The sequence below is a fragment of the Lissotriton vulgaris genome, unplaced genomic scaffold (genome assembly GCF_964263255.1).
Source record: "Lissotriton vulgaris unplaced genomic scaffold, aLisVul1.2 SCAFFOLD_640, whole genome shotgun sequence".
Taxonomy (NCBI): domain Eukaryota; kingdom Metazoa; phylum Chordata; class Amphibia; order Caudata; family Salamandridae; genus Lissotriton; species Lissotriton vulgaris.
In genome coordinates this window covers 194568-482925 of record NW_028243475.1, presented here as the reverse complement: position 1 = coordinate 482925, position 288358 = coordinate 194568, and the positions used below count along the sequence as shown (strand labels likewise).

General features: G+C 47.3%; 2 protein-coding genes across 2 annotated transcripts; one reads left to right on the top strand and one right to left on the bottom strand.

The window, feature by feature from the left end:
• Positions 1–12503: 12503 nt before the first annotated feature.
• On the top strand, positions 12504–23711 carry ROMO1 (reactive oxygen species modulator 1). The gene is made up of 3 exons (XM_086948586.1): positions 12504–12623; positions 20418–20549; positions 23292–23711. Exons 2-3 carry the CDS (start codon positions 20419–20421, stop codon positions 23398–23400), a joined length of 240 nt encoding a protein of 79 aa, XP_086804712.1. The 5' UTR covers positions 12504–12623; position 20418; the 3' UTR covers positions 23401–23711.
• A 63279-nt stretch (positions 23712–86990) lies between these two features.
• LOC147668336 (uncharacterized) lies at positions 86991–277146 on the bottom strand. Its single transcript, XM_086948588.1, has 8 exons — positions 276854–277146; positions 255639–255769; positions 245582–245659; positions 230742–230774; positions 165483–165633; positions 130727–130832; positions 122208–122286; positions 86991–87244 (listed from the first exon to the last, which is right to left on the bottom strand). Exons 1-8 carry the CDS (start codon positions 277144–277146, stop codon positions 87144–87146), a joined length of 972 nt encoding a protein of 323 aa, XP_086804714.1. The 3' UTR covers positions 86991–87143.
• Between the last annotated feature and the right edge of the window lie 11212 nt (positions 277147–288358).

Genomic DNA, 288358 nt, shown 5'->3' with positions numbered 1-288358 from the left:
CGTTCTTTTTCATACCTACACATTTTTGTTGTTATATTATTTCCCTGATTTTTTTCTATTGCTGGGATGGGTCCCCTCCCTTTTTTTAATCTTTTTCCCTCATGTTCATAATTTAATTAAACAAACCTTTTAGTTTCTTTTAACACTCGACATCTGTTCATTTTCCTCGTTTATATTATACTAGCAGCCCGTCCCGACGTTGTCCGGGTCTGAATTGCTGCCGGCCAGTAGTATATTGTTTTGTAGGATTTCGTTTTGATAGCATTTCTTATCTGTGACAGGCCTGTGAAACGCTCCGATTCACAGTGCACTGCTGATGCACTTAAGAGTGAGCGTTCAGTTGTGTGTGAACTCGAGTTTCCCCACTTTATTTTTCCTTGCAAAGCGATTTGCCTGGAATCACAGGATGTTGAGCTGATGCCGAGATTCGAACGTAGCTCCCCAGCTCTAAAGTTCGCAATTCTAGAACTTGTGGTGGGAGGTGTGTCTAAAAGTGTATGTCGTGCTGGCCATCAATGTGAGAGATCTGTGCATTTTTCAAATGGGTGGTGACAAAATATGAGTATGTTGCTCGAGATGTGGGCCGCCGTGCCACCAATGTACTTACCCGGGGAGGGTAAACACCCATTATTCCGCAACTTTCTTTCCGCATACCATCACTCCGCATACTTTCATTACGAAAGTACCATGACTCCGCAATGCCATTATAACGCATGGCATTACATTTTATATACTTTTACCATGCATACATTTACAACAAAATTCGTTGTAAATGCATGAATGGTAAAAGCATGTTTTTTTAAAATGTTTGGATAAGGTAAGTATGGGTATAGGGGTATATGTTTTGGGGTACTGAGGTATATGTTTTGGGGTGTTTGGGAATTTTAAGGGGTCAGATATAGTTTTGGGTTATGGGGTACAGGGGTAGTTTTAGGGTTCAGGGCTAGGTTTGGGGTATAGGGGTATTTTTAGGGTTCAAGGGTTGGTTTGGGTTTTGGGGTACAGGGGTATTTTAAGGGTTCAGGGCTAGGTTTGGGGTTTGAGGTACAGGGTTGTTTTTAGGGTTCAGGGCTAGGTTTGGGTTTTGGGGTACAGGGGTATTTTTAGGGTTCAGGAGTAGGTTTGGGTTTGGGGTACAGGGGTATTTTAAGGGTTCAGGGCTAGGATTTGGTTTTGGGGTAGAGGGGTATTTTAGGGTTCAGGGGTAGGTTTGGGGTACCATGGTATTTTTAGGGTTCAGGGCTAGGTTTGGGGGTACAGGGGTATTTATAGGGTTTAGGGATAGGTTTGGGTTTTGGGGTACAGGGTATATTTATAGGGTTAAGATGGGTTAGTGTTTAAGGGTGTTGGGGTATTTTAAGGAGTAAGGGTTGGTTATGATTATGGGGTGCAGGGGTATTTAAAGGGAGCAGGGTGGGATTAGCACACAATATGAGACATGGCATGAAGGGTGGAACGTACCACACGCCCTCAGCGCTTGTCACGCCCCAGCACACGCCCACAGCACAACACAGACACGCCCACAAGGGACTACTTTGCTGGCACGGTTCTTTTACCTTTTAAATGTATATGGTGGGCGTCTGCATAGCCTATGTCCTTCAGATGCAACTGCCCTTTCCAACGCTGTATTGGGTGTTGTGATTGGTGCTGTGGTACCTGAGATTACCCGCCTCAAAGGTTTGGGCTCTCTCTTTATTATATTAGTATGGATTTAAAACCCTCCATGCTCATGACGGAATGGTTCCGTCATGAGCACAAGTTCAAGTGCGCTCATGACTGAACCATTCCGTCATGAGCACACTTTCAAAAAATCCCTCTGCTGTAAACAGCAGAGAGATATCCCATTGTTTTTGCTTTGGGAGGTGGGGAGGAGCTTCCTCAACCTCCCAAAGTATGGTTAGGGTTTTCATTGCAATGATGATTGCGCGCACGGCGCGCTGTAATTACAATGAAAACAAAACTAAAACTTAGTTTCAGTTTCACAGTTTCGGTGCTTGTGGGGTTATCTCAGCCCCCCGAGCACCGAAAAACATGGGAGGGGTATCACTGACCCACCCACGCGGGTAAAGTACCATTTTTATCGGGAGACCTGGGGAAACGCTGGGTGGTAGGAAATTTGTGGATCCATGCAAATTCCAGTACTTTCCCACACAGAATTTTAGTAAAATTTAATTTCTTCATCAAGTCACACTCACTCTGCACTCACACTCTGCACTCACACTCTGCTTTATTGTAAAGCCAGGATTCCCCCCCCCCCCCCCCCCCCCAAGCATGGCCTATATTGACGCCACCTCTTGGCCTCTGCTCGTGCACGAGTGCCTGCACGTGACGCATCCTTCTGCACAAGAGGCCCAGTTTGAAAGTTGAGGTTCCTGTGTGGTGTCCCTCGCTCCTAGAAGGAAAGGGGTGGAGCAGACCGCGTGCACAATCGCCCACAGATGCTCTTGTTCGTGGCACCTAGGTTCTCTCCTGGCTGGCACCATTGGCATGCTTGTGTGCAGTAAAGAACCTAGCGCCCACGCAGAAGTTACCCACCTTTTGGCGCTGCTGGACTGGTGAGAATTGGGAGAGGTGCCTGTGTAATTTCTTGTAAACTTTGCCAGATGTCCTGGGGTCGAGGTCGCCTGGACCGGGCATTGCCCGCAAGGGGTTAAACGGCAGCCCTCGCCGCAGTTTTTTTCCACCACAGGCGTGGGCTTTCTAGCTCGCTCGCAAAGACAAGCAATACAGGCTATACCAGCAGTTTGAGAAGTAACAACTTTAGGCCCAAAAATATCCATCAAGTAAACATCAAGCGAGATGCACAAGGGTGCTGCTCATAGTCTAACTTTAACCAGCCTACGATGAGGGCCGCGGTAAACAAACATAATGGGGACTTGATGAACCTGGCTCGAAGCTCAAGGCAAAGGAACGCATTTAAGCAACAACAGCTTGTATTCGTGTCCTGCACAACAAAGCGTGCAATGACGTTCAGCGGGCACAGTTAACAATAACTACCTTAACCTTTCCCACCACAATATACACCCACATAACGGGTCCTTTCATCAAAACCATTATCCCCCACCCCCAAGCACACACACTGGCATCTTTAGCTTGCCAGCTGAACCTTCCAAAACATATTTTAAGGCAAGTGCAACTCCAGAAGACAGCGCACCTCCTAAAAGGGTGTGACTGCACAATTACCTCGGAATAACCAAGTGTGACTTCTACTGGCGATAATGCGCAAGCTATTGTAACTAGTTGTTAATGAGAAATCGATTCATTTTGTGCGCCAATCAAATTGAAATAGGAGTAAAGCATTTTTAATTAACATTTGGATTCTTTAAAATTACGTGTGCTTCGAGCTGGTTTGTAAACATTCACACATTCTTTTTTTTTTTTTTTTGAAAACCTTTATTGACATTTAAACCAAATACAAGTATGGGCCTACAACCCCGGGGGCCGGCCGCTAAGCAGTTAGATTAACAGAGAGCAATTTTAATCACATGAAGCACCTCGGGGAGCGGAATCTCCATGCTAGCATACTCTTGGCCACTGAACAGCACAATTAGAAAAACAGGATATAAAAGGTTTTCATTTTATAATATAAGATGGAAGGATCAGGTGCCGAACAATTTCCCAGCAGCGAAAATGGCAGGCAGGATAGGAAACGTATCGACAATGCACAGTAACGATCAAATCAATGGCGCTGAAACAAGAGGTCAGGATGTGAAGGAATATTACGGTCAATTCACGCCTGCAGTTACCTGCCTTAAGACCCAAAAAAAACACCACGAAAATTGAGGCACAGATGAAAAAGCAGGGATTGATACCAAAGGCAACCCACTGGACTGACCCAGAAAAGAAAAAGACAAAGAAGATAAAGAGAAGAGAAAAAAGGCCATAGAAACAAAAATAAAAACGAAAGATCCCCTCCCCCAACCCTACACCCCTGCAGATGACTACGCCCCCCCCCCCCCAGCAGTGTGCCTGTCGCCAGAAAACCAAACCCGAAATATAGAAGAAGAAGAGAAAAAAGAGAAAGAAAGGAAACCCCACCTAACGGGGAAGCGGAGGAGGGCGATAGTCTATGCGCCCCCGGCCTCTCCCCCCCCGCCCTATCAAGGCCCCCCTGAGCCAACGCAAGTAAAGTTGTCCACCATACAAAAATACCTCGGGGGGAACCACAAACCCCCCGCCCCAGAATCCGTCTGTTGATGAAGCAGTCCCGTTACCAATAGATCCATCGCAAACGATTCAACTGACAATCTCAGCCTTGGCCCCGTCTAACAAAGTTGCCGTGTCCCTCGGATAAGAAAAGCCACATCCCCGGAAAGTCAAAGTTCACACAGAAGCAGCCGGAGCTTGAGTCAGCAATTAGGAGAGGAATAGCAGGTCCCAACGCACACAGCTTGCACCAACGATGTCCCTCCCCGTCCCCGAAGCCAAGCATCGTTCCATCCGCCATATTGGGAGACCGATTGGGGAGGGGTTGCGACTCGTTCCGACACAGATCAAAGTGTGGGCCAACAGTGTCCAGGATGGGGGAAGCAGTGAAATGCTCCGATAACTGTAGGACCGATGTTTCCGAGAACTTAAGAGAGTCACCGATCTCAGCACACACGATGAATTCCGTTTCTTCGGGGGCAGGCACAGCTTCCAGCACCGGGTCCAAACACACCAGTAGGGCTTCCAACAGGGGGCAAGTCGGCTGCCGGGTCTCAAAGAGCAAGTCAGGGCTTGTTCCCGGTCCTATGATTCCATCTGTTGCCGACAGCCAATGATTGACCTGGGCCCTCACCATCGCGTGAAGCGCCGCAACTTCCGCCATTACCATCCGCAAGGAAGGGCCACATTGAGTCCGTTCCGCCGGGTTCCATTCGGCCGCAAGCATAACGATCCCCACGGAGAGGCTCCCTCTCCGGGGCAGGATACGCCGGAGCAGAAACAGGCTGTGAGGGACGGGCAAGCAACATGCAGCAACGCGCGGCGGGACCCCCACCCCGAGGCACCAGCGGTGCTAGTGCCGGGCCTCTGGGCCGGGGCCCCCCGCAACGCAGCACCGCGCACCACCCGTCGCCTCACCTCAGGTACAGCACCAGGCAGCAGATGGTTGCAAAGTAGTTCAGAGAAATTTTTGAAAGTTCCAGGGACCGGACCCAACCACCTTCGGCAGTCCGTTGTTGTTCACTTTGGACCCGGGTAGACCAGAAATCGAGACCCCGGCTTCCAGTCTGGGTTAGGCCTCAAAACATTTTTGATGTTACTTCACACCAGAACATCAGAAAAATTCAGCGATCACACCATCGGGATGCAGACTAGTTCACCCACACGAATCCGGGGCAGGAGATCAGGATATTCGACAGGATAAGCGAGCGGAGGACGGGGGTCAGCGGAGCCGGGAGACTATGCGGCCATCTTGGTTGGTGTCGTAGCTCCCGGCTCCCATCCATACACACATTCTTAAAGTTCTTTTTCACTCGTACAAAAATCGAAATGTAATGGGAAGCATGGAGCTTTTAAAAATGTGTCTTTTTCTCTAAAAGACAGTGATATACGAGGGTGGGTGGGGGTAGAGCTGCACTCCCCGCCCCCCTGCGCCTCCGCTCTCCCGTGCCTCAAAGAATGTGTTATCTGCTTGTTATATAAACAAGCAGATAACGAGACCCAACAAAGAAGCTCGTGAGTTGTGCCAGGCGTGCGCCACTGCGAGCATATGTTTTGAATTATCTCGGCTGTTAATCCATGATAATTCAAAACATATGGCCTTCTGGTGCGCGTAACAAACACCAATAGGCCATAGGCGGAGCTACGCGACCACCTATGGCCTATTGTGTGTTCTGTTTAAAAACAGCACGCACTAGAAGGCCTATGAAATTGCACCATGGATTCCACAAGGGCACGAGCCTTCTGGAATGCATGGTCCAAATCTAGATCGCCCAGAAGAGGACTCTGGGCCTCGCCCACACTGCTACGCAGTGTACGGCAGGCCCGAGCCCTAAAAAAGGGTCCTTTTTCACTGTGAAAATGTGGTGTGTCCACGTTGTGTCTAGGGCTGTTTCCTGTTGCGGGCAGTAGGCCTACTCACACAAGTGACGTACCATTTTTCTCAGAAGACTTTGGGGATGCGGGGTGGGTGGAATTTTGGGGATCCACGCAGATTCCAGATCTTTCCACCACAGAAATGTGAGGAAAATGTGTTCTTTTTGACAAAGTTTGAGGTTTGCAAGGGATTCTGAGTAACAGAATCTGGTGAGAGCTAGACAAGGTACCCCATCCTGGATTCCCCTGGGTGTCTAGTTTTCAAAAAAATGTATAGGTGCCGGCAGAGCTAGGGTTCAAAATCTACAGCTAGGCACTTTGCAAAAAAAAGGGTCAGTTTTCACTATGAAAATGTGGTGTGTCCACGTTGTGTTTTGGGCCGTTTCCAGTCGCAGGCACTAGGCCTACCCACAGAAGTGAGGTACCATGTTTCTCTGAAGACTTTTGGGAATGCGGGGTGGGTGGAATTTTTGGGATACATGCAGATTCCAAAAGTTTCCACCACAGAAATATGAGGAAAATGTGTTTTTTTTTTTACAAAGTTTGAGGTTTGAAAGGGATTGTGGGTAACAGAACCAAGTGAGAGTCTGACAAGTCACCCCATCCTGGTTTTCCCTGGGTGCAGAGTTTTAAAAAATGTATAGGTTTGCTAGGTTTCCCTAAGTGACGGCAGAGCTAGGGTTCAAAGTCTACCGCTAGGCACTTTTCAAAAAAGGGTCAGTTTTCACTGTGAAAATGTGGTCTGTCCATGTTGCGTTTTCGGGCCGTTTCCTGTTGCGTGCACTAGGCCTACCCACACAAGTGAGGTAACATTTTTCTTGGAAGACTTTGGGGAATGCGGGGTGGGTGGAATTTTGTGGATCCACGCAGATTCCAGAACTTTCCACCACAGAAATATGAGGAAAATAACACAGAATTGTAGAGCAACTGTTATTACCTATTGACTTTCGATAGATTTCTGCCTTCCAAATGAAAGACAATGTGTAACAAGCATTTGCAATGCAATAGGTCTCGCATTAGGAAAGTTTGAGCTACTGGTATTGTAAATGACACATTTTTTATTTATGTGTTGGTTTTGAAAATAGCAAAATTAATAGCTTTGTCATTTACAATGCCAATAGTTATAACTTTCGCAAATATGACACCTATAGCATTTGTAATGCAATATGTGTTGTATTTACGTGACTTAGATGTATTGATATTACAAATAACAATGGCTTTAAATTTTTGTAATAATTAATACTTAAATAAAAGTTATTGTAATTTATAATGGCAATAGCTTAAACCTTTGTAAATAACTTTTGTGAAGATTATGTTCAGTGTATTTTATTGTGATGAAAATCCAAGAACAGAAGTGAAATATTAACATCTTTTTGTGACATTTTGAAACAGTGAGAGAACATATTTGAACCAGTTGTTGTTGAATGGTTGCACAGATTGATGCTGTGGTGGCGCTGAATGATGTTGTGGTGGCGACGAGTGATGCAGTGGCATTCAGTGATGCTGTGGTAGCGCATAGTGATGTTGTGGTGCCCCTGAGTGATGCTGTGGTGGTGCGGAGTGATGCTGTGATGATGCGATAGATAGAGTGAGGGCGATGGATAGATAGAGGGAGGGCGATAGATAGATAGAGTGAGGGCTATAGATAGAGTGAGGGCGATAGACAGATAGATTGATAGAGTGAGGGGGATAGAGGGAGGGCGATAGATAGAGTGAGGGAGATAGATAGATAGCGTGAGGGAGATAGATAGATAGATAGCGATAGATAGATAGATAGATAGTGTAATTATGTGCCGTTTAATTATGAGGCACTGAGTGGCATTTGGAGTGTATGTTGTGTTGAGCGCAGTGTAAATATGTAGCATATAATTATGTGGCACTGAGTGTATTTGGAGTGTATGTTGCATTGAGTGCAGTGTAATTATGTGGCACTGAGTGGTATTTGGGATGTATGTTGCATTGAGTTCAGTGTAATTATGTGGCACTGAGTGATATTTGGAGTGTATGTTGCGTTGAGTGCAGTGTAATTATGTGGAGTGTAATTATGTGGAACTGAGTGGTATTTGGAGTGTATGTTAAATTGAGTGCAGTGTAATTATGTGGTGTGTAATGTGGCACTGAGTGGTATTTGGAGTGTATGTTGCATTGAGTGCAGTGTAATCATGTGGCGTGTAATTATGTGGCACTGAGTGGTATTTGGAGTGTGTTGCGTTGAGCGCAGTGTAATTATGTAGCATATAATTATGTGGCACTGAGTGGTATTGTGTAGTGTATGTTGTATTCAGCAGAGTGTAATTGTGTGGCGTGTAATTATGTGGTATTGTTTGGAGTGTATGTTGCATTGTGTGCAGTGTTATTATGTAGCATATAATTATGTGGCACTGAGTGGTATTGTGTGGAGTGTGTGTTGCATTCAGCAGAGTGTAATTATGTGTTGTGCAATTATGTGGCACTGAGTGGTATTTGGAGTGTACGTTGCATTGAGTGCAGTGTAATTATGTTGAATATAACTATGTGGCACGGAGTGGTATTTGGAGTGAATGTTGTATTGAGATCTGTGTAATTATGTGGCGTGTAATTATGTGGCACTGAGTGGGATTTGGAGTGTATGTTGCATTGAGTGCAGTGTAATTATGTGGTGTGTAATTGTGTGGCACACAGTGGCATTTGGAGTGCATGTTGCATTGAGTGCAGTGTAATTATGTGGCGTGTAATTATGTTGCACTGAGTGGTATTTGGAGTGTATGTTGGATTGAGTGCAGTGTCATTATGTGGCGTGTAATTATGTGGCACTGAGTGGTATTTGGAGTGTATGTTGCACTGAGTGCAGTGTAATTATGTGGCATGTAATTATGTGGAACTGAGTGGTATTTGGAGTGTATGTTGCATTGAGTGCAGTGTAATTATGTGGCATGTAATTATGTGGCACTGAGTGGTATTGTTTGGCGTGTATGTTGCATTGAGTGCAGTGTAATTATGTAGCATATAATTATGTGCCACTGAGTGGTATTGTGTGGAGTGTGTGTTGCATTCAGTAGAGTGTAATTATGTGGCGTGTAATTATGTGGCACTGAGTGGTATTTGGAGTGTATCTTGCATTGAGTGCAGTGTAATTATGTGGCAATGAGTGGTATTTGGAGTGTATGTTGCATTGAGTGCAGTGTAATTATGTGGCTGTAATTATGTGGCACTGAGTGGTATTTGGAGTGTATGTTGCGTTGAGCACAGTGTGTGAGTGTGCAGTGTGTGTGGCCTAAAGTAGTGTGAGGGCAGTGTGTGAGTGCGCAGTGTGTGTGGCCTAAAGTAGTGTGAGGGCAAAGTGTGTGTGGCCTAAAATAGTGTGAGGGCACAGTGTGTGAGTGTGCAGTGTGTGAGTGAGCAGTGTGTGTGGCCTAAAGTAGTGTGAGGGCACAGTGTGTGAGAGCGCAGTGTGTGTGGCCTAAAGTAGTGTGAGGGCGCAGTGTGTGTGTCCTAAAGTAGTGTGAGGGCGCAGTGTGTGTGTGGCCTAAAGTAGTGTGAGGGCGCAGTGTGTGTGGCCTAAAGTATTGTGAAGGCGCCGTGTGAGTGGCCTAAAATAGTGTGAGTGCGCAGTGTGTGTGGCCTAAACTAGTGTGAGGGTGCAGTGTCTGTGGACTAAAGTTGTGTGTGGACTAAAGTAGTATCAGGGCTCAGTGTGTCTGGCCTAAAGTAGTGTGAGTGCGCAGTGTGTGAGTGCGCATGCTCAGCATGTGAGTGCGCAGTGTGTGTGTGGCCTAAAGTAGTGCGAGGACAGTGTGTGAGTGCGCAGTGTGTAAGTACGCAGTGTATCTAAGTGTCAGTATAATGTACACGGTGCTCATGTAAATCACTCCAGTGCCTTCAGGTAGACGAGGGAGGGCGCTGGACATGGCTGAAGCAGGGGGCTGAGTAAAACAGAGCACGAAAAAGGACGTGGTGGGTTAAAAAATGTTTTAAAACCATGGCGGCAAAAAGGTCAGGGGCTAGTCGGTTAACACAATGAATGCATGCCTACGGTAGAGCTGCTGACCCTCGGACTGGGTTCAACTCTCGGCGTTGCCTCGGGTCAAAACAGCTGGGGTGTTGTCTGTAAACAAGAAGCTCTAGCATTGCGCGGAGTGGGGCAGGTGAGCGGATTCCTTTGAAGTGTAAACCAGCATGAGTGCTTAGAGGCTCTCAGGCTGACAAATGGTGTGCGATGCACACGCGCCCGCACACATGCACTGTAGGCAATCCGCCTGGAAGGAGCATTTTTTAACCCCTCCTATGCTCGTGACGAGCCTCGGGAGGGCTGTGCCGGTGACGTAACGGTTCCGTCACGGCCCTCTCACCGCACCTGCGCAGCGCGAATTCCGCACCTGCGCTAACGTTCTGAAGCGCGGACGGGCCGTGACAGAACCGTTCCGTCACAAGTACAGCTCACCCACGTGCCGTGACGGAGCGGTTCCGTCACGAGCACGGGACCGCCACGCGGCCCCCCCACCCCCTTAGCACTGCGGCGGAATAGCCGCCGCAGTGAAGGGGTTAAAGCCCCTACTTAATATCTTGCCAAGCAGTGCTAACGCAATGGCTTAGACAAGACCTAAAAAAGAAGTCACTTTGAAAAATGTCCTATAATTCTCATGCTAGTATGGGTACTCACAATTTTGGAAATGTGCAAATAGCTACTATTTCTGAACTCTAAATTTTGTTCCAATTTCAGGAATACATAGGCGTCTTTCATCCTGGTTTTTCACTATATACATTTTCCCAAATTCATTGCTATATACCTGGTACATAATAAAAAACATTGCCAGACGCGGCTCAGTTATTATCTCTGAGTTCATCTGGTTCTTGGTGAACCAACAAGCAGGGCTTTAAGTGGGCCGGGTCTCCAGGGGTCTGAGCACCGGCAGTTTTTTAAAGGGGACCTCGAAACGGGTCTCTATCGGGCTCTGTTTTGAGCCCTGGCACAGGTGGTCCGTTTTTTTTTCCGGACTGCAGTGACAGTAGTTTGCTGTCACTGCAGTCTGGAAAAAAGTACCAGGGTGCAAAACAGCCCGATAGAGACCCGTTTCGAGACAGCAAGCACATCAATGTTGCCTGCCCTCACTTCTCACTAGCGGAGACGTTACGGCATGACGTCATGCCAGGTGAGCGTTTTGGGGGAAGGGAAATCATTTAAAGAGTCATTTTCTTTATGGATTTCCCTTTTTGAAAGAGCAGCAACATTGTGGTAGGGTCACCAGGGCTTTAATTGGAAGCTTTTCCAATATTATATGTAACAAGCCATAGTTGCAGCTTATTTATCTTATGCAACTAATAACCTTTGACAAAACAAATAGTACTTGTTGTAAGTATGATGTTACTTCTTGTATCACATATCTGGATGCAAAGACAGAAACAGCAAAATACAAGTCGGGCGGCACACTATGCTAAAGAGATTTTTTGCATAAGTGTTTTAAAACCACGCCCCTAATTACACTGGCCACGCCCCTTTGAGAGACCCCCCCCCAGTTTTTTCATCCCACTTAAAGCCCTGCCTAGAAGTCCTATATATCCTCACTACCAGAGAGGTCCAGCTGATCTAATGGTATGTTTCTTTTAAACATTGGTCATAATTAGAAGTTACAGGTGAAAACGTTGGCACAAATGGCTGTTTTTTTTAACTCATTTTTAATTTTTCCTATTTTCAACTGTTAGTTTCTATAAAGAAACCTTGAAGGATCTACACAAATTACCCCTAGCTGAGTTCAGAATTTTGTCAACTTTTCTTAAGTGTCTAGTTTTCCAGGGTCCATTATTGCTTTCATACCCATTTCTACCATTAACTGAAAGAAAGTTGAAAGCACAAAAAATAGAAAAAAAAGGCTATGTCCGAGTAAAATGCCAAAACTGTGTTAAAAATGTTGGTTTTCTGACAAAAGTCTGTCAGTGCCTGAAAGCTGGGAAAATAATATCTTGAGATGTCAGAACTCACCCTAGCTAAACAAACTGAACAGTTGCACGCTTTAAAGAGACCCTAGCTGAGCATCCAAATAAGACGTAGAGCGACGGGTGAATTTATATCAGTAGCTCTGCTCGAAGCGCTGCTGCTGTCTGCTGAAGCACAGACCGGTCTGAAGTGAACCTCCCATTCAGTGAGCCATGCCTTTTTTGCAGCAGCTCGAGCTGTCCAACAGGGCACATCTCCGAAGACATCCAGAGAGTATGGGTTAACCGTTTTCGATAGAATACCAACTATTACACAACACTAAAACGGGACAAAGTATCACGAACACACACCCTCCGTCTAACATCTCAGGAAGACTCCAATAAAGTTGAATTCGCTTCAAAATCTATGCGCCACCTACCGTGACTTTCGAGGGGGCAGAGGGTAGGGCGGCCCCCACATCCAATCAGACTTTGGAATTCGATAGCGCGCACGGGGATTGGCTCAGAGCGCTCATATGCTCCAATCCTAGGTTATTTTACACATTTAGTAGTACTTTCTAATCATAGAATGTGTTCTGTCATGGAACTGGTTGTTGTGCAACCCGGAAGTGCTAACATTAAGCACAAATGATATCCGTTTATAAAAAAAGCATCGGACATCGGACATCAGGTAGAATACGGTGAAGGTCCACGTAAGTAGGGGACAGGTCGCATGAACTAAATATTTAAACATAGTAAACTGTCGACGTTTGAATGAAACATTTTGATCATGTTAGCATATTGCGTTTTGTCCAAATGTATACATTTTGTTCCAACTTTAGAACAGGCAAAACAAAATCCACTGCTGCCACTTGTGGTACGGGAACCTGCTCCTGGCAAATCTCTCTTTTTAGGAGTACTCCTCTTCTTGCAGCGCAAAATGAGTTCACTTCTTTTCATATTTACAAAGGCTCATATTTCCAAATGCTTCTTCCTTAGAGTACATCCTTTATCAGTCTTAATAGGAGAACTGTTATCTTAAAGAGGTGTAATTTTTGGTAATGTATATTTTCAGGTCTGGTGTACAGTGACCTCGGTGGCTAAGCAACTCACAGCTTACTGAGCAAGAAGGACTAATATTTATGCACTTTAGTGGAAATCCGACACCAATCATAGTACAGCCTTTAAAAATAAAAATTAAGCACTTCAACTAGTCCTGCAAAAAGTTAGTATTCCTTGTTACACAGTAAAGTCCCAGATAAGAACAGATAGAAATGGCTAAAATGGGATTTTAGATTGTCACCAGTTTTTACTTAACATTAGGTAAGGATTATCTTTGGTAAGCAACAGCTAAGAACACAGACAAGAAGGAAAGCGTTTCACCAGAGCAGAGAAAACCTGCTTCCACCTACCAAAACAAACAGAAACCAGTTTTCCCGTAGCATGTAGTGCAGCAGTTGTCATCCTCATTCATGATGGGGTTAAATTTAGGTGACCCCCTGTCAGCAAAGGCATACTCTTCTTACGAACAGTACAGAGAAAACTTAAAACACCTCTACTGCTCCTGCAAGTTTCCTAGTTCACTGGAATAATCCGGCCACAAAAAAACCTACAGACTTATCAGCAAAACTTTGCCTGCCATTGGATTTTAGTCTCAGTGCCATCGTGTATCTATAGTTCACCTTTTCATCATCATCATAAACTTTATTCGACAGTTAAGTCATAAAAGTACAGCATAAAACATTCACAAATATTCAGTACCTAAAAACAACATATGATTTTTTATATAAATAATTAAGATACAATTAAACTCCATATTGCAACTATCGAATACATTGATTAAAAAATTATATGAGCTAAAATTGTTTAAAAATTGTCAAACTTACAAAAAAGCATTATTAACATTCACTAATTCATTATATGGGACAGAGATGGGTTCAGTATCGCACGGTGTCTACCACTTAAGCAGGAAACCTATACCCCATTATTTGTTAAAGCAATTGTTTTTACTGGGGTGGGCTTATGACTAAGAGATAACCCAATAGGCCAACTACTCGCTAGGCAATAGCATCAGTTTTGATCGTATTGTCCATGCCCAATTCAAGAACTTCGCTACAGCTATAGCTATAGGTGGGTTGGGGTCTGAACCTAGAATTCTCAGGGCCTCTGCATATCTTCGAGTACCCATTAATCGACAGATTGGTTTTATCCACTTACGACGTGGTGCGATATATAAAGGACAGAAGAACAAGATGTGACTTACAGATTCTTGCTGCTCCGTGCACCTAAAACATCTGTCACTAGTTGACCCCACCCATTTTCCTGTAAATAACCTTGTAGGAAGGGTTCCCACCCTGAATTGAAAGTACAGTTTACGATCATTATGCTTTTCTATAACATCCCAATACCTTTTTAGCACTGGCCAGGGCTTAAATTCGAGGAATCTTCCAGTGAGGTGAGAAGATAGTCCTTGCGAACATGTTGATGAGAAGACCATCTCCCAATATCTTCCCTTCAAGATTTTTTTAGAGGGAAAAACTGCTTTTAGAGGGTCATCCCATAGTTCGATCATGCCCAACCTCACTAGCAAGGATCTAATCCCCTTCAGCCATTTGATTTTGAATTTGAATTTGAATTTGAATTTAAAATTACTTATAAAGCGCACGTTCGCCAGCGGCTTCATGGCGCTACAACAAACAGAAACAGGGTGGGCAAGCCCATGTAGAATAAATAATTCAGATTGTGGGGGGACTAATTTAATTAAAGGCTTTAGAAAACAAAAGGGTCTTAAGTTGCTTTCTGAACTGGTAGTAGAGAGTCAGGGTCCTAAGCTCAGGGGGGAGGGAATTCCAGAGGAGTGGGGCAAGGGTCGCAAATTTCGAACCGCCCCATTGTATGGAAGGAGTCATTTTCAATAATGTCCATAAGGCCCTGGGCATAGTGCGTCAATACCTCAGTAGTCCATATTCTATGCCAATACAATAATGGACGAAGAATGGCCAGGTTTTCAACTGCTTTCCTAACTAGATCCCATACGAGTGGTATTAATGGTGTACTTTGTGGGACACTGGTAACTTTGCGTAAGAACTCATTCTCCACCAAGGACAGGCGTTTTAGGTTTTCGAACCCCCACAGTTCGGCTCCATATAAGGCCGAACTTAGTACTTAATACTTAGTACTTAGTACCAAACCTTCCCTTGCTGAGTTTTTATATGGCTTACTTGCTTTTTCCTCTGTGACACGTATGACTAGCGCCAAGATGCTCCGTGGAGTGTAAGTCGCGCTTTATAAAAGCCAAATCATATCATATCATACCTTCATCCTATAAATGTAAAGGGCTGGACTAATTGGTTTAGTTAGCGAGGTTTTACATTTTTGTAAAAGAAAACCCAACTGCTGTTGGTGCTTTAAGACAGCCACATCAAGTTGGCTGTTCCAACGCATATCCCTCTGCAGGGTGACACCCAGATAGGTAAAAACGTCAACCTGCTCTAATGGACAATTATTCATAAGTATACTACCTCTAAAAGATTTGTGTTCATTGAAAGACATGAATTTTGTCTTGGCAGTATTTATTTCAAGACCGTGCAAAAGGCAAAATTCTCCGAAACGTTGGAGGGCCCACTGGAACCCGCTTGGTATTTAAGAGATAATTAAGGTATCGTCCGCAAACATGAGGATTGGGATGCAAATACGTGCCAGCACAGGGGCGTCGGTGGGGGCCAGGGAAAGGTAGTCCGCCACCCCATTGACGAAGAGCGAGAACAGGGTAGGCACCATGACGCACCCCTGTCGCACTCCCCGCTCAACGGGGAAGGTTTCCGTAACCTCACCCTGCAACCCCCACCCAACCCGTGCGAAGTTATCCTCATGCAAGCGCACGATCAGCGTCAGCAACTCCGGGGCCATCCCCAACTCCTCCAAGACTCGCCATGATTTACAGCGCGGTACTAAATCAAAAGCTGCCCTCAAATCAACGAACACAGTGTACAGAGCCCCTTTTCCCAAGACCACTGTCCGCCAATAGAGGGTAATAAAGCGAAAAACTTGATCGATTGTGCTTGTTTTGTGCCGGCCTGCAATGGACTAAAAATTTTATTTTCGTCCATCCAAGTCTGTATTTAACACAAAACTAATCTACCTATATTTTCTGAATAGAGTCAATTAGACTAATAGGCCTATAGTTGCCTACAACAGACTTGTCCCCTTTTTTGTACACCGGAACAATTTCTGCCCCCTTCCAAGAATAAGGGACAGCCGCTCCTCAGGCTATAGCATTTGCCAAATAGGCAATATATAATCGCCAAGTTTGTTTGTCGTTTAAAAACACGTCAGCAGGGATGCAGTCAATACCCGGTGCTCTTCCCTCAGTTACTGTCTCTAATGCCCTATCAACATCTTCTAAGGTAAAAGCAGCTCCTTCATAAAATGTACAGGTGGGTGTACCATTGTCCTCGTTACTACCACTACAGGCGTATTGTGGCTTGAAATAATCAACCCACAAATGTTGGGCGACATTATTCTGCGGGCGGTCCGGACACCCACCCCTGTCTCATTTGTATGTGTCCCAGAATAGTTTTGAATTATTAGCCGCACAAGCTTCTCTAAGCTCCTCCCACTTGCACTCATCCCAAATCTTTTTTGCCTCAATCTGTGCTTTCCTGTAACAGCCCGAGCCCCTCTTACCTTACTCAGGTCCCTCGTTTTTAGTGCTAGACCCAGCTCGGCCCGTGCTTGTCGACAAGCTTCGTTGTACCAACCCTCGGGTTTTTTCCTAAATTTACTTTTACCTGAACCCGACTTACAAAAATATATTTTAAGTTGAGCAAAAAGTTTAGTATGAGCTTCGATAATAAAAGAATGGGAATCCCCGTTTGTGGCACTAGGCCCCAGATCTACAAGTACCTTATTTACATCATTTTTGATAGAAATCAAAATATCAGGGTGCTCAATAACTTCGCTCCACTTAAGGTGGCGCTCATCATTTGCTAGAGCAACGTCTGGTACTGTTTTGTCCTGGATTGCTATTACAACTCCATCTAATTCCAACCTAAATAGTGAGGTAAGAGGGTTATGGTCGCTCTCTTTACGAGCCTTTACCGCCATATCAACAAGGCAATGCCACATTTTCAGATGGACAAGCAGGTAGTCTATACAACTAAACCTGTGGCCATTATCATACGTTCTGTTGCCCTGTCTATCAGATGGTGTTCGGCCGTTGGCAGCCCTTAGTTGGTTCCCCTTACATAGCCCCTTCAGTTGTATTGCCGCCTCAGTCCATTTTGTTTTATAGGTACCAACTCAAGTTGGGGAATACCCCAATTTGAGTCATTCCTCCTCCTTTAAACTCTGGTCTTCATACCCTAGCGGCTCACAGGTCGTATTGAAGTCTCCCGCTACAAGAGGCAGAGTATTACTAGGTAAGGCCTCAATTAGAACATCTAGGGCTGATATTATCCGACTTTTTCTCTCCCGGGTGTCCTCTTACGTAAACATTGAAAATATCGATGGCTACACTAGACTGGAAGCTGAGTCTCACTACTAGGATAATATTACTTGAGACAGGAAGTTGTTGAATGTTACAACTTAAATCCTGCTTAGCCCAAATCACTAATCCTCCTAATGGGCGTCCCTTTTTCATTTTCACGGCAGGAACATAGAAGTTGAGATAACTCAGCCTAAATACAGGATCCACCGACCAAGTCTCTTGGAAGAGGCAAATATCAAATTTAACAATAAAGTCGGCCCAATCAGGCGAGGCTAGTTTCGACCCCAAACCCGCTATGTTCCAGGATACCAGTGTCGTCAAGCAGTTTTTATTAGAAGATCTGCCTACATTATCAACCCCACCAATTAGAAAATCATGCCGATGCTCTATATTCGGTTCAGGAGCTGAAAGTAAATTTATCTCACTCGGAGCATAGTTTAGTGTTACCTCCCAACCCATCTGGTTCGAAACTACACTCTCTACATTTGATTGAATTCCATTAGGCTTAAGGCCCAATGCCCCCCTGAGAGCTGACTTTGCCAATAGATAGATTTGAACTCTTGTCTGGATTATCCTCAATTGAAACCACTGCGTTAAACCTCGGGCAACATTCAGATATTCGTTGTCAATCACAGTCTTCCAGCCCGGACAACATGTCATACCTATTGAACATTCTAATACCCCCTGTGGTACTCCAATTCTGCAACCCCCATCTGGTAAAATTTTCCTAGGGGCAGTGTATGCTAATGGATAAAAATAGGCCAAGGGCAATGACTGAATTAAGGTCGCTGGGCCTTCTTGGGCCCAGTTGGAAATGTATACAACAGCCCTCCTATCCTTGAAGGTAATAATTACACAATCCCCCTCTATAGCCTTTGACCGCGCCCCCACCCAGTCTACTCTTCTGACAAACAAGATTTCAGCAGATACATGGGTGGGAAGTGGCCGGTTGGTATTAAGCCAATAAATACATTTGTTCTTGAGCTCCATGTACGACTCCCTTTTGTCCTTACTCAATGAAGGAACCTCCACTAGGACCACCACATAAGGGGCAGATTCAGATGGAAGATCTATACATGGTAGGCTTTTTATAGGTTGAACTGGAGGGGGATTATTCGCTAATGGTTGTTGGATTACAGGTCTACTGACTTCCTCTTGCCTTGCCCTGCCACTCTGCGGGGCTTGATTAGACACTACTAGTTTACTAGAAAGATGTAAGGGTGAGGGATCTGGAGGCCTAACCAGAGCGGTAGCATTATCTATATTATTTCCATTTTGTGGGGCTGTGAGGTCAACAACTACATTATTAATGCCAGACAAATTCATTTGTGTACCAGTTGCCCCATTGGCCCGATTTCCACCCAGCGCCTGGGCCGATGCAAACGGTAGTTCTAGATACACACATCTATTTTCTATAGAGTCCAATCTATCATATATTGGGAGGCATGTCTTTTTAAAAATATGTTCCAGCTTAGTCCAAAAAGTCGGGCCCAACTCAGGAGGTGATACGTCCCCAGGGCTCGATGATAAGATATCCACTTCATTAATAGGTTGACATATGGCAGAACTGTGGGGAGGTATTGGGGTCACACTCTCATTAGCTGTATTCGCTTTCATAATTTTTGCTTTCCTTCCTTTCGCTTGGGATTGAGCCCCACTCCGCTTCCTTTTAGACGTCAAACCTACCACTGGTTGAAATACCCCCGATTTAGAGCTGTAGGCAGATCGCCGTCATTTAGCGTTAAGACCCGATCTAGAAGGAATATTGTTAGAGTTAGTGTTAGTAATATTACTAACGTCCAATGGAGCAGCGTCACTTGCTGGGGGGCATGCCAAACACCCCGCAGGTTGCAATAGCTGGTTTCCCTCGCCCTCCCCAGAGTTGGTCTATAAAGCATTGGCAACAGCCTGTTGGGGGATTGGTGACCGAGCCTTGGCCAAAATTCCCAATGAAGATCTTTTATCCAGTGCAATATCCAGCGACAATCTCTTTTCTGTCAGCTCAATTTCATGAGCTAAGACAGAGGACGCTCTTACTAGGAATTTGTCCATCGTACCTATGAATGACTCTCCAGTGATTGATTTTCTGGCGTTCCCGCCTGTAGATGAAGACATGATTTTAAGAGGGATAGAACCAACTCCTCCTTGGGATGGCTGATGATAACAAATCAATGTCAACCTGCTCAGTGGTTACATCCACACGCACTAACCTTAATAGCAGATGTTAAGGGGGTGGCCCGTCCCGTTCTCGAACGGGCTCAAACGGGCCCGCCCTTGGCCAGGGCTTTGGACGGCGCGCGTTCCGCGCAGCGTAAGTGAAGAGGCGCTTTGTAGGCGCCGGACAAGCAGGCTCAGGTGTGGGCTCAGTCACACGGCCCCTGGGACTTGTAGTTTTCCTCCAGTATGCAGCACAAACCAGCGAAGCGGTTCAGGTTTTCATAAAAACCCATATCTCTCTCTGCAGGATTGATTGCAACTATCTAGACAAGCGGTTCTTAACCTTTTGACTTCTGCAGACCACCACAGAATCATTTCAGGATTCCAGGGCCCCCACTGAGTCATTATTTGAAGCTGGGGACCCCCAGCTTCAGCAGTTTCTATGATTTGAACCTCAAAGTAATTACACAAAAATATAGAAACAAGTACACGTCGAACAAATGTTCAGAAACGGAAATATTTTTTTATTTACATTTCACAATCAAATATAAAAAAGTTGTAACATTTTCAGTTTTGCTTCTTTATTTGTATATACCTTAATAATTTGTATTTATTTATGTTTTAGTCACAGGCTCCCTGCATAGGTCTTGCAGACACCCAGTGGTCATTGGGCCACAGGTTAAGAACCACTGATGTAGGCAAAATACTTTTTTTCTCCAGAACTGTTGGTGTGGTGGTTCTTATTTTGTCGGTATTTAATGGATCTGATTTAGTAATCAAGCCTAAGTTTATGCTTTGACATGAGTACTTTCTTAGGCATTGTGTATTCAGTTTTTCTCTTAACATTCTTTTTTTTGTTTAGGATGCCTGTTGCCGTAGGACCGTATGGGCAGTCACAACCCAGCTGTTTTGATAGAGTAAAGATGGGTTTTATGATGGGGTGTGCCGTTGGAATGGCAGCAGGTGCCCTCTTCGGTACATTTTCATGTCTAAGGTATGTTTGGACAAAATCCTATAATTTTTATTTAAATGAATAATATAGATGTGGATTATGATGGAAGAGCTAACCTTTAGAACAACCTTGTTCAGCATTTATAGGAAACATAAAACCGACAATTGTTGTAAACACTTTTTTGCAATAACGTAGTCATGTATACAGACAAACTAATTTACCCTTTTAAAGTATAATGCATACAATGAGGTTGGGGGCCTCTTGAAAGTGTACTTCTCAAACATGAACACCTTGATTCGAAGTGCGTTTTCTACTTTTTATATAACAACTTTTTTGCAACATGTATACATTCCTTGATTCAATAACACATTGAAGAATGTGTAAAGCAAAACCTACAAAAAGCCAAATATTTTTTTATTACCTCATGGAATAAAATAGGGATAGAAAATTAAAGTTAGTTATAATGTAAGGAAAAAGCCTCACTGCCATGTAGGCAGCAAAACTCTTAAGAAATGGGATACTAATATTGCCCCATAGATTTATTGTTCTTCTTGAATTGGCAATTCTTCTTTTAATGGAGACTCAATTTCTTTGAAGACGGTCACACATGGCGAATAAGGCAGGATACGTTTTCTACAATTAGTTGAGGAAGGCCTTTATGCTCTTCGACATTTTCACTTGGTGTTAGTGACTGGGTATTCACCCAAACAGGTCTTTGATTATCTCAGTCTTCATGTGATGGAATTGACAAACTTCATGATATTGAGTTTTTGTCATGATTCTTTGGCATGCTCTTACCAGTCACCTAAGCCATTAGGTACCATTCAGCAAATTTCTCAAGCTGTTTTCCTTATGTCCTGTAATAGCTACACAGACCACTTAATGTGGTTTTACGCTGCAGCTTTTGGACTAATTTCGCTTGGCATATATTCGGCATGAATCAAAAGAAACCTCTGTTTCAGATGAATTGATTTTTAAAAAATTGCCTTTCAAATCAAGTGTTTCCTAATATACCATTCAGAAACTTAGTTATGGAGGCTTTCAACGGGCGTGAATAACCACTGTCATACGACCCAAGAGGAGTTCAAGTCTCGAGGCTTATTTCCCAGGAATCACATTTTTAAGCCTTTTTCAAGCAGCCTTTACTATCTGTGGCCACTGGTGAACAATTTGAAACTCTGATTGAAATTGCTCTTCCTACATTATGCATAGCTGTTGAAAATACATATCCATTAAATGTACCTAATACTAAACTAGGGTTCGGGCCATTACATAGCCTATGTTCTGGTACTCTGTGCCCAGATTCGGGGGCAGGTGCATGTTAAAGGTATCCTGTCTCGTTCATCCCTGATACAGGGAGGGACCAGATAGGGCTGGCTCCTGCCATCTCTCTTGTTTGCCTTATCAGTGGAACCGCGAGCGGCATGGATTCCCTGCACAGCCCTAATGTGGCGATTCCTCAGGGTATGAGGCATGAAAGACCGCATTGCCCTCTATGACCATGATGTGTTGTTGTTTCTGTCTCGCCCAGCCGACACTGTGCCCAAATGCTGGACTTACAAGGGCAGGCTTCGGTCTCCAGGGGAACTGGGCGAAATCCCTCTTGTATCTCCTTACAAATGATAACTCATCTGGCAAACTCATCGCAGTTTTTTGGCTCATCTACAAATATTTAGTGATTCATAACTCTGCTTTCCACCCTTATGTGAAGTCTCAGTCTTGCACCCCTCCTGGCTGGATGCGGAAGGACCTTGATCGATGTACAATTCTGCAACTAAAACTCCTGGGGAGAATATCCATCTTCACGAAGATGGTCCAGCCAAGTTTCCTTTATGTTATGCAGAACGTTCCATTGCTGATCCCACAGACTTGGTTCGCCAATGTACAGGCATAGATACATGTGTTCTGATGGGCGCATTGACTGCCCCACATTGCATTTGGCAAGTGTATTGAGACAACATACGATGTAGGGTTGAGGGCGGTGGATCTAGCCCTTTACTATTGGGTGTTGAAAATGGTAGTGGTTAATGACCGGCTACATGGGGTTGGCAGGACCTGACTTTCCAAACTGATCTCTCTCACATGGGGTGCAATAACATACTGGACGTGCTCTATGGAGACCCAGACCCCTTCCACTCTGGAGTTTTCAATGGTGGTTCTACTGGCCTGGAGATCAGTGTTGGGCTGTACAGGATGGGACCGCAGACTCACCTTGGAAACTCCTCTCTCGCAGGGGCCCTGGTTGGAACAGGTGACAAGGCTAGAAGGATTCCACACATGGTACCTTGTAGGAATTTTGAGGGTGGCGGATATCTGGCAGGGCTCTTGTGTGAAGTCATTTCAAGAATTGCAAGCACCTTTCAACTTCACAACTCTCAATTCTATAAATTCCTATAGCTTCACCATGACCTATCGCCATATTACACCAATTTGACTAAAATCCTCAAGTATAACCCACTAAAGGCCAAAGTACTTATGGTTCCCCTTGGGAAAGGTGGCATATCCCGCATTTAGAACAAGGGAAGGAACTGTAATGCACTGTTATTGGGATTGTCTGACAGTGCATTCCTTTTGAAACACTGCATTGAGGCTGTTGTCGAACAGAGATGGGCTGAACTTCGAAACAGAGTATTTGTCTATTTCATGAGTAGTCAGGTGATTTTATAACAGGCAGCAATGACTATAATCCTGAATGGTAATTAATAATTATTTTCCTTTAATTAGCGCATCTAAATTGTTTACATTCTTTCTGGCATTGACCATTGCTTAATTTTTATGCTCTAGGTTTGGTATGAGAGGACGCGAGCTTATGGGTGGAGTTGGAAAAACGATGATGCAGAGTGGTGGAACATTTGGGACCTTCATGGCGATCGGCATGGGAATCCGATGTTAAATAAATTAAAATTTATAAGAACTCATTTGAACTTGCTAAATCATATCTGGACTGGAGAATAATTAAACAAATGATATAGACTTGTTTCTTCATTCCCCTCTCAAGTTTGTGTTTATATTGTTCACACTATGTGGAATTTGTAATTTCCAAAATGGTGGTGTGATTAGCGAAAATGTGTACTGTTCCTCCTACACTAAATTAATTGATCAAGCCTCTGCCATTGCCAATTACTGTACAGATGTTCAGGAGGAGATGTACATTTTGTGTAATTTAGAAATTGTTTAAACTATTAAAATGCTACAGTTGGAAAATGTTATCCTCTGCACAATCCATAGAATGTGTATCCCTGTGTATATATTTTCTTTTTCATGTATATTGAACAGTCTGACTGCAGATGGTCCACACTTTATGAAAACAAATTTAAAGACCTGAAATATCACGAAGGCATAACAGTTACATTTATCAAATTGCAGCTTGCTGGCAGTTTTTTTTCTTTATATGAAACCAGTCTTTATACACTTGTGGATCTGCGTTGTTACAGTCTAGTATATATATATATACTGCAGTTCTGTAAGACTTATTTTCTACACAGTGGTGGTGTTATGCTTTTGGATGACAGAGAGTCGATATGAATAGTTCCAGGCATCAGTAATTTTTTCACACTTTGTTCTCATTTCTGCTTTTTTGGCTTTTGTCAATGTACTTGCCGTAGAATATGACAGAGTATTGCCCTTTCTCTTCCTTGGCCTACCTAATCTCTTTGTACTCTATTGATTCCATACGTGCTAAGCCTCCCACTGGCTGGTCACTTGATCTGTTTGCTTTCCCCCTTCCCATTTTGAGATATACAGAAGGATGTTGAAATTGCTTATGTGGGTCATCGTAGTACTGTTCGGATTAACCTGTGACACACCTGCCCTCGAATCTGAGCTGCTGCACAGTTTTGAGCCACCAAGTCTCATGTAGGATTAACTGTGGAATCCTATTCCCCGTACATATCACTGACTATGCAGCAACAAAAGCTGCTCAGATTTTACAGCCATGTTTAAAAGGAAGCAGACACTGCATCAGACTTTAGTACTATTTGCAACTAGTGTAGTGGTATGTCTTGGCTCTGCTGTATTGGTTCCAGTAACTACCGGCCACCTCTAACAAATGACGTTACGTTATTGGCATTTGTGTAGTGCAGTGTCTGCCATGAGTGGACAACAGACAGACCTGTCTGCTGTCCAGGGCTTCTGGTTTACAACATTGATTGGAGTTATTCAGAGATCTAACATTACCAGCTATGTACGTTGAGGGCTCCAGCCTCAAGTGTCTAGATGAAGTGTGTGTGTGTCTCTCTCTCTCTTCTAACAAGCTGTAATACCTGCAGAGAAGCCTAAACCATAAGCACAGAGTGAAACTATATTGCAACCACTGTTCCCAATAAGGTGCACGCGTGCGCACTTCTGTTAATCGGAGCGGGTAGTGCATGTGTGGAGCGCGCACACTGCACATCCCGGAAGAGCGTTCGCCCCGCTGCTTTTAAAAAGTGAGCAGCGCGAAAAACTGATGTTTCCTGGTTGCGGAGAGCGGCTGAATAGACTAACAGAAGACTGGGGAGCGGCAGGTAAGTTGCGGCAGCCTGTGGGATTATGGAGGGCACTTGCTTTCTTCTTTTGAATCTAGAGTCCGGCTGCAGGGCATATTGTGTGCTTTTGTTTAAGAATTCATGTTAATTGCAGCGCCGTCACAAGCTGCAATTAACACTTTAAAGAAAAGCACACAATCTACCCACAGCCGAGCTTTAGTAGCAAAAGAAATTCAGCAACTCTACAAACATGGCTTGTAAAGCACATCATGTTTTTGTAGACTTGCTGAATTTATCTTCTTAACAGAGCTGGGCTGCAGGGCGATCGATGGCCTTTGTTAAAGTTTTCTTGTTAATTGCAGCTCCAGACGGGCGCTGTGATTAACCTGAAAACTTTAGCTAAGTCACACAATCCCCCCCACTGCCCATCTCTATTAAGAAAAGAAATGCAACAACTCTACAAACATGGCGTGTAAAGCACATGCTGTGTTTCTAGATTTGCTGAATTTATCTTCTTAATAGAGTTGGGCTGTGGGATGATTGTGTGCCTTGGTAAAAATATTCTTGTTAATAGGGGCCCCAGACGGACGCTGCGATTAACCTGAACTTTAACAAAAGACCACAATCACCCCGCAGCTGCGCTCTATTAAGAGAAATTCAACAAATCTACAAACACAGCGTTTGCTTTACATGCCATGTTTGTAGAGCTGCTACATTGCTGACATTAGTGGGTCAATTTTACAGTTCTTTCCCAATAGCCTATCAAGAGATGGGTTTATATTGATGCAAAACAAGAATCCATCATCACTCCACAAATCAGAGTAACAATTGCATTTAAAGAATAAGTAACTGGTCGAGAAGTGTGGCTTACTGGTTAGAAGCGGCAGACCCTGAAGCAGAGATCAGGTCCGGGACCAGGGTTCAATTCCCGACGTGGCAGGGTCTTGGGCTTGATGTCTGGGGACTCGATAATTCTCTCGCCTCGGCGCCTACTCTAATCATGGGTCCCACGCTGCAACTCTGAGCAATAGCTTGCTTAATCTCCAAAACGGCCCCAACAATACTGGGATGCCTGGCTTCACCTTGGGGGTACCCAGGAGGGGTATCTTACAGGGAGAACCAGGAAGGTTCCACAGCGTTATACAGCGCCGGAACGCCCCGTTGCTGGGGCAGCTGTGCGCTTTACAAGTATACTACATTTACATTTAACTACTACAGATGATCAATCCACTGTTTCTGGTAATATCTGATTACATAATTTGACTATGTTAGTATAAGGGTCACAGCTTCCAAACCATTTCTATGTTAATTTGTGAATGAGGAAGTCACTTCTAAGGTCATCATACAATAATTAAACTTGACCACATTTACCTTTATTCTGTTTCGAGCCACGATCAAGATTAAATAGAGTTGCATCATTGTCAAGGTCATATTGATGTTAATACCACCTCCCAGATAAACACTCTTCCAGCTCTCAGCAGAAAGCAGACCACTTGTATCATATTACCAAGAACATTCTTTCAGATATATATATATATATATATAGTGTGCTTAGTCCATCTCACTTATGGAAAACAACAATTCTACCAATGTTCACAATGCAAACAACATTAGACTAATTCTGTGCATTCTACTCTTGTTGAATTACATTTTATGCATAACACAATGTCCTTTGTAAGCTCCACCGTGAAGGGAGCTCTGCTGCTTCCTCACACCGGTGGGGAGGTCATGCATACTTTCAACAAATAACAAATCCGATTGCAAAGTTTGCAACCCCCATAATTATGTTCACATGAGTTGACAAATGTGATTACTCTGTATTGCAATGGCCTTCGTCTCCACATCAAGGCTTCCGAAGGATCCTGGACTCCTATTATGCTGAGGAGTCCTGCAACCACCACCAAGTGTAGGAGGTGACTTCCCATTACAGCCAGCAGTTTCCCCCTGTTCTTCATTCCTGTAGAGTTGGTGTCAACAGCTACCATCCTATTTAGTGGCCCTGCTTTTGGGCAAGGAATTCATTTATCTAGGGCTAGGGAGATGTTTTTACTGTCTGTTTGAGGTAGGTACCCACCTCAGGTAAACCCTAGCTATATATGGGGAGAGGATGTAGCCTTGTGGCTAGGGCGGTCAAACTCAAAGGTGGGGAATGGGGTTCGAGTCTTGGCAACGACGCTCAGCATCCTGTTATTCTGGGTAAATCACTTAATCTCCTTGTTTCAGTCATTGCATCTAGATATATGATACAACAAGTAACATCATACCTACAACAAGTTAAACTATTGGCTTTGTCAGTGGTTGTTAGTTGCATAAGATAAATGATGGTACCACCGTTGGAGTCTGTGCTTTTCTAAACCTGAAGTGTACTTGCCTGTGTAACCAATTCATGGCTTGGCGTGTGTATCCAAATTGCAAATCTGCCTAAAGCCCCTTAATGTGGCGCTGTATGTGTGGAAATGCACCGTCTTTTCAATTTTTTTAAGCAAAAGTGTGGAGTGATACTTGGTGCTGCACACGCGAGGTCTGGTTCCTGATGCACATAACCACATAGCTCACAGAGACCTTACACTGCCGCACACAGAGAAAAAAAATGTGAGGGAACATTGATTGCAACAGTATACTGGTTTCAAAGTAGATGATGGAGGTTATGAAAGAGGGTACATTGGGTACATGGAGAATGGAATTTACACAATTGTAGAGGAAAAGGGGTGAGACTTTGAGCTTTTGCAGCTATGATGCAATGTTCGAGGCGGGACCTAGTCAAGCGGTGCAGGCAGGAGACGAGCGGAACCTGCCGTGAAAGATGACAGATCTTCTGGGCAAGTGTTACAGGGAAGTGAAAGCTCCAGAGGGAAATAAGCCACTGTGTATTAGACACCGTTGGCAGAGGGTGGAGCGTTAGGAAGGAGTGTGGAAACGGCCAGCTTATGTGCCCATGCGGCTTGTTCACCTGTCGCTCCCCCTCCCAGAGGTCACTGTACTTTATTCTATTTTCCATCTGTATCTAGTTACCCACAACATGTTGAGTCATATAAGCCTGTCCAGCACGACCTGCCGACCTCCCTGTCTGTATCCACCTCCTTTCCCCTGTGAGGACCATAGCTGGTCAGAGCTTGCCAAAGGCCACACTGGCCAAAAGGGAAGGCCAGTAAAAACAAACCCGGATTAAAGAAGCTAAGTACTGTGAAAGATCACAGAGAAGTGTTTAATTGGAGGCAAAAGCACGTAATGCTTTTATGAAGACTGTGAAAGGCAGCGGAGGAATGCACAACTATATCTGAAAAGGGATAGTGCAGCGTGTACTACACCTTTATTAGCTGCCTTCCGCAGCCTGCCCTTTCTTTGTTTTTGCTTCCATTCTTTCATTTGTTCTGGACATAGTCTTGTGTGCGCTATAAGTTTTAGAGTCTTTTGGCAGAGGTCACAGAGAGCAGGCAACAATGCCACCTTTTATAAGGCAGAATAAACAGATAGGACTTAGGATGGGCTGAAGGGTAAGTGGCAAGTAAACTGATTAGGGCTTAACGGTTGGGCTGAAAGTGATAATCACTTTCTAACCCCAATAATGGAACAACTAATTATAGGAAGAGAATGCGCCTTTAAAGGCCGTTGCATCACCCAAACATCAGAAAAACTTGATGAGATAAGTAACAACATCATGGGTTGGCCTTACAGGGCTCAGCTGGTTAATGAAAACAAGGGATGCAATATACCATCAACTAATCGCAAAGTTGACCTAGAAAAGGAAATAGAGATGTGGACAATGCACACAAAAGTGGATTACACCAACATAATTAAATCATGCACCGAGCTGAAGCTTTGTACGACAATATAGATCAAAGGGATACTTTGCTATCAAAGTAGCCTCAACAGAGGAAATCTACGTCTTTTGAAAGCCTTCCCAGCATCACATTACTTAAAATCAAAGGATATAGGCAGTAGGCTTCAGGGGTGTGGAATTTAATAAAATATCTACTTCTCCATGGGGCATGTTGCTTCATAAATCTACTTGTCTTTTAAAAAAATCCACTTGTCCACTTTGTGCCATGTAATGCAGTGACCAATTAGTGCAGAAATCGCATTATATACTAGCTCTGAAATAGCCCCTCTGATTATGCCAGGGCTCCTTCAATTCCCTTAGGTTTCCACAGATCTAAATACTGGGGGCTGAAGGTAATGGTAAGCAACAGTTCCAGGGTTGGAATACCCTTTTGAGTCTGTGCAAACCTACTAACTTGCATGTTTTAAGGGTTTTCACCAACTCTTCTTTAATCCTTTCCCCTACTGAGAAAGCTTGGATACTTCCTCCTGACAATGGCAGACATAAAACTTCTTCCTGGGTTGGGAAAAACGTGGTTGGAGGGGAAGTAAACTTGCAAACACTCAGATTTTCGTATGAGCAAATTTGCTCATGCTAAAATGCAGTTCACAAATATTTTCTAGGAGTACTATTTCTTGGACTACTTCTGTAAAGTGTTGGGAATTCATGAAAGTCGTATATCTGCACTTAATCCAAGGACATGCCTGCGATTTATTTAATAATTGGGCCCCTAATTAGGTCTGGCGTTAACCATGACCTTTTGTGTTTATCAAAATGTTGTCTCTCTCTCTCTCTGTCCATCAGCTAGCTTCACGGTGAGTGACAGCATTCTGTTCTTTCACAAGGAGCATATCAACACAGTTGTTTTGTTCAGTGCCAGGAACTACTGTGCAATGTGTGCTTTTTGAGACCAAAACTATTTTTGCTTTTGCCAGTGTTTTTATAGTTATGAGGGCCCAAAATTTCCCACACCAATAAGGTTTTACAAAACAATGCCAGTGAATCATTGACAAAACCAAAAGGCTGACCAACAATTTCAGACCTACTGCCTTCACCAATGCTTATTTATTTTAATGTTTCCCATAATCGTATTAAAACTGGTTAGACAGATTTTCCATTATGAATATATTTGAGAAATACTAGTGTATATCAACACAATTTACTAAATGATGCTGCAAAGAATTGGTACCTAAATATTTTCAGTAGTTTAGCAAAATATTTTTGCATTTTTGTTTTGTGAACATTTTAGTTTAAAGGCAAAGAATCATCAATCATGCTTTCAAGCTTCTGCAAGTATTCACATGTAACCAGAGAGCATTCTGGGAGCAGTATAGATAGCCTCATATTGCTAAAAATTGAAAATGTGTGTACACATTTTTATACTCTAACCTGTCAGTAGTGCAGTCTGAGCTTACATTTATTTAGAGTGCTTGCCCTAATAATAAAGCCTTTGCATTAATGAACCATAAATACAAGTTTGAACAGCATTAACTCATGGATATAAATATTACCTTAACTGCAATCAATGCCTTTCCCTGATTCATAATGTGTTACTGTAAACTGTCATCCAGGGGAGGGGGTTGGGCCTACTTGTCCCAAGGACAAAATACACATGAAAACTTGTTGCCCTTGACCCCAAACAATATGTCCCGGGCGTCAGGCGATAGGAATTCCACATCCCTGAGGCTTAATTTCTGCAATTTTCTAAACCGTTTTTGTTAAATTGATTTACTCCTAAAAGGATGACTTTGCAAATTGTGATACAAAAGTAGATAAAACATCAAACTTGAACTACCCAATCCCTCAAACATTGAGTAGCAAGTCTAATTCTACGTGTGGTCGATACATCCATCAAATTCTTTATTCGGTTAAAACCTTTAACCGTAAAAGACACAAGTACATAAAGAAAAGATAAAACAATAAACTGTCTAACATCCTAACAAAAAACATAGAATATACTAAAACCACATAATTAATAGGTATAAATCAAATAGTCCATCCAGTCAGAGCAACATCAGATGGTTAAACATAATTCGAAAGCAGATTATAAACCTTTCCTCATTCTTATCCCAGTTTGCATAAACTTCACAACAGCTCAGCAAACATGCTGATGGCAGCGACTGAGTGTAGATCAGTGCCTGTGTGGCTCACTGGTTAGAGGCGGCAGACCCGAGAGCAGAGGACGGCCCGGGACCAGGGTTCGATTCCCGGCGCGGCAGGTTTCTGGACCAGGGTCAGCGGACTCGATAATTCTCTCGCCTCGGTGCCCACTCTGATCAGCGATCACACTCGGCAACTCTGGGCATTAGCTTGCCTCATCTTCACTAACGGCCCCACCAGACTGCCGGGGATGCCTGGTCTCACCCTGGAGATACCCATTAAGGGACCATCTCTCAGGGAAGCCAGGAAGGGTTTCGCAGCGGTCGAAGCGCCTTGGGACCCTACGGGTAAGTAGTGCGCTATATAAATGCCTATACATTTACATACATTTACATTTGTCTGCACCGACCAAGATTGGCACTCTTTAAAATATGAACCAGATATCTTCTCACTTAATGGGTACATAAAAGTTACAAAAAGAAAGTGAATCATCGTTTGTTCGGAGTGTGAGTCACACGGACACACATTCAAATGCCTATTATAAGACAGAGCTGCACTGTAGGAAAAGCAACCAAGCAATGCACTACATTCAGTCTCGGGTGCATCAACAGAAACCTTTGTTGACTATTTTGGACCCAAAAAAAGATAAGGCTCGAAGTCTAAAGTTGTCAGAATACGTATATAAGCTGAGACAGTATTTTTTAGTTTCTCAATACGCTCCCTCTTTTCCCTGTACGTAGCAAAATATTTTGATTTGATTGCTTCTTTACACTAGAAAGTAAGAGTATCAGCTTCACTTTATAACTTCGGCATATTCAACATAAGGCTGAGCTTCTTTATATGTAGTAACCAGGGTATTTTCAGGGCATTGTGTATCCTTAAGAAGTCACGCAGTACCAGGTGCTTGAAAGATGCCTCTGTGGTTTAAATACTCAACCAAAGAAGAAAGGGTCAGAGCTTAATATGATCTGTTTTGTAATCTATGCCTAGCTCTGAGCGGCAGATAACATAGCAGTGCTCTGTGCTACTGTAAAACATCTGCTGCCTTCAGACCCCACATCCCTGCACCATAAGTAGCAATCATTACACATTTCATCTTATATAGTGCAAGAAATTCTTTAAGGGGTTCCCCTCCCAGTTTTGGCGAAAACTTGAAAAAGGCTGTGACAGAGTGACTTGCTTTACACACACAACTAAAAGAAATTCAGCACTCCCAAGGAGAGGCACTTGATAAAACAAAAAGAAAGCACCTGGAAAGGAGGCTCAGCACTCATAGAATGAGGCACATCAAAAAACAGTTTCAAAATAAAGCCTGGGATTTTATTCATGCAACACTCTCTAACAAAAAGACTTCTCAAGATGTCAAACGAATCAAATAAAACAACATGCAAATGTATATATACCCACAAAACGGCCTCTCACCACTTCAAAGAAACCGAAGGGACACAACAGGGGGCCAGTAAGATCTTCAGATGCCTATACACTGCAAACTGTCACCGCCGCCTTTTCAAATGATCCATTTGGTTTTCATTGGTGGAAACGCAGCAAGGCAATTAATTGTTGGAACGCTCTTTCGTAGTCTCCCAGAAGGCACCACCCCGGCCCTCAGGTAAGCCTCTCTGTTGCCTCATGCAAACTCGTAGTGAGTGCTGGTGATCGTTAAAAAAGAGTGTGTGGTGCAGTTCTTAAAATAACCCAGTGTCCCTGCAGTTCATAGGTTCTCTCCCGCAAGTCCCCAGGATGTATATATATGTGCACAAGCAAATAATAATGAAACACTCACAAAATAATCAATTACATGAGATAAAACACAAGCAGATAATGATAAAACATGTAAATATTAATAATGAAACACTCACAAGTCAGATAATAACTGAGAAGCTGAAAATAATAATGGAATATTACCAATCAAATATTAAACAACACAAGCAAATAATAAAGGACGTTGAACGCAATTAAAATAAAAGACTCAAGGGAAAGGTATGGGACAGAGGTAATTTACCCTGGTTCACAAAAAAAGTGATGTGTTATGAGTTTCGTTGGGCCCGGATCCATTACATGTGTTTTAACTGGTTAATAGTAAGGTCTAGATCTTCTATGAAGAGACAACGTGTATCTGGAGGCCAAGCGAGGTCTGAACTAGCAAAACTGCGTCATCCGCGTACAATAAGGCTGGTATTTGACATAAGCCTGCTCTTGATACATCCAGGCCAAAACAAGGTATATATCAAGTCTGTTAATGTAAAGGGTAAAAAGAAAAGGAACGAGTATGCAGCCCTGGCACCCCTTCAATAGGGACGGTAAATGATTCAGTTGTCACACCCCTCAGACCATAGCTACCGCTTGCCATCGCCCCCATGCACAGTGGCCTCAAGAAGGTGACAATGCCATCCTCCACTCCAATACCAGACATCAACTGCCAAAGTTTAGAGCCATTGACACAATCTAATGCTAGGTTTAGCGTGAAACACAGTGCTGCCCCTATCTATGAAGTATTTACTAATCAAAGGGGGAGGAGCTTAAACGAGCTGCAAGATGCCCACTTAATAGAGGGCTCTGCAGATCGGATTACAAAATCCGCCACCATCCTGCGTTTAGGCGGAACACAGGAAGATTGGAGTGGCAGGCCCCCAACGGGTGACATTAGTTTAATTGCAGTGGGGAAGGAGTGCTGGCCTAGCCCCGCGACTCTGAGACATTGCCGTGGGGGGCCCGGCACCTGGTACATGCAACCTGGCGCCAAGAGCGACGAATGCCAAAACCTAGTTGGTGGCCGCTTGGAGAGCCGCCAATTACAACTAGCTGGGGAGCAGTGACTGGATTGGACTTGGGGTGTCTGTGTACGGCCTGTGACAGAGACCCAGTAGACGACTTTGGTGAGGCGGGTGACTGCCGAGGTGGGCCAGTTGCCCCTATTTTACAGCCTGAGACACGACTGTTTGCCCTGAGAGCCACTGCTGGCATCCGGAGGATCAGTAGATTGCGGGCAGTGAGATTCGCAGGACGGGAGGCCTGGCGGGCATCCTGGAAACGGCGGAAGGGAACCCTGCGACTGTGAGGCACAGGCAGACTGCTGCGGCCTACAACGCGAATGGTGAGGGAATCCATCAGAACTCTGCAGGCAGTGGGGTGCCCAACCCACTACACTTCCCGTGTCAGTACTGACATCCGAGGTCTGTCACCTGGGGCGAACGGGGTGAGGAGCCACGCCGGGGGTAATGCTGCGCTGCTGATGGGGGGTCATGTATAGCGGTGTGTGAGGATCCAGCACGGGCAACCCTTGGCAGGCTGTGACTGAGTAGAGCTGCCCCATATAGTATCCACAAATGCCAAGGATCACCACCTGAGGGGTCCTCACACATTGCCGGACAAAGTGGGGGGACCTATCTGGTGTTTGAGACCGGGCGCACTCTACGCCCTCCCTGCCCACCGGTGGTACTACGGATGTCTAACGGCGCCACGGGCCGTGGTTTGCCTCGCCCCGGCACATAATAGCTCCATATCTCCCTAAGCAGTGCCACCGGGAGAGAGAACCTGAGGCAAGGTGAGGCCTGCTAGTGCCCCCCCCCCATGGTCGCACTGGGGTGAGGCAGGCCAGTGTAAAGAACGACTGAGGGATCTTGGCACAGGAAGGCTTGCTTCCTAGTCTCAATTCACTGCAGCAGTTGGAAAACTGAACTGGTGACCATGGACAAACAGGACACCAAGCAACCTAAGCTTTCATTCGAAGGCAGGCACTCCACACGCCAGGGAGACCAGGATACCCGAGAGGGAGCACTGGAGGGCGTGTACTCCCTGGAAGGCGACACCAAAGAACACTCACAGCAGCCTTGCCAGGCCAACGGGCCAAGCCGTGAGGGAAACGGCGATAGCAGGAGCGGGAGCGGGAAACCGGAGCCACCGGACCACACCTCCCAGCAGCCCCTGGGGCGCCAGCGCGCCCGTGACGCGGCAGAAGCGCCAGGAGGCGCCAGAAAAACGCTGACCCCCGCGAGACCTGGGGGAACACCAAAGAACACTCACAGCAGCCTTGCCAGGCCAACGGGCCAAGCCGTGAGGGAAACGGCGATAGCAGGAGCGGGAGCGGGAAACCGGAGCCACCGGACCACACCTCCCAGCAGCCCCTGGGGCGCCAGCGCGCCCGTGACGCGGCAGAAGCGCCAGGAGGCGCCAGAAAAACGCTGACCCCCGCGAGACCTGGGGGAACACCAAAGAACACTCACAGCAGCCTTGCCAGGCCAACGGGCCAAGCCGTGAGGGAAACGGCGATAGCAGGAGCGGGAGCGGGAAACCGGAGCCACCGGACCACACCTCCCAGCAGCCCCTGGGGCGCCAGCGCGCCCGTGACGCGGCAGAAGCGCCAGGAGGCGCCAGAAAAACGCTGACCCCCGCGAGACCTGGGGGAACACCAAAGAACACTCACAGCAGCCTTGCCAGGCCAACGGGCCAAGCCGTGAGGGAAACGGCGATAGCAGGAGCGGGAGCGGGAAACCGGAGCCACCGGACCACACCTCCCAGCAGCCCCTGGGGCGCCAGCGCGCCCGTGACGCGGCAGAAGCGCCAGGAGGCGCCAGAAAAACGCTGACCCCCGCGAGACCTGGGGGAACACCAAAGAACACTCACAGCAGCCTTGCCAGGCCAACGGGCCAAGCCGTGAGGGAAACGGCGATAGCAGGAGCGGGAGCGGGAAACCGGAGCCACCGGACCACACCTCCCAGCAGCCCCTGGGGCGCCAGCGCGCCCGTGACGCGGCAGAAGCGCCAGGAGGCGCCAGAAAAACGCTGACCCCCGCGAGACCTGGGGGAACACCAAAGAACACTCACAGCAGCCTTGCCAGGCCAACGGGCCAAGCCGTGAGGGAAACGGCGATAGCAGGAGCGGGAGCGGGAAACCGGAGCCACCGGACCACACCTCCCAGCAGCCCCTGGGGCGCCAGCGCGCCCGTGACGCGGCAGAAGCGCCAGGAGGCGCCAGAAAAACGCTGACCCCCGCGAGACCTGGGGGAACACCAAAGAACACTCACAGCAGCCTTGCCAGGCCAACGGGCCAAGCCGTGAGGGAAACGGCGATAGCAGGAGCGGGAGCGGGAAACCGGAGCCACCGGACCACACCTCCCAGCAGCCCCTGGGGCGCCAGCGCGCCCGTGACGCGGCAGAAGCGCCAGGAGGCGCCAGAAAAACGCTGACCCCGCGAGACCTGGGGGAACACCAAAGAACACTCACAGCAGCCTTGCCAGGCCAACGGGCCAAGCCGTGAGGGAAACGGCGATAGCAGGAGCGGGAGCGGGAAACCGGAGCCACCGGACCACACCTCCCAGCAGCCCCTGGGGCGCCAGCGCGCCCGTGACGCGGCAGAAGCGCCAGGAGGCGCCAGAAAAACGCTGACCCCCGCGAGACCTGGGGGAACACCAAAGAACACTCACAGCAGCCTTGCCAGGCCAACGGGCCAAGCCGTGAGGGAAACGGCGATAGCAGGAGCGGGAGCGGGAAACCGGAGCCACCGGACCACACCTCCCAGCAGCCCCTGGGGCGCCAGCGCGCCCGTGACGCGGCAGAAGCGCCAGGAGGCGCCAGAAAAACGCTGACCCCCGCGAGACCTGGGGGAACACCAAAGAACACTCACAGCAGCCTTGCCAGGCCAACGGGCCAAGCCGTGAGGGAAACGGCGATAGCAGGAGCGGGAGCGGGAAACCGGAGCCACCGGACCACACCTCCCAGCAGCCCCTGGGGCGCCAGCGCGCCCGTGACGCGGCAGAAGCGCCAGAAAAACGCTGACCCCCGCGAGACCTGGGGGAACACCAAAGAACACTCACAGCAGCCTTGCCAGGCCAACGGGCCAAGCCGTGAGGGAAACGGCGATAGCAGGAGCGGGAGCGGGAAACCGGAGCCACCGGACCACACCTCCCAGCAGCCCCTGGGGCGCCAGCGCGCCCGTGACGCGGCAGAAGCGCCAGGAGGCGCCAGAAAAACGCTGACACCCCACTCGCCCCGCGAGTCGCGCGCGGGAGCGACCGGGAGAAGCCCGGGACAAGGGCGGGACAGTCTACGGCAGTCCACGGCAAGACCAGGCAGGGCTGGGCCACCCATCTAACATCTCCAGCAAATATGGGTAAGCGGAAATGCGGCGCTACCACACAAGAGGGCGGAAAAAAAGCAAAAGTGGCAAAACAATCTGACTCTATTCTGTCCTATCTTACTTCTGCGGTGGGGGCTTTAACCAAGGAAATTGCTACAGCACAATTAGAACTGGGCTTGATTGCTAAATCTCCCCTCCCAGCCACATCATCTGAAATACAATCCATCCCTTTAGAGCCTGATATCATTATAACAAAACCCACAATTGCTACTGTTTCCACTTTACCTCAATCCTGTGCATCCCAAACTTTGCTCCCTACTGTGACCCCGGACACTTTGGGAAATTTAAAATCACCCTCGAAAAAACGCAAGAAGAGGGAGGCCCCCCCCCCGAGCCACTCATGGGATGGAGGAGTCTCTAAAGGATCTTATCGAGGCGCTTTTTGAGGAACGGATTGAACCCCTTTTAGTGGGAATTGCAAAAGACATAGTAGACACAATGACCACATGTCTTGATGGCTTGTTAAAAAAATGTGTGCTAATTGATGATATCGCGAAAAAACTTGATAGCTTGCATCTTGGCGAGAAAAAGGCCGTAGATTGTCACAGAGCACAACACCTACCCTTACCACCACCTGAGACTATCTCTGAGCCCATGGAATCAGTTATAGCAGGCTCACAGGTTGCCCAACCTCCCACACCCATTATTCCACAGGAGATCCACTCAACACCTGGGTCTACTAATTTTCCTGGAAGTAAGATCCATCTAAACTTGCCCCCAGCGGTAGTACCCTACGTAGCTGTTTTCTTAGGGGTGCCCCCGCTAAGGGAAGGAGAGGAGGAGTCAACTCCTGAACTTATTGGAAAAGCAAAGAAATGGTGTGATGATTTCAGCAGTGGTGATTCAAATACATCCTCCAGTATTATAGCCGCTAGAAGGGTAGGATGGGTGGGAAAACGGGCTAAAAATGTGAAAGGTGATTGTGTAGTGATAAACTTTAACAACGACCATTGCCCGAGCACTTTGTTCTGGGATGGATCAGATATTAAGGAAAGTGATAACCTCAGGGCAGTCCCACTAGGTTTCTTTTATCCCCCACAGCCCCTTTTTCATCCACAGAGGATGCCCCCCCCAATTACGGTCCCATCAATGAATGGGTGGCAAACCGTAACTAGGAACGAGAAACGAAATCGATTAGCGTCCCATAACACAGGCCCTATTATGGATTTGGTAAATCGTTTTAATCCTCTAAGTGATCTGAACATCAACGATTGACTACCTTTATCTCAAACATCACCTATAATAGTTATGCCTGAGAGGGTAACCCCCCTACCATGTACATTCATGACTTGGAACGTGGCAGGAATAAGAGCTAAAATATCTGACCCTACTTGGACCCAATATATTTCTACACATAAGGTCATAGCTCTGCAAGAAACGTGGGACACTTCACTTTCTTTTTATTTAGATGGATTTCTAAGTTACACAATACCTGCCAGCACCAGTAAAGCGGGGAGAGCAAAAGGGGGGCTCATCACACTTTTTTCGTTAGATCTAGTAGGATCTTTTAACTTATTGAATTCAGGTTCCCCAAACATCCTAGCAATAGAGTGGACAGTCTCCCCAAGCTGTATTATACTAGTAATTAATTTTTACAATGCTTGGGGTGGATCAAATGAATATGAACATGTGCATTGTTTGGCGAACATGATAAATAACTTCAGTCAAAATTCACATACTCCTTTCGAAATTCTCTTAATGGGCGATTTCAATAGCCACAAATGTCATTTGCCCTGCCAATCATTAGATGCAGACTCTCCTGACGGAGCCTGCATTCCTCACTTTGAACACACCAAAATGGGGGAGACACTTGACCTATTGTGTGCGAATTCCAATCTATACGAATCTTTTAAAACTGCTAATAATGAGAAGGTCCCTACGTACAAAGGTACAATCAAAGGGACAATAATTGATTACATATTTATGACCGTAGGCTTAATTTCAAAGGCAAGTGACTATAAAGTCACTGTTTCACACCATAGTGATCATAACCCTCTGTCAACTGCTATACACTGGAGTGACTTATGGCGCAGGCAGGTGGATCAGCCCCGGGTTTGCGCCTTGACGGTGCCCAGTGATCAGGGCAGACGACTTAGATGGGGTATGGCCATGGAGGAACGGTTTATGGAAACCCTACTTCCCAAAATTGAGGGACCTATAGAAACTTGTCTAGATCATACCGCCTCGAACCCTCAGGTTGTTGCAGCTTTTAATTGTATCTGTGCACAAACTGTTAAGGATCTTTTAAAACCTAAATCTAAGTACCCCCCAAAGCCCCACAAATGGTTTGACAGCAAATGTTCAAGGGCACATAGAGAATTGAAAACGGCTCTTAGGGCCAAAAAAAGGGACAAAGAACTAATCTCTGATTTAAGACGGGCCTATAAAACCATCGTGAGGGCAAGGAAAAACGAAATCAAGAATAATGCTTGGACTGATCTTCTCAATGTAGATGTTTTAAAAAACAGTAAACAGTTTTGGGAAATTATTAACCACTCCTTTTTTTCAGGAGAGAACAATCTGAACACAGATTGTGTAATCCCAGACGAAAGATGGGTACAGCACTTTAGTAAGATCTACGGGGGTGAACCGTCAGTTTGTCCAAGTACTACTGTGGCGACTTTTTGTACAGCCACAGTGGTAATTACGGAAGAGCAGGTCCTTAAAGCCATTGCGGATACCACAAAAAATAAGGCTCCAGGCCCGGATGGTGTCCCGGCAGACTTTTTTAAATATTGTCCAGTACTTTGGAGTAAAGTTTTGACCAGAGTATTTAGAGCAGCAGCCGAAGGATGCCTACCTCAAACCTGGGCAACATCCATAATAGTCCCCATCTTTAAGAAGGGAAATCGGGAGGACCCTGGGTGCTATCGCCCTATTTCCCTTATCGACTCTACTTTTAAAATCTTGGGTAGAGTCCTTTTGAATCAACTAAGGGAAAATATTGAAATGCATGGGGGACTCTCGAATATCCAATATGGCTTTCGGGAGAATAGGGGGACATTGGAACAATGCTCCAACCTCCACCTTCTAGTCTCCAGGTATACGGTGGCCGGGGAGGGGACAGTTTATCTGGCCTTCATGGACCTCTCCTCGGCTTTCGACCTGGTGAACAGAAGCAAGCTGTGGACTATCCTATTAGATTTAGGTATAGAGGAACCCTTGGTGGCATTTATGGCAAGGCTACATCAAGATCTTAAGGCAAAAATAAGAGTCACCAGGGACGGTAGGTGCTCAGAAAGTTTTAATTCTGAAAAAGGGGTGCGACAGGGTTGTATCCTGGCCCCCCTTCTTTTTACTATTTATATAAATGGTCTCGGGAAATATCTTGAAACAGGATTGGCGGATGTCCCACGTGTAGGAGGTGCTCAAATCCCAGCCCTCCTATACGCGGACGATGCCGTCCTGATAGCGCGAACAGGGATTAGCCTACAGATTCTTCTGGACCGTTTTGGCTCCTTTATGGAGAACCTAGACTTGAAAATTAATGTGTCCAAGTCCCACACTATGATCATTGGCCGTAAAGTTAACATGTTGCAGAAAAAATCTTTTATATGTAAAGGGGAGACCCTTTCTAGGGTCCCAGTTTTTCCTTACTTGGGAGTCCTTTTTGATCACAGAGGGTCTTGGGTTCCACAGGTCACAGCTAAAAGTCTCAGCTTAGCACGATCCTCATCAGCCTTGCTGGCCTTCACAAAGCGATTGGGAGCAAAACCAATGGAGGCTGTGATTAAAATATATAATAGCAAGTGCGTTCCAATCGCTATGTACGGATCTGCGATTTGGGGCTACGTAGAGACGGCAAAAATTCAGAGGGTGGAAAACAGTATCATCAGGAATATTTTATCCGTTCCAGACTCTACACCTACCTTCTCTATTCATGAGGAAATAGGCCTACGATACATCTCTGATAAACTTAAATTGGCACCCCTCCTTTTTTGGGTCAAAACGTGGTTGAATCCCGAGCTGACGTTAAATCATGCCATCCTTAGGGACGTCATCGCAAGGGATAACGCCATGAGAATTCCCTGGCTAAAATTTATTAAATCTACCTTATTAATGCTGGGGAGACCGGAACTTTTTAATGACCCAACTAATATTAGGAGGGAAGATGTTGGGTGGATTAAGCGGATGTTTATGGATAGGGCCCGTATGGATAGAGAAGATCTGGAACTGAGGAAACCCATGGTAAGGGCACATACTGTTTTAATTACTTCACCCACCATGGAACCTTACCTAAAAACCGTGACTAATCCTCTGCATAGACTGCTATTGACCAAATTTAGGATGAATTTAATTCATTATACCTTAGGAAATTTTCCGGTGTGGTCAAAACCTGAGGATGGTCCGCCATGCGGTTGTGATAACTTCTCAGTTCAGGACACCCTTCATTTTATATTTTTCTGTGATTTTTATAGCACTGAAAGGAAGAAATATCTATTCCCAGTTCTGAAGGCAGCGGGCTTTACTCAAATAAGGCCAGCCCTAATTTTCCTTCAAATGTTAACAGACACTTATACTATGTTCAGTGTTGCTTGCTATCGAACTTCGGCTTTTAGAACTAGAAAAAAAAGGCTACCCCAGATTGACCTGTTTTAACTCAAATTTGTTTTTAAAGGAAACATTTTTAAAACTATTGCATGCAACAATCTGATGAAATGTAATCATTATGTAGAAATTCATTCTTTTTAATGTGATCAAGTGATGTTTTTAAATACTGTATCGTGTTTGTTTTATGCCTTTTATGATTTTAGCAAAAATCGAATAAAGAGTATTTTGACTGACTGACTGACTGACTGACTGACATCAAAGAGCTGCTACTAGACATGAAATCAAGCTTGAGAGCCATTGATATCAAACTTGACATACTCGCCTCTAGACTCGACCACATGAAACACAGGGCGGACTAACACGATGACAGAATTGAACAAGCAGAGGCACGCATTTCGGAAGCGGAGGAAGCACAGGCTGAAACTAAAGAACGCCTGCTTCAAATGGATAAAGTCCTGGAGCTCGTCAAAGCAAAGAACAGTGATCTGGAATTCAGGTCGAGGCGCTACAACCTCCACATAACTGGTATTCCTGGATCCACAACTATTCCCACCACGATGGACGATTACTTTGAGTCCCTCTTGAGAGACCTGTTCCCAGACACACTGTCCCCTTAATTCATAGTTGAGCGCTGTGCATAGATCCTTGGGACCCAGACCTCCTCCGGGGGCCCCAGCGTGCCCCATCATAGCGCAGTTATTAAATTACAGAGACACTGTATTGTGCTTGGCATGCGAAAAGCAGCACTTAACGCACCAAGGTAACCACATCTTGTTATACCCGGATTTGACCATCGCAGTCCAGAGCTCCAGAAAAAAAATTCTACCAGTTAAAAAAAGTGCTTCTGCAAGCTAAGGTCCTCTATTGTACCCTCCCAAGCTGTGCATCATGAAAAATGGAATACTGCATTTCTTCACCGATGCCAAGGAGACCCTGCGATTTGCCATAAAGTTGAACAATAGTCTATCATCACCAGCAGGATTGCCAAAGACAGCAGGAGACTCGTCCTTGGCCACAAATGACTAAGCCCTCAAGGTTGATGCATGGGCTCCCAAAGAAGGCAGAATTGACTAGGCGGAATAATGATCACAAGTCAAGCATCACAGGTAAGTGACTGGGCGGGTGGCTGTCCAAGGGTTAACTACCCCTCTGACTGTGATACCCCGATCTACTGTGTCGCCAGAGGTAGTCACATTGGGTTGTAACCCATCCGATCATCCACCCTACATGGTGGGGTAGTCCGCACGATCTTGTTCCAAACCCAGGGATGTATCCTGTGATTTTTTCTATTTCTACATGGGAACGATTGGGCGAGGGTTGCAGGTGTGGGGGGGTGGCTGAGTGGGTGAGCTGGCACACTGTAAGGTCTGCAGAACAACGCATGGTACATACGAAGGCACCTCTAGCCGGAACAAGGCACAAACTCCTAACAGACCCTGTGAGCCATGGCATCAGGTACACAGACATTCACTTTGGGTGATGTCTATCAAATGCCTAACCTGGAACATTAGGGACATAAACAACTATCGGAAATCGAGGTCAGTGCATGCTTTCATGACATAACACCTCACTGACATTTGTTTCCTGCAAGAAACTACACTTGTCAGCCCACACAGCCCCAGGTTTGAAGGCGCAATGGTACGGTGAGGCCTTTACTTTATTATATTCCAATTATGCTAGAGGGGTAGCTATTCTTCTCAGAAAAGTGCTCCAAAGACGTCTCAGGGAGGTCACGGTGGACAAAGAAGGCAGGTACATTTTATAATCACAGGCACACTACAGACGAAGCCTCTCACACTGGTTTCCGTCTATGGCCTGAATACTGATGACCCAGGGTTTTTCATTAATTTGTGGCGTTTGGTCATGGTTGTAGCTATGGGGTGCAGATATGGGGGGGCTTTAATGTAGCCCTAAATGACATCTATGACAGATCAGGCTCAGAGCGGCATCCCCATCCCAGAGCAGAAGACACTCCCAAAGCCCTTTTTACAAGATCATAGCCTCCTCGACATTTGGAGATGAGCACACGAGGGACAGCGGGAAGGTACCTGCTTCTCAACCCCCATCACTCCTGGTCCAGGATTGATTACTGGCTTACTTTGCCAGAAGTCGAACTGTGGGAGGCAAAAGTTACCCACCTGCCCCGGTCCTTATCGGATCATGCACCAGTCATGCTTGAATGCCACATACCCCAGGGCATCTTGCGTGCTTTCACATGGCGCCTACCACAGGGAGTGCTGCGAGATGCTTTATTTCCAGATAGGATCAGAAATACAGGCCTAGTTTGACAAGAACTGCACAGCAGAGTCCAACCCCTCCATAGTTTGAGAGGCATTTAAAGCAGTGATTCGTGGGGCATGCATCGCCAAACAGGCGGGTATCTTCAAATCAATTTGTTCCCTGCCGGCCACACTAGAGAATGCCCACTGACGCCTGGAGGGGGAATACAGTTGATCCCATTGTCTGAAGGTATTGGCTACAATCCGGGAGAACATTTCAGAGTATAACATAGAGGCAGAACGTGAGATCAAATACCTCAATAAAGAAGTTCAAGCATGCCGCTATGGGGCAGGGGACTGACCCGGGATAACCCTTGCATGTGTTCTCAATCAATCATGCCCCACAACATATGTCTTTGAATTAGAAGACAGCGAATCATCAGTAGTACAGGACTCACCAGCTAAGGTATTAGACATTATGACCAAGTTCTACACCACACTGTACACCGCACAACCAAACGAAGATGCAGAGTCACTCACTAACTACCTAGACACATTACAGCTGGTATGGCCCGACGATACACTTAGGGAATTTATCAATATGCCTATCACAACTGAGGAAATTATACAAATCATCAAAGCACTCCCTAATGACAAAGCCCCTGGGCTGGACGGTTTCACTGCCCCTTTTATAAAGAATATGCTGAGCTCCTAGCACCTCACCTGCTGGCAATATATGAGGACTCCCTCCATAAGTGTATACTCCCACCTTCGTTGCGTGAGGCGGTGGTCACATCACTACTTAAGCCGGACAAACTGCCCCAAAAGTGTGACTCCTACAGATAGCTTTTACTAATTAATATCAACAACAAGATTCTACCTAAACTCCTTGCTAATCGCCTCTAACCATTACTCCCTAAAATTATTCGACCGGATTGGGCAAGGTTTATTCCTGGACGCTCTATTGCTCACAATCTGTGAACACTGATCGCAGTGTTACATTACTTGCACCCAGATGTACAGGCAATTGCCGCACTTTTGGAAGCCGCTAAGGCATTCGCCTCCCTAGCATGGGACTATCTATTCACATTGCTACAACGAGTGGGGCTTAGCTCCACTTTTATTAGATATGTAAAATTACTATATACCCTGCCCACAGCCAGGATATGGCTCAATGGGTCGCTCTCTGAGCCAATAAAGATAACTTGCGGCACGAGGCAGGGGTGCTCCATCTCACCACTAGTGTTTGCCATTGCCATGAAGCCATTAGCGGCTAGACTTAGGCAAAATCATGCACAGCGCGGCATAGGGTGTACATCGAGAGGGATGATATCGCTGTACACAAATGATATTACTCTCTATGTTTGTAACCCGCGTGACAACCTCGCCCCAGTCATTCGGGAGATGCTCCGGTTTGGAGGGCTCTCCAGAATATATTCATTGGAATAAATCAGTCATTCTCCCTTTCACTGATAACAGGTCTTCATTCCACACCGAGTACCCATTGATATGGGCAGAAGGTCCAGTGCGCTACTTGGGGGTCTGGGTGAGTCGGGATGTCCAAGAATTGTGGACTGCAAACTCCAGTCGAGTGGTTGACTGGCTTGAAATTAGGGTCCCCATTTGGTCTAAACTGCCATTATCGCTAGCCGGCCGCATAGCCATCACTAAGATGGTCATCCTACCCACATTTCTGTATTTATTCCAAAATATCCCGCTGCCCCTCACTCGCACATTCATCCAGAGACTGCGGTCCTGATCTGGGATGGAAAACTCCTTCGCATTTCCTGGGAGGTCCTCACCTTGTCCCCCATGCGGGGTAGGCTGGAATTGTACGCTCTGTGCATGCAGGCCAGTTTTTTCAGTTCTGGACACACCTTACTCCATATAAGCCTCATGTGGCGGATGAGCAGGACCTCGCAGCTCCTCTTCCCCTGGACACTGCCCTCTATGCCCCATACAGAGCCCAGCGCAGAGAAATAAATACAGTGGAAAGTGTCCGATGGGCCTGGGAGGGAATACGTAGGAGTGTGGACACCCCGCACAGATATGCCCCATCTATTCCACTTTGCGATAACCCAATGATGCCTCCCCTCCTAGAGTAAAGAGAAGGACGCAGCGCCTGAACCTGCTTAAGTTCTCAGACCTATACCCAGAGGGCGAGTTCCTGTCATCAGCCACACCTGCTGACTCACGCCAGACAAACGCAGTGGATACACTGCTTTAATACCAAATTAGGGCCATGTGCCTTGACCGGAACCCTGCGTTCACAGCATCACCACAGATGCTACTCCCACTAGAAATGATGCTTAATACGCCCGTAGCCCAGAATTTAATAACTCAGCTCTATTCCGGGGTGCAGTATCACATGCCACAGATAGTAATGCTAACGAGATCCCACTGGGAATTAGATCATGGCTCAGAGTTCGCGGAAGCACATTGGAACTTTTGCTGTGGGCAATTAGCCGATCTCTATCCTAATAATCGACATAGGCTAATACACTTCAATTTCCTACACCGCCTACATCGCACCCATGCACAGCTGCACGCAATACGGCTAACAGATGATCAGAACTGTCATAGATGTGGCACCCCAAGAGCAGATTTTCTCCACCTGGCTTGGGCCAGCCCAGAGGTTGCAAGGTCCTGGGCCACAGTGATTCAGACTATTCACACTATAACAAAATGTTGATTACTGGACACACTGCTTCTTGACCTTCTTGGGTATGTCACAGATGTTCCACCCGCCTCACGCAGATTGGTGGCCATTCTTTTACTGTTAGCAAAACGCAGAGTGGCAATGGTATGCTGCAGTTGTAGATCACCCAAAGGAAGCGACTGGCTCACTGATGCAGTTCACTGTCGCAAGCAACTCTTTAATTACTGGGAGTGGATGCCCCTAGCATCCCGCCCAAGAGATATATGAGGACCATTGCAGGAGTATCTTCTGGTGGAAGAAAATTTCCCTACTCCCTCCAGAGGATACCCTGTCGGTTTCAGCAAAAGCACTGAAGACACTAGCCCACCCCAGCAAACTACCTGATATGCTTTGCGCTTCACAGGGCCCAGATACTTTAGATAGCTCATGGTTAAGTATCTGATGTCGGAAACTTATTAAACATTAGGTCAACATTAGGTCAACGGCAACAGAAAGGATCTGTCGCCAAGTCTGGACTCTCTGCGGAGGACAATTATACCAAGGGGGGACTGTATGGGACGGGCTCATGAGCAAATGGGTTGGTCCTCCTCTCCTCCCTTGTTGCATAGAACTTATACTCCACCAGTCCTAATGAGGTGCCATTTGCTTTTTCGCTCCCTTGTTTCTTCGCGTGTTCTCATTTAGCATGGAAGCAGAGGGGCCTTTGAAGATGACGATTATTCAAAATGTACGCACTACATAATGAATATATAAGGCCTCTCCAGGTCACTCTATACGTTATGTGTTGGTTAATAAAGGTTTTTTAAAAAAAAGTATTTATTGATTAAATGATGCAGGTATAAGCACTGCTCAGTGGTTCCCAACCCAGCTCTGAAATGTATTGTAAATAAGACAAAATGTTATTCACACTGGCACACAGCTTCAGCCAAACTAAGGAGATCCTGCCCATGATCTTAGCTGTAGAATCTATTAAAGAAATCAGGCAATAACACTTTGTGTCCTATTTACAACCCTTCTTGAAACAATAGTGGCATGAGACCATGAAGCTGGAGGGCCTATGCTAGAAACTGCTTTTAAAACTTTAAGTAATAGGGGAACCCAAAGAGAAGGATTATCTTTAAAAATGTCAAATGTAGCCCTATTAAGACCCGGTGCTTTGCTGCTGGGACAAGTTTCCAAAGCTGCTTGTAAGTATTGGAGATCAATTACCATGTAGTCTGGATGTCCTACTATGTTCTTAGTGCAAACTTCAGCCCCCCCCAGGTCCTGCATCATAATAGACTTGAAATGGGTAAACCAAGTATTGGCCAGATTACAGTGTCCATTACCAACACAGACCTTCCTTAAAATAAGGGAGAGTTAATGACCTGCCACAGTCATAGGCCTCCTTTCTTATATCTTCCTTTCTCTTGGCCACAGCCTTCTTATATTGTGTCAGACAGAAATGCACATGTTCAGGAAACTTAAGTACCATGACTAGGTTTTTAAGAGCTTTAAAGCATTGCTTATGGAACCATCTTGATTTGGACAATTTTCTTAGTGGACCATCTGTAACTCCCTGATTGAAGCACACAATTTTGAGTAGCAGGAGATGATCTCTGTTGGGTTGACACCCAAATCTAGCAAAGCAAAAAAAACAGTGCCCTTTGCGCTGACTAACTCGTTCAATACTTTTCCCTTGTCAACTCTATTACGTTTCAGCAGCACCCCCTTATTCCAGCCATCACAAACGGGGAGAAGGTTAAAGGGACAGAATATAACATCCTTACTACTCCAGAAGGAAACAGACAAGTAACTATGGTCACTATATACATATTCGTATACGCTGTAATCTGAGAAAAAGACTGAACTCCAGGTAAAATAGGATAAAGTTTATCAAGCTGGAACAATCTCGCCCATTGAATTTGGACTTCATCAATGGAACTCTAGAAAAAGGGTTCGATGGTAAAATGCAAAGAATATTTTAAAAGAAAATGATTAAAAGCTGCACTTCATGGAGTATGGGAAACATAGAGCACAGTGGCACCGTGCTAATTAACCAGGCCACATGCAGGGAAACAATAAAGCTCAGCAATTCTTGGATTGAAATCACCAATTCAGACAATGGGACCATTAGAGTTCTGGCTACTAATACGCCTAGTCACATCCTGCTCAGAGAATCAATAATTTCAATGTTGTTAGGATCAAAATTAGTATTATACAAATTAATGAGTAAAAATGATGTTGAACTACATTCAAACCATAAAAGCTGAAAGTTAGGTAAGGGCAGGAAAGCCCAACTGACTCCCCAGAAGTGCCACAGAGACAAAACTACAGAGCCCGCCTCTCGTTGGTCTGGTGCTAGTGGGCTCCGCAGGTGGAAAATAGTTAGTAAACCCATCTACATGTAGTTTTGTGAGGGCCAACGTCTTCTGGCAGCAGTGGATATCAAAGTTGTTGACAAGAGCCAGCCAAAATGGGTTCTGTAATTTGGCACCCAAACTGGCTGCATTCCAAGAGACAAGTATATAGGGCAGTTTGCCATTGAAACGAGTTATTGTCAGCCATAGAATGTGAGATAAGGGTATTAGACACCAAAGTTAAAGACGTGGTTAAACTTCATTAACTTATTTGTGATTGGTTTTTGGCAGGTGTGCTCTGAATCTCACACCGTCGTTGTCAGTTGACTGACTCAAGCCCGGTTAGAACTTAGAGCTGAAAGCGGTTCTTCGTTGTAATGAACTAGCACAATAAAGCAACTTCCCCTCTCCCTACCGCTAAACCATAGGCAGTGTCATGGCTGGTAATTCTCAAGGGAGGTGGATACAAAAACCCATGGCGATGGCCTCTACTCTGCTGTAAGCCAAAAAGGGATGGTTCAACCTAGGCAGTAAATTACGTACAACACTTTCATTCCTGAAGTTCCTAATAACATAGTGATAGGGATCTGATTTGGTTGTGTTGCTCACCCATGAAACTATGTACCATGATGATCTCATCGTAAATTGAAAACATTGCCCCTGTACACCCCTTGAGCCAGTGAGTAACTGTTCATAAATTCCACACATGCCCTTGCCATCAGTGGGATCTCTTTCAAGGTGGACGGGGTTGCCTCTGGTGGTAATTGCAGTACACATTGGGATCTCACTGGCTCCCGCCTGGGTGTCATGAGAGGAGCAAGACCATCAGAACCCCTGTTAGACCTGACATCCTAAGGGTGGTCTTCCCCAAACGTTTTGCCTGCTTACCTCCACTTTGTGCCTAGGGCCTGTAAACTAAGCTACCAGTGGTCCTGCAGCACTGATTGTGCCACTCACACAAGTAGCCCTTTAAAAATGTCTCAGGACTGCCCTCTCAGGGCCTTTGTGTGGAGTTTACATTGCCATGTCAACTTGGCATTTAAAACCCATTGCCAAGCCTTAAACTCCCCGTTTTTATTACATATAAGTCACCCCTAAAGTAGGCTCTAGGTAGCCACAGGGCAGGGTGCTGTGTAAGTAAAAGGTAGGACATGTCCTTTTCAGTTTTACATTTCATGGTAGTGAAAAGCACCTACATTTGTTTTTTACTGCTTTGAGGCCTACCCCTCTCATAGGTTTACATTGGTAATTCCATATTACACTTTTAAGATGTAATTCCTGATTGAGAAGGAGGAACTCTGTCATGTTTTATATCATTAGAAGGGTAATGATAAATTCTCTTTGCTGGCTAAGTTGGATTTAACATTTCTATTTTAGAAAGGCCACTTTTAGAAAGTTTGGGCTGGACTGTTCCCATGAGGAGCAGGGTCAAACTGATTTGCATATGGCTGGGGCCAAACTGGGGCGGCATAGTGAGCAAAAGAACGATGGATTAAACCCAGATCTTTTGACTGGGGTTGAGTGGTTGAAATGTTTCAGCACTCCATTCATCAACTTGCAATGTTGGCCGTAAGTGGCCATGGATATGCCCAGACTTGGGTCCCTTGCTCGCTGTGCCACTGGATTCAAGCTAGCCTGACTGATGAGGGGTGTTACTGCAAAACCGGTCCCGGGATGCCTGTTTCCAGTCCAAGGCGAACCTGGCCTGGCAGTGTGGGCTGGACTGTTCCCATTAGGACCAGAGTCAAGACTGATTTGCTTATAGCTGGGTCCAAACTGGGGTGGCATAGTGAGCAAAAGAACGGAGGATTAAACCCAGATCTCTTGACAGGGGGTGAGTGGTTGAAAAGTTTCAGCACTCCGTCCATCATCTTGTTGTGTTTGGTATGTTCGCCCTAAGTGGTCAAGGTATGCCCTGGTGTGGGTCCTTTGCTCGCTGTGCACTGGATTCAAGCTTGCCTGAGTGATGAGGGGTGATACCCCAAAACTGGTCCTAGGATGCTTGTTTCTGGTCCAGGGAGGATCTAGCCAGGCAGTTCAGGCTGGACTGTTCCCATGAGAAGCATCTGGCTGGGCCTAAACTGGGGTAGCATATTGAGCAAAATAATGTTCTTGACTCGGGGTGAGTGGTTGAAAAGTTTCATCCCTCCGCCCATCATCTTGTTGTGTTTGATATTTTTTAGAAAGATGGCAGTGAAGTAGTGTGGCTCACTGGTTAGAGGCGGCAGACCCGAGAGCAGAGGACGGCCCGGGACCAGGGTTCGATTCCCGGCGCGGCAGGTTTCTGGACCAGGGTCAGCGGACTCGATAATTCTCTCGCCTCGGTGCCCACTCTGATCAGCGTCCACACTCGGCAACTCTGGGCGTTAGCTTGCCTCATCTTCACTAACGGCCCCACCAGACCGCCGGGGATGCCTGGTCTCACCCTGGAGATACCCATTAAGGGACCATCTCTCAGGGAAGCCAGGAAGGGTTTCGCAGGGTCGAAGCGCCTTGGGACCCTCCGGGTAAGTAGTGCGCTATATAAATGCCTATACATTTACATTTCTCTGCTGTTAAAGCTTTCTACGTCTGCAGCCTGTCTCCAGTACACGTCTGGGCTAGGTTACAGCTGGACCTTGTACATTCCTTCTGTGAGAAGGTGGCCTGATATGCAGTGCTCACTATTCTAGTGAACACTATGTATCAGTCCAGCAACCCTTATTGATGATTGGTTGTAAGTCAACCTTATAGACCAGCTATCCTAGTAGCGTGGATACGAGCAGTCTAAGGCTAAAGACTCGAGAGGGCGCGTTAAGCCAGCTGTTTACCACACATATACCCCTTGAATACCAAGTGAAAGGACACCACACAAGTGTTATGAAAATAAACAGTTATTTATTTAAAGATCACAACAGCCCTGTACTCTTTATGAGGACAGGGTACTAAGCACAAACCAAAACTCTTACAAAAATACTTAAGTTAGCACAGTATATACAAATGCCCGAGGGGCACGGAAAACCATATACTCTGAAAGTGGAATGCGAAATTCCTAGCAGGTAAGTACAGTACTAATAGCTTTTGGAATCGCTAGGACTTGACTAGGGAATCGTTAGATTATGTCTAGGAGGCCTAGGGGACTCGGGTGCAGTGTGTGCACTCTCACGCGAGATGCGGGACAAAAGTCTATGGTAGCTAGGAATTAGAAAGTTAGTGTTCTCGGGCGAACCCGACCTGGTAGGGAGAAAACGAAAGTAGATTCTGACCCTTGGATAGTGAGGCTATGCTGGGGCACCGAAATGCCGAAGTTACCTAGCCCAGGGGCTGCAGCTGCATAGGTCTGAAAAGACGTCGGGAATCCTCGTAGACGGACCAGGAGCCGGAAGAAAAGATGCTGGCCGGTGACCAGTGAAGAAAGTTCAGTCGGATCCAAGCCTGGATCTTGAAGATAGATGACACCTGAAAGCAGAGGGGACCAAGTTCGAGACTACTAGCCAGTAGTCAGTGGGCACCAGGAGGGCACCGGATGGTAGCCACCTCGACTAGGTGAGTGGGTGACGCTTGACTCGAAGATCTCACGGACCAGGAGGCGTTGTCGGCGACCAGGATGGAGGATCGAGCTGTCCCACGAAGATAGAAGCTGTCGGCGTCGCTGGACCCAGGATTGGGCAACAAAGCCTTGGCAAATTCAAGCCCACGCGGTGGACCTAAAATGGCGTCTGGAGTGGACCAGGAGGGTCCGGGGTGCCTCTCTTGAAGAAGGAAGCAAAGGCCAGCCTGGAGCAACCAGACCAGCAGTCGTGAAGTCGTTGGGCGTCGTTCAGAGGGCCACAAGCCAGCCGGCTAGTAGCCAAACAACGCGGTGCACAGCAAACAGCAGAAGGGCCCCACGCAGATCGTGGAGATGCAGGGGGGCTGATCTTGGGTGCTGGAGCTGCGCAGGGTCGGGGCTTCTCGGACCCCAAAGCACTCACCAGTGGAGGACACGGTGGGCTTGCAGTAAAGATGTCGTGCAGTCTTGGCGATCGTCGGTCCCTTGAGGTCTCGTCGCACTCACGGTTCTCAGCTGGGCTGTAGAGGTGAGTAGAGGTCAGAGGTGCCAGGGAAGCCGGGTCTCGTCGAGCTGGGTCGTCGGATTCGTGATGAAGGACTTGCAGCAGACCGCAGTGTTCTTTAGGATGGTGCCCGCTTGATGCAGGGTGACTACTCCTTAGCCACAAGGGAGAATCTTGAAGAAGAAATCGTGAAGTCCTTTCGAAGAAAGTGGTATCTTGATTCCAAAGATGATCTCATTTTAACAGGGGGCCCGCTCCCATCTTTATACTAAAAAAGGGGGCTGACCCGGTGACTAGGTCCTGCCTATGGGTGGGACTAGGTGGGGGGTGGTTACACCCCTCAGCCATGCCGGACTTCCCCAGGCCAGGGGCTGGTGTGCCCCTGGAACTGGTTCAGACCGGCCTATGCGTAGTGAGCACCGGGGTGCCACTCAGCAGTCACCTTCCTGTAAAGCCCTGCCTACCCAGGATACACAAAACCATGTCTGGGACGGTGCTAGCACCGCCCCTGACAGGAAACCCTTTGTCCAGGCTCCCCTCACTGGAAGGACTCCCAGCTGCAGGGGGTCAGACTCGTGTCTGTGGTGGCAGCATCCATTTTGTGGAGCTGAGGCTTCAGTTAACTTTAACCGGGGTTCACAGTTACATACATGTCGTGTCCCTCTAGAAGGGTGGAATGCTAACCCCGTCGCCAGAATTGGCGAGGGGTTAGTATTCCAATTCGTATGACACCTTACTCGACATGTTTTGATAAAGCAATACCAAAGATAGCATTTAACCGCGAGGATTATAATGCACTTAAGAGTATATGGTATGCGATATCATGGAACAGCTATTAGGACTTGATTCCGCAAGCTGCAGACAGGCTCAGCTCATGCCAGAGCACCATCTCACACGATTCCAAGCACTCTGCCTTCAGGATTGTCAAGGCCTGCCATAGGAGTGACTGATAGGAATCTGTGTGTCCATTTTAGGGTTAGGTATAGGTATACTACACCTACAGCAAAGGGTGATTACACGACTTTGCCCCAGCTGTCATGCAGCCAGTTGTGTCAAATTTAGGAGGCCAGCCAGGGGTGGCATAATACATGCTGCAGCCCCTGGCAGCCCTGGGTACACCTATGCCCTGAGTTACAGGGTCTGATAGGGTGGCCCAGTACCAATTGGAAATGTACCTAGGGTACATGGAATCCATTTTAAAGAGAGAGCAGTAGGCCTGGGGTCCTGATTGGCAGGGTCCCAGGTCGACTATGTCCAAAACCAGCTAAAACACAGGGCAAAAAGTTGGGGGCAACCATAGTCAGGATGTACCTTCCTACACAACCCCCCCCCAAACGAAAGGAGATAAGGCTATCCTTGTCCAGGTAAGCCTCTATTACCTAAGTGGCCATATAAGGAAGGACCAGCTCTGGCTTGTTTTCCCCCTGTGTCATGGTCCACTAGGCAACCCCTCACCCTAAGGGTATCTGAGGGTCTCCACCATAGGGAATCTCTGTCTCTGGTGTGTCTTGGGAAAGAAGAAGGCTGATGCTGGGATGGAGTACTGAAGTGAGGCTCCTCTACCTTTGGGCTCAACTTCCTCCAATCACCATTCATCATGTGTGCCTTTCTTTCTTTAGCTGAGATGCACTGAGCTCTCAGGGTCAGCCTCTGGCTACCTAAAGCTGGAGGCTGAGTCCCTCTGTTTGGCTTACTGGAGGGACAGGTCAGGTCTGGGGTTTTTAGGCCCCATGTTTGGCTGTGCCCAACAGTGTCCAGCTGTGGGAGTTCCCTAACTACTTTTAAGGGGGATCCCTCAGGAGTCTGTTCTATTTTCACTTGGCTAGGTTTACCAGCTTCAGTGATCCTAATCTGCTGATTAAGGGGTTCTTTTGGACAGGGGGCCCTTTGGGGTCCACCACTGGCCTCCCTGATCTCTTCAGCCCTGGGCTGACTGAGACAGGGTAGAGAGGTGCAGGTTACCTGCTCCAGACTGGGTCCCACCTGGGAAGGTTCCACTGCCATCAGGGGCTCTGCCAGGCTAGGCCTGACTACCTCTGGGGCAGTTCCTTCAACAGGGGTAGAGTCAGTTCCCTGAGGAGGCTGGCTCTCACCTAGTGTCTGGGAGGGGGAAGACTCTTCTTCCTCCTCAATGCTCTCTGTCTGAGTGGAGTGATCCATTGTTTCAGGCTTCACAACCTCACTATCTGTTTGAGTAGAGGCTGAGACCATTTCAACCTTGCCAACCTTTTCAGGGAGGAATGGTGCTTGGACTGGGGCTGTAGCTATTACTGCCCCACTAACCTGTCTGGATAGGCCTATCATTCTGGAATGAGTTTCTTGTTCCACCTCAGCCCATGCTGAGAGTTCCAGGTCATTCCCCAGTAAGCAATCTACAGGTAGGTTGTCTGTCACTGCCACCCTCATGGGCCCTGTGACATTACCCCAGCTGAGCTTGACTACTGCCATGGGATGCCTTCTCTTCATTCCATGAATGTCTGTCACCTGATAAGTAAAACCAGGGGTCAGTTGAGCAGAGGGGACCAGATGGTCACTCACCATGGTGAGGCTGGCCCCTGTGTCTCTGAATGCCTCAACTTTCTGACCATTCACTAAAACGTCTTGTCTATACTTTCCCAAAATGTGGGGTCCAGTAGTGAAGTTGGCAAACCCCATGCCAGTCTCACAGACAAGAGTGTGGTCAGGGAACCTGGCTAGGCCATAGTCCTCCTGATTGCCCAAAGTAATGCCCACCACATTCTTGTGGGCACTCCCACCACCTGGGGGATTACCACTAGTGGTAACAGGAGGTTTAGGAGTATTACCTGGGGGTGTATTTCCCTTATTACCATTTTTAGGGCAACTGGCATCACTTTTGTAATGGCCCACCTGTTTACAGGTATGGCAATAAGGTTTCTTTTGTTCAGAAGGAGTGTTCTGGGACCCACCACCCTTGTTGGAGTTTTGGGGCCCTTGGGAAGTCTTCTCTGTGGATTTATCCCCACCCTTCTCTTGAGGCTTGGTTGATTCCTTTTTCTGGTCACCACCCTGGTTTTTAGGCCTAACCCTGGTTCTGACCCATTTGTCTGCCCTCTTACCCAATTCCTGTGGAGAGGTCAACTCAGAGTCTACCAGGTGCTGATGTAATAGCTGGTTCTGACAATTATTTAAGATTTGCTCCCTCATAATTAGATTATACAATCCTTTAAAATCAGTAACCTTACTACCCAGTAGCCAGCCTTCAAAAGCCTTAGTGGCACAATCAACAAAGTCAGTCCAATCTTGAGACTGAGTTTTCTGGGTGTCTCTGAACAGCATCCTGTATTGTTCAGTGGTTAAACCAAACCCATCAACCAGTACATTCTTCAAGACTTGGTAATTGTTAGCATCCTCCACCCTTGTGGTGAGGAGCTTATCTCTACCTTTACCATCAAAGGAGAGCCACAAGATAGCTGCCCACTGACTTTGGGGAAGACCCTGCACAGTGCAGGCTCTCTCCAAAGCAGTAATCCATTTGTGGATGTCATCCCCTTCTTTAAAGGGGGGCACTATCTTATTCAGGTGCTTTGTATCAAAACTCCTTTCCCTATTGCTAGGTTTATTGCTGCCACCAGTGGGAACTGTCCCACTCAATTGTTGCTCTCTAGCAAAGGCAAGTCTCTCTTTGGCCAGGGCAAGTTCTTCCCTTTCAATCCTCAGTTTGACTGCCCTTTCTTCAGCTTCATACACTCTCCTCTTAGGGGAAGACATTCCTCTGTGAGAAGAGTTGAGAGAGCCATTGGTTCGAAAGGATCTGCTAGAGCCTCTTGATAGAGACCTAACTCGTCCATTCCCAATGTTAAGCTGACCTGAGAGTGGGCCCAGGGGTCCCCCAGTACCAAGCTCATGTCTGCTTAAGTTGGACCTGCTTAGTCTGCTGACTTCTACCTGTCCCTTATCTGCCTCATCCCCTGATAACTCATCCTCATCCTCAGCAACATCTGCCTCAAGGAGGGGATGGATATCAAAGGGACCCTGTAAGGAGGGCAAACTTCCATCTGGATTAGAAGGGTCTGGGTTACCAGCCCTACTGGCATCATAAGCCTCTAGGAGACCAATCAGAAAGGAAGTGGTGGGGTTAGACCCCTGTTTTAGTTTCCTGAGAGTACACACTTGTCTCATCTCATGGAAGCTAAGAGCAGTATATTTTGAAGGGATGACCTGTGGAGGGTCAACTGACACAAGGGGAGACTCAGTGTTTCCTCCTGTGGCCGACATACTGCTTCTAGTGTGGTGTAAGTGATGCACCTACCTACACTATGTGTTACCTACTGATCCCTTGCTAAGAGTTGCAGCCAAGGTGTGCTAAGCCTTGAGGAGCTACAACAGCTGGTTCAGTAGAACTCAGAGTATTCTAAGCTTTAGTTATATGTACCTAACAGTACTTATGTGATCTTTCAACAAGATATTCTTAGGATACGTGTGGTAAAACAACAGCAAGCTCAAATCCCAACCGCTGCTCACCAATGTGAGAAGGTGGCCTGATATGCAGTGCTCACTATTCTAGTGAACACTATGTATCAGTCCAGCAACCCTTATTGATGATTGGTTGTAAGTCAACCTTATAGACCAGCTATCCTAGTAGCGTGGATACGAGCAGTCTAAGGCTAAAGACTCGAGAGGGCGCGTTAAGCCAGCTGTTTACCACACATATACCCCTTGAATACCAAGTGAAAGGACACCACACAAGTGTTATGAAAATAAACAGTTATTTATTTAAAGATCACAACAGCCCTGTACTCTTTATGAGGACAGGGTACTAAGCACAAACCAAAACTCTTACAAAAATACTTAAGTTAGCACAGTATATACAAATGCCCGAGGGGCACGGAAAACCATATACTCTGAAAGTGGAATGCGAAATTCCTAGCAGGTAAGTACAGTACTAATAGCTTTTGGAATCGCTAGGACTTGACTAGGGAATCGTTAGATTATGTCTAGGAGGCCTAGGGGACTCGGGTGCAGTGTGTGCACTCTCACGCGAGATGCGGGACAAAAGTCTATGGTAGCTAGGAATTAGAAAGTTAGTGTTCTCGGGCGAACCCGACCTGGTAGGGAGAAAACGAAAGTAGATTCTGACCCTTGGATAGTGAGGCTATGCTGGGGCACCGAAATGCCGAAGTTACCTAGCCCAGGGGCTGCAGCTGCATAGGTCTGAAAAGACGTCGGGAATCCTCGTAGACGGACCAGGAGCCGGAAGAAAAGATGCTGGCCGGTGACCAGTGAAGAAAGTTCAGTCGGATCCAAGCCTGGATCTTGAAGATAGATGACACCTGAAAGCAGAGGGGACCAAGTTCGAGACTACTAGCCAGTAGTCAGTGGGCACCAGGAGGGCACCGGATGGTAGCCACCTCGACTAGGTGAGTGGGTGACGCTTGACTCGAAGATCTCACGGACCAGGAGGCGTTGTCGGCGACCAGGATGGAGGATCGAGCTGTCCCACGAAGATAGAAGCTGTCGGCGTCGCTGGACCCAGGATTGGGCAACAAAGCCTTGGCAAATTCAAGCCCACGCGGTGGACCTAAAATGGCGTCTGGAGTGGACCAGGAGGGTCCGGGGTGCCTCTCTTGAAGAAGGAAGCAAAGGCCAGCCTGGAGCAACCAGACCAGCAGTCGTGAAGTCGTTGGGCGTCGTTCAGAGGGCCACAAGCCAGCCGGCTAGTAGCCAAACAACGCGGTGCACAGCAAACAGCAGAAGGGCCCCACGCAGATCGTGGAGATGCAGGGGGGCTGATCTTGGGTGCTGGAGCTGCGCAGGGTCGGGGCTTCTCGGACCCCAAAGCACTCACCAGTGGAGGACACGGTGGGCTTGCAGTAAAGATGTCGTGCAGTCTTGGCGATCGTCGGTCCCTTGAGGTCTCGTCGCACTCACGGTTCTCAGCTGGGCTGTAGAGGTGAGTAGAGGTCAGAGGTGCCAGGGAAGCCGGGTCTCGTCGAGCTGGGTCGTCGGATTCGTGATGAAGGACTTGCAGCAGACCGCAGTGTTCTTTAGGATGGTGCCCGCTTGATGCAGGGTGACTACTCCTTAGCCACAAGGGAGAATCTTGAAGAAGAAATCGTGAAGTCCTTTCGAAGAAAGTGGTATCTTGATTCCAAAGATGATCTCATTTTAACAGGGGGCCCGCTCCCATCTTTATACTAAAAAAGGGGGCTGACCCGGTGACTAGGTCCTGCCTATGGGTGGGACTAGGTGGGGGGTGGTTACACCCCTCAGCCATGCCGGACTTCCCCAGGCCAGGGGCTGGTGTGCCCCTGGAACTGGTTCAGACCGGCCTATGCGTAGTGAGCACCGGGGTGCCACTCAGCAGTCACCTTCCTGTAAAGCCCTGCCTACCCAGGATACACAAAACCATGTCTGGGACGGTGCTAGCACCGCCCCTGACAGGAAACCCTTTGTCCAGGCTCCCCTCACTGGAAGGACTCCCAGCTGCAGGGGGTCAGACTCGTGTCTGTGGTGGCAGCATCCATTTTGTGGAGCTGAGGCTTCAGTTAACTTTAACCGGGGTTCACAGTTACATACATGTCGTGTCCCTCTAGAAGGGTGGAATGCTAACCCCGTCGCCAGAATTGGCGAGGGGTTAGTATTCCAATTCGTATGACACCTTACTCGACATGTTTTGATAAAGCAATACCAAAGATAGCATTTAACCGCGAGGATTATAATGCACTTAAGAGTATATGGTATGCGATATCATGGAACAGCTATTAGGACTTGATTCCGCAAGCTGCAGACAGGCTCAGCTCATGCCAGAGCACCATCTCACACGATTCCAAGCACTCTGCCTTCAGGATTGTCAAGGCCTGCCATAGGAGTGACTGATAGGAATCTGTGTGTCCATTTTAGGGTTAGGTATAGGTATACTACACCTACAGCAAAGGGTGATTACACGACTTTGCCCCAGCTGTCATGCAGCCAGTTGTGTCAAATTTAGGAGGCCAGCCAGGGGTGGCATAATACATGCTGCAGCCCCTGGCAGCCCTGGGTACACCTATGCCCTGAGTTACAGGGTCTGATAGGGTGGCCCAGTACCAATTGGAAATGTACCTAGGGTACATGGAATCCATTTTAAAGAGAGAGCAGTAGGCCTGGGGTCCTGATTGGCAGGGTCCCAGGTCGACTATGTCCAAAACCAGCTAAAACACAGGGCAAAAAGTTGGGGGCAACCATAGTCAGGATGTACCTTCCTACACCTTCCAGATAGCCACACATAAAGGAAGGGTAGATGTGACTGATTGCCCATCTGCATCCTAATGGCTCATCCTGGGCAGGATGGAAGGGAGGTGCTGACACCCCTCAACGGGCAGTGTCCTCTCCCCACACAAGGGGTTGATTACCCCCTTGTATTGAGTCTGAACGGAGAACATCTGTGCACTTCAACACCCCTCTTTGAAGTCACCTTCACTTCAAAGGAACAACTGGGTTTAAGTACTGAGTCTCTGACCCCACCAGATCAGACACTTCTGGACCTGTAAAAACTACTCTGCCAGGAAGAAGGACTACTCAGCTTCTACTCTGCTGGACTGCTCCTCTGGAAGAAATGATTTTCTGCGCTGCTGCCTGCAAGCAACCCTCTGCCCCTGCTGAGGAAGAACTGGACTCTTGCTTGAACCCAGAGTCATCTCTAAAGGTATGCTGGATTGCCTCCTGTTTTGAGACTCAGAGATATCGAAGTCTCACCTCCTCCCTCTGTGCCTGGTCCATTGGAAGTGGATCCAGGTGCTTGCTCCAGTGGAACCAACACATCCTCTGCTGTGTGAAGCAGAATTGGCGCATCACAGCTGTTGCGGGAACAAGAACCAGCGCATCGCACTCGGATCCAGCATATCGCCTTCAGAACTGCTGCATTGCCACCGCTGCAGTATTAGAAGATCGCTGCGTTACCTCTACTGCATGGAGAAACCCAGTGCATCAGCTTCGGAACCAACGCATCTCGGCTTTGGCGCTTTTATCTTCAGTACTGGCGCATCACCACCATTGTGTGGAGAAAATAGGCACATCATCTCAACTGCAGGTATCGACACCAATGCATCGCTCTGCTGCACCACACATCTTGCTGTTGCGACCAGGATCAAGGTACTTTGTCCAGCAGACCTTGAGTGGCTCCTGTATCGGGCCTGCGCTTCATTGGAGTTGGCTTGATCTCTTGACTTTTCCCTGGTCTAGTGAGACCAGATAACCCTATAAGCGCTTAGTGCTTCTAAGCGCCGTTTTCCACTTTTAATCTTTAGAAATGCATATCTTGACATCTACTTATTGGATTTTTGTCATTTTGGTCTTATTTTATTTAAAAATCGTAATTTTGGTTTGTAAACTGGTGTGGAGTCTTTCTGTGGTGTTTTCACTGTGTTACTGTTTGAAGTGTTGCACAAATACTTTACACATTGCCTCTTAAATTAACCCCTTCGCTGTGGGGGTAATTACCCCGCTGTGCTGGGTGGCGGAGGGTGCCCGCACAGCGCTCCGTGCTCATGACTAGCTCAGCTTGTCATGAGGCACAGTGCGCGTGTGCTCATGACGAGCTGAGCTTGTCATGACCACACCCATTCCCGTGGAACGCTCAGCACAGCAGGGGAATTATCTCCGCGTGTGAGCGTTCCACGGCTCATGACTAGCTCAGCTCGTCATGAGCACCGGAGCACCGTGCCTCATCTGAGCTCGTCATGAGCACGGAAAAGGTTATGCCTGCCTGCCCTGTGCCAAGCTACCAGAGGGTGAGCACAGGTTAATTTATGGTGTGTATCTGACTTACCCTGATAGGATTATGGTTCCTTTTTGGACATGGTGCGTACCTCTGCCAACCAGAAACCCCATTTCTAACCTACCACAAAATGGCAAAGTTCTGCATTTATACCGTTTACAGTCAGGTTCTTCAGATATTAAAGACACAGTGGTGGCTTAACAATATATTGGGCTGAGTGAATAGTTCCTTAATATAGTGCTCATTTATACTTGTATAACGCTTCTCTCTATACTGGGTTAGTACACCATCTTGCAGTTACCACCATTTATGTCACATCCCTACAGTTCCTATCTTCAAAGAAGGAGAAACACACAGCACACACACACACATATATATAAACATACATATGATACATATATATATATATATATGATATATATGTGCATGTGCTACTCCTTCTATATATATATATATATTCAGCTAGATACACTTTCCAGTTCTTCGGATGGATCACTCCCCGTTTCTTCCCCGCATTGGACTGCTAAGTATGCCTGATGTAGCCCCCATATTTCTTTAGGGCGACTCTGTGGCCTGGGGAGTTCTCCATATGGTCTGATTGTGTATTGCAATAGGTCATGTCCTTGTGCCACTTCTCAAGCATTGGTAGAGGGCCCTGGCCCCACCGCATTGTGACTCTTCCTGTCGCTAGCAGCAATCCTATAGCGCCTCACACTACGATGTATCTCCTTGTCATACCCCAACAACGCCACTAGCGGGGACAGTTGTAATGATGTCGCTGTGATGGTCTCTACTTCCCTAAGTACGGCCTGCCAGAAATCCCCAATTTCCATGCATTACCAGGTCAGATGTGCAAAGTCCGCCTCTGCTGCACCATAGTGTAGGCAATTAGGCGTAATCCGCAACCCACAATAAAATAATCGGACAGGGGTGTAATACTCTGTTGATATATTTAAAGTGTATAAGTCTATGTCTGCTATTTAAAGATACCGTTTTTTGTATCACAGAGCAGCAGTATTGCCATTGCTTATCTCTTATAATTACCCCTAAATCATTTTGTCATGCAATTCGGGCCCTAGATATTCCATGTGTGCGAGTTTCGTGTGCATGTGCGTAAAGTCCGGTCACTAAATGGCTGGGAGAGGATATTTAGATTAGAGACCTAAGTCCCAGCCTTTCTGGATGTTCAAAGAAAAGGTAAAACTGCTGTAGGGCCGTGGGGTTATCAGAGCACCATCCTACTTCTTCCCATTCTAGCATGGTGCCATCCACAAAGAAGTCACTCATAACATTAATACCCAGGGCCGCTAAGGCCGTCTGTGCATCCCGCTCTCTTCCCAGGGGGAACCATGTGCACCAGCTTATTGGAGTGTTTGGTGAATATAAAAATTGTCCCACCTGCTTTTCAAGCAATCTCTGGCAAGAGTCAACCGTTGTGTTTAATAGGTCGATAACTCTATGTCTACAGGACGGTGTTCCAAACAGTAGCTGCGGTAGGGTCGATGATCCCGCTCCAGTCTGTTCCAGCCACAAGTGCGGGAGATCCTTTCGGCCACGTACCAAGAAGTGGGCATAGGCACATTGAGCAACCCTGTAATATGCCTCTAGGTCAGTGGCATTTAATCCTCCCCTGGAGGTAAGCTGAGTGTTTCCCAACTCACTCTCGGTTGTTTGCCAGCCCAGGTCAGACTGGTGAGAAGTGTTTGGAGTCGCAAAAAGAAAGACATTGGTAAAAGTATCGAAATATTCATAAATAGAAACAGAAAACAGGGCAAGATCACCATCTTCATTACGGCTGTGCAGCCTTTGAGTGAGAGTGGTAATCTGATCCAGAGTTCTATGTCTCCTGTGAGTTTTTGTGTGACTTTGCCGTAGTTCTCCAGAATCACAACTTCATGATTTATGTACACCTAAGTATCGATAGAGTCTGATGACCATCGGAGCGGAAATTCCAGCTCCACCTGGTTCCATAGCTGGAGTGAGCTGGAAAATAGTGGACTTACTCCATTTGACCTATATTCTGGAGTAATCACCAAATTGGGCACCTCATTTAACACTGCAGTAAGATTACGATCTGGGTCTCTTATGTACAAGAGCGTGTTGTCTGATGTCCTGTGGCTGCGGCCTGCATGATAGCCAACATAATGCGCAGAGAAGTCCTTCTAGATATAGGCCGTCATAGATCAAACACGGCTGGGAGGTTCACACACTACTCCTTGGTGCATGACTGGCACACCTACATTGACTACCGTTTGATATCACAAGAAGTGGCCCCTCGTGTGAGGGAGTGTAAGCCATTGCTGCACATGCATTAAGGCCACTCACCAGTGGTTTTGCACTTTGAATTGGGCAAATGTTGACCTGTGGCGTTCAGTTTGCGCTTTCCTCAGTTATCCCTACTTTAATCTGTATTTCACAATGAAATAGCGCTGGGGATCACTGAGTTATTCACACACAATATAGGCACTGTAGATAAATTTGCTATAGTTTGGGAGTCATTCAAATGTTTTATTTGTGGCATCACAATGTCTTAACACATGGGGGCTCTCAAGACGCTGCGCAACTGCTTAGCCTTCCTGGAAAAAGGGATTGCAGTGCTAGAGAAACGACATGTGAAAATGGCACAGGGGCACTTTGTGTGTGATATTATATCTAATTTAGATGACCACTATGACACCTCATTGCAATGCCTTTGGTAAATATACAGTAGCCAGGGCGTATGAAGAAGGAGAAAGACCTGGCACCACACTTGCAACTCTACTGCGACCCCGCAGAGATGAGAATAGAATCACTGACATACATGATTAGGGAGGACAGTAGCTTGAAACAACTCAACAGATGCTGGACCGCTTTGTCAGATACTACACTGACCAATATGGCTCAGAGGACGAAGCTGAGTCAAATTATCTAGCGCATATTACCATGGAACAGCTTACTAATAATAATAATCCACATTTGTAAAGCACGAACCATCACCCGTTAGGGTCTCTAGGCGCTGGGGGCCGTCGGGAAGATTAAGCAAGCTATTGCCCAGTCATATGGTGCTGGGCTAATCTGCCTGCCGGCCCCCGGGGAACAGGGAACACCTTCTGGCTCCTCTGAGCCCTGGTGAGATTTGTGCTGCACTTAAAACTATGTCCTAGGGGAAATCGCCCAGCACAGATGGCTCACAGTTGCCTTTTACAAGCATACCAAGAATTGCTGATCCCACACCTCATTTCACTATTTGAGGAGATGGCTGCAGACGGCTGCATGCCTCCCACAATGCGGGAAGCGCTTCTGGTAACGATTCAGAAACCTGGTGAACCCACAGTTGACTGTTCTTCTTGTTGGCCTTTGTCCTTACTAAATGTGTACACCAAAATCTTTCCAAAATATTAGCTAACCTCCTGGCACCATTGCTTCCAGGGCTGGTTGGTGTGGAACAAACTGGTCTCATTCCAGGGCGTCACTAAACATCATATCTCTGATCACTGTTTGGCACAATCCAGATATTGGAGCCCGAGGTACAGAAAGCAGTCGTATTCCTTGACACTGAAAAGGCATTTAATTCAGTGGGATGGAGCTTTATGTTTAAAGTACACTGGCACGTAGGCGTCGGGGACATATTTGCCAGACTAGTGTCGGTTCTGTACACTTTACCAACTGCGCGGCAGAGAATCAATAATATGACTTCAAACCCCATCAGAATTGAGAGAGGCACAAGACTGGTGTGCCCTATCCCCCCTCTGCGATATGCCTTAGTCGCAGAACTGTTGGCATGCGCACTACGGGAGTACCGTACACATAAGGGTCTGAGATTCCTGAGCTGCAAACTTAAATTCTCTGCACTCCTAGATATATTCAACTCTGGGTTCAATGTGCAATTGAATGAATGAATGAAATTCAATTTATATAGAGCATGGCTACCCTGAGGCCTCCCAGTGCTGTGGGCAGAACAGGCAGAGGAGCAGTGACGTTAGAGCGATGTCTTGAAAAGATGGGTTTTTAAGAGTTTGCGGAAGGCCAGTATATTTTTTCCTTACGCAGAGTGGAGTGGAGAGTGTTCCAGTGATTTGATGCATTAAAGGAAAAGGAGCGTCACCCCCATCTTGATCTTCGAATTTTCTTCGGAGTGGCCAGAAAAGCGGAGCTTGAGCGTAGGTTTCTGGAGGGGTGATAGGGATTGACAAGGGAGTTAATGATGACCGGAACGGTCTTCCGAATGGCTCTGTGAGCCAGACACTGTATCCTGGCCGAGATTGGGAGCCAGTGGAGGCTCCTCAGTGCTGGTTTTGCAGATTGCCACAGGGGAATCTGGAGAAGGTGACGGGCTGCACAATTCTGAATCATTTGCAGTTTATGGATGTTGAGTTGGGGAGGTCCCAGGTACAGGGCTTTCCCATAGTGTATAAGGGCCTGTACCATAATCCTTCTTGCCTGGAAGGGAAGGAGGGGATGATTTTCCGCAGCATTCTCATCAGGCCGTAACAGGTGGCTGAGAGCTTAGAGGTCTGGTGGTTAAAACTGAGGGAGCTGTTGAGCCACATGCCAAGGCTCTTGATCTGTGCCTTTGGAGCTGGGGCAGGGCCAAGACAGACTGGCCACAAGAGCGCGGAGATGGTAGGAGGAGGGTTGCCCAGAAGCATAAGCTCGGTTTTGTCTCCGTTGAGCTTAAGGCATTAGAGTTCCATCCACTCAGCCACCGCTTCTAGGCAGGGACCTAGGGTGTAGATGACCTCTCGGGTGGTTTAATGCCACTACGAGCTGAGTGTCATCTGCATAGGTGACGATCTTTATGCCGAATGGATGGACAATCTCCGCCAAGGGACTAAAGTAGATATTAAATAGCGTAGGGCTTAGGGCTGAGCCCTGAGGAACCCCACAGCTAAGAAGCAAGAATGTTCTTCTATGGTTAGTGCCTGGATCTCACCCACTCTCCTCAGAGATGCAATAGCTATGACAAAACCTACCTTTCAAATAAGAAACTGTATTTCACATTTATGCAATGGCTCAAAGTGTGGATCCATTAGCCTTGTGAGGACAATATTGAGATACCACACTCGAGTAGGTGGAAGTCTCAGAGGAAAGAATCTTTTAAGCCCTTCCATGAAGGCTTCGATGACAGGCATTCTAAAAAGAGACAGAAGTTGTCTGTTTTGTAGGTAAGTAGCTATTGCAGCAAGATGTAAGCATACGCCAAATTGGAACGATGTAGTAAATAGCAGATGGTATTTTGAACTGAAGCGTTCAGTGGATCTATATAGTTTTTATTGTAGTAGGTCACAAAACGTTTCCACTTCGCTGCTTAGCATCTCTGGTAGTAGGACGTCTAGCCTCCTTGATAATGTTCATTCAGTCTGGCGGAAGAGTGAGGTAACCATTCTCTAAGATTTCAGGCGCAACATTGCAAGGTTGAGATTGCGGGGGATCTGGGTGTCTTATCTCTCCATGTCTCTAAGTGAGCAGATTGGGAGTGAGGTGCAGTTTTTGGTGAGAAACTACTGATAGCTCCAATAGAGTTGTGAACCAGGGTTGTCTGGCCCATGTGGGAGCAACTAGGATTAACGTCGGGGGCACCTGTCTGAGCTTCCGAACCACTGATGGAATGAGTGGGAGAAGCGGAAAAGTGTAAGCAAATATCCCTGACCAATTCACCCATAGTGCATTGCCCTTCGACAATGGGTGTAGATGTCTGGATGCTAAGTTTGGGCGTTTTGCGTTTAGGTTTGTGGCAAACAAATCTATGTCTGGAAATCCCCACATTTTGACGAATGGGAGGAGAACTTGAGGGTGGAGTTCTCATTTGTGGATCTGTTGTCTTTGACGACCAGATCTGCAATCTGATTGTTTACTCCTGGAAGGTATTCTGCAAGGAGAAACATTCTGCGATGTATGGCCCATGTCCAGATGGTTTGTGCTAGTTGTGACAGCTGGAGAGAGTGCACCCCCCGTTTTTATATGTGGTACATTGCGGTCATGTTGTCTGTACGGATCAGGACAGCTTTGCCTACTAGATGAACTTGAAACGATTAGAGCACTAGAAAAATCGATAGCAGTTCTAGATGATTTATGTGAAGCTGCTTTTGTTGCAAGCTCCACATGCCCTGAATTTTATGTGTTTGGAGATAAACTCCCCAACCAGTGAATGATCCGTCTGCTGTTAGCACTATCTGTGGAACCGAGTCGATGAAGGGCTGCCCTTTTGAAAGGTTTTGCATATTCCACCATCACAGAGAGCAATGGGTGCGGCCGTTCAACACTAGATCAGATACAGACCCTGAGCCTGGTTCCACTGACGTGCTAAGCACTCCTGAAGTGGACGCATGTGAAGTCTTGCTTAAGGGACCATTAGTATGCAAGACTCCATCATCCCTAGTAACTGCATGAACACTCAAGCTGGCAATGAGTGTTGAGGTTGGAACTGGCAAAGTAGAGTTTGCATGTTGCGGAATCCTGGCAGGATTGGGATAGGCCAAAGCCTTTAGTGTGTTCTACTGTGGCTCCCAAATACGCCTGCGTGTTGGATGGATGTAGATGGGATTTTGACAGGTTCACTGTGAACCCAAGATCGTGGAGCAACTGCACTGTTTTGAGAGCGTGATGGCGACAGCTTTTTTGCGAGTTGGCTTTTATGAGCCAATCGTCCAGGTATGGGAAGACGTGAATATGTTGTCTTCGAAGATGAGCTGCGACTACTGCTAAACACTAGGTGAAAACTGAGTGCGATAGTTACTCTGAATGGGAGCACCTTGAAGCGAACCTTGACCCCACCAGGTAGGTCGCTCCTCCGCCACACAGCACCGCCTGTGTCTCCCTGCCACAGCTGCCGCTGCTGAGGAAGCTCGAGGCCCTCCACCACCCGCAGGCTAACACCTGTGCCTCATCCCTCGTGGCCAGTGGTAGGGCGTAGGTAGGTTTGTTCATCCTCCGCTTTATTGCTTTTATTGTATTGCCTGTATTTTCATTGTTGTGTCTGTGACTGCTGTTGTCTGTCTTCCCTCTCTGCCTGTACGTGGTCAGTGCCCCTTTTTTCTTCCCTCTGTTCCCCTCGCTGTCCCCGTGCTCTCTGCCTGGTCTTTCCTTCTGTACACCTCGCTGCGCCCGTTTCTCTGCCCGGTTTTCCCTTCTGTTACCCTCGCCTCTCTGCCCGTTCTGCCTTCTGTTCTTAGCTGCCCCTGTATTTCGCCTCTGTGCCACTTGTTTTTCCGGTATTTCTGTGCCTTTTGCCTTCTGTTCCATTCGATTTTTGTGCCCTTCTGTTCCACTCGTTTTTTTGTGCCCCTTTGCCTTCTGTGCCACTAGTCTTTCCCTCGATTATGTGCCCCTTTTTCCTTCTTTGTCCCTCACCGCCCTCGCGGCTGCGTCCCCTCCCCCCCTGACTGCCTACTGGCCATTCGCTGCCCCGCATTCCGCCTCCCAGCTGCTCCTCCCTCTCACCTTCCCATATATGCCAGTTGCTGGCGCGCATAAGGCAAGCCCGTATGCGCCCGTCCGTGCCTGGACCGTGCCCAGCGCCAGAACCCACAGGCCACCGCAACGACGACCGCCACCGCAACGACGACCGCCGCCACTACGACGCCAGCATTCTGCACACTCAACTCCGGACAGAGCCACGCCTGCTTCAAGGCCACCCCGAAACGCACACACGGCCCCCTTCACCTGCTAGAACTGTAGCTACACTAGCTTCAGAGCCGACGAACCACCCGCCAAGAAAGACCCCAACCACCTCCGATGCATACTACTGAACACCCGCTTCGCACGCAAGCATGCCGTCGAGCTCTGGGACCTGCTTGACACAACATCCCCGGACATCGCCTTCCTGACAAAGACCTGGTTTAACAACTCCTCTGCACCCAACATCGCCATAGCCATCCCAGACGGCTACAAGATCACCCACAGAGACTGCAACAATGGAGTCAGAGGAGGAATCGTCATCGTCCACAAGAACAGCATCAGGGTCTTGACTAGCACGGACGACGCACTCAGCACCACCGAACACATGAATTTCCAGATCCACTCAGACGCACCTTCATCTACCGACCCCCTCGGAACACAGTCCCAGTTCAACGACTCCATCGCCTACTTGATCAGCACGCAAGCCATGACCTACATCCTCCTTGGAGACCTGAACCTTCAGCTTGAGAACGACGACAACAATTCCATAACCTTGATCGATAACCTCGCCAACCTCGGACTGAAGCAACTCGTCACCCACTCCGCCGGCCACACGCTCGACCCAGTCTTCTCCTCAAGCCCGCCTGTCTCCGTCAGCCACACCACCGCACTCCTCCGAACCGACCACCGCTGCTGCATCCACTTAGCCTTCCAGAAACCCACAACACACCACCGCACCCAACAAATCCTCCGCCGCTGGAGCAAAATCACAGAAGACCAACTACACGCAAACCTCGCTCTCAGCCCACCCACTGAACACTCCAACACAGACGACGCTGCCCATAGCCTCAGACGCTGGATCCAGGACTGCGCCAACGTTTCGCCCTGCTGAAGAACCCCCCCCCCCCCACTCGGAGACACCAGCAAGAAGGACAGCTGGTTCACCCCAGTACTCCTAGCCTCCAAGCAAGCCTGCCGGAAACTAGAAAAGAAATGGCACAGCCACGCAGCACACAAGGACGCCATCCGCAACCATCACCACCTCATCAGGGCGGCCAAGAGGACCTACTCAACAACGCACACAATAGCAAGGAGCTCTTCAACATCGTGAAGAAACTCTCCAACCCCAGCTCCAACACCAACGACATCCCGCCATCGCAAGCCCTGTGCGACTCCCTCGCCACCTTCTTCCACCGCAAGATAGCGGACATCCACAACAGCTTCAACACCCAGACAGCCCAAACAGACAGCAACACAACAGACCCTCCGCACACCATCGACCACAATCCCCTGCTAGCCTGGGCCAGCATGAGCATCGATGACACCATCAAGACCATGCACACAATCTACTCTGGCACTCAGTTAGACCCATTCCAGCTCCATGGCACCTTACCTGCACAACGTCCTCAATCTCTTCCTTGAGACCGCAACCTTCCCAGAGATCTCAAGAACTTCCGGTCCATCTCTCTGCTCCTCTTCCCGGCCAAGGTCATCGAGAAAACCATCAGACAGCTAACCTGATACCTCAAAGAAAACAGAATCCTGGACCCTTCCCAGTCAGGGTTCTACAGCAACCACAGCACAAGACTGCCCTCATCGCCACCACCGACATCAGGACACTGCTGGACAACGGCACTCATCCTCCTAGACCTCTTTGCCGCTTCGACACAGTCTGCTACCGCACACTACGTGCACACCTCAATGCCACAGGGATCCGAGACAAGGCTCTGGATTGGACCACCTCCTTCCTCTCCGGCAGAACTCAGAGCATCCGCCTCCACCCATTCTGTTCCAAAGCCTTCGAGAACATCTGCCGCGTACCCCAGGGAGCCTCCCTCAGCCCAACGCTGTTCAACATTTACATGGCCTCGCTCGCACACGTAGCCCGACAGCACGACCTCAACATATCTCATACGCAGACGACACTCAGCTGTTCCTCTCCCTCACCAAGGAAACAATCACCGCCAGAGCCAACCTCCACGAAGGAATGAAGGCAATCGTCGACTGAATGAAGACCAGTCGTCTGAAGCTGAACTCGGACAAGACAGAGGTCCTCATCCTCGGCTCCAACCCTTCAGCCTGAGAAGACTCCTGGTGGCCAACGGCACTGGGGGCATCGCCAACACCCAACGACCACGCACGCAACCTGGGAATCATCCTCGACTCAAAGCTCTCAATGACCAAGAAAGTCACTGCCGTCTCCTCCTCCTGCTGCTTCAACATGCTCCGCAAGATCTACAGATGGATCCCGACAGATACAAGACAGTCACCCAGGCCCTCATCAGCAGCAGACTACTACGGAAACACCCTCTACGCGGGAGCCCCGACCAAGCCCATCAACCGACTACAACGCATCCAAAACACCTTGGCACGACTGATCCACGACGTACCATGCCATGGCCACATCACCCCCCCACCTGAAACACCTGCACTGGCTCGCTGTCAACAAGAGGATATCCTTCAAGCTCCTCACCCACAAGGCACTCCACAAGAGCAGCCCAGCCTACTAACACAGACTGCTCTCCTTCTACATCCCCGAACGCCAGCTCCGCTCCTCCGAGCTCTCACTCGCCACCATCCAGCGCATCTGAACAACCAACGGTGGGAGCTCCTTCCCCCACCTCGCCCCCAAGACATGGAACACCCTCCCACTGAGCCTACGGCAGACCCAAGACCTGCTGACCATCAGGAGGATACTCAAGACCTGGCTGTTCGATCAGTAGCGCCCCCCTCGCGCCTTGAGACCCTCGAGGGTATGTAGTGCACTTTACAAATGATTGATTGAACTGATCATGTTGACCTGCTAGGTATTTGCGATTAGCAGGACGTATTGGGATATGGAAATAGGTGTCCTTTAAGTCCACAAGTGGACAGGAAGTCGCCTTGTTGAAGGAGTGGAAGTACTTGTTATAGAGTGACCATGTGAAAGTGGTCTGATTGAATGTATAGATTTAGATCTCGGGGGTCCAGTGTAAGCCTGAGAGACACATCCTTCTTGGGAATTAAAAAGTATAGGGAGTATACTCCAGTTCCTTGTTGTTGTAATGGGACTGGCCCAATTGCACAAGTTACTACTTGTGTAACGATATATCTGTAAGAGACATTAGTTAGTGATAGATTCCTTACCTTAGAATATCCCCAGGCGTCAGACTGGATACCCCTGCGCGTCGGTAGGCGTCGTCTGCGGCTCCGCGTTCGTCGTCGGCGTCGTTAGCGCCGGAATGACGGAGTACTTAGACGCCGCCAATGCGCGCTGACGTCAGTTCTGATACAAAGCTTTTCCGCACCAGATACACAGAGCCATGATAGAAACAACACTGGTGTCATGAAACTAGGGCCCTGAAAGGGGATGACCTTAACCCTAGATATCGGTTCGCAGAACGGGGAGGATGGGTGGGTCGGTAAGGAATCTATCACGAACTAACGTCTCTTACAGATATATCGTTACACAAGTAGTAACTTGTGCATCTGAAAGAGACACGTTAGTGATAGATTCCTTACCTTAGAATAGATACCCCAGCAAAACCAACCCCGGTGGTGGGTCTGCAAACCAATAATCACACCAGAAAGTCCTGGAGGACGGAACGGCCAAAGAAGCCATCCCTCCGGACTTGACTGTCCAAGCAGTAGTGTCTAGCGAACGTGTGCAGCGAGGCCCACGTGGCTGCCTGGCAAATGTCCTGTAAGGGGACTCCTCGGCCCAGGGCAGTTGTTGTTGCCGTGGCCCGAGTGGAATGAGCCCGCAAACCAGCAGGGGGCTCCTTTTTTGCCATGGAGTAACATGCCTGAATACACAAGATGATCCACCGCGAAATGGTCCTCTTGTGTACTGCCTTTCCCTTCTTCGCTCCCACGTAACCAACAAAGAGTTGGTCATCCACCCGGAATTGGCGGAGAGCGCACGTTTTGGATCCAGACGGTGGAGCCTCTCTTCCTCTTTCGAGAGATGCGGAGGCAGAAAGAAGGTGGACAAAGTAATGGACTGCCCGATGTGGAAGGCCGTGACAACCTTGGGCAGGAAGGAAGGTCATGTACGCAACACCACCTTGTCTGGATGAACAGATAGGGAAGGTGGAGTAGAAGAAAGAGCCTGGAGCTCACTCACTCTCCTGGCAGAGGTGATGGCAACCAGGAAAGCAGTCTTCGAAGTGAGAAGACGGAGAGGACAGTTGTGTAGCGGCTCAAAGGGAGCACACATTAGATAAGTGAGTACAAGATTCAAGTCCCACTGGGGCATCACAAAGGGAACAGGAGGGAACATATATGTGATGCCCTTCAGAAATCTATTTACAATGGGGGACTTGAATAAGGAAGGCTGATCAGGTAGCCTTAAGAATGCGGAAAGAGCAGAAAGGTACCCCTTAAGAGTGCCCAGAGCAGAGTCCTGCTGGGCAAAGGAAGGAAGGAAGAGCAGAACTTCAGAAAGGGGTGCAGAGAGAGGATCCACAGCCTTTGCTGTGCACCATGCCACAAACCTGTTCCACCTGCAGGCGTATACCAACTTTGTGGAGGGACGCCTGGCTGCCAGAATGATATCACAGACTTCAGGAGGCAAGTCAAATGGCCTCAACTGTCGCCGCTCAATCTCCAAGCTTGTAGGTGGAGACTGGACAGGTTCGGGTGCAGGACCGTCCCCTGCTGCTGCGACAGAAGGTCCTCCCGAAGAGGCAGACGAATCGGGGGATCGACTGACATGCTGAGTAGCTCGGGATACCAGTATCTTCGTGCCCAGTCCGGAGCCACAAGGATGACCTGGGCCCGGTCGTGCCTGATCTTCTTCAGCACTCTGGGCACAAGTGGTATAGGCGGAAAGGCGTACAATAGACGCAACTCCACTCGCGACGAAAAGTGTCTCCGAGCGAGTGCCGCCTTGGAAATTCCAACGCGCAGAATTGATGACATTGCGCGTTCTCTTCTGTGGCGAATAGATCTAACCAAGGCTCTCCCCATTGCTGAAAGAGACCTTGCGCCACGTCAGAGTTCAGACGCCATTCGTGATCCATCATGCACCGACGGCTGAGTTCGTCCGCCCTGGCATTCAGAGAGCCTGCCAGGTGTTGAACCACCAGGGTCACTCCCTGATGTTCCAGCCACTGCCAGAGGCGCAGAGCCTCCTGGCATAGGGTCCACGACCCCACCCCGCCCGGTTTGTTGCAGTACCACATGGCGGTGGTGTTGTCTGTGAACACCTGCACTACACTCCCTCGGACAGAGGAGAGGAATGCCTTCAGTGCTAGACGAATCGCCCGCAGCTCCAAAAAGGTTGATATGGAGCCGGGACTCCGCCGGAGACCAGAGGCCTCTGATCTCCGCCTCTCCCATGTGGCCTCCCCAGCCCTGGAGGGATGCGTCCATCACAACCACGTGCTCCGGGTGGGGCAGGGAGAGGGATCTGCCACTGACCCAATCGCGGTCCGTGAGCCACCACTGCAGTTGTCTCGCAGTGCCCTCCGAGATCAAGACATGATCGGACAGGTTGCCCTGATGCTGGGCCCACTGAAACTTCAGGTCCCACTGCAGAGCCCGCATCCGCAACCGGGCGTGATGCACCAGAAGGATGCAGGAGGCCATCAGCCCCAGAAGCCGCAGCGTCAAACTGACCGAGACTCGGGATAACGGCTGGAAGATTGGAATCATAGCCTGTATATCCCGAACCCGCTGTTCGGGAGGTTAAGCCCGAAACTGCGCCGAGTCGAGAACCGCTCAGATGAAGAGGAGCTTCTGAGAGGGACACAGGTGCGACTTCGGCACTTTGATGGAGAACCCCAGCAAATGCAGGAGGTCGGCCGTAGTCTGGAGGTGGCTGACGACTGTCTGGGGCGAGCCCGCCTTCAACAACCAGTCGTCGAGGTAGGGGAAGACTGAAACCCCTAACCTGCGCAGATGAGCTGCGACCACCGCCATCACTTTCGTGAACACCCGTGGGGCGCTGGTAAGGCCGAAGGGGAGCACGGTAAACTGAAAGTGCTCTTGGCCTACCGTGAACCGCAGGTAACGCCGGTGGGCCGGCAGGACGGGGATGTGAAAATAAGCGTCCTGCAAGTCCAACGCTACCATCCAGTCTTCCGGGTCCAGGGCAGCTAGGACCTGAGCCAAAGTCAGCATCTTGAACTTCTCCTTCCGGAGGAAGCCGTTGACGTTCCCAGGTCCAAGATAGGGCGTAGGCCCCCTTTGCCCTTCTTGGGTACCAGGAAGTAGTGGGAGTAACATCCACACCCTACTTCTGGCCCAGGAACGCGCTAGATGGCCCCCTTGGCCAAGAGGGCCGTGACTTCCTCTTGCAAAAGTTGCAAGTGATCCCCCGACACGCGGTGGCATGGATGGAGGGGTCGCCTCGAAGGGGAGGGAGTAGCCCCTTCGGACGATCTGCAGCACCCACCTGTCCGAAGTGACTGTGCGCCAGTGGGAGAGGTGATGGTGAACCCTGCCTCCCACAGGCATCACATGGGCCTGAAAACTCGGACTAGGAAGGTTTGGAGGCGGGTGCTGCTGCGGGAGGTGTGGACTGGCCTTGCCGTTGTCCCCGACCGCCGCCACGGCGGTTTCCACGTCCGCCACCGCGCTGTTGAACATTTTGCGGCGCGTGGCTGGCAGTACGTGGGGGGGGGCACCCCTTCCGTGGCCACAAAAGGAGCGAAAGGCACCCGATTGCTGGCGTGGGGCCGTGAGGCCCAAGGACTTGGCTGTAGCCCTGGAGTCCTTAAAACGTTCCAGCGCATGGTCTGCCTTGTCGCCGAAGAGGCGATGGCCATCAAACGGCATGCCCAGGAGTGTGGCCTGGACATCAGCCGAGAAGTTGGCGGACCGCAACCAGGCGTGGCGTCGAACCGCCACCGTCGTTGCCATCGCCCTGCCCAGTGAGTCCGTTGTATCCAGTCCACACCGGATAGAAAAGCGTGCTGCATCTCGGCCCTCCACAAGGGTTTGGGCAAGTTTAGCCTGGACCTCCTCCGGGCATTGTGGCAGCACCTCCGCAACCGTGTCCCACAGAGTGTGGGTGTAGCGGCCCAAGAGGCAGGCGGTATTCACAGACCGCAGCCCTAAGCTAACAGACGAGAACACCTTCTTCCCGAACTGTTCGTATCTCTTGGATTCCCTGTCGGTCGGGCCGACGGGAATGCGGTCTGGGAGTTGGAGGCCTGGATGACCAGACTCTTGTGGGTGGGGTGGGTGGACAAAAAGCATGGGTCGCCCGGGGCCGGGCGGTAGCGTCTGGCCACGTTCCTATCCACAGGCGGACCTGTGGCGGGCTTGGACCAAGTGCTCTCAAGAAGATCACACAATGCCTCATTGAACGGCAGCAGAGGCTTACTGGAGCTTGACTGCGGTTTGAGGACCTCAGTGAGGAGATTAGTCCTCAGGGCCGCGACGGGGAGCTTAAGGCCTTAGCTGCCTTCGTCAACACTACACTATATGTAGAGCCCGCCTCCGAAGCCACAGTGGGAGGGGAGCTAAATCCAGTGTCTGGCGAAGTGTCAAGACCACTGGCCTCCCCAAGCTCATATGTCCAGTCCTGTTGAGACTGGCAATTAGTGCCAGAGGGTCCTCAGACCCCTCCCAATCCTCCTCGTCACCCGTACCCTGCAAAACAGGATCAGAAGACTGGGCCTCCTCGTGGAAATAAAAATCTCCAAAGGCCGTCGGATGCGGCGCCGTTCCAGCGCCAGAGTTGGACCGAAGGAGGCGTTGGGGACGGTGTCCACAGCAGGCGCCGGGGGCGACACCAGTTGGGCCGGCGCCAGTGAGGTCGTAAGGTCGACCAGCGACGACCCGGATCCGGTGAGGTCCTGCAGCGCCGAGACCATAGTCGCCGGCGGCGCCGGGGCCGAAGCACCCAGCGGCGTCGGAGCCGAAGCACCCGACCCGCTAGGACCTCCGGTCGGGGCCGATCTCCTCCGGCGTTGCGCCATGCCCAGGGACACGAAGGTGTGGGGCAGGCGGCGACGCTTGCGACTCCCGCGGAGCCGCGTGGGCGGTGTCGCCCGAACCCCAGGCCGCATCGTGCGAGCGTCGGGGCGGGTCGGAGGAACGATGACGTCGCTCCGACCTCTCATGCCTCTTACCTGATGACTTGGAGGCTGACCGGTGTCCACTCCCGGAGCTTCGATGACTCCGACCTCGCGACCTGTCCCTCGACCTCCCGTGGGACCGGGACCTGGAGCGGCGCGGGGCCGACTGCCTCAGCTCGAGTCGCTTGCGGGACCGCTCCCGCCAAGCCTTCGACGTCAGGGCCCGGCAGTCGGAGCAGGTTCGATCGTCATGGTCGAGGCCTAAGCACTTCAGACACCGGCGATGGGGGTCCGTGACCGACATCAGTCGGTCGCACTTCGAGCAGGGCTTGAACCCGGGCATCCCTACCGGCACCGATAGAGTCGAAGACTCGATAGAAAATGAGTGATCAAAAGATCAAAAGTTCAGTCAAAAAGTGACTGGGGGTAGAGCTTCTCAGGATCTGCGCTAGCTGGAGCGGAAAAAAGAAGTACTGACGTAAGCGCGCATGGGCGTCGAAGTACTCCGACGACGTCATTCCGGCGCTAACGACGCCGACGATGGACGCGGAGCCGCAGACGACGCGCAGGGGTATTGCTACGCAAAAGTTTCCGGATCCAGTCTGACGCCTGGGGATATTCTAAGGTAAGGAATCTATCACTAACGTGTCTCTTTCAGATGCTCCTTTTTCTAACAAAGATTGAACCTCTTTTTTTTTGAAGGGTGAGATGTTCATTGCACGTGATCTTAGAAGAATGTTTGGGGGAGTGTCTAAGTTCCAGGCAGTAACCAAATTGGATCATTTGTGGAACCCATTTGTCTGAGGTGATGGTGTCCAGACAGGGAGATATTGAGAGACGTCCCCTGACAGGAGTGGAATGATCAGAAGGCAGTGGAAGGAAGCCGTTTGTTATTAGCGGTGGAAGTGCGTGTGGAGTTGCCTCTGCCTCTCCCCTTACCATTGTTTCCTTTAAAATATCCTCTTGTTGAGGGCAATTGGTTGTTGCCCTTGTAAGAGGAGGAGGTGTTGCTTGTCAAAAGGTCAATTAAAGATGGAGGCCTGAACCTCAGGTTTGAAACCGGATATTGTTAACCATGCGTGTCTGCAAAGCAACAATGCTCGTCTTCACTGCACGTGCTCCGGTATCTAAACCACATTTTATGAGGGTATTGGTGATGAGTTTTCCTTCTTGTACGAGATCATTTGCCTTAGAGTTATGCTCATCAGGCAGATATTGGATACGTTTATCCAACTCTCGTAATGAGCTCCATCATGTCTGGCTAGCAAAGCCAAAGCATTGGCAATGCACCAGTGATTAGCTACCTGAGAAGCTACCCTTTTACCATAGTCATCAATTAACTTGGACTCTATCAGGAGGAAGGGCCTCATCCGTTTGTGAATTTGCTCTTTTGCATGAGCATTAGAGACCACCAAAGAGTCTAAGGGCAGCTGACCTTTAATGTAAGCAGGGTCAGTAGGTGCTGGTTTATATTTTTTCTCAACTTAGGGCGTGAATATTCTTGCCCTGACAGGGTCTTTGAAAACCTCATCTACATGCTTAAGTAATTTGCTTAAGCATTGGTAAAGTGTGAGTTGTTTTTTGAGTGGAGATTAAGGTCTCGAAAAAGAAGTCCTCCTCTAAAGTCTCTGTGTAATTACACCCCATGATAGTGAGCAGCCCTATTAAGAAGCTTAATATAACCTATATTGTCATCAGGAGGTGATGGCCTAGATGGAAACAAATATGGGTCAGTCTCTGTATGATCAATATTATAATGCTTCCATGGGTCAACATCTTGTGGCCTGTTGTGATCCCCACCCCGCTCATCCTGTGGGTCAGGTGATAGTGAATTAGTGGGGGAAATGAGTAGGTGAAGGAGGTGGAATATAAGGTGGTGATGGGTTTGTACCCAGATTCCTTTTTTTTTTTTTAGAGGTATATGCTGCTCATCCTGATGTGCCAACTTACTTTTTCCAGGTAATTTGGCATGAATGTGTCCAGTATCTGGGGTGATAACCAGTTCTTTTTGTTTCAGATCCAGAGGTGGATCATCAGTCCAAAACTCTTTTGTTGGGAGTCTCTCTTTAGTTGTAGTTTTTGGCATTGAAAGTTTAGGCTCCAAAGTCTTCGGTACCGAAGGTTTAGGCTTGGACGAAGACGATGGATCAACATGCTTGGTTTTCGGCACCAAGGATTTCGATTCGGTGCTGCTATGGGGCCGACTTGATCCTGAGCCAGAAGGCTTTTCTTTGTGTTTCACCACAGGGCCCGAGAGCAGGGTGCTCAACTTTCTCGGTGCAGACATTGGCCAGCAGGCAGAGGAAGGACCGGAGCCTTTTTAGGTTGTGTTTGTTGGGGCAAGGGGCATCTGTACTCCCAGTACGTTGACCCGGTGGAACTTGCTCCCCTTCTTCCATGTCGGAGTCTGCTTCGGACACAGCAATATGTTGTTCTTCTTTGGCTCCTTGAGCCGTTCTTGGTCGGAATCTTCTCCGAAGATATCCGGAACAAAGCCGCCTTACTGTTGCATCTCGTGACATCGAGCCAAATGGTCAGCGATAGTCTTCTTCTATCAAAACGATCAGCATGCATCGCAGTCTTTCTTGTTGTATTCCAGGGACAAACAGATTGCACGCTTTGTGCAGGTCGGTGTGTGGAGCCTTAGCGCAACACCCAGGACAGAGCTTGAATGGAGTCTGTTCCATCGACTGCTAGCGAGCCTGGCGCAGGTAGGCCCAACGGCCCTCCACAAGATTTCTGATTGAAGATTCTTGGTTCGAAACATTACGTGGAGAATGGTAAACGCGATCGAGAAACAATACCATCAAGGGTAGTGGATTGCGCGTCGAAAGGATCCAGAGAAACGGTGCTGAACCATAGTGCAGCAAATCACATCCCAACCCGATGGCGGAAAAAACTAACAATGGAGTCGATGTCCATGCGCACTATCACTCAAAGGTGTAGTCATCTACCTCGTGACTAGAAAGACTTCTTCGAAGAATTACGAAGTGCAAACACTAGATGGCAAGCTATGCACAGCATGTGATCTACACCTCACATGCCTGAAAGAATGAGTTACTTACCTATGGTAACTATGCACCTGGTAGAGACAGTTTAGCAGCAGATTCCTTAACTTAAATTATCCCAAGGCGTCGTACTGCTGAGAGAAAATTCTCTGGATCCAGTCTGTCTGTGCGCCGGCGCCGCATGGCTCTGCCGGACGTCGTCCACGGACAAGACGTCAGTGGAGCCATATAAGTCCCTCCCAGCTCGCCAATGTCAGTTTTCTTCAGTGAAACTTTTCAGCGCCATAACGCGGAGCCACTACTAAAACGGTGAGGGTGCCAAAAAAGATGAAAAAACATTGAAACCATGACAAAAAGAATAGAATGGTGAGAAAAGCACCATAAATGACAGTGAAGAGCACTGTATACTGAAAGGAATTGAAGGGAAAGAGCAGAGTAGCACTCTTAGAAAAGCAAAAACGATGCCCTCCTATGAGGCAAAACTTCTTTTGAAATGAATGTCATGGCAAACTACAGGAAGTCTGCAACTGCAGGATACAACCGTGAAGGACAACAAGCCTCACAATAATCAACCACAGGTCGGTAACAACAGGGAATGTGCAATCATACACCCTATAAGAGATCTATTGACTGAGAAACAGTCAAATAGACCCCAAACCACTGACTGTGGCAGTCAAGAGACCCCAAAGAAATAGAGAAAAGACAGGGAAAGGGGGTGGGTGGTAGGGGAGAAGAACATGAGTAAACCCCACACTGGGAGAACCAGGGTGTAGGAGTGTAGAAGGACATATGAACCAACTACCCACCCATTAACGATAATGGGTGGAGAAATAACAGATAACACAGAATGAGCCATCCTGCCCAGGAGGGAGGAGAAAGAGGCCTTCCAGCAGGAAGACAAAAGCCACCTGAAAGGAGACGAGTGGGTAAAACCCAACCTGAAAAGGTCCTCGCAGAGAAGGTAGGATGGATGGATGGGTGGGCATTAAGGAATCTGCAGCTAAACTGCGTCTCTACCAGATACATCGTTACAGAAGGAAATTAACTTGTTCATCTGATAGACATCTAGCCACAGATTCAATAACTTAGGATACCAAAGCCATACTCCATTGGAGGAGGGTCTGCGAATGAAAACTACCAAGTACCAAAGAGAACTTAGTCGCCAACAAGTTGACTAAAACACTGTGGGGGAAGCAATGCCAGCGTGGCAGACACCAGACCAGTAAGCTCTGTAAGGAGCAGAAAACAAGGGGAGGCAAAGGCACCACAATCCGTCAAGGGACAGCACAAAACCGCTCTCATTCAGACAGAAATGAAAGGAAGCACAGAACCAGAATGGTAGTACTGAATGCGAGTGAGTCCAGTCCAGAAATTTCTACAAAAGGCGGCTAACTGAGCACAGGATCCGACGGATCCGCAAGAGATAAAGACCCAGAGAAGGAACAAGGTATGACAGAGTCAGAGCATACAGGCTGAGCATTCAGAATAGTGGATACACAATGACATGTGAGGGGACAGAGGTCACCATGCAGAATATATATAGAACCATGACTACCAGGAGATACACGTATGTGGAGGACAGGAGTACACATGAGCAGACAGTGTGCACTGTGAAAACCACACCACATATGTAACTGCCGAATGTAATGTAGTGTCAACAGCACGGATGCGTCAGCAGAGAGCGAGGCGCATCACCAGGTACTCAACCAGCGAAGGGGACCCGGCAAAGCGTGACACACACAAGGCTCCCTCCCATGAGGGAGGGGGTCAAAAGACCAGAGATACAGCAGCAAGGAAAAACCTTGTATGTGTGACCTTTCGTGGTGTGTAGATCGCAAGACAGATATACATATAGACATGTACACGTCTATGAAAAAATTGATAAGGGCTCTTAGAGCATGCCCTAGAGAATTGAAGGCAGCACCATAGGTACCAACAGTACCAGTGAGAAGGATAGCAAGACAGGACAATGTCCAGACACGTAAAGCGTCATCAGATGCCTGTCGGATTAGAACCCCGGTCCCCTGCGTGACAGATGGGTAGACTGACCACACAAACAAGTCAGTACTATACGTACATAGAGCAACAGGATATTGAATAAAGATCCGTATACAAAGACTGCACAGTGAGTATCCTGAAGAGAACACTTTCACTGACAACAGTAGCAGAAGCCTGGAGCAGAAGTATCTGAACTCCTGCATGGCAGTGAGCAGAGGAACTTGAACCCCTGCCTGGGAAGTGCATAGGAAAGTATGGCACAAGGCAACGTACAGCATTGACGTGTCTGGCGGGAACTCGACCGCCCACAGGCAAACACCCAACAGGGTCTGAGCCACAAGAAAAGACCATAGCACTTGCCCCACCCCAAGGGGTGAAGAGTAGAAAACAGACAATTCAGAGGGGCAAGGGATATCGCAGGCACCCGTTACAGTGAACATACTTTGGTGTACCCACAGGACGTGCCCACATAGAACACAGAGGCACAGAGTCGGAATGGAACAGAACATGCCGTCAAGGGACACTTGGTGACGGCAATGACAGCCAACGTAGGCAATAAAAGAGCCCAGCGAAGCTGAAAGAACACGCAGGGGTGAGCCAGTCGTGGCAGAAACCCAACAACACTCCGAAGAAGTCAGCATCCACAGTTGCAGGGGAGTGCTACGACCCAACCGCAGACCACAATGCTTAAGCACTAAAAGGGAGCTATCTGTGGGTTGCCTCGGGAAGGGAAGGAAGGGAGGGGGGGGGGGGTGTTTACAATAACAGAAAGAGACCACAGTCTCATCTATAGGACAACCCAGTCTAAGGCTCTGCAGGAGCCTACAAAGCTTCCCGGGCAAAGAAGGACAGCTATACAATAGCCAATGGATCCCCACATAGGGTAAGTATCATCCCCATAAGCAAGGGGCACCTCTTGAGATGAACTCAGAGGACTCAAGAAGAAAAGCGGAACCAGCTGCACTAAATAAGGGCAAAAACGGATGAATAGCTGCACAGACCGTCTGGCAATTAACATCATGAACCCATTGACGGATACCAGAACAAACCGAGACAACACTGCATATGAAATCAAAAGTCTGCAGAAGGACTAGAAAATACAGTCATGGAAGTCCAGACATGGGACGGTGGACCGCTGAGTCAGTATGACTGTCAAAAAGGGCAACCCCATCTAAGGGTAGATTTCTAAGACACTCCTGAACATTTTCAGGGAAACTGCCATCGCGCAGCCAGGAATGGAAATGCAGAGCAACTGACCTGGCCATTGCCGAAGTCAGTGGTGTCTACGGCTGATCGAATAGAAAACTGTGCCATTTCCCAGCCATCATGTAACAGCCGATTCACGTCAGCACGGAGAACCTCTGGAAGAGAAGGAAGAAGATGCTCGAATGAGTCCTAAAGGGCAAAAGAAGCCTGTGCAAACACGCAAGACGTTTTTAGAGCACGGAGGCCCGAGCTAGTGGACGCAAAGATATGACGGCCAACCGACTCAAACCAGCGAGACTCCCTAGTGAGAGGAAGCTGCGGGGGAGGAGAGGAAGGTAGCGAGTCTGGAGCCGCCTGAACTACCAGTCTTGACCCGTAGGATGGAGGAACAAACAGATAGGGTCATCTGAAGATGAGCGATGACCATATACTAGAGCCTGATCCACTGGGTCTCCGAACGAGGGTGTCAACAACCCGCCAAAAGGCAGGAAGGGCTCCACCTCAAAAGCATCCTGGTGGAGTAGATCCAATAAAGGATCAGAAGGCAAAGAGACTGAGGGAGGCTGCATGTGTAAAATATCTGCAGTCCTGCGAACAGCCCTCGCAAACGCCGCACTAGCTTCCGTGGCCATTCTAGGCGGCGACAAACCATCTGAAGGGGACGGTTGGATGCTAACGTATTGTTTCTTACCGGTCGGTCTAGTTTTGCAGCTTGAAGACTTTCTGGATTCACTATGCTGTGCATTATTCCGCCATCTAGTGGTTGGGTCTGGAATTGTAGTCTTTTTTTCTTTTTTTTTGGGTGGCCCAGGTGGGCGTCGACATATCACCATTTGGTGACCCACGTGACTTCTACGTACTTCCTCAGGAAGCTCCCACCTTTGGTGTTGATGACGACTACCGAAGAGGACTCGTCAACCCGGCATGGACTCTACCTCCACCGAGATGGGGAACTGAGAAGAACTGTGTCGACTGAGTCAAGCACCGTGCTGCAGTCGCATCCGGCATCAGGAGCCTCACAGGGTTATGCGGAGATATCACAGGAGGGCTTGACATCAGACTCGGATGCACCTGCGGGTCATGTCTCGACGTCATGAGAGCTCGCTGTGGCACGCTATTTCCATTGCTACATTATCGCTGGAAACATTGGAAGATACTGATGCTTGCAGTGTTGTTGAATAAATGAATCAAAGAAGGGATCATGCTCTGGTTCTACATCCATCCATCCATCAGCACTTCACATGTGTCTGCATCTTTTAACCTTACGATATAGTTATATATATCGTCAAGAAATGGAGGCCAAATCAGATAAAGCACTACTTCATGGGGTGAATCTGCCTCAAAACCCTGCAAAATTTGCTCCTGAACTATAACCCTGGGTCAGTGCTGCGTCCTTCCAAGTCCACAACCAACAGATTTCTCTCCTAGTCATTAGTGGCCCCCACCACAATAAAATTGCAGGTATAGGCACTGAGGAGGCTTTGAAACACCATACCCTGTACACATTCTCTAACCCAGTTGAAGACCTTGACCAAAAAATCTGTTAGTTTCCAGCTATGAACTCCAGAATATGTCCTCCTATTCACTTGAACTCAAAGTTAACGTTTAGAATCTAGTTTCTCCACTGTCTTCAGGAGCTCTCATAACACTTCTAAACCAAAAGTGTGAAGGTTAAAGAAAAAAAAACACGTCCCCTAAAACCATTCACATCCAGCTTCAACTACAAAATGGGGTAATAATGCACAGCATATTAATCTAGAAGATATGTTACCCCCGCAAAACACTCCTTTTTATCCTTTCCCCACACTATAATTGTTTGACTGAACAATGCAGAGCATGCTAGTCTAGAATAGGTTTATGTTGCAAAATCACTAAAATGCTTTCAACACCAAATTGTCTGAAGCAAATACCTTCCGTTCTAAAACAGGCTGTTGTGATTCCTTTTCTGGTGTTACAGAGAAAAGGTAATGGGGTTTAGGCTATTCAACGAGGCTCTAGCAAGGAAAATCTGTCCAAGATCTGGGTGGCTTGGTGAGGAGGGTTCATTAGCTTCACCTCTATCTCTTTTATTATCACAAGACTAGGAAAATGTGTGGGTTTTATGATGCTTGTAATAAGGGACATTTGAAGAACTATGGATCAGTGATTATGACTGATATTTGAACTGAATGTCTACTAATGAGATGACCTAAAGTGTAACCTTGATCCACTCAAACAGCTTTAGGTTGATGCACCGATGCATTAAAATCACATATGGCTGCCTAATACATTAGAGCAGCGGACTCGAGGGCAGAAGTATAAGAAAGAAAATGTTGAAAAAAGACTGAGCAACTGATGGCCCCGAAATAAAAAAAAGTCACTGGTGCCATCAGAGACGTTTTATTGCTTCCAGTTAGTGTTTAGCAGACCTGCTAGTTATGTTGCACTTGATTAATTGCTAGAAAAAATGACGATCCAGTCCGAGTACTGAAGCTTCATGTATTTAAAAATGTTTTGATATTCTCATAGGTTAACACTGTATTCAGTTTGTTAAATGATTACACTTGGAAAGCACATATCTTTACATGGTCATTTCTGTTTGCTGTAAAGTGATTTTCTTTGTTGAAAAAGTGTTGCTAGGGCAAATAAATACGAGGATATATCCAAAAGTTACACAAATTCAATAAAAATTCGTAAGATGGCGAATTTGTTTAACAGGTTATCACTTTCTTGTGAGCTATATGGATTCGAGTTAATCGGCAACCAACAATTAGTTCTCAATTTACTCTTTCAGCACAACTTCAAAAGATCATGGAAAATTTTAATTTATAGGAAAACGCTTAAGAGTTTTATTTCAGTGTGGCTCTTTACAAAGATAGTTGCAATACGAAAGTCATTTGATAGAAATAGCAAGCTGTCTCAAACACACTCAATTAGCCAAAAAATAGATTTCGGAGCTCACAGAGCTTAAGATCAAAGATTATATGCAACCAAACAAAATTGCAACTGCATTTCCAAATTGTATGCTTTTCAAGTTGAATGTTTTTCAGACTTGAATGCAACAGGCTTTTTTGTTTTCAGGAAATGCAGTTTGAACTTTATTTGGTACGTCAAAGACACAAAAACACTATTTACAAAAGAAACTTTCACTGATATTTAACTTGAAAAACGTACCATCAAGAAATAAAAACTTTGAAATCGATCATTCATCCTCAACAGCAGTTCAGCACATAGATAGGTAATATGATCAACTAATGAAAGTTTATTTTGAAGATGGATGCTACTTAGATGGATTCTCCTATTGCACATTAGGATAAAAAAAAGTGTGCAAAGTTTCAACAGAAACTCCCGCAAACACCCTCTAGTAGCTCATTTATTATTCAACATTTTCAAACTATATTTATGGCGTCTTTAGATAAAGCGAATACACTTAGTGAAATGTAAAATGTAACTTCCTGATGCCAAAAATAACCGGCTACTGTCTAAAAAAGCAACTTTTCTTTCAATGACGTTTAAAGAATATTTCAACCTGCAACCCCCCCCCCCCCCCCATATAATCTACACTGCCTCTAATCATCTTTATCAATGTACATTAATTGTAAGGCTGAATAGGAACAGGTTTTGTATATAACTGGAATACAACATTGGAAGAATGAAAAGAAAGCATTCCTTCTTTATTATATATTTTAACAGGAAGAGTACACAAAATGACATACAACCATTCTTTCTTAACTTTGCTAAATAAAAGAACTAAATCTCCTTTCAAAAAATATGTACAAAAAATGGCAGAGTTCTGTACATTTATCGCCGGACTGGGACAAGAAGCTGTGTTGAGTTCATGGAATCTGGAAAAAGGCTGTGATATGCAGGAAGAGGAACGTAGGCTGCTGTGATCATTTTACCTGTAAAAAAAAAAAAAAAAAAAAAAAAAAAAAATTAAATAAGAGTTAAAAAGTTTTAGTAGGCCAGACATTTCTGGCACATGAGCTAGTGTTTCTACCCTGTAACTAACTTTTCTTGGGTCCTGAAACAGTCTGTGGTTGCTTAGCAGTATTTTCCATGGGTACTGTTAACCACTGATATATCCGACTCACAATATTTAAGTAGTCAAATTGAAATGCCAAGATTCACCCTTTAGGGCCGACTTCACTTTCATGATTGTGATTGGTGAGGAAGTGCAGTCCAAACCTCATCTTTGAGTTGTAGGTGAAGCGGCGAAGGGGTTGATTGGGAATTCAATTCAGTGAGAGTTAGTAAATTACTCTTTCTATTATGTCAACTCATGCTTTTTCTTTGTAAGAACAAGTTACTTACCTTCGGTAACGCTATATTTGGCAGAGACATATGTTAGTTATAGATTCCTTACCTTAGAGTTGCCCCCCACGGGTATCAGTCTGGATCCAGAGGTTTTTCTTCAGCAATACCCCTGCGTGTTGGTAGGTGCCATCAGTCGACTCCGCGTCTGCAGTCGTGGACGCAGACGTCAGTTCTGACACTACTTTCCATGCCAGAAGCGCAGAGCCCTGAAAGACACTAACCACTGGTACGACACAACTAGGGCCCAGTAAGGGAGTCCCTATGCCTAAAAATCAGTTTGAAGAGCGCGGGGGGACTAAAATACGTCTCTACCAGATACATCTTCACCGAAGGTATGTAACTTGCTCATCTGATAGGGACTGCTCGTTGTAGATTCCTTACCTTAGACTAGATACCCCAGAATATCATCCCGGAGGTCTGTCAACCAATTTCACACGAGAAAGTCCTGGAGGACCGAACAGGCAATATAGCGGTTCCTCTGGACTGGACTGTCCAGGCAATAGTGTCTGGTAAACGTGTGCAGAGATTCCTACGTTGCAGCCAAGGCAGATACCAAGGAGTGGGACTCTGCGTCCTAATGCAGTGGTTGCTGCTGTAGCCCTAGTGGAGTGAGCATAGAACCCCACTGGGAGATCCTTATTCGCGAAAGCATAGCGGATCTTAATGCAAAGGACAACCCATCGAGAGATAGTACTTTTTTGAACAGCCCGGCCTTTTTTGGCACCCACACAGCCAACAAAGAGTTGATCATCTACCTAGAAGTCTGGTGCGGTCAGGATAGAATGACAACGCATGTTTCGGGTCCAGACGGTGGAATCTCTCCCCCTTGAAAGGGAGCGGAGATGGGAAAACGCTGGGCAAGGTGATGGATTGTCCTACTTGAAATGGAGTAACCACTTTAGGAAGGAACAAAGACCGCCTGGAGCTTTAGCAGGTTGATATGGAGCCCCGGACTCCGCCGTAGGCCAGACATCTCTGATCTCTGCCTCTCCCAGATGACCGCCCCATCCCAGGAGTGACGCATCTGTCACTACCGTTAGATCTGGTTGGGGAAGAGAGAGGGATCTGCCTCTGACCCGATCTTGGTTTGTTACCCACCACTGCAACGGTGTCGCAGTCTCCTCAGATCTGGACAGAGTCTGAAATATTCCCCTGAATGCTGCACACACTAACTTCAGGTTCCACTGCAGAGCCTGCATATGCCACCTGGCATGATCCACCAGCAAGATGCAGGAGGCCATGAGGCCCAGCAGCCTCAGTCTTTCTCACCGAAATCCAGGATAAGGACTGAAACATCGGTATCATAGTCCGAATATCCCAGACCTGCTGTTCAAGAGGATAGGTCCAAGACTGCACTGTGTCCAGAACAGCTCTGATGAAAGGGAGCATCTGAGAGGAAATCAGATGTGACTTTGGCACGTTTATAGTGAACGCCAACGAATGTAGGAGGTCCGCTGTAGTCTGGAGACGACAGCCTGGGGTGAGCCCGCCTTCGACAGCCAGTCGTCGAGATAGGGGAAGACTGGAACCCCTGATCTGTGCACATGAGCTGCGACCATCGCCATATGTGAACACCTGAGGGGCACAGGTAAGGCCAAAGAGGAGAACGGTGAACTGAAAGTGCTCGTGGCCCGCCGTTAATCGTAGATAGCGTCTGTGGGCCGGCAGGACGGGAATGTGGAAATAACCATCCAGCAAGTCCAACACCACCATCCAGTCTCCTGGGTCGAGGGCAGACAGGACTTGAGCCAACGTGATAATCTTGAACTTCTCCTTCCAGAGGCGGCAGTTGAGGGAACTTAGGTCTAGAATCAGATGCAGGCCTTTGTCCTTCTTGGGCACCAGACAGTAGCGGGAATAGCAACCACTTCTGGCGCAGGGACCCCCTCTATAGCCCCATTGGCCTAAAGATCAGAGAAGTGCCAAATGTTCCTCCGACATGCAGTGGCATGGAGGGAGGATAGTCTCGAAAGGGAGGAAGTAGCCCCTTTGGACAATTTGCAGAACCCACCAGTCCTAGGTGATGGATTACCAGTGGAGGAGGTGATGGCAAATCCTGCCTCCAACTAGCTGAAGATGGGCCTTGAATGTCAGACTAATAAGATTTGGAGGCAGTGGCAGGAGGGGAGATGGACTGGCCTGCATGCTGGCTACCAGACCCTCAAGCACGCTGGGACTCGCGGTCATGCAGAAGCTGGCCAGCTTGCGTGAACCGGTGGCTTCACTGGACGTGGTTGGGTGCCCTTTCCGTAGCCATGAAAGGGACTAAAGGCAGACTGGAGTGGATGGGAAGGCGCATTGAGGCCCAAAGACCTGGACATAGATCAAGTCTCTTTAAAGCACTCAAGCCCAAAAAAAGATAAAGGGCATGTCCATCAAGATTGAATGGATATCCCCGAAAAGCCAGATGTCCTGAACCAGGAATAGCGTCTAAGCGCTACCGATGTGGCAATCGTTACGCTCAGTGAGTCGGTGTTATCCGGTCCACACTGAACGGCAAATTTGGCTGCATCTCTCCCATCCGCCGCTGCCTGGGAGAGAACAGCCAAGGGCCTCCTCCAGGCACCACGTGCGTGACTGTAAGCCAGACGGTATGGGCGTAGCGGCCCAAGAGGCTTGCAGTATTCACAGACCGCAGTGCCAAGCTGGAGAAAGAGAACATTTGCTTTCCAAGATGGTCCAGCATCTTGGATTCCATACCTGGAGGAGCAAAAGGGAACGCGCTCTTATAAGAGGAGGCTTGGACCACCAAGCTCTCAGTGGAAGGATGTTGGGTTCAGGAACACTGGGTCGCCCCGGGCCCGGCAGTGGTGCTGGGTTTGTACCAAGTTCCCAGAAGGACATCAGCACAAGTTACTACTTGTGTAACGATATATCTGTAAGAGACATTAGTTATTGATAGATTCCTTACCTTAGAATATCCCCAGGCGTCAAACTGGATCCGGAAACTTTTGCGTAGCAATACCCCACGTGTCGGTAGGCGTCGTCTGCGGCTCCGCGTCAGTCGTCGTGAGCGCCGGAATGACGTCGGAGTACTTAGACGCCGCCCATGCGCGCTGACGTCAGTTCTGATACACAGCTTTTCCGCGACAGATACGCAGAGCCATGAGAGAACCAACACTGGTGCCATGAAACTAGGGCCCTGAAAGGGGATGACCTTAACCCTAGATATCTGTTCGCAGAACGGGGAGGATGGGTGGGTCAGTAAGGAATCTATCACTAACTAATGTCTCTTACAGATATATCGTTACACAAGTAGTAACTTGTGCATCTGAAAGAGACACGTTAGTGATAGTTTCCTTACCTTAGAATAGATACCCCAGCAATACCATCCCCGGTGGTGGGTCTGCGAACCAATATCACACCAGAAAGTCCTGGAGGACGGAACGGCCAAAGAAGCCATCCCTCCGGACTTGACTGTCCAGGCAGTAGTGTCTTGCGAACGTGTGCAGCGAGGCCCACGTAGCTGCCTGGCAAATGTCCTGTAAGGGGACTCCTCGGCCCAGGGCAGTTGTTGTCGCCGTGGCCCGAGTGGAGTGAGCCCGCAACCCAGCAGGGGGCTCCTTCCTCGCCATGGAGTAATATGCTTGAATACACAAGATGATCCACCTTGAAATGGTCCTCTTGTGTACAGCCTTTCCCTTCTTCGCGCCCACGTAACCAACAAAGAGTTGGTCATCCACCCGGAATTGGCGTGTGCGATCTAGGTAGTAGGAGAGCGCACGTTTTGGATCCAGACGGTGGAGCCTCTCCTCCTCTTTCGAGGGATGCGGAGGCGGAAAGAAGGTGGGCAAAGTGATGGACTGCCCGATGTGGAAGGCCGTGACAACCTTGGGCAGAAAGGAAGGTCGTGTACGTAACACCACCTTGTCAGGATGAACAGATAGGAAAGGTGGAGAAGAAGAAAGAGCCTGGAGCTCACTCACTCTCCTGGCAGAGGTGATGGCAACCAGGAAGGCAGTTTTCAACGCGAGAAGACGGAGAGGACAGTTATGGAGTGGGTCAAAGGGAGCACACATCAGATAAGTGAGAACAAGATTCAAGTCCCACTGGGGCATCACGAAGGGAAAATGTGTGTGATGCCCTTCAGAAATCTGCTTACAATGGGGGACTTGAATAAAGAAGGCTGATCAGGTAGCCTTAAGAAGGCGGAAAGAGCAGAAAGGTACCCTTTAAGAGTGCCCAGAGCAGAGCCCTGCTGGGCAAGGGAAAGAAGAAAGAGCAGCACTTCCGAAAGGGGTGCAGAGAGAGGATCCACAGCCTTTGCTGTGCACCATGCCACAAACCTGTTCCACCTGCAGGCGTATACCAACTTTGTGGAGGGACGCCTGGCTGCCAGAATGATATCACAGACTTCAGGAGGCAAGTCAAATGGCCTCAACTGTCGCCGCTCAATCTCCAAGCTTGTAGGTGGAGACTGGACAGGTTCGGGTGCAGCACCGTCCCCTGCTGCTGCGACAGAAGGTCCTCCCGAAGAGGCAGACGAATCGGGGGATCGACTGACATGCTGAGTAGCTCGGGATAGCAGTATCTTCGTGCCCAGTCTGGAGCCACAAGGATAACCCGGGCCCGGTCGCGCCTGATCTTCTTCAGCACTCTGGGCAGAAGTGGTATAGGCGGAAAGGCGTACAATAGACCGCAACTCCACTCGCGACGAAAAGCGTCTCCGAGCGAGTGCCGCCTTGGAAATTCCAACGCGCAGAACTGATGACATTGCGCGTTCTCTTCTGTGGCGAATAGATCTAACCAAGGCTCTCCCCACTGCTGAAAGAGACCTTGCGCCACGTCCGAGTTCAGACGCCATTCGTGATCCATCATTTACCGACGGCTGAGTTCGTCCGCCCTGGCATTCAGAGAGCCTGCCAGGTGTTGAACCACCAGGGTCACGCCCTGATGTTCCTGCCATTGCCATAGGCGCAGAGCCTCTTGGCAAAGGGTCCACGACCCCACTCCGCCTTGTTTGTTGTAGTACCACATGGCGGTGGTGTTGTCGGTGAACACTTGCACTGCACTCCCCCGGACAGAGGGGAGGAATGCCTTTAGTGCTAGACGAATCGCCCGAAGCTCCAACAGGTTGATATGGAGCCGGGACTCCGCCGGAGACCAGAGGCCTCTGATCTCCGCCTCTCCCATGTGGCCTCCCCAGCCCTGGAGGGATGCGTCCGTCACAACTACGTGCTCCGGGTGGGGTAAGGAGAGGGATCTGCCACTGACCCAGTCGCGGTCCGTGAGCCACCACTGCAGTTGTCTCGCAGTGCCCTCCGAGATCAAGACATGATCGGACAGGTTGCCCTGATGCTGGGCCCACTGAAACTTCAGGTCCCACTGCAGAGCCCGCATCCGCCACCTGGCGTGATGCACCAGAAGGATGCAGGAGGCCATCAGCCCCAGAAGCCGCAGCGTCAACCTGACCGAGACTCAGGATAACGGCTGGAAGATGGGAACCAGAGCCTGAATATCCCGAACCCGCTGTTCGGGTGGGAAAACCCGAAACTGCGCCGAGTCGAGAACCGCTCCGATGAAGAGGAGCTTCTGAGAGGGACACAGGTGTGACTTCGGCACATTGATGGAGAACCCCAGCAGGTGCAGGAGGTCGGCCGTAGTCTGGAGGTGGCTGACGACTGTCTGGGGCGAGCCCGCCTTCAACAACCAGTCGTCCAGGTAGGGGAAGACTGATACCCCCTGCCTGCGCAGATGAGCTGCAACCACCGCCATCACCTTCGTGAACACCCGTGGGGCGCTGGTAAGGCCGAAGGGGAGCACGGTAAACTGAAAGTGCACTTGGCTTACCGTGAACTGCAGGTAACGCCGGTGGGCCGGCAGGATGGGGATGTGGAAATAGGCGTCCTGCAGGTCCAACGCTACCATCCAGTCTCCCGGGTCCAGGGCAGCCAGGACCTGAGCCAAAGTCAGCATCTTGAACTTCTCCTTCCGGAGGAAGCCGTTGACGTTCCGTAGGTCCAAGATAGGGCGTAGGCCCCCTTTGCCCTTCTTGGGCACCAGAAAGTAGTGGGAGTAACATCCACACCCTACTTCTGGCCCAGGAACGCGCTCGATGGCCCTCTTGGCCAAGAGGGCCGTGACTTCCTCTTGCAGAAGTTGCAAGTGATCCCCCGACACACGGTGGCATTGCGGTGGCATGGATGGAGGGGATGCCTCGAAGGGGAGGGAGTAGCCCCTTCGAACAATCTGCAGCACCCACCTGTCCGAAGTGACTGTGCGCCAGTGGGAGAGGTGATGGCGAACCCTGCCCCCCACAGGCGTCACATGGGCCTGAAAACTCAGACTAGGAAGGTTTTGAGGCAGGTGCTGCTGAGGGAGGTGTGCTGCCGACCGCCGCCACGGCGGTTTCCATGTCCGGCACCGCGCTGCTGGACATTCTGCGGTGTGTGGCTGACGGTACGTGGTGGGGCGCCCCTTCCGTGGCCACGAAAGGAGCGAAAGGCACCCGTTTGCTGGCGTGGGGCCGTGAGGCCCAAGGACTTGGCCGTAGCCCTGGAGTCCTTGAAACGTTCCAGCGCATGGTCTGCCTTGTCGCCGAAGAGGCGACGGCCATCAAACGGCATGTCCAGGAGGGTGGCCTGGACATCGGCCAAGAAGTTGAAGGACCTCAACCAGGCGTGGCGTCGAACCGCCACCGTCGTTGCCATCGCCCTGCCCAGTGAGTCCGTTGTATCCAGCCCACACCGGATAGAAAAGCGTGCTGCATCTCGGCCGTCCGCAAGGGCTTGGCCAAGTTTAGCCTGGACCTCCTCCGGGTATTGTGGCAGCACCTCCGCAACCGTGTCCCACAGAGTGTGGGTGTAGCGGCCCAAGAGACAGGCGGTATTCACAGACCGCAGCCCTAAGCTAACAGATGAGAAAACCTTCTTCCCGAACTGTTCATATCTCTTGGATTCCCTGTCTGGCGGGGCCGACGGGAATGCGGTCTGGGAGTTTGAGGCCTGGATGACCAGACTCTCGGGGGTGGGATGGGTGGACAAAAAGCATGGGTCGCCCGGGGCCGGGCGGTAGCGTCTGGCCACGTTCCTATCCACAGGCGGGCCTGTGGCGGGCTTGGACCAAGTGCCCACAAGAACGTCACATAAGGCCTCATTGAACGGCAGCAGAGGCTCGCTGGGGCTCGACTGCGGTTTGTGGACCTCAGTGAGGAGATTAGTCCTCACGGCCGCGACGGGGAGCTTAAGGTTTAAGGCCTTAGCTGCCTTCGTCAACACTACGCTATAAGTAGAACCCGCCTCCGAAGCCACAGTCGGAGGTGAGGTAAATCCAGTGTCTGGCGATGTGTCAATACCACTGGCCTCCCCAAGCTCATATGTCCAGTCCTGCTGCGACTGGCAATCTTGTGCCAGTGGGTCCTCGGACCCCTCCCAATTTTCCTCGTCACCTGTGTCCTGGAAACCAGGATTAGCAGACAGGGCCTCCTCGTGGAGATAAAAATCCCCAAAGGCTGTCGGAATCGGCGCCCAGCGGTGCCCTTCCGGCGCCTGAGTAGGACCGCAGGAAACATTGGGGGCGGCAACCACATTGGATGCCGGGGGCGACACCTGAAGGGACGGCGCCGGCGAGGTCGTAGGGTCGACCGGCGAGGTCCCGGATCCGGTGAGGTCCTGCGGCGCCGAGACCGAAGTCGCCAGCGGCGTCGGACCGAAGCGCCCGACCCGGAAGGACCTCCAGACGGAACCGATCGGCCCGAAGGCGCCACGGGAACAGACTGAGGAGGGAGGGCCCTCATGGCCATGAGGTACCTCTCGACCTCCTCCGGCGTCGCGCCGTACCCAGGGACCCGAAGGTGTGGGGCAGGCGGCGACGCTTGCGACTCCCGCGGAGCCGCGTGGGCGGTGTCGCCCGAGCCTCCGGCCGCATCGTGCGAGCGTCGGGGTAGGTCGGAGGATCGATGACGTCGCTCCGACCTCTCATGCCTCTTACCTGAGGACTTGGAACCAGACGATCGGTGTCCACTTCCGGAGCTTCGATGACTCCGACCTCGCGACCTGTCCCTCGACCTCCCGTGGGACCGGGACCTGGAGCGGCGCGGGGCGGGGCCGACTGCCTCAGCTCGAGTCGCTTGCGGGACCGCTCCCGCCTAACCTTCGACTTCAGGGCCCGGCAGTCGGAGCAGGTCCGATCGTCGTGGTCGAGGCCTAAGCACTTCAGGCACCGGCGATGGGGGTCCGTGACCGACATGAGTCGATCGCACTTCGAGCAAGGCTTGAACCCGGGCATCCCTGGCACCGATAGAGTCGACAACTCGACAAAAATGAGAGATCAAAAGATCAAAAAAGTTGAGTCAAAAATTGACTGGGGGTAGAGCCTCTTCTGGATCTGCGCTAGCTGGCGCGGAAAAAAGAAGAACTGACGTCAGCGCGCATGGGCGGCGTCTAAGTACTCAGACGACGTCATTCCGGCGCTCACGACGCCTACCGACGCGCAGGGGTATTGCTACGCAAAAGTTTCCGGATCCAGTCTGACGCCTGGGGATATTCTAAGGTAAGGAATCTATCACTAACGTGTCTCTTTCAGATGTAAGGGCTTCATTAAATGTCAACAGGGGTTCTGAGGAAGAAGCAGCAGGCTGAAGCACCTCTGTCAGGAGGCTAGTGATGACTGCCACCGAAGGGAGCTCAAGGCCAAGGACCTCGGCTGCCCTTACCACCACAGTACAGGACGCTCCCTCCTCCATAGCCACAGTAAGGGGAGAAAGCAAACCCGTGTCTGGAGAGGTGTCTAGACCACTGGCATCACCCAGGTTCTCTTGCCAGTCCGGTTCTTCCAGTTGGTCAGTTAAAGGATCCATCGACTCCTCCCAATCCTCATCACCAGCCTCTGGTCAATAAGGAACACACAGATGAACAGGGGAAAGAAAGTAACCTCCAGCGGGGGGGAATTTGTTGGAGCCGAGATCAGCGCCAGGGAAGGTAGGGGGAATAAACCGGCCTCAATACGGATCCAGGTCTAGTCCTGCAGGGGCCCTCCTGCGCTGTGGCCAGAGCTACTGGCATCGAAGGCGAGAGGACCCCCGAACCGCTCTGCAGGGCTTGAAGGCGTGCTGGTTGAGTCAGGCTGCCCAAAAACGAGATGTAAGGACTCAAACTGTCAGATTTGGGCAGGGGATGCTCAGGCTACTGGAAAGGGTGGAAGGCTGAAGGAGGGACTGGAGACGGAGCCTTTGAGCAATGAGTCCCGCTTCACATCAGTTGACCGACAGGAAGAAGGCGAAGAGCACTTGTGCTTTTTCGCCTTCTTGTTCTTTGACTTATCAGAGGACATAGACGACTTGAGTGTGAGGAGGAGAGGGGGCTCTGGAATTGGCCTCGTGACCTTCCTGTTGAAGGAGTCAAAGGTATTTGGAGCACCCTGCGGACACGCCACAGCTGAATTACCTCATGCATCATGGTCGATGTGGTTCAATGTTGCTCGCTTCACACACAGTTCGTTGGCCAGTGCCAGTACCAGTATCTTTTCAAGTGTATCCCCAGACAAGTGTTTCTAGATTCCTCTTTTATCAGTGGGGAAAAATGCTCCAAATCCCTTTGACTGTTTAAGATGGCTCCAGTGGGCCGTGAGCTGACTAGCTCTGTGAGCACCTGCGCGCTGAGAGTGGCACTAACCCTGAGGAAACTGCAGCAGCACGTCCAGCGACCTACGAACATTTTTACCCACTGATGAAAGAGGAATCTATAAACACGTGTCTGGGGATACACTTGAAAAGAATAATGGTACTGGCACTGGCCAACAAACTGTGAGAACTGTGTGAAGCGAGCAACATTGAACCACATCGACCATGATGCATAAGGTAATTCAGCTGTGACGTGTCAGCAGGGTGCTCCAAATCCCTTTTCCTATCGAAGGAGACTGGGAGCAACGTGGAGCCAACTGCCGGGCCTCCAAGAACTTTCGGGACTGCTCCCGCAAAGTCTTCAGTAGCATGGCCCGCTAGTTGGAGCACAACTTAGGGTCGTGGTCGCTCTCCAGACACCACAAGCACGAGGTGCAGATCTCTCAGACATCTCGGGACAGGAGCCACAGGGCTTTAGGCCTGTCAGATGTTGGGACAATCCTCGCGCACCGGGAGTCCAAGACTCATAAAAATACGTCAACAAAAGTCGCAAAAAAGTGCTAAGGGTAAGTTCTTTCCTGATCGGTGCTAGGCTGGCGCAGAAAAAGAAAGAACTGACATCAGCGCGCCGATGCAGATTCTATGTAGACACAGCGAATGTCATCCTGGCACCACAACGACGAACGCAGAGTCAACCAACGCCACCTACCGACGCGCAGGGGTTTTGCTGAAGAAAAAATCTCCGGACTGTTTGCTTTACACATTACTTTTCTTACACAGTGCAGTATACCTAGATTCTGCACTGGGACACTTCCTGTAAACAGCCAAGTAAAAGTGTTTTGGTTATTTTGTTACAGTTTTAGAGACTTTTATAGATTTTCCAACTCCACACTTAGAAACTTTTCACAGAAAAACAGTCAATGTTATCCTATGGAGGAAAATAGGATTATTGGTTCAAAGGTAAGCATTCGGTTGTGGGAGTTTGTATTCTGGGGTAGACTCAGAGTTCCTCAGGGTGAAGGATACACGTGTTACATCCTCAGCGGTACTAGTTCGGGCGGGTGCAGAGTGCTGAGGCCCCATGTTATCCAATGGGGGATAGGGTGCCTCCGGTTGGTGGCTGCTTACTATCAGGCAACAAGGTTGTGGGAGCAAAGCTCCTGGACTTAAGCTAAGGGCAAATAGGGGTTCAAGCCGGCACAAAAAGTGCACCCTCAGCGGCACTGGGGTGGCTGGGTTTAGAGTGCTGTTTTGGCTTTGGGCGCCCTGTAGCTTTCAATGGGGTTTCTCCGGTTTGCAAACACACTGCAGGCTCGGGACAAAGGTCTTCTGGGTACGGCCACTACTTGGAGAGGTAAGAAAACAAGTTACTTACCTGTAACTTTGGTTCCCCAGTATTGGTAACTTTCATAGATTCCCATGCTTTGTATCATTCCCAGTCGTCGGAATGGGAGCCTCGGTAGTATCACAACCATAGAAACAAAAGAGAAAAATAGACCTAGGCCTCATCTCATTTTGTATCCTATCACTCTCTTTGTGTAAAAGAGACCAACATTTTGCCAGAACCAATCAGAGCAGCCTCACCCCATAGAACCTTCCTGAGAGAGCTCAGAGCCTCAGATTTTCGTAGCCGTTGTGCAAACCGCCACTAACTCTGTAAAAAGACTCAGCTTTCCCAGGGGAGGAGGGTGGGCGCATGGGAAATCTATGAAAGTTACCATTATTGGGGAACCAAAGTTACAGGTAAGTAACTTGTTTTCTTGCCCCAGTATTGGAACTTTCATAGATTCCCATGCTTTGCATCAGAGCAGCTAGCAGTAAATTACCAAGACACATTTTGTAGATACATGGCATCACATAACCACATAGCAATACTTATAGCATAGCAAAAACAAGAAACAAAATGTGCTCACCAGGAAGGAGGGACTGTAGGGAAAGCTCACCTCTCAATGAAAAAGATTCCGTAGAACTGCTTGACCAACAGCCGCGTCGTCTCGTCCTGCAGACTCCAGGCAGTAGTGTTACATGAAGGTACGAGTACTGCTCCACGTTGCTGCCCTGCATATGTCCTTAATGGCGACTCCAGAGAAAAGAGCCACAGACGATGCCACAGACCTTGTGGAATGTGCACAGACCTTTCTGTCCAGTGGCTTGCCCGCCTCCTGATGGCAGAATTGAATCACACTTGAGATCCAGCGGGAAATGCCACTCTTTGCCAAAGGAAACCCCTTCCGTGGTGCGCTGTAGGACACAAACAATTGGCATGATTTTCGAAAGGGTCGTGTGCGTTCTAAGTAGAATTTCAAGCATCTTTGAACGTCCAAAGAATGTAATGCGCGTTCCGCAGGTGCAGAAGGGCGCGGAAAGAAAGACTTTAAAATCAAAGGTTCATTCAAGTGGAACTCAGACGGCACCTTCAGAATAAATTTCGGATTGGTGCGAAGTATAAGCACATCCTTTTTGAATTTAAGGAATGAATGCACTATGGATAGGGCTTGAAGCTCACTAACTCTTCTCGCTGATGTTAGAGCTAAGAGGAGGGCAAGTTTCCAAGACAGGAATTTCAAGTCCGCCTTGTGCACCGGCTCAAACTGAGCTTTCATGAGTTGAGCCAGGACAAGATTGAGCTGCCAAACTGGCGGAGGAGGGTGAACAGGAGGATACATCCGAAACAAGCCTTTCAAGAATTGTTTAACAATCCTAGAGGACCATAAGGACGGGCCTGAAGAACTGCGCCGAAACCTCTATATGGCTGCAAGATGTACCTTCACCGAAGAATGCGCCAACCCAGACTTAGCCAATGATAGTATATATGGCAAAAGTTGATGAGGCAGAGATTTGTAAGGGTGGAGACCTGGTCTTTGACACCACAGGCAGAACCTCTTCCATTTCGCCTTGCAAGTTTTATTAGTGCTCGGTGCCAGAGCCTGGCATAACACTTCTCTACACTCCTTGGGGAGATTCAGATGACGGAACTCTGTGTTCAGGAGCCACGCTGTCAAGTGCAGCGATTTCGGATCCGGAATGAATACCTGCCCCGGATTCCTCGATAATAGGGATGGAATTGGTCTCAAGCGAATTGGAGGATCCTGGGAGAGTAGAAGGAGTTCTGTGTACCAGAATTGCCGGGGCCACGCCGGTGCAATGAGAATCATCTTGCAAGCTTCCACCTTTATCTTCCTGAGTACTCGTGGGATGAGGGGAATTGGCGTAAAAGCGTAAAAGAATGCGCCATACCAGGCAATCGAAAGAGCATTCCCCAGAGATCCCTGATGGTGAACTTTGCTGGCGTAGAACCGGCATTTGGCGTTCACCGGAGAGGCAAATAGGTCGATGGTCGGTGTCCCCCAGACCGAGAACACTCTCCAGAATGGACTGATTCAATTCCCATTCGTGATTCACATCTGTCTAGCGACTCAGGGCATCCGCTGTGACATTGAGAGAACCTGCCAGGTGTTCGGCCTTCAAATTGATCCCGTGCAGAATCGCATAATCCTAGATTCTCTGTGCTTTTTTGGACAGAGTTTGTGACTTCGTTCCTCCTTGCTTGTTAATGTAGTGCATGGCCGTCGTATTGTCCGTCCGGACCAGCACTGTTTGATTTTGAACTCTGGGAAGGAAAGCCTGTAAAGTCAACCGAATGGCCGTTAGCTCCAAAAAATGTATATGGCACTGGTGCTGGTCTGGACTCCAGTGTCCGCTGACTTGAAGCTCTCTGAGCACTGCTCCCCAGCCTTCCAAAGAGGCATCTGTAGTCATAATCGGGGGGAAGGTAAAATCCTGAATGTCAGACCTTCCGCGAGATTGTCTTTTACGAGCCACCACTCGCATGCTGTTTTCATTTGTGGCGTCACAAACACCTTGTCGTTGAATGATCCCTCTGCCTGGCACCATTGTTTGTCTAGCTCTTCCTGCAGAGGACGTATTCGCAACCTGCAATGCGGTATTAATGGTATGCAGGAAGACATCGACCCGAGCAGGGACTTGTATTGTCGGACTGAAAGGCATTTCTTGTTGAGCACCTGGCGAGCCGAGACTATCAACTTTTGTTGACATTCCTCCGAGGGACGAGCTGTGCATTGCGTCGTGTCCAAAATGGCCCCAAGGAACCTTGTGGATCTTGATGGCTGCAGAACAGACTTGTGTTTGTTTAGCTGAAGGCCCAGGTGATTGAACAACTGGATGCAAGCTGAAACCGCTTGAGAAGTCTCCTTGAAAGATGGAGCCTTGACGAGCCAGTCGTCCAAGTAAGGGAAAACTTCCAGGGATTGTTTTCGTAGAAATGCTGCTACTGGTGCTAACACTTTGGTGAAGACCCGTGGTGCAGACCGAAGGCCAAACGGAAGCACCTTGAATTGGAAATAGCTCTTGCCCACTGTGAAGCGTAGATATTGTCTGTGAGCTGGGTGTATCGGTATGTGGAAATACGCATCTTCTAAATCCAGAAACGCCAAAAAGTCGCCTGGGTTCAAAAGAGGAAGAATATCTTGGAGTGACCATCCTGAAAGAGAGTTTGATGAGATAAGTGTTGAGCTCTCGTAGGTCTAGTATGGGGAGCCAAGTCTCTGCTGTCTTCCGAACCAGGAAGAACCTGGAATAAAAGCCTCTGGCCCTCAGAGAGAGGTACCGGTTCTATTGCCCCCTTGATGAACAATTGGTGGGCTTCGAGGTGGAGCAGACCCAGATGTTTTGTGCGGCTGGCGCCCGGAGCTCTTGTTGGAGGAAGATCTTGGAATTCCAACGTATGGCCACTCTGAACAATATTCAGGACCCACTGGTCCGATGTTATACACTTCCACCTGTTCAGACAAAAGGATATCCTGCCCCCCACTGATGTTACTGGGAGGGAAGGAACAGTAGGTAGACACAGGAGGCAGCTATTGCATCTTGGCATGGTCCCTGCCGTTGATTTGAATATTGAGTCTTATAAGACTGCGAAGACTGTGAGGAATATCTCTGTTGGGTGTTTCCTCTATAAGAAGAGAAGCCTCTGCCTCGTGCACCTCTAAATGGGACCTTACGATAGGTCAGTGATCCCAATGACTTCGCTGTGCCCGTATCTTTCTTTATACTTTGCAGGGCATCATCAACATGTTTACCAAAAAGCATCTCCCCATCAAATGGGAGGTCCAGGACCTCCTGACGAAACCAGGTGGCTCTCAGCCAGCCCGGACGACATAGTACTGCTGACCCTGCTAAGGCACGAAAAGCCGTGGAAGCAATATCCATAGCACAGTCGATTACTTCGGAGGAAGATTTTTCTCCCTCCATAAGGGCTCTCCTGGCCTCTTCCCTCGCGGAGTCTGGCAGTTGTTCCACAAATGGCTCCATGTCACACCACATCTGGCGATCGTATCAGCCTAGAATGGCGAGAGCATTTGCTGCTCGAACAAGCAAGCTGGCCATGGAAGAAAACCTCTTTCCCACGTTATCCAGGCGCCTACCGTCCTTGTACGGAGGCGTAGTCAAAGGCGTTGATGGGTTTTTGGATTTGCTTTGAGCAGCCTGGGAGATCACCGAATCAGGCTTCGGCTGACCAAGAAGACAAGCTGGACTGCCCTCCGGAGCCTTATATTTCTTTTCCAGCCCGGGAAGAACCGGGATAACAGTGGCTGGATTTTGCATGGTTTTTATCCCTTCATCCCACACATGCTCAATTATGGGAATGGATTTGACTTATTTTCTGTATTGTTCTTTGAAGTCATACAGGACACATTCAGACTCTTCCCTTGTAATTGGTAGTCCAAACCTCTTTGACGCTCTCTCCATGAGGTTATGGAATCCCCCTATATCGACTGGAGGTGAAACAGAAGTATCTCGACCAGTGGCGTCTGGATCTTGTAGTCCACTGTCACCGGGATCCAAGTCTGGGTCCTGCAATGGATCAGCCAATGGATCCACCTGTACTTCATCATCAGAAGAGGAATCCTGCTGAACGGTATTGGCGGGCTTGGTATGATCACTGGCATGAGATGTACCACTTGCGAAGGAGGCTGCACGACCACCGGTTGCGCTTGCGGAAACGCCTTAGGCGGAGGTTGCGCAGGCTGCAATAAAGGTTCCGAAAGAAACCTGGTTCTATAATCCTGCAGCATCATCTGTAGATCAGAGACTAGAGAGGCCGGCATGGCCACCATGTCCTGTCCTAAACCAGGTGGACGTCGCTCCTGAGGAACATAGCGATGCACCTCTTGATCATATGCATGCTCATAATATTCCTCCGTGTCAGTCTCTTGCAATTTGACATGTAAATCCGAGGGACTGTAGGCATCCCCATATTGGCCTCCATCATCCTCCTCCACATCCGACTAGTCATCCAGAAGCAGTGTAGGTGGAAGCGTTGAAACCCGTCTTGGAGACGTCATTTCAGGTGTAATCTTCAGCTTTTGTATAGGAAATTGCAGTTTCTGACCCGTCGACGACTTCGTCAACGGAGCCGCCGTCGTCGACGGTGCGGCAGTCGTCGACGCTTTCGTTGATGGAATAGTCGACGGTATAGTGGACCTCGTCGACGGAGTCTTTGACGTCGTAGACGGTATTATCGTCGGCGAACTAGTCATCACCATAAGCGTCGAAGTCGTTGTTGTCGTCGACGTAGTCTTAGTCAACGAGGCAGTCGACAGCACCTTCCCGGAGATCATCATAGTCGACGAGGAAGAAGTCATCGTCGACGGACCTGGTACCTTAAACGACGAAGTAGTCGACGTCAAAACCGCCACCGACGACGATCCCGTCGACGGAGCCAAGGAAACAGCGGGAATTTTCATAGAAGCACTCGTCGACGTACCTGATGTTTTTGTCGTCACGGACGCTGTTTTCTCTCAGGCACGGTCCCTGGATGGACTGTAGAGTATTTTTCACCAGTCGTTTCCTTTTTGGACGGAGGAGAAGTGATAGAAACCTCCTTTTTGTCCTTAGTGGCTGTAACCAATCCAGCAGCCCGTCCCTGCCTCTCCTTTTCACTTCTGTGAGGAGATTTAATGGGACTAGCCCTCTCAGACCTGTCGGAGATCTTATGAGGGGCCTTGATAGGGGGCTCGGCTGAAGAAGAAGGAGGAGGAAACCTACCCCTCTCCTTGGATCTGTGAGAGGAAGCCATAGATGTTGAATCCTCTTCATCTGATGAGAGCACCTCCTTCCGAGTCTTCATTTTCTGAAGCCAGGTCAATAGCCGGCCCTCTCTGTCCCGAAGCGTTTTTGTAGAGAAGGTTCTACAAACCTTGCAGTCAGTGGCCTTGTGGTCCGGGTATAAGCAATATATACAGTTTTCATGCTTATCTTCCACAAAAAGTCGTTTTTTCCCACAAGAGGCACAGGACCTGAATAATGCCTTCTCGTCAGACATGTCTTGATTGTAGTAGAAAATTGAGGAAATAACTAGTAAGAATGAGAAATCTGAGCAGAGCTCAGTGGAGACTCCCTAGCACAACGTGCGGTAGACAAATCTGAGGCTCTGAGCTCTCTCAGGAAGGTTCTATTGGGTGAGGCTGCTCTGATTGGTCCTGGCAAAATGTTGGTCTCTTTTTTTTGTTGAAAATTTCTTTATTGGCAGGATATATGAAGGTATAGTAAGCAGTGCATAACAGTTCGGTACATAAGTCACACATTTGCTCATATGATCGCACTGACCGGATATACACATTTTCATTATGACACTATAACACCCAAACTGTACTCCCCCCACCCTCGCCCTCCCCCCTCCAGGTACTTCCTATTCATATTTATACCAGCCTGTGGTGTCGGACAGTCGTACACGTATATATGGCGTGTGTTACAGTATCCCTGTTGTACGCGCACTAGGGGCTGCGGGGTTAGACACTGTCGTGTGAGTGCCGTCTGCTGCTGTGCACCTGTAGGTTCGTGCGATGGGTCCTACCTATTGGCAGGCGCCGCATAAGTGTCAGTCAATGATGTGGAACTACCCTCATTCCCGGTGTCCCAAGTCTACGGTGTGTTCTGAGTCTGAATCTGAATCGTTCCCCGACTCAAAGGACCCCAGCAAAGCATTCCAGTCTAGGGAGATGGGGTGTTTCCTAAGTCCTCTGCGTTCTTCGCGCTGCAACGTCGTGCTTTCAGCCTTTCCCCACCTCACTAGCTCCGCCCTCCACATCTCAGGGTCTGGTGGCTTGGGGGACTTCCACCGCATGGTGATCGCACGCTTCGCTAATATCATGGCTAAGTCTGTGAACCGTGTGCCTACGCTCTTCCTTCGCTCCACAGGGCCCAGTCCCAGGAGGGTATATTCCAAAGTGTTGTATGGTTTGGAAGGGACTAGTCTAGCCAGGTCAGACTGTACTGTGGTCCAGTAGTACCCCAGCTTAGGGCAAGCCCATAGCATGTGAACCAGTCGGGCATCCTCCCCCCCCACACCTTGGGCATGTATTAGGAGTGTCTGGGAACATAGTGTGCAGGCGGTGAGGCGTCAGATATGCTCGGTGGAGGAGCATGAGCTGTATGAATTTGAACTTCTGGTTCCTCGATACCTTTTTGGGGTATTTCAAGATCCTGTCCCACTCCTTATCTCTGAGCGTTCTCCCAATGTCGTGTTCCCACTTATCGCGTAATGGTTGCAGCGGGATGGCCCTTCCCTCTCGTATACCATGCGTTATCCACCTGGTCAGGTGGCTGCCAGTCCCCATTAGATACTGCATCGTGATTAGTGGGTTCGTGGATGGCTCTGTCCCGTCAGGGGCCCATGCCTGTGCTATGTAACATTTCACACCTGCGTGCAGCAAGAACGTCCTCCCAGGTGAATGGTGTGTAATGCGAAAGTCTTCAAAAGTCATCATCTTGCCATCATTCAAGAAATCCCCCACCTGTGTCACTCCCAAGTCGTGCCAATCTGTAAGCATGTGGTTTGATAGTGTTCGCAGCCCAGCTGGCAGCCCTAGTAGCGGTTGTGAGAAGGTGGCCTGATATGCAGTGCTCACTATTCTAGTGATCACTATGTATCAGTCCAACAACCCTTATTGATGATTGGTTGTAAGTCAACCTTATAGACCAGCTATCCTAGTAGCGTGGATACGAGCAGTCTAAGGCTAAAGACTCGAGAGGGCGTGTTAAGCCAGCTGTTATACCACACATATACCCCTTGAACACCAAGTGAAAGGACACCACACAAGTGTTATGAAAATAAACAGTGTATTTATTAAAATCACAACAGCCCTGTACTCTTTATGAGGACAGGGTACTAAGCACAAAACAAAACTCTTACGAAAATACTTAAGTTAGCACAGTATATACAAATGCCCGAGGGGCACGGAAAACCATATACTCTGAAAGTGGAATGCGAAATTACTAGCAGGTAAGTACAGTACTAATAGGCTTTGGAATCGCTAGGACTTGACTATAGAATCTTGAGATTACTTCTAGGAGACCCAGGGGACTCGGTGCAGAGTGTGCACTCTCACGCGTGATGCGGGACAAAGTCTATGGTAGCTAGATTTCACAGAGTTAGTGTTCTCGGGCAAACCCGACCTGGTAGGAGGAAAACGAAAGTGGATTCTGACCCTTGGATAGTGAGGCTATGCTGGGGCACCGAAATGCCGAAGTTACCTAGCCCAGGGGCTGCAGCTGCATAGGTCTGAAAAGGCGTCGGGAATCCTCGCTGACGGACCAGGAGCCTGAAGAAAAGATGCTGGCAGGCGACCAGTGAAGAGAGTTCGAAGTGATCCAAGCCTGGATCTTGAAGATGGACGATACCTGAAAGCAGAGGGGACCAAGTTCGTGACTACTAGCCAGTAGTCAGGTGGCACCAGGAGGGCACCGGATGGTAGTCACCTCGACTAGGTGAGTGGGCGACGCTGGGCTCTGCAGATCTCACGGACCAGGAGGCGTTGTCGGCGACCAGGATGGAGGAGCGAGCTTGTCCCACGATGGATGAAGCTGTCGGCGTCGCTGGACCCAGGAGTGGGCAACAAAGCCTTGGCTAATTCAAGCCCACGCGGTGGACCCAAAATGGCGTCTTGAGTGGACCAGGAGGGTCCGGGGTGTTTCCTCTTTTGGAAGGGAGCAAGGGCCAGTCTGGAGCCACCAGACCAGCAGCAGTGATGTCGTCGGGCGTCGTTGAAGGCCACAAGCCAGCGGGCTAGTAGCCAAACAACGCGGTGAGCAGCAAAAAGCAGAAGGGCCCCACGCAGATCGTGGAGATGCTGGGAGGCTGAACGTCGGTGCTGGAGCTGCTCAGGGTCGGGGCTTCTGACCCCAAAGCACTCACCAGAGGATCCCTCGGCGTTCGTGCTGGAAAGAAGTCGTGCAGTCTTGAAGATGGCCGGTCCCTCGAGGTCTCGTCGCACTCACGATTCTCAGCTTTGCTGTAGAGATGAGTAGAGGTCAGAGGTGCCAGGGAAGCCGGTTCTCGTCGAGCTGGGCAGTCGGATTCCGGAGGAAGGACTTGCAGCAGACCGCAGTGTTTCTTAAGACGGTGCCCGCTTGATGCAGGGTGACTACTCCTTAGTCACAAGGGAGAATCTTGAAGAAGAAATCGTGAAGTCCTTTCGAAGAAAGTTGTGTCTCGATTCCAAAAATGATCTAATTTGAACGGGGGGCCCGCTCCTATCTTTATACTAAGAAAAGGGGCTGACTAGGTCCTGCCTATGGGTGGGACTAGGAGGGGGGTGGTTACACCCCTCTCCCATGCCGGACTTTCCCCAGGCCAGGGGCTGGTGTGCCCCTGGAACTGGTTCTGACCGGCCTATGCGTAGTGAGCACCGGGGTGCCACTCAGCAGTCACCTTCCTGTAAAGCCCTGCCTACCCAGGATACACAAATCCCTGTCTGGGATGGTGCTAGCACCGCCCCGGACAGGAAACCCTTTGTCCAAGCTCTCCTCGCTGGAAGGACTCCCAGCAGCAGGAGGTCAGACTCGTGTCTGTGGTGGCAGCATCCATTTTGTGGAGCTGAGGCTTCGCTTAACTTTAACCGGGGTTCACAGTTACATACATGTCGTGTCCCTCTAGAAGGGTGGAATGCTAACCCCGTCGCCAGAATTGGCGAGGGGTTAGTATTCCAATTCGTATGACACCTTACTCGACATGTTTTGATAAAGCAATACTAAAGATAGCATTCAACCGCGAGGATTATAATGCACTTAAGAGTATATGGTATGCGATATCATGGAACAGCTATTAGGACTTGGTTCCGCAAGCTGCAGACAGGCTCAGCTCATGCCAGAGCACCATCTCACACGATTCCAAGCACTCTGCCTTCAGGATTGTCAAGGCCTGCCATAGGAGTGACCGATAGGAATCTGTGTGCCCATTTTTAGGGTTAGATATAGGTATACTATATCTACAGCAAAGGGTGATTACACGACTTTGCCCCAGCTGTCATGCAGCCAGTTGTGTCAAATTTAGGAGGCCAGCCAGGGGTGGCATAATACATGCTGCAGCCCCTGGCAGCCCTGGGTACATCTATGCCCTGAGTTACAGGGTCTGATAAGGTGGCCCAGTACCAATTGGAAATGTACCTAAGGTACATGGAATCCATTTTACAGAGAGAGCAGTAGGCCTGGGGTCCTGATTGGCAGGATCCCAGGTCGACTATGTAAAAAACCAGCTAAAACACAGGGCAAAAAGTTGGGGGCAACCATAGTCAGGATGTACCTTCCTACAGCGGTATCGTAGGGGCGTAAGTTGACGTGGGAGACGCGTATTTTACAGCCCGTCTCCAGTGTTCAATCGCTATGCGGAGAAGGGGGGGCGTGGACCTCGGGATCCCTGCCTTCGGGAGCAATAGTGCGTGAACCCTCCCTTTGTTCCATTCTGAGTCAGACATATCAATTTCGTGCAAGTTGCGTCCTGCCAGCCAGTAGGCGAGCCATTGCAGGTGACATGCGAAGTTATATGCCCGGAGGTCCGGGACCCCCATCCCACCCGCAGACGTGGGAAGCTGCAACTTCTTTAGGCTAATACGCGCCTCCCGGTGCCCCAGACCAAATTCAGTCAACAGAGTGTCCAGTGCTTTGAATACCGCTGCAGGGATTTTCAGCGGCAGTCCTTTAAAGTAGTACAACAGACGTGACAGGACCACCATCTTGGTAATAGTCACCCTGCCCGCCACTGCTAACGGGAGCGCGATCCAAAACCGCACCTGTGCTCTCAGCTTCGTAATTGCCCTTACTACGTTGCCCTCCAGCAGGTCCCTTGGATCTCTATACACTTGTATCCCTAGGTAACGGAAGGTGTGCTCCGCCACCTGGAATGAGTAAGGTGCAAAGGGAAGACGAGTTTCCATCCTGGCTGCAGAGAAGAAAAACCCATAGGACTTGGGTTCACTAATCGTAAGGCCCGACATAGTGCTAAAGGCGTTAAATATTTCGGGCACAGGGTCTAAGTCCCCTCCCAGGTCTCCGAAGTAAAGTATAATGTCGTCCGCGTACGCTGATACCACATGCGTCTTCTCACCCCTCCGTACACCTCTGTGTTGCGCGGACTCTCGGAGTCTGCACAGCAGGGGCTCTAGCGCTAGTATAAACAACAGCGGGGATAATGGGCATCCCTGCCTGGTACCCTTAGCCACTGCCAATTGTGCCGATATGCACCTGTTTGTGCGGACCCGTGCAGTTGGATATGTGTAAAGTAGTTTCACCCAACTAATGTACTCTATCGGCAACCCAAAATATTTGAGCGCCGCAAACATGTAGTCCCACTTGATGGAGTCGAAGGCCTGCTTCAAGTCTAGCGATACGCAGCCCTCCGTCCCCGCCCCTCCCGGTGTACCTAGCATGATTTGGCTGAGGCGCCGCAGGTTCATAGCAGTGCTCCTGCCCGGGACAAAGCCATACTGGTCTGGGTGTATAAGCGATGAAATGTATTGAGCCAGTCTGTTCGCTAGTAGTCTACTTAGTATTTTGTAATCCGTGTTCAGTAATGATAACGGTCTGTAATTTGCTATACATAGGCTGTCCCTGTCTGGTTTCAGCAGTGATACTATTAGGGCTTGCAGTGTGGACTGTGGAAGACCCCGAGCCTTAAGTGCCTCCCGATATACCTCTAGTAGTCGTGGTGCCAGAAGATCTATGAAGGCTCCATAGAATTCCACTGGAAGGCCATCCGTGCCCGGGGCTTTGTTCCGCGGGAGGGCGCAAATGGCCTGCCGAATTTCTGCTATCGTGATAGGCCTCGCCAGCTCTTTCCTCTGTCTCTCCTCTAGCTTCGGTATTTCCAACCCCCTCATGAAGTCCCCGAGGGCCCCATCCGCCATAGGGTCGTGTGGGCCGTATAACGTCCCATAGTAGTCTTGAAACGCTGCGTTCACACTCAGCTGCGTAGTTGCCATGGTCCCCCCCTGGTCTAGCACCTCCATTATGGGTAAGTGTATCGGGTCGTCTTTTACCAGCCGGGCTAATAAAGGTCCTGCCTTATCTGCCTGTGCATGTTGTCTACTCGTGTACTCTCGGTAGTCAAGGATACGCAGTTCCTCTAACAGCTCTGCATGTTGGATGTGTGCCTCCTGTAGGGGCGTGAAAGGCACATTCGTGCCGGCAGCTTCACTCTCCAGCAGTGCTAGGCGTCCCTCCACATCCCGGAGTTTGTCCATCACAGTGTGCCTCATGCCCACCGTGTGCTCATCGCTTCACCCCGTATTGTGACCTTAAAAGCATCCCACTCCACCTGGCGGGCACTCGCTGACCCACCGTTTATGTCAAAGTAAGTCACAATGGCCATCTCTAGTGATGCGCGGAAAGTCGTGTCCTCTAATAGGTCTGGGTTAAGGCGCCAGGTTGGTATGGGGGTAGGGATCCTACCCCACTGAAAAGCGACTTCCACCGGGTTGTGGTCTGAGAAAGTTTTTCCCATGTGTTCCGCCGTTAAAACCGACCCTAAGAGTGGCGTGGTGCAGAACACATGATCTATTCTGGTGTGTAACTTGTGTGGTGGTGAATAGAATGTATACTCCCTGTCTGAGATGTGTTTGCCACGCCATGCATCTGTTAATTGCCATCCCTCTGCCCACTGCGCTAGCGCCTCAGCCTGTTTCCTACTTTCCGTGGCCTGTAATGGTGGGTGCGATCTATCCATTGATACATCCAGCACAGCATTAAAATCCCCTCCCAGCAACCAGGGAAAATCAGCCCAATCAGCCAGCACTCCGCCAAGCGTCACCAGGAACGCTGATTGGTTCGAGTTCGGTGCATATACACTTCCCAGCACAACAGGGGAACCATCCAACAACCCTCGGACAAATACATATATGCCATTCGTATCCGCCCTCAGTTCCACCAGTTTGAAGGGGACTGAATTCCTCAGCCACACAGCTGCCTCTCTCGAGAAGGCTGAGTAAGAGGTGGCGAACAATTGACCCTTCCACTTTTTAAGCAATTTCCCACTTTCTGAGGTCGTTAAATGGGTTTCTTGAAGGCAGGCAATATGGACCTTCCTGCGATTCAGTTGAGCTAAGATTCTATGTCTTTTGTGGACCGACCCCATGCCACGAACATTCCAAGTGCACAATTTATAGTCATTAAGGGTCCCCATCCCTAGCGTCAACAGGTGCAGTCGGCGGATTCCGCACCATGGAGCAGGTATAATTAAACAGCCAGAAGTCTCGTGCCCGTACAAAAAACAACAACCCCGAAACTCCCAGGTCCCCGAACAAAACCTTTCGGGATCCAAACAATATAGCCCAACGTGGACATGCCTTACAGTTAAACATGTCTATATGGTGGGGGTCTGGGGCCTCTTACACCAGTCCAGAGTCTGTTGGTAGCACTCCATCTCACCAAGAGCAAAGAAGGCCCCCCCCCCCGATCGCCTTGCAGACAGTTCATACGTTACCATCCGACGTTCTGCCCTGCCACAGTCACAGGTCATGCGCTTCTTGTGCCGTGATCTTGGGGAACAGTTGCAGGCTATCGGCAGATCCAGACACCTCCGTGTGAGTGGCGGAACGGCTGGCTGACGCAGCAGGGTCCCGGGCGTCGTGCTCAGCCAGGGCGGCCGTTGTCAGTTGCCCTATCCCTTCGGTCCCGGCCGAAGGCGGTCCCCCAGAGGCCGCGTGTCGGTGCGCGTGATCCTTTGTTGCTCCCTTCCGGCTGAGACCTCCCCAGCGCGATGATCCCTCTCCGCGATCCTCCTCGAAGGGATCCTGTGTGATCGGGGGCGTTAGAGTCACCTCAATCCACTCCGCCGCTTCCTCCAGTGACTCGAAAAAGTAGGACCTATTATTGTAAAGCACTTTGAGTCGTGCCGGGTATAGCAAAGCGTACTTCACATTCCTGTCCCGCAACATGCGCTTAACTCCCAGGAACGTCGAGCGGGCTCTCTGCACCGCTGGGGTGAAATCTGGGTACACCGAAATAGTCTTGTCCTCAAAGCGCAATGGGGCCTTCTCCCTCGCGGTCCTCAGGACCGAGTCTCGGTCTTTGTAGTGTAACAGGCAGGCAATTAAGGGGCGCGGTGACGCTCCTGATTTAGGCGGTCTCGCCGGCATCCGGTGCGCTCTCTCCACACTGTATAGTGGCGTGAGGTCTTGGGGGTCCACTATCCGCTTTAGCCAGTCCTCCACAAATTGGGTAGGGTCCTTCCCTTCGCTTTTCTCTGGAATACCCAGTATGCGCACGTTATTGCGGCGGGCCCGCCCTTCCGCATCATCCAACTTGTCCCATATCAATTTGATCTGTTTGTCCATTTGTTCGAGCTTTGTAGAGTGGGATGTTTGTTGTGGGATGAGGTCGTCTAGTGCTATTTTGTGCTCTTTGACTTTCTCCGCCAACTTCGTATGGTCCGCCTTGAGCAGTGAGAGGCTTGTCGCCATGTTGTCCATTCGGGATTCTAGCGCCTCCCTAGATGCCTTGATTTCAGCTAGTATAAGGTCCAGTTTCGCATCCTGGGAAGTCTTGCCCGTTGGGGATCATCTCCACGTTCGAGGATGCCAGTGGGTCCTCCGAGCCCGTGGACTGAAGGTCGGTTCCAGCACCGTGGTCCTGCGCCTTGGCCCTGTTCCTGCCCATATTGCGTGTTGCAGGGTAGTGGTTGCAGAGTGTCCCCTATGACACTGGTCTGGGCCAAGGAAGAGTGAGTCGCAGTCGAGTGGTATTCTGCCGGTGTCCCCCACGCACAGCCGCCAGGGAGAGGCCACCCGTCGCTGTCCCACCGTGTCTAACGCGTGCAGAAGGTCTCTCCAGCCCCCCCCCCCCCCCCCGGGCGCAGCAGTCACTTTGTAAAATTCGGGAATGGCAGTCCACCCTTTTATGCGATGGTAGGTCTCGTCGCTATGATGCCGGTGCATGGGGGGGGGGGGGGGGGAGGCGGGGGGCCATTCAGAGGCCGAGTGCTACCTGCAGCGTGCAGCGGCGTGATGGGGTGCCTGTTATCCCACTGTTGCTCCGTGCACTGTAGCTCGGGCGGCCCGACTCAGCCGGCAGAGTCCTCACACTGCGGGGGCCCCACCGTCCAGCTCACTGCTTTCTGAGCATTAAAACAGTTTCTAAACAATCTTTGGTGGTGTTTCTCATGTTTCTAATGCTTATTATTCATGTATGGTGGAAATTCTTCACAGCATATTTCAGCTCTGATGTTATTTGGCTGCTATTGCATGTTTTTATATATATAGGTTTATATATATATATATATATATATATATATATATATATATATGTATATATATGTGGGGCACGTATGATATAGTGTTTCCGGGGTCCTGCGCATGGGCGGGAATATTCTAATGCTTATGACTATTGATGAGGATCCCCTGGAAGAGAAGTTGGAGTTTTGGTGACTTGCTTCTTGAAGATTATCTGGATATGCGTCTTCTCTTTTCCTTGTGTTTTCTCTTTGATGACTTTCAAGACTGACGCAACAGATTTTAATCTTAAATGACATTTCCAAAGTCCCGGCGATTATCCTGCACTTTGGTCCTGAACAGCTTGGCTTTTTCTTCTTTGTTCGTCTTGGGATGTATTTGTTGACACGAGTCGCAGGTGTTGTGAGAAAGTGGCATCTTTCTTGCATGGGTATGCCCCACTTTTTTCTGACTGCTGATGTGCTTTGACTGAGTGTGCCCTGGGCTCCTGCCAACCAGGTACCCAGGGCCTGTGTGCCTTCCCTAAAACTGTGTTGAAACTAAATCCAAATTGGCATCTCTGGCCACCTGTCAGCCCCTAGTGAATGGTACCCTAGGTACCCAGGGCATGGTGACCAGAGGAGACCCCTAAGGGTTGCAGCATTTATTGTGCCACCCTTAGGGGCCCTGTACCCTGGCACGCACACAACACACTGCCTTTGCAGGCTGAGTGCCTAAGTACAGAACTAAACAAAGAGTCGACATGGCCGACATCCCTGTGTGCCATGCCCACTGCCCTGCCATACATCAGTTACCCCTCTAGCTGGGTGCCCTGTGCCAGTGGTGAGGGCACATGTGTATGAGCCCTGTGCCCCTACAGTACCCCAGGCCATTCCTGGGCACTGTAAGTGCAGTGATGCCATTAAGCGTATATGGTGTTGGGAGATCGACATTACTAATTCCACAGCACCATAATGGCTACACTGAAGACTGACAAGTTTGGTATCAAACTTATCAGCACATTAAATCCACACGGACGCCAGTGTGGGATTTAATGAAAAATGCACCACAGAGGGCATCTTAGAGATGCCCCTGAAACCTAACCACAATCCACGTATTGACTGAGAGGCTGCCACACAGCAGACATGTTGCTGGACCCGTGGGTGGAGAGCCCCCCACTCTCCTGGTCCTGCATAAAATGCACATCCTGAGCAAGGTGCTAGGTCTCCTCTCCCGGGATGGGCAGGAGGAAGCTTCAAAGGCCTGCCGCCTCTGTGAGCTTATCCAGACCATTTGCTGTACCCAGCAACTGGCTCCCACCAGTCCTAAACCCCACTCCGGCGGAAAGACTGGTGGGAAAAACTACGTCAGGAAGGGGGGGTGGGCCAGCCTGTGCCAACCCCACCCCTCTGGTGGGGGAGACTAGGTGAAGCACAACCCCGGGCTCCGGCCATCTTGAATATGGGGAGCCCTGCATAATCACAGCTAGGCTCCTGCCCCCCTCCCACAGGAGAGGAGCAGGCTAGGGGGTGTACCCACCCCAGGACAGGGACCTATTGGTCCCTGCCCTTGCCCTACCTGTAACGCCCCTAAATTCAGTATTTAGGGACTCCCTGAACCTTCCTTCCTCAGATCCAGATACGAAAAGAAGAAAGAAGATCAAGAGGAGGAAGACCCACCGTGCAGCTGCTAACAGGACGAACACAACTGACTTGGCCCCAGCCCTAGCGGCCTGTCGATCCTGGAACCTGCTCCTGCCTAAACCCTGGCGACTCCAGCGGACAGCAACCTTGGGACACCCAGAGGACCCGCCTGCCTTGACCCTCTTAAAGACTGGGACTTCCATCAGCAGAGGCTCTGCTGCACAACACCCCTGGTGCTAGCCAGGAAGCTCGGGACCAGCCCACTGTGCACCCGCCGAGCCTGGCCCATCCCCAAGACCACGAGGACGTCCCCTGGCGACTGGAACCCGAAGTCCAGTGCCCAAAGACCCTCCTCGACAAACCAGACGACGCCTGCAGACTCAGAACCATGGGCCCCTCCAACCGTGACCAGCTGAGGGTAAGCTTTCCCGACACCTAAACACACCCCTGCACCCGGAGCCCTAAAGCCCCCTGTGCCTTCCTTTGCGGTACCTACCTGTGCTCAAAGATCCCAACTTATCTCTCGAAGTGGTGTTCGCCCCTGAAGAGTCTCGGTCCCCGAGCCTGCAGCCTTTGTTAGTTTGTGACCTTTCCCATTGAATACCTGTAGGAAGGTACCTCCTGACTATGGTTGCCCCCAACTTTTTGCCCTGTGTTTTAGCTGGTTTTGGACATAGTCGACCTGGGGCCCTGCCAATCAGGACCCCAGGCCTACTGCTCTCTCTTTAAAATGGATTCCATGTACCCTAGGTACATTTCCAATTGGTACTGGGCCACCCTATCAGACCCTGTAACTCAGGGCATGGGTATACCCAGGGCTGCCAGGGGCTGCAGCATGTATTATGCCACCCCTGGCTGGCCTCCTAAATTTGACACAACTGGCTGCATGACAGCTGGGGCAAAGTCGTGTAATCACCCTTTGCTGTAGATATAGTATACCTATATCTAACCCTAAAAATGGACACACAGATTCCTATCAGTCACTCCTATGGCAGGCCTTGACAATCCTGAAGGCAGAGTGCTTGGAATCGTGTGAGATGGTGCTCTGGCATGAGCTGAGCCTGTCTGCAGCTTGCGGAACCAAGTCCTAATAGCTGTTCCATGATATCGCATACCATATACTCTGAAGTGCATTATAATCCTCGCGGTTAAATGCTAACTTTGGTATTGCTTTATCAAAACATGTCGAGTAAGGTGTCATACGAATTGGAATACTAACCCCTCGCCAATTCTGGCGACGGGGTTAGCATTCCACCCTTCTAGAGGGACACGACATGTATGTAACTGTGAACCCCGGTTAAAGTTAACTCAAGCCTCAGCTCCACAAAATGGATGCTGCCACCACAGACACGAGTCTGACCCCCTGCAGCTGGGAGTCCTTCCAGCGAGGGGAGCCTGGACAAAGGGTTTCCTGTCAGGGGCGGTGCTAGCACCGTCCCAGACATGGTTTTGTGTATCCTGGGTAGGCAGGGCTTTGCAGGAAGGTGACTGCTGAGTGGCACCCCGGTGCTCACTACGCATAGGCCAGTCTGAACCAGTTCCAGGGGCACACCAGCCCCTGGCCTGGGGAAGTCCGGCAGGGGAGAGGGGTGTAACCACCCCCCTCCTAGTCCCACCCATAGGCAGGACCTAGTCACCGGGTCAGCCCCCTTATTTTAGTATAAAGATGGGAGCGGGCCCCCTGTTCAGATCAGATCATCTTTGGAATCAAGATACCACTTTCTTCGAAAGGACTTCACGATTTCTTCTTCAAGATTCTCCCTTGTGGCTAAGGAGTAGTCACCCTGCATCAAGCGGGCACCATCCTAAAGAACACTGCGGTCTGCTGCAAGTCCTTCATCACGAATCCGACGACCCAGCTCGACGAGACCCGGCTTCCCTGGCACCTCTGACCTCTACTCACCTCTACAGCAAAGCTGAGAACCGTGAGTGCGACGAGACCTCGAGGGACCGACGATCGCCAAGACTGCACGACATCTTTACTGCAAGCCCACCGTGTCCTCCACTGGTGAGTGCTTTGGGGTCCGAGAAGCCCCGACCCTGCGCAGCTCCAGCACCCAAGGTCAGCCTCCCTGCATCTCCACGATCTGCGTGGGGCCCTTCTGCTGTTTGCTGTGCACCGCGTTGTTTGGCTACTAGCCGGCTGGCTTGTGGCCTTCTGAACGACGCCCGACGACTTCACGACTGCTGGTCTGGTTGCTCCAGACTGGCCCTTGCTTCCCTCTTGAAGAGAGGCACCCCGGACCCTCCTGGTCCACTCCAGACGCCATTTTAGGTCCACCGCGTGGGCTTGAATTTGCCAAGGCTTTGTTGCCCAATCCTGGGTCCAGCGACGCCGACAGCTTCTATCTTCGTGGGACAGCTCGATCCTCCATCCTGGTCGCCGACAACGCCTCCTGGTCCGCGAGATCTTCGAGCTACAGCGTCACCCACTCACCTTGTCGAGGTGGCTACCATCCGGTGCCCTCCTGGTGCCCACTGACTACTGGCTAGTAGTCTCGAACTTGGTCCCCTCTGCTTTCAGGTGTCATCTATCTTCGAGATCCAGGCTTGGATCCACCTGAACTTTCTTCACTGGTCACCGGCCAGCATCTTTTCTTCCGGCTCCTGGTCCGTCTACGAGGATTCCCGACGTCTTTTCAGACCTATGCAGCTGCAGCCCCTGGGCTAGGTAACTTCGGCATTTCGGTGCCCCAGCATAGCCTCACTATCCAAGGGTCAGAATCTACTTTCGTTTTCTCCCTACCAGGTCGGGTTCGCCCGAGAACACTAACTTTCTATTTCCTAGCTACCATAGACATTTGTCCGCATCTCGCGTGAGAGTGCACACACTGCACCCGAGTCCCCTAGGCCTCCTAGAAGTAATCTAACGATTCCCTAGTCAAGTCCTAGCGATTCCAAAAGCTATTAGTACTGTACTTACCTGCTAGGAATTTCACATTCCACTTTCAGAGTATATGGTTTTCCGTGCCCCTCGGGCATTTGTATATACTGTGCTAACTTAAGTATTTTTGTAAGAGTTTTGGTTTGTGCTTAGTACCCTGTCCTCATAAAGAGTACAGGGCTGTTGTGATTCTTAATAAATAACTGTTTATTTTCATAACACTTGTGTGGTGTCCTTTCACTTGGTATTCAAGGGGTATATGTGTGGTAAACAGCTGGCTTAACACGCCCTCTCGAGTCTTTAGCCTTAGACTGCTCGTATCCATGCTACTAGGATAGCTGGTCTATAAGGTTGACTTACAACCAATCATCAATAAGGGTTGCTGGACTGATACATAGTGGGCACTAGAATAGTGACCACTGCATATCAGGCCACCTTCTCACAATACCATTGAGCGCCCGATGGCTCAAAAGCACCCTGCACCCAGCCGTCCCCTGGCCGTGCCACCTTTGCCCTATCCCACTTCCCCCTTTGCTCTGAGCAAGTAACCAGGAGCCCAGCTCCCACAGCCGCGTGGCCTGCTAGCCAGCAGCCACCAACCGGAGGCCCCCTGCCCCTCATTGGATACAATTGGGCCTAACTACCTCTGCACCCGGCTGCCCCTGTGCCTCTGAGGGTGAACCAATTGGACCTACCTGACCCTGGGGGACCCCCGAGTCTATGCCCAGAACATTAACTTCACCAGTTGAGTACTCACCTGGAAACCGGTGACTCACTTAACTGCCATTGGATAACATTGACTGGCAAGACTCGAAAAATCTTTTAAGTGTGAAGTTTTGGAAACTTAAAATATTCATATAAAATCAACCGAATTCCGAAGTACTCACCTGTGATCAGGAGAGAGGCTAGTGCTGTACCTTCAAGCCCAGTACAGAACCGCAAAAGTAATCCTTATCGTGTTTACTAGTAACGTGTATTTTCTCCATAGGAATCCATTGTCTGCTTTTCTATGAAATTTCTTCTTCCAAGTGTCTACTTTTGAAAACTCGAAATATTCTTTAAAAATCATACGAAATACTGAAACAAAATTACTTACCTGTTTTAAGTTGAGACCCCGGTGCTGGACCCAGGAGACCAGTACTGGAATACAAAAGTAATGAGATCGTACTTTGCCTGCAACCTGAATTTTCTCCCATTGGATAACATTGCCAGATTTCTGTTGAAAAGTTTCTAAGTGTGAACTTTTAAAATGGCTTTATATTCCTAAAAAAAATCACTGCAATAACAAACGTTTTTGCTAAACTGTTTTCAGCTTAGACCCCAGGACTGAATCTAGGATCCAGTCCTGGAACTACCAAAGTAATCTACAAAGTAATCAACTGTGTTTATATAGGAAAATCCATTGAGCTCAATGTTAAATTGCGTGTAGAATTGTGTTGCCTACTGCAACCCCTGTACCTATTGTGTTTACAAAGTGTATTGCCTTTCTACAAAGCACTCATCTGAGACCTCTCATATTGAGAACAGTATATTTTGATACCTGTTGGTTCTAAAAATAAAACAACTATATCTTTTGATATAAAAAGAATTGGCCTGGAGTTCAGTCTGAGTGTGTGAAACATTTTGCTGACTGAGTGTGTACAACAAATGCTTTACACTGTCCTCTGGTACTGCCTTACTGCTCAACCAAGCTACCACTTTAGAGAGTAAGGTCACACCAGGATTTAACTTCTGTGGTTTGTGGACTCTATACACACTGTACCTTATTCTGGTCCAGTATATTTAGAGCCACTTTCTCACAGGTGTTGATGCTGTGGTCGGAATTAAGGCACCAGAGACAGATTGAATGAAGGCCCGCAGAGCACATATTACTCTTGCAGTCTTGACAGCTTGATTCTGGATCGTTTCAGCAAAGACAAACTGTCAAAAATTGCACCTACTAAGAAAAGGGAACTAAGATTGTTGACCAACAATAATTATCTTGAGGCGAGAGGAATTCTGCATCACATCAATGGCACGGAAAAGAGCACAGACAGCATCCCGACATGGCCCTTTATCGCTTCAGTTATGCCACAGAGCCATGAGGGAGCCAGCGTCCCTACCAGTAGGGGAGAACTATTGAAAAATTACCGGATCGAGAGATGCTTAGGGTATTCAGAAGGTGAGGAATCTGCTGGTATCCATCAGAACTCTCAGATTTGGAATTTGAGACAGAAAAAATGTTTTGCAATGTCCTACACCTCTTTCTGGAGTAACTTATTACTAACTCCTTTAAAGGACTTCAAAATGGATACCAAACCGCTATTTGGAAAGAACATGTTAAGATCCTATTACAAACAGATTCCTATCCTTACATATCATTATTTTAGGACAGAAATAGCAGTTACAGCCCACAGAAAGGTTACAGGCCTCCAAGCTAGCGTGGTAACCCATTTGCAAAAGGGAAGATGTTCCTTTTGGACCCCTTCCCCGTTGTGAATGCTAAAAAGATTGTTGGGGAGTTATCTCTAGGATTACTGCAAACACTCAAACATAAAAAGGTTTTACGGAAAATGGGCTACATTAAAAAAAAGTTTACATTTATATATGACCACGGACCAGTGGTCTGGTGACCCCAGCAAGCCACCATTCTTGTGATGGCCTTCAATCATAGTGACTCGTAATTTTCAACATACATCATTCATAAGGAAAGTAAGATTGCAACCTACAAAAATTGTAATTCTTAAGAACTGACCTATTCATACAGGTTCGTTTTTAAAAATCTTTGTCGCAATTTGCTATCAGTATTTTGCAACAAGGTTATTTGTACATCTGGCCCTATGTAATTACTGTTCATCTAGTCATAACCCTCTTTCCAAGCACAGCAAAACAGTTGAGGCTTCTTCAACACACCAGTATATTTTGATCACTGTGTTGACTCTGTATGCCATTTCAGCATTGATCTTTTTCACAATAAAGGTTTTGTTTTTGTCTTAGCATCCAATATTTTCGGCTCTGAAGACTTACACTCATTAAGAATTGAATACTTCAGCTTCTTAGGTAGTGTTTAGGGCACCTCATTGAGTTGTTCTTTGTGCCTCCTCTTTGTGCCTCCTAGGTAGTGTACAATGCGTCAGTCTTCTTCAATCTGTACTTAGGTGAACTCTGCACTTTTGCCTGACCCATAGTATAATGCACCCAAAGTTATTATTCCCCTTAGCTCTAAAGTATTTGGTGTAAAGTTAGTACATTTTCCCACTATCAGACTTGGCAAATATTCAATGGTAATTTGGGCAAGTATTTTCCATGTCCTTCAATATGTAGGCACCTAAGAAACTCAAATAACCAAGATATTTTGCTTCCAAAACTCAGGAGTGTAACAAATATTCTGAATGTGACCACTGGCAAAGAGCTCTAACTAGTAAGTGTAAAATTATAAGCTGAAATTATTTTAGGTTTCAATAAAAGATGAAGATATACCTAATGTCAAAGGCATTTGTGGGCTTACACTTTGAATGATGAACCCCAACAGTACTTAATTTTGTTAAAAAAAAAAAGATGCTGGGGCATTTCACATTAAACTGTAGGTCCAAGTAATAGACTAATGTTTTTACGATATATTAAATAGTTACACATTTCACAAATAACCTCTGCTAACAAAAATACACACTTGCACTATGCTGTGGATTCTCATTAATATGCGCCAGTGTTTACAAATAAGTGCCTGGGGCGATCACTGGCAAACACTGTCACTAATTAAGCACTGACCAATGCTGGACTCTTCAAAAGAAAACGTTATACAGAATGTATCATGACACAACCACTAAATGCCAGAATAATGCACAGCCTGTGAATCTAGAATAAGACACTGCACACCCACTGACTCTGCTATCACTCCAAGAATGCTGCTTTCAAACCATGGGCTGCCTTCTACGTAAAAAATAAAAATAAATAATAAGTATACATATTAAATTTCCTTACCTGCAAACCATCTTCCGTGTAATGCATTCACAGCTGCAGCAGCTGCAGCAATTGATGGGCATTTTACATACACATTTCCCTATAATAAAAGAAATGTCAGTCCATCAAATATGTAAAGAATATGTACATACCAATAAGTCAAAACTCTCACGCAAAATGCCAAACCAAAGAGTTGCACTGAAAGCAACCCTTTCCGAGGTAAGTAGTTTAAAGAGGGCAAATGCACTGCTTTAATAAAAACAATAATTAGCTACGAGAATCTATAACTCAAACATGTTAAGATTCATATTTGAACAGAAAGATAAATCTGTACAAACTGAGCAGTAATGGATGTAAAAATCAGAAAGAAACAGCTACTTACTTCTATTATCAGTTAGCTTTATTTAATTCATATACACTAAAATTATCTGATCACATGGAGATTTCTGAACCATACTTAAACAGGAAAGCAAACACTCCATACATAAAAGCAAAAAGTAATGCCCGTCAATTAAACATTTGATTTGCATGTACCCAGGTGTGATACAAACTTATATAAATTAAAAAAGCGATTGCTGATCAAAAAAGTTTACATTTTCTCCCTGTTTTGAAAGCAGAAATAAATAGGAAATGCCCCTTCCCTGTGAGCTAATCTAAACAAACCCCCGCTGAGACTGAAATCAAGATTGCATCGGTGGGCGGGGTGTTTACAAAGAGCAATGAAGGGGCCCACTCAGCTCCCAGTGGACATATCCATATGATGAAAGTTGAGTCAACTGCACCAATCTCACTGCCACCTTCTCACGAGAATTATCCCCAAAACCCTCAAACATCAAAGGTATGTAACGCCTCCAACTGGAGTGAGATTTTCCGGTAAACTGTACTGGGGGGATCTGTGCAACTATAATATTGCTTCCAATGCAGGAGGAGAGACCGTTTTTAATATAGAATGAGGGAACAGGGGTAAGATTCAAAACAGAGTGATGCTGTATGTTCACATAATTAGTCCTAAGCAGTGGTGTTGAACATCCGGCGTGGAAGAGCCTCAAGAGTCTGTGGACTTCGTCAGGATCCATTTCGATCAGATCCCTTAGTGGTCTAGGTTTTTTAATAGGCTCACGGTTCTTCGTCATGACTTATAGTTGTAGGAGAGTAGGGTCTGCAATCCTATGATCACCCAGATTTTTTGCTTTTGTTTCACTGGTTTACAACTTTCTCTGGCTGTGGGCCTGCCAATCAGACCCACAGCCTGGCTGTTCTCTTTCTAAATTACCTCATGTACCCTAGGTGCATTTACCAATTGGTACTGGGCCACCTTATCAGACCCTGTAACTCAGGGCATAGGTGTACCCAGGGCTGCCAGGGGCTGCAGCATGTATTATGCCACCCCTGGCTGGCCTCCTAAATTTGACACAACTGGCTGCATGACAGCTGGGGCAAAGTCGTGTAAACACCCTTTGCTGTAGGTGTAGTATACCTATACCTAACCCTAAAATGGACACACAGATTCCTATCAGTCACTCCTATGGCCGGCCTTGACAATCCTGAAGGCAGAGTGCTTGGAATCGTGTGAGATGGTGCTCTGGCATGAGCTGAGCCTGTCTGCAGCTTGCGGAATCAAGTCCTAATAGCTGTTCCATGATATCGCATACCATATACTCTTAAGTGCATTATAATCCTCGCGGTTAAATGCTATCTTTGGTATTGCTTTATCAAAACATGTCGAGTAAGGTGTCATACGAATTGGAATACTAACCCCTCGCCAATTCTGGCGACGGGGTTAGCATTCCACCCTTCTAGAGGGACACGACATGTATGTAACTGTGAACCCCGGTTAAAGTTAACTGAAGCCTCAGCTCCACAAAATGGATGCTGCCACCACAGACACGAGTCTGACCTCCTGCTGCTGGGAGTCCTTCCAGCGAGGGAGGCCTGGACAAAGGGTTTCCTGTCCGGGGCGGTGCTAGCACCGTCCCAGACATGGTTTTGTGTATCCTGGGTAGGCAGGGCTTTTCAGGAAGGTGACTGCTGAGTGGCACCCCGGTGCTCACTACGCATAGGCCAGTCAGAACCAGTTCCAGGGGCACACCAGCCCCTGGCCTGGGGAAGTCCGGCAGGGGAGAGGGGTGTAACCACCCCCCTCCTGGTCCCACCCATAGGCAGGACCTAGTCACCGGGTCAGCCCCCTTTTTTAGTATAAAGATAGGAGCGGGCCCCCTGTTCAAATTAGATCATCTTTGGAATCAAGATACCACTTTCTTCGAAAGGACTTCACGATTTCTTCTTCAAGATTCTCCCTTGTGGCTAAGGAGTAGTCACCCTGCATCAAGCGGGCACCATCCTAAAGAACACTGCGGTCTGCTGCAAGTCCTTCATCACGAATCCGACGACCCAGCTCGACGAGACCCGGCTTCCCTGGCACCTCTGACCTCTACTCACCTCTACAGCCAAGCTGAGAACCGTGAGTGCGACGAGACCTCGAGGGACCGACGATCGCCAAGACTGCACAACATCTTTACTGCAAGCCCACCGTGTCCTCCACTGGTGAGTGCTTTGGGGTCCGAGAAGCCCCGACCCTGCGCAGCTCCAGCACCCAAGGTCAGCCTCCCTGCATCTCCACGATCTGCGTGGGGCCCTTCTGCTGTTTGCTGTGCACCGCGTTGTTTGGCTACTAGCCGGCTGGCTTGTGGCCTTCTGAACGACGCCCGACGACTTCACGACTGCTGGTCTGGTTGCTCCAGACTGGCCCTTGCTTCCTTCTTGAAGAGAGGCACCCCGGACCCTCCTGGTCCACTCCAGACGCCATTTTGAGTCCACCGCGTGGGCTTGAATTTGCCAAGGCTTTGTTGCCCAATCCTGGGTCCAGCGACGCCGACAGCTTCTATCTTCGTGGGACAGCTCGATCCTCCATCCTGGTCGCCGACAACGCCTCCTGGTCCGTGAGATCTTCGAGCTCAAGCGTCACCCACTCACCTTGTCGAGGTGGCTACCATCCGGTGCCCTCCTGGTGCCCACTGACTACTGGCTAGTAGTCTCGAACTTGGTCCCCTCTGCTTTCAGGTGTCATCTATCTTCGAGATCCAGGCTTGGATCCAACTGAACTTTCTTCACTGGTCACCGGCCAGCATCTTTTCTTCCGGCTCCTGGTCCGTCTACGAGGATTCCCGACGTCTTTTCAGACCTATGCAGCTGCAGACCCTGGGCTAGGTAACTTCGGCATTTCGGTGCCCCAGCATAGCCTCACTATCCAAGGGTCAGAATCTACTTTCGTTTTCTCCCTACCAGGTCGGGTTCGCCCGAGAACACTAACTTTTCAATTCCTAGCTACCATAGACTTTTGTCCGCATCTCGCGTGAGAGTGCACACACTGCACCCGAGTCCCCTAGGCCTCCTAGAAGTAATCTAACGATTCCCTAGTCAAGTCCTAGCGATTCCAAAAGCTATTAGTACTGTACTTACCTGCTAGGAATTTCGCATTCCACTTTCAGAGTATATGGTTTTCCGTGCCCCTCGGGCATTTGTATATACTGTGCTAACTTAAGTATTTTTGTAAGAGTTTTGGTTTGTGCTTAGTACCCTGTCCTCATAAAGAGTACAGGGCTGTTGTGATCTTTAATAAATAACTGTTTATTTTCATAACACTTGTGTGGTGTCCTTTCACTTGGTGTTCAAGGGGTATATGTGTGGTAAACAGCTGGCTTAACACGCCCTCTCGAGTCTTTAGCCTTAGACTGCTCGTATCCACGCTACTAGGATAGCTGGTCTATAAGGTTGACTTACAACCAATCATCAATAAGGGTTGCTGTACTGATACATAGTGTTCACTAGAATAGTGAGCACTGCATATCAGGCCACCTTCTCACAGGAAAGTTTTGTTGGGTAGTACTGAGGATCCGGGACGTCTGGTGCATTATTTGGTGAAAAATTATATGCATCCTCATCATCCTTAGGGTATTCTGTGTTGGCATCCTCATCTAAGGGGTATGTATGTGTTTCTGGAACATCATCCCCGCCCCCACCCAAATCATACTCCGCATCAGTGTGGTGTGATAATGCAGGAGAGTGAACAGGAGAAGTTGTAGCTTGTACATATGGATTTACAGGAGAAGAAGAAGCTGAAGGAGAGGAAGGGTGCATTGGAGAAGTTGCACAGTCCTTTTTGGCAGGGACCACAGGTGTAAGTGGTGTGTCTGCTGGTCTCTTCTTATAAGGAATTGCTTCCACATGTCCAGTTTTTGGATTAATATGGACTTTTTTCTGTCTAGGATCTGGTTTAAACAGTTCTTCCTCTTCTATAACCTTCTTCAGCGTTGATCTTTTCGGAGCCGATAGAGGTTGTTTAGTACTTTTTGCCTGATGAGGAGTACTTGAGTCTTTTGGCAATGCTTTCGGTGCCGAATGTTGTTTTTCCTTATCTGTAGTCTTCGGTACCGGTGTTAAAGGTTTCGGCGTGGAGACAGGTTTTGCTGGTCCTGTGGCGCCGGAAATTGGCTTCCTCTCTTTGTTTTTTGAACCGGAAGGTTTCGGAGTCTAAGCTTTCGGGTTTGATACAGTTTTTGTCTTTGGCGCCAGTACGGGTGCCGAAATGCCCTTGTCTTTGGGCGCCGAAGTGTTTATGTTCGGTGCCGAACGTCGTTTTGGTGCCAATGGAGGTGTAGTGACTGGCGCATGGTGTTTTTTTCAGTGCCGAGGCACCGGAAGGCGTACTGTCTTTCCTCGGAGCCGGGCCCGAAGGCGGGGCGGGGCGTTAGAGGGTAAATGTCGGTCTCGACTGGGCCCCATGGGCGGAGTGCTGACCGTTGCCTTCTGTTTGGGTAATGTCTGTCGTGCAGTGGCAGATGTACTCACGGGTTGTCGAGATGGGGTCGAATTGTCCGAATCCTCTGCCCCCGATATTATCTGGAGATCAGGCGAGTCCTCCTCTGCGCCGAGTGGAGCCTCGTCCTCTGAGATATCTTCGATTGGATATTCGTCCTCTGAGACGTCTTCTTCGACGATCTCCTCTTCAAAGATGGCCTCCGGTGCTGGTGCTGATCTTCTCATTTCGTGTCGACGGGCCCTCCGATCTCGAATTGTTTTCTTCGATCGGAAGGAGGCACAGGCTGTGCAGGTCGACTCGTCGTGTTCTGGCGAGAGACAGAGGTTGCAAACCTCGTGATGGTCAATATGAGGGAATTTTGCTCGACATACCGGGCATCTCTTGAATGGAGTTCTTTCCATGAGGCGTAGGCCGCACGGCGCCGATGGGCCCAACGGCCCGCGTCGACGCACCGGAATGTAGCTGGTGATGTAGAAAGCGTGTTCGATGTCGAAAGAAGTTGGTTTCAAGTTTCTCGCTTCGAAAAAGTCTTTCTAGCCAGAGCGGAAAACTTTCATCCGAACCCAGTGGCGGAAAAAAACAATCTGAGGATGGAGTCGATGACCATGCGCAGTATTGTCCAAGGGAGGAGTCACCTATCTCGTTACTACAAAAGACTTCTTCCAAGAAGACAACAACAACCTGCAATCATCCGAGCCCAACACCAGGTGGCGATCTATTGCTAAATGTAGGATCTGCAGCTCATATGCCTCGAACCTTGTTTTCTTATCCAGTATTGGGGTATCTTTCATAGATTCACATGCCTGAATCAGAGTAGCAAGCAGTATAACCATATACTGTCGTTTGCGGATGGTGGGAGACACTGGTTCATATACTCCCAAATAGCATCCTCAGTGTTTAAAAAAAACTTTTTTATTTTTTAAAACTTTTTGGAAGGAAACCCCACACTCTGTTAGAGATCACCAGAGACAGTTGGGAAAGGGAAGGGGCGCAGGACGCCCAAGAACTCTTAGAATATTCACAACAGCTAAAGACCAGTTTGCATAAATTAAGAACACTCTTATGAAACCCTTGAGAAGGCCCAGACAAAAACAGAAAACCTTTTATGATAAAGGAAAAAAATGGAGCGAATTAGCCATAGGAGATTGGGCACTTGTTCTCCTGCCCACTACTACCCACAAACTCCACAAGGAGTGGCAGGGACCATTCCCAGTGAAAAGGAAAATAGGAAAAACCACCTATGCATTGAAACTCTCACCCTCAAGAACCCAAATATATCATATCAACATCCTCAAGAGATGGTTGGGGCCCCCCTCCACGATCACCTGTGGCAGTGTCCATAGCCACGCCAGTCCCACACACGATAGAGCAAACAGTGCTGAAACCGGACCTTCCTGAAGAGAGGAAGAAATAAGTGCTGAGCCTGCTTCTAAAACATCAGACCTTTTTTTCAGATCAACCGGGTAGGATGACGTTGGCAATCCATTCTATTCCAACCCCCGAAGGCGTGACTATAAAACAAAAACCCTACCGTGTCCCCGAGGCCCGAAGGATGTTGTTGAAAACAGAAATAAGTAAAATGTTGGAAGCCGGCATAATAGTCCCCTCTAAAAGTAACTGGTCGTTCCCCGTAGTTTTGGTGCTAAAACCGGATGGAAGTACATTTACACAGGTCAAATACCTAGGGTATGGGAAACGGTTATCTGTTCCCCCAACAAGAAAAGGTAAAAGCCAACAAGTCACAAGTCTTCCCTACAACCAGGATGGATCTCATAGCATTCCTCGGTCTCGTCGGCTACTACCGCCGTTTCATTCCACACTTTGCCTCAGTCTCTGCCCCCTTAACAAACATGTTAAAAAAGACAGCTACTTCAGTGCATTTTAAAAAACCATCCTCTCAAGCGTGTACCGCCTTGCAAGCCCTTAAAGACATTCTGTCCTCTGCCCCGGTCTTAATGACCCCTGACTTCGAGAAACCTTTTTTTTCACAAGAAGATGCTTCAGGCGTAGGTTTGGGGGCAGTGCTATCACAACTAGACAACGAAGGCAAGGAAAAATCCATCTTGTACTTGAGTCGAAAGTTATTCCCCCGAGAAGCCGCATACCCGACCATTGAAAAGGAATGCCTTGCAGTCAAGTGGAGTATCGTCAAACTCCGATATTACCTGGAAGGTCGCCGTTTCACGCTATTTACCTATCATGCCCCTTTGACCTGGCTGCAGCAAAATAGAGGTAGGAATGATCGCATCTTGCACTGGTTCCTTTCACTCCAGCATTAAGACTTCGAAGTTCGCCGTAGGAAGGGAACGGACCAAACAAATGCAGACTTTCTATTCCGCTATCCTCTTTTCCCCGAACGGGAAAAGCTAAGGGGGGGTGGGGATTTGTCACAGGGTCGCAAACTCCCCTTTAAGACCCCCCCCCATAACTGGATCTCAATCTCCCAGACAGGACTGGTCTGGGGCCTTTAAGGATAGCCTGGACTTCACGGACTGTGACCCCGCCCCTATGACATCTGAGTTAGTCGGCCTATCCGAGCTGACCTCCGTGGATGGAAAGGCGGACCGGGAAGACGCAAGTGTGTGCTAATTCCAGCGCGACTTGAAGTGGAAAAACGGAAGCCGACTGGAAGAAGACGAGAGAGAAGACACCGCCCAAGAGGACGTCGGAACCGGGAGAGCAGACAGCGGAATCACGGACCAAGCTGACGTCGGAGCCGGGAGAGTCGAAACCAAGGCCACGGACCAAGAGGACATCCCGGAGGGTCCCGAACCGGAGAAGCCAGGAGGCCACCGTCTCCTCGCTCCGCCCAGCCACGCTCGGGAAGATGCGTGGCTAAGCCAGGTACGGCTTCGCTTTCGAACTCTCCTACAATTTAAGAGGGGGGGACCGGGTAGCAGAGGGAGGAGGGAGGGACTTGCTTAAGGGCACCTTTTATTTTAGAGCACTGTGCACCACATTCTTCTGTTGTAGTGTTCGTAGTCTGGTGACGGTTATGTTCCTTCCTCACGGATGTTACCCGCACACCCTATCCCATTGCCATAATCCGTTATAAGCTGTGAGCTAACAGCCGCGTCTCCTTTCTTTTCCATGATGTACAGACGAGACGGTGAGGAGTAAAAAGAACCAATCAAGCCGTGGACGCACTGAGGACCAGCGGGAAGAAACCCATTCCTTCCCCCCATTGGAGATATTGACATTTACTGACTGTAAAACAATAAACCAAAGATACCAGATCATCCCAGTGTTGGCTCCTTCTCTCCTTGTACACCTTTAAGGTTACATATATATAGAGCCAGTTTCCTACACCCATGAAAACCGAAACAGTGCACCACGACTGTGTCTGATCAAAGCATGGGAGCACACGTCCAAACCCGAAGTCGGAAAGAAAACAATCTAACAATGGAGTTGATGACTATGCGAATTAACAAGAGGAGTCGTCACAGTATCTAGTGACTCAAAATACTTTATTGTTAGAAATACAACTGGCACACATCCGGGCCTGAAACTAGCTGGCAGGATTATGCACAGCATGTGTATCTACAGCCACACATACCTCGAATAGTTACTGATACTGGATTGTAAAGGAGATTAATATCCAAGTGTTGTGCAGAAGCTGCTACATAAAGGCAAAGGCTGTACGAAATTACTCTTCATGCAGGTCCATAATTGTTAATTACAGTACATTAATGTAAAACAGTTAAGTATTTACAGCACATACCTGTGTAGAACTTTTGTCCACATAAATGTGAATCACTCCGCCATGCTTATTACATTCCTCAATCACATCATCTTTAATTTCTGTGTCCCAACCAGGCTCATCTTCTCTGTAAAAGACATTATAAAGAATTAAGTTGATACTTCATTTACACTCAATATGAATAGTAACAATCTGAAAAATGTAGGGTTGAGAAACGTGGAAGCCATTTGTTCACTCTTAGAGAAGGTAAATATTGGCTAAGTTAATTACCTTCAGTAACCATGTAACTGGTAGAGACATTCTAGTTGTAGATTCCTTATCTTTTGAATTTCCCCAGGCATCTGTCTGGATCTAGAGATATTCCATCAGCAATACCCCTGCGTGTCGGTCAGAGGACAGGGCCTGGCGCTCACTAACTCTGCGAGAATAGGTGATGCAATGAAAAGGCAGTCTTAATGGTTAGAAGCCTGAGAGGGCAATTACGACGAGGCTTGTATGGAACACACAAGAAAAGTCCAAACTAAATTTAAATCCCATCGGGGCATTTTGAAAGGAGACAGAGGAAACAAGTGAATAAGGCCTTTAAAAATGGGTGAATTGAATAAAGAGGGCTGATCTGGAAGTCTCAGAAAGGCAGAGATAGCTGAAAGTAACCCTCAAGGATGCTCAAAGTTGAGCCCTGCTGGGCCAAAAAAGTATGTACAACAGGAGCTCTGAAAGATGGGCAGAAATGGGATCAACATCCTTTGCTGTTCTCCATGCCACAAATTTGTTCCCTCTACAAACGCATAAAGTTTTAGTGGAGGGACGCCTAACGAATAGTTTCTTACCTGTCGGTGTAGTTTTGCAGCTTGAAGATCATTCTGGATTCACTATGCTGTGCATTATTCCGCGGTTTAGTGGTTGGGTCCGGAATCGTAGTCTTTTCTTTGTTTTTTTCCGTAGCCCAGGTGGGCGTCGATGTCCCACCTTTTGGTGTTCGTCCTGTGACGTCGGCATGCTTCCTGCGGAAGCTCCCACCCTTGGGCGCCATCTTCGGATTCTTTTTTTCTTTCCCGTTTGTGTTCTGTTTCCGAATTGTAAGACAATGTTTTTATCTTTTCTCTTTTAGCGCAGTTTTCCTTGAAGTTCCATGAAGTCTTTTAATTATACATTTTTTTTTGTTTGTTTACCACCTCTTTACTCCAGCCTCATCTTTCTGGCGGAGGTAGGTGGGTTCGCTAGTGAATCCAGAAAGATCTTCAAGCTGCAAAACTACACCGACAGGTAAGAAACTATTTGTTTTGCAGCGTGAATCTTTCTGGATTCACTATGCTGTGCATAGACTTCGTAGAGGTTTGTTGTTATTGTGGCGGCTGGGTGGAAGATGAGCTTGTGTTCTTGAATATGTGCTGAAGCACTTTCTGTCCCACTTGTGCTTCCTTGTTCATTTGTATGTCCACACAGTAGTGTTTTGTGAACAAGTGCACAGAAGCCCATGTAGCCGCCAGGCATATGTCCTGAATGGGAGTGTTTGCCAAGAAGGCTATTGTAGCTCCCTTCTTTCTTGTTGAATGGGCCCTTGGCCCCTCTACTAGTTCTTGTCCAGCTTGTTTGTGGCAGAATTGTATAGTTTGCGCGATCCATCGTGCACTTGTTCCTTTAGTAACAGCTTTTCCCATGAAACTTTTAGCAAAGGAGACAAAAAACTGTTTTGTTTTTCTGTGATCTTTAGTTCTCTCCATGTAATGCATGACTGCACGTCTCGCATCCAGAGTGTGCAGTGCCCTTTCTGCTTTTGTTGTTGGTTTCTGAAAGAAACTTGGTATTTGAATCATCTGGTTGATGTGGAACTTGGACACCACCTTTTGCATAAAGTGTGGGTCCGTTCTCATCACCACCCTGTCGTTGTGAATTTGTATGTAGGGTTCCTGTAGAGTTAACGCCTGCAGCTCGCTTACCCTGCGTAGCGAGGTGATTGCCACTAGGAATGCAGTTTTTAACGTTAGCATCTGTAGAGAGGCTTTATGCATCGGTTCAAAAGGTGCTTTCATGAGTTCTGTTAGTACTATATTGAGGTTCCATGCCGGTGCTGGTAACCGTTTAGGTGGTGCTATTCTTTTTGCACCTTCCAAGAATCTTTTTACAATTATAGAAGTAAAGAAGCTTTTGCCTGTTTCCCCTCTAGTGTAGGCGACAATGGCTGCTAGGTGTACCCTTAGCGATGATGAGCTCAGGTTAGTCTCGAGCAGGTGTGCGAGGTACTTAAGGACTGTAGAGTCTCTTGTCATCTTGTTGTGCAGACCCTCCTTTTTGCACCATAATGTGAACCTCTTCTATTTAGCCACGTAGCACTTACGTGTGCTAGGTCTTCTTGCCTCTCGAAGTACCCTCAGGGTGCTATCAGGTAGCCTTAGGTGTGCGAACTCTATGTCCTCAGGAGCCAGGCTGCTAGGCTGAGACTTTCCTCCTCCCAAATTTGTGAGGTGCACTCTGTCATTTCCATAATCTGAGAGTACCATGTTTGTCTGGCCCACTGGGGTGCGACCAGTATGAGGGTCATGTTGCTTGTCCTGCACTTGCTGAGTACCTTGTGTATCATGGGAATCAGCGGAAAAACTATCTACAATAACGGGATTGTCCTAATTCAATCCACAGACAGGAACCTGGAACTACTAGAACACCTGTTCCCCACTTTCAAAGAGAACCTCTCCAACCATCGGACCTCCACTCACATCCCCTCCAGTAATATCACCCCAGACTTCACAGCCCCCACCGACAACTCTTCTTACCTAGCTCAGCACCAGAACGACATGCACCTCACCTCCTCCCCCACCACACCAGTCACTCACCCACCTGCTGCAACCACCTCACACTCCGCAATCACAGACATAAATAACCTCCCACCACACACCAGCCGACCCCACACTCCCACCCCGGTGACCCCCACTCATAATACTCCCACCCATCCTGTCCCCCCTGACACCATAGACCCCGCCCACAACCCCTCTAACCCAGTTCAGCACCAGATCGACACACATAGCGACAAATCCCCCCCCCTGTCCCCCCACCTCGCTCAGCCCCCACATCCACACGCTAACTACGCAGAGCACACCACATCTACTATCTTAACTCCCCTGCCCCACGACAGGACCATCTCCAACCTCAACTCCCCCCCCACTCTCAGCCCTCACTTCCCTTCAGGCTCCCCTTTCACCACCATCTTACACCCCACTTCCACCCCGCTCTCTCCGCCTGCCACGAATCCCCGCCTCCACGCCTCCAACCTCCTCCATACTTCATCCACTCCCATCGCCCCCTTACCCCCTTACCCTCTCTCCCTAACACCAACCCGTACGACAACACGGAGCCCTGCATGAACACTAACCCTCCCCCCCCACCCGCACGCTAAGTCCCAGGTCAGCCACCCAACCATGACTTCCACCCCCAGCACTAATACTCACCCCACGCTAGACAAGATTATGTCCTTCCTCCTACAACTCAAAGAAGAAATTCACACCATCAAGGAAGACATGCACACCATCAAAGAGCTGCTCACCACCCCCCCTAGACTCGCCTCACTCACCACCACCCCCCCTCTCAACCTGCTCCCCTCCCGTCCCGACGACGCTCCTAAGCCACGTCCCTCACACCGGATCGCGAACCATGCCCACAATCGCAACAAGCTCAACCGCCGCACTCACTGGACCGCGATCCCCGCCCACAATCGCAACAACCGCCCCCTTCATACATGCAACCCTCTCTCGGACCTCGACACTCTCTCCCTCCTCCGCTCCTACGACCAAGCTCCCCTAAACCTCACAACTGCCTCGCACCTCCCCATCCCCACAATACACTCAAATCCACGTAGATCCTCCACCCTTAACAACAGAATATCCGTCCCAAATAACCTTAGAAAAGTCCCCCTCGCTCTAGTACCCTCTTCCTCTCCAGACACACCCCGTCTCAAATGCACTCTCCTAAACTGCAGATCGGCTTCTAAACACTCCTCCGCCATCGCTGATCTCATCCTAAGATTGGACCTTGACCTAATCATCCTGACTGAAACCTGGCTAACCGAATCCTCTACACCTATAATGGACATTCTGGTCCTCCCTAACTACCACATCATTAGGCTTGACAGGTCTGGCAAGATAGGTGGCGGAATCGCATGCATATACAGGAACAGCCTTTCTGTTCTGACAGTTTCCGTGCCGTCCCTACCCTCTCCAACTTCCTACGAATACATCTGCCTCGATATCATCAGTGATGGCAAACCAATATGCTCTCTCCATGGCACTTACCACCCTCCCAGAGACCACCTCATCTTCGCCCAACAAATGATGGACCTGATTTCAACCAACGCAGGTCGACAGATCACCCAAATATACCTGGGTGACTTCAACCTCCATTGGAACGATCTTAACGATGCGGTGGTAAATAGTCTTAAAAGCTTCCTCAGCGCCCTGGACCTCACACAATCATGCAACAGCCCGACCCACGAGAAAGGCTCTATCCTCGACCTTATCATCGCCAAAGAGGGCGCTACTCAACTTGAGACTATTCAACCCTGTGACTGGTCAGACCATCATATTGTTACATTTCACATCAATGAAAAAGTCAAACTCAATTCGGTTCAACCCACCAGACCTAAAGTCTGGAAAAGAGACCTGAAAAAACTCAATCCATTATCCTTACCCCCGAACAGTCGCGACCTCCTACTCCCCCCTACGGGCGTTACAGATGTCCAATCCCTGACTGACCACTATCTTAGCGCCGTGACCTCAATAATTAATGAGGCTGCTCCCATGCAGCTAAAAAGAATCTCCGCTAAAATCTCCAACCCATGGTACGACGGGAGTCTCAATGAAGATAGACGAGCCATGAGATTGGCAGAGCGCACCTGGAGGACAGCTCCCTCTGCACTACACCTGAAAACCCTGAAGAAAAAGAGAAACGCCTACTTCAGGAAAATAAACCGCTCAAAAGCAAACTTCTTCAGTCTCCAGCTCGACCAAGCAAAAAATCGCCCTAGAAAACTGTTTGAGTTAATCAGAACACAAGCCAAGGAACAACCCCAACCTCTCAGTACCATGCACGAAGCACCCTCCTGTGAAGACTTCGCCACTTTCTTTACTAAAAAAACTGACAACATAAAGAATGATCTACGCGCTGACGCAAGACTCCACAACACACTCAACTGCATAACACCCACCGAACCTAAAAACAATGCAACATGGTCAACCTTTGAAACCTACTCCGAAGAAGAAATAGGCAAACTGCTCAACACCTTGAAACCTTCCAATCACCTCACGGATCCCCTCCCTGCTAACGCTGTCAAAGATTTCATCCCACTGCTCCTTCCTCTCTGGACTAAAATCATCAACAGCTCGCTCCAAGAAGGAACCATCCCTGACTCCCTCAAAGTTGGACAAGTCACACCTTTGCTAAAGAAACCTACTGCCGACCCATCCGACCTAAACAACTACCGTCCCATTACCAATATTCCCACTCTCGCCAAATTATTGGAAAAATGCGCTCAACTACAACTGACTAAACATATCGACCTGTTTGATCTCCTCAACCCGCATCAATCAGGCTTCCGAGCAGGACACAGCACTGAAACTGCTATGACTCACATAATTGACGACGCCCTTCAAATCCTAGATCAAGGTGATACCTGCCTCCTCATCCTGCTTGATCTCTCTTCAGCATTCGACACTGTCAAACATGAGAAGTTACTCGATCTTTTGAGCACAAGAATGGGTCTTTCTGGGACTGTTCTCAAGTGGTTCACCTCCTTTTTACACAACAGGTCGCAGAAATTCAAGAGTAACAACCTGATGTCCTCTCCAATACCTGTGTCGTTAGGCGTCCCCCAAGGATCCTCCCTATCACCAACCCTGTTCAACCTAGTTATGGAACCTCTCACCACCTTGCTTCAAGCATCCAATGTACTTTTTCACATGTACGCAGATGACACCCAACTATATCTCAAATTACAATCCCCCAACGACATTTTACAACTGAACTCTACGATCAGAAGCACCCAATCCTGGCTTGCTGATAATCATCTCAAACTCAATGCTCTGAAAACAGAATTCCTGCTGATCACACCTCCCGCGAAGATCCCCATCACGCAAACCTGGCTTAAACAGTTAACTGCACTCAATGTCCAACCCATCATAGTGGACTCAGCGAAATCTTTAGGCATAACCCTCGACTCCAACCTTAACATGCAGCATCATATCAGCAAGGCTACTAAGGGAGCGAACTTCCAAATCAATACACTGAGGAAACTTAAACCCTTCCTACCAGCCAAAGACTTCCAAACTGCAGTTCAAGCTCTAGTAATCCCGCGAATTGAATACGGCAGCACCGCCCTCTGCGGTCTCCCGTTAACCAGCACTGCACCCCTAAGAGCCTCTCTAAACGCTGCAGCCAGACTCATCACTGGATCAAAAAATACACTCGCACATCACCCCTGATCTGAAAACACTGGACTGGCTGCCTTTTGAAGCCAGAATACATTTGAAAATCGCCTGCATGACACACAAGGCTCTACATCTGAGCTCTCCCGGATACCTCACTCAGAAGCTGTCAATCTCTGGCGGCTCTAGAAACACTAGAGGCAAAGACAATCTTCTGCTAAAACCTCGAAGATTCCGGAAGGTAAAAACCTATAAACGCTCTTTCTCAGGAATGGCACCCAGGATCTGGAACTCACTCCCTCCTGAAACCAGGCTCATCTCCTCCTGCACACTCTTTAAGAAAGTAGTAAAAGCTATTCTTATGGCCAAATACACTTGACCTATTAGCGTGGATTTGGAAAGACCCTACTCCGACCTGTATTATTTTGTTCGAACTTTATGACTATGTATCTCACCTGAATTATTGGCGCTACTAACTATCCACGCACACATTTAACTCGCTGTTCGAACTCTATGACTATGTATCTCACCTGTATTATTGACGCTACTGACTATCTATGCACACATTTAACTGTTATATTTGTATTATTGATGTGCTGTTCTACTTATGTGTAACCCCACTCTCTTGCTGGCATTCCCAGCCGTGTAAAGCGCTCTGATATCTGCAAAGATCTTGTTCGCGCTATATAAAACTTTCAAAATAAATAAATGTCTTTGACCAGCTTATCCATAGGGCATTCCCCAGGGACCCCTCCTCTGGTTGCCTCGATGCGAAGTGTTGGCATTTTGCATTCTGGTGTGTTGCAAACAGGTCTATTGACGGTGTTCCCCACCTGTCGAACAGTCTCTTTGTTTCTTGTGCATTCAGCTCCCATTCGTGCGAGGCCGATGTCTGTCTGCTGAGCCAGTCCGCTTCCACGTTGTATTTTCCTGGCAGATGTATCGCCAGTAGATCTATTTTCAATGGTATTGCCCATTTCCATATTTCTTGCGCTAGCTCGGACAGCGGTGCTGATTGTGTTCCTCCCTGTTTGTTTATGTAGGACATCGCTGTTGTGTTGTCCGTCTGGATCAGCACTGTTTGATTGTACAACTTCGTCTGGAAGGCTTTCATAGCTAGGAGAACGGTATTTAGTTCTAGGTAATTGATGTGTTTTACTGCATCTGCTTGTGTCCACAAGCCCTTCATGCGTAGTTTTTCCATGTGTGCTCCCCATCCCTTTTGGGATGCGTCCGTGGTGATGGTCACGGTTGGTGTTGGTGGTGTTAGAAGTTTCCCTTTTGTTATGTTTTCTTTGTTCCACCATGATATCTCCTCTTGCACAGCGTGCGTTACAACCACTAGGTCCTCCCAACACCCCGTCGCTTGTGACCATTGTTCCTGCAGCCATTCCTGGAGTGGTCTCATGTGTAGTCGGACATTTGGTATTCTGTGGATGCATGAGGCCATCATGCCCATCATCTTGCTCACCGCCCTCACTGTCAGAGCTTGCCCCTTCTGGTAGAGGCGCGCCTCCTTCAACAGTGCCGTCGTTATCTTCTCGCTGGGGAACACCTTCCCCTGAATGGTGTAGATTTGTGCCCCCAGAAATATTTTGACCGGTTGTGGGTTTATGGAGGATTTCTTCCAGTGAATGGAGAAACCTAGGGCGATTAGTGTGTCTGTCACTCTGAGCGTGCCGTTTGCACGTATTGTATGACTTTGCCTTTATGAGCCAATCGTCTAGGTAAGGGTATACGTGTATCCCCTCCCTCCTTAAGTGGGCTGCGACTGCTGCCAGACACTTTGTGAACACCCTTGGTGCTGATTTTAGTCCGAAGGCCAATGCCGTGAATTGGTAGTGGTCTGAGTGGATTGCAAATCGTAGCAGATGCTTGTGCCGTCTTTTCATTGGGATGTGTAGGTAGGCATCCTTTAGGTCTATGGTGACCATGAAGTCCCCTGTTTGAATCTGTGGGAGTACTTCTTGCAGGGATGTCATTTTGAATTTCTGTGTCTTTATGAATTTGTCGAGGAACCTTAGGTCCAGGATGGGTCTCATTGTTTCGTCTACTTTGGGTACTAGGAAGTACGTAGAGTACACCTGTAGGAAGGTACCTCCTGACTATGGTTGCCCCCAACTTTTTGCCCTGTGTTTTAGCTGGTTTTGGACATAGTCGACCTGGGACCCTGCCAATCAGGACCCCAGGCCTACTGCTCTCTCTTTAAAATGGATTCCATGTACCCTAGGTACATTTCCAATTGGTACTGGGCCACCCTATCAGACCCTGTAACTCAGGGCATGGGTGTACCCAGGGCTGCCAGGGGCTGCAGCATGTATTATGCCACCCCTGGCTGGCCTCCTAAATTTGACACAACTGGCTGCATGACAGCTGGGGCAAAGTCGTGTAATCACCCTTTGCTGTAGGTGTAGTATACCTATACCTAACCCTAAAATGGACACACAGATTCCTATCAGTCACTCCTATGGCAGGCCTTGACAATCCTGAAGGCAGAGTGCTTGGAATCGTGTGAGATGGTGCTCTGGCATGAGCTGAGCCTGTCTGCAGCTTGCGGAACCAAGTCCTAATAGCTGTTCCATGATATCGCATACCATATACTCTTAAGTGCATTATAATCCTCGCGGTTAAATGCTATCTTTGGTATTGCTTTATCAAAACATGTCGAGTAAGGTGTCATACGAATTGGAATACTAACCCCTCGCCAATTCTGGCGACGGGGTTAGCATTCCACCCTTCTAGAGGGACACGACATGTATGTAACTGTGAACCCCGGTTAAAGTTAACTGAAGCCTCAGCTCCACAAAATGGATGCTGCCACCACAGACACGAGTCTGACCTCCTGCTGCTGGGAGTCCTTCCAGCAAGGGAGGCCTGGACAAAGGGTTTCCTGTCCGGGGCGGTGCTAGCACCATCCCAGACATGGTTTTGTGTATCCTGGGTAGGCAGGGCTTTTCAGGAAGGTGACTGCTGAGTGGCACCCCGGTGCTTACTACGCATAGGCCAGTCAGAACCAGTTCCAGGGGCACACCAGCCCCTGGCCTGGGGAAGTCCGGCAGGGGAGAGGGGTGTAACCACCCCCCTCCTGGTCCCACCCATAGGCAGGACCTAGTCACCGGGTCAGCCCCCTTTTTTAGTATAAAGATGGGAGCGGGCCCCCTGTTCAAATTAGATCATCTTTGGAATCAAGACACGACTTTCTTCAAAAGGACTTCAAGATTTCTTCTTCAAGATTCTCCCTTGTGGCTAAGGAGTAGTCACCCTGCATCCGCAGGCACCATCCTAAAGAAACACTGCGGTCTGCTGCAAGTCCTTCTTCAAGAATCCGACGACCCAGCTCGACGAGACCCGGCTTCCCTGGCACCTCTGACCTCTACTCACCTCTACAGCAAAGCTGAGAACCGTGAGTGCGACGAGACCTCGAGGGACCGACGATCGTCAAGACTGCACGACATCTTTACTGCAAGCCCACCGTGTCCTCCACTGGTGAGTGCTTTGGGGTCCGAGAAGCCCCGACCCTGCGCAGCTCCAGCATCCAAGATCAGCCTCCCTGCATCTCCACGATCTGCGTGGGGCCCTTCTGCTGTTTGCTGTGCACCGCGTTGTTTGGCTACTAGCCGGCTGGCTTGTGGCCTTCTGAACGACGCCCGACGACATCACTGCTGCTGGTCTGGTTGCTCCAGACTGGCCCTTGCTTCCTTCTTCAAGAGAGGCACCCCGGACCCTCCTGGTCCACTCCAGACGCCATTTTAGGTCCACCGCGTGGGCTTGAATTTGCCAAGGCTTTGTTGCCCAATCCTGGGTCCAGCGACGCCGACAGCTTCTATCTTCGTGGGACAGCTCGATCCTCCATCCTGGTCGCCGACAACGCCTCCTGGTCCGTGAGATCTTCGAGCACAGCGTCACCCACTCACCTAGTCGAGGTGGCTACCATCCGGTGCCCTCCTGGTGCCCACTGACTACTGGCTAGTAGTCTCGAACTTGGTCCCCTCTGCTTTCAGGTGTCATCTTCCATCGATCCAGGCTTGGATCCACCGAACTTTCTTCACTGGTCGCCTGCCAGCAACTTCTTTTTTCCAGGCTCCTGGTCCGTCAACGAGGATTCCCGACGTCTTTTGAGTCCTATACAGCTGCAGCCCCTGGGCTAGGTAACTTCGGCATTTCGGTGCCCCAGCATAGCCTCACTATCCAAGGGTCAGAATCTACTTTCGTTTTCCTCCTACCAGGTCGGGTTCGTCCGAGAACACTAACTTTGCAATTTCTAGCTACCATAGACTTTTGTCCGCATCTCGCGTGAGAGTGCACACTCTGCACCCGAGTCCCCTAGGCCTCCTACTAGTAATCTGAAGGTTCAGTAACGTAGTCCTAGCGATTCCAAAGCCTATTAGTTCAGTACTTACCTGCTAGTAATTTCGCATTCCACTTCCATAGTATATGGTTTTTCGTGCCCCTCGGGCATTTGTGTAAATTGTGCAACTTAAAGTATTTTCGTAAGAGTTTTGTTGTGTGCTTAGTACCCTGTCCTCATAAAGAGTACAGGGCTGTTGTGATCTAAATAAATACACTGTTTATTTTCATAACACTTGTGTGGTGTCCTTTCACTTGGTATTCAAGGGGTATATGTGATGGTATAACAGCTGGCTTAACACGCCCTCTAGAGTTTAGCCCGAAGACTGCTCGTATCCATGCTACTAGGATAGCTGGTCTATAAGGTTGACTTACAACCAATCACCATAAGGGTTGTTTGGACTGATACATAGTGATCACTAGAATAGTGAACACTGAATATCAGGCCAACTTCTCACAACACCTATGCATAGGTTCGAAAGGCGGTCTTATTAGTCTGGTGAGTACTATGTTGAGATTCCAGACCGGGGAAGGCGGTAGTCTTGGTGGAATGACTCTTTTGAGGCCTTCCATGAAAGCTTTTATTGCTGGCACTTTAAACAGGGATAGATGTTGCCTGTTTTGTAGGTACGCCGCTATAGCTGCAACATGTACTCTAATAGATGTGTAAGCAAGGTTACATTGCTGTAAGTGTAGTAAATAGCAAATAATCTCTTTAGTGGATGCGTCCAGAGGGTTGATGTTACTGTTACAGTATACAGCAAACCTCTTCCACTTTGCTGCATAGCATGCTCTGGTGGTAGGACGTCTTGCTTGCTTAATGATTTCCATACAGTTTGGAGGTAAATTCAAGTATCCAAATTCTATGACCTCAGGAGCCAGATCGCTAGGTTCAGTTGTTTGGGATCTGGGTGCATTATTTCTCCATGGTTTTGTGTAAGGTGCATGGGTAATATTTCTAACTTTTGATGTGGCACCTGTGAGAGTTGCAGTAGCGTGGTGAACCACGGCTGTCGTGCCCACGTGGGTGCTACTAGTATCATTGTCATTGAATGTTGTTGCAGTTTTCGAACCACTAATGGAATTAGTGGGAAAGGAGGAAAAGTGTATGCAAATTTGTTGGACCAATTTATCCATAACGCATTGCCCTGCGACAGGTGGTGTGGGTGCCTGGATGCGAAGTTTTGGCATTTTGCGTTCTGATGAGTGGCAAATAGATCTATTTCTGGTTGTCCCCATCTTTGGAAGAAAGGCTGCAGTATTTGGTCGTGCAGTTCCCATTCGTGTATTTTTTCTGACTCTCTGCTTAAGATGTCTGCTATCTGATTTTGAACTCCTGGTAGGTGTTCAGCTAACAGATGGATCTTTTGAGGAATGGCCCATCTCCAAATGTCCTGCGCTAGTCTGGATAGTTGGAGAGCGTGTCCCCCCTGTTTTTGAATATAATACATTGCAGTCATGTTGTCTGTTCTGATCAGGACTGCTTTGTTGAGAATGTGCATTTGAAAAGCTTTTAATGCTAGAAACACGGCTAGTAGTTCTAGATAATTGATGTGCAGCCTTTTTTGCTGTACACTACATCTTCCCTGCACTGTATATTTGTCCATATGCGCTCCCCATCCGGCGAGCGATGCATCCGCTTTTAGTATCACTTGTGGAATCGGTTCTAGGAACGACCGCCCCTTGGAAATGTTTGTTGTGTTCCACCACTTCAGAGAGCGATGTGTGCGGTCGTCTACTAACACCAGATTTGTAATCTGACCTTGAGCCTGATTCCACTGTGTTGCTAGACATTCCTGCAGCGGACGCATTTGTAGTCTGGCATATGGTATTAGCAGTATGCAAGAGGACATCATCCCTAATAACTGCATGAACACTCGGGCTGTTAGTGAGTGTTGCGGTTGAAATCTTTGGATCAACGTGAGCATTGTTTGTATCCTGATTGGATTGGAGTATACTTTGGCTCTTTCTGTGTCTATAGTAGCCCCTAGATATTGTTGAATTTTGTTTGGTTGAGGGTGGGATTTTGTGTAGTTCACCGTAAACCCTAGCTGGTGCAGCAACTGAATGGTCTTTTGTGCGTTTTGAAGACATTCTTCTTGTGATTTGGCTTTTATTAGCCAATCGTCCAAGTAAGGGAAGACATGTATTTGTTGTTTTCTTAGGTGTGCTGCAACCACTGCTAGGCATTTTGTGAACACCCTTGGTGCTGTTGTGACCCCAAACGGAAGGACTTTATTATTATTAGATTTCTTATATAGCGCCAGAATCGACCCCCGAAGGGGTATCTCCGCGCTTGTCTTGGGAACCCGTCCTGGTTTTTCCCTGTGAGATAGCCCCTACAGGGCATCCCCAAGGTGAAAGCCAGGCATCCCGCCGCGGGGGGCCGTTGTGGAGATTAGGCAAGCTTAATGCCCAGAGTTGCAGAGTGTGAACCCATGATTAGGTCAGGCACCGAAGCAAGAATTATCGAGTCCGTGGACATTTGAGCTCAACACCCTGCCGCGTCGGGAATCGAACCCTGGTCCCGGGTCTGACCTCTGCTTCAGGGTTTGCCTGCTCTAACCAGTGAGCCACTTCTCTTTGAACTGATAATGTTGTCCTTCTACTACAAACCTTAGGTATTTTCTGTGGGCTTTGTGAATTGGGATGTGAAAGTAAGCGTCTTTTAGATCCAGTGTAGAAAGAAAGTCCCCTTTCTTCAGTAAAGGAAGTACTTGTTGGAGCGTGACCATGTGGAAATGTTCCGAATTTATGTATGCATTGAGAGGTCTGAGGTCTAGTATTGGCCTTAGAGACCCGTCTTTTTTGGGAATTAGGAAGTATAGAGAGTATACCCCTGTTTCTTGTTTATGTTGTGGAACCTTCTCTATAGCATGCTTTTGTAGCAGTGATAGTACTTCCTGTTTTAACAATGTTAGATGATCTTGACTCATTGGGGGGATGTTTGGTGGGGTAGCTGTGAGTTCTAGGCAATAACCATGTTGGAAAATTTGTCTCGCCCATCTGTCTGATGTGATGTTTTCCCAGTCAGGTAGGAACTGTGATAGACTTCCCCCGACCGGTGTTATATGGTCTGGGGGGAGTTTATGAAGTCACTGTTTTGGGTTTGGGGAGTTGCGGTTGTTATTTCCGCGACCTCTACCCTTGTTGTTGTTACCTCTGTAACTGCCTCTTGAATTACCTCTGGGTGATGTTGGTGTAAAAGAGGTAGATTGCTGGCTTATGCCTGTATTCTTTGATCCGCCTCTATAGGTGGACCTACGAAAGGAACCCCTTTGACTTGGCTGTTGCAATGCTCCCATTGATTTAGCCGTTTGTGTCTTTTTTCATTTTTTCTAACGTCTCGTCTATACGTGAGCCAAAAAGTGTTTTTTCATCAAAAGGCTGGTTCAATAATGATGTTTGTACTTCTTGTTTGAACCCTGAGACTCTGAGCCATGCATGTCTTCTTAACATGATACTGGTGTTGATGGATCTTGCTGCAGTGTCTGCTGCGTCTAAAGCACATTTAATGGAAGTGTTGGTTATTATCTTCCCTTCCTGTATAAGCTGATCTGCCCTTTTTTGATGTTCCTTAGGGAGATGTGTAATGAGTTTTTTTAACTCATCATAATGAGCTCTATCATAGCGTGCAAGTAGCGCTTGTGTATTAGCTATGCGCCAGCTGTTTGCCGCTTGGGATGCTACTCTTTTGCCAGAGGCATCTATTAGCTTGGACTCCTTATCAGGAGGAGGAGCTTCTCCTGTAGTTAATGAGTTTGCTCTCTTACGAGCGTTTGTGACTACTAGCGACTCAAGAGGTACCTGTCCCCTGAAAATTATTGGGTCCTTTGGGGCTGCCTTATATTTTTTATCAATTATTGGGTTTAATACCCTAGCCCTCACAGGATCTTTGAATATGTCAGCTGTGTGATTGAGAAGACCCTTAAGCATAGGTAGTGTTCCTGATGTTTTGTGCAGCAGGTAGTGTTTCTAAAAGGAAATACTCTATTTGAGGTTCCTTGTGTAAATCTACCCTGTGGTATTTTGCTACCCTATTAATTAGCTGTGCAAAACCTGTATTATCATCCGGTGGTGAGGGTTTTGAGGGATGTAGTTCGGGGTCGTTATAGTTATCTGACTCTGCATTATAATCCTCCCATGGGTCTACTTCATCTGGGGCAGTGTCGTCATCCCCATGAAGTTCTCCCTCCCTTGTATCACTTTCTACATCTGTCTGATGTGTAGATGGTCTTGGTGTAGAAGGTGGAGGTATAGCTGGCAGAGTGTGAGGAAGAGGAGAATATGGTGTGTCTGTAGGTTGAGGAGAAAGGGGAGGAGTTGTATTTGTCCCCATTGTTCTCTTTTTAGGGGGAGGAGCTTTGTCGTCCAACTGTTCATTCTTCCTCTTTTTAGGTAATTTTGTCACCACCTTGCCAGTTTGCGGATCGATAAACAAAGTCTTTTGTTTTGGATCTGTCTGATGCTCCTGTGTTGGTACCGAAATTTTTGGTTCTGAAAGGTGCCTTTGCTTCTGACCGTCAGTGCTCTGTTTTCTCGGTACCGAGAAATTGCTCGATTCCGATTTTTTCAGTGTCGAGTAAGTCTTCGGCGTTGAAGCATGTTTCGGTTTCGACATGGAATGTTTCGACTGCGAGCCTTCCTTTGTATGGAGCTTCGGTGTCGATGCCGATCGCTTCTCGGATCCGACATAGTGGGAGGCCGAGTGTTTCGGTTTCGTTGCCGGGCCCGAAGGCGGGGCGTCGGAAACTTTTTTCGGTAGTCTGACCGGGGTCGAAGGTGGGGTCGACACCAAACAGGGTTGGTTTTTCGGTAAAGGGACGTCGTCACTCAAAGGTTGATGATCGTCGATTTCTTCGACATTAGACTGGTCCACTTCCGACCCCGACTCCTCCTCATGTTCTTCTTCTTCGGGGTGCTGGGCCTCAAACAGCTCCGGGATTGCCTCTGACTGCATTCTCGACACTTCGTGTCTTCGGGCTCGACGGTTTCTAATAGTCGACTTGGAGGAGAATGCTGCGCAAGCTTCACAGTCCCTGGATTCGTGTTCAGGTGATAGGCAAAGATTACACACCTCGTTTAATTCCTTGTGTGGGAACTTAGCACCACACGGACATTTTTTGAATGGAGTCCTTTCCATGGACTCCGGGCTGAACTACGTCGAGATAGGCCTCCTGGTCTCGTCAATGTAGAAGTTGTAACTTTTGTTGTTTGACGTCGAAACGCGTCGAGATGGAAGTAAACTCACATTCGATAACACCGTCGAATTGGAAAGGGAATGCGCGCCAAAATATCACATTTTTCATGAAGTCGATCCGGAGCGCTTCGATCCTCATCCGAACCCGATGGCGGAAAAAAACAATCTAAGGATGGAGCCGATGCCCATGCGCACTAGCAACTAAAGGAGGAGTCATCAGTCTCGTGACGACAAAAAACTTCTCCAAGAGAAAAACAAGTGCAATCATCCGAGCCCAACACCAGATGGCGATCTATTCATAAATGTACCATCTGCAGCCCATATGCCTCGAACACCTATTTACAATTGGTGACTTGAACAAGGACGGCTGATCAGGTAGCCTTAAGTAGGCGGAAAGGGCAGAAATGTAGCCCTTGATAGTGCCCAGAGCAGAGCCCTGATGGGCAAGAGAAAGAAGGAAGAGGAGAACCTCAGAAAGGGGTGCAGAGAGTGGATCCACAGCCTTTGCTGTGCACCATGCCACAAATCTGTTCCACCTGCAGGCGTATACCGACTTTGTGGAGGGAGGCCTGGCTGCCGGAATGACATTACAGACTTCGGGAGGCAAGTCAAATGGCCTCAACTGTCGCCGCTCTATCTCCAAGCTTGTAGGTGGTGACTGGACAGGTTCGGGTGAAGGACCGTTCCCTGATGCTGCGACAGAAGGTCCTCCCGACGAATCGGGGGATCAACTGACATGCGGAGTAGCTCGGGATACCAGTATCTTCGTGCCCAGTCCGGAGCCACAAGGATAACCTGGGCCCGTTCGCGCCTGATCTTCAGCACTCCGGGCAGAAGTAGTATAGGCGGAAAGGCGTACAATAGACCGCAACTCCACTCGCGACGAAAAGCGTCTCCGAGCGAGTGTCGCCTTGGAAACTCCAACGCGCAGAACTGTTGACATTGTGCGTTCTCTTCTGTGGCGAATAGATCTAACCAAGGCTCTCCCCACTGCTGAAAGAGGCCTTGCGCCACGTCCGAGCTCAGACGCCATTAGTGATCCATCATGCACCGACAGCCGAGTTCGTCCTCCCTGGCATTCAGGGAACCTGCCAGGTGTTGAACCACCAGGGTCACGCCTGATGTTCCAGCCATTGCCAGAGGTGCAGAGCCTCCTGGCATAGGGTCCACAACCCCACCCGCCCTATTTGTTGCAGTACCACATGGCGGTGGTGTTGTCCGTGAACACCTGCACTACACTCCCCCGGAGGGAGGAATGCCTTCAGTGCAAGTCGGATGTGGAGCTGGGACTCTGCCGGAGACCAGAGACCTCTGATCTCCCCCTCTCCTATGTGGCCTCCCCAACCCAGGAGGGACGCGTCTGTCACAACTACGTGCTCCAGGTGGGGTAGGGAGAGGGATCTGCCACTGACCCAATCGCGGTCCGTGAGCCACCACTGCAGCTGTTTTGTAGTGCCCTCCGAGATCAAGACATGGTCGGACAAGTTGCCCTGATGCTGGGCCCACTGAAACTTCAGGTCCCACTGCAGAGCCCGCATCCGCCACCGGGCGTGATGCACCAGAAGGATGCAGGAGGCCATCAGCCCCAGAAGCCGCAGCGTCAACCTGACCGAGACCCGGAATAAAGGCTGAAAGATCGGAATCAGAGCCTGAATATCCCAAACCCGCTGTTCAGGTGGATAAACCCGAAACTGCGCAGAGTCCAGAACCGCTCCGATGAAGAGGAGCTTCTGAGAGGGACACAGGTGTGACTTCGGCACGTTGATGGAGAACCCCAGCAGATGCAGGAGATTGGCCGTAGTCTGGAGGTGGCTGACGACTGTCTGGGGCGAGCCCGCCTTAAACAACCAGTCGTCGATGTAGGGAAAGACTGAAACCCCTAACCTGCGCAGATGGGCTGCGACCACCGCCATCACTTTGGTGAACACCCGTGGGGCCCTGGTAAAGCCAAAGGGGAGCACGGTAAACTGAAAGTGCTCTTGGCCTACCGTGAACCTGAGGTAACGCCGGTGGGCCAGCAGGACAGGGATATGAAAATTGGCGTCCTGCAAGTATAACGCTACCATCCAGTCTCCTGGATCCAGGGCAGCCAGGACTTGAGCCAGAGTCAGCATCTTGAACTTCTCCTTCCGGAGGAAGCCTTTGACGTTCTGTAGATCCAAGATAGGGCGTACGCTCCCTTTGCCCTTCTTGGGTACCAGAAAGTAGTGGGAGTAACAACCATACCCTACTTCTGGCCCAGGAACGCGCTCGATGGCCCCCTTGGCCAAGAGGGCCGTGACTTCCTCTTGCAGAAGTTGCAAGTGATCCCCCGACACGCAGTGGAATTGCGGTGGCATGGCTGGAGGGGTCGCCTCGAAGGGGAGGGAGCAGCCCCTTCGGACGATTTGCAGCACCCACCTGTCCGACGTGACTGTGCGCCAGTGGAAGAGGTGATGGCGAACCCTGCCCCCCACTGGCGTCACATGGGCCTGAAAGCACGGACTAGGAGGGTTTTGAGGCAGGTGCTTCGGGGGAAGGTGTGGACTGGCCGCGCCGTTGTCCACGACCGCCGCCACGGCGGTTTTCACGGCCGCCACCGCGCTTTTGGACATTCTGCGGAGCGTGGCTGGCAGCACGTGTGGGGGCGCCCCTTCCTTGGCCCCGAAAGGAGCAAAAGGCACCCGTTTGCTGGCGAGGGGCCGAGAGGCTCAAAGACTTGGCAGTAGCCCTGGAGTCCTTAAATCGCTCAAGCGCATGGTCTGCCTTGTCGCCAAAGAGGGGACGGCCATCAAACGGCATGTCCAGCAGAGTGGCCTGGACATCGGCCGAAAAGTTGGCGGACCTCGAACCGCCACTGTCGTTGCCATCGCCCTGCCCAGTGAGTCCGTGGTATCCAGCCCACACCGGATGGAATAACGCGCTGCATCTCGACCCTCCGCAAGGGTTTGGGTGAGTTTTGCCCGGACCTCCTCCGGACATTGTGGCAGCACGTCCACGACCGCGTCCCACAGGGTGTGGGTATACCAGCCTAAGAGGCATGCGGTACGGTATTAACTGACCGCAGTCCCAAACTGAGGGACGAGAACACCTTCCCGAACTGCTCATACCTCTTGGATTCCCGATCGGGCGGAGCCGTCGGGAATGCGGTCTGGGAAGTGGAGGCCTGGATGAGGGGTGGGCGGACAAAAAGCAGGTGTCGCCCAGGGCCGAGCGGTAGCGTCTGGCCACGTTCCTATCCACAGGCGGACCTGTGGTGGGTTTGGACCAAGTGCCCACAAGAACATCACACAAGGCCTCATTAAACAGTAGCAGAGGCTCACTGGAGCTTGCCTGCGGTTTAGGGACCTCTGTGAGGAGGTTAGTCCTCACGGCCGCAACAGGGAGCTCAAGGTTTAAGGCCTTGGCTGCCCGTGTCAACACTACAATATAAGCAGCCCCCTCCTCCGTAGCCACGGTGGGAGGGGAGACAAATCCAGTGTCTGGGGAAGTGTCAATACCACTGGCCTCCCAAGCTCATATGTCCAGTCCTGTGGTGACTGGCACTCCCATGCCAGAGGGTCCTCAGACCCCTCCCAATCACCCTCGTCACCCATCTCCTGTAGTACAGGTTCAACAGATGGGTCTTGTTCATGGAAATAGAAGTCTCCAAATGCCGTCGGATGTGGCGCCCATCGGCGCTGCTCCAGCGCCAGAAACGGACCGGGGATAGGATTGGGGACGGCACCCATAGCAGGCGCCGGGGGTGACACCCGTTGGGTCGGCGAGGTCGTGATGTCGACCGGTGACGACCCGGATCCGGATCCAGAGAGGGCCTGCGGCGCCGGGACCGAAGTCGCCGGCAGCGCCGGGGCCGAAGAACCAGACGGCGTCGGAGCCGAAGCACCCGCCCCGCTAGGTCCTCCAGCCGGGGCCGTAGGGCCCGGAGGCGCCACGGAACCCAGCTGAGGAGGGACCTCAAGGCCATGAGGTACCGCTCGATCTCCTCAGGCGTCGAGTCTTGCCCAGGGACCCGAAGGTGTGGGGCAGGCGGCGACAACTGCAACTCCGGCGGAGCCGCATGGGTGGTGTCACCCGAACCCCTGGCCGCTTCGTGCGAGCGTCGGGGTGGGTCTGAGGAACGATGAGGTCTCTCCAACCGCTTATGCCTCTTACATGAGGACTTGGATCCTGACGACCGATGACCACTCCTGGAGCTGCGAGGGCTCCGACCTCGCGACCTGTCCCTCGACCTCACGTGGGACCGGGACCTGGTGCGGCGCGGGGCCGACTGCCGGAGCTCCAGTCGCTTGCGAGACCGCTCTCGCCTAGCCTTAGACGTCAGGGCCTGGCAGTCGGAGCAGGTGCGGTCGTCGTGGTAGAGGCTTTAACACTTGAGGCACCGGCGATGGGGGTCGGTAACCGACATCAGTCGGTCGCACCTGGAACAGGGTTTAAACCCGGGCATCCCTACCGGCACTGTTGGAGTTGAAGACTTGAGTATAGAGATGATCAATGCAGGCCTCGAGGAGAGGTGGACCATTAAAGTTTCAAAACGCTGATGTAAACTTTTTCCTCGACTTCACTCAAGCGGTGCAGAAGCGCCGACAAAGTTTCATGGGAGTCAAGCGTAGGTTGAGGGAGTTGGGGTTGAAGTACTCTATGTTATTCCCGGCTAAACTTCGGATCGAACACAACGGCCGGGCGATGTTCTTCGACTTGCCGGAGGCGGCTGGGGACTGGCTGGACACTTTGCCTCAACGACGGAGTGCCCCTGAGGATCAGTCGGAGGGGGCGTCGGGCGGAACTGATCTTCAGGAGTGAGCGATTTTTCTCGGACTTCCTTCGATGGATGGGCCTGCACATGCAATCAGTCACGGACTATTGTCTTTTTATTATTGTTCTTTTCATGATCGGGGGATACCGGGGGGGGGGATAGGCTGTCTCCTTTCTCCTCTGGGGGCTTTCCGTAGAGTAGTTTTTGGGGCGACAGGCACACTGCTAGTTGGGGGGGCTTTTTAGTCTACTGCAGGGGTGCAGGGTGGGGGGTGGTTGGTTTGAATGTTTTCTTTGTGTTTCTTTTTCTTCCTCTTTCTGGAGGCAAGGTGACCATTCTTCTGATTACTATGTAGCGGTAACTTCTCTGGGGGGGGGGGGGGGGGGGGGGGGGGGGGGGGGGCGGGCCGTGCTTTGATGATGGGGGTAAGACGCTCAATGTACTGAGGAATGTCTGGGGGATCGCATAAAAGGTGGGGTGGTGTTACAAATGTTTAAAAGGTGTGTGCCCAATGTCATATTGTTACAGGAGACGCATCTCATTGGTAATGCGTGCCACGCGCTCAATAGGAAAGGGTTCAAAATGGTGGCACACTCTGGGTTCTCTTCGGGGTCCCGAGGGGTGGGGATTATGGGGCGCATGTCTCTCCCGTTGGAGTTGGAGTCTAGTGTGATTGATGAAAGAGGCCGCTACGTTGCCGTCATGGGTAGATGGGAGGGGCGTACCCTAGTCTTGGTTTCGGTTTTGTCCCCCCTGGCCTACAATCGACGACCTTTCAGGATCTCGGGGGCGCCATTTTGGGCCTACCGGAGGGATTACTCATAGTTGGTGGGAATTTCAATGCGGTTGTGTTGGGGGCCCTCGACCGTTTCCCATCCAGAGATCTTCGCGGTGCGCAATCTTGGCTCCCTGATTTCCTTAGTACCATGGGACTTATTGATTGTTGGAGACTTCTTCATCCCGCCCAGCGACAATATTCCTTTCACTCGGGTGCGCACGGAAGCCTTTCCAGGATTGACTACATTTTGACTCCGGCTGCCCAGGCTTCGGCCGTCTCCGGGGCCCGCCTGATGGCCAGAGGCATATCGGACCATTCCCCGGTCTGGGTGTCATTTGATTTTGGTATTATGGCAGCCTCTCGGGTGGCGCCGGTCAATCCATGGTATTTTCGCAACCCTAAAACTCGTGACCTCCTAGCTAAAGCCATTGACCTGTATTTCTCCGAGAATACAGGTTTGGTGACGTCGGCCTTGTCCCTATGGGAGGCCTTCAAAACTGTCCTGCGAGGAGAAGCTTTCTCCTTAATAGCCGAGGTGCGCAGGCGCAGGGATGAGGATGTGGTGCGGTTGGAGTCGGAGATTGAGGATCTTGATTCCCAACTGGAAACTGATCCGACGCCTGCCCTGTTACATGATTTCCCTACTAAACGCCGAGCCTAAAATTCTGGCTAAGTTATTGGCCAACCGGTTGGTGGGTGTGATCGCTGATCTGGTCCACCCGGACCAATCGGGATTTATACCCCATCGCAACACCACCCTCAACCTTAGGAGGCTTCACGCGGTCATGGCACGCGTTAACAAACTTAGTGAGCCGACCGTCCTGGCATCCCTGGATGCAACAATGGCGTTTGATTCCCTCGAATGGGATTACCTGTGGGCAGTGTTGACTAAGTTTGGGTTTGGCCCCGGCTTTCTCAGTTGGGTTAGGCTTTTATACGCCTCCCCGCTGGCCAATGTAACAGTCAACGGCCGTGTATCAGCTTCCTTTGCCTTGCGCAGAGGCACCAGACAGGGCTGTCCACTGTTGCCGCTTCTTTTTGCTCTAGCGCTTGAGCCGCTCGCTGCCTGGATACGCACCCACCCAGACATCTGTGGGATTAAGTGGTCGCCGGGCTTCGAGGACCGCGTGTCGTTGTACGCGGACGATATCCTGCTCTACCTTTCCTCCCCTTGTAAGTCCCCGATTGTGGCCTTTGACGTGCTGAGCACTTTTGGAGGATATTCGGGCCTAGTCATTAACTGGTCGAAGTCCTACCTTTACGTGCTTAGTGGAGAGACCCCACGTCTTCCTAGGGGCTGTGCCATACAGATTACGCGGCAGGGATTCAAGTACCTGGGTATTTATATTTCAACTGATGCCCGGGCACGATATTCTAATAATTTGCTTCCCCCACTTGCTCGCCTTCGGCGCGACGTGGAGGGTTGGAGACGGTTGCCGCTGTCCTTGCTCGGACGAGCGGCATTGTTTAAGATGATGTCCCTGCCGAGATTCTTGTATGCGCTCCCGAACACACAGGACCCCGTCCCTTCCAAATACTTTAAGGAGGTTGAAGGTTTGCAGCGGGCCCTCTTATGGGAGGGCAGGCCGCGTATTGCTGTTGCCAAGCTGACGATCCCTTGGTATGACGGCGGTATCGCTTTGCCTGATATCCGGAGGTACTACTGGACCTCTCAACTGGCCGCTCTCAACCATGGCTTTTACGGACCGGCTGAGAGCCCGGGGTATGCCATGGATCGATGGCTCCTGGACGATGGGAAGTACTACAGGGCACTATATTCAAGATCTCTGGATGGAAAAATGACTGGCCCCACCAAGACTGCGGTGCACATCTGGAGGGTCATCACGAAAGCACTGGGGTGGCAGGGTAGGCTTACTATGGCCACTCCACTCTATGACTGACTTGTTAGGCAAGCTGTGGCATACGAAGGGATTTGACCGGTGGGACCTCATTGGAATCTCCAAGGTCGATGATATGATGGCCAGGGGTGAGAAAATCTTTTGACACTCTGCAAACTGAATTTCAATTGGGGGCCACAGAGTATTTTAGATACGCTCAACTGCGACACGCCCTTGCGGCTGTACTGCCGGTTGGAGAGAAGGTCCCCGAATCGTCCCCGCTGGAGGATAGGGTGCTGGACGGCCATATGCCAGACAGTGCCATTTCCCTGATTTATAAAAAGTTGACCAATGTTCGCACGGATCTTTTGTTGGGTGTGAGAGACCAGTGGGTGCGTGATGGAATTGAGCTGGACGATGAGGACTGGCAGTGTGCGGTGTCTTCGCCCAAAGAAGTGGCTATTTCGGCTAGATTGCGCTTGGTTCAGCTGAAGATCCTCCACAGAGTGTATGTGACTGGCCCCAGGTTAATTCATATGGGACTCTCAGTGGACAGTCTTTGTAGGCGTGGCTGTGGAGAACTGGCCACATTCTTACACACCATCTGGGAGTGCCATGTTATAGCTTCTTACTGGGAGCGCGTGCATGTAGTGATGCGTGAGGTGACGGGGTGGACCTGCCAGCGGAGGCCCGGTGCTGCTTGTTAAATGTGTGGGGTCCTACGGACTACAATAATGCTCAAATTCAATGGGTCACGCTGGGGAACATGGTGGCTAAGCGGGATTTTGCCCAGAAGTGGGGGGCCCCATCTCCCCCCTCGTGGAACTGTGGAAGACCAATATGGATTGGTGCATGCTCCGTGAGAAGACAGTATACGTGGCCCGGGGTAAACCCAAGAGGTGGAGAGTGGTTTGGGGGGCCTGGAACGCATATAGGGGCGACATTTGCTTACCTCCCGACACTGATCCGATAGAGGTTCGTCTTTCTCCCTAGCCCTCCCTTCCAACTATTTCGTCATTTGGCTGACATCCTGGCTTTCTTCCCCCCATATCTGTTTGCTTTTTCCAGTATAGTTACTCTGAGAAGCGGTTTGGCCCTGCCCACCTCCCGGAACAATGTGTTGTCGCTTTAGTATTATCCCTTGCCAATTTCTTTCTCTTAGTGTTTCTTTTTAGTTAGTATTTTATAGGTTTATTGCTCTCATAATATAAAATAAACCTGATATGTTTCTTTGATCTGATTTGTGCGCACCTTTTATCCGTTTTTACAATGCTGCCTAGCCTCAGGGTTGTAAGGCTAAATAGCTGTGTGCTTTGGACTTTCAATAAAGGTTTTCCAAAAAAAAAAAAAAAAAAGGTTTTAAAGTACTGACCTGGAACGTAAACGGCCTGGGCTGTAAGATTAAACGTGGACTGGTCAATAACTATGTGAAAGATCCGGGGCGGATGTCATACTTCTCCAGGAAACACATTTGCAAGGTACTAAATGTGCCTTCTTGGCAAGGGGGCAATATAGAGTTCTGGCCCACGCGGGGTTCACCTCGGGCTCCAGAGGAGTGGCAATCTTGATTAGAAAGCATCCACCTATGAAAATAGCGCAGGTCTGGACGGACCCACAGGGAACATATGTAGGAGTACGCGGACAGTGGGGAAGGAAGGAGTACACTTGTTTCAGCGTACGCCCCGCCCAAACTCCAGGAAGGTACACTACGGGGAGTTTCTGATATTATCCTCAACACAGCAGACACAATTCAGATCCTTGGGGGAGACTTTAATGATGTGATGGACCCTACACTGGATAGGACAGGTGAACGTGAGAGACTTTAAAGTGTGACACCGCTGGCGCAATCTATGTCCGCGCTCGGTCTATTTGATGTATGGAGATGGCTCCATCCGAGCGCTAAGGCATATTCCTTCTTCTCCGGAGCCCACAAAGTGTACTCCAGCCTGGACTACATTTTTATGGCAGGGCAGACGCTGCAAATATCGGACACAGCAGAGTATTGTACACGTGGCGTGTCTGACCACTCCCCATTACTGTTAGAGGTGGGTAGGAAGAGGAGGGAGGGACCCAGGACACTCAGACTGTCGGCGTGGGACTTACAAAACGCAGAACTCCTGAGGGGCCTAAGAGTGGGCGTAAAGGTGTACCTGGCAGAAAATGTTGGCACAGTAGACTCGCGAGTAGTTCTTTGGGAGGCGCTTAAAGTGGTACTCGGAGATAGGGCTCAGTGTAGACTGGTGGAAGATAGGAAGAAAGTCCAGACGGAGGTACAGGAACTGGAAACGCAAATTCTGACAGTTGAAAATGAACATCTGCGTACCAGAGACCCGGGGAAACTTCAGCGTCTGTCCGATCTGAAAGCCCAGTATAAGCAAATAGTGACGGGGGAGGCAAAGGCACAGGCTACTCTGCACCGCCTATACATTGTGGGAGACAAATCCGGGAGGCTCCTGGCATGGCTAAGCAGGAATGAGAGGGACGGCCGATGGGTAGACAAGGTGAAAGATGGTCAGGGTGAATGGGCCAACACAGATGCCAGGATAGCAGATACAGTCGCTGAGTTCTATAAGGCCTTCTATGAAGCGCGAGAACTGGGCTTGAAAGAAGATGCACTGCACTACATGGCACATATCAACCTCCCGGAGCTTGAGGAGACTGACCAAAAAGACCTAGAGGCAGATATAACGGAGGAAGAAGTTAGGGTGGCACTGACCAAGCTTCGACCGGGGAAGACCACGGGCCTGAATGGTTTCCCGGCTGAATTTAAAAAAAAAAAACAGCGGATCTCCTGATCCGCCACCTTCTGGCTCTATTCCCAGATGCTGAGGAGGGACAGTCTCAACTGGACCTCAGACAGGCCACAATTGTCCCGAATCATAAGCAGGGAAAGCCAGCGGACGATTGCTCGTCCTACCGCCCCATCTCCCTCCTAAATGTAGAGGCGAAACTGTATGCCACAATCCTGGCACTCCGCATTCGACAGGTAGTAGCAAGGTTGGTCCATCTTGACCAAACGGGGTTCATCCCGGAAAGGGCCACTACATATAATTTACGTCGGACTCATAATTGGCTCAGGGAGGTAGAGGGCAGAACTGAGCCTCGCTGGTTCCTATCACTAGATGCAGAGAAAGCGTTTGATGCTGTCCACTGGCCTTTTCCAGAGGGGGTACTAGAGCGCCTGGAATTTGGGCCCAAGTACAGACATAAGATTAGTCTCCTATATACCAGCCCTAGTGCTAGAGTTAGGGTTAACGGGACGCTATTGGGGGCTTTCCCGATACAACGGGGCACCAGGCAGGGATGCCCCCTATCTCCCCTGTTTGCTCTATCCATTAAGGTAATGGCATGCGCGGTTAGACAAAAAGTAGGGATCACCGGGTTCCGGATAGGGCCAGCAGATTAAACCGATGAAAAATTGTCCCTATACGCAACGATGTCCTGCTCTATGTTACGCAACTGGAAACTACTATACCGACACGGTTTGCTGAATTAGACCGCTACGGAGCCAAATCAGGGTACCAGATTAATTGGCACAAGTCGACGCTACACGACCCGCAGGGCAAGGAGGAGTGGCCCACGCTGCCCAAGAGACTAGAGAGGGGTTTATGTACCTAGGAATATTTGTCACGACCGATGGTAACCTCTCCTACGACCGTAATATTAGCCGCGTCATACACAATTTTACAGAAGATGCAAGCAGATGGCAATCGCTCCCCCTGACTATTCTGGGACGGGCAGATAAGTTTAAAATGGTCGCACTCCCCAGATTTTTATATGCATTCCAGAATGAATATTTCCCCTTGAAGTGTAAGGTCTTCCGAGACATTCATGCGGAACTGAGGTCCTACCTATGGCTGGGTAAGCAACCTAGAGTAGCCCTCTCGACCCTACAGAGACACCAATATGATGGTGGGATATCTCTGCCTGACTTAGAGGCCTACTATTGAGCAGAACACCTGGCGCCCATAAATTAATTGATACATGCACCCGCCACACACCCCACCTATGCACTGGAAAGGCACACTATGGGCACCCACACCTATCTATATTACATATATGGAGGCAGGGGACAGGCCAGACTACTGCCGGCTACTAAAATCACGCTGGGAGCGTGGAAGAGGGCGACAAAGGCAATACAGTGGGAACACAAACCAACGGAGCAAACTCCACTGTGGCACTGCACCTGGCTGAAGGACCGTAGCAAATTGAAGGGGTTTCAGGGATGGGACGCCATAGGCATCTCTACTCTAGGAGCCGCGACTAAAAAAGGGGCGCTGCAATCTTTTCCATCGCTCCAAAAGGAATATGGGCTCCACCGCTCCCAGTTCTTTAAATATATGCAATTAAGGCATGCTTGGAGGGCAGAGGGGGCATTGCTGGAGGCACTCCCCGAATACGCTCCGTTGGAAGGCCGCCTTCTACAGGAACAGATCCCCGGGAAGGCAGTATCCCTAACATATAAAACCATCATGAATAATAGACCAAACAAATTAGAAGGCCTCAGGACCATCTGGGAACGGGAAGTGGAGGATATGGATGACGTGGACTGGGGAGTAGTACTGATGCATCCTAGGGAGGTAGCGATTAAATCACGCCTCCGTTTGATTCAGTTTAAGATCCTTCATAGGTCCTATTTCGATAGAGTGAGGCTACATAAACTAGGGAGAATACCCGACCCATGCCGTCTGCGCTGCGGCCACGATAGAGGTGACTTCCTGCACATCGTCTGGTCATGCCCACGCATTTAAAAGTATTGGGTAGAGGTCATAGCCTAACTGGGAGAGGTGCTGGAGACGGACATCCCATCAGACCCGAAGTTAATACTCCTGGGGATGACTAATGATGTAGACTTGGCGCGCCCACTGCTGATTTTTCTGGGGCTAGCCCTGGTAGTGGCCAAAAGGGACATAGCCAGGGAATTGGGGGCGCCAGACATACCACAGTTGGAGGAGGGCCATGTACCTTTACATGGCAGCCGAAAGGGTCACATATAAGGCGAGGGGATACCCAAAGAAATTCCGCAGAGTATGGGGCAAATGGCGACACTACCATGGGTTGGATGGATGACTAAGAGGTCGCAAACACTTGAATGTATGAGTGCCAGGGGAGGGATGGGCTTCTGGGGCCGGGACATATTACTGCAATGGACTCGGAAGATTGTAATGGCAGAACAATTGGATGTTGAACTTTGGGTCCTGATGCATCGGGAGGGGGGGGGGTTGGGAGGGAAAGGAAGGGGGGATGTGGGAGTGTTGCTCAATACTGACATGCTTGTTGTTTGTTCCCTTTGCTGCCAAAACAATAATAATGGTTAAAAAAAAACCTGAAAATACATTAATATTCTTTAACAAGCATTTACAATGCAATGGTCTCGGCATTATTAAAGGTAGAGCTAATGGCATTGCTCATGACTTTTCTTTTTTAAATCGTAAATAAATGGCATTGTCATTTACATTGCCAATAGCTTAATCGTTAAATAAATGGCATTGTCATTTACAATGCCAATAGCTTAATCGCTCGCAAATGCATGACCTATTGCATTTACACCCACACAGAGCCACACACACACACAGGAGAGCAAGCACAGCGAGGGGGCAGGGAAGCAAGCACAGCCAGGGGGCAGGGGAGCAAGCACAGCCAGGGGGCAGGGGAGCAAGCACAGCCAGGGGGCAGGGGAGCAAGCACAGCCAGGGGGCAGGGGAGCAAGCACAGCCAGGGGGCAGGGGAGCAAGCACAGCCAGGGGGCAGGGGAGCAAGCACAGCCAGGGGGCAGGGGAGCAAACACAGCCAGGGGGCAGGGGAGCAAACACAGCCAGGGGGCAGGGGAGCAAGCACAGCCAGGGGGCAGGGGAGCAAGCACAGCCAGGGGGCAGGGGAGCAAGCACAGCCAGGGGGCAGGGGAGCAAGCACAGCCAGGGGGCAGGAGAGCAAGCACAGCCAGGGGGCAGGAGAGCAAGCACAGCCAGGGGGACAGCCTCCCAGATATTGAGGCATACTACTGAGCATGCTAGAACGAGAGCACAGACTTACTTTTCCATGCAACTTATACACAACAGGAAGATGCATGCACAAGACAAACTTGATCACAATACGCAGGAGAATAGAGTGCACACTGCACGCATGCAAGATCAGGACAACTTAGCTTAAAAAGAAATAATTATACTCAGACCCAGGAAGTGCGTGTGTTCGTGCTCCATTCTAGGCGCATAGTGTTCGAGGTCAGCCTCAGTGGTGTTACGCTAACTGAAAGGGTCATCTATAGAATGTAAAGCGGGGCTCTGTAGTCTCCCACATCTCACAGATATGTATTTTCCCTAGGCTGAATGCGCCCCCCCGTAAAAGTTGGGAGCCCCTGAAACGTTGGGGGCCACTGCTCCGCAGGAGGTGTGGGACTTACATTATGCCCCTGCCGGCCTTCAGCAGGATGCCAGGCACCTAGGCACACGTCAAATTCGCAGAACCCATCAGACGAGAAGCGTGCTCGTGCGGAAGAACCTCTCGAAATTATCCAACGGGTTTGTCTTAGGGACTTGTAGAGGGCATTAAATATAGTGAAAACGATGGCTTAGAAAAATGCATGTTCATACAATCACACTGCGGGCTATCGTCCACTTTGTGTTTCTGCCGCAGTGTGGTGCTGTTGCAAAACAAACGTGTTCCTGGCACCCTTGAAAGCAGTCTTGGTCGAAGAACCCCGACAACCTTAACAATATTCAATGATATGCCTGTCTTTGCTGGAGTTGAATGAAGTCCGATTTCCGAACACCAGCGAGGTGGATCCGGCAGAAGATGCTGGCGGATGCCTGCGCTTAGAAGCCCCTCACCATGCCGCACTGTTGCGCCGGCACAGCCCCACGCTACCGTCTCTGTGCCCCCGGCACTCGCCCCTGCGGACCTTCAATGGTTCCTGAGGGGGAATCGCAGCGAAACATTCTCACAATCCGTGCCTAATGCATTAAACCTGCCTCTCCATTGTTCCCTCGACTTGCTCTGACCTTGCAGGGTATCACTTTCCAGCTTGTTCTTGAAAAGGCTTAAGTGAAAACAGGCAGGGTGTTCACGTTAAGTATACATGCTATAAAGCCATCAAATCAAAGAATGGTGAGAAATAGGTCATATTTTGTAAGGCGTGTGTGAGAATGTGTTGGGCGCTGTTTGAGTTGAACCTGGTGTGAATGGCTTATAAAGTGAAAGTAGTCTTGGCTCCTGCACTGCTTGCTAGAAGCCTTGGGCGGTGAGTAGGACGCGGGCAATCACTCAATAAAAAACCTGTTGGACTCTATGAGAGACTTGGGTTTCGAGCCATCGAGAGCCTGCACAGGCAAACAATAGGAAACAGGCGTCACTGAATACATTAGTGCATTTTCATTCATTCTGAGAAAAAAAAGTATGCTACCCCCGAAAATAATTTTTATTATGCGCATACTTGGCACGATTAAGCTTTCGAGGTCTCGAATTACAAGGCGTGTTGTCCTCATGCTAATGTGCAGTTGGGCATAAACTAAATCCTCTCAATTCGACGGAAAATGCGGCAGAGAGCGCAGCTCTCCGCTCTGCGCAGTCGGGTCGCTGTTGAAGTTCTAGTTGAAGGTATCAGGGCGCACCTTATCTTCTGACACGGGACAGTGACGTTTTAGAGTCACACTGTGTCCCTCCGTGCTCGCCTCTCGTCTAATGCAGCTAAGGCTGACACCCACCGCTGCACAGAACATCCCCCGATCAGCGTCCTGCAACTCCCCCGTCCCCAGAATGGTATATTCCGTTGGGCGATGCAGCCGAGCACCCCTTTGCTCGATTCCGTGTGATGTGATTTGCCCTCGATTTGACCACAGAGTCCACCAGAGCAAGAATAGGCAGAGTGGTGGATCCCTTCTCGGTTAATGAAGCAAACTTTGAAAAACTTTTGTAAACGGAGGTGTGTTCCTGAGCGCCAGGTCTAGGAAAAATGCTGCTGTGGAGGTTGTGTGTGGGTTAGTACTCCTAAATCCGAGCCCGCTTGTTGAACCGTGCAAGGAATCTCAGCGTCTCCTGCAGCGCGCAATCATCATCTTTTTAGTCCATGGAGGCTTAATTGCACATTTGTGCTAGTGTCTCCAGGAAAGTATTTCGGCAAGTATGCTTTCAGAATCGCCCTGAAGTCTGCTGTCAGCTTCGGACTTGCGAACGTACTACAGTGCCATACACATGGCAGAATGTACATAGTAAGAATATTATTTGAATCACAATTGCGTAATGGCAAGCCATGATTGTGTAACTTTTTTTTAGCTAATTAAGCCCGGGCTCCTATATGCCCTAGGAAGCGTGATCTCCCCTGCCTATTAGGAGGCATAACCCCTGCTGCTCTTTTCATAGCCCTGTCAGAAAGATTGCTTGTCCTTGGAAAATAGATGCATGCATTTGACAGGGCACAGTCTTCCCCCGGGCAGAGGGGAGGCTGTGTGGTCTCAATTTTGCTATAATCATGACCTCACCGCCATCGGAAGGCGCAGCAGGAAAAGCACCTTCCCAGTGTCCGCAGGGGCTGTTGCTAGGATTCCCAGGGGGCACAGGTCTGTCTGGTATCTAATGACAAGCGTTGCTTCCTCAGACTTTACCACACGGACGCCTCCTCCCCACAGGAACCGGAGGACTAGGGCAGTCAAGAAGTGTAACGCAAAACAATGGGGTCCTCCAAGCAGAATGTGGCGAGGGACCCCCGAGGCGTCCACACCTCACAGATATTATTATTACGAAATAGGCTGAACTGGGCCCCCGAAGGGTGGGGCCCCTTTGCGCTGCAGGGCTTGAGTTTGCTCCCTGGACCAGGGGGCTTCTTTTAGAGGGCGATGGGTGGAATGATTGTCAGGTATCCAGCCTGGAAACAGACCGGAAGAAACACAAACTCGAGTTTCTTATGGACGTGCATACAACCACTCCTGAATCCTCCTAGAGTACGAGCTTCACTCACGTCAAACGCATGACACGTTATGAGCACATTGCTTTAACTCCCACTCCCCTCCTTTCTGGAGCCACGCGCACTCATGGACTCTTCCCAGGCCCGCAGATGTCTGGGTGGCGCACCCGTTGCCCTGGCTGTGCCTATCTGAGGCCTCCTGGACCCTCACACAGAGAGGGGAAGAGACACACCGGCGGCCTGTGGGGGCACCGTCCCTGTCAGCCGGCTTCTGCTGATGAAATCAGTGGTTCAAAGAAAAGTGCAACTGAAACAGACTCCAGCCTACCTCCAAGACCCAGAAAAGCGGCTAGAGTTTGGGGCCGTGGGTTATTTTAGTGGTGCGTTATAGTCTTTTTTTAATTAAGAAAGTTTCCGTGAGTAAAGGCGGCACGTCTCGTAGGGTGTACCGAGGCAAGTGCGGAACTCCTGCCCGATCCTTGACACCATGATACGGGTGTCATACCCAAAGCAAGAGCAGACTACCGGAGAGCTGCGGGCCGAGGGAGGGAGGGAGGGGGGAGCGGGACTAAGGAAAGCTGCGGGCGGAGGGAGAAATATACATGGCTTTGTGAGAGCGCACGCTTTATTTGGCATGGATGCAAACCGCTCGGCTAGATGTCAGGTGAACGTTACTGTCAATTCTGCCCGCACGGTGCTTCACCATATCACGCAGCTTGTGCAACGCGCAGCGGGGACCCAGACCTGCGAAAGATAAGAGCGGCAGGGCGGCTTTGCAGAGTGCGCTCTGCGGCTCCCTGTGGTGACCCCAATGCCTGTCTGCCCACAGAAAACGAGACGGCCCGATGTGTACACACAAAGACTGCCAGGTGGAGGAGGCTGCGACTTCTTGGGGCGGCTGTTGTTAAATGGCTTAAAGAAAAGCGCCGCCATTTTCAGATTCGGACAGACGACGTCACAGGGCTAAAGAATGCAAAAAATCACGCCCCCGAATCCGAAAAAGACGGAGCTTATTTGGAGGGACGGCTCTCTCCTCCAATGGCTGGCCTCCTTTTAGGAAGCCAGCCAATGGAGGAGAGACGGGCGAGGGAGGCGGGTTCCAGACCCTACTAAGTAACATACGACTCCTCCCGGAAGCTGGCAAGCCAGCATTTCCGGTCCTCGACCGAAAAATCACAACTGTAACCAAAACGCTTTTACTTAAATGGTTACAGCTTAGGTCCCGAAATTGAATCCAGGGTCCAGTCCTGTGGTTAGAAAAGTAATCCTTAAAGTAATCAACTGCATTTATGTAGAAAAACCCATTGAGCTCAATGTTAAATTGTGTTACCTATTGCAACCACTGTTACTATTGTGCTTACAAAGTGTATTGCCTTTCGGCAAAGTAACGACCTAAAGTCACTCATATTGAGAAAACTACATTTTGATACATGATGGTTCTAAAATAAACTATATCTTTTGATATAAAACAATTGGCCTAGAGTTCAGTTCTTGAGTGTGTGAAACCTTTTGCTGACTGAGTGTGCACAACAAATGCTTTACACTGTCCTCTGATACTGCCTTACTGCTCGACCAAGCTACCACTTTAGAGAGTAAGATCAGATCTGACTTTAACCTCTGTTATACCTCTGGAGATTGGGGACTCTATACACACACTGTACCTTACTTTGGTCCAGTATATATAGAGCCACTTTCTTACAGTCTGTATTGCAATTTTATGTATACCGGTGACTCCCATTCCAGGGACGGGGAATAATACAAGCATGGGAATCTATGAAAGTTCCAATACTGGAGTAAAATAAAACAACTTAAAGAATATTTTTATACAAAAACAAATGGTGACTTTTAGGTTTTGTTTATACCAAAACACAGTCTGCAATGGCAGTGTGTATGTGTTTGGTGAGGGATCTCGGAAGGGTGCCCACAATACTTGCTCCAGCCCTTACAGACCCTCTCTGGTCACAGTCCCTTGTTACCACAGGTTCTTGTTACATGTGGGCCAGAAGTGTGCCAATTGTGGTAACAAATGTATAGTTTTGTGAAAGAACACAAGCATAGTGGTGTGGGTGGCTGAGCAAAGTCTCAGCATTTTAGGCTTTCGGGTATTGCAAATAAGTCCTCTTCTGGTATGCTCCACTGCAGGAACACCCCTTTAAGTACCTGCTGATTTAGTTCCCACTCGTGTGAAACTTTTTCTGATCCTAGCAGGTGTATTACGGTTATGATCTTCAAATTTCCTGAGCATACAACTTTGTTCCTTGTTTGAGGTGAAAAAGTGGTTTTGTAGTCCATTTGGCTCGTTCCGTCTTCCCCCACACCTGTGTTTTAAGGCTTTTAGGCATACACCCAACTTGCATACTTAGTTTATGGATTTAACTAACATAATAAATGTTTTCTTTAAACTTGCTTTTTGAAACGTTCTTTGGAGAGAAAAAAAGTCAATGGTTATACAATTCAATTTTTCTGTTAGTTACTTGGGACTACCGCATCCACAAGACCAAGTGGCACACTGAAAAAAGCACATCCAAAGAATACATATATTTAGAAGAAAGAAGTCATTTACATCAACTTACGTTTGAGGATTGAACATGTTGGAAAGTTGAAAGCATTGCGTTGCAAGTGGCTGTGAAGAAGATTGTGCAGCTGCAGCAGAGACTTGAACTGATGAAATGGCTGCGGCAGCAGCTGAAGCAGAGGCAGCAGCAGCTGCAGCTACAGCCAGTGCTGTTTTTTTTTAAAAAAAGAGAAGAGCAAGTTCAGCATGCCAGTTTTACCATCACCGTCATATTAAAATTATTAACTTGATAGAAAAACAGTACATTAACCTGTTTTACCTTCACTATAAATGTTCATACTGCATACTTTTTACAATTTATGGTGTCAGAATAATAAATTAGACATTTTCCATTACTAAAGCATTAGTTGAATGGTACAGTAGACTACCAGCTACAACAGAGTAAAGACACCAATCTATACAAAGGACTTGCATAAGACAAGGGCAAGCAAACTGTCACAATTTGTAGAATACGCGGTTGAACCGTTATTAGTCACTTAATCCATCAGACATAGCTGACTTTACATATGAAATCTGGCATACAAGTGTACTGTGTGGATAAAAATGGTGTTAATCTAGTCTGAAAGTTCAAAATTAGTAAAGGCAAAGGATTCATTCAAAAATGAAAACCAGGACCAAGTGTAGTATAGAGTATGGCAATGTTGTAAGTGTAAAAGCCAATTTAGAATGTTTTCTATGATTAGGAATTACATCTTTTTTTTAAGTTAGCCACTAATTTAAGTTATGCTAACCATAAAGCCTATTTCAAAGCCAAATCTTGACTCCTCATTCTCCCCAATATTAAACCTCTATGGAGACCTACCCTTACACTCACCTCTAACCGTACCACACTGCCGAACGATAATCCACAGCTTCAATTTAATTATAACTTACCCTAACAATAACCCATTCCCAACCTTTTTCAAAAACCTCATAACTCTAACCTTTTCATCAAATGACACTAATACGTCAGCATTTTAATGTCTGAACATTTTCAAACTTTCATTGACTCCTGTGTTTTCCCCCTACGTTTTTGCTTTCAAGCTACTAGTTTTCTCAATTTCAATTGTTCGCCCTTCCTACAGATCTCTTTTTCAGCTAATCACAGGCAGAAATTGAAGGCATTCACATCGCTTAAAAGTCCTTTTAACTATAACGCAGAGAACAATTCAAGGGCAACCTTCTAAGCGCATCTCACTACATATGCAGCACAATTGATTGATGTATTAAGACACCTAAAGAAAACAAGCCTGAAACATTCTATAGGCCAACACAAACTTGAATACTGCAAAGGAAAGATTATATTTTTGCTTTCTGGTTTTATTATTTGGATCCTAACCAGAAAGTGTTGTGCCATACACTAGTGGGAAGTTGCTTTCAACATTTAAACATTCAAATGCAAATTGTCTGCTGTACTACAGGGTGGTCAAAATAAAGTAATCAAATAAGCAAACTGCCATTCTAAATCTCCTCTTAAAAGAGCAACTTCAATTTTGAGTTAAATATAAAAATGATCTCTATACGGAGACTTGTTTTCTAAAGCAGCAGTACTATCAAATTACCACTATAATTCAATTGCAGGTGTTTGGGGCTGCAGAGCTGCAATCAGCCTTGGACTCTCTGTGGAAACTGAAACTGTACAAATGTAACAGTGATATTCTGCATATGGGTTGACTTTCTATTTATCCCACACATCATGCATTCAAATATTTACATGCCATAATTATTTCAGGTGGAAGTAATGTGAATGAGTACATAAATAGCTACTTTTAAGATGGCTTCTGTACTGATAGAAAGAGGCCAATGTCTAGTACTAACAGATTAAAGGCCTGTAAACAAGAGGCAGGATTGGATACTCCTTTTAAGCGGTTAATTACAGCTGTGCACAGCTCAGTATCGTGCAGGTACCAGACACAAAAAAATTTCATACACTAGTATCTCTTTGGTGCCCTCAATTTGGAGCCATTTAGACCGAGCTGTTCCGATATAGCAAGGGGTTTATTCAGCCAGAAGCAGCAAAAATCCTGCTTAGCAATCAAGTGACTAATCTCCGCAAAAAAGATGCGAGTAGCTTACTGAGAAGTTCAACAGATGTACCAGAAATCACAGCATGGTCTGAAAGATCCTTTACACCCTGGCTTGTTTGAAACTGTGGCCCAGATTATGTATTCTCTCAGTGGTTTGTGTAGGAAAGGGCCCCTTTTCTTACATGCGCACCCCCATTTTTGTTGGCTGGTAATTGATGCGACTGACAGGAAGTGCACTGGGTTTCTGCTAACCAGGTCCCCAGGGCCAGATTACTTTCCCAAAACTGTGCAATTGTACCCCAATTGGCAAAACCCTTCGCACTCCCTGTAAGTCCCTAGTAAGTGGGTACCTCTGGTCAAGGGGGCTAAAGGGGGTCCTTAAGGGCTACAGCATGAATTGTGCCACCCTAAAAGGACCCCTCAACAAACAGACTGCAACTGCAAGCTGCGAATCTTGGTAAAGACAAATGTGAAAACATGACATAACATCGCCGTGAGTCATGTCTACAGACACTGCATGCAGCAGAGGCAAGTCACCTCTACAGCAGCAATATACTACATCTGAGGACATAACTGCATGAGCAAGTATACCTCTGTGCTGGTCAGCTCTATTGCTACCAGTACAAGTGAACAGGGAAGCCATTTTAAGTACATTTACTGGACACTAAATTGACACTAAATTGAGCAACACTATAGTGCTTATGATGATCAAAGGAGATTCCCCGAGAGAGAACTTGCACATCATTTGGGCCCGCTTCAAAACTATAGCAGTTTGGTGAGCGGGGTAAAATACACACCTATTGTGGAAAAATATTTTTTTCGCTGTACCTGAAACAATACCATGCCATAATTTGTCTTTGGAGCAGCCTGGCAACCAGGGCAATTTGAGGTTTTCTGAAAGCAATAACGTATAATTTCTTCTCTCGCACCTCCAAATAGGCAAGGATAAATATAGAAAATCCTGGGTTCTAAAATCAACCTTAATGGAAAACCAAGGCCGTTTCTTGAGACCTGGTGGAAGTTTGTGGTTACTTGTGAGTATTGTGTGTGAGTACCGTTATTTACAACTGGCCACAATACTGCTGCACTCTAACTGTAAAGAAAGAATATCTTTCAGGACTTCACAATACCAGGTTAGAGAGGGCGAGCAGACTGGGCTTATACCAGGAGGTGGAAGGGTTACAGACTAATCAGTATTACACAGTAACAAACACTTAATAACCAACATTGTCAGTGCTACACTTGAGATAAAGAAAACTAAATAATTAACAGTCTCAAATAAACTAGAGGCCAGAGACCAGTTAAGGCATCAACTGTTACCTGTGCTTTGCTAAACAATTGATGGAGCAGATAGCTGCCAACTATTGACTCACGAGGTGCCTAGATCGTATCACAGTCAATACTTTCGAAAATAGTGGGACGCTTCGGAATATTCCAGCTTGGTAACTAGTCTGTTAGTGACCGCAAATTTCACTTAGATTTTCAGAAACCTGGAGGGTATAAAAAGTATTCAACAGCTCTGGATTCAGGGAGATGTAGCCCAGACAATCCACATCAGTTGTGTAATAACGGACTACCGCCTGGTCCCTCTACGGCGGGAGCGGATTGGCACACAAAACTTGCACGAACAGCATGCCTACCATGCAGGTTTACCCTTTCATCAATGACTAGTAATGGAGCAGCTCCACAAATATGGCATATCCATCTTCCAATCATATGAGCTTTTTGCAAGTCTTCTTGTGGATACAGTAATTAACTTCTGGGAGGCATGTAGAATACTCATGCAGACAGAAAAGTTATCTGTATCTCAAAAATTCACATTGGAAAAGCTTCTAGCACGTATCCAAGACCTAGGTGCGATCTGCCTGGAGAGGATCCAGCAGAAATGAATCCCCGGTGCAGTGGCTTCTTCCATACACAGTGTGCAGGCCTCTTCCATGCTTAAAGAACAAGTACTGGATGAATAGTCTAGTACTTCTAATTATCTGATGGTTAAGACAGGAAGGCTGAATCAATCTGAGGGTCACATTTATTAAAAAAGTATTAGGCACCTTAATTCATGGCGGAGCATTTTGTTCCCGTTTGCTGACAAGATGCTAAGGGTTCTGAGACTGGGGTGCTCAGTCAGACTGGTTTTGAATGGTCCAAGTGTCATGACTTTAGCCTAGGCCTATTAGTGGTCCCATAGCCAAGCAAGACAGGAAGAGGACAAGTGGTGGATGGGTGAGTTTCACAGACAGGACAAACCTGCTCTGGATAAAAAGAGTGTGTTAGATACCTAACGTTTCTTAGAGGGGGACAAGAAGGGTGCATCTACAGGCTTGGGTGGAAAAGATGGTCACCACGTATGCAGAAGACTACCAGCCTTTTGGTTTGCATTAACAAGGGGTTCAAACCTCCCACAATTAACCAGTTCCCTTGTCGGCCAAACGAACAAGTTACTTACCTTCGGTAACGATATATCTGTAAGAAAAAGTAGTTAGTATTAGATTCCTTACCTTAGAATATCCCCAGGCGTCAGTCTGGATCCGGAAACTTTTGCGTAGCAGTACCCCTGTGCGTCGGTAGGCGTCGTCTGCAGGCGTCCCCTGCGGCTCCGCGTCCGTCGCCTGCGTCGTGATGACGTCGCTGGAGTATATAGACGCCGCCTCCGCGCGCTGACGTCAGTTCTTTGCACACAGCTTTTCCGCGCCAGAACACGCAGAGCCATGTGAGAACCAACACTGGTGCCATTTGAAACTAGGGCCCTGAAAGGGATGTCCTTAACCCTAGGTATCAGTTCGCAGAACGGGGAGGATGGGTGGGTCGGTAATGAATCTAATACTAACTACTGTTTCTTACAGATATATCGTTACCGAAGGTAAGTAACTTGTTCATCTGAAAGAAACACGTTAGTATTAGATTCCTTACCTTAGAATAGATACCCCAGCAATACCAACCCCGGTGGTGGGTCTGCGAACCAATACATTCCTACACCAGAAAGTCCTGGAGGACAGAACGGCCAAAGAAGCCATCCCTCCGGACTTGACTGTCCAGGCAGTAGTGCCTCGCGAAGGTGTGCAGCGAGGCCCAAGTAGCCGCCTGGCAAATGTCCTGCAAGGGGACTCCCCGGCTCAGGGCAGTAGTAGCCGCCGTGGCCAGAGTGGAATGGGCCCTCAGCCCAACAGGGGGCTCCTTCCGAGCCAAAGAGTAGCACGCTTTGATGCACAGAACGACCCACCGAGAGATGGTCCGTTTATGTACCGCCCGTCCCTTCTTCGCACCCACGTAGCCAACAAACAGTTGGTCATCCACCCGGAACTGGCGTGTGCGATCCATATAAAATGAAAGCGCACGTTTTGGGTCCAGACGATGGAGCCGCTCTTCATCCTTTGAAGGATGCGGAGGCGGGAAGAAGGAAGGGAGGGTGATGGACTGCCCGATGTGAAAAGCAGAAACTACTTTGGGCAGGAAAGAAGGTCTAGTCCTCAGAACCACCTTGTCTGGATGAATGGACAAGAAAGGAGGTTTGACAGAAAGAGCCTGGAGCTCACTCACTCTCCTGGCAGAGGTGATGGCAACCAGGAAGGCCGTCTTTAAAGTCAGGAGACGGAGAGGACAGGAATGAAGTGGCTCAAATGGAGCACACATCAAGAAGGTGAGAACCAGGTTCAAGTCCCACTGAGGCATCACAAACGGAACAGGAGGATACATGTGTGTGATGCCCTTCAAGAATCTCGTTACAATAGGGGACTTGAACAAAGAAGGTTGATCAGGCAGCCTCAGAAAGGCCGAAAGGGCAGAAAGGTAGCCCTTGATAGTGCCCAGAGCAGAGCCCTGCTGGGCAAGAGAAAGAAGGAAGAGAAGAACCTCGGAAAGAGGGGCAGAGAGAGGATCCACAGCCTTTGCTGTGCACCATGCCACAAATCTGTTCCACCGACAGGCGTATACCGACTTCGAGGAGGGACGCCTGGCTGCCAGAATCACATCACAGACTTCAGGAGGCAAGTCAAATGGCCTCAACTGTCGCCGCTCAATCTCCAAGCATGGAGGTGGAGACTGGACAGGTTCGGGTGGAGGACCGTCCCCTGCTGCTGCGACAGAAGGTCCTCCTGAAGGGGCAGGCGGATCGGGGGACCGACTGACATGCTGAGTAGCTCGGGATACCAGTACCTTCGAGCCCAGTCCGGAGCCACAAGGATAACTTGGGCCCGGTCCCGCCTGATCTTCTTCAGCACTCTGGGCAGAAGTGGTATAGGCGGAAAGGCGTATAACAGACCGCAACTCCACTCGCGCCGAAAGGCGTCGCCGTGCGAGTGCCGTCTTGGAAACTCCAACGCGCAGAACTGATGACATTGCGCGTTCTCTTCTGTGGCGAATAGAACTAACCAAGGTTCTCCCCATTGCAGAAAGAGGCCTTGCGCCACGTCCGAGTTCAGACGCCATTCGTGATCCATCGAGCACCGACGGCTGAGTTCGTCCGCCCTGGCGTTCAGAGAACCTGCCAGGTGTTGAACCGTCAGAGTCACGCCCTGACGTTCCAGCCATTGCCAGAGACGCAGAGCCTCCTGGCAAAGGGTCCACGACCCCACCCCGCCCTGCTTGTTGCAGTACCACATGGCGGTGGTGTTGTCCGTGAACACCTGCACTACACTCCCGTTGACAAAGGGGAGGAATGCCTTCAGTGCTAGACGAATCGCCCGTAGCTCCAACAGGTTTATATGGAGCCGGGACTCCGCCGGAGACCAGATGCCTCTGATCTCAGCCTCTCCCAAGTGGCCTCCCCAGCCCTGGAGGGACGCATCCGTCACGACAACGTGCTCCGGTTGGGGAAGGGAGAGGGATCTGCCTCCGACCCAATCGCGGTCCGTAAGCCACCACTGCAGTTGTCTCGCAGTGCCCTCCGAGATCAAGACGTGGTCGGACAAGTTGCCCTGATGCTGGGCCCACTGAAACTTCAGGTCCCACTGCAGAGCCCGCATCCGCCACCGGGCGTGATGCACTAGAAGGATGCAGGACGCCATCAGCCCCAGCAGCCGCAGCGTCAACCTGACCGAAACCCGGGATAGCGGCTGAAAGATGGGAATCAAAGCCTGAATATCCCGGACCCGCCGTTCCGGAGGATAAACCCGAAACTCCAGAACCGCTCCGATGAAAAGGAGCTTTTGAGAGGGTCACAGGTGTGATTTCGGCACATTGAGGGAGAACCCAAGCTCGTGCAAGAGGTCTGCCGTCATCTGAAGGTGGTGGACGACTGTCTGGGGCGAGCCCGCCTTCAACAACCAGTCGTCTAGGTAGGGGAAGACTTAAACCCCTAACCTGCGCAGATGGGCTGCGACCACCGCCATCACCTTTGTGAACACCCGTGGGGCGCTGGTAAGGCCGAAGGGGAGCACGACAAACTGAAAGTGCTCCTGGCCTACCGTGAACCGCAGGTAACGCCGGTGGGCCGGCAGGACGGGGATGTGAAAATACGCATCCTGCAAGTCCAACGCTACCATCCAGTCTTGCAGGTCTAGAGCAGCCAAGACCTGAGCTAATGTCAACATCTTGAACTTCTCCTTCCGGAGGAAGCCGTTGACGTTCCGTAGATCCAAGATAGGACGTAGGCCCCCTTTGTCCTTCTTGGGCACCAGAAAGTAGTGGGAATAGCAACCACGCCCTACTTCTGGCCCAGGAACGCGCTCGATGGCCCCCTTGGCCAAGAGGGCCGTAACTTCCTCCTGCAGAAGTGTCAAGTGGTCCCCCGACACACGGTGGTTCTGCGGTGGCATGGCTGGAGGATTGGTCTCGAAGGGGAGGGAGTAGCCCCTTCGGACGAGTTGCAGCACCCACCTGTCCGATGTGATTGCGCGCCAGCGGGCGTGGTGATGGCGAACCCTGCCACACACTGGCGTCACATGGGCCTGAAAGCACGGACTAGGAGGATTTGGAGGCTGATGCTGCGGGGGGAGGTGTGGCCTGACCCCGCCCGCCTCCACGGCGGTTTCCACGGCCGCCACCGCGTTGAAAAGATTGTTGCGGCGCGTGGCTGGCAGCACGTGTGGGGACGCCCCTTCCTTGGCCACGAAAGGAGCAAAACGAACCCGTTTGCTGGCGCTGGGTCGAGAGACCCAAGGACTTGGCCGTGACCCTGGAGTCCTTGAAGCGCTCCAGCGCGTGGTCCGCCTTGTCACCAAACAGGCGACAGCCATCAAACGGCATGTCCATCAAGGCATTCTGGACATCTGCCGAAAAGTTGGCGGATCTCAGCCAGGCGTGGCGACGAATCGCCACCGTCGTGGACATCGCCCTGCCCAGCGAGTCGGTCGTATCAAGACCACACCGTATGGAATATTTTGCTGCGTCTCGGCCCTCAGCCACAGCCTTGCCGAGCTTCGCCCGCACCTCCATGGGGCATTCTGGCAGCAGGTCCGCGACCGTATCCCACACAGAGTGGGTGTAGCGGCCCAAGAGGCAAGCGGTGTTGCAAGACCGCAGTCCCAAACTCAGGGACGAGAAGACCTTCTTGCCATACTGGTCGTACCTCTTAGATTCCCGGTCGGGCGGGGCCGACGGGAATGCGGTCTGGGAAGTGGAGGCCTGGATCACCAGACTCTCAGCGGTGGGATGGGTGGACAGGAATTTGGGGTCGTCCGGACACGGACGGTGGCGTCTGGCCACGTTCCTATCAACAGGCGAACCTGAAGAGGGCCTGGACCACGTGCCCAAAAGAACGTCCGACAAGGCTTCGTTAAACGGCAGCAGTGGCTCCTGTGGGCATGACTGCGGTTTGAAGACCTCTGTGAGGATGTTAGGCCTCACGGCCGCGACGGGGAGCTCAAGGTGTAAGGCCTTGGCAGCCCTCATCAACACCACTGAATAAGCAGCCCCCTCCTCCGATGCCACGGTAGGAGGCGAGACAAAGCCAGGGTTAGGAGAGTCGTCCAGACCACTGGCATCACCCAAATCACCTGACCAGTCCACGTCGTACTGACACTCACGTGACAGAGGGTCCTCAGACCCCTCCCAACCCTCTCCGTACTCTACATCATCTCCATATTCGGAGTCAACAATGTAGACCGGCTCCTCGGGGTTCACAGGCCCCATCGGTGTCGAGCCCGGCGTCAAGCGACGCCGGTCCGACTCCGCATCCGGATTCGGGGCGGGAATGGGGACGACGCCGCCCGGAGCCGGCACCGGAGAACCAGCGCCGCGCGGGGAAGGCGTCGGGGGTAACCCCGATGAAATCGGCGCCCGAGAGGCCGGTAGACCAGCCGGCGTCGACCCCGAAGGCCACTGCGGCGCCGGGGTCAGAGCCGTCGGCGGCACCGGGGCTGGAGCACCCGATGGCGTCGAGGCAGGGACACCCGAACCGCTAGGGCCCCCGGACGGTAGCACTGGGCCCGAAGGCGCCGTAGGCCCCGGAAGAGTGAGCGCCCTCATGGCCATGAGGAACGCCTCAATCTCCTCGGGCGTTGCGCCTAGCCCAGGGACCGGAGGGTATGGAGCAGGCCGCGCCGGCGACTCTCGCGGAGCCGCGGTCACCCGAACCCCCGGCCGCGTCGCGCGAGCGTCGGGGGGGGGAGTCGGAGGTACGATGACGATGCCCCGACTTCTTGTGCTTCCTACCTGAGGAACCAGACGAATGGTGACGACTTCCGGAGCGCTCGGCACGGCTCCGCGACCGCTCCCTCGTACGCTCCCTGGACCTCCGGCCGGACCGGGACCGCTCTCGACGCGGGGCCGACACCCGGAGCTCGAGCAGCTTGCGGGACCGCTCCCGTCTAGCCTTATTTGTCAAGGCCCGGCAATCGACGCAGGCGTCCACGTCGTGGTCGGGGCCCAGGCACCGGAGGCAGAGACGGTGATGGTCCGTGACCGACATCGTGCGGTCACAACCGTCACAATTCTTGAAACCGGGCATCCTACCGGCACCAAAAAAGTATAAGAAGTTTACAAAACTTGGTCAAAAGACCGGAGTACTGCTCTTCGGATCTGCGCTTACTGGCACGGAAAAAAGAAGAACTGACGTCAGCGCGCGGAGGAGGCGTCTATATACTCCAGCGGCGTCATCACGGCGCACGACGCCGACGACGGACGCGGAGCCGCAGGGGACGCCTGCAGACGACGCCTACCTACGCGCAGGGGTACTGCTACGCAAAAGTTTCCGGATCCAGACTGACGCCTGGGGATATTCTAAGGTAAGGAATCTAATACTAACGTGTTTCTTTCAGATATCACACACAACATAAATCCTTCAAGCATGCCCCAGAAATGATAAAAACAAGTGATCCCAGCTATGGGGACTGAACAGACCTTTACTGGTGTAAGCCACTAAGCAGTACATGGGTACAGGTAAAAAGGCAGGTGCCGCTGGTCTTACAGCCACCACATAGCGGGGGAGACGGCTCATTCAAAATGTGGGTACATTCTGTGTCCATAGTACATGAACAAAAAATAGAGCCCCAATCATTGGGCTTCTGCTAGTCCAGAGGTCATGTAAGAGAAAGGCTGCACTGCTTTACAAAGGCATGCAGAGAATTATTTGAATTTCATTTATTATATCATGCTGTATGCAATCAACATTCACCTGTGAATAGTCTAGCAACCACAGAAAGTAAGTTTGATCCCCAATTAAAGTGCAGCAGTAGTGACGGCCCTGTGCATCAGTGGTTACCAAGAGTACTCACACAGAATCCTGCTGACAAAATCTTCCTGCTAAGTCTCAAAGAAACAGCCTCACAATATACTCATCACATATTGTTCAATTTAAGTTATATGTAGAGGCTGTGCTGATTCTATGTTTAGGGCGTGCCCTCTATTAATAGGATGTTCAGGACTTTTTTGTGTCAGCTGGCCTGAGCACTTCTAGCTGATGCATGGCTGCAAATGCATACATTTACATCAGGGAATAGTATATTACAGACTAAATGCTCCAAAGTTTATTTCAGCTAGTTAAGAGCCTTATACAGGTCCCTCATTTGCAATATAAAACACAATTTTAGACCAGAAATATATTAGTGCTTCAGCAAGACAAGCTTGAAAGTTTGTCATGCATGAAATGTGCTGCTAATGAGTATCATTTGTATTAAGGAGATAGCTTGTAGCATTCTCGATACAAGTAATTTACAAGATCTAGAATTATTTTTATTTCATAGGAGCACCAAACTGCACAAAATAAGCAAGCCTACTTAGTGCGCCTGCCAACATTTTATTCTATATTAAAAAACTTTTGTGGCTGAAAAAAAACGCTGACAACTGGAACACAAAAAACAAAGAAATTGGTTATTTCAAAAATCACTGGAGAGGAGTAGAGACTCTTTATAAAGTTTAGATTAGATCTCATATTTTATCAATATTACTGGCACACTGCTTCATGGAGTCCCTATTTGCCCAAAACTGAAAAACAATCATTGGAAGAGAACACCCAAACTCTAGAATATATATGGACACGGTTTCGTGCCCTAAAAGTATTAATTTAGGGCATGTAGTGCTGTAGAGTCACGTGCTCTGCATCTTCTCATCATCTAGTGTTGAGCCTGGACGTTTGCAACTTGTTTTCCTTTGAAGTAAAGCACCAGTAACCTGGCTCAACATTAGACTGCTTTCCTGTTCAATAGGAGTACTGGAACAGTAGTATGGAGAAAACTTCTATTGTGAAAAAGGCAAGATAAGAGTAAAAACAACTGACCATCACTGGCTTTTAGGGCGGAGGGTGAGCACATGTGAATCTATACTATTATGTGCTACACAAACAGTCACAGGACCAGATTTAGCATTTGTAGCACTTGTGGCTGCAGAAACACATGCTCTGGACAGATTGTAAAGCAGTGGCTAGTGAGCTAATTAAGATACAGGGTTCATAACACACTTTGGCCCAAAGAAGCCTATTGATGGACTTGGACATCCACACAGGAGTATTAAGAAATAGGGTTAATTAGGTGTGAAAGATGCTAGTCCTACACAAGTACCAAGACCACAAGTTTATTTTTTACAGGGAACCAAGTACTCCATTGTAGCACTCAAATGCCCCAGGAAAGCAAAGCACAGCAAACCATGGCCCACTCAGGGGAGGTGCTGTGCTCCCTGCAGTCTCCCACTGCTTTAAAATCAACGTTGGTGGAGCCCGGCATTCCTTGGAGCAAGGTACCCAGGGATGGGGTCACAAGGGTCAAAGCTTTGCTTGGGGAGTGGGCCCCACATACGCCCCCTCCGCATCAAAAATAATAAATCCAGGTTATGCCCACTCACAGGAGTGTTGCCCTCCCCAGGTGGAACGAAGGAAATCTAGCCAAGCGCCATGTGCTTTTTTCTCGGCTCGGTTCTCCTGGGAACAGAGCGTTAAATGCAGATCTTAATTTCAGTGTCACTTCTCCGGCAGGTAATTCTGTATGATTAGATAGACCTGGAATCAGATTATGATCAGAGTCAAGGAAGTGTGACAATTTTAAGAGTGCCATATGGAGTGTAGGTCCGATGTCTGGGACTGTGGATCCATACTCTTTTGCAAACTTACTGAAACCTGTAGGCCTAAGTAGTGCAAAACTGCCCTTTAGTGCAGATTTTGTCTATAATGTGTAATACAGTTTAAGCGTCAGTCCTTCAGTAAGTGCCACCAACCTACACCATGAATGCCCACACCTACCCCAGGTCAGTACCCATGAAGGATTCCTGGTGCAGCAGGCTGCTTGTGCACCGATACCAGGCTGCACAAAATAGTCTCATAAGGGCAGACTGCACATGTAACTTGCAGAGAGAGCCTTTTGACCGTAGCTGTGTAGCAGCAGTGAAACATTCAAGCAAAACTCACTTTGCAACTGTAATGTTTGGTGAAAGAGTGAAGGTGACCAAGTAACAACTTTGGAGATGTCTGCCAAAGGGAAGCTAGAAAAGTCAAGGAGACATCCTTTTGGCAAGTGGAATGCACTTTAGCAGGCACACTAAGGTGAGCATGACTTTGGCATAACACATTTGTATACATTTGGCAATTCATCTCAAAATGCCTGGGTAGAGATTGGGTGACCATTTGGGGGTTGGCAAAGGGTACAAATACTAGTTTTGTCATACCCAAGCACTTTGTCCCATCAATGTAATGAGTGTCCTTTTAACATCTTGTGTGTGTTGAGTCCTTTCCGCTACAGTCAGAGTGCAGGAAGAAGGCAGTCAGCTCAATGACTTTAATGTGAAAAGATAATACTTCTAACATTCTATTATTTCGCGAATCAGCCAATGCTAAACCTCTTCTGCCAGTGCAGACTGCTGGGGAGACTGGGTATCCCTCCATTTTCTGGATGCAGTACATTGCAGTCATGTCTGTCTTTAGGAGGGTTCTTTTTCCTCTGTAGAGCCAGAAGTTGGCTTTGCAAGACAGGTAGCCAGTAATTCCAGGAAGTTATGACACCCCTGGCATAGCAGTGTCCCAGATTCCCCGGTCACGGGCCTGAGACGAGCACTCAAACCCATGAGTTAAACATCCTTAATGATGGTGACCTGCAGAAGAGGATCAAGGATAAGCATAACGGGCAACAGATTGTTGCTATTCAACCATAAAAAAGTAAACAGTCTTGATCTTTACCAACACCAGATACTCCAAATCACCCTTCACTTGTGCCCATTGTCTAGCAAAGGCAGCAGAAGTGCTGGCATGTGCAGCACGACATCCAGTATCTTAGTTATGCATGAAGTCATTATTTCCAGCAACTTCATAACCATTCCTATAAAAAGAGGAAGTCCAGTCTCAAAAAGAGGCAACCGTCTTTGGAAAGCCATCACGCTCTCTTGGTTGGGGTATGCTTTCCCTCTAATATTGATGAGGGTGTATCCTATGATCGGCTGGATCTGGCTGAGGATGGAGATAAGATTTTCTGGCATTGATGGTGAACCTCAGCCTGTGGAGTAAGGACATGGCTAGGCATTGTGGTCTGTCTTTGTTCTTGATCAGCCTGTCATCTAGGTAGTGAAAGCAAATGGAATTCCTGTGCAGATACACAACCACCACCTACCACCAGAACTTTTGAAAGTTACCAGTAATTAGCTGAATGGATTAAGAGGAAGTAGAGGTATTTCAGGTGTAACAGACAAGAAGTTGTCCTGGCAGAGAAGTGGGCTGACCTCTTGTGTGGTCATATGGGAACATTCTGACAGGATGACCTCTTCCTTGCACAGCTGAAGATGTTCGCTGCTGAGGACAAAGCAACAAGGTAGCATGCTTGGAAATCGAGGTGGTGCCACTGCATACAACACTATCTACTGGTCTGAGGTAATTATCTCCAACTGTAATAGGAAGAACCTTAATCTTCCCCCAATAGATTGCCCAACCTGTGGCTTGGTTCCTACGAGAGCTGGATTTAGGTTAAAGAGACTGGAAGGCACAGATGGACTTCAGTGTCTATATCCTTTCTGATTTTTTCAGGCATGCCATCAAGTCGGGGGCCAAAAAGATGAGCATCATCAAAAGGCATGATTTGGAGGTGCTGTTGCATCTTCGGCCAGAATAAGGCACCAAGAGTGCTGACATGGCCAGATGGTGGTAGATACAACCCGTATCACAGTTACCACTGCACAACTGATCGTAGCACAGCTAATAACCTTGCCCATTGCTAGAAATGTGTCCCAATTTTGTGTGGGCTTCTGGTACGTGCATTACAAGCTCTTCAATTTTCTTTCAAGTATGCTTATCATAGAGATAGAGGATGCCCATGTAGCTGGCAATGTATGAGTGGATGGCAGCCCCACACTGACCATGTGCACTTGTTCTCCATTTCGGGTGAAGGCACATCCACCGTTGCCTGCACCAAAGTCAGTTTGCATGCGGTATGCACTACAAGGGAAATGGGTAGTACGTGAGCTCCCAAATGCAGACTGGGTTGTCCGGGGAGGGCTTAAAGAATTTTTTCTACACAAAGGGAGACCGCTTTCACCTTCTCCGTAAACCTGTCCACAGCTGAACTGAGCATGCCACACAACAAAGGGAGGGGTTTCTGTTTTGGATAGTGTTTCCACCAGGAAAGGTCTTGTCTTGCATCATAGGCATTTTTTTTATCATCTCATGGCAGGCAGTGGTGGTGTCAGGCGAAGAGGCTTTGGAATGACATGGTTCTACACAGGTATCATCAGGAGCATCCATCTGGTAGTCCTCCCAGGGGTTTGTGCCCATATTCAGGTACTAACTGCTTATCGGGGTCCTGCGGATAATATGAACTACACAGATTCCTGTGTGGAGACTGGAGTTCTAATGGGAGGCGGGGGTGGTAGACCGTATCTAGGAAAAAGTGGTAGTGGTGTAGCAGTCATTGTCAAAGACTCAAGTTGTGGTCAAATCATCTATGGGGTCAAAAGTTAAAGGTAAATAAAAAAAAAACAACTACATTGAGGTCATAGCCAATGTGTTATGTATACACATTTACAACTTATTTTTCTTTGTTGAAATCTGGGTCAGAGGACCTGTTGTGACTCCTCCCTTGGTCCAAATGCACCAGCACACTGGCTCCACCTCATTGTTTTCTGCTCCGTGGTGTGTGTAGTGTATGTGGAGTGCAGTGTTGAGGACAGTGTTCTATATATTTAAGGGAGCGAGCACCCGGTCTGAAAATAGAAAGTCTGTTTACCGCCCAATGCCAGCTTTAGAGACGGCATGGCCCCTGTAGAGTTTGACAAAGGCCACAAAAAGGGGTTCAGACTTTCTAAAAGGCTTAGTTCTATCAATGTAATACATGAGCACCCTCTTAACATTCAGAGTTTGAAGGGCCATTATTGCTAGAGTTTGGCCTTGAGAGGAAGACCAATAGCTTAACAGTCTGGTTCGGATGAAAAGGGGATACAACCTTGGGGAAGAATTTGCTGTGGTTGAAGATGCAACTTTTTCACACTGATGGTAGAACCTAGGCTTGCTGGTTGAATTTGTGCTAGGTATTGCCATTTGCTGCTGACTCTTGATCAGCCAATCGTTTAACTATGGAAAGAAATGTATGGCATTTCAGCGCAGGTGCACTGCCAATACCATTTGGTACTTTGTAAATACCTTTGGAGCAGTAGAGACTCAAAATGTAAACCCTTAGAACTGGTCATCAACATACCATGAACAGAAATTTCTGCTGAGTAACTAGGTAAATAGGGAGGTGAAAGTAAGCATCTTTCAGATTTGGTGCTGATAAGAACTATCCTTGGCATAGAAACAAAGTCATCCTGTAAGGTGACCATATGAAAGTGTTGGGAGAGGATGAACTTGTTCAATGGTCTGAAATCGAGGATTAGCCGGCACAAGCCATTCTTTCTGCAGATCAGAAAGGACAGGGAATAAACTCTTGATTTAGTCATTGTGTACTGGTTTCATGGTGCCCTTTGCTAGAAGCACTTGAACCTCTTCCTCTACAAGGTGAAAATGGCATGAACTAATTCATATGGCAGTGCGGTGGGATGTTGGGAGGGGCTAAGTGGAATTCGAGGCAGTTCCCTTCCTGCACAATGGAAAGGACACATTATTCAGAGGTGATATTTTCACACTGCGTGAGGAAGTGCCTCAGTCTTCACCCGACAAATGTGATGTGGTAAAGGGGAAGGGAAGGATATTCACTGTTTGCCAGAGGAAGGCACCTCTTGTGAAGCAACCACTGGTTTCCAGTGTTCACTTTCCATAAAAGCACCTCCTTGGAAGGTCTTGGGTTGCTGTACCCGGTGCTGTTGGCACGGGGGGTCTCTGAACTTAGGCTGCCTGCACCTCCAGTTTTGCTTCCTCTGAAAAAACTATCTAGGACAGGGAGGCAGCAGGGCATCCATGGATTTGGCAACACTGGTACTTTTTTTTGGTAATCATCTAGTTGAGCTGGGGACTGAACAGATGCTCTCCGTCCAAAGACATTCAAGAGGTGCTTTTGCCTGTGGAGGAAAATAGGTATTAATACCTCTTGCAGCCATATAAGTGGTGTGGAGGGCACAACTAATGTTGGCACTGTTGATTTTCCACATCCCAAACCAACTCCTGTTTGTGAGGACGATGGGCTTCCTGGATGTGCTTCTCCATTTCCACTCAGTAGCGCTCATCATACCTGGATAGGAGACCCACTGAATTTCCAATTAGTCAATGAGTGGCTGCCCCAAACATTACGTGCTTCCCAGGAGCATCAATCTGCTCCGACTCCTTATCAAGCGGTGTGTCCTCTAGCCTATCCCAAAGCTTTTTTAAAGGTAGTGAGGGGAGGGGGCAATCTGTCCAGAAATGCAGACTGGATTGCCAGGGGCAGGTTTACACATTTCCTCAACTTAAAGACTCCCCCACCCCGACCTAAGCATTACTTTCGGCATTTGAAGGTATTGACCCGACACACTCCGTCCTGGACAGAATCTCAAACAGGAAGTAAGGTCATCCTGCATGGCATGCAATTTGAATAAATTATGCTGTGCAGCTAGCTGTATTACTCCATGGGATGTTGTAGAATCATCATGTGGGGATGGTTTGGCAAGGTAGAGGTCAGGTTGTCTACAAGATAGTCCCTCCCAAGGATCATCTCCCTCACTGAGCCTGAAGGGTTTGTCATAGATGTCTTGTGGATTGTAAGAACTGTTGGGCTCCGAGTCAGTGTCTTGTGGATCATGCGGAAAAGAGGCAAGGGCAGTTGTGGTGGATTGGGTGGTAATAATGTACAGCTAATTACAGAGTCTCAGACCCTTTTGGGGGTTGGTGGCACGGAAGAGTCGAATCCTAGTTCTTACAAGTCCAGCCGGTGTATTTTTGGGAACCCGGAGGAGTCCTGGAGCCAGAGGTTTGGCAAGAATTTTGACTATGTAGATAAAGAAATTTTTGCTTTGCACCCAGGACCTACAACAGCTTTTCATAGACTGAAGCTTCTGTGCTGTCCAACTTCGGCACAAGCTTCAATACCAGTTGCAGAGTATCTTTTGACAGTTTTCACCAGAGTAGGCTTTTTCAGAGACTCTGGGCCAACACAACAAATGAGTGCCGTGGGTTATGCACCTTTGGATGAGTTCTTCGCAAACGAATCTCAGACGCTGGAGTCAGAGGCAGTCCAGATGGAGGGTTAGTGCAGTTTCAGGCTTGACCCCGGGCTCGCTTCCTTACTCCAACTGCAGCAGTTCCTTACTTTCACCAACGTATGCTTCAGGGCTGACTTTGTGACACCATGAAGACCCATGCATTTGACCCAGATACTGGTGCGTGTTGCACCGCTGCCTCAAGGAACTCAGCCTCCTCTTTGAGATCAGGGCTCTTGGACAAGATAGCCACTGGACTTTCATCTACCCGTCATGCCTGGCTTCCTCGTCGTCCACATGTCAGCTTTGAAAATGTTAGATGTCTCCAACGAGGCTCTTTTTTGCATCCTGTGGTAGGCCCAGATCCTTTCCCTCCAATACCTGGGTTTTCTTGTAGCGGAACGCTAGGCAGGCTTTGTAGGAAGTCTCTTTGTAGTCTGGGTAGAGGCAGAGGTTGCAGACCTTGTGTTGGTCTCTCCAAGGGTATTTTGGGTTACACCTAGGGTAGCATTTGAAGGCTGTATGTTCCATACCCATGCACTAGGTGCGGACTCAAAGAAGCAACAGCGAGGACATAAGGCTCTTGCGTCGTACAGTTCGAAAGGAGTCTCACTGGAACAGAGAATGAAGAACCAGTGTCATAATACACCCATCAGGCAGCAGAGTTTCCAAACATCCAAACCTAATGGTGGAAGAAAACAGGAGTTGGAGCCAGAGTGCATTGTGGACCAAGGGTGGAGTCACTGCAGATCTTGTGACTCAGGAATCTTCTAAGAAAAACAGGTTGCAAACGCCTAGAGACATTAGGTGGCGGAGTATGCACAGCAGGTGTACATACAGCCACACGTAACAAACATATGTAATATTCTTATAAAATGACATTTCTAAAGAAATGCCTGCTGAAACAAGGAGGAAGATTACAAGACGACAGTAACTGCCAAGATGGGAGTGGTCTAGGCATCAGGCTGAATCACACTAAAGGATTCAGAAAACTCAATGCTGCACACAGAGGTCGACCATTCAGCCTGGATAGGGTATAGGAAGATCTGTTCACATATAGAAAAATGCAAATACTTAAACCTACCTGTAAAAATAGTTCTCCAGCTCTATCTTTGAAAAGTGCATATGCTACCAGGATATTTTTACACAACAAGCGTGGGATTCTCAGACATAAAAACATGCAACATATATGGCCATTAAACAAAACCCACCTAAAGGGGCGATTTTCTACCGTCTGTTGAGCAGCCTTTAGCTCGTACTTCTGACCTCTAACACCTCTACGTTTAGATTTTCAGGATGTTGTATGTAACTTCTAACGAATGAAAAAACAGCTTGTGAGGTCTGGAAGGTATACATTTGAGTGTATAGCACATACCAATACCTAAGAATCGCCATCACAGCCACATCATTCTTATCCATCAAGGAATTTTTACTATATTTAGGTGCTATTCGAATAGAAAATACTAAATAGGAAGGTACCTGGGAGGTGGGTCAAAGTCACACCATCATCAAAGACAGTTATTGAGCACTGCATGACCCACAGCAGCTATCAACCTACATCAGCGTCTAGGCAGTACAGAGTGCAGGTTAGTGAGAACTCCAACTGGTAACATTGTAAATGTCAACAAGTGGTCTATTGTCAATAAACGCTGCTGCTGAGTGGGCAGTCACTCTCCCCAAGCAGTTTTGTCCTGCCTTCTGGTAGGCAAACTTAAGCCATTCATCTTGCTAAGTGCCCTTGCTAATTAAATGCATCTGCCAGGGAAACTCAAAGCTGCACAGCTGAGAGAAAGATATGAGTCTTAATACTCAATTTATTTATTTGAGCAAAATCTTCATGTTCAAAACCAGAAAGGACATTTGCTGAATTGAAACTTGAAGTTCACCCTCAGCATGCCTGAAGCAAGTACTAGTAATGAAGAAACCAGATTTATGTTTGGCTCCTGGAAAATGCTTTAATCTGCCCCAAACTCCTGCATATGGCAAGAGCCACAAGAAGGCAGTTTTCGAAATTGCAGACATGGAGATTAGAGACCTACATCTGTTTGAAGGGCGTTAAGAGGACAGCCAGCACTATGTTAAGTTACAATCTGAGACCCAGCACCCCAATGATACAAATGTTAGAAGTAGACGCTGATCTATGGCTAGACTATTATGAAGCTTTGTTTATGCCACTTCCTGCAGTATGGCATCACAGCAATATGCACCATTATTCAAATGTGTTGCAGGCCTGACTTGAAGTAGACACAGCAACTGTTTGTGCAGCTAACATAGCACCTGATGTTTGCCACGGCTCAAGGAACAGGCCCTTTCTTAATTCCCCTCTTTTGAAGAGCTTATCATTAAGCTTACTCACACCTACTTCTTCCTATCCAAAGTTGTCACACTGGTTTCCTGTGCAATTCCACAAGAAGGGATACGCTTGTTGGTAGACATAAGGAGGAGCAGAAAATTACCACCTTTAGAACTATGGAGGATAAATCTCTTGATTAGTGAACATGCTTTTGATTTATGAAAAGGAAATGTTCTCATCAAGGGTGTCCACAGAGATTTAGACTGGTCGCTACTGGACTTGAAGGACTGGAGTAGCTTGCTGGCTTTCGCACACAGATCCTTATAACTGACGGTATGTACAGCATGATGGCCTATATCTAAAGTAAGAAGGCTGTACACTTTAACCAAGCCTGGTGTCTGGACACAGATGGCTGAACCCTGCATTCACCATGTCAGAGTATGCTGTCAGAGCATGCCTGAAGGTTAGCATTTGCTCTTAAAATCTCCTAGCTCGAAGGAAGAATGGGAGGAATTGCAACTTTTTACCACTGCTCTGTTGCATCTAATGAGCTGCACCATTATTTGGGCAGTATCAATTATTTTGATGGATACTGCTACAGAAATCTTTCTGCTCATACTGTCCATTTTCTGGATATCTTTATAGAATTGTTTTACAGAGCACCACTGCCTCCAAAAGGAAGAAAACACTTTTTTTGGGTAAACAAATGAAAGGAGACTGGTTCATGGAATGGCAGCATGCAGCTGCACTGTCGAGGCCAGGGGACACCCTGGTCGGAAAGACGCTCAGCTAAATGACCAAACGGTCTTTTAAGTTTAAACAATTTTATACAATAATCATCAAAATTACGTTATCAAAAGTGCTTTAGAAAAAAATACATAACAATTCTCTCGATGCTTTCATCCTTGTATTTGAATCAGTAATTGTTAGAAAGGAGTATTCGCCATAAATAAAGCGTAATAAACTGATCAACAAAACTCATGAATAAATTTGACTCATAAAACAATGTATCATTGTTTCAAAAATAAGTAGTGTAAATCAAAAACAAAACCCAATGCATTTCGGGTCTACATTCGACCCTTCTTCAGGGGTATAACATTTTCAATGTATAATCATGAAGATGATCAATATCGTGTTCCAATAACATTGCTCAAGGGAGATTTGGTTTAATCGCGCTGGTTCTGTTAAAATATATATACACAAATTGCTCGCACATTCCGTTGTAGGTGTAACAAATGAAATAGGGTTTGCACACGCAGGACTCTATATGCAGTGCTGATTATGAGGAACCACCCAAAGAAACGCCCAAACTGAAAGACGTGCTGGAATGAGAGACTCTTAATAATGAAAACGTGCGCCAATATGTCAAGAACTCACGTGCTGCTAAAGTATTCTTTTCTCTGGAAATTGAAGTGATAAACAAGATCAACCTCAAGCTTTGAAACTAAGCATTCTCAAAGTGTAGCTGTATACTCTGTATAAAGGGCTTACCGGTATCTGCAATAAACCAGCCTTCCCGTGTACTCAATACGTGGTGAAACGCCAAGTAAATCAGCTGTTCCCGTGTGAGTGTCCTCGAAGAGCACGAAAACTCTAAGGGGCAAAAGCATGCAATATCTGTAAATATGAGATACTGGAGTGGCGTCGGTGTGAAAAACGGTAAGAAAGATTAGAATCTTACCGATAGATTACCGATTCAAATTCTCAGCGATATGCCCGCCATGAACAGGACCGCTTGCAAGTGTATCCGCCGCTTCCGCACAAGTAAAACAGTGAAGCCCCGCCTCCTGTGGTCACGTGATGTTTATAAACTAGCCCACAACGAGTCAATGCAACTTTATCGTTTCGGAGGTCATTAAACAAAAGCGTGTAAAACTATAATTGTGCTTGGTGAAAAGAGTGAAAATAAATAAAAATGAAATAGAAAGGCGAAATGCACCGCCTTAAACACAAACGCTTACAAGCTATCCGCCGATTCCGAAATGGTGAAACGAGAACACGTGATGTTTAAAACCTGCCTACTTTGAATAAATACAACTTTATTGTTTGGTATCCTACGAAAGTCACTGCACGGTTGGAATCTCCCTACTGAACCTTTGGGATATCTCCAGCTCGTATTTCACGTGAGATTATCTCTTCTTTATGTCCATTGAGTTTTTACACCAGCAAATTACACCGGTCAGCTCTATTTTGAGTTATAAAACATGGGCAGGTTACTGCCTTTCCACTAACAAGCTCGGTTAGGTTTCCATCTATTTTGAATTTCTTTCACTTCACCCCTATCACAGTTCACACACACATTCGTGCAGTGACTTTCGTAGGATACCAAACAAAGTTGTATTTATTCACAGTAGGCAGGTTTTAAACATCACGTGTTCTCGTTTCACCATTTCGGAATTGGCGGATAGCTTGTTTAAGGCGGTGCATTTCGCCTTTCTATTTCATTTTTATTTATTTTCACTCTTTTCACCAAGCACGCTTTTGTTTAATGACCTCCGCAACAATAAAGTTAAATTGACTCATTGTGGGCAGGTTTATAAACCTCACGTGACCACGGGAGGCGGTGCTTCACTGTTTTTACTTGTGCGGAAGCGGTGGATACACTTGCAAGCGGTCCTGTTCATGGCGGGCATATCGCCGAGAATTTGAATCGGTAATCTATCGGTAAGATTCTAATGTCTCTTACAGTTTCATACACACCGACGCCACTCCAGTACCTCATATTTACAGATATCGCGTGCTTTTGCCCCATAAGAGTTTGTGCTCTTCGAGGACACTCACTCAGGAACAGCTGATTTACTTGGCGTTTCACCAAGCATTGAATACACGGGAAGGCTGGTTTATTGCAGATACCGGTAAGCCCTTTATACAGAGTATACAGCTACACTTTGAGAATGCTTAGTTTCACAGCTTGAGGTTGATCTTGTTTATCACTTCAATTTCCAGAGAAAAGAGCACTTTAGCAGCACGTGAGTTCTTGACATATTGGCGCACGTTTTCATTATTAAGAGTCTCTCATTACAGCACCTCTCTTTCAGTTTGGGCGTTTCTTTGGGTGGTTCCCCATAATCAGCACTGCATATAAAGAGTCCCGCATGTGCAAACCCTATCATTTCATTTGTTACACACACAACGGAATGTGCGAGCAATTTGTGTATATATATTTTTACAGAGCCAGGCCGATGAAACCAAATCTCCCTTGAACAATGTTACTGGAACACGATATTGATCATCTTCATGATTATACATTGAAAATGTTATACCACTGAAGAAGGGTCGAATGTAGACCCGAAATGCATTGGGTTTTGTTTTTGAGTTACACAACTTATTTATGAAACAATGATACATTGATTCTTTTATGAGTCAAATTTATTCATGAGTTTTGTTGATCAGTTTATTACGGTTTATTTATGGCAAATACTGCTTTCTAACAATTATTGATTCAAATACAAGGATGAAAGCATGGAGAATCGTTATGCATTTTTTTCTAAAGCACTTTTGATAACGTAATTTTGATGATTATTGTATAAAATTGTTTAAAAACTTAAAAGACCGTTTGGTCATTTAGCTGAGCGTCTTTCAGACCAGGGTGTTCCCTGGCCTCAACAGTACATTTTTCGAATAGGGGGTTGGGTATTCCCCCAGCTAGAGTGGTCGGTCACTCATAGTTCATACCACAGTATAAGCATAGGCTTACTCATAATTCAGAGGTCAAGATTCGGAGTGCAGTTCTACATCTACAGTGCAGCATGCAGCTGCAGCCACCACAGACAGTCCTGAGGCAAGGGAGGGCTGAGGCTTCGACCCTAAAGCCAACACCAGTCATGGCGACTTGATTCTTCAAGGTGGATTTCCTCTTTTCGCAGATGTGATCCAGAAAAGTTGTGGTCAGTTCCCCAAATCTTGCTCCAGTAGAACAAGTTATTTACCTTTGGTAACAACTTATCTTGTAACGACTATCTAGGGGCAGATTCTTTACCTTAGAATATTCCTCAGGTGTCAGAGTGGATCCAGAATATCTTGAACAATATCTCTGCATGCCGGTAGGTGGTGATCAGCTCCGAATCCATGCCAGAAGTGAAGTGGAAGTGCCTATACAGGCACAATCCTAGCGAGCTGACATTTTCTTTTTGTGACATTCCTACACCAGAAGGGCAGTGCCACGTCTAAAGGCTGATGGACAGATGTGCCAATATTAGGGACCTACAGGGACCTTATAAGCATAAAAAACAGTTTGCTGAAGCAGGGAGGTTCGGTAAGTAATCCGCAGTTAGAGTGTCTACCAGATAGGAGTTACCGAAGGTAAGTAACTTGCTCACCTTAAAGATATCTAGCCGCAAATGCCTCACCTTCGAATAGATATCAAAGCAATACCATCTCTGAAGGTGGATCTACAAACTGGTCCAGACTAAAAATCCTGAAGACTGAACAAGCAAAATGCCAGTTACGACTGACCTGAAAAAGCAGTAATGTTTTGTAAACTAGTCCAGAGAAGCCCACGTAGCAGCCTGATCGATATATAGGACAGGGACTCTGTGATCAAACAGTGGTCGCAGCTTTGGCTCCAGGGGAAAAGCTTGCAAGCCCTCAAGCGGTAGCTTCTTGATCAGAGAGATGCAGATCTTAATGCAGAGCAAAATCCATCAGGAGATGGCCTGTTTTTGGACTTCTTTTTAGTTTATCATTCCGGCAAACCCAACAAAGAGTTGATCATCCACCCAGTGTTCTCTAGTGCAACTGATGTACAACGCCGCTGCTATTTTTGGGCCCAGGCAATGGAGTCTGTTCCTACTTAGAGGGATGAAACCTAGCAACGGTCGGCAGCCTGAAGCTTTGGCCGACGTGGAAAGGCATCACCACTTTTGTTGGAAAAGAGGTATGAGTGCAGAGAACCTGTTTGACTGGGAAGACGCTGGTGTATGGAGGGTGTAGAGATGCGCCTGTATCGTTAACCCTTCTGGCAAAAGTAATAGCCACTTCGAATACTTTTTTGATTGTCAAGAGACAGATGGCAGCTATACATGGACTCAAAGGGTGAACACGTCAAAATGTTCTTAATGGGGCATAATGCAGGATTTAAGGTGGAAAATTGTTTTAAGTCCTTTCAGGAAATTAGGTGATTTGAACAGGAAGGGCAGATCCGGCAATCATAAGAAAGCCAAAAATGCCGAAAGATATCCTTTGCTTAGTGGGCTAAAGAAACAATACCTCGAACAAGGGTGCAAAAAGAGTATCGAAATTCTTTTCAGCACACCAAATCACAAACTTGTCCCAAAGGCAGGCGTATATACTGTCTTTGTTGATGGACGCATGGCTGCCAGTATAACTTTATAGACTTCCGAAGGATGACCAAAAACTGTCAACTGCTGCTGCTTAATCTTCACGCATAAAGGAAGAGCATGTGCAGGTTTGGGTGCACAACGCTGCCCTGGGGCTGCCACAAGAGATACTCCAAAAGGAACAACCTGACCGGAGGACAGATGCTCTTGCCCAGGAGTTCGGGATGCCATACTTTCTGTGCCCTATCTGGAGCCACAAGGTTGATTTGGGCCCGGTGACTCCTCAGGACTTGAAACCGCAGTGGTATCAGCAAGGCAGCATACAGGAGTCCTCACTTCCTACTCAAGACAAAATAAGTCTCTGAGCAAGAGACGCTTTGAGACTCCAACGCACAGAAGTGATTACATTGTGCATTTTCGGCAGGGGGAGAAATATCTGGGCACGGTTCTCCCAAGTTACGGTAGAGACCTTGCAACACTTCCAGATGGAGATGCCATTAGTGAGCCAATAGGAAGCCACGACTGAGTTTTGTTAGATTTCTTTTGGGACTGACTTAGTGATGATTTGGATAGCGATAAGCAGGCCCAGGACCTTCCTTGCGATTGGGACAAGCAGTGGTGCAGAGTCAACCAGTACCAAATGATGACCAGAAGCTTCAGGGCATGCCCTCAGACCACTTTGGGGATCATCGCTCGACTTTATAGGGAGGACTTGGAGTCGTGGCCAGACTCTATGCACCACAAGCAAACCAGTTGGAGGTCTGCGTCAGACATCTGCCTGTGACAAGATCCACAGGGTTTAAATCCCACAGGTTTGAACCCCCACACGTTTTTTATGGGACATCACTAATACACGGGCTTTGTTAAAAAATAGACAAAGTCAAATAGGTATTCCAAGAAAGGACTGAGGAAGCTCTCCCTAGATCTGCACTGAAAGAAAAGTACTGATGTCAGCGTCTTGGGGTGGTGCCGATATAATCAGAACAGTGCACGTCACTTCCAGCACAGACTACGTTGAAGACGCCGAGCCGATCAGTGCCTTCTACCAGCGCACAGACTTGCTGCTCAAGTATTTACAGATCCACTCCGATTCCGGGGGAATAATATAAGATAAGAAAGTGAGTTCTTTTCCCCATGATGGTAAGTTTCCTGCGCATCTTCGACTGCATGTCCTTTTGGCGTTGAGGGCTTAGCTTTTAGATACTCTGGTTTGTCGCTTGAAGAGCCATGCTTCAGCATGTGCCTGACTTCATTCTCCTTCAACAAATTAGGAGTATTTTGGGCATGTGGTACTGTGGATTTAGGGTATTTACAGTGCGTTTCTGATCTTGTATACCTCATGTTTGACATTTGTTCCCTCTGAGCCTCCTGTGCCTCAACCTCATGGGAGAAACACTCTTCTGTTTCTCCATCTCCAACAAGCCAGTCATGCTTGTATTTGCTAAACGTACTCAAATGATCTTTTCTCTGTGAATAAGGGTCTTTAGTGCCAAGTACAAGCACAATGCTCTGAATTATGGTCTCGAGGGAGACTGACAAACAGACCGGGTGTTTGTCACTGAGAGCTAACTCTAAAATGGCACTGAAGAACTCCAAAGACCAAGAAACATTCTTCAACTGTCGACCCCTCCCAACAAACCCACAAAAAACCTCTCCAGCGTAGAGAACGGATCTCTGCTCCTCCCTCAACTGCTTATTCGAGAACTTTGACAACCTCTGTCAAAAATACACTGGGAGCTCTCCTGATGAACCTTTATATCCAACGGCAGAAAAAAGATTCTAAGATGGTGGGCATCCACATGGGCATTGCAGGATAATGGTCAAAGTCATATAGGGGTTCCACCGATTTAGACTCCCACCCACAAACAAACAAAAACAAAGTTTGGGGGAAAACAAACAAATGGCGGGATTGTGAAAAGCATGTGAATCTAGATGAGGTTTCATTAGGCAAAATCTGTTGCTACTAACTTCAGCTATATTGTCCATTCGAACTTCGACCAGTTTATTCTGGCACCAGAACATGGGAAAGTCTTTGGAAGAGACTTATTTGTTCCGTAGTCCAGGATCCACTTGCAAGGGCTTCTCTATATAATAGACTCCCAGAATGATGGCACAAACATGGTGGGGTAGTCATTTCCCTGGTACTATGCACAGCCCTCTTAGGAGCTACTCTGATACTCACCTGAGGGTCAAACTCGCTGATTGCAGTAGTTTGGGCTCATGCATTCCAGGAGGCCTCTACTTCAATTCCTTATAGATGTGCTCCAGAAGCCAGAAATATATCTTCCAACATTCTCTGATTCTAGGGAAGGTCCTACTTCTTTCTGTGATGAATGCCATTCCTTCAAGACAAATCTATTCTTTAAATGTTTAGCACTTTCACATTCCTTGAGGCAAAGTTTTTTCTTATTTAGCATCTTACCCTGCACTTACAACTTTATCAGCCACTGACAACATTCATGTTGGGTGGAATGATGCTGGGATGATGTCCATAGGTGTGATGTTGGAGGCACTGCTTCAACATTAAAGTTAACGCTGATCAAGAAAGAAGCATCTTTGCCAGAGGCTCAGATGTCCATATCAGTACGGAAAATCTTAGCTACCATAAACTAGACGCAGTGCTCTGTGTCCGTGCAATGGCTTACAACACAGCTATTGAAGGGCACGAGGGGGGTGGCATGTCAAAAGATGGATTGACAAACTGCTCTGTAAAGAGAGATAGTACACTGTAGATAAACCAGGTTTAGGGAGGCCCCTGGCTTGAGGATCCCTACTGCCTGATAATAAGAGGCTCTCCACCTATGGTTGGGCTTGGGGCCTGAAGCTGTAGAAGGGAACCTTTTTGGAAGTCATTGTGGGCTGTTTTCTTGATTTTTCAGTATATTGCTCTAATTAAAAGTACATTACACTCATGGCGTCTTCATTTCTTGTCCGTTGAGAAAAAGATATGTGACATGCAGTACCATCAGCGCTAAGTTACAAACAGCAAATACATACTACTGGTGTGGATCATCTTAAATATTCTCCTACCCACAATGGGAAGACGCATTATATAAGACTATTTTATAAGACCCTTTTCTTTCTTGCGGGATTCTATCATGTAAGAGAAAAGTACACTGTGGCTAGCTCATGCAGCACTGGACAACACACAAACCGGGACTCAAGACACCAATTTAGTCCAAATACATGAAAATTTAGAAGTGAACTAAAAATATATGGTTGCACAAGAACCAATGGTAAGAATAGGAAAATGGAAACTTAGTTGAAGAGGGAACTGCAAAGCAAGGTGGAAGGTGTAAACGCGAGCTCAATGACGCATAGGGGAGAACCCCTTTTGTTTAAATGCATAACATTTGTTTTTGCTTTTACCGGAGAATTCCCAGCTTGACATGTGTGACTATTCAAAAAGCAGTTAAACCTAAATAAGATTAAATGCTGGAGAAAAATTATTATTACTTTCTATTCCTCACAGCCGTGCATGAAGTATATGAAACCGACAGCATGCAGATATGGAACAGTGTACAGCTTTACAATGTAGTTTCTCGTCTCGACCATTGCTGGTAGACATTAACAGGTTAAGAAATTCATGAAATGTGCATAAAAAGGGCACCTATACAAATCATCCCCAACCCACTAACTCCAATTTCAACGTCATACATTAAAAACAGTGTGCACAATTACAACATAGCCTTTTGCTGCAGTCCAATGAGGAATGGTAACACACTGGAGATAATTCCACCAAACGTCAATGGACTGGAAAAAAAAGACCATGATTGTGTTAGTCATACTTGGAGCGTCTCAGGCCTGTGCAAGCATATTTTAATCACCAAAAAGCACAGCAGCACCTTGTATTATCTAGAGCTGTAAAGGTGGGAGTGGCTAAGTAGGAGCTTGCAAAAACTTAAAATGATTATTTCTCCACGGGAATGGAATAGCAATCTGAAAGAAAAAGGAATATGTCAATGTTGTTGTTTATTCTATTTGTCAAAAGTATTGAATTTTATTTTTGGTAGTATAGCTGCTTTTATGATTACCCACCTCCCCAACTTACAATTAATAGTAGACTGATCATGCACAGCTCAAATTACTCAAAAACTAAATTAGAGAGGACAAACTTAAAATTGTAAAGTTTATCAAGCAGGACCCAGCGGATGTTGTAGATGTGTGGCTAAATAATGAGATACATTTACAACCTGCAGCACTAAAACATGGTAGAAGGAAGTATTGTTTTCGCCCACTAAGGAGACAACCCGTGTATAGCTAGGCTAGGATTCCAAAGACCTGAGGGGAAGAAAGACCAACACAATTTCTTATGGTACGGTGCTTGTAAATTTTAAAAATATACCCAATTCACCCACTTCTAAGCTAACAACGGACATTGGATCAACACTAGATCAAATTGCATGATATTCAGTCCATAATTAGGTATTTAAACGTATTCAAGTGTTTTCCAAGATTTCCATTTTGACAATATTAAGCAGGTACTTTTGATAATCCTGGAAGAGAGGCATATGTGATGAGACACCTGTGTCCTTATCTCTATCACTAAAACTTGATTTACAGCAGGAGAAATCAGAAGTGGAAGAAAGAAAAATTACTTACCTGGAAACAAAATTCTCAATTTTCACTCAAGTCAAACAATTAAAAATCAAGCTCATGAGCAGAATCTAGAGAACTTTTAAACACACTAAATCTTTTTAAAAATGTTCTTTTTTTATTAGCAGTTTTCTATAATGCAACAAAGTTTTGGCATACTTTATGGTTAAAAACATTGAAGGCCCAGGTCTTGAGTTACATGAGCTACTAACAAGGTGTATTGAGCTTCTGGAACACACAGGAAGGTAGAGAATAAGTGGGACTGCTGTAATGCAGATGTTGATTACCAGAAGCAAGTACCATAAAATCTGTGTGACTCTCGATCGCTTACCTCAGGATTTGTTTCACACAGGGTGGTGGTGTCAGTTTTAAGAAGAATGCAGCTGGACACTACTATAGACAGGAAGCAGATAGGACAGCTCAGTTTCAGCATGAAGCTGTGGTATAGCTTTCCCTGGACAGCAATATCCCTGATGCTGCAAGATCCATTTGTGCCCTACATTCCTTCAAGTATAAATCCATTAAACGGTCTGAATTTTCAACATTCGCTGGAAGGGAACTCCTTATTATAAACAAAATATACTGATAGCACCACAGAGGAACTGAATTTCAATACTGTTTAGACAGTTTTCAGAAACACGGTTAGAGGTTTCCTTCGAATTATCACATGCCTGCTCATACAGAGACGCATGAAATCTCATGCACGATCTGGAGTTTGGCATAAGAAAGATGTCGGACAGTGGAACCCAGATGAGACAATACTGGCCTGACTAGTGGATGATGCTCAATTTGGTCAACTAAGGGTAGATGAAGATTCCTTTGCAGGGGAGCAAAGCTACTACACAGCTGTGTACATTCAGAATTGAGGGGATGACTTCAAGCCTGAGGAAAGGATTCATTACGGACAGTAATTCTTGCCAAACCTGAATCATTGCAGTCACTGATCACCGAATGGGATTAAGAGTAAATGCTTTGCCACCTAGGTCATATTTCATCCCCTTGCTGTAGGTGAGGAACCATTTTAGGAAAACATTCTAAGCTTCTCAATCCTGACACTTGCTTTCCATTGCATGGCCATAATTGAATGAAATTTCTCTTTAGGAGCTTGCTTCCTTAATTGGAAGAAACAAAAATATATGTCCTTCCTTCTCTGGTGTTTTGAACATGCAAGGGCTATCTTTATTATGATATTTAATTTCAGAACCAACTGGGCTAGATTTTTTTTCCACTCTTGGTGGACCTTGTGGTGAGTATCCTTTAGGTCTAATTTTGTATCCATTCTGTACAATATCCAGCAAACATCTGGCTCGTTGTCCTCGACCAGTAAGAGATAGCTGGAAATGTTTCCTTCTAACAAGGAACGGGATGATAGGAGACAGAATGAATAAATGTTCTGAGGTAGCTGAAGCCTCCTAAGGGGAAGCAGAGGGCTGTTAGTAAAGTTTTCATTCAGGTGAGGCTCCTGCCTCTAGTAGACAGCGTGCTGTAGTTGCTTTAAAAAAAAGGCTATATATACATGCAGGTGCTAACATTTTCAGTACCAGTTGATCCATGCCGGCAGTCTGAATTTCTTCTTCAAAATCGAATCTTTTACATGTGAAGTAATAGTACCTTCATAGTCTCTTTAAAGCTTTCCTTTTTCCTTATGATGAAACAAATAACTTTCAATGTATTCCGGCATGTCATAACAAAATGTGAAACTTCAAAGTTTTATAATAGTAGTAATGATTCACCTTCTTCCAATGATTCAGTCTTCCATTCTCCTCAAGTAGGGAAGCCGAGTAATCTTTAGGATTATTTATTTCCTCATACTATTACAGTGCTCAGGACTGGATTCTCTGAGGAATTTGGGTGCAATCCCAGCAGCCTTAAATTCATTACATAGGCCCCCATTTAGTTAGTCATACACAAAACGTGTTAGAAAAGCATCCATGAGAAGTTCCAGAAGGCCAAGAACAAAAGTAATCTGTTATCGTTTGTTGCATCATTTGGAGTTAACATACATACACACCAGAGTGAATCCTAGAAGCCCTGTTACACTTCATGAAAGCCCACATCAACTTGTGAAATTAGAAACCAAAAAGAGTATTGAGATAAAGTAGAAAATATTGCAACGTGCAAAGAAATATTGATTCCTTAAGACTATCATCCCCAAACCCTTCCTTGTCAGAGTGAATCTCTCTAGAGGTTTCTATGGTAAATATCCTAGGAGATCCGCCTTTAGACATTTTTAACTGTTGTCCATAGCAGTTGCTGCCTACTGTTATTCTGTGCATGCGTTTTTTAGAGGGAGGAGAGTAGACTCGAGTCTATGATTTGTAGACTTCTATAAAAAACAGAAAAAATTGAGCTTCTGGTTTCATGGTGATTATATAAAGTTTATAGAAAGTGCTCTTCAAATTCACTACATAGTTGTGCCTATCAATATCGGAGCACTTAATTTACATAGACTATGAACTCAAAAACCATAAAGAAATCAATGGTATTTCTGGTCCAACCATAAAAATGTATGCATCGTTTGGATGTATTGTAACTGAGGGACTTAGTCTTGTTCTTGGCCCATAGGACTCAACACATGTAAAGAAGATACATTTTCCTGGAGTAGCTATACAATGGCTCTGGAATCTTATAGCAATAAATGCCAAGCCGGGAAAACAAAAATTTCTAACAACCCAGAAAAAGCTCTCGAGTTGAAAGATGGTCTGAGCTGAGATAAATGATAGTAGGTATTCAGTCATGCACCTCCGACAGATTGGCTTATTACCTCTAGTACCACTTATTGTATATATATATATATATATATATATATATATATATATATATATATATATATATATATATATATATATATACATACACACACCTGCATGCAGGATCCCATAGTGCAATAAAGAGAAAAAACTCTCCAAAGTAAACAAACTTATGTAAATGAAAATTTTCATTTCTATATTTTTTAGCTCTAAGCACACAAGTAAGCAAGGAAAATGTTAGAATGTTAGGTCTAATAGTTGTTTTTTAACATCCTAGGACCACAATACTATTTAAACTAAAACTGAATGTCCCACTAGTCTTTTTTTAAAGCACAAGGCTATCTCAGACTAGCAGGGGTGGCCAGTGCAGGGAAGTGCAGTCCAGGGATTCAACATGGAATTAGCAAGGCAGGATGACAACTGTTACCCACTTAATTTCGTTTTTCTCACTGAAACTGCAAGGCAGAGATTTTTACTTGCTACTACTATAAATATTTTTTAAGTTAATGTTGTTACCACATTAGTTCACCGTTACATTGCATCTGCAACAGAATAAAGAACCAACACAGCCCAGATATGCCTTTGAAGGCTGCCTTGGGCATCATCAGCTCCCAACAACTAAGCCTCCTACAGAACACACTAAACATAACTCTGTACACAGACATGCCATACTGTTGCATATCTATAAAACTAATGTCACTTAAAGAGACAAAGCATTTTCATTTGGTTAAGAAGCTACCCCACTTAAGCACTAAGCTCACAATCCGTGCATCAAAATATTAGACAAACGTCAATCTCACTACTAGTTCTTTTAGAACACACATTACCAATAGAGAACCAAACAGCCCAAATATACTATTAAATCCAACAGCAATTGCCACCATCACCTACTCACCACACTGATACTTTTGACAGACAAAAGGCACACAACAATACTGATTTATATTTATTATATTGTTTTGTAACCTATGAAATTGCCTATCTTTGAACTCCAATGAAAAATTATGTTACAAATATGTAAGAAATTTGGACCAGCCCAGATGCTTGACCTACCAAAAGCGGATATTACACACCTGCTCAAAGTGTATCAGGTTCTCATCTTCAATGGAAGTGGCATACCCGGGTTTAAGACACTGCAATGGCGCACTAATGGCAGGTTGCATGTAATGCAAGTGCTAGTAACAAGCCTAACTACAAGAGGGGATGTGGGTTTAGAAAAACAATGTAACGCTTTAGATAAAAGTTAACGTAAAAGTCCAGACAGAACTAACCTTGATTTTGTTTTTTATAAAGCAAAAGTAAAATATATCTAAAAATAATATCAGCACTACCTACAACTTTGGCCAAGAAAGTGCTCACTTAACCAGCGGATATAATTAGCTTGCAGCAGATGTTGGGTTTTTAGTCCACATTGAGCTCTGGGAAATATTGGGAAGGAACTGGAAAATTCTTTGTAATGAGACCAGTCAGAAAATGCATAGATAGGCCATTTACTAACCGAAGGGTGATAGAAGCTTGGAAGTCCCTCATAAATATATACGAATTGTACGGATCATCTTGAGAATGATCATCAACCAACATATACAAACCATGGAAAATACAGGAATACTCTTAAGTCTCTGTAGAAAGGAAACACTGGCTATTTCCAAGATATAGAAAACGAAAGGGTGCCCCCTAGGAACTACAGTTATCCCACTTTACCTTAGGCGGATCACTGAAATAATATCGACCTCACAAATATCGAGTTGACAAAATATCGTTGACAAAATATCGATGGACAAAATATCGACTGGCTATCTTTAAACAGGTAAGTACAAAAATATTGACTCTAAAATATCGAGTTACTAAAATATAGACTGTAAAAAATATAGTTTTTTTAAATGTCTTTAAATTAAGTTAATACTAATGTAGTAATAAATATATTTAGTCTAAACTTACTTTAAATTATTAAAATGACGTTATATTAATATTTATTTTAAATTAAAAATAAATCTAAAAAAATAATACATATATATTTATATAATTTTTTTATATTAAATAAACATATATAATAATTTTACCGTAGCATCGCAAAATAGTTAACAATTGTTGTAACAACTGTAGTGAATTCTACTATAGCTAAAGCGTTGGATAGCGTAGAGGTAAAATTTACTATTCCCACTCCAGTGGGTGCAACAGTAGGGAAAGCGCTGGATAGCGTAGGGGTAAAAATTACTATTCCCACTCCAGTGGGTGCTACAGTATGGAAAGCCCAGGATAGCGTAGGGGTTAAAATTGCTATTCCCACTCCAGTGGGTGCAACAGTAGGGAAAGCGTTGGATAGCGTAGAGGTTAAAATAACTATTCCCACTCCAAAGAGTGCAAAAGTAGGGAAAGCGTTGGATAGCGTACGGGTTAAAATTACTATTCCAACTCCAGTGGGTGCAAAAGTAGGGAAAGCATTGGATAGCGTAGGGGTTAAAATTACTATTCCAACTCCAGTGGGTGCAAAAGTAGGGAAAGCATTGGATAGCGTAGGGGTTAAAATTACTATTCCAACTCCAGTGGGTGCAACAGTAAGGAAAGCGTTGGAAAGCATAGGTGTAAAAATTACAATTCACACTCCAGAGAATACAACATTAGGGAAAGTAAATCTTTCATATATAAATCAAAAATCTAACAAGAAATATCTAATAATAATTAATAAAAAATAAATAAAAATGTTATTTAATAGAATAAATAATAATTGACATTTAATAATTAACAATAATTCTTTTAATTATTCACCTATTAATTCAAATTAATTAAACAAACAATTTTTTAATAATTAATAATTATTTCACTATTATTTCCAAATAAATAACGTGTATTTTATTTTATTATTTAATTAATTATTAATATATTACTTTCCACCCTATGCCCCTATAAACTCACAACCCGCTACAGAAATTAAATTAGTAAAATTCACATAATAACCAATTAATCAATTAATATAAAATAATTAGCAATTATTATTAAATTAATTAACATAAATTAATTAACAATTAATTACTAATTACTATCAATAAATATATTTACATATTTAATTATTTTTAATTAAATTACTTCCCACCCTATTCCCCTATAATCCCACAACCCGCTACTGCATTAAATTAGTAAAATTTACATAATTACCAATTAATCAATTAATAATTTTGCAATTACTATTAAATTAATTGCCACATATAAATTAACAATTAATTACAAATTAATATCAAATAAATTTACATATTTAATTAATTATAATTAAATTACTTCCCACTCTATTCCCCTATAAACCCACAACCCGCTACAGATTTACATTACGCAATAATTATAAAAACAAAAATCATTTAATAAAATTATTTATAACATAAATACACACTTTTCACTAATATTATTACATTAAAATACACTATAAAATATTATATATTAAAAAATCGATATTGTTGCTATCTATATTTTATACAGTCGATATTACTTCACTTACCTTAAAAACGATATTTTTGTAGTCTATATTCTGTCCAGTCGATATTTTGGCCAGTCTATATTATTTACTCGATATTATGTCCAAACGATATTTTGGACTCGATATTATGTCTGTGCACCACCAAAGGCAAATTGTTTTGAGGAAGGACTGCCTAGCACCCTTCCTTCTCCATTAACGTCTTTGCTGTACAATCCTGACTGAGCTCCAGGGGTGATGGAAATCAGGTTCCAAACAGGTTAGTGTAAGGACTTGCTAGCATTGGGGGAGTTTACAGACTACATGAGAAAGTCAAGATCAACAATCATGAATAGAACTATTTCACTTAGACCCGTAGAAGACTACGTCTGCCTATCCCTTTAAAGACACAGGGCAGCAACACCTGAAAAAATTGTGAACCACAGACTTGACTCAACGGGAGGACCTTTTAAAAAAGGTTGCAATGAAAAAGGGAGTCTTCATGCTATATAAAGTCCTGAGTATATCAACCTCTTCATTCATTCGAAAGAATGAAGGCAGTTAGGAGGCAGCATTCGCACTGACAATCCCTGAAGCTCCATGGACTATCATTTGAACAAGCGCAGCATAAATATCCATTTGTTCCAGAATGAAAGAAAGCGCTATAAAAATAATGTGCAGTACACAACACCATAAACATTAGGAGCCGTTCGCAAAAACTAAAGATAAAAGCTGGAAACGTAACCAAAAAGGTACATTAGAACACCAGCGTGGTTTTGCCCTCATGTCCATTCAAAGGCTTACATGAGAAATCACAGGTATAATGACCACACTAAACCCACTGGGCTAGGAGGTTGATTAAAGCAAAGTACATAGCCATTAATGTCAACCCTAAACAAACTAGTACCAGTGATGCTCCTTCCTGCAAAGCTAACTATATATAACCCAAGTGTTGAAGTTCCCAGATTTATGGTTGAAATAAAGGCAGTAAACGAAAATGTGGAAAATATATACAATGGAGAAATTAAGGACAATGGTAAGTTCATGTAAGCTATTGTCCATGATGAACAGCCTCTCTAAATATAAGATAGGGACATACTTTCGTACCCCTGTGAATTGTGAACTGAGCAGAGAATGGCCCGACAGCCACCAGCTAGTCCTGGAAATGACACGGCACACTTAAAATGAAAGCATGGATGAATCTTAAGATTCTGGGCAAATGCAAACTTCAAGGTCAAAAGAACATTGTAATATCTGTTTAGGATACATACTGTTCTACTTACCTGATGCAGATTACTTAATTATGTAACCTGTCTATTGCTCCTATGATGTTTAGTTGATGTAGTACACTGAATCTGTGTGCTCCCATGCTCCTAAGTTTATGAAATGCAAAAATAAATTGGTTAAAATAAAACATTGAGCCCTGTCTCTAATGCTATCCTGTAGGGGAACCTCAGGGAAACTACAGTGCAGTGCGAATCATTTCGGTTCTTTGGCTTAGTCCATTTTTTAGACGGGGAGAAGACTTTTTTTTAAAACATACAGTTGGAAATTGCTTTGCCGCAATTACACTTCTAAACTCACATGTAGTGCATTCTATCATCTAGCTTTGGGTTCAGAATATGACAAACCTTTTTTCCCTTTAAAGTCGATCTTTGGCTTTGTGGTGGTGACAAGACTAGAGATCAGGGCTTCTCAAAACCACATTACACAGGGAAAAGCCTATCTCAAATTATGTTTATGCCATATGTAACTCTGTTTTTGTGCAGTAAAGACTTGTCTCAATCTCCCTAGACTTTCAGTCGACTTAATTCAGGTCAAACTGAGGCTCCAAGTTCACGTCAATGTACAAACCAAGTGGCAAACCAAAACAAGTAATGCTTTCTGTTCGTAAAATTAATTAATATCACATGACAGACTATGAATACATCTAGCAATCCAACTGCCTATCTTTATTAGAAAAGTGACTGCCTTCGTGTGGAGGTAAAGCCCAAAATGTTTTTTCCGTTTTCCTGATGGTTTGTCCTAGTACTACAGTGCACCAGTATGTTTTTGACCAAGTGAACACAACCTCCAGGACACATTTTGAGAATTGTAAAAGAATGTCAACTGTCTAATGCAAAAAAGTGATCCCCAATCTTGGTAAAAACTGCAAGTTTGCACAGACAACCTGCTCCCCATCTGTTGTACTTGCTAGTATGGCACTTCCATACTTGTGTCTGGGATGGAGACAAATGTCCTGCCAGCTTCATGTAAATATTCATAAACACTTGTATAATTTTAAGTTCTCCTAGTGTGTAAACTAAGGCTTCAGTTTACAGTAAGTCAAAGAAAATAACTTGTTGAGCTATTAAGAACCCTTTTTTCCGGTGATGTGCATTATAAGTATAGGGGTTTCTTTCATTGTTCATGGAACTACTAACAGCCTGCTAGTAACAACCCATTATTCTATTAAAACGTACTGTTTTTATTTTATTTGAAATTTTTAAAGTAAGAATATAGCCACTACATTTGGCAGACATTATTTTAAAGCCTCGCTTACCGTGAACAGACCTATTTTATCCAATATAGATGTTGCATGGGCTTTGTGTGCCCTTTCAATTACTTTGAATATGATAGTTCCCTGCTCCTGAGCCAATGACCTTCCTCTCTACACTCAGGTATTCAATGCTTGTTTCCCACCGAAATAATAATTATGTACCGCTCTGAGCAGAAAGATCTAAGCTTTCAAAACCATCAAAACCTCAGACCATTTTTAAGACTGGTGTTGAAGGCGTATTTGTGAAGGGTGTGCAACCGCTGGAAAAGGAATATGTAACTTAACCTGTAAGCTTCTATTCACGGCATGTAGTGCTGTAGATTTAATGCTCTGCATACTCCTGCCCTCTAGTGTTGGGGTCAGACAAGCGCAACTTGTTTTTCTTCAAAGCCCTTTGAGTCATGAGGTATAGTGACTCCTCCCTATAACTAGTAATACACATGGGCATGGATCCATTGTAAGACTGCTTTCCGCACAGCAGGTGAGGATTAACCGCATCGCTGCGGCGGCTTTTCCCGCTGTGTGCGGCTTTTTTCAAAAATACCGCGTTACATGACGAGCTCAGCTCGTCATCAGCATACGAGCGCCGTAGCTGACGACGAGCTGAGCTCGTCATCAGCATCGAAGGGGTTAAGATGGAAAATAGGGAAGAAAAGTTCAATGACCATGTAAACTGAAGAAAAGTTAACCGCATCGCTGCGGCGGCTTTTCCCGCTGTGTGCAGCTTTTTTTAAATTACCGCTCGTCATCAGCATACGAGCGCCGTAGCTGATGACGAGTTGAGCTCGTCATCAGCATTGAAGGGGTTAAAAGGCATTTGGGGAGGTACCATGTGAATCTACGCTACATGCTGCGAACAGATACTCACAAGGTAACATGTTTCCACTATTGGCATGTGTAGCTGTAGATAAACATGCACTGTATAGACCGGCGGTACTCAAAGTACGGCCCGCGGGCCATTTGCGGCCCGCCAGACCTCTCCTTGCGGCCCCCCAGGGAAAACAACAACTGTCACGGACTTGGCCATTACTGCTGTTGTGATTCCTCGGGGGCCGCATTTACCGAGAAAGGGGCATGCGCAGACAGTTAGTGTCTTGCATGCTGACCTGCGCCCCCGCCCTCACCTACTTGCATGCTGACCTGCGGGCCCCGCCTTCACCTGCCACTGTGACGTTTTAGGATTGCGTTGCGGCAGGTGAGGGTTACAAAAGAAGGCTCTGCAAGTTGCTCCCTTTGTCTACCTGCCTTTGTCCTCGCCCACCTACGTCGGACTCACCATAGCGCCAACGAAAGCAGAGTGTGCCCAACTGAAGAAGATGAGAGCCAATGCCCCGTGGTAATAATTGCTGCCTCTCATCGCCTCCGAAACAAGTGTATGCAATTAACATCACTGTTATTGCTGGTCACCCGTTTTTTTGGTTCTATTTTTAGACCTTCTTAATAACCCAATATGTAAAGATATCCTTCGGGGTTTGCCATAAATGTGAACATATTCTTCAGGATCTTCGAGGGAATTAAATTGTTATATACATGTTTATTGCGAGGTTTTGCATATTTAAGCATGTGCATGTGACAGTAGATGGCGCTGTTCTTTTTAAAGTACGTTTGAGAATCGTGTGTTTTTAAACTTACACGACCAACATCAATAAACAGCGGTTTTTTGTGCATGTTTTCACAGTTCTATGCTTGACTGTGACATGGTGAGTAGGTGATGCACCCTGCGTACATACATGGAACCTCGACACTGCCTGTAATGGAGCGTGGTTTCAGCTGCTAACCTCAGAATGCACCAGCCCACGAAAAAAAACGTTAAAAAAAATCTCTTCTGGAAATCAGTCTTCGCCAGTCCAGAGTGCCAATAACACCAAATCTAAGATATTTAGGGCCTACCAGGGGCTGCAGCTGTGGCAACTGGCCATCCTCTTGCAACTCCTAACATTGCCTTAGGGATCCCTGACCCCACAAGTGGCAAATCAGTGCCAAGAACACAGAAGTGGTAAACCTTTATTATGGGCATAAGGATCCATTTGTTATCACACTAATAGTGAATAATATCTTATTATTCACTGATAGCGAAATACAAATTGGAACCAGGAGCTGGAACGGGACATTAACTGGCAGCAGGGATAAGTAAAAAAAAAAAGATTTAAAGTGTGTGTTGTGTCTATGTGTGAATGAATGCGTGTGTGAATGCATGTGTGTGAATGCGTGTGTGTGTGTGTGTGTGAGTGAGAGGGAGACCTAGTGACAGGTAGTGAGCAAGAATTAATGAAACTGACTGTCAGTAAGTGAGTATGAGTATGTCGGAGCAAGTGAGGATAAAAGAAACTGCAAGCAAGTGAGAGTGGATTAATGAGTAAGAATGAGTGTGAGGGCATGATAGGGAATGTGAATGAGAGTAAGCGTGAATGACAATGAGTGGGAGTGAGCGCAACTTTGAGTAAAAAGGAGTACGCCTGCGGAGGTGAGAAAGTAAGAGTGAGAAAGCTTGAGTGTATGAGAAACGATGTGTGTGAATAAATGCACAAGAATAAGCCAGAGTAAGCAGAGCAGACCACAATGGAATAAGTGAAGTGAGTGAGAGTAAGAATAAAAGTTTTAATGAATTGTAACAATGAGAGAGAATCAGTGAGAATTAGAGTTAGACAAAGAGAATTAATGTGTGAGTGCAAGTTATTGAAAATGAGTGATTGAAACTGAGTTGAGTACAAGAAATTAATTGCGGACATGAAGTGTAAAATTAGTGCATAAACTAAGTGCCGTGCAAAAGACTTTTCCCCATTCCATTTGCCTTTGTACTTGCTATTCTACTTTCACTAAAGGCCTTCAATTAAAAATGTATTATCAAAATGTGCTCTTTGTAGTTACATCTGATTTTGAAAAACAGCATTGTCACATTGTCTGATGTTTTGAAACAGGTTTTTTTTACTCTAGCTCCGCCCCCCCACTGATCCCGCCCCCACTAACCCCACCCCTAACAGTGCGGCCCTCGGCCACAAAGCACACTGTAAATTTGGCCCCCGACAGAAAGTTTGTGAGTACCCATGGTATAGACGAATGCAGTCCTCCCTAAAGTGGTGGCCACCCACAGTATGATGCGGAGGACTAAAAAAGTTTGTAGAAAAGCTTGGCCAAAGTTTGTCTGTTGGAGTGCTCAGACATCCACACAGTACTGCCTGGTGAATGTGTGTGGTGTGGGCCAGGTAGCTGCTTTACATAGGTCAGAATTGGGAATGTTGCTAAGCCAAGGCCATGAAGGCCCCTTTCTTCTGAGTGAAATATGGTCTGGGAGGGGCATGCAGCTGCCTTTGATCCCAGCTTCCCCAGTATACTAAATTGCATGATCCTAGGCAATTGTTTTAATTTACCTTCCCTCCTTTTTCTTCATTATCACATACAAGAACTCAAAATACAGGACTTCAGGGTGTAAGAAAGTGGGTTTCTATTGCAGTACTCCCCCCCCCCCCCCGAACCTAGGAGCGTTTGATATCAATTACTCCTAATAATAAACCCACCCTGATGCCAGGGTTGGAGTAAATGCACTCTGGGGTCCCCTGAAAAACTAACAACTCTAGTGTTTGTTGACTGGTCTGAGCCAGTCTGCGGCCCGAGATGCTGTTCGGGACACATGGGGTGAGAGTCAGCGCTCTCAGCGCCCAGAACAAAGCCTGTGTTGGGGGGAGGGCTTCCCAGCCCCTCCCAGCCAGGATGAGTAATCCAAGGCGGTGAGCTTCAAAGGGCTCAGAGCCTATTGTTCAGCTTCCCCAGCCTCTCCTGTAGCAGGAGAAGGCCTCCTTTCCTATCACTGCCCATTTTGACGGAAAAAAAGGCAGGAAACCCACAATATCCAGGTGGTGTGCCCTCCTCTGCCAACCCCACCCTCTGGTGGAGGAAGTTAGGTAAAGCACAAAATTCACTTACCACCGTCTTGAAGGAGGGGAAAGATAGCCAATAGGGTTTAGGGAACTACCCCTCTCCCACCTGGAGTTTGGCATTCAGGGGGTGTAGTCACCCCAATGTAAAGCGTCCATTGGCCCATGCCTGTTACTCCCCTAAAGCATCCTTAAAGGTAATATTTAGGGGCTTCATTGAGCCAGAACAATAGATTTCAATGGACCAAGAATCGAATAAGAGGAGGAACTGCTGCTAGAGTGAGAACTGAAGATTCTAAGAGGAATGTTGGTGCCAAATCCCTGCCTACCACTCTGGAACTCGAGAATCACCCCCATCAGCCACTCGTGCAGCTGAGTGGCCTCTACAAACCCCAGAGTTCTGCTAGCCTTCGTGGAACATCGAACATCTCACTCAGGACATAAGTACTGTCCCCATGCAGCTGCAGGCACAAAAATCCACAAAGTCCATTAACACGTTTTTGCTCTGCCCAGCCCATCAAAAACCACTGAGGGCTGAGCTTTGGTACCATCACTCAGGAGGGTCAGATCGACCACCACAACATATTTGATGGCCCCTGGACCTTCCTAGCCTGCCAGGGACCAATATCCGTGTGCCGCGCCCCTACCTAAAAAATGGGTGAAACTAGTCCTAGCTGGCTCCCACATGCCAGCACACGTCAAGGGGCATCCAGCCTCAGGAGATCAACTTTCTAAGTGGCCGAGAAGACCCGGAAACCAGACTAGAAACGTGCCAGCCCTGACAGTGCCAAGCTGTAATGTTTCTGCTACTCCCTGCCTGGCCGGGATTGCCAAGACCTCTGACTTCCTTGGCAGTCCCTTTTTACAGCCTTCATCCAAGTGGCACCATATAGAGGCACCAGCTACACTGTTCCTGTTTCCAGTTCTCCAGCCAACGCTCAGGATTTTCCTGCAAGACTAACTTTGGACTTGAACCCTTTACCTGTCTGCTCCTCAAAGGTTAATCCTGGAATGCTGTGGGTTGTATGTTTTCTGTCGTGTCAAATTTCTCCTTAGTAAATGATTGTGTGCCATTGCACATCCTAGGTTCACATTGCCGTGGCAAAAGTATTGTTACTGGTATCTGAAGTTCTACACTCCCTTTTTAAATTGGATGGCTATGGTAAAAGTATTTTAAAGTATTCCTATAGTTATTGTCAACACATTCCTACTGTATCTGAAAGTATTTGTAAACTGGTACTTACCTGCAACTGAGTTCTTCTTGGTTCTAAAATAAAAGTAATAAAATATTTTTATACAAACAATTGGGTTATGATTTAGTACTTGAGTGTGTGTAATCATTTATTGACTGAGTGTGTACAAAGGCTTAACACAGCCCTCTGATAAGCCTAATTGCTCAACAACACTACCACAAAAAGAGTAAAGTATTATTTACTGTAGCCTCTGTAAAGTCCCTGGGGATCAACTGGACTTTGGACACTATACCTTACTTTGGTATAGTATATGCAGAGCCAGCTTCCTTCAGTGTGCACTGTACAAACCCTTCTCCTGTGTTTGATTTAATAAACTATGTTGTACATTCATAATAGGAGCCGAAGACCATCCAAACACTGCACATTACAACCGACTTCCACCTAAGTTTACTAAAGGCATTTTAGTCCTGTGGGTGTAGGTGGGGATTAACAAATGCTTCTAAATTACAAAAATAGTTATCAGTACACTGATATCAGATTTGCTAAGGTGAATGCTCCTGCATGTAAATGAAATACACTTAAAATTTTCAAGAGAGTACACTACTGTATGTTTACACTTTTCCTAAATGTAAGCGGTGCAAGACAACAAAATGGTTACTTACCAGTAGTAGTTTTGCAGCTTGAAAAGTTTTCTGGATTCACATTCTGTGCATTATGCCACCATCTAGTGGTTGGGGGCCAGAATGGTCTGGCTTTTCCCCCCACCATGGGCGTGGACTAGCATTTGTGTTAGGCCTGTGCAATGTGTGAAGTCAGACGGCATCCTGGAAGTTCCTGGGCGTGGTAGCCATCTTCGGATTCTTTTTTCTTTTCTCCTAGTCTTACTGTTTCAAGAATATTTTTGTTTATCTTTAAGTCTTTTCTCCTCCTATTATGCGACTTTCTTCCCATCCATTTGCTTTTCTCATTTCCTGAGAGGTGGGTGGGTCGCATGTGAATCCAGCAAACTCTGCAAAACTACTTCTACTGTTAAGTAACCATTTAGTTTTGCAGCATAATTCCTTTTCTAGATTCACATGATGTACATTAAAATATGTAGTGGCTTCCCTCTTCTTGGGATGGTAGGGGTGAGATGAGTAAGTTTACAAACCGGTGTTGAAGTACTTTCTGTCCTACCGAGGCTTTTTCCATTAGTATATCCTCACAAAGTTTAGCAAAGGTGTGGGGATGCTCATGTTGCGGCTCTGCATACAGTGTCAGTTGGCACATGCCATAAAAGCTAGAGTTGCACCCTTTTTCCTTGCTGAATGGGCTTTTAGGCGTAAAGTTAGTTTTTCCTGCTGAGGAGGGGCATGTTTGATTTGTGTCCACAATCCATAGTGCATTTGTTCCCTTTCCAACAGGTGAACCTTTGCTGGACTTAGCATGTGGGACGAACAATTTGTTCACTATACAAAACTGTTTTGTCTCCTGCCGATAATCTAGTAATGCTCACATAACGTCAAGGGCATGCAAGCTCCTCTGCAGCTGTGTTTGCAGTTTCTTAAAGAAAACTGGTAATTGAATGCTTTGATTCAGATGAAATTTGCTAACCACCTTGGGTAGAAATTGAGGATTCATTTTAAGAACCATTTTCTCCTTGTGAATTTGCATGTATGGTTCCTCAACGGTTAAAACTGTGTTCTCTTACTATCTGCAGTGATGTTATTGCTATTAAGAAAACAGTCTTTAGTGTGATATGCCATAGTTCTGCTTTATGCTTCGGCTCGAATGGATCTGCTATTAGCTGTGCTCCAGCCCCTGTGTTTAAGTTTAAGGCTGGAGCCTTCGTAGGAGGAACTAATATTTTGTAACCTTCTAGGAATCTTTTGATGATTGGTGATGTGAAGGGCAAATGTTGCTTACCAGTAAGCGTCTGTTCTTGGCATGTATGGCTGCTGACATTCAAATCTTAGCATAGATCGCCGCCTAGTGTTGGGTCCAGATGTTTGCACCTTGTTGTCTTGGAAGAGTCTTCGAAGTATCACGAGATAGGTGGCTCCTCCCCTGGACTACAGTGCGCATGCGCATCTTCTCCATCTTCAGATTGTTTTTCGCCATTGTGGCAAAGACTGAGTATAGGAAAGTAAGAGATGACCATGTAAATGTATGTAAGGAAGATAACCATGCAGCTGTGACAGGCACCAGGGAGGAGGGGGGGTATATGAATGTCAGCAGCCCTACATGCCAAGAACAGATGCATACTGGTAAGTAGCATTTGTCATTCGAGGCATGTGGGCTGCTGAATTCATATCTTAGCATAGACTGTATAGCAGTTTCTCCTCTGGTTGTTTGCATCAGCTGCAGTGGTTTGAAAAAGAGTTTTAAGGACAGCCTGGCCCACAGCAGCTTGTTGCTTAGCTTTCACGTCAACACAGTAGTGTTTAGTGAAAGTGTGTATGGTAGACCATGTAGCTGCCCTACATATGACTTCTAAGGGAATATTTCCTAGGAAAGACATAGATGCCCCCATTTTACGCATTGCGTGGGCTTTTGGGGGAAGTGTTAAAGTGCGCTTTGCCTTTTGACAGCATATTTGAATGCATTTAACTATCCATCTGGCTATTCATGCCTTGGAAATGGGATTACCCTTATGTTGTGGTGAAATAGCGACAAATAGTTGCTTTGTCTTTCTGAATGATTTTGTTCTGTCAACGTAATATAACAGAGCTCTTTTAACGTCTAGTGTGTGTAGAGCTCTTTCAGCCACAGATTGCGGGTTTTGAAAGAAAACTGGCAATTCTATGGACTGATTGATGTGGAAAGTGGATATAACATTTAGCATAAACTTAAGGTTTGTACAAAGCACTACTTTATTGTGGTGTATTTGCATGAAAGGTTCCTGAATGGTTAGTGTCTGTAGCTCACTCACTCGCCTGAGGGAGGTAATATACTTAAAAATGCCACCTTCCATGTTAAGAACTGTAGTTCACATGAATGAAGTGGTTCGAAGGGGGTCTCAGGAGTCTGGTAAGTGCAAAGAGCAAGAGCGCGAAGAGCGAACGTGCGAAGAGCGAACGCGCGAAGAGCGAACACGCGAAGAGCGAGATAGCACATGAGCGAAGAGCAAGAGAATGTGCGAGCGAAGAGCGCGCGAGATCACACGAGAGAGCGAGAGAGAGCACGCAAGAGCGCAAGCGAGAGCGCACGAGCAGTGTCTCAGGCAGAGCAAAGGTCAGCCTGACACTTCATTTTCATGTCAGGCAGCCAGGAGCTAGACATGCGCTAAATGTGCAGGCTTGTGGCTACCTGAGCTGAACTTTGATAGGCTGAGGAAGTCATAGCTCTTGTGGGCGTGACCTCAGCTCAGCAAAGGTTCTTGAGACCCTCCACCTCAGTGACTTGGAGTAGCGTCACTCATTGCCTTACACCTGGGTGCTTCAGTTTTAATCCCTGAGGCATCTAGGGTCGAGTGGCAATCAGTGACATTTCGTCACGGGGTGGGGTGGGATGGGATGGGGTCAGCAGTCTCACTGACCCTATCCCACTCTGACGACATAGGGACTACTGCCAAGGTCAGCCAATGAGGAAAGGCAGCAGTCCAAGACTATTGGGACCTCGAGCAGAGCTGGAGGTAAGTGTGATTTATTAATGTTTGGCGGATGAGTGTATGTATGTTTGAAAATGTTGTAATTAGTGTTGTGAATGGATGTGTGTGCGTGTGAAAATGCATGGTTGTGTGTGTGCGTGACCCATCCATACCCCTACCTCCTACAATTACTGTCTGCCACTGCTTACTGGGTTTTACTTTGCATAGAGGGACCTGGCCCACTATCTTCTACCTTTCCCCAACAAAAAATAAGAACTGAGCCCTTTAATATTCCCTGGAGTTCACTAAACTGACCAGTGAGCACTTGGTGATAAACATCTGGCCATCAAGACATCGTTCGAAGCCCATAAAAATTGTGTGGGTGGAAATCTTTTTGTTCAGAAGTTAGGGATAGCGAAAGACAAGTTTAAAGGCTAATTGTTTGACTATTTACATACCTCGTCTTATTTTAGAGCATCCATGGGGTAGCATCCCTATTGAAACATTAGTCAGAGCTAATCGTTTGGGCCCAGAATGTGCTTGAATGTTCTAGTTCTCCAATGTACATTTAAGTGTACTATTTATTTACCCTTCTAAAGCCCTTTTATAAAGTAAAGCACAAGATGGACTGTTAAGTTATCAAGTTATTTATTGTGGCACACTATTCTTAGACTGTCACTCCACTTGCTGGATTAACCCGTGACTGCTTAACCTCATACCTCAGAGTCAAGTGCCCATAAGGAGTAACAGTTATCCAAATGGATAAATCAGAACTATGGCCTTCATAAAAATGACAACCTACACAGGATATTGCCCAGTACCTAGTAACTGGGCCTGAACCCCAAGAAAATGTCTTGTAGGCAGTCATTGCTCTATGAGATACTAGAGCAAGGATGACCATGGTACAACCAAAGTTCATTGGCATCCTCTTCACTGCCCAACTGATTCAAGGTTAAGAGGGGTAAATTAAAAGTGGAACCAGTAAGCTCTTCAACTATTTGGTACACATCAAGCTCTACTTGAATGACAATCAAGAAAATACTGACTGGAGTCAAAAGCAACATTGGCATAAATTGGTAAACGTCAAAACTAAATTGTGGATGGAGTCCTGACAATTTTCAAACATTTCTAGAAATAACGACTGAAATGATGAGGCAGAGTGCAGCCACATCAAAAAGCAAATAGAAATGCCTTACCCAAGGAGATTCCCCAGGTGCGCCAGCACAGAGCCCACAATGTCCAGCTCTAGACAGAGGAAGTTGGGGCATACAGCAAGCTGACCCAATGCTGAAGTCTAAATCCTTTATACAGGTTTAAACTTGCTAGGTGATGTTGGGCCCACTAAGGATGACTTCTAGACTTCCAATTCACCGCGTTCCACTCCATTAAGCCTGTAGAAGTAGAAAAGAACTTGGACCAAAGGTGAAAATAAACCTTTGGTGACCCTGAGTTTCAAAGCGGTAACAAAGTCCCTCCGATATTAATTTAGACAAAACTTGCTAAATATAAATTTGCTGAAAAAACCCTAATCAACAATGGGCCTAATGTTGATTCCCGAATAAAAAATTGCAAAAATGGCCAGGCTACATTAATCAACAGATTTATTTACAACAGAAATTGGGGCATAATGAGGGGCTCCCTGATCAGAGTGCAAAGTGATGGGTGCATCGGTAAACAATCAACATAAAACATCTGGTAAAATAAAACATTTAATTTCTATAAAAGTGAATTATAATTTTCTTACAGTCATCATAAGCATCGATGTTCTGACAACTGCAAAACTGGTGGGGATTTCCTAAGAAAAATATTGCATAACCATTCTAATAAAAGCAAGTATGAGACAACAGGTTATCAGAAATAAATTTAAAGATACCTTAGCAGAAATATCTCAAAGAGACTCAATGGTACTCCGAGTATAAAATAAAAAATGCTGATTCTGACGCATCCAATCTAGACTTCTATATTGATATTGAGATGCATTCACTTATAAGAAAACAGGGATATCCGGGATTAAACTGGAAACCCATCTAACTTTTGTGATCATGCTTTCAGAAAGAACCGCAGAAGGTAGCTCATTACAGCATAGCCATAGGATGTGTAGTCCAATGGCGCAGAGATGGGCCTCAAAAATCATAAGGATGCTATAAGGGCCAAACCAAAGATGCAAGCAATAGAGTATTTACCAATGTAATATGGAGGGCAAATTGAATGACCTCATGTAAAACAAGAAACACAACCATGCTAGAACTAATGTGATCGACATAGCGGCTAGAAACAAGGATTTTCTTTGATTGTAAGTTTGACACTGACCTCTAAACACTGCCTGTATACATGTAAAGCATCCTTAAAGACTTTCAAGAAATGTGTGTAATTACACGTGACAGTTTAAAGCCTGTGGCGTCCTAAACTGCCGTAGTTCTACTTATGCCATGAATGTTAGTGAAATTCATAATACCCTGAGGAAGACTGCCAATTACGCAACTGGGTTTGAAATGTCCAACAAATAAAATAATTCTCAACCACTGTAACCTTGTCCTATACAAAATGTATTCTGTATTTCTTGATCATCACTCCACACCCCAATCAATGCACCATTTCACTGTGGAATGCCACCATTTCTGGTGTGACTTTTTGACAATTTTTTTACTATTAGTTGGGACATATTGGGCCACTTCAAATTTGATGTTTCACCATAAATCTTTAATTGGTTTATACATTTTGTCTAAATGTATCTTGTGAATTAGGCAGAGGCCAGCAATCTCCCAATTAACCAGGATGCCGCCTCATTCCCAATCTATTTGCTGGAGGTGGGCCAGGGCAACAAGTGGCTTTAACGGACCTTCAAGACTAGCCAGATCCTTCCAAAGTCTCACTTTCTTGGATACAAAGTACGTTATAAAAGCACTGTGTCCATCTGTGATAATCTGATTTGAAAGAGAACGCCAAGATAAGCAGTCTACAGTGACACTTCCCCTGGTAGTCTGCCAGAGCTTTCCAAAGTATGTGTCGGGACACAGTACTTTGTCGCCTGACATAAGTGGGTGTGTCGCGCCACGGTACTCTCTAATCAAGCATGTACTTCTGTCTTAAATCTTTAAGACACAATTACATGCTTGATTAGACATACGTACATTCTCGTGCATCAGGACTTCTGCGCCGCGTGCTTTGGAAAGCTCTGCTATAGGGAGTGTCTCAGCAGTTGGTATTTGGATTTTGCTTTTTGCTGAACATAAATCCCCCATTCAAGAAAGATATTTTGTTGTAACTTAATTAGGATGGCTATATCCTACTTGTTAAAGGTAATTTTCGTGTTACTTAAGTGCAGATTTCCAGGGTAATGTGTCTCCTCTTAAAATGAAATGCAATCGATATGGTTTGATTTAATGTGTGAGAGGGCCATAATGGCAGTAAATAGATGCAAGATGATTACCCGTTTAAGTATGTCATGTGGGCCTTCACTATTATATAGGGGTATGAATAGAACTGAACAATTGGGTGGAACACAGATGATTTTGAAGGGTAAGGCTTTCATACTCAGGCAAATTGCTCTAAGTTTCCTGTGGCAGTTTCACGTGGCATTCGCTAATGCTTGATCATATTCAAGGTTGCAGTTAAGGCCAAGTTATAACGAATCTTTATTTAAGCCTGTTATAATAAATTCTGAAAGCATCTTGAACGCTGGGGCCTGATATCTGGTGGAGAGAGAATTGAGCACAATCTCGGTTTTTGACATCTACTTGCATTAGTTTACATTGCATTTCATCGTCTATCGCTTATTCTATCGGGGCAAGTACTGGATTGTTTAACTTGGGTAGTATAAACGTTTCCCACTTACCCTTAGTTCGAGTTACTCAGATGTCATTGCTGTAAGAATTATCAGTTTGGGAGTTGTGCAAAAAAAATTATGCAACCCCAATGAAAAATCAAGTCCTTAACATGTATTTATTTTTTTAAACCCTGCCACAAAGAAACTGCATATAGTATGAAAGTGGTGCTTTGGAAATACAGGAGTCACCCTTTAGTGAGAATAATGGGAGGACTCAAGGCCTTGTGGCTTTGAGCACAGGGGATAAACCTAGATACACTCTGGTAGTTAACAGCGGAAGACGGGCATTCAGCCTATTCAGGAGGTTTCCCGTTATTAATCAGCAAAGTCTTGTTACATTATAGTTTATAATTGACCCCCCAATACAAACAAAGTAATAGAGGGAGGTATAGAGCACAAGGTAGACTTGGGCAGCAATACGTGTAAAATACAGAGACTTATCTTTCTCCCGTATGTACCTGAATCGATTTATGAGTAGAGGTTTGATCTTTTTCATTCTAGAGGTTGATTGAAGTCGGACCTCTAAGAGGGGGAAGAGCAGCACAATAGGATTAATCTAAAATTCCTTGCTGCAAAATCACGGCGTCATTATTTCAACGCCTCCTCCCCTCTATGATTTAAATATAACATTGGAAAATCGTCATTCCTCAAAAACAGAGGTAGGTGGTTGTACTGTATGAATTAGGACATGGAGTGCTTTTAATTGTAGGTCAACTAATTTAATATAAAAAAGGGTAATCTTTTCCTTGCGTGTTTGTATTTTATTGTTCTTGTATTTAGTAAACAAGAGAGCTTGACCACAAGGAAGTGGATACATCTGAGATGGGGGTATACGTACAGGATAAGAAAATAGTCCTAGCTCCAAGATTAGCAGACAGGGGCCCGCCCTCACCTAAATGCAAAGGTAATGGATGATCCTTGCTTTATGTAGGTGGGTTTTGCTCTGAATAGGGTCAATTCAACAGTGACAGTGTGCTTTGTTGTTTATTTGCTCTTTTTAGACAAACTTGCCTGACTTAAGGAGAATCATATATAAATAAGGAACAGAGAAAAAGAGCATTGGGTCTCTTGAGATCTTTTAGAATATGGTGAGTGTTTATGGATTGATTGGGTCCTAGTGAAATGAATGGAGGGAAAGTGGTCCCTAGGTAAAAGAAAGGGCAGCAGTGAGCCATGGGTTTCTCCTCCTTCCACATGGCCCGGGTAGTTGAGTTAAAGCACTTAACTTTGGTTTATTCTGCTGTAAAATTTTCGGATACAGAAAATTCCTCCAGCTAAGGAGGTGTTTTTAATATGATGTTTAGGTGCAAATATGTCACTATAAAGAAATGTCTTTCAAAGTATATGGCACTTAAGAATAACTTGTACAAAACACTTTTTTTTAACTTCACGTAATTGGAGCAAGAGGGTAGACAACATTGGAATGTTTAATGAATATATATGATCTGAATGTTTCACTAAAAGTGACATATCCGTGGATTATGTTTTTTTAGACGGAGGAGTAATATCCCGGCAAAATCTTTTTTTCCTGAAGAAGGTGGTCATTAAAATTTATAGTTACCACACATCTTGGAATTACGTAAGGATAAGAGCAAGGCTCTCACCTGGTCTCTCCTTTGTGTAACAATGGAAGGATAAGTTACTTACCTGTAATCCTAGTTCTCTTCCAGGGGTATCCTCATCAAAGTCATAAGCACTGAATATTCCCACCCATGTGCGGGACCCCGGAAACAATATAAAAATATATATGTAAAAACACATATCTAGCTCCACATATATGTACGTACATATATTATTTTTCTCATACCAATGCAGCCCCAAAAAGAGGCTAACTCAATGTAAAACCTTGTACATGTACTGCAATTATAAAGGAAACAAAGAACACATTAAATCAAATATCCTTTGAATTTTGTGTTTAAATGAGTAAAACCATTCATAACTCCTGAAAACTGCTCATAATAAGACATTGTTAGCCTCAGGCTGCATTGAAAAGCACTAACATAGAAAATGAAAGCATTTTCAACAAAAACTGGCACTGTGCCTTTAAGGCAGCCCTGAACCCAGGCTTCCCATCATGCCTCATGGGTGACAGTTAGGTCAGTTGTTCTTTGCATAACCCTGATGTCAGGGCTAAATACAAATATAAAAACGTACAGCTCTCATTTACCTGGGGAGGCGGGTGGGTTGCTTATGACTGAGGATACCCCTGGAAGAGAACTAGGATTACAGGTAAGTAACTTATCCTTCCAGGGGATCCTCATCAATAGTCCAAAGCACTGAATAGAATAGCAAGCCCAACAACCACCTGCAGGTAAATGAGAAGTACATCTTCTACCTTAAAAGACCCAACATCACAGCCCAGACTGGCTGTTAAACAGATTCCGCAAGGAGGCTTGGCCTACTTGCGTATCTGCTCTCGTGTCAGAATCAAGACAATAATGTCTGGTAAATGTATGGACAGACCGCCAGGTCACCGCCTTACAGATCTCAGACATGGGCACATTTTTGAGAAAAGCCGAAGTCGCAGCTCTTCCCCTGGTGGAATGCGCCTTGGGAGAAAACCCCAGGGGCTTTTGCGCTAGCTGGTAAGCAAGTTTAATACATGAAACGATCCATCTGGAAATGGAACGTTTTGAGGCAGCATGGCCTGTCCTGATCGATCCATAGTTAACGAAAAGATGATCAGAATGACGAACCACTTTAGACCCATCAAGATAGAATTTTAAAACCCTTTTCAGGTCTAAAGAATGCCCTCTCAGCTGGAGTAGAGGGGTTGGGAAAAAAAGTGGGCAGAGAAATGGTCTGATTTACATGAAAATCTGACACCACTTTAGGCAGAAAAAATGGATCAGTCCGCAGCATCACCCTGTTCAAATGGAACACTGTATAGGGTTCTGAGGCACAGAGGGCTTGAATCTCGCTCACTCTGCGAGCTGACGTGATAGCCACCAAAAAAGCAGCTTTCCATGAAAGATGTTGTAAAGTAGCTTTGTGAACGGGTTCAAAAGGAGGACCCATTAACTTTGATAGTACCAGGTTCAACTCCCAGGGTGGAGAAGGAGGACGCACTGGAGGGTATACTTTTTTCAACCCTTGCAGGAAGTCCTTGACAGATGTTAGCTGGAAAAAAGAGGTTTGAGAAGGTGACCGCCTATAAGCCGTTATGGCCGCTAGGTGCACCTTGATGGAATTACATTTTAAACATGATTTAGCCAGATACAACAAATAAGGAAGAACTGCTTCTTGACATTTGATCGGATCATGACTATTCTGTATACACCACATATAGAATCTCTTCCACTTGCATGCATACGAATGTCTGGTGAGAGGACGCCTTGCCTCTTTCAGAATGAACATGCAGTCCTCTAGCAAACCTAGATGGCCGTATTGGATGACCTCAGGAGCCATGCTGCCAAGCTCAGTGACGGAAGGTTGGGATGGTAGATCCTCCCGTCCATCTTGGACAACAGGTCCGGCCTGCATGGTAGCCTCTTGTGAGGAGTCACTGACAGGTGAAGCAGGTCCGTGTACCACCACTGCCTCGGCCAATCGGGAGCAATAAGAATCATTGTGCAAGAGTGTGTTAGCTTGCTCATCACCTTCGGAACCAACGGGAGAGGTGGAAAGGCGTACACAAATTCGTTTGACCAGTCAATCAAAAGAGCATTCCCTCTCGAGCCTGGCCGGTGGAACCTGGAGGCGAAGCTTCGGCATTTGGCGTTTTGGTCTTCCACGAACAGGTCTATGGTGGGACGACCCCAGGAATGAAAAAGTTCCTCTACCACTTCGTTGTGAAGAACCCAGTTTTCCTTGTCGTCGAAATGACGGCTTAGAGCGTCTGCCCTCACGTTTTGCTCTCCTGGAAGATGAACCGCAGTGATAGACAGCCTGCGAGCCAGAAGCCAATGCCAGATCCTCTGCGCTTCCAACGACAACGTCCGGGAGCGCGTTCCCCCCCTGCTTGTTCAAGTAGTACATCGTGGTGGTGTTGTCCGTCTGTACTAGCCCGGATGCCTCTTGAATTGAGGGGAGGAACGCTTTGAGAGCTAGGTGGACTGCTCTCAGCTCCAGCATGTTGATATGGTAAGTGCTTTCTTTGTGTGACCACTGACCTTGCACCTGCAGTGGGCCCATGTGCGCTCCCCAGCCCAGATGGGAAGCGTCCATGAGCAGTGTCTGCACAGGGGGAGGTTGATTGAACAGGACTCCCACCTGCGTATTCTGAGCTTTTGTCCACCACGGAATAGAAGCTCGAGCTGCGTCCGAGATGGTGATGTGATCGTCCCAGCGAGCCAATTGTTGATCCCACTTGTCCTCCAGATCCTGCTGAAGAGGACGCATTCTCCTGCTGAAGAGGACGCATTCGAAGTCTGGCATTCGGGACCAGGAAGATGCAAGACGCCATCGACCCTAGCAAGGAGGCAATCCTGCGCAATTTCTCAGTCTTGCCGCGAAGAACCAGTTGACATTTCTGGGTGATTGATGATTGTCTCTCCTCCGAAGGAAACACTTTTCCTGCTTTGGAGTCTAGCAGAGCTCCAAGGAAGTGGATCTCTGGGTGGGCTGAATAACTCACTTTCTGAAGTTGACATGTAGCCCTAGTCTCTGGCAGAGCTGTATACAAGTCTGGAACTGATTTCTTACGCTAACTGGGGAAGGACCTTTCACCAGCCAATCGTCCAAGTATGGGTACACGAAGACCCCTCTGCGGCGTAGAGCAGCTGCCACCACTGCAACACACTTCGTTAACACCCGAGGGGCCGACTTCAACCCAAACGGTAGGACTTTGAACTGATAGTGGGAGGTCCCCACCCTGAACCGAAGAAATCTTCTGTGGCTAGGGTGTATTTGAACATGAAAATAAGCATCTTTAAGGTCCAGCGAACACATCCAATCTCCCTTCCTGAGATGTGGATATATTTGGTGAAGCGCCAACATGCGAAATCTTTCCTTTTTGACGTGCAGATTTAGTGTTCGCAAGTCCAGAATGGGTCTGTATTCTGCCTTCTGTCCTTTTTTCTTGACCAGAAAATAACAGGAGTACACCCCTTTTCCCCTCTGAGAGACCGACACCCCCTCGATAGCTGACTTTGAGTAGAGTGGCGACTTCTCTTTGCAGTAGGTGCAGCTGATTTGGGATTGACATCGGGGGAACCGGTGGAGGCAGATGATTGAAACGAAGACAGAACCCATTCTGAAGCGTAGACAACACCCATCTGTCTTTTGTGATGCTTTGCCACTCTTTCAAAAGATTTGCCAGGCTTCCCCCCCACTGGAGTGGTCCACGGCGCTGGGAGAAGAAACGACTCATTGCTTGGATTGAGTCTTGCTGGTGTTGTTGCCTTGGCGTTGATTACCTCCTCCCTTGTAATTACACTTTCCTTTGTACTGGGACTTTTGCTGCCCCTGCTGATCTTGGCTCTTCTGCCAGTTCAGGGTTTCAACCCGCTGCTTTGTAGAGCCCTTGCTAAAGGAGCGAAATTTCTTCTTGAACTCCTTCTCAAGACCCACCGCCTTGAGTTTCCAGCTCTGCCTTCATGCGCTGCATCTCTTCGTCCGCACTTTTGCCAAACAACGAAGTACCTGAAAAAGGCAAGTTCAATATGGGCGCTTGGGCTTCTGGTTTCAAAGCAGTTAGGTGCAACCATGATGACCTCCTTGCCGTTAACCCATGAGCATACCCATGAGCTGCTAGGGTAGCCCCATCCACTGCGGCACTTATCACCTGGTTGGAGACTTGACTGCCTTCCAGGAGGATTTCTTCAAAGTCCTTACGATCCTCTGCTGGGAGTTTCTCCACAAAACGCTGCAGAGAATCCCACAGGGATCGGTCATAACGCCCCAAGAGGGCTTCCGTATTGGCAACTTTGAGAAAAGCCGCTGATGTATTGCAGACCCGCCTTCCCCACAAGTCTTGCATCTTCCTGTCCTTATCCGGAGGCACAGTGGAGGATGAGGCGACTGCATTGGACTTCTTCGCCTCCGCGATAATCACTGAGTCCGGGGGAGGATCAGCTCTGAGGAACAGCGGGTCGTCCTCTGTGGATTTGTACTATTTAAGGATCCTTGCCGGAGCCACCTTGACAGTCCCTGGGGTTAAGAAGACGTCCATAACTGGCTCTATAATCCCCGGCACCAAAGGCAGAAGAGGTTTGGGTGCAGACCTATGCTTTAGTGTTTCAAAAATTACTGAGGTTTTGATCTGCGGAGCTTGTAAAGTAACTCCCAGCTTAAGAGCTCCCCTACCAAGTATGTCCTGAAAAGTGAAGATATCATCAATCGGAGATACCCTTGATGGAGGAGAGTGGGTTGAGGAAGAATAAGTAGGAGTTCTCCGCTCTTTCCTTGTGCTCCTTGATCGTGATCTACGCCTGCTGGTTCGCACCCTGGAGCGTGCGTGATCTTTCCCTCTGGCAAACTGGGGAGCGTGATCTTTCCCTCTGGCGAACTGGAGAGCGTGATCTTTCCCTCTGGCGAACTGGAGAGCGTGATCTTACCCTCTGGCGAACTGTCGAGCGTGATCTTTCCCTCTGGCGAACTGTCGAGCGTGATCTTTCCCTCTGGCGAACTGTCGAGCGTGATCTTTCCCTCTGGCGAACTGTCGAGCGTGATCTTTCCCTCTGGCGAACTGTCGAGCGTGATCTTTCCCTCTGGCGAACTGTCGAGCGTGATCTTTCCCTCTGGCAAACTGTCGAGCGTGATCTTTCCCTCTGGCAAACTGTCGAGCGTGATCTTTCCCTCTGGCAAACTGTCGAGCGTGATCTTTCCCTCTGGCAAACTGTCGAGCGTGATCTTTCCCTCTGGCAAACTGTCGAGCGTGATCTTTCCCTCTGGCAAACTGTCGAGCGTGATCTTTCCCTCTGGCAAACTGTCGAGCGTGATCTTTCCCTCTGGCAAACTGTCGAGCGTGATCTTTCCCTCTGGCAAACTGTCGAGCGTGATCTTTCCCTCTGGCAAACTGGGGAGCGTGATCTTTCCCTCTGGCAAACTGGGGAGCGTGATCTTTCCCTCTGGCAAACTGGGGAGCGTGATCTTTCCCTCTGGCAAACTGGGGAGCGTGATCTTTCCCTCTGGCAAACTGGGGAGCGTGATCTTTCCCTCTGGCAAACTGGGGAGCGTGATCTTTCCCTCTGGCAAACTGGGGAGCGTGATCTTTCCCTCTGGCAAACTGGGGAACGTGATCTTTCCCTCTGGCAAACTGGGGAGCGTGATCTTTCCCTCTGGCAAACTGGGGAGCGTGATCTTTCCCTCTGGCAAACTGGGGAGCGTGATCTTTCCCTCTGGCAAACTGGGGAGCGTGATCTTTCCCTCTGGCAAACTGGGGAGCGTGATCTTTCCCTCTGGCAAACTGGGGAACGTGATCTTTCCCTCTGGCAAACTGGGGAGCGTGATCTTTCCCTCTGGCAAACTGGGGAGCGTGATCTTTCCCTCTGGCGAACTGGGGAGCGTGATCTTTCCCTCTGGCGAACTGGGGAGCGTGATCTTTCCCTCTGGCGAACTGGGGAGCGTGATATTTCCCTCTGGCGAACTGGGGAGCGTGATATTTCCCTCTGGCGAACTGGGGAGCGTGATCTTTCCCTCTGGCGAACTGGAGAGCGTGATCTTTCCCTCTGGCGAACTGGAGAGCGTGATCTTTCCCTCTGGCGAACTGGAGAGCGTGATCTTTCCCTCTGGCGAACTGGAGAGCGTGATCTTTGCCTCTGGCGAACTGGAGAGCGTGATCTTTCCCTCTGGCAAACTGGGGAGCGTGATCTTTCCCTCTGGCAAACTGGGGAGCGTGATCTTTCCCTCTGGCAAACTGGGGAGCGTGATCTTTCCCTCTGGCAAACTGGGGAGCGTGATCTTTCCCTCTGGCAAACTGGGGAGCGTGATCTTTCCCTCTGGCAAACTGGGGAGCGTGATCTTTCCCTCTGGCAAACTGGGGAGCGTGATCTTTCCCTCTGGCAAACTGGGGAGCGTGATCTTTCCCTCTGGCAAACTGGGGAGCGTGATCTTTCCCTCTGGCAAACTGGGGAGCGTGATCTTTCCCTCTGGCAAACTGGGGAGCGTGATCTTTCCCTCTGGCAAACTGGGGAGCGTGATCTTTCCCTCTGGCAAACTGGGGAGCGTGATCTTTCCCTCTGGCAAACTGGGGAGCGTGATCTTTCCCTCTGGCAAACTGGGGAGCGTGATCTTTCCCTCTGGCAAACTGGGGAGCGTGATCTTTCCCTCTGGCAAACTGGGGAGCGTGATCTTTCCCTCTGGCAAACTGGGGAGCGTGATCTTTCCCTCTGGCAAACTGGGGAGCGTGATCTTTCCCTCTGGCAAACTGGGGAGCGTGATCTTTCCCTCTGGCAAACTGGGGAGCGTGATCTTTCCCTCTGGCAAACTGGGGAGCGTGATCTTTTCCTCTGGCAAACTGGGGAACGTGATCTTTCCCTCTGGCAAACTGGGGAACGTGATCTTTCCCTCTGGCAAACTGGGGAACGTGATCTTTCCCTCTGGCAAACTGGGGAGCGTGATCTTTCCCTCTGGCAAACTGGGGAGCGTGATCTTTCCCTCTGGCAAACTGGGGAGCGTGATATTTCCCTCTGGCGAACTGGGGAGCGTGATATTTCCCTCTGGCGAACTGGGGAGCGTGATATTTCCCTCTGGCGAACTGGGGAGCGTGATATTTCCCTCTGGCGAACTGGGGAGCGTGATATTTCCCTCTGGCGAACTGGGGAGCGTGATATTTCCCTCTGGCGAACTGGGGAGCGTGATATTTCCCTCTGGCAAACTGGGGAGCGTGATCTTTCCCTCTGGCGAACTGGGGAGCGTGATATTTCCCTCTGGCGAACTGGGGAGCGTGATATTTCCCTCTGGCGAACTGGGGAGCGTGATATTTCCCTCTGGCGAACTGGAGAGCGTGATCTTTCCCTCTGGCGAACTGGAGAGCGTGATCTTTCCCTCTGGCGAACTGGAGAGCGTGATCTTTCCCTCTGGCGAACTGGAGAGCGTGATCTTTCCCTCTGGCGAACTGGAGAGCGTGATCTTTCCCTCTGGCGAACTGGGGAGCGTGATCTTTCCCTCTGGCGAACTGGAGAGCGTGATCTTTCCCTCTGGCGAACTGGAGAGCGTGATCTTTCCCTCTGGCGAACTGGAGAGCGTGATCTTTCCCTCTGGCGAACTGGAGAGCGTGATCTTTCCCTCTGGCGAACTGGAGAGCGTGATCTTTCCCTCTGGCGAACTGGAGAGCGTGATTTTTCTCTGGCGAACTGGAGAGCGTGATCTTTCTCTTTGTCTCACCGGAGAGCGTGACCTTTCTCTTGGCCTAGAGAGCGGTTGCTGCATCCGATACGCTGCTTCCTCGTCCTTAGCCCAGTGATGAAGTTGCCTGTACCATCTCGGTGAAAGCCTGACAGTAGGCGACTTTGGAGCGGAATCTATCACTTGAGTGTGATGGAGGCGTTGCATCCCTTTGCGAATGCCTGGATTCCTCGCTGCCCGACATATAAAAAATTAAACCCGGGCGAGACTCTGAACCTGAGCCAGCCGCAGACCTGGAGCGACTGAGAGAGTCCCTCTGCCCTGGAGACCTCGTCCGCTTGGCAGCGTGACTGTCACTCACTTGGGAGCCCTAGTCATCCTCCGCAGCTGAAGCGGATCCAGAAGACCTCCGAGACTGCTGCGCCACTGGTAGAGGCTGAACCACTGGAGTCCCATGCCTCGACGTCTACTTCCGAGGAGGTGAAGTCCATAAAGGCTTTTCCAACGTCGAACGTTGTTCATCTCTCGACGGCAAGTGTCGATATCCTGCCGACGATTGTGAATGCCTCGACGTAAAGCATCGATGGTGTGACGCAGACGGAGGAAGCTTCGACGTCGAACTACCATGGTCCTTAGACGACGATAAATGCCTCGACCTAGAGTGCCGATGGGTCGTTGACGGAGAATTCCGCAACGTCGATCGCCGATGACCTGGCGACGACGGAGGATGCTTCGAGGTCGATCGCCGATGACCTAGCGACGACGGAGGGTGCCTCGACGCCGAGCGTCGATCGCCAGACGTCGACGGAGGCTGCCTAGACGCCAAGCGCCAATGACTAGGCGACGGCGGAGGCTTCGACGTCGAAGACTCTACCTGAGCCTTCGACAACGGAGGTCTCGACGTTGAGCCGCCCTGCTTCAACGGTGACCTCTCTCTCGACGCTGCACGTCGCCCAGTTGACAGCAGCGGAGTTTCCTTGCCTTTCGACGCTGAAGACTTCACCTTCTTCGTCGTTGGAGACTTCGACGTCGATCCCGACACCGAAGGAGAGCAGGTCGGGACTTTTGCCGACATCGACCGCTTCATAAGTCTCTTTGGAGACCTACCTCTCTCAGAAAGTCCATAAATCTTGCTTCTTTCTCCGTCCTTGATAGTTCTGGATGACAAGGACTGGCAGTGGACACAAGATGCTACCTCATGAGAGTCAGGTAGACAGCGAATACACACTGGATGTGTATCTGAACAAGCCTTCTTATGCCCACAGGCAGGGCAGGTGTCAAAAAAAGCCTTAGGCATTTTGACAAAAAATTTACCTTTTTTGAGCCCAAAAAAGGTAGAACTATCTCTCTAGGGTAAAAACCTGTTGAGTGAGAAAAAAATTGAAGAAAACACCAAGTAATTCTGACAGAAAGTAAAAACAAAGTGGGAGCTGTTAACCAGGGTCCTGACAGAAGGAGCCGGAAAGAACAACTGACCTAACTGTCACCCCTGAGGCATGATGGGAAGCCTGGGGTCAGGGCTGCCTTAAAGGCACAGTGCCAGTTTTTTTGTTGAAAATGCTTTCATTTTCTATGTTATTACTTTTCAATGCAGCCTGAGGCTAACAATGTCTTTTTATGGGCAATTTTCAGGAGTTGAGTGGTTTTACTCATTAAAACACAAAATTCAAAGGATATTTGATTTAATGTGTTTTGTTTCCTTTATAATTGCAGTACATGTACAAGGTTTTAGATTGTGTAAGCCTGTTTTTGGGACTGCATTGGTATGAGAAAAATAATATACGTACGTACATATATGTGGAGCTAGATATATGTGTTTTTGCATATATATATTTTTATATTGTTTCCGGGGTCCCACACATGGGCGGGAATATTCAGTGCTTATGACTATTGATGAGGATCCCCTGGAAGAGAACTTTCCTTGTGTCGTTAAGGTTTCCTCCTTTTTAGCCATTTTAATGATGATGTTTTTTGTGACAAGATTGTGATATTATGATATGTTTTTGCACAATGAACTGTTTTTAACTAGATGGTAATGAAATTGTATTTTCCAGTCTTCCAGCAGTTGGAAGATTGATTCCATGTTTTTAAAATTAAATATTGTTTTTTTTGGTGTTTTTTAAAAAATCCTTTCTAAATAAATTATTAGTTGTTACTTGCGCTATAACCTAACTTCAGTGAGCTTATTTGGGTAGATAAGCCAGAGGGATTTACAGTGTGGGGGATTTCCCTGGTGTTTGTGGACATGTGGTCTTGAATGATTGTTGGTGTGTGAATGAATGCTATTGGTAATTGTCAAATTAGATCCTAGGGGTATACTTTACTTCTACTGGTACAAAGAAACTGGCAACAAGAAACGCGGCAGTAAATCTGTTCTACTCAACCGGTTGCAAAGTCTGCATTTTAAAATATCATGGAGTTAAGGCACCTGTGGCAGAGATCTTTGTGTGCTCAGTAAAGCTCAGGTAATAATGGTAAAATAACTATTTGCTGGAGAGGTCTGTTTTTTCTAGTCCCAGTTTAGAGTCAAAGTAGCATTGAGGGATAATAGGTCTCCTTGGGAGCACATTATGTAACGCGCAGATGACAGATTTTTATTTTATGTAAATGGGCAAGTGAGTTAGTGCTTTGAACACAGAGATCCTTTTGTTACTTGCAGTTCATAAAGTGTTAATTATTCTAATAAAGCACAGTGAGCCAAGGACATGTGGCTCCTACACCTTGTAACTCTCCCAGTCTTACGTAACGCTCCCTTGATTTACACACATCATTCATTGTCAATGTATAATGTGTACGTATAAAGAACTCCGACACTCTGCAATGAGATTAGTAGCGCTGTAAAAGAAACAAAACTTGTGCCCTGTTTCTACGTAGTGCAGAGAGTTGCATGTGCGTATCTTGGCGCTATGTATCAGCTATTGATCATTTTAATAATGATGAAGTTCACCTGTGTGCCCTAATACTGAAAAGCGAGGGCAAGAGATCTTTGCAGGGTGAGTTAGTACATAGAACATTTCCCTTACAACGAACCATGAAGTGGTGTTTAGGAAATTAATAATATGCTAGTTAAAACATGTGCATTTAGAAAACTGAGACCCAAGCTCCTAACTAGCAAGAAGGCCATTTATTTTCTTGATCTGTGCGTAAGTGGATGAGCGCAAAGGGGTACGTATACATGACTTATGTTGCTGGCTCGGCAAGTGAGGTGAATAATAAAGCAGATCTACAAAGAAAACAAATCAACAGGGTTGGGGCGGGCGGGAGGAGATGGTACGAGTGAAAACACCAGCATTCATGTGGAGTGCTCAAAGACAAGGAAAAAAGTAGCTCCTATAATGGGAGCAGTAGATGGACCCAAGCACTTGGTCCATGTTCTGGGGAGGGTCAAACACAGGAAGAAGCATGACGCTTTTATGCTATGGACTAACGGGAACGAAGGATATGAGAGCGCGATAGAGCAAACAAATGTTAAGCCTATGGGCGGACTGAAGCCAACAGATTGAAAACATGGCTGTTCGAGACAGCACATGCTCAGCCTAGACGGAACCAAAAAAAAGGGACAGAATGTGACAAACAAGGCCAAAATGCTTAAAATTGATTATAATATAATAGCTCACCAGCAACTTAATATTTGGCCCAATAAAGGAAATAGGTTTTACTTTGATAACATGGCGAAACAAAAACTCCACAACCCAACTGACAGTCGATCTAATGTACTGCCTTGTTTTTTTTTCAACTGGGAATTATTCTAATTTGATTCACATGCTTCTTTTTAGTAATTAAGAAGGACGAAACGTTAACCAAAACCAACACTCCACATGCTGTGGGAGTGCCCTTTTTGTGCCGTAAATCACTGGAGCATGTGTCAATATGTGCATGAATAAAATCTTATTTCAGGCACAAACCTATCCTTTCACACAATTTTGCCAGTCAATGTCTTTGTTAAGAACAGATTCACAATTGCGTCATTAACCTTCCTGTTTTCTCAAATTTGCTTGAAAATGCACCATTTGTCCACTATTTTTTCAAAATTCTCATGTGGGGAGAACCCCCCTTTAGGTGGTTCAGGCTTGCGCATGCTCGCATTACCGTGTCACTAAATCATGAATGTCTAAAAAGTTTGTCACCAACATGAAAAGTTTGGAAACCTTGGTCTAGGCTCATGCAATGTCCAGGCCAACAGTTCGCAGCAGACATCTTTGCCCAGAACATATGTTCTGAGCATTACGGCTGTACAAAAGGAACCACACTAAAGAACACTTCATGAGACCCCTGGCTCCAAATGTTGCTGGAGCTCATTCTATATCTCGTTGACCAGGATCCACTTTTGTTCAATGCTGTCCTCGGTAACATCCTCTCTCCCTTCATGAGAGAATTTGCACAACGTAGTTCATATGATTTGAAGAAACTTGAGAACATAACAGTATAGCTCGGCAAGCCTTAAAGGAGCATACCCACTTAACTTAAGGGGGGGGGGGGTGTTCATGCAGATATAACCACGTCCTCTAAACCTTATTATAATAGGTTTTTACACAGAGCTACAATTATCTCGGGACTTCTGAGATAATGTGGACTTTACTCACTGCTTTCAATAGGTATGACTAGCTACTAGTAAGAATCAGTCTTTGCTTAAAGAATGGTATAAATGTGATGCCCTTTGCCTGACAAAGCCCTAATGAATGGAAGTTAACATTTTTAAAGATGGTTCTGTGCTTACCTTCACTTTGCTGTGTAAGTCTGTTTTGCAAATCTAAAACAGAAAATGGAAGATATTAGTAAAAACAATAAAAATACTTTACACACAAAAAAAAACATTTCTTTCAACTGATGGTTTTTGGAGTGCTGTCACACAAACCAGGTAAACCACATGCAGTACTCTGGGGGATTTCTCGGAGTCTGACATCTGAGGGAGGGGCAAGCAGCATCATTAAGGCGATTCTTGATTTACACTATTCTACCATCTAGTGGTTTATCTTAGGAAACCCTAAAAAAGGCATGGGTCCCAGGAGTCAGTAGGACTTAACATTGACCATAAGCGCACAATACAATGCAATCATCATCTTCGCATTCTACTATCCTGATTGACAATGACGAACGATGTAAGAGTATTTTATTCAATATTCCTTGTATTAAAATGCTAACTTAAGCACTATTTACTAGGAGTGTATCTGCTCAAATCAGAGAAAACTCAAGTTCATAACTTTTGATTTAAGCAAGTCAACTTTTACTTTTGAGGTTTAAACCTATTCCAGATTCATATATTGCGAAGATATTGTAAAGCAGTATCCTAAGCAGGACTGAAGTGAGTATTACTAGGAGTGAGCTACCACAGTAGCACACTTACCTAATTGGAAACACTCAAATTCCAGCCAAATGAGGTCTATGTGCTGCAGCTTTAAGTGTGTGCGATTTTTTGAAAGATACCAATGATTGATTACTGACTGGTTACATTCCCAGCCTCTATACAAAGCTATCCCTCTGACAATTCAAAATAGACCTTTTTTAGTTGACCAAAAAGGACAAATCACTGATCTGTGCCCCCTTAAATGTTTTGATGAAGGAAGGAAAGGAATATGGTACTTACCAGTATGCATCTGTTCTTGGCATGTAGGGCTGCTGACATTCATATCTGTGCATAGATCACCGCCTAGTGTTGGGTCCGGATGATTGCACATTGTTATCCTGGAAGAGTCTTCGAAGTATCATGAGATAGGTGGCTCCTCCCCTGGACTACAGTGCGCATTGGCATTCTCTCCATCCTCAGATTGTTTTTCGCCATTGTGGCAGAGATGGAGTGTAATACAGTAAGTGATGACCATGCCTGAGTATAATTCTGAGTGCTACAGCTGCGACAGGGACCGGGGAGGAGGGTGGGCGATATGAATGTCAGCAGCCCTACATGCCAAGAACAGATGCATACTGGTAAGTAGCATATTCCGTTCGAGGCATGTGGGCTGCTGAATTCATATCTGTGCATAGAATAAATAGCAGTTACCTCCTATGCGGTGGTTGCCCGTGCCAGCTGCAGCAGTCTGAAAAAGGGGTTTGGTAACAGCTTGTCCTACAGCAGCTTGCTGTTTGGAGTGTACATCTACGCAGTAGTGTTTGGTAAATGTATGTATGGTGGTCCATGTGGCTGCTCTACATATATCCTCTAGGGGAATGTTACCTAGGAAAGCCATGGATGCCCCTAACTTTACGTGTGGAATGCGCTCTTGGGGGAACTGTTAATGTGCGTTTAACCTTTTGATAACAGATTTGTATGCACTTAACAATCCATCTGGCTATACCTGATTTGGAAATGGGGTTGCCTTTGTGTTGTGGAGAGAAGGCAACAAACAGTTGTTTAGTATTTCTAAAATCTTTTGTCCTGTCGATGTAGTACAGGAGAGCTCTTTTAACATCTAAGGTGTGCAGTGCTCGCTCTGCCACAGAATCTGGATTGGGGAAGAAAACTGGCAGTTCTATGGTTTGATTAATGTGGAACTGCGACACCACTTTAGGCATGAATTTAGGGTTGGTACGTAGAACTACCCTATTAGCATGAATCTGTATGAAAGACTCTTGAATAGTTAGGGCTTGAAGCTCACTAACTCTTCTTAGTGATGTGATGGCTACCAGAAAAGCCACTTTCCATGTAAGAAACTGTATTTCACAAGAGTGAAGAGGTTCAAAGGGTGGTCCCATCAGCCTGGTGAGAACTACATTTAGATTCCAGACAGGTGAAGGAGGGTGCCTGGGAGGGATCACTCTTTTGAGTCCTTCCATAAAGGCTTTAATGGCAGGCACCCTGAAAAGTGAAAGATGCTGCCTGTTTTGAAGATATGCTGCAATGGCGGCCAGGTGTATCCTGATGGAACTATATGCCAGATTGCATCTGTATAGATGCAACAAATAACATATGATGTTCTGCGTGGACGCATCTAGCGGATTAATGTAATTATTGGAACAGTAAATGACAAACCGTTTCCATTTGGCCGCACAGCATGCCCTAGTTGCAGGTCGCCTTGCCTCCTTGATGATGTTCATACAGTCAGGGGGTAGGTTGAGGTAGCCAAACTATGACCTCAGGAGCCATATCGCAAGGCTCAACTGTTGTGGATCTGGGTGCTGAATGTCTCCATGGCTCTGAATGAGGAGACTGGGCGTGAGGCGCAGCCTTTCGCGGGGCACCACTGAAAGTTCTAGGAACGTGGTGTACCAGGCCTGCCGTGCCCACGTTGGAGCAACCAGGATGAGCGTCATGGTGTTGTCGCAGTTTGCGTGCCACTAACGGTATGAGTGGTGCTGGAGGAAAAGCGTACGCAAATCTGCCTGACTAGTTCATCCATATCGCATTGCCCTGAGACTGCGGGTGTGGGAACCTGGCGGCGAAGGTTTGGCATTTTGCGTTTTCCTGTGTGGCGAATAGGTCTATTTCTGGATGACCCCACAGCTGGAAATATGGTTGGAGCACCGAGGGTTGTATTTCCCACTCGTGCATCTGATGGCTGAGCCTGCTGAGCAGGTCCGCCATCTGGTTGTCTTTGCCTGGGAGATGTTCCGCCATGAGGAACATGTTTCTCTGAATGGCCCACTTCCACATGCTCTGGGCTAGATGAGACAATTGTGGAGAGTGTGTGCCTCCCTGCTTCTGGATGTAATACATGGCAGTCATGTTGTCCGTCCGGATCAGCACGACTTTGTTGCACAAGTGTAATTTGAACGCCTTCATTGCCATGAAGATTGCCATCAGCTCCAGCAGGTTGATGTGCATCTTCTGCTGCTGTGTCGTCCATAGTCCCTGCACTGTATAATGGAGGACATGCGCTCCCCAGCCCTGGAGAGACGCGTCCGTCGTTAGCATTACTTGTGGTACAGGCTCTTGGAACGGTCGTCCCCTGCAAAGGTTTTGTGTGTTCCACCAATGCATAGAATTGTAAGCACGACCGGTCACCAACACTAGGTCTTTTAGATGTCCACAAGCTTGGTTCCACTGTCGTGCTAAGCACTCCTGAAGCGGACGCATGTGCAGCCTTGCGTGTGGGACTATGAAGATGCAGGAGGCCATCATACCTATCAGTTGCATGAACACCTGCGCTAGGAGCAAGTGTTGGGGTCTGAATTTCTGAATTAGCAATTGCATGCTGCTGACTCTGGCTGGGTTTGGCTGCGCTGTTGCTGTCATAGTGTTTATTGTTGCCCCTAGGTACTGTTGTACATGTGCGGGCTGAAGGTGTGATTTTGGGTAATTTAGTGAAAATCCTAGACTGTGTAGGAGGTGAATCGTGCGGGACATGTGGCCGGCACATTGCTGGGCTGACTTTGCTTGAACAAGCCAGTCGTCCAGGTAAGGATAGACATGGATGTGTTGTCACCGAAGGTGCGCAGCCACTGTCGCCAAGCACTTGGTGAACACCCTGGGGGGCTGTAGTGACCCCGAAAGGCAGGGCCTTGAACTGGTAATGCTGGTTGTTGACGGTGAACCTGAGATACTTCCTGTGACCTGGGTGAATGGGAATGTGAAAATAGGCATTCTTCAGGTCTAGTGTTGCTAGGAAGTCTCCCTGCCTGAGCAATGGTAGAACTTGCTGTAAAGTTAACATATGAAAATGCTCTGATAAGATGTACTGGTTCAGGGGTCTGAGGTCTAGAATGGGCCGCAGGGATCCGTCCTTTTTTGGGATCAAGAAGTACAGTGAGTACACCCCTGTACCTTGCTGTTCTAAAGGCACGAGTTCTATGGCTCCTTTTTGCAGCATGCCGATTACTTCTTGCTGCAATAGGTGCATGTGCTCTGCGGACATAGGACAGTGTCTTGGGGGTATGTTGGGAAGAGTGGAGGTTAGTTCCAGACAATAGCCGTATTGGATAAGTTGTCTCACCCACCTGTCTGTGGATATGCCTTCCCAGACTGGCAGGAACTGCTGGAGTCTTCCCCCGACCGGTGTTATATGGTCGGGGGGCAGTGACAAGGCGTCACTGTTTATTGGTGGCAAAGGATCTGGCATTGTTATTTCCACGTCCTCTGCCTTTGGCGCTGTTCCCACGATATCCACCCCTGGTATTCTTGTTGTAGGTGGTCTGCGTGCTCCCCTTGTTGTATTGGGCTTGCTGCAATGTTTGACCTCTAGAAGCTCCCCTGTTACCGGAGCGACAAAATGAACTGCCCCTGAACTGCTGTGACTGCAGAGCCCCCATGGATTTTGCTGTCAGTGTCTTTTTAGGTCTCGGCTCAACGCGCGGAAGCGCGTCTCCGCCGAGATCTTTTGTCAGCGACTATGCTTCCCAGGAGACAGTGTCGGCCACGCGCATCCTTCGAGGCGATTTGTAACTGGAACGCGCGCTGTGGCCAGGCGCTGTCTCCTGGGAAGCGCAAGCACCACACACGCATGCGCATACACACACACAAGCGCCCATACACGCACGCACATACATACATACATACAGAGACACCCCCCCTGACACATACACACACGCGCGCACACACACACGTGCACCGAGGCCCCCCCTCCCTCCCTCCCTCCCCCGCCGTCACCGTCGCACGCATACATACCCACACGAGCATACACGCACACACACACACACACACAAGTGCACCAAGCCCCCCCAGCCTTTTGGAACTTACCTGGCCAATGTCGGGGACTCTGCTCAGCACGCGGCGCCCAACCTCCTGCTGGCGCGGCCCCGGGGCTCCACACCGCTCACAGGAGCCCCGGGCGCGAGACGCATTTCACTCCGCCTGCCTCCTCTTCCGCTCTGGACGTGGCCCCGCCCCCGTCACAGGCGACCGTGCCGGACTTCCGGGGCGGCCGCGGCGGCATTCCGGGGGCATACTCAATTCTATATTTAAAGTGCCTCCTACTGTGTAATGTGACAGGCGGCCTGAAATTATGTTTTGCGAGACGTTTTTATGATGTAAACTTTTAAAAGATCTCTTTGAAAGAAGAATTTGCAGACTAAACAAAACGACGGCATTGGAGACAAACAGGAAATGTACCAGAATTTTACAAACAAAAGACGAAGTATGGAACGAAATAGTGACAAGGAAATAGAACAGTCTCTCACAAAAGTATGCAGAAAACGGTGAGACCTATTAAATGTAGCTCTCAGGCTCACTGCAGTAGTAATCAGTTGCAGGAAGGTATTTGCAACTTGTGAATGAGCATAGCAGCATGAATCATACTTAGTAATAACCATAAAATATGGCGGAAGGCGCGATACTAAAGAATCATTGTGTAGTGAGTGCAGAGTGCAGAGTAGTGAGTGCAGAGTAGTGAGTGCAGAGTAGTGAGTGCAGAGTAGTGAGTGCAGAGTAGTGAGTGCAGAGTAGTGAGTGCAGAGTAGTGAGTGCAGAGTAGTGAGTGCAGAGTAGTGAGTGCAGAGTAGTGAGTGAGTGCAGAGTGAGTGCAGAGTGGTAATTCAGAGTAGTGAGTGCAGAGTAGTGAGTGCAGAGTAGTGAGTGCAGAGTAGTGAGTGCAGAGTAGTGAGTGCAGAGTAGTGAGTGCAGAGTAGTGAGTGCAGAGTAGTGAGTGCAGAGTAGTGAGTGCAGAGTAGTGAGTGCAGAGTAGTGAGTGCAGTGTAGTGAGTGCAGTGTAGTGAGTGCAGTGAGTGCAGTGTAGTGAGTGCAGAGTAGTGAGTGCAGAGTAGTGAGTGCAGAGTAGTGAGTGCAGAGTAGTGAGTGCAGAGTAGTGAGTGCAGAGTAGTGAGTGCAGAGTAGTGAGTGCAGAGTAGTCAGTGTAGTGAGTGCAGAGTAGTGAGTGCAGAGTAGTGAGTGCAGAGTAGTGAGTGCAGAGTAGTGAGTGCAGAGTAGTGAGTGCAGAGTAGTGAGTGCAGAGTAGTGAGTGCAGAGTAGTGAGTAGTGAGCGCAGAGTGGTAGTGCAGAGTAGTGAGCGCAGAGTAGTGAGCGCAGAGTAGTGAGCGCAGAGTAGTGAGCGCAGAGTAGTGAGCGCAGAGTAGTGAGTGCAGAGTAGTGAGTGCAGAGTAGTGAGTGCAGAGTAGTGAGTGCAGAGTAGTGAGTGCAGAGTGGTAATTCAGAGTAGTGAGTAGTGAGTGCAGAGTAGTGAGTGCAGAGTAGTGAGTGCAGAGTAGTGAGTGCAGAGTAGTGAGTGCAAAGTAGTGAGTGCAAAGTAGTGAGTGCAAAGTAGTGAGTGCAAAGTAGTGAGTGCAAAGTAGTGAGTGCAGAGTAGTGAGTGCAGAGTAGTGAGTGCAGAGTAGTGAGTGCAGAGTAGTGAGTGCAGAGTAGTGAGTGCAGTGTAGTGAGTGCAGAGTGCAGTGTAGTGAGTGCAGAGTGCAGTGTAGTGAGTGCAGAGTGCAGAGTAGTGAGTGCAGAGTGCAGAGTAGTGAGTGCAGAGTGCAGAGTAGTGAGTGCAGAGTAGTGAGTGCAGAGTAGTGAGTGCAGAGTAGTGAGTGCAGAGTAGTGAGTGCAGAGTAGTGAGTGCAGAGTAGTGAGTGCAGAGTAGTGAGTGCAGAGTAGTGAGTGCAGAGTAGTGAGTGCAGAGTGCAGAGTGCAGTGTAGTGAGTGCAGTGTAGTGAGTGCAGTGTAGTGAGTGCAGTGTAGTGAGTGCAGAGTAGTGAGTGCAGAGTAGTGAGTGCAGAGTAGTGAGTGCAGAGTAGTGAGTGCAGAGTAGTGAGTGCAGAGTAGTGAGTGCAGAGTAGTGAGTGCAGAGTAGTGAGTGCAGAGTAGTGAGTGCAGAGTAGTGAGTGCAGAGTAGTGAGTGCAGAGTAGTGAGTGCAGAGTAGTGAGTGCAGAGTAGTGAGTGCAGAGTAGTGAGTGCAGAGTAGTGAGTGCAGAGTAGTGAGTGCAGAGTAGTGAGTGCAGAGTAGTGAGTGCAGAGTAGTGAGTGCAGAGTAGTGAGTGCAGAGTAGTGAGTGCAGAGTAGTGAGTGCAGAGTAGTGAGTGCAGAGTAGTGAGTGCAGAGTAGTGAGTGCAGAGTAGTGAGTGCAGAGTAGTGAGTGCAGAGTAGTGAGTGCAGAGTAGTGAGTGCAGAGTAGTGAGTGCAGAGTAGTGAGTGCAGAGTAGTGAGTGCAGAGTAGTGAGTGCAGAGTAGTGAGTGCAGAGTAGTGAGTGCAGAGTAGTGAGTGCAGAGTAGTGAGTGCAGAGTAGTGAGTGCAGAGTAGTGAGTGCAGAGTAGTGAGTGCAGAGTAGTGAGTGCAGAGTAGTGAGTGCAGAGTAGTGAGTGCAGAGTAGTGAGTGCAGAGTAGTGAGTGCAGAGTAGTGAGTGCAGAGTGAGTGTGCAGAGCAGTGAGTGCAGTGAGTGCAGAGTGAGTGTGCAGAGCAGTGAGTGCAGAGTGAGTGTGCAGAGCAGTGAGTGTGCAGAGCAGTGAGTGCAGAGTGAGTGTGCAGAGCAGTGAGTGTGCAGAGCAGTGAGTGCAGAGTGAGTGTGCAGAGCAGTGAGTGCAGAGTGAGTGTGCAGAGCATTGTGTGCTGTTGAGTGCAGAGTGCTGTGTATTGGCAATGTTAATGACAATGCCATTTATTTTTGATTTAAAGAAAAAAAAATGTCATGAGCAATGCCAATAGCTCTACCTTTAATGATGCCGAGACCATTGCATTGCAAATGCTTGATCAATTTTTTCAAGGGTTGTGTCCACATCAGGATTAAAGAGAAAGTCAGGGTTAACTGGCTGATTGAATTAAAGAGAAAGTCAGGGTTAACTGGCTGATTGAGCAAAGTTGTTAGGATCTCTGGTTTGAAACCAGAAATGCAGAGCAAGGCATGACGTCTTAGCATTACACTAGTGTTGATGGCTCTAGCTGCTGTGTCTGCTGCATCGAGTGCACACTTGATGGATGCATTTGAAATGAACTTTCCTTCCTGTATTAGCATTTCTGCTCCCTCTTTATAAGCATCAGGCAGGTGTTGCATCACTGTTCTAACGTGTCGTAGTGAGCCCTATCATATCTGGCTAATAGGGCCTGTGTTTTTGAGATCCTCCAAATATTAGCCGCTTGAGCTGCTACCCGTTTGCCAGAAGCTTCCAAGATTTTGGATTCTTTGTCCGGAAAAGGAGCATCACCACTTGTTCGAGAGTTTGCTCTCTCGCGAGCATTAGCCACCACTAGGGAGTACAATGGGAACTGGCCCTTGATTTACGTAGGGTCCACCGGCGCAGGCCTATATTTTCTTTCAATCCTTGGGTTTACAACCCTTGCCCTTGGGTCTCCTTGAAAATGTCAGTAGCATGTTTGAGGATACCCTTTAGCATAGGCAATGTTTTTACCGATCTTTCTGAGGTGGAGAAAGTATCGAATAGGAAGTCCTCCTCTACTGGCTCAGCGTGCATTTCAACGTCATGGTTAATGGCCGCCCTTTCAATTAGAGCGTTAAACGCCGCCGTGTCTTCAGTAGGCGAGGTCTTGACATTATGTGGATCATCAGGGTCAACAGGGTCAGTCCAGTGTTGAGGTTCCCCTTGATCAGTGTCAGCATGATAAAAAAATCCCATATGACTGTAATCATCTCCCACATCCTCATCGCTGCGTGTGGGAGAATCGGCATCGTGCTGTGTATATGACTCAACACGTTCAAATAGAACAGGTGAGGTGGCTGAATCCTTTTTCCTTTTGAGAGGGATTTTGTATGACTCTAAAGGATGTTCTGGAGCGATTTTCCGTTTGTGAATGGTGAGTCTGCCAGAATCCGAGTCGATGAAGAGCTTCGACTGATTGTCATACGAGGGTTCCTGGAACATTACCTCCTCCGTAATGGACTGAGACTTGGAAGGTCTCAATACCTTCTTGGAGGTTTCGGTGCTCCTTTGTGGCTCGAACGCTTTGGGTCGAGCGGTCGGGGGCAGTCCGTATTTAATTGGTGGAGGAAGCACCGGAGACTAACCGACCTTAGAGATTGACGTCGTTTTCGATCCATCCGATTTGCTTCGGTGGATCACCAGCATGCTTGCTGCTTTGCGTAGACTCGAGCTCATGGAGCGCAGCAGGTACGGCCTTGGGCTTCGATGCGATATGCTCTTTCGGGTCGGGTTTGGTTTTCGACTCAAGGGCCTTGCTCAACATTGGCTTGGAGGCTGTAAGCGTCGGTTCGACAGTCTTTTTAGCTCGGAGTCCATTGGCAGTGTCGCCAGGTTTGGACGTCGACAGCGTCAGAGTGACGTGCTTGACCGCAGAGACTGACTTCGGCGCCCCGCTCTTCAAGCCGACGCCCCCTTGTGACCCCTAAGGGTCGATGACACTTTTAGACTTGACTGGAGCCGAAGAGTCCGAGGGCGTCGATCCGAGGACTGCCTTGAACAGTTTCGTTTTCGCCTCGACTGGTTTCGGTTTCGATTTTGGTGGATCGACCGATGGCTCCTTAGAAGTATTCTTAGCCGGGCCTTGACGCGGGGCTATAGAATGTCGAGTAAGATCTCGGCTAAGGCCTTCCGGCGATGCCTCAACCTGAGCCTTAGAGAGCACAGTGTCAATATTAGGCCCCGCGACTGCGGGTGGGCCCTGCTCATCGCTCGAGTCGTCATCGACGGCTCCGATGGCCTCTGCGTAGTCTCCTACCTCGACGACATCTTCATTATGGACGTATTCTTCATCGTCGTCCACACCGAAGTCAGAGTCTTGCTCCGACGCAAGGTCCGACTGTTGGCCAGGATCCTCTTCATCGACGCCTTTGTCATCGGACTAGAAGATGTTCTCCGGGTCAGGCGCCGCTTTCTGCGCCGACTGTTGTGCGGCGCGTCCAACTCGAAGCGTCTTCTTCGACCGGAACTTGGAACAGGCCATACAGCTGGCCTCGTCGTGGTCCGGGGATAAACATTTATTGCACACTGGGTGCACATTAATGTGAGGGTATTTGGAGTTGCAGACGGGGCATCTCTTGAACGGGCTCCATTCCATCGTCGTTGCAGTCGGGGCCTATAGTGTTGAGAAGGCAAACGGCCTTCGACGTCCTGTTCGAAGAACTGGATGAAGAATAGGCACCGAACGAGACAATATCGACGCCCCGAAGGCCTTTTGGCCTTGCGCAAAGTTTTAGATCTATTCCGAACTCGAGTCAAGAAAGTACATCCGAACCCAATGGCGGAAAAAAACAATCTGAGGATGGAGAGGATGCCCATGCACACTGTAGTCCAGGGGAGGAGCCACCTATCTCGTGATACTTCGAAGACTCTTCCAGGACAACAATGTGCAATCATCCGGACCCAACACTAGGCAGCGATCTATGCACAGATATGAATTCAGCAGCCCACATGTCTCGAACATTTCTTTACAGTCCTGGTCAATGTTTAAGTCTTTCAATCGAAAGAATTCAGGAGCCAAGCATGTAATTGCAGTGTGGCTGGTTCCTGGTGACATTGGTCCAGGATAACAGTGTTGGCGTTGGGAGAAGCTGAATGGGCATCGCTGACAACAGCAGGAGTTCGGAGTACCAGTGTTGCCTGGGCCATCTGTGGGCTATGAGCAGAATGAGACAACGTTCCCACTTGATCTTCGGGAGGACCCTGGGAACCAGAGGTATGGGGGGAAAAGCATACGCATAGATCCCTGACCAGCGCATCAAAATCACATTCCCCCGAAATCCTGGGAGAGGGAATATGCTTGCGAAGAATCGGCATTTGGAGTGGATTTGAGTCACAAAGAAATCCAGTTCTGGTTTTCCCCACGACGCAAATATCCTGTCCAGCTGTGATTGGTGCAGCTCCCACTCGTGATAACCATCTTTTGCTCTGCTCAGGGAATCTGCTAGGGTATTTCTTAAACCTGGGACATGTTCTGCTGTTAGAGATGTTGTGGAGCGTTAGCCAGTCCCAAAGTTGTTGGGCATCTTGTGACAGATAGTGACTTGGTTCCTCACGGTTTGTTTATACAGAACTTGCTCGTGGTGTTGTCCATGCGGACTAGAACCCAGCATCCCTGAATCCGTGGGAGGAAAGCTTGGAGTGAGGAGATGGCTTTCAACACCAGTCTGTTTATATGCATTTTGCATTGAGCGGAGGACCATTTTCCTTGAATTTGTAGGTCCTGTAAGTGTCCTCCCCTACCTTCCATAGAAGCATCTGTTGTGACAACGTAGTCTGGAACAAATGGGAGCAAAGAAAGTCCTTAGGATAGATTTGATTGCTGTGCCCACCAGAGGAAAGCTTCTTTTATTAGCGGAGTGATCTTTACTATGTCGTCTAAAGAACCTTTGGTCTGTAACCACTGGCATAGCAACTCCTCCTGAAGAGGTCTCATGTGTAGTCGAGTCATTTGCACTAGGTCTATTGCCGATGAAATCTTTCCCAGTGGAGATTTAAACAGCCTTACAGAAGCTCACTTTTTTCTGGACAGTTTTAGTGCTAGTGTCTGTAATCGTTGCTGTCTTTCCTGGGAAAGGAAGGCCTTGTTCTGAATGGTGTCCAGAATTGCTCCCAGAAAACACATTCTCTGGCTTGGAATGAGTGAGGAATTTTGGTAGTTTATCGATAGGCCTAATCGCTGAAACAGGGCAATGCAATCTTCTGTTGCTGCTTGCACTAGATGAGCTGATGGTGCTTTCAGAAGCCAATCGTCTAGGTATGGAAATACCAGATGACTGCTGTTTCTTAAAGCAGCTGCTACTGTAATTTTGTGAAAGTTCGTGGAACCGATTTGAGACCAAAAGGAAGGACTCAAAATTGGTAGTAGGCACCAGCCACTGTGAACCCTAGGAACTTTCTGTGTTTCGGGTGAATAGGGATATGAAAGTAAGCGTCTTCGAGATACAATGACGTCATGAAGTCGCTACTGTTGAGATGACGCAAGATAAACCAGAGAGACCATCCTGAATGTTTGAGTCTTCAAGAATTTGCGTAACTTTCTGAGGTCCAGGATAGGCCTCCACACTCCAGATTTCTTGCAAATACGGAAAAAACAGGAGTAGAAACCTTTCCTCCTCTGCCAAAAAGGGATTTTTTCTATCGCTCTCTTTTGAAGCATGATCTTTGCTTCCCTCTTGAGCACTTGTAGACAAAGAGGGTGCAATCCAGGGGGTGGGGGGGGATTGCGTAGGTATAATCTGAATATACTCCAAGGTGTGGCTGTGATACGAGATCTAGGACCCACTTGTCTGAGGTGATTTTGCTCCACTGGTGTAATGCATGGAGAGATTCGCACCTTTTAAGGGAAGAGGCACAATCACTGGTATCCGACTGAACTTCTTGTTTGCGGCCGGAGTTGCAGCCTTGGGATACTGGCTTCAGTCTTGAGCCTTGTCGAGAGAAACCAGCTGCAGTTGGTTGGCGGTTATATTGCTGATATCCTTGTCGTGGCTGGCAAGACTGATCGGTCTGGGAACGCTGGTAATTACTTCTGTAGTTTGAGAACCCCCGGCCCGAGCTCCCCGAAAGGGAGCCTTGCGGTTCTGAAGGGTACCTAGAGCTCTAGCTGTGCCAGTATCTTTTTTGATCACAGTCAAAGCTTCATCAATGTGGCTGCCAAGAGGCTATCACCATCATAAGCCATATCCAAAATTTTGGATTGCACTTTCGGGTGGAAACTTGTCGCTCTCAGCCATCCTTGACGTCGTAAAACGGCAGCACTCGCTAACTGCCTAAAACTGGTAGTGGCAATGTCCATAGCGAGGTCAATCAGTTCCGACGCCGCTCTTTCTCCTTCAGTAAACTCATCCTTATTTTCTTCCAGGAGTAAGGATTTAATCTCCCCTACATCAGACCATAGCTGACTATCGTATCTGCTCAGGATTGCTAGAGCGTTTGCCACCATTACAGAAATTGCTGCCATTGACAAACATTTTTCTGATGGTGTCAAGACGTCTACCATCCTTATCAGGTGGGGAAGTAATAGGAGCGGACGTATTATTAGAGCGCCTCTGAGCCGCCTGACAGATTACGGAATCCGCCTTGGGGTGACCTGTTAGACAAGCAGGAGAGTCCTCAGGGGCAGTCTCTGCAGTACAGTGATCACAGAGGCAGGTGTTTATCACTTTCACCCCTTCCTGCGATTTGTGATCGATGATAGCTATTGACCTCATACCTTTTCTGGATTGTTTCTTAAAGTTATACAGAAAGCAGTCTTCCTGATGTACAAGAGTTGGTAGGTGGAACTAACAGCAGCCCTGTCCATAATATTATGGAAACCTCATTTCTTCAGGAGGTGAATCCAAAGGGCGATGAGGTGGCGGTGAAGGCGTTGGCACCACGTAATCATCCAATTCGTCCGCGGGTGTCGCAGGGTCAGGAATAGCCCCCTCTCCCTGCTCTTCGTCAGAGGTAGTTGCGTCCTCTTGTGGGGGGAGAAAGATAATGGGACTTGGCAACACAGGAGGCGGCAGCGGTGCTGAAGCTGGTGAAATCTTCGTTGACTGATCTGCCGTCGACGGTGGTGTCGTCAATGCCGTCGAAGATACTGTCGACAATGGTGTCGTCGTCGGCGATGGTTTTCTCGATGACGAATGCTTGCTAGTCGGCGGTGCGGTCGACGTCTAGGCTTTTGGTTTGGATGCCCTCGACAGAGGTGTAGTTGACGATAAATGCAATGTGGATGAGATAGAACCTTCAAGACTTGCCGTTAAAGAAGTTATTGTCGTCGACGGTCTGGAGGATGACATAGTTGAAGTTTTGGAAGTAGCAGGTAAGGCTTTTGAACTGGAGGAGGTTTTCTTAGCAGATTTGGTTTTAGAAGTAGCTGCAGATTTAGGGATGTAGTCCCTGAAGAGACTGTTTTTTCTCCTGATTAAGGGATTCTTTTGCCATGTGAGACATTTTAGGTTGCTTCCTTTTCTCCTCAGGCTGTTTCCATCAGGCGACCTTGGTCTCTTAAGAGACTTAGAGGAAGTATCATTTTCTGCATCTGAATAGGCGTCATTATTTTTTAACCATAAAAAAAACCATTCTCAAGGTTTTAGTAGGGAAAGTGCAGCAGATCTTACAGTGTCTTGCTTCATGCTTTGGATAAAGGCAATAAATATAGTCTTTGTGGGCATCATCAATGTGAACATTCTTCCCACAGGACTGGCATGGTCTGAATAATCCCTTAGAATCCGACACTATCCTGATAAAGTATAAGATATACACTTATCTAAAATCAATGAAGAACTGAGCCAGGCTCAACCAAGTGCAGTGAAAATCTGAGGAACTCAGCATCTCTTGGGAAGCTTCTAGAGGGTGCTGTTGTCAGATTGGTTATGAGTTTCAGTTTGGTCCTTTTTACAAAAAGAGACTAATAGGCTATACAATGCATGTTTGAATCTGATGGGCCTATGATTTTTTACTATTTACTGCTATGTTATTTGTACCGTGGGACTCACACTACGACGACGGGAAACGATTCAGGCATTGAATCTATAAAAGATACCCCAATACTGGATAATCAAGCATGTAAATCTATGAAAGATTAAATACTGGAGAACTAGCATAATCAAAAGTATTTATTGAACAAGAATCTGGTACATATTCAATAAAACTAATCGCAATTCATCAATTTTATAACCAGAATAATTACGGAAGTTATATATTTAAAAGATAACCAAATGGTTATTCATAGCAAAAATAAAAATGTTGTTATTGTGAAAAGAACATGGTTAGAACTGTAATCACTATATAATGAGGCAATATATTTTGTCTTCAAAAGCCAATGAGAAATCTTACCCGCCACAGCTCCAAATGCTAACGATCCACTCATCTGAAGAGCTTGCTGTGCGGCTGGTGGAATCTGTAAACCAGTACCTGTTGAAGAACAAATGCATAATCTTTAAACATGATAAAAGGTGCAAAAAATGTATTAGGGTATGTTTTATTGTGATAAGACGCTGGAATCCATTTTGAACTTGCATAGGCGAAAAGCTTTTAGACTATTTTCCCTTTTTTTAAATCATCAAAAGGTTACTTGTAATCCTAGTTCTCCGTCATTGGTAGTCTTTAATGTTAGTGTGAGAAGTTGGCCTGATATGTAGTGCTCACTATTCTAGTGATCACTGTGTATCATTCCAAACGACCCTTATGATGATTGGTTGTAAGTCAACCGTTAAACCAGCTATCCTAGTAGCATGGACAAGAGCAGTCTTTAGGCTAAACTCTAGAGGGCGTGTTAAGCCAGCTGTTATACCATCACATATACCCCTTGAACACCAAGTGAAAGGACACCACACAAGTGTTATGAAAATAAACAGTGTATTTATTTAGATCACAACAACCCTGTACTCTTTATGAGGACAGGGTACTAAGCACACAACAAAACTCTTACGAAAATACTTTAAGTTGCACAATTTACACAAATGCCCGAGGGGCACGGAAAACCATATACTACAAAAGTGGAATGCGAAATTACTAGCAGGTAAGTACTGGACTAATAGGCTTTGGAATCGCTAGGACTACGTTACTGAACCTTCAGATTACTAGTAGGAGGCCTAGGGGACTCGGATGCAGAGTGTGCACTCTCACGCGGGATGCGGGACAAAGTCTAAGGAGGCTAGTAAAAGCAAAGTTAGTGTTCTCGGGCGAACCCGACTAGGTAGGTTGAAAACGACAGTGGATCTGGACCCTTGGATAGTGAGGCTATGCTGGGGCACCGAAATGCCGAAGTTACCTAGCCCAGGGGCTGCGGCTGCATAGGGTTCAAGTGTCATCGGAAACCCTCGTTGACGAACCAGGAGCCTGAAAGAAGGAGTTGCTGGCAGGCGACCAGTGAAGATTTTTCGGTGGATCCAAGCCTGGATCGAAGATGGAAGACACATGTAAGCAGAGGGGACCAAGTTCTGAATCACTAGCCAGTGATTAGATGGGCACCAGGATGGCACCGGATGGAGTCACCTCGACCAGGTGAGTGGGCGACACTGGGCTCTGCAGTTTCACGGACCAGGAGGTGTTGTCGGCGACCAGGATGGAGGTGCGAGCTGTCCCACGATGGTTGATGCGGTCGACGTCGCTGGACCCAGGATTGGGGCAACAAGTCTTGGCAAATTCAAGCCCACGCGGTGGACCTAAAATGGCGTCTGGAGTGGACCAGGAGGGTCCGGGGTGCTCCTCTTTTGGAAGGGAGCAAGGGCCAGTCTGGAGCAACCAGACTAGCAGTGGTGATGTCGTCGGTCGTCGTCGGGAAAGCCACAAGCCAGCGGGCTAGTAGCCAGACAGCGAGGTGAGCAGCCACAAAGCAGAAGGGCCCCACGCAGATCTCGTGGATGCTGGGGGGCTGGTCTTCGGTGCTGGAGCTGCTCAGGGTCGGGGCTTCTCGGACCCCCAAGCACTCACCAGAGGATCCCTCGGCGGTCGTGCTGGATTAAAGTCGTGCAGTTCTGATGATGGCCGGTCCCTCGAGGTCTCGTCGCACCTACGGTTCTCAGCTTAGCTGTAGAGGTAGGTAGAGGTCAGAGGTGCCAGGGAAGCCGGGTCTCGTCGTGCTGGTCGGTCGGATTCCGGAGGAAGGACGTGCAGCAAACCACAGTGTTCTTAGATGGTGCCTGGGGGTGCAGGGTGACTACTCCTTAGTCACAAGGGAGAAATCTTGAGATGAGTCGAGAGTTCCTTTCGTGGAAAGTAGTTTCTTGATTCAAAGATGATCTAATTTGGAAGGGTCCCCGCTCCTGCCTTTATCCTAAAGAAAGGGGTGGGTACGCGACTAGGTCCTGCCCTAGGGGTGGGACCAGGAAGGGGGGTGGTTACACCCCTCTCCCATGCCGGACTTGCCCCAGCTCAGGGGCTGGTGTGCCCCTGGAACTGGTTCTAGCCGGTAGATGCGTAGTGAGCACCGGGGTGCCACTTGCAGTCACCTTCCTGTAAAGCCCTGCCTACCCAGGATACACAAAACCCTGTCTGGGATGGTGCTAGCACCGCCCCTGACAGGAAACCCTTTGTCCAAGCTCCCCTCGCTGGAAGGACTCCCAGCTGCAGGGGGTCAGACTTGTGTCTGTGGTGGAAGCATCCATTTTGTGATGCTGAGGCTTGAGTTAACTTTAACCGGGGTTCACAGTTACATACATGTCGTGTCCCTCTAGAAGGGTGGAATGCTAACCCCGTCGCCAGAATTGGCGAGGGGTTAGTATTCCAATTCGTATGACACCTTACTCGACATGTTTTGATAAAGCGATACCAAAGATCGCATATAACCGCGAGGATTACAATGCACTTAAGAGTATATGGTATGCGATATCATGGAACAGCTACTAGGACTTGGTTCCGCAAGCTGCAAACGGACTCAGCTCATGCCAGAGCACCATCTCACACGATTCCAAGCACTCTGCCTTCAGGATTGTCAAGGCCTGCCATAGGAGTGTCTGATAGGAATCTGTGTGTCCATTTTAGGGTTAGATATAGGTATACTATATCTAAAGCAAAGGGTGATTACACCACCTTGCCCCAGCTGTCGTGCAGCCAGTTGTGTCAGATTTAGATGGCCAGCCAGGGGTGGCATAATACATGCTGCAGCCCCTGGTAGGCCCTGGGTACACCTATGACCTGAGTTACAGGGTCTGATAAGGTGGCCCCGTACCAATTGGTAAATGCACCTAAGGTACATGGAATCCATTTTAGAGAGAGCGCAGTAGGCCTGGGGTCCTGATTGGCAGGGTCCCAGGCCAACTAAGTCGGAAAACCAGCAAAACACCAGGCAAAAAGTTGAGGGCAACCATAGTCAGGTATCCACCTTCCTACAGTTAGCAGTTGCAAAGGAAAACTGCCCATGGGCTATGAAGGTAAACTCAACAAGAACATGAGCACGAGTTAAATGGGTGAAAATAAATCCCTCTTCAGAAAACGCATAACAGTAGGAGACGTAAATAAGGAGGAGCTTATGGACAGAGTGGTATTATCAAATGTGATGTCTTGTATCCCACCGCTGAACCACTAAAGTAGAACGCTGGCTTCTTATGTAGTGGGCCAATGTAGGGGAACACTATGCAAAAATTCCAAACGACCCGTACTGGTTTACAGGGCTTACTTTAATAATCCCAAGTACTCTTTGTGGTAGTGTAATCGAGCAGCTTAGGTTCATCAGAGAGGAGTGTTAAGAATTTGGTGCACACTCAATAAAGATACACACTCCAGAAGAAACTTGAAACCAATTTAGAAAAATAGTACATCTTTTTATATAATTTTAGACATCAAGATAATCTGAATCAGCTAAGTACATTTGGAGATGTATTGCTTGCGCTGTCTCTTCAAGACATTAGGTATTCAGGTATGGATGTTTAGTTATGGCCATATTTTCAATTGGCTCCTGTTACTGTCCTTTGTAAATTGTGGCTTTTGATTCACACACTCAAGAACTGAACTCTAGGCCAATTGTTTTTGTATACATTTTTTGTACTGTTTTATTGCTAAAACCTAGCAAGCCTGGCACAGGTAAGTATACAAATACTTTGCAGTAGTAAGTTACTTGTATAAACAGTTCAAAATTGCAGTATAACTTGTACTGATTTTGGTTACAGTGTAAGTAAGCAGTTTGCAACACTTAGCAGGTATAGAACATTTGAATGAAAGGGCTTTTTAAGTACAATGCAATTAATTACTTTTCAGCACTGGACATTTCCTGAAAACAGCTGAGTAAATTAGTTTTAGTTAGAGGTACGATTTTTAAAGAATGTTATTGTATTTCAAAAGTTGACAATTAGAAACTTTTTCACATAGAATCATCATCAATGTTACCCTAAGGGAGGATATTCACTTAGCAGGTAAGTTACTTTAACAATACTTTTCTTACTCAGTGCTGGATACATAGATTCAGCACTGGGACATTTCCTGAAAACAGTTGAGAAAATCCGCTATGGTAAATCGGGTGATTTTTAAGGAATATTCTCAGTTTTCAAAAAGTCAAAACTTTTTGGGAGGAAAAATGTTATTCTGTGAGGTAAAAGAGGTTATCGGTTTCCAGGTATTGGTCTTTGGAGTTAGGGTTCTGGGGTAAGACTCATGGGTCTCCCAGAGTCAGTGATGCACTGTTGCACCCTCAGCGGTACTCGGGCGGCCGGGTGCAGAGTGTTGAGGCCCAATGTTATCCTATGGAGGATAAGGGGGCTCCGGTTGGTGACAGCTGACAAGCATGCTACGGGGTTGTGGGAGCAAAGCTCCTAGGGTTAAGCTCAGGGCAAGTTGGGGACCAAGTTAGCACAAAAGGGGCACCCTCAGCTGCACCAGGGTGGCCGGGTGCAGGGTGCTGTTTTGAGGTCAGGTGCCCTGTTGATTTCAAAGGAGATTCTCCGGGACAAAGAAACACTGCACGCTCGGAGACAAGGCTCCTCTCGGAGCAACCACCACTTTGAGGGGTAAGTTGGGATGTAGAGGGATGGTTAGGCACCGCTGGGTTGGGCACACAAGGCTGTGGGGCGTCGGGTGCAGGGGTGCATTTGGACGTCAGATTTTCTTACCTGTTCTGGTCGCGAGAGGGGGGGGGTCCTCTGGATTGAGGCTGCAGGTGTCGTCTGGAGGCTTGAGGCAGGTCAGGGGTCGTCAGATCTTGGTTCAGGATCACCGGGGGGACCTCCATGTGGTGTTTTCCCACTCAAATTTGAGCCGTGCTTGGCAGGTGCAGTGTGGGCTGGATTCGCGGTTTTTGGCTGGCACCAGAAGCTGCAGTTCAAACACGTCCAGTGTTCACCGGAGAAACAGCTTGGAAAGTGAATTCAGGCAGGTCCTCCGGGGTTCTTGAGGTTGCTGTACGCTGGACACGCCGGGGTTCCGCAAGAGCAGGTTCGAGGGGAGACAAGCCTGTAGGGCTGGAGCAAAGTCAGTGGGAGTTGTCCTTTTGTTAGCTCTGCACAGCTTCATGTCCTTCTCTTCTTTTCATGTGGTTGCTGGATCTGAGGAAGGAAGGTTCAGGGTGCCCCTAAATACTAAATCTCATGGTGTTACAAGTAGGTAAAGGGCAGGGACCAATGGATCCCTTCCCTGGGGTGGGTACACCCCCTATTCTGCCACTCTCCAGTGGGAGGGGGACAGGAGCCTGCTCCTGGTTGGCTGGGTCCCCCCATCCTCAAGATGACGGGGACTCGAGGTTATGCTTCACCTCACCTGCCCCACCTTAGGTGTGGAGTTGGCAGAGGTGGGCACACCTCTCTCCCTCACTTGTTTTTCCCGCCGGTTCTCCCGCACAAAGTAGGGGGCAGAACCAGTAGGGACCAGTTGCTGAGTGCAGCAAGTGGCCGGGGGAAGCTCACAAAGGCGGAAAGCCTTGAAGCTTCTCCTTCGGGAACCCTGCCCATCCCGGGGAAGGAAGCTTGGCACCTCGTCCCAGGATATGCATCGTTTCAGGCCCGAGAGCGGCAAGCTCTAGACCCAGGGGTCCAGAAACATGTCTGGTGGTGGAAGCCAAGGCAGCCACTCAGTCAGGTCTCTGGAGGTTGGTCTAGTTTCAGGGGGCATCTCTAAGATGCCCTCTATGGTGCTTTTTACATTAAATCCCACACTGGCATCAGTGTGGGTTTAATGAGCTGAGAAGTTTGATACCAAACTTTCCAGTCTTCAGTGTGGCCATTATGGTGCTGTGGAGTTCGTGATTACAAACTCCCGGCACCATATACTCTTAATGGCAGTACTGCGCTTACAGTGCCCAGGAATGGACCTGGGTACTGTAGGGGTACAGGGCTCATGCGCCGGTACCCTCACCACTGGCATAGGGCACCCAGCTAGAGGGGTGACTGATGTATGCCAGGGCAGTGGTTTGTGGGCATAGCACACAGGGATGTGTGCCATGTTGACTTCACTTTGCTCTGCACCAAGACTCGCAGCCTGCAAAGGCAGTGTGTGTGTCAGGGTACAGGGCCTCTAAGGGTGGCACAATAAGTGATGCAGCCCTTAGGGGGCTTCTCTGGTCACAGTGCCCTGGGTACCTGTGGTACCATTTAACAGGGGCTGACCGATGGCCAGTGATGCCAATTGGGTTTAGGCTTCAATGCAGTTTTAGGGAAGGAACACTGGTCCTGGGTACCTGATTGGCAGGAGCCCAGGGCACACTCAGTCAAAGCATATCAGCAATTCATCAAAAAGTGGGGGCATACCATGCAGGAAAGAGTTTGAACTTTCTCACAATTAGTCAACGGGCTTAGGAGTCCCTCCTTAGTACCTCCTTTTCTCCTGCTGTAACCTCCTATGAGGACTGCCCCTGTTGCATGTGTTACTCTACATGTTTTATTTACAGCTAGTGAGCACTATTTTCTCAAATCACTTTCTCCTGCCTGCTGTTACTTACCTGTAAGGCCCCAAAATCTAGTATTTAGGGCCAACCCCGAACCTTGCGTCCTCAGACGAGAACCGACCAGAAGAAAAGAAGGACTGAAGAAGTTGTGCTGCACTAAGAAGAGGAGGGGTGCCCACTGACTTGGCCCCAGCCCTACCGACCTGTCTGCACATCGAACCAGCCCCAGCGAAATCCTGGTGTGTCCTGCAGCCAACAGACCTCAAGAACCCGAACACAAGGAGATGGACGCAGCGCTGAAATGTTTGACACTCACAGATCTGGGTTGAATCCATCATTGTTCTTAAGCTCACTTAGTCACCCCAGTTCAGACTCCGTTATATGCAATCAGTCCCGATCCTGTGTCTCATGGGAACAGTCCAACCCGACCTACAAAGCATTCCCAGGACCGGAAACAAGCCTCCCAGGACCGGATACGGGATAACACCAGTCATCAGCCAAGCTAGCTTGAATCCTGTGGTAAACTGAGCAAGGAACCCACGCCTGGGCATTCCCTGCCAACCTATGGTAAGGACCTTCCTGCTGAGAATGGTGAAGACCTCTCAGATGAAGAAGTTGGGGATGGGGATAACTATCAACCCCCACGCCACTTCAAAAGGAGAGAAGGGTCCAAGTGCCTCAATGAGGAGGACAACCTTTTAGCAAGGTTGACCAAAAGATTGAATCTATGGACATGACTCCTGACTCTGGAAAAAGAGCAGAAATGGGCTTAACTGACATCCATGGTGGGAGCAATTTACTAAATAAGGATAAAGAACAATCTTAGGACTCCAAAATCCCCAAACGGATTATCCCCAAATATGAATTAGGGATCTCACAACATGGTTCACAGCCTTTGAGAGAGCTTTGAAGTGAGAAAGTCACACTGGAGTGCTCTCCTTTCGAAACTGTTCACTGGTAACTGCAGGGACAGACTCCTGACCCTTCCAGGGGCAGATGCTGTGTCTTATGACCTCATGAAGAGAACTCTGAGGGATTTGGACTCTACTGAGCAATACAGAATTAGATTCAGGTGAGCTCACAAACTCCAAAACCAATCCTGGATTGACTTAGTTGTCTACTCAGTTAAGACATAAGATGGTTGGTTAACTGGAAATGTGCACGATTTCAAAAGACTTCACAATTTGTTCATGAAAGAACATACTTTAATTACACTAATGAAGTTACATCAGCATTTGGTAGACCTAGGTCAAATTTCTCTCTGAGAATTGGGAAAGGCGGCAGACCAGTGGGTCAGGACAAGGGAAACAAAAACAGCCACGGGGGTTGACCAAAAGAAAGGTATCATGAAACATCCCCAGGGGAAAGGTGGTGAGAATCCCCAAGATAAAAAGCATGAGTATGCAAAAAGGGCCCAAAAAACTGCACTGGGGATGGGTCCCAAAACTCACCCTTGTCCAATAATAGGTACAAGGGAAATAACTTGGATCCTCTGGTGTAACAACCGTATGAAGTTGGGAAACAACTGGAGATGCTACTTGTCCTATCAAGAAGCCCCTTAGTCCCCCTACAGCTACTCCTAGTGTAGTCAGTCTGCAGATGGGATCAACAGTGTCCCAGAGCAAATCAGGTTGCACACTGAAGCAGTTCTAGTTACGAAGGGTGAAGTTGAGTTTGCCACTTTAGCTTTGTGGCCACCCAAATTAAAGTAGTATCTGCAATACCCCTGGATCAATGGGACTAGAATAGAAGTCCTGAGGAATACAGGTGCCAGTGTCACTATGGTGAGAGATGCACTGGTTTCCCCAGAGCAATACCCGATTGGGAAAACGTACCCAGTCACCAATGCGGACAATGTTACTACTACCCATGCCATGGCGACAGACTGGGGTGGGGGTTACTGGCCTGAAACAGGTAGTGGTAGCCCAAAGCATCCAGGTGGCGGTCAGCTTGGTAATGACCTGGAAACCTCAGCATGGGCAGAGGTAGAATTTAAAACCCATGCAGCATTGCTGGACATCCTCTGAGATGGTGTGTGTAAAGACTAGAGCACAAAGGCGAAAGCAGGGTGAACAAGAAGTGTTGGATCCTGAAAGAATGGCCCAACCGTCCAAGAGGAAATGTAAGAAGTCTGGGAAACCTTCTCCTATACAGCAAATGAATCAGGATCCGTCTCCTCAGGACAGTACTTTGAAACCCCTGAAGGAACTGAGCCTATGGAACTTGACCCTTACAAGACTGAGCTCTTAGCCCCATGGGGACCCTATAGGGATGAGCTGTGTCTTGGGCAGCAGACCTGTCCAACTCTTGAAAGCCTAAGGCAGCAAGCTGCTGCACAGGAAGAGGGAGATGTTAGTGGTACTACAGAGTCTATTGGGAGGAGGGACTACTGTACACTGAGGCCAGAGGCCCCAACCCTGGAGCCACTATGAGAGTAGTAGTGCCTCAGAAGTACAGGGACTTCTTATGAACTTTAGCCGCCTGCCATCCCCCTAGCTGTACATCTGGACCCAACCACAACCCATAAAAGACTAGATAGACACTTTTACTGGCCCCAGATGCCTCAGAGTAGAGGAGTTTGTCAGCTCCTGTGTCACCCATCAAGCCAGTGGCAAAACAGGTGGACACCCAAAGGCCCCCTTGATTCCACTACCAGTGGTCGGGTTCCCTTTGAAAGGGTAGGTGTGGACATAGTGTGTCCACTTGAACCTCCCACAGCATCAGGAAACAAATTTATATTAGTGGTAGCCACTAGGCCCTCATTGGTGTCTTCACCTGGGTAGGGTTTCATAAGGAGGTGGCTTCAGACAGAGGGCAAAACTTCATGTCTGCTTACCTAAAACATATGCGGAAGAGTGTGGAGTGCAGTACAAGTTTACTACACCCTATCACCCAAAAACCAATGGTATTGTAGAGAGGTTTAACAAAACATTGAAAGGCATGATTATGGGTCTCCCTGAAAAACTGAAAAGGAGATGGGATGTCCTCTTACCATGCTTACTTTTCGCTACAGAGAGGTGCCTCAGAATGGAGGAGGGTTTTACAACTTTGAACTTCTGTTTGGCCATCCTGTTAGGGGACCACTGTCTTGTAAAAGAGGGTTGGGAGAAGCCTCTCCAGGAACCCAAACAAGACATTGTGGTCTATGTACTAGGCATAAGGTCGCGAAGGCAGAATACATGGAAAGAGCTTCAAAAAATCTTGAGGCCTGCCTGGAGCTCCAGAAGCACTGGTATGACCAAAGAGCTGCACTGGTAGAATTTCAACCAGTGCAAAAGGTGTGGGCTTTGGAGCCAGTGGCACCAAGGGCTCCCCAGGCCAAATTGAGTGACCCTTACCCCATCTTAGAGAAGAAAAGCACGGTCACCCACTTGCTTGACCTGGGCACAAGCAGGACACCCAAAAGGGTGATCCATGTGAACCGCCTTTAACAAAAAGCTCCAAGAGGTGAGCTGGAGGTGGTCCTTTGGGAGGAGAATTCGGAGGGAATTCTAGAACAAGGCCTCTGGCTACAATGTCCAAGACCCATTTGTCGGTTATGTGTGAACAATTTGAGTTGAAACGGGAGATTCTTCCTCCAACTTTTGAAGGGTAAGCGGTAGAGCAGGTGGCAGATATTACTGCTTCTTGGGCGCATTATGCCAGCGTTAAGTCGACTTCCTTCTGTTTTACGAGTAGGAGGTAGATGGTTGCGGTCTGAAAGATTGTTGAAGCTGGGAAGAGAAAGGAATGCGTTACTTAACTGTAACTGCAGTTTTCCAGTATTGGTATCTTTCATAGATTAACATGCCTGATTCATTCCCCGTCGTCAGGATGGGAGTATACGGTACATAAATAAAGTAATGTCATATATATATATATATATATATATACCTACTGGCGATAGCCAGTAGGTATATATAGTTAGGATTTTTTCCCTATGGGATTTCTGAAAATTCTATGTCTAATAACTTTGGCGTTTGTGGACGGAATCGGCTGAAATTCAGGAAAATGGCACATTTTGTTTCTGAGCAGCTCCTGGAAATTTGGGGGGGGTTCGTCAAGGGGGGGCCGAGAAAAAAGGGGGGTCCCAAAACGCGTTTTTCCCATGTTAATTTCCATAGGGCGGTTGGACTCACTTTTAGCCCGAACGGCTGAATGGATTTCCACGAAACTTGGCAAAATTGTAGGGACTGTTAGCCCGATGTGCCTTTGCTAGGTCTCAATATATGTGCTTCAGTGGATTTTGAGAAATTAACGTTTAAAACAAGATATATATCTGTAACAGCGCTCCGGGCAGCGCTCCGGTTCGCGTACTTTTCGCGTATCGGAACTTTGCGAAGCGAAGCTGATTGGCTCTCCGGTGTCTGTCAACATTCTAAACAGTCCGGAGCGGCCGCCATCTTGTCTCTCGGTAGGATCGAGAGACAAGAGGAGGCCAAAACAAAGGGGGAAATGAAGGAAAGGGGGCGAGGTAGACCCCTTCTGACCCCCTAGGATTGATGAGGGGGATATTATAGAGTCACGCGGGGCCCAAAAAAAAAAAAAAATTCCGATTTTTTTCGCCGTAGAGACGCGTCCCGGTACGCGAACCGGGCAGCTAACCGGGCAGCTAACCGGCAGTGTAACGGGAGTCTGAGGAGTAGCTGATTGGCTGTCAACATTGTAAACAGTCCGGAGCGGCCGCCATCTTGTCTCTATATAGTTAGGATTTTTTCTCTATGGAACTTTTGAAAATTCTATGTCTAATAACTTTGGCGTTTGTGGACGGAATTGGCTGAAATTTTCAGGAAAATGGCACATTTTGTTTCTGAGCAGCCCCTGAAAATTTGGGGGGGGGGGTCGTCAAGGGGGGGCCGGGAAAAAAGGAGGGTCCCAAAACGCGTTTTTCCCATTCATTTTTCCATAGGGCGGTTGGCCTCACTTTTAGCTCAAACGGCTGAATGGATTTGCACGAAACTTGGCAAAATTGTAGGGACTGTTAGCCCGATGTGCCTTTGCTAGGTCTCAATATATGTGCTCCCGTGGATTTTGAGTAATTTAGGTTCAAAAAAAGATATATATCTGGGCGGAGCCTAACCACACATCTGATCTGATTGGCTGTAAGCACTTCATCCAAGAAGTGTTGGCAGCCATCTTGGGACCAATATACATGATAGCACCTCATTAAAAAGCATTGTAGTTAATAGAGGGTTTTAGGACTTTAGTTACATTATAAAACGTTTGTGATATGTGCACGTGTGGATTTTGTCTCATTAAGGTTAAAAAAATATATATATATCTTTAAGCGTGTTCTGGTGCGCTTACGTTTTGGGTTTGGTTTGCGCTGCAGAGACGATACGTCACGGTTATGCGATGCATCATGAGGCGTCTCACGGGCTACGTGATACGTCACTTAATAAAGAATATATTTTACAGCTATAGATATTAGCTTTTAAAAAACCAATAAAATTCACAGAAAAAACCATAGGTTATAGACCATATATAGTTAGGAATTTGCATTTACAAAACCTTGAAAATTCACTGAAAAAACCATAGGTTATAGACCATATATAGTTAGGGATTAGCATTTAAAAAACCTTATTTTATTTGCACAAAACCATTGAAATTCCATATATAGTTAGTTGCACTAACTATATATCGCGGACCCGCAATCCACTGCTAATGATGTCACATATTACATCATTCATGACATGGTCAGTGACATCACTGATGACATCACTGATGACATCTCAAATGACATCACTGATGACATCACTGATGACAACACCCAGTGACTGTATGTTTCTGTAAAGTTAAAATATGTCTTACATATTGAAGAATGAGTGGATGTATAAGTGTCTGGATGAAGGATTTAGTAGCTGCATGACTGACTGTATGAGAGAATGATTAAATGTGTCTCACTGAGTGCATGGGTTAGTGATTAAAGTGTCTTAATTTGGCAATCATTATTTATGTTCTTCTGTAAACTGCTGCATGTTTAAATCAGTAGCTATATCAGTAACTATATGGGTTATTGAATGGTTGCCCAAGTATTTGTATGGGAGACTGAGTATGTGTGTGGGTGGCTGGGAGGTGTATAACTCTGTGCATAGATGTGTGAGCAGTTGATTCCCTAGGTGTATGGGTTCAAAAGTGCATGTAGAAACAGCTGTATGGACAGTTGACTGTGTGCATGAGTGTATTGGTGAGTGAATGGATATCTCAGTTCTACATGTCAAAGTAAGTACATATGTAAAACACACTCCATGTGAGAGTTGACATATATAAATAACTGAACATAAGAGCCAGTGAATGTGAGAGTGGCTGTATGAATCATTGTGAACTTGTATCAAGGATTGTATAAGAGAGTAAATATGTGTTAGTATATGTTTGAATAAGTAAGGTGTGTATAACTGTATAGTTGAGGAAATGGAGGTGTGATTGATTCTTTGCATGACTGACTAGGTGTGTGAGTAACTCCATGGATGTGTGACAGTCTGTGAGTGCCTGTTTACACTGAGTGTATCTAAGGTTATATTAGAGTCTGAAGATGTATTATCACATAAATGATAGTTTAAGTGTGGGCTGCTAGGTTTGTAAGGACATAGGGTGGCAAGTTAAATAACTATTATTTTATAATTGAAAATGTATTAAATTGTTCATAAAGTATGTAAATTTGTTGTTTTTTAATATATATGTATGTTACGAAATAATGTTTATATTAAGAGTTTTATGTTTGTTTCTAAATTAATAGGATTATTCAAATATGTAATGTGTTTGAAGTGAAGCAGTTCACCTAGTGTTACTTAGACTGAAGGAGGAATAATTAATCTTAACCCTCCGAAGTCTAACGCTTTCCCTACTATTGCACAGACTGGAGTTGGATTAGTCTATTAAACCCCTCCAAAGTCCCAATGCGTTCCCTACTGTTGCACCCGCTGGAGGGGGAATAATAAATTTAACCCATCTGAAGTCCAATGCTTTCTCTACTGTTAGGCTGTTTGGAGTTGGAGTAATATATTTAATCGTCGCCGAAGTCCGTTACTTTCTCTAATATTGCATAAACTGGAGTGGGAATAGTAGATCTATTATTCCCAGGCTCCAATACATTTTCTAATATTGGTTACATATATTAATTATTATTTGTTTATAATTTTAATTTCATACTATTTGTTTATATTTTTATTTGTTTTTAAATCTTTATAATATTTTTTGTAAATGTCTTATTTTAAAAAAATATTTTGTTTGGTAATTTATTTCATGTTTTGGAATAAAATTGTTCATATTTTTTATGTTTCATGTTAAAAATATAAATATATAATGTGTTTTTTATAGTGCATTTAAAGAATTAAACAAAAAAATTATAATGCAAAATGTGTTTACATAAGTATATATTTATATTTTATTTTTATTTATAAAGTTTTATATAGCACAAACATGACTTGTGAAGGTATCAGATAGTAAATATTACTGAGATTTATTTAATTATCATTGTATTATTGGTATTTATTAATATATATGATTAACTAATGTAAACAATATAAATATTAAGAAACATTATTTTTAGACTATTTTTAATGATATTAGTGTGAAACAATATTTGTTTCTTTAATTTTTTACTTATCAAAATAAGGATAGGGACAAAATATTTTTGTAAGCAATATTTTTGACACAATATTTGTGTTACACAATATTGTTGATTCCGATATTGTATCAGTGATCCCTATTTAACCCCTCCGCTGTGCATGATGGAATGGTTAAATTATGTGCGACGGCGCTCGAGTGCTTGGAACCATTCCGTCCTCTGCACAAGAGGACCAAATCTCGTGCTGTAAACAGCAGAGGGATTTCCTTTTTCATTTTTTAGCCTCCAGAGCTGGGGAAGAGTTTCCCCAACCTCCTGAGGCATTTGTGTTCTTCAATGTTATGATGATCGCGTGCATGGCGCTCTGACGTAATTACATTGAAAATGAAAGTGAAGTGAGCCAATCGGCTCATTTCACTTTCAGAGCCAATCGGCTCATTTCACTTTCATCGCCTACTTGCTCGTGGGGCTATCTCACTCCCCCAAGTATGTAGACGGACGCCAAAGGTATCATCGGAAAAGGAAGAATCTCCCCTTTCCAATGGCACCCTTCCCTAGTGGACCCCTGCTTACTGATCGCTAAAGGGGAGTGATCCGCAAGCAGGGATCCACCCACTAGACACTAGGAAGGGAGGAGCTGCCCCTTGGGCAAAGAATTTTGCTCCCGCCTGGATTTTATGGCTATATATAGTCTTGTTTTTTTTTCAGCACGCCATGCACGCTTTCAGTTTTACAAAGGCGGGAGGGAAAGACTTCCTCATTCCTCCTCCCGCAGCGATTTGCTACTCTGCCTACCCTACTTCCACTCTCGGTCCATGGGTCTCTAAAGGAATGGGGCGATGTTTCAAAAGGCATTGTTGGTTAGTGGCGATCGGATCTATTCCCATGTGGTTTTGTATGGTTGGCTTGCCGTTTGTTACAATTGCGGCACCCGTGTGGGTGACGCAATGGCATCTAAAGTAAAGAAATAGAAAAAAAGTGTGTTTTAATGTCAACTACCATGACGCAGATACTAGAATTTCCAGGATCGCACGAAAAAGCAAGATATATGTCCTCTAAAAATATGCCAAAACAAGTCCAACACCATACAACAATCACAATGGTTAGCAAACAACACATACCCCCTTCACCTAAAATATTTTACCCAGTAACCGTTGAAAGACAACTGATGACCCTACAATATATTTATTCAACGATGAAGTATGGCGTTTGTAGTTTCTTTATTCCGTAATTTCTTTGTTTTATTTAAAGTGAATCTTGGCCTTTTTAAAATGTCATTGAAGTAGGGTTCGGAATCTTACCAAGTCCGAGCTGTATATCGCCAAACAGTGTGAGCCCTAGGTACCACCCATCAGGGTGTCCCATTTGTATATAATGGGTAACTCTAATTTTTCGAAGTGTTTGAGCCACTAAAATAATGAGAATTGAGTCAGAGTCGACCCAAGACTCTGGGATGGTTGTAGGAGCCAATGCATAAACTGCATAAACCAAGCCTTGAGCATTCTTGGTACGTAAATCTTGCAACAGACGTCATGTAAAATATGATCAGATAGGAGATAATGCTCTATCTTCAACTCTTGGAGCATGTTGTTAGAAAAGCTCAACTCGTTTTATGCTCAAGGGCCCAAAAAGACATCAAGCTAAGCCAATTATGGGGACCGAAAACCCGCACCGAACTGATTTTTAGCTTGACATAATGGTGCCTTTTGCCTGCATGTTAGGCAGAATTGTAAATGTTTTATTTATCCTACTTTTATATAACGAAGGCCTCAAGTCAATCACAACAATAGGTCACAAGAAGATGGATATATATCTAAAGGTTATATGTCACAATGAGTAGAGCCCTGAAATTATGTGATTGTGCAGCTGTGACGATTTTAGCATGATTATAGATATGCTGCATTTGCTACATAATCCATCATCTGCCACGTAATCTGCAGATTTTAACAATGCCGCTCAGTGGAAAGCCCTTTTGCAAAGCTGGACTGGTGAACTTTCTGTTGCTTATTGCTATATTTGAGTGCTAAATTGGTTCTAATCAGGTACAACCAATGCCCACACAGTGTTACTCAGTGTAAAAATGTCAAAATAATTAAGTACAACTGTTAGAAAATATGCCACATAATTTACTCAACCCTGCCTCATAATTCGACCCTCTTCTGCCTCACACATCCAGTGGCCCTGACAATGAGCAATGGTCCTTCTATACTAGCAGTCGGCTTAATACTTAGAACATAATGTTGTTTATGTTGATGTATAATAGTAATAAAATGGATTAATATGAAAATCATACTGATTTTAATAAATATGGGCAAACATTTTAGTATCTTTTTTATATTCTCTTTAGGGAGTATGTAAATATAAATCCACTCTATGCCACATAACAATCCACATAAATACACTCCACGCCATGCCACATAATTATACTCAACATAATTATTTCTCAATGACAGAGTGTTCCATGCCACACTATTAAACTCCACACAAATTCATTCTACAAAACATAATTCCACACCAAACCACATAATTCCACAACACAATTCCGGTACACACCGCATATACCCAAAACTCAACATTAAATTCAACATAATATCACAAAATTCAACAGCATACCACATAATTAAACTCCACTACATAACACTCCACATCACAAAATATCATTCCACAAAATTACACTCCATGACACATAATCCCAATACACTCCCAATGCTTAATTACTGTCCACATAATACCACTGCAAACCATGCCACATAATTGCACTACACGAATCCACTCTGCACCACACAGTGCCACAACAAACAATTCCAATCCCACACACATAATTCCAATACACACCACATACATCCACTTCACTCCATAACACACAGATAAAAAACATTTACAACGCCAATAGCTCTAACTCGTTTATTTTAAACACCCAACACACATATCTGAAGCTTAGCTCCTACCTATTTTTTTTCTTTAACATTAGGGCAAAGCTATCAACAGTTCCACGCCACACAATTCAACCTCACACATTTCCAATCAACACCACATAATTCAACACCAAACCACAAAATACAACTCAACGACACAATTTACAACACACGACATACATCCAATCCACACCATGCACTTCCACATCTTGCCACAAAATTCAACAGCGCACCACATAATTTTAAATCCACTACATACCAATTAACAACATACCATTCCACATAATTACACACACTAACACACAATGCCACACCATAATTCCAGTACACTCAATACCACATAATTACTATCATAATTCCACAGCACACAATGCCACATAATTCCACTGCACAAATACCTTAAATCCCACACAGTTCCACAACTAATCAAATCCAGCCCACATAACTCCACTATGCACTACATACATACAGTCCTTAACCCACAAGTAAAAGACATTGCATTTACAGTGCCAATAGCTCTAACTCAAACAAATGTGAGACTTATTGCATTTCCAATGTTTGTTCTTCTTTGAAAGCTTCGCTTTCCCCACTAGCTTCAACAAGCATTTTTAGAAGGTATATAGTCTGTGGTCGAAGTGCATAAAAAATGTATAGGAACTGTGGTGCTGTGCGCAAAGGGGGTGGGGTATGTGAGCGTAGGGACAGGGGTAAGGGCATGGCTAAAAATACAAAGATATTCTGTAATGTTTTTCGGAGTTTCATCTTAAGGTAACTGACCTATAAAATAAGCTTGAATAAAAAATGAATAACATTTAGGTTAATCAGTGAGAAATGCACTGTCATACATTATGAAACCTCTATTAGTTAATGCACTGCAGAGGTCTGTGTCTGTAACCAGAGAGCCACAGGACTGAATTCTGGTTGGTGCAGTTGATAATAGTGACCTGTGTATGTTTAGTGCTACACGGTCCCTGTCTATGATAGAAAGCACTGTAAATATGCAAGTCTTTATTTTAAACTTGCCTCACAGTATAAGATAGCCTGCTACAAAATGAAAGGATGGTTGGTTGGTTGATTGGTTGGATGAGTGAGGGAAAGTATGGGTGGCTGAGTGGATGGATGAATGAGTGAAAGGGAAGGGTGTATTGAAGGATGAAAGGGTGTATTTTTGAATGAGTGAAATAATAAATAGATGAGTGAAGGGGTGAATAGATGGAAGGATTAGTGAAAACATTGATGGATTAGTGAGTGAAAGGATTGATGGATGAGTGAAAACATGGATGGATAAAGGAGTGGATGGATGGGGAGGGTAAAATGATGACATGTACGGGTGGATGGCTGAGTGAAAGGGTGGGTGGATAGATGATTGAAAGGGAGGATGGATGTAGTGATGGGGGGATGGATGAACAAACGGATGGATGGATGGATGGATGGATGAATGACGATGGATGAATTAGTGAGTAAAAGGGTCGATGGAGAGATGAATGAGTTGAGTAAAAGGATAGATAGGTTTGGATATGGATGGATGAATTGAATGATGGATGAAATTATGAATGGATGACAGAATGTAAAGGTGAAATGGTGAATATCAGCAGCTGGTTAGAAGGATGAGTAGATAGATGCCTGGATGGAAGAAACTAGAGAGCTCTTCTGTGGAGGGATGTGATAACTTGCTTCATTTGCTTGGTGGCATAAGAGCTTTGGTTTGAAGTCGGGGTATTTTAATTTTTTGGGCTACTCCCTGTGGTGGCGTGTGGCTCTCAGAGGTATTGTGTCTGCCAGCAACATATCATGTAATTATTTCCTACTGGAACTCAGGAAAGCTGGACAGAGCTCCAGGTTCTAGGGGAAGTTTAGGTAAATAATAGAGAATCAAGGCAAGCGTCTGTAGCAATTTGTGCAGAAATGAATCACCACTGGTAATGGCTCCATGAACAAACCAAAATGTGCTTTGAATAAAAAGTCATCACTGTTAGTAGCACTTGATTGGCTTAAGGGCAACTCCACTGAGCTATTACTGAGCTATTAATACACTTTGGGCCCGATTGTGGTGTCTGCCGGACCAAAGTCCGTCTGACATCGTTTGGGATCGGGGACCGAATGACCACCTGTCGTCTGTCCCAATCCAGCAATTAGGATGCGACCGAACACTGTTCGGTCGCATTCCTCTGTGAAAAAGCAGTTTTGACTCCCAAGACGATGCCGCTTGGTGCAAACCACCTCCAATTCACATAAGAATAGCGATCAAAATAACGAGGCAGGCGCTGGGAATTGGAAGGCGAAGAACATGTTTATTTCTCCGGAGGAGAGCACATCACATCAGACTCCGGGGCTATCGTCAGGAGGTGCTCTGACAATAGCTCTCCTGCAGGTCACTTTTATACAGTATCAGGACAAAGTAATCTTTATGATCAGTGCCATGTAAGCTTGGTATCCCCGCCCCGGACAGGTTGTCACACAAGCCAAACATTGTTTCATCAACATGGTTACACAAGCGCAACAGTTATTCTCCTCCCACCCAGGCCAAACAGACAATTTTATTTTGCAGCTGGACCTTGCTTCAGGGTCTAAAACATGTGAGTCCGGCCAGATCTAAGAGTCCGTTCTGTTGATAAAAAACAGGTCCCCTTGTTGGCAAAAACAAGTCTTGCTGTGTGCAGTGCAATAACCATGTTTGCAAGAGTCTGTTTGGTATTGGGAACCTGTTTGTGTAAGGGTGTCCATGGGTTTGCCTGTAAACCGAGATGAGAGGAAAAACGAGTTTGTGGCAGCAAGTGCTGTTGATGTTTGTCCTGGCGATAGTTTATAGCCCCCAGCTCACATACCAGGTTGGTCAGAGGGATGCTAGTATGGGTCAGGGTGACACACAGGTGACCAGCAGTGTACGAAATGTCCGTGATGTCTAAAATGGTTGCCGCTTATGCGCTTGCAGAGGCCTACGTTAAGCAAGATGGCGCCGGCAATGTTCATGCTTGTAATTTTAATTTAACACCTCTTCTTTGCAATTGGAGCATGCATTCCGAACGGAATGCATGCTCTCATTGTAAAGAAATGAGATGCAGTTCATCCCTGTACCCTGTGGCAGGCACCTTAAGGTGCCTGCCACAGAGTGCAGGGATCAAATGTGCCCCCTAGGCCGACATCTGGAGGCCTTGCACCCATGGGTGCCCTGCGGAGAGCCCCCAAAGTCGGATTCCCACAGCCTTTCTGTGTCCGAAAGACCGGAACAGAAATGCTGTTAAAATCTGCCATCATAATCCCTCGGGCGAAATGAGCCACCTGAGGGATTACTGGAAGCTTTCCAAATGGCAGACGAGCTCTCCGAGCCCATTGGAGGCCATTTGGAAATCCGGTTCCATTTTGATGGGGTTGTCGGAAAGGAATCCGAACAGACAAGTACGATGCCGTAGGAACTGCTCTGACCGAGGGTCGGAGCAGTTTGCTACGGCATCGTAATCGAGCCCTTGGTCGTTGACCTTATAGCTACTACTCTTTAATAACATAGAGGAAATGCCAACTTCTGTTTTTGGTGCATGGGAAAACATTATATTGCTCAAAAGGTGGAGTGAGAGATAGTATAGGGATTCCAGTACGCCCTTCCTTCTTAGACATTGATGCGGAGAAAGCCCCGGCTTGCTGACAAGAACATATCACTAAAGCGAGATATACTTGACTGCCCTTATGCTAGGAAAGTATAACTGGCTTACAATTTTTTTGTTTTGACCCAAAGAGTCCTATTTACGCTGGGAACATATTCCTTTTCATTTTTCTTTCAATTTGTACTGATGCATACAATTTTGCACATATAATAGCGTAAGACAGACCTAGATTCATAATGAAAGTGGTCCCAAAGTCCTGACTAATGCCCCAGGCCCTTAGGGCGCTTTAAGAGGACAGAAGTATTTGGCTATACATGTAATGTAATGTAATGTAATGTATTTTGTAAAGCGCACAGCTGCCCCAACGGGGCGTCCCGGCGCTGTATAACGTTGTGGAACCCTTCCTGGCTCTCCCTGTGAGATGCCCCTCCTGGGCACCCCCAAGGTGAAGCCAGGCATCCCAGTGTTGTAGGGGTCGTTGTGGAGATTAAGCAAGCTATTGCCCAGAGTTGCAGCGTGGGACCTATGATTAGAGTAGGCGCCGAGGCGAGAATTATCGAGTCCCCGGATATTGAGCCCAAGACCCTGCCGCGCCGGGACTTGAACCCTGGTCCCGGGCCTGATCTCTGCTTCAGAGTCTGCCGCTCTAACCAGTGAGCCACACTTCTGCACATGATAGACCCTACAACTTTAGGAATCCTAGTAGCCCACTAGTTCTGTTTTAACCTTGTGATTGGGAGACCGAAATAATGTTTTAGAACACAACTACACAGTTTTAGCATATGACCACCTGATATTATATAATACCAACTCACACAGCATAACAAGCAAAAATAGCTTGCGGTGGGTCCTTCGTGCAACAATCGTTGCTTGTTAGGAACGAACCCCTATGATGGCTCGTACAACCTAATGTGTGTATTGGGTTTGCTTTTGTATGGAAAACCATAAATGAGAGGAACACAACCTAATAGGTGCTCTAAGTCCTTTCAATTCTTAGTATTATTCGGGAAAAATAGGCCAAGACTGCAATACTGCTTTGGTCTTTTTTTTGCATGGACAAACATAAGTCTAGAATTTTACATTTTCTAATTTAGGATATTAAATAAAGGACTGTAGGCTGGCACTGACCCCGTTTCAGTGTGGTCAGTGCAAGGAGTGGAAAAGGCCAGGAGTCGGACTGGCAGCAGTGGATGCAGAGCCAGAATGTAGCCGGCCTCTGGTGCTGGACTCATGTCCTCCATAGAAGAAAACAAATTCAAAGACGAGGTCCAAGTCCAGGAACAGATCCACTGACCAGCAAGCTTCCCCGAGACTGAGAGCAACGTCGAGAGGAAGCATTCTCTATTCAGTACTTCCTAAACGTGGTGCAGGAGGACTTCCCTGGAGATGAAGCCTTCGCTTTATTCCTGCTTCGAGAACAGCATCTAAAGAGCAGAGTCGATGATGCCACTGCTTATCACAGGATCGAGACATAGAAGAAGTTCCATCCTTGGTAGCCTTTGAATGCATGAAGCCACAGCAGTAACCATTGAAAGCATGTGCAACATCTGTACTCAAAGAACAGACATCACGAGCAATCTGAAATAGGATCCCTGATACTGCCAGGAACAGTATTTGAGATTTTAACCTTTTTGGGTGTGACATTTTTAGCTCGAGTCTACGTTTCAAAATACCTATTGTCAGCTTACCAGATTTTACAGGGGTCTTAAAGCCCATTAATTGCTTATCATTGGTTGACAATATTGTCACGCTCATTTGCTTTCTTCTTATTTAATGACAGTGACTTGCCTTGTCCATTGTGTGTTTTTTCTTCGCTTGGTGCATAACCTCTTTACTTTTGTCCTTCCACTTTAGGGGACTACTTTTTCCTTTTCGCTTAAGCAACCACGAAAATACATATCATTTCCGCTGTTTCCCTGATGTTCTGCTCTTCTCTCTTGTGGCTCTGTGTTGCATACACACTCAGTTAATACAACAATACTTCCACCATTGGGGAACCCCTACAACAGACCAATTTGCCACAACTGAAAACTCGAAATGCCAAAGCTTCGCATCATGACACCCATACTCCAATCCAAGGGGAATGCACTATGGATGAACTAGTTAGGGACATTTACTCACGCTTTTCCACCTCTCCCACTCATTCCATACGTGGTCTGTAAACTCAGACAGACTTCATTAATCTTGATACTAATAGCTCCCACATGGTCTCAGCAACCATGGTATGCAACACTACTAGAGCTATCCTAGTACCTCACGAGAAGCTACCCAACTACCAAAAACTTCTTACTCACAGCAGCGACTAGGTGAGACATCCCAATATTCAACAACTCGACCTTTCACTCTGGCTCCTGCGGTCATATAGTTTGAATGAAGCAAGCACAAGGAGATGATAGACGGAGTGCTGAAACTTTTCAGACACTCACCCCCAGTCACAGATCTGGGTTGAATCCATTATCATTCTTTAGCTCACTTCGCCACCTCAGTTCAGACCTAGCTGTATGCAAATCAGTCTTGACCCTGTGCCTCATGGGAACTGTCCAGCCCAAACTGCCAAGCCAGGTCTTCCCTGAACCGGAAACAAGCATCCTGGGATTGGTTTCGGGGTAACATCATTGGTATCTGGCAGGCGCACCCATCGAAGTCGTGGACAAATACATGTATCTAGGAGTGACAATTGCCTACAAGGGCACTTAAAAATCACAAAAATAAGCCATAAAGAGGAGAGGTAACTCAATAGCGGTAGCTTTAAAGTCCCTTAAACTTAAAACTGCTGGCCCAAGCTTCAGCCCACTACTACAGGTCTTACAAGCAAAGCTAATCCTAGCCATCACCTACAGGAGCGAGTGCCTCAGGGGAAGAGACGCGGATATTCTGGCCCATACCCTGTCAAGATCAGCAAGAATAATCTTTAACCTCCCAAATTACGTCACACCTGCTCAAATTAGGCTGGAGTTAAGTCTACAGTCTCAAAAAATAGCCCACAATGGCACCTAAGTGAAATGCTGGCATTGGATCAGAAGGTCCGAGCAAAGTTCTCTGAACTTCCTTCCACCTATGCAATGAGATAAACTCAAGCAAGGTTTGCGCAGCGAGGGACTATCTGACAGCATCCATAAACCGCCTAGGCCTGAATGATCTCTGGGCAGCCTCGGGAACGCATAATAGCTTCAAGTTACTGGTAAACAAGTCAGTGAAAAGGCTGTCAGCAGTAGAGGACAAAGCAACGCTCAGGGAAAGGGGCCACGGATGGTTCGTGCTGCAGAATTACACAAGACCCCTACCGCAAAACTATCCAGGTCCCAGCCATAATAGGATAACAAATCTAAAATGCCTACGTTCCTGAATGGGTATTCTTCCAGTCCTGCTGCACATCCCAACATGGAAGCGACCATCGGAAACAACTAAGTGTCGCCTATGCGGGAAAGTAGAATAGAGCATCATTCATCTACTTTGCATCTGTCGAGAATTGGATCCTGAATGACGAGTGCTTCTGAAATCTATCTTCCATAACAGGCGAATAAGATCCTGCAGACACGCAGTGAAGGCATGCCTTGGAGGTGGAGACGAACAGCTGGTGTGCTGGTTCGTACAATTCATGGGGATGGCAGAGGAAAAAATGAAGAGATCTGGCGCATAATAAGCAGCTTCTTGAATGAGGGCTCGCCACTTCCCGGAGCCGGCCCCTCCAAAAGGAATCACACAACGCAAAAAGTCTTGTTTGAGGCATGGCAGCCTTCCATATCAAGAGATTAAAAAACATTGATCTCCAAGCACTGGGCATTAGGCACTTAACGGATCTTCTGTACTTATTTTGCCATAAGTCCATTGACAAGTTAGACACATTACGTCAAAACTTAAAATAAATAAATAAAAACTTTTTAGTTATTTTATCATATATGCAATCCAACAGTACCTTTTTTCACGCACAATGCACCAGGCACTTTACGAGACTGACAAAATCTGGAAATTAAGGACTGCTTACTGGATACTGAATGAACTGATATTCCGCAGAAGCACTGCACAGCTAAAACAAAATATGTTGCGTAGTTTACATAAGTTGTACCATAGTCTTTTATTGTTTGAAACTTCTCATGATGAAACTGTGGTTCTATTTTGATGAATTATGTCGTTGAGTGAATATTGTAAAGGTTTTAATTAACTTATACAAATAAATTACTTACTTCTAATGGTGAATTACAGATTGGGGATCACTGTCTACTAGGAACTTGAGGCTGTAGGTGCATTGGGATTCGAGTATCATCTCTCTTATCACATCGAACCAGACCGTTAATTCAGTAGACCTCTTGGGCGTCATAGATTCCAGTCTTTCAGCTATAGTGACCAGAACCTATGGTGTATATATAGCTCTCTCTGTAAAAAGCATCTTAAAAACTCAGAACTATTGAGGCATCATTCTAGATAAGAACAATGGTTCATGTAAAGTTTGATGTGATGCTTTATGACTATTATGAGAACGATGCATCATGCAAAGTCAACGTGATGATGCTTCGGTCTCAATGGAACTATGCATCTTGTTTAGTGTTAGCTGGCGCTGCTTCACTCTCAGTGGGAGCAGTTCACCTTTTAAAGTTGTAGCTGATACTCCATCCCCACTGCAAGTAAGGCTTTTTGTAAAGCTTGGGATGATGATGATGATGTGTTGCTCTTAGAGGGAAAGGTATATTGTATGTAGCTAGGGGAGATGCTTCATCTTTTCCAGCTGGAACATCGCATCTACTAAAGCTGTAGGTGGGTCTGCTTCACCTCTAGTGGGAATCCAGTTAAGTTAAGGCTAATGTTCTCAGTTTGTAGTGAAGATTAGTCTGATGCTTTTCATTCTTGCCTGAGAACGTTCATCTTGTTAAGTCAGACTTGATGACGTATCTCTCTTTGTGGGAATGGTACCTTATGTTAATTCTGTGCTAATGCAGCTGTACTGTCTATGGACATTATGCATCTTGTAAAGCTGTAGCTGATTGTGCTGGAGGGGTGGATGCATGAAGTAAGATTAGAGCATATGGTTCAGTTCAGTGGAAATAATGCCTCCTTTAAAGTTGCAGATGATGCTACCTCGATGTTGAATGAATTAGTGCATTTTGTGACAGGGGAGCAGACGCTTACTCGTTGTTTATTGGAAGATGCATCTTGCTAGCCTGGAGCTAATGGTTTGTCACTTTTGGAGTAATACATCTTCTGTCACACTTGATGCTGCTTAGGTATTGAAACAGATATTATTTAACGGCGGACTGATGCTTCCGCACCTCACGCTAGTTTCAAGTATATCAGAAGTCCTTGTGCAGCAAACCCTAAGTGTTGCCTCTGTGAAGCAGAGCCGAAGAAAAGCAGGGGTTAAGCGTGTGCCAAGTAACGAAGTCCAGAAGGTCAGTATTGAGTTTCAAAGAAAGTCTTTATTTTTAATCAGTTAAATCTTACGAGGTTGGAGTTTTATAGTCAGCCAACGCGTTTCGTTCTCACGAAGAGAACTTCATCAGGGCTCATTAGGCGACTGTAAATGATGTAAGTTGCTACACGAAGTTGCGTTCCCCAGAGAGTCTGGTGGGTGCAGTGTAGGTTGTAAGGAAGCCAGGTAGGGCCTATTTCAAAAGGTCTAGAATAGAACCAGATAATAAAGCGATGGGTGTGGAAGGAGTTCCACGCAATAACACTGGAAACAGTCTGAATGTTCCAAGGCCAGAGTCGGCCTAAAAGCAAATCTTACAGTCGACGGTGTTCGGTCCGAGTTGATGCTGCTTTGCCTTATTGGGAATGAGTCATCTTGTAAAGTGGGAGCTGACGCTCTGTGGAAAATGATGCATCTTGTCATTTAAAAGCTGACTCTTTGTCACTGTCAGTGAGAACAACAAATCATTTTTTAAATTATTTTTAATGTTTTGTCAGTCTGTCGAATGTAAGCTTCTTGTAAAGCTGGTGCCGATGTTGCATTGCTCTCAATGGGAATGATACATTATATAGTCAAAGCAGCTGCTTTGGCAGTCTTGGAATGATGGATGCATCTTGTAAACGTGTCACTGGTGCTGCCATCAGTCTTGGTGAAAGTGATGCATCTTGCAAACTGAAATTGGAAGCTTTGTTGCTCTTGGGAAGAACAATGGCTATTATGATTTTGAAATTTATACTGCATAAATGTTGGTGGGCAGGAATCATTTTGTAATTGTTAGAGGTGGTACTGCATTGCTGTTGTTGGGAATGATGCTTCAGGTGAAATCTGAGATACTGCTGTATGTTTCTGGTTGGGAATGAGGCGCCTTGTAAAGTTGGAGCTGATGCTCCCTTCATATCTCTGTGAGAGATATTTTTAGTCACTGCTCAAGCTGCATTGCTCTCTGGTAACCACTCGTATAAAAACATTAACGGTTGTTGCTCTTCAATGAAAAGATGCTTCATGCAATGTCTGTTGCTGTGTTGAGCTTGGAAGCAAAAATATGAATTCCCAGTTGGTCATAGGGCAATCAGTGGAAAGGAGGTGTTGTGTGAAGTCCCAGATGATGGTTGGCCAACTTATTGGAAACAATTTCTCCAGTAAAGTCGGCGAAGATATCTTGCGGTCAGTGAGGATACATCTTGTGATTTTGGAGGCTGAAGCTGCAGCTCTGTCCCTGTCGATGTGAAGAAGGCCTGCTGTAAATTTAGAGCTGGTGTAGGAGTGGTTTCAGTAAAGTCTGAGCTGTTGCTTTGCCACTCAGAAAGGACAGTGCAAGGTGTAAAATCTGTAGTAATCATGTGTTGTCAGTGGGTTAGCGGTTGGTGTAAAATCTGAGCTATTGCTGCAAATCTCAGTCTGAGTTTTTAAAGGTGTGAAATCAAATCTCATAATGTGTCATTCTAAGTAGGGTAATGCTTAGTCTGAGCTGTTGCTGAATCATTGGTAGTGATTGGTGTAAAGTCTGAGTGGTTGCTGTGTTGCTCATTCGGAGTGGCTTTGATGTAAAGGCTAAGTTACTGTGTCATCCGTCAGTGGGAGGGACGCTTGTTATAAAGTCTGCCCTTTTACTGCATCTCAGTGGGGGCGTTGGTTGGGGGAAAGTCTGAGCTCTGGCAGGGCCACTCAGTAGCAACAGAGGTTATTTGTCATGTTCTGTCTTACTCTCAGTGTGAACAGTGCATCTTGTAAAGTTAAAGGTACTTCTTCCTTCGCTCTTAGTGGTGATAATAATTTGCTGCAAGTCTGGGCTGATGTTGCCTGCGACCCTGGCAGGAGGAACGTTACATTTTCTAAATAGTTTTAAAAAAGGTAATCTGGAACGTTTTATGGTGTCCCCTTATACTACTGGCGTTGCTCTTAGTTGCTTTGGCGCTCAGCGTACAGTTGGGGCGAATGTTGTGAAAGATCAGGTCTCTTTGTAAAACATTTTTTTAAAAATCTGGCGTTTTTCATGAATGAGTTTGTCACGCAAGTGATTGTTGACCTGTCCTTGGTGAGCCGATAATCATTAGCTCGGTTCTTGGTGAAAGCCTCTAGATGTGGGCAGGGAAGGGGCGCCCAGTGCGCCGGAGTCGAGTGACCATGAGCACTTTACACTCTTTGAAGCCTGAGATCAGCGTCCTTCACCCATATTTCACTCATGAGCCCAAAGCTGTGCATCAGTCACCCAGCGCCGAGTACCTTTGAAGGAAGTGTTTGAAAGCTGCAAGAGGCTTTAGACGTGGTGGCATCACGACACCGTGCTCGCTTTCTGGCACAACGAAAAACTTTAAGGTCAACAGTCAGAGGTTGACTTATTACCGAACCCAGGCCGCCCATGGCTTGGTAGAACACGCCCCTCTCACCTTGTTTGCAGTGAATGCAAATCGCATGCTTTCCTTTGGAATCTGAGGATTGCTGCCGGAGCTCCGCGTTAAAAGACCACCTCATTTGTGAGCAGATTAGCTATGGGAGTTCTTTTTCTTTACCCAGTAAAACTGCTTCTCCGTTACCTTCTACCCTACAGTTTGAACAAAGGACCACATCGGGCTATTGTTTAGTACTTGTTATGTTCTTATAATGCGAAGGAGTTGAGCCGTACTCTGAAAGCACATCCTCATTTTACTGCCGAGCACATACCTTGTGAAAACCAAGTCTCATGATGCAGCCAGCACAAGCGTCATTCCTCACAGATGGTCTTAACAGGCGCCCATGCGTTCCCACGTTTCCTTAAATGGCCATCACGCTATGTTTTCTGGATATCTACGAAAGGATGTAGCCGTTTACTCCCTCTCCCCAACAGCTTTACATGTTTTTTTATGTTCTTCTGAAAATTGTATGAGACAGCGTCTCGCTGATTTCCCACCAGAACGAACCGAACAGTTGGTTGGTGCCAGACCGGATCATCCGTCTGAAATATCTACCATTATCAGTTTTGTTTTGTCTTGATGGTGAGGGAGGGGGGGGGGGGGGAGTAGTATCCTGTTAACCTTTTACTTTAGTACCTTTAAGGATGCTTGTGTACTATCTGATCTGCACGAGCCTAATTTTTAAGTCTTGCCTTCCAGACAGGTTTTATCTGTTTGTAGGCAAAAACATTTTGTGGACCATACCAAAAACTTACAGTGAGCTTTGAATCCACCCATTGCTTAGGTTGGTTGGCTTTATTGTCACTCTCATTCACTTGCTTCTTATTCGTTTGCATGTTTGCATGGCTTCCTCTTCTTGGGGTGTCCTCCTCCCCCCAAATTATAGCCTCTTTACCATTCTTTCTCTCAACTGAGTTGTGATGCTTCTTCCATTAACACCTTTACCGCGGCGAACATTCTGCCGCGGTGCAGGCGTTTGATGGAGTGGGCGGGGCTGCGTCGGCCAACGGTCGTGCGCAGAGCACGGAAGGGGTTAAATACCTGTAGGAAAGTAGAATCTTTCTGGCAAGCATTCTCCCTATTTTTGCCTGGTTTCAGTGTGTTTTGACTGAAGTTCTCTGGGATCCTGCTAATCAGTGGCATCGCTCTCTCCTATACATTCTCTGGTAAGTACTTTGTACACCCCAGAATTGGCATACTGGGGTTCAATTATAAGTCCCCAGTATATGGTACTGAGGTACCCAGGGCATTGGTACACCAGGGGTCTCCTATAGGCTCCCGCATGTAGTATGCCACCCATAGGAGCCCATGCAAACTGTGTCTGCAGAGGTGCCATTACAGTCTGGGTGAAATGGTGCTTGCACCTTTCAATTTGGATATAAGGGTTCCCTTTTATCCTTGTCACTGCACTTTCAACCTATAAGTCACACCTAAGGTAGGCCATTCAGGCCAAGGGCAGGGTGCATGGCTCTAAGTGTGCAGATGCCCCTGCATGGGCAGAGGCACCCCTACAACCCCCAGACTCCATTTCTGGGCTTTGTAAGTGCAGAACAGCCAGTAAATGGTATGTAGTAATCACTGTCAAATCGAGATGCCCAACAACATAATGGCTGCCCGAACCATGTCATGTTTGGTAACAAACATGTTGGAATCATGCAGCTACACAGATTCCAGTGTTAGTAGCGTGAAACCATGTACTTGGGGGATCTTAGAAGAACCCCCAATACGTACCTGTGTAGCCTAACAGGGCCTGCCTGCAAGCATGTGCTGCTGCCCACCTGCTGATGAGTCTAACTTAGGCAAGGGAAGCTGAACAAAGGATTTCCTTGAAGGAGAGGTGTGACCACCTCCCCTTTAGAATATGGTAGGGTGAAGGAGCTTCCGAGCGCCACCAGACTGCATTGAAGGGTACATTTGGTGTCCTCCATCCATAAACCAGTTGTGCCCAGTTCAGGAGCCCTTGGCTCCCTCTCTGGCCTCAAACCACATGAATGACAGAGGAGTGTCCATCCCCCTGTCCAGCTCCTTTCTCGCATGGTGCCCAGAACTCCTCCAGGTGGCCACTTGATTCTGCCATGTTGAATCTCTTCCCCTGGGAGCATCTCATTGGCTAGGGCAGCTGAGCAGCATCCCTCACCCCCTCTGGTAGATGGGTCACCATCAAATCTGCCCTTGCCCGTTTTAGTGTTACTTAATGGCTCCTTTGAGGGTGAGTCCTTACATTTTTCCAGACAACAACGTCTAGATCTAACTTCCTGTTGCCTGAAGACTTCACAAATATTCTTTTGTTGGTGGACACTGGAACTCTGCAGTTCTTCAAGCCAGGACCTACAACAAGACTGCTTCGGTAGGAAGATTCCTGCTGCATCGTCTTCTCTGTGATTTTCCAAGTTCTGCAACTCTGTGGCCTATATCCTCCGAGTCACCAAGGAATCATCCTCCGTCCTAGCCCGAGGCAATCTCCCTTGGAGTGAAGGAGCCACTTTCCTGCATCTACAGGCACCTCTGTCGATGACTGGGTTGCTGATCCTGTTGTCCCACTGGCATCGCCCGGCTCTGCAACACAAGTGGTGGTTTGTTGGTTCTCCAGAGTCCTGACCAGCCTTCTCTGCAACTTGGACAACTAATTCTTCTCCAGCCGATGTGAACCGCCTTCCTGTGCACCATGTCTATTTGTTGTTACCAAGGCGTGTTGCCTCTCTTCACAAAAGATCTTCAAGCTCCAGGAAGCCCCAGCCTCCAGCACTGCACAGCTCGAAGAAAGATGCCCTGCCTGTATCCTCTGCATTGTGGGCCTTCATCACCTGTGTGCTGTTGAGGCTCCCTTGCAACTCCCTGTGCCTACTGCCAGAAGGTCCTCAAAGGGACTCCATTGATCCCTGCTGGCCGTCCTGCGTGATGAGGGCCAGCCCAGATTACTCTTGTTGGGTTTGTCCCACAGACCTTGCTTTTCTGCAACACAGCATCTTCTCCCGGCAATCTTTATTTGCATTTGCTAGGGCTTGTTGGTGGACCTGCCGGCCACTGACCTTCCTGCACTCGTCGACTGGTGTAGGACAGCTCGTGGACGGCTCCTGTGCTCCTGCATCATCGCCTAGGCTCCCCAGCTGCTGCTTCAGCTTCACCGTGCTACAGCAAGAACCTCCAACCATGCCTGGTATTGTGCTTCTAGTCGCCTCTGGGTGGTTTGGATCTGTCCCGTCTGCTTTCAGGTTCTTCTCCTCTGGATTCCTCATTCTGGTTCCACTGGCCTGGTCCACAAGACGCTGTAGATGCTGATCTTCCACAAACCTCCATTGGCGTCTACCGGCGTTTCCAATTCCACTTCATCCCAATGCACCTGGGCTCCCTGGTGTGGGTATCCTGGTTCCTGGGGTATCCACGAGTGGGGTGGCTCTACAACCTTCCTCGATCAAAGTGGTTCCTTCGAGGTCTTTGGGAAGTAAAATTCCAACTGTGACTTACCCTGTGTTATCCTATGGACGTTGACCCAGTATAACCACTCTGCACCCGGGTGCCTTGGGGTGCCTGATTACTCACCTGGGGTGGTTCTGTGTTTCCCCTGGGGTCCTCCATCCTTGGGTACTAGTTCTGTTTTGGTACTTACCACACATTCCACTATTTTAGAATATGGTTTTCCCTCCCCCGGTTGGGCCCTTTGAGTTTTCCTATGCTATTTACCTCTTTCTAAAGTATTTCTTGTGTGTAATTGATCTCTCCAGGCAGGAGATATACCAAGTTAGTGTCTAGTGTGTACTAATAAATACTAAGTATTTTTATACTCACCTGGTGTTCTTTCTTGTTTGAAAAGCTTACTGACTGACTATAGTTGTACGTGCACTTGCTTTACACCCTTTCTGATAAGCCTTAGCTGCTCTTCACAGCTACCCCTTGAGAGCTCTGGTTTTCAGGGACCTAAACACTATCACCAAGGTTTGCCTTGACGCAGTGCACAGTGCCTCACCATAGGTGGATACCATTTACTGAGCCAGCCTCCTACAATACACACACATGCCCATTGCTTCCCACTCAACCTTCCTCCTCACCCCTCTATTGTTCACCTACCCTTCGCCATTGTGGTAATATTTTGGGGAGACCTGGCAGCTGCCATTTGCTGCTGGGCTGTTCCAAATTGCACAAAGCACGTTTATGTGCCTCAGTTGCTTCCCCTTGGTCTGCACATTGCTTCCCCCCACCTGCTTCCCCACCCCATTTGGTCATTTATTTTTTGGTAGGCCTGGCAGCTGCCATTTGCTGATATTTACCGGTCTAAGTGGTGTCCATCATTTTAGTTCAGTAAATAAAATAAAAGAACAGGGTGCCAAGTCCTTTCATGGGTGCGGCATGCATAATTACACATGCACCCACCTATGTACTGACACAGCAGCAGCTACGTCATTGTCACTTTTTCTATCTGTTATTGTTTTCAATTTAAATATTTGACGATGCGGCACAGCATTGGCAAAAAACATTGGCAAAGCAAAAAGGTTATAGGTTAACAAGGCGAGACCTATTGGCATTGCCAATTCTTGGTGAAGAGGGAAGTACAGCTACAACAGCAAATCACCACTTCATGGGACCCACTCTCTGTGTGTAGTATCGATAGCATTAGAAATGTTAGGGATCTCTAGGACCACAGGTTTGGCTGCTACCCTGACTCACACTTTTGGTGATGGAGATATTTTCTGTTTTATTCAATAAACCCGGCTAAACCTTCTCATCATATTCATTTTTACCAAGCACTCTCAGTAAACTCTATTTTGGGCATCTACTCCACTCCTCCAGGTAGCTACTCCTTACAACTTACTGAAAAGGTTGTGAAAGAAAATTTTTAGAATTAATAGGTGATGACAATTGCCTCATCTGAATTACACCTGAACACTCAAGGCCGCTGCAGAACAGAATGACCAAGAAATATATGGGTTGTAGTATGTGTGTCTATGGATACACATGCTCTGTATACATCTGCTATTTAGTGTTGGGCTCTGACATTTGCAACTTGTTTTTCTTCGAAGAATTCTTTCAAGTCACTAAGTATAGAGACTCTTCTCTTGCATATGGGCATCTGCTCCATTGTTAGATCGTTTTCTTACTGCAATCATGTTCGGACATGCATAAATCCCCTCTGTTTTCGGCGTCTAACAACGCTTACCCTTGGGCCCACTTGAACGCTGTACTCCCGTGCTTATGGCAGAACTCATCGCAGTGGGTCCTCAATATCATTTCTCTTTTTTAGTTCAAGACTGGGCAGCGCATGCGCTGCTGCAAGGCATGCAGTATTGGAGTATGGACTTGAAGCTCCACCCCCCTCTCCGCCCATATTTTTAATTGGCTTGTGTCATTGTCCTTCGTAAACGCTGGCTTCTGATTCGTTATTAGGCTTGTTAGTCCCTGTCATTAGTTACATCCCATAACTACTGGACCTTTTACTTGGCTTGTTACAAGGGTGCATTATAAGTCGGTGAGCACTATTTTGTTTATTGAATAATGGGGACAATGGCAGCTGCTTTTTGTGTTTTGCTGCACGCCCACACAGAAGTGAGGGAAAGGGAGAGAGGGAAAGGGAGAGAGGGTAGAGGGAGAGAGGGAGGTTAAGAAGAGAGGGGGAGGACGAGAGCGAAGGACGGAGGGGAGAGAGAGGGGAGGGAGGGAGAAAGAGGAGAGCAAGCAGAGGGGGAGATGGGGAGAAAAGGAGAGCGGGGGAAGGTAAAGAGAGGGAGAGAGGAGAGAGAGAGGGGAAGAGAGGAGAGAGAGAAGGAGAGGGTGAGTGAGGAGAGAGGAAAGTGAGGGAAAGGGAGAGAGGTAGACAGAGAGAGGGAGAGTGAGAGAGTGAGGGGAGGGAGAGAGAGGGAGGACGCGAGGGAAGGTGGTAGAGGAGAGGGAGTGGAGAGAGAGAGAGGAGAGCAGGGAGAGGGATAGAAGAGTAGAGAGTGAGAACCATGTTATTGACTCCAGCACCATGAAATACCAGGAAGGCACGTTTGGTTTAGGAGCTTGATGCATAATAAAAAACAAGCACACACGTTACAACTATGGGATGACGTAAGCCATCACAAGTGCAGGTGAGTCTGAAGTCTTTGTAATGCAATACATTCAAAGTAAACATGGTTGTGGTTGTTGATTACTTCTGTATTTTAAAAGTTTACCAGTATTGTTAGAGTGATAAATATGCTTTGCGAGGACACACTGGATACCCGTAAAACTTATTTTTCCTCTCAGATCTCCACAGATGTTGATATTCAAACCAAAAAAAAAAAAAAAGACTGCGTGTATTCCTGAACATCTCACAAAAACTGTATCGATGGAAGGGCTTCTGCTAAGCTGTTTTGTGATTTGCAAAATTGAAGGACAGGGAGAAATATGCAACAAGCACACTTGAAAGAAACATCTAGACACAAAGAGGCACTGATAAACTCTCAAAAGGACACCAAGCCTACTAGCTGTGAGGGAACCATTTCTATGTACGATTGGTGCGTGTCTGGGTCACTGGGTGTGTTTTAGCCAATGACTGTGTAAGTTATATTACACACTTGTGTGAGTGATTGTGCAAGTGTGTGACATACTGTGAGTGCAAGCCTATATTTGGGGCCTCGAGTGGATAGGGAGTTAGTCAAATTCCTATGTGCTTATGTGTGTGCATGAGATGGGGTGGGTGTGTGTGTGTGTTTTTAGCTGAATGCGGGACTGTGCTGTGTGTATGTTTGGCCATAGCGCCATGGGCCCACATGAATGATAATGGAGTGAAGCATGCTAGCCCACACAAATCTTCTCCCCCCACACCTGCCGGGACATTCTTTCATTTGATGTTTTAGCTGCTTATCTGCAGACAGATCAGAAACCTGAAGCTATTGGCATCAATGAGAGCAGCGCCTTAGCATAACAGCTGACAGATAATCACATTTCATTGATAAACTTTAATGCTCGAGTAACAAGAGTGAAAAGCAGCCTGGCTCGGAATAAAGCCCACACAGATTTGCCCTGCACTGCTTGCTGCATTCTACCAGCTACAGGATCTGCACAGGGCCATTTCATGCATACAAAGGGCTGATGCACCGAACAGCCAGCCTTTGCCAGAATGGCACTGTAGGTGGAAAGAAATATGGGACCTCCGTTTCCAGTGAATAAAATGAGGAAGCCCCTTTTGTGTTTAGAGGTCAGTTCCTCGCCGATTATGCCAGAGTTATGACTGCTCCTAAACGCATACATCTCTGCCCCTCTCCCAACTCACCTGAATCACTCACAGATTAGCGCCTCACGCTGATGCCAAGTTATTTGCGGGAGTGGGCAACAGTGTGTGGCAGCAGGGGGTGAGGGGGAGTTGGGAGGGCAAGAAAGCAGGCTGATGAGATATTAATAACAGCGCCTGCAGCAGGTAAAAAAAAACAAGACGGAGGGCATTGCTGTGGGGAGGGGGGAGGAGAAATGCGGCACGGCCGCAGCAGGGGGCGGAGCGGGGAGAGCGGCGATGAGGGTGTGAAGCAGCAGGGGCTGCGGGAGGGAGGCTGGGCTGCCTTTGATGTGGTAATGCGAGGCAGGCAGGCGGCTGGTGGCATGTGCACGTGCTTTTTAGGGCTTGCGCAATGACCTAAAAGGCACATGCACTGCTAGGAATCGCCAGTGGAATTGTGTGCTTGGTTAAACGCTGTTTAAGCCCCTATAGTCTCGCTCCGCTCAATGCGCATGCGCATTGAGAGGCGAGACCTAAACGCAACCAGAGGAGGCTGCAGAGGTAACAATACCAAGGGAAGAGGACGTGGAGTCAATAACACCAGAGCCTCCACTGCCTCAAAGCAGTGACTATTACACTACCTCCAGACCACTTAACACCGGTCGGAGGCAGACTCCCAACAGTTCCTACCTGTCTGGAACGGAATTACCACAGACAGTTGGGTGAGAGAAATTATCCAGTCTGGCTTCTGCCTCGAACGGACTTCTACACCACCAAACATACCACCCAGACATCGTCCAATGTCTAGAGAACACGTCACCTTGTTACAACAAGAGGTGAACTGCATGCTAGAAAAGGGGGCCATAGAGCAAGTCCCTTTCCAACAGCAAGGTACAGGAGTATACTCCCTATATTTCCCTATTCCCAAGAAGGACGGCTCTCTCAGACCAATATTGGACCTCCGACCCCTAAATCAATCCACACTGTCGGAGCACTTTCATATGATAACACTACAACAAGTACTCCCGTTGCTACAACAGGGGGATTTCCTAGCAACACCGGACCGCAAAGATGTGTATTTCCACATACCCATCCATCTAGCCCACAGAAAATACCTCAGGTTCACAATAGAAGGTCAACACTACCAATTCAAGGTTTTGCCCTTCGGGGTTACCACGGCTCCAAGAGTGTTTAAAAAATGCTTAGCGACAGTGGCAGCACATCTCAGAAGGCAACACGTCCATGTGTACCCTTATCTGGACGATTGGCTCATACAAGCAAAATCGTACCAACAGTGTGCAGCACACACATCTCAAACAATCCAGTTGCTACACAGCTTAGGCTTTTCAATCAACTACACAAAATCACATCTGCAACCGTCCCACATACAGCAGTACCTGGGAGCCACCATAAACACCTTAGTGGCAAAGGCGTATCCAAACTCAGCAAGGATAGCCAGTATGCAGACACTCATTCGCAAATTCCTGCCAATACACTCTTTGCCAGCTCAAGTCTTCATGCAGGCATGATGGCCTCCTGCATATTCATTGTCCCCCATGCCAGACTTCAGATGCGCCCATTGCAGGAATGCCTTGCACGGCAATGGAACCAGGCTCAAGGACAACTAAAAGACCTAGTGTTGGTAGACAGTCGCACTCACAACTCTCTGCAGTGGTGGAACCCACAAAACCTTTCCAAGGGGCGACTGTTCCAAGAGCCGGTCCACAACTAGTACGGACGCATCACTGACAGGCTGGGAGGCCCATCTCCTTCAATACACAGTACAAGGGATCTGGACAAACAAACAAAAAAGGCTGCATATCAACCAACTGGAAATGCTAGCGATATTCCTAGCCCTAAAAGCATTTCAGAAATACTTGTACAGCAAGACGGTGTTGATCCGGACGGACAACATGACCGCGATGTACTATATCCAGAAACAGGGAGGAACACACTCTCCACAGCTGTCCCATCTGGCACAAAGCATCTGGAAGTGGGCGATTCCCAAAATTATTTTTCTCCTAGCAGAACACCTTCCAGGGAAGGACAATCAAGTTGCCGACCTGCTCAGCAGGCACAGCCAGCAACTACACGAATGGGAGATTCACCCCCAGGTCCTTCAGCCATTCTTCGAGGAGTGGGGTCAACCAGACATAGACCTGTTCGCCGCAAAAGAAAACTCGAAATGCCAATACTTTGCCGCCAGGTTCCCACATCCATTGTCACAAGGCAATAGATATGGATGAACTGGTCAGGCAGATTTGCGAACGCTGGTGGCACGCAAACTGCGACAACACTCCTTCACACTAATCCTAGTTGCACCCACATGGGCGAGACAACCATGGTACACGACGTTCCTGGAACTCTCAGTAGTTCCCCATCAAAGACTGCGCCTTGCACCTCATCTTCTAACTCAGAACCATGGAGAAATCAGACACCCAGATCCCAATCAAATGAACCTAGCGATCTGGCTCCTGAGGTCTTAGAGTTTGGATACCTTAACTTGCCCCCAGATTGCATGAATATCATTAGGGAGGCAAGAAGAACAACCACACGAGCGTGCTATGCAGCTAAATGGAAGAGATTTGTTATTTACTGCAACAATAACCAAATCAACCCCTTAGATGCTTCAATACAAAACATTATATGTTACCTGCTGCACCTACAAAGATGTAACTTAGCATACTCTTCAATACGGCTACACCTCGCTGCCATAGCAGCATACCTTCAAAACAGGAAACACCTTTTACTGTTTAGAATACCAGCAATCAAAGCCTTCATGGAGGGTTTAAAAAGGGTGATTCCTCCTAGGCACCCCCTTTCCCCAGTCTGGAATCTCAATATAGTGCTTACCAGACTCATGGGCCCTCCTTTCGAACCTTTACATTCATGCGAACTACAATTCCTAACGTGGAAAGTTGCATTCTTGTTGGCCATCACCTCACTCAGAAGAGTGAGTGAATTACAAGCGCTTACAATTCAAGAACCTTTCATGCAGGTACATGCCAACAGGGTAGTTCTTAGAACAAACCCTAAATTCATGCATGTATCCAATTTCCATATCAACCAATCAATAGAACTGCCAGTGTTCTTTCAAAATCCACAGTCAGTAGCTGAGAGAGCCCTGCACACACTAGACTTAAAGAGAGCTCTACTTTATTATGTGGACAGAACTAAATCCTTTAGGAAAACAAAGCAACTGTTTGTTGCCTTTGCACCACAACACAAGGGGAATCCAATTTTAAAATCAGGAATAGCCAGATGGATAGTTAAATGCAAAACGCACTTTAACTGTCCCCCCAAGAGCACACTCCACAAGGAAAATGGGGGCATCCATGGCTTTCCTAGAAAATATTCCTCTTGAAGATATCTGTAAGGCAGCCACATGGACCACCATACACACTTTTTTTAAATTTTTTTTTTTTTAACCTTTATTGTAGCATTCAGTAAAAATACAAGTATGGGCCTACAACCGCGGGGGCCGGCCGCTAGACAAATTAAAATCTCCGATATCACAGTATGACACAGCTCATCAGCCGACAACCCAGAGGTCCGGCAGCGATTCAGGATAAAACTTGTATTAGAATGCACAACTGGGTTACAGGATGAGACAGAGGTTTCATTTTATATTTTATAAGAGAGGATCAGGTGCCATACAATCAATCAGAATGTGGGGGGCAGGGCAAGAAACAGGATATGCATGTAATAACCACTATACTGGAGAATTGGTGCCAAAGCATATAGATCGGTACAAAAGAACACACTATATACTGTAGCAGGGTTTCCGTTCTCCCACAGAACTGTGCACAGAGATCTAGAACCTGGGTGAGTTAGGGTGACCCAAAACTCACCTTTGTTTCAGAAATCCCCTTACCAAGCTAGCTACAGTGTCTCATCGGGAGTAATAACTTACCAATGACTTAGACAATCCAGAACATGAACTTAGGGTACCTCAGGTATCGTGGAACACATGAACACTCTTTCGTTATATAATCATTACTAACCGAAACTGGGAGGCAAAGAACACACGTGCAAGTTTGAAATGTTTATTTTTCAATGCAAAGTTCTCAAACGCAGTATCTTGTATAATATCAACATACATATTATAAAGATCAGAGTTAGCAGCATAGTCACTAATCCATAATAAGCAAAAGGTGATAGCATGTTATGATGCAAAAATCTATAGAATTCTGTATCACCTATATTTCGTGCACCCTATTTAGCATATTATATTATATTTAAGAAGGTCTCGTTTGGGTTCTAGCAGGGCGGGCCCATACCTCTAATTCTCAGTAGGAGGAGATCACATCAACAGCTACCAACTCTCTGCATGCGAAGCATCAAGTGTGTTGATTCATTCCCTGTAACTCTATCTTAAACCCGCGTAGAGCCCAATGTTGGCAGCAACATTATTTGTGTTATGTCTAATGTGGTGCGAGGATCAAGCCTTCAGCAACCTTGTGTTAGGTTATTCTTAGAGGGTGCAGTTCTCAGTGTGCAGACAGTTGTACCAAGTGTACCAAGCACAATTGATATCAGAGCAATAACATATTATTCTCAAATAAATCACATCTTTCGTCTAGATTGAAAGCTAACATAACAATTAGGTGTCGTGTGCAAACTGAAGCTGAAAGAAAATATGGCGTTTAAACATTTAATAAGCTCATGCTAACTTAACACAATATATAGAAACGTAGTAACCATATGACACCCCCCCAATGATCCGAGGACGGTTAAAAAAAAGGGAGAAAATATAAGCCAATACTTAATGAGAGGCAAACCATGAAAGCAGAGTTCAACAATATTGAGCCAAGCTAAATGTATGTAAATGTACCTAAGTTTTTAATAACAAAAATATGTATGAATGCCTATAGTGGCCACACCAAAAATATAAAAAATTCGAACTTAATGCCTACTCCCAGTTCATAGGCCTAGAACATATGAAAGTCGAATGTTCGTAATAAAAAAGGCACCATTCAGAATTACTAAAAAGTCACGTGCCATAATAATGAAAGTCTTCAAAGTCACTCATGGGTTGAATGAATATGCAAAATAGGTAGCTACAGCTTCCAAAATGAAATCACTGTCATCATCCGAAAACAGTTCAGCCATCCAATTAAGCAATGGGAAAGAACATACGTGCTCCTCCAGCACGGACTCCTCTAGTAACATCAGAGGACAACTCAGTGGGTTCTCGAGAACGCTATGTGCCAGAAAGTCATGCGCCGCTGCGAATATGTCCCACTGACCCATTAGTCCATGCATCGCTGCCAAAGCCATAACCCTTTCGCCAGAACAAACCAACTCGTGAGCAACTACGGGGCTCATCAGCTGATCAAAATTGACGTCAGGAGAAGTCGGTAAGCAGAGACACAAATCAATGGCCCAGTCGAAATCACAGCTCAGGCAATGAAACACAGGCTGGACACATGTGAAATAGGAAAATCGAAACGATAATCCAAACGCTGTGCTTAAAGTCGCAAGCGGTAAGGAGCCATAGTATTCAAGCATCCGGTTTCGAAACTGCATCAGTAGGGGCTGAGCGTTTCCTTGTGCAGGATGGGCATCCATGTTTTATAAAGCAAAATATCACCAGAACTCCTGCAGCCAAAACCAGCAAAACAGGGAATCCGCCAAACAGGCTTGCGAATATAGAATGAAAAACCGCAGGGATAATACCAAATACTTTTTCAAACGTAGTCACGAGACCACTGCTAACCAATTTAAAAAAAATGTGCTAGGCCAGTCGTTGAGGAGGCATTGAAGATCTGATGAACCAGCTCGCAGAAATGAAACGGCAAATCAGTATTTAAAAGTGCCTGTACCTCTGTGCGTGTGTTAGCTATGTGAAGGACATAAGTTTCTCAGGCCGAACTCAGGGCCACCTCTTTCTGAGACAATAGAACTCTTATTCGGCTCAAACCATTGAACTGCGCTCCCAAGGTTGGTATTCGGGGCCAAATAGAAACATCTGCACTCCCATGCGTGGGTGGATATAATACGTTCTTGCAACACACCACGCGTTCTGATACAGTAACCACATAGGCGATACCGACCATTAACCCACAACACATTTCGTTATTCAAAAGTAAATAACTACCGTTTGACAATAAAGTGAATGTGGGAACTATTGCAGGAACTGGCGTGCCTTTCAAAACACAGGCTAAGTTAGGCTTGTCCTGATTACAAGAACCATGCAACTGGATGTGTCTGCATATTAGTGAGCGGTCAGGCGACTGTGTACATTCCTCACCATTCAGATTCACTTCATTTCCCTCCTTAAGACATCTATATGTGTACGGTAAGGACCATGTCTCATGGAGGAAAGCACTTCCTAATGGTTCATATCGCCCTATAGCAATATATCGCATACAATTTGTAAATTTATACATAGCAAAAGGCAAGGTAATAATACCATGTATAAGCCATGCAGCAGCAGTAACCTCAGCCACAGAGAAAGGCAAGGATTCTAACTTCTCGATGTGTAACATAGAAAATGATGCATCTCGCATGGAAAGCATGCGCTGCTTGTCAGTCAAATTAAACGGGGCAAATAATGATGAGACGTTCATATAACTCCAAGGCACTCGACCAGACTTCAGAGTCTGTAGTGTCCAGGCAAACTACATAACAGAACGCAATTGATTTTGACCATGATATAATACGGACACTTCATTATGCACAATGTCAACAACCGAAGAAACAATATTATTCAACGTGTAAATTCGGGAAGAAAGCGTGTTAATACTGTTATCGACCACTGCAAGTACTTTTTCCAAATTTGCTTGGTCAATTGCCCTTAGGCGCTTAGCAGCCTCAATTTGAGACACTTTCCAAATTTCATTGTAAACAGCATAAATCCACCGTTTAGATCTACCCTTAGCCGGGCCTTTTATGAAATCATTTAAATTCAAATTTTCAGTTAATTGAGATAGATGTAGCTTAACTGCAGCGAATGTGGAATGTTGCAACCAATTCTGACACAGTTTCCCCACAGAGTAAGTGGTGACAGTATAATCAGTATCAAAACGGGGATCTGGTCTTACTTGAGTGAACCCTTCAGCCAACCCCAGGAATCGACGTTGGCAAGAATCAGAACTCTTTTGCCACAACAGCCAACCTTTTGGATCCAAACTGGATATGTTAAAGGACGAATTGTGTAACAGAGACTGTATCTCATTAATAGACAAATCTGAAAAATTACCCCATCCTGAATATTCTTCCAATTCGGGGATAATTGGTGTATTTAATTTTTTAGAAGTAGCCAATCCAAAGCATGT

Excerpts from the sequence above, each read along its gene's own strand:
- LOC147668336 (XM_086948588.1), bottom strand. The coding sequence starts at position 277,146 with ATGAGGAATCCAGAGGAGAAGAACCTGAAAGCAGACGGGACAGATCCA. Across the intron at positions 122,287-130,726 it reads TGGACAAAAGTTCTACACAG|GGAAATGTGTATGTAAAATG; the intron begins GTATGTGCTGTA and ends CTTTTATTATAG. Across the intron at positions 87,245-122,207 it reads ACACGGAAGATGGTTTGCAG|GTAAAATGATCACAGCAGCC; the intron begins GTAAGGAAATTT and ends TTTTTTTTACAG.
- ROMO1 (XM_086948586.1), top strand. The coding sequence starts at position 20,419 with ATGCCTGTTGCCGTAGGACCGTATGGGCAGTCACAACCCAGCTGTTTT. Across the intron at positions 20,550-23,291 it reads GGTACATTTTCATGTCTAAG|GTTTGGTATGAGAGGACGCG; the intron begins GTATGTTTGGAC and ends TTTATGCTCTAG.